Here is a 288,358-nt window from a genome sequence, read left to right on the forward strand (position 1 = left end):
GTCTCAACATGTTTTTAAGAGCTGGTTATGATTTCCTTGAGGGCGGCTCAGATTAAGACTAGAGTGGAGCCCCCAGCTAAGCACCTTCAACAACTGTCCATCACATCCTCTTTAGAAACAGCAGCCTCTTCCCCTTGGCTCAGGGACCCTGTAACTGGGGAGGGCTGTGAAGCTGCGTGGCTTGTCAGCCTGTTCCCAGGCAGCATGGGGCCTGTCTTATCCTTTGCCTGGGGTCCTGCTCCGGATCCCAGGAACAGAGATTGAGCCCCACCCACAGAGAGCTCTCAGTCTTCAAGAAGAGAGAAGACATACAACCTAGAAGAGAAGAGAGGAAGCAAGGAGAGCAAAAGGATGGAAGCCAAGGAAAAGGAAACTGCCACCAAATCCAGAATTTGGTCCTTTCTCACCACATGCACTGCTGTCATCCTGGTCCAAGCCACATATTTCTCACTTGGATTACTGCAATGACCTTTCAACAAGTCTCCGTGCGTCTTCCCTTGGCCCCCTGTGATCTATTCTCAACACAAAAGACAGAAAGACTATTTAAAAACTGAAGTCCAGGCCAGGTGCAGTGGCTCACGACTGTAATCCCAGCACTTTGGGAGGCCAAGGTGGGTGGATCACGAGGTCAGGAGTTCAAGACCAGCCTGGCCAAGATGGTGAAACCCCGTCTCTACTAAAACTACAAAAATTAGCTGGGCATGGTGGCAGGTGCCTGTAATCCCAGCTACTTGGGAGGCTGAGGCATAAGAATCACTTGAACCTGGGTGGCAGAAGTTGTAGTGAGTCAAGATTATGCCACTGCACTCTAGCTTGGGTGACAGAGTGAGACTGTCTCTCAAAACAAAACAAGACCCTGAAATCCAATCATGTCTTTCTTCTCTACTTCACTGTGAGTAAAAAGCAAAGTCCTTAAGTTGACTTACAAGGCCGAACATTATCTGTTCCCTCCTTACCTCTCTGATACCATCTCCTCCCACTCTTGCTCACTCCCACAGACTTGCCAGGCATGTTCCTGCCTCAGGGCCTTGGCACCAGCCACTCCCTCTACTTGGAATACTCTTGCCAAGATGTCTATGGGGCTTACTTCCTCTCTCACCTCTAAGTCTTTGTTCAAATACCATATTCTCAGTGAGATCTCCTTGACAACCATATTAAAAACCTCAGATTTCCCCTCCATGCTGATCTTTCTGTACGTGATCTATTCCTTTTCTGTAACAATTATCATTTTCTAATATATGATATAATTTACTTATTTAGTAAGAATATTGTTCATTATCTGTCTCTCTCTGCTAGAATGTAAACTCCACACAGGCAGGGGGTCTTTCTCTGTTTTGATCACCAATGTATTCTAAGAACTTGGAATAGTGCTCAATAATAATTGCTTAGTGAGTAAATGCAAAGGATGAGGTTCACCAGGGGAGGGTTTGGAGAAGAGAACAGAGGGGAGGCCATCCCAGGCTTGGGGTGAACTTGTGCCTTATCTCACAACAGGCCATGTGTGAGGATCTGAGAGTCAGAGTGTTGGGCACAAGTTCAAGATTCGGGGCCGGGCGCGGTGGCTCACGCCTGTAATCCCAGCACTTTGGGAGGCCGAGGCGGGCGGATCACGAGGTCAGGAGATCGAGGCCATCCTGGCTAACACGGTGAAACCCCGTCTCTACTAAAAATACAAAAAATTAGCCGGGCATGGTAGCGGGTGCCTGTGGTCCCAGCTACTCGGGAGGCTGAGGCAGAATGGCGTGAACCCGGGAGGCGGAGCTTGCAGTGAGCCGAGATCGCGCCACTGCACTCCAGCCTGGGCGACAGAGCGAGACTCCATCTCAAAAAAAAAAAAAAAAAAAAAAGATTCGGGCTAGGCCATCACCCAAAATGGAGAGATTCAGTTAACAAAGAGACTAGGCTGGATTTACCTCCAGAATCTGGTGGCGGAGTTGGCTTTAGGTTGGGATTTTACCATCTTCATGACCAAAGCATACTTGGGGATCATAATGCCAAAGGGATGTGCAGGGCAAAAATGAGGTGGTTGGGAATGGAGGCAGACTGGGAATTCAGGTGGGGGAGGGTAGCTGAAAGAACAGGCATGTGTCTTCTAAGTCTGGAAAAAAGATTGAGGTGAAATTAGAGGGCCTGAAGGAAAATTGTGTATGCAAGTGGGAGGAAGAGCCTGGGTCACTGGAAGCTATCATCTCCAAGAGCATGTTCCATCTCCACTGAGGGCAGAATCAAAAGCCATGGGCTGCACCTAAAGTCGAAGGAACTAGAGTGAGACATCAAGAAATACCTCCCAACAATGTGACAGGTGGTGGAGGGGAAGCACTGGGCCTTTTTCTCTGGAAAACTTGAGCAGGACCTAACTGGGTGCATACCTGAGCCAGGCTAACCCAGAGGGCACTGTGAGGCTCTGGGGTGGGAGTGTGGTACTAGAGCCCCGGAGAGGGTTCCTGCCTCTGCCTGGCTCCCAATTCCATCCTCTCACCTGTAAGGCTTCTGAGCTTCTAAGAATGCAGAAATGTCCTCTCTCCTGACCTCAAGTTTCTCCATCTTTTCAGAGTGGAAACTGAGAGTATTTAGTATTCCAAGGCCCCACGAGTCCAGGGGCCAAAACATGTGTACCACCTCTCCTCTGAATATCAGTGCTCAACTCAGTTTTGTGGTGGCCTCATGGTACAAGCCAGGAGAAGCAGAAAATATCTTTGGAGGTTATACAATTCAATGGTTACTGCAGTTATAATGGAGTGAGGACATGGGTGGCCTGGGAGTTCTGAGATTCCGGGGAGACTTACTTGTCACTGTATAACTTTTGGTGCCTTTTGAGTTTTGAACCATGTACATGTATTTCCTATTCAAAAAACATAAAATAATTAAAATCTGATGAAAGCAACAACAATAATAACAACAAAGAATAGGTCTAGGGAAGTGGGAACTGGATGCCTCCAATTGCTACCCTGAAGGCAATGACCTGCCTCCTCTTGCCCATGTGTACCCTCCTCCACATCTGGCATCTCCATTCGCTAGAGGCTCAGAGAGGGGTGTGGCTGGCCTGATGTCACCCAGCATTTAAGACTAGCAAAATTCTGGGGCTTAGCTGTCCAGACTTTCAGTGTTGTCTTTTTTTTTTCTGATCCTCAATGACCCCGTCTACTCATTGACCTCTCCATGTTTTTGGCAGAACTTTGCATATGCTACAAATCAACCTTCAATGGGTTATTTTTAAAACTGTGTGGTCTTAAATGCCATCTTTCCCAGGAAGTAATTTCTTTTCACAAAGAGAAAGAGATGACAGCTCTCCTCTCCCCCTGGTGTGGTGTCTGATGGTTCATTCTCTCCCTTCCTGCCTCCCTCCTCCCTACCACCCTCTACCACTAAAGTGGCTCTCCACTGAAACTTGGTCCTGTCTCTGATGAGATATGTGACCTTGAGCAAGTCATTTAACCTTTCTGTGTGTCTGTTTCTTCATCTAAAATTGAGGCTCCTGACCTTCCTCCCATGGCTCTTCACTTATGCATTTGTACAGCAAGCATGTATTCTGTACCTGGTGCTGAACCTGGCACTGAGGATCACACAAGACAATGTATGTGAAGTTAATACAGAGACACAGAGAGTTACCACCAAGGCCTCCTTCCTTGGATGCTGTTCTGGGCTGGGTGCTCCAACCCCCTCATCTGGCATGCCCTTGGAGGAACTGCTTCAGTCTATTCCAAACCTCTCAACTTCTAGTATTACTCCTGGGCTGAAGCCCATATCCTGCTCTGCATGAAGGGTCAGGGGGTGCAGAAATAGCCTATTTCCCAGGCTTTTTCATTTGGTTAGATCCTTAGACACCACTTTGCCTACAAGAAGGAATAATGTTGAAATCTGTCTGTTGGTCTTTAGTCTGGAATTTTCAGTGTCCACCTCTCTTGCCCTCTGTGGGCCTTTCCCTGGGAGTTGGGCTGGAACAAGGGGTAGGAAATGGATTCTATTCATGTCCTCGCTCTGCTCATTTCTCTCCTTTCCTGAATCCCATGCATCCATGGAGATTGGTACAGTGGCTAAGATTCTGGGATTGGAAACTCACATTTGTCTCCCTCCAAATGTAAGCTGGGCTGTGGAGGAAAGATGGTCCCATCTTTAAAATGAACACCACCATCTCAGAGTATACAGGAGCTTGCTTCAGGCAGAGGAGGCAGAGCTGCCTTCCAGAGCTCTTGGCAGGAAGCTGTCCCCACTCCCTGCCTGACCACCGAGGATTGGGTGAGCGTCACTGGGAGGGAGGGGAGTTTGTAGAAAAAACGTGCTGCTTCAGCCCTGGTCATTGCTGATGGACCACGGCAGCAAGGAAGGTCAAGTCCAGACTAAGGAGGTACCTCTGGTTGTCAGGGACTGGGTTTAAGGTGAGAGGTTGGTTGGAACTACTCAGACATGGTCTTCCCAGAGCAAGGAGGAAGGATGAGATGATCTGGGAGTTGTGAAGGACTCAGGGGTTCCATGATGTTGCAGAGCTGGCAGTGACTGGGAGGATGCCAGGGAGATGTCAGTTCACCCATGTCTAGAGCAGAAACCCCATGGTCAGAGACCAGGTATCTGGAACCCCAACATTCCCAGCATAATGCCTCGCACAAGGCTAACTGGAGACTGAGGAAGACAAGTCCTTCCCTAGAAGATGGTGCCAACACTGTGCTCACAGAAGGACAACTACTTTAAAGCCCCAGCAAGAAAATGGTCCCACACTGTGGGACCTGGAAGTACTTCTTCATGTCCAGCCTCAATCCTCCTTACCTCAGCTCGACTGGATCTCAGTGCAACCTGTGGGATTTGTCCATGCCCAGAGGAGAAACCCAGCAAGGAGTATGGACTTTGCTTTTAGGCCTACCCTGTTGGCTGTGGGAGATAGAACAAGTTGGCCAAACTGTCAAGTACCTGTCTCCACACCTGGGGAGTCCCCAGGAAAGTGGAGAGGGAAGATCTTCCAGGGAATGTCCACCCTCCATGAGGAGATAAGCAGAACAGCAGAGGGCAAGGAAGGTTCAGTGGCCAGGAGAGGTGGGGCTCAGGGAGTCCCTCCTGGCTGGGGGTGAAGGAGCTTCCTGGATGCTCAGCCCCTCCAAGCCCCTGAGGAAAGACTGTAGCTTCTGGAGGGCAGGAGCTGATCCTGCATCATCTCGGCAGACCAGTGCCCAGCACACAGCAGACGCTCAAAACACATGGGTTGAATGAATGAGCCTGGGGTCAAGAGCCTGTCCAGCCAGCAGGTGGAGTGGGTCTTTGGAGAAGGGATTCCCCTCTCTGGGCCTCCATTTCTTCATTTGTAGAATGAGGGGCTGCAGTAGATTGTCTCTACGATTTTGTCGGCCCCTGACAATCTGTGGTTTCCTGTTTCCCTGCTCTCTCGTCAATTCCTTGCCAATTCTCTTTCCCTCTACAGCTTCTCTTTTCCTTTCCCTTTAAGTCTTTTTCTTCCACTAACCCCCAATCTCTGCACCCCCATTTTCAGTCTCTCCCCTCCCCAGACAATTTCTCTGGCTTTCCCCTTTACAGGTATTTCTTCCTCTCTGCTTCTGGTAACTGCCCCCATCACTACCCTTCCCTGATGCCTTCAGTGTTCTGCGCCCCCTGCCCCCCAAAAGCCACCCATTCTAGTGCCCATCCACCTTAGATCCCAGAGGCGGGAGATTGGAAGAAAAGGCGGAAGGTCCTAAAGCAGCCTCTCCCCTGCCCCTGCAGTGGCCCCACCGCGATGTCCCCGTCTCTCCGCCCCGCCCCCCTCCTCGCCACGCCTCTCCCTCAGCAGCCGGTGCCGCACTGAGCCCTCGCCCCACGCTAATGCGATCTGGAGAGACCCGGGCGGGGCGGGCGGCGGGCAGTCTGGCCCAGCGTCCCGGGCGGCACTGATGGATGGTCCCCTGACAGTAATCGCAGAATGAGGACGCGCCAGCGACGCTCTTGCCCAAGGCCCCGCTGTTTGGCGAGCCCGGGAGTCCCTCCCTCCGCAGCGTCTGCCTTCCAGGCGCTCTCAACTCACTCGGCTTTGCGGGAGGCTCAAAGCCTCAGGTTAGGGCAGAGGTGCGGGCTTCCTCTGCTCTCTCTCTCCCAAGACACTGGTTTCTGTTTGGGAACAGATCCCTTCTTGGATCCACGCTGCTTCTGTGATTCTGAACAAGCCACCCATCTCCTGGAGTCTCAGTTCTCCCTTCTGTATAATGGTCTTTAAAGCCTGGTGGAGTGTTGGGGGCATGGGAGATAATACTGAGGAAAATCACGCTCTCTCTTAAGTAGAAACCGAATTTCACTTTTAGTTTACAATGCTCAGAATAATCTGGGCCAAATGTGCGAAGCCAAGTAAGAGCTGAGTGGCTACTCACACACAGAATATATGTTTATACATATACACATAATGTTTTTAGCATACCAGGACTGCTTAGACGTCTTTAAAGAGAACACTAGCCCAGGTACTTCTCCAGGTAGGCGACTGTCTCCAGCAGGACTTTTTCTCCCCTCTACTGAGGCCACCTACCTGTCTTAAGCCCCCAGACCCCATCCGTTCTGGGGTTCCCCAGCAATCCAAAGCCAGGCTGAGGTGGTATGCGGGAAGATCTCCCTTTGGAAAATGTTTCTGGATAATTTCCCAACTCCTTGACCATGTTCTCCCCACCTCACCCACATTCAGATAACACAGGTTCTAAGGCTCCTTCACTCCTCCACCCCCGGGGGATACTCCTTGGGCCTGGCCCTGTGGAGGGGCTGGGAGGTGGGATCCAGAACCAATTGCAATTCTGAACGCACACTCAGCCGCCTCCTCACTCCCTTTTAACCTTTCCCTCTCCTCAGAAGCCAAATTGAGATAGTCTTGAGTTTTGATTTAATTCCCGAAATGGAGTCATAATCTTAGTGTCCTTTTTCCCGAGTCCTAGATACTGAAGTGTGTGTGTCTGTCAGGGGGAGTTTAAAGAGCAGCTCTGTGACCTTTGCAGGACCCTCACACTCACTCACCTCCCAAACACCACCAAAGAGCAGGAGACGCCATGGCCCCGAGTTGCTGGGTAGTATGATGATGGTACTGACAACTCACATTTACTAGGCACTTACCACATGCCAGTACTGAGACAGGCACTATACACGCATTTCTCACTTAATTCTCACAACTACCTTTCAGGTAGGTACCATTCATATCCCCAATTTACAGATGAAGAAACTGAGGCTTAGCGAGGTTAAGCAGTTTATGTTCCATCCTGCAGTGATTACAGACGGTCCTCGACTTATGATGCTTTGACTTACAATTTCTCAGCTTTATGATGATGCCAAAGTGATATGCATTCATTAGATACTGTACTTCTAATACTCATACAACCACTCTGTTTTTCACTTTCAGTACAGTATATTATAACATGTTGAATCTCATGTTGAATACATGAGATGAATAAATATCTCATGTTGAATACATGAGATATTCAACACTTTATTATAAAATAGGCTTTGTGCTAGATGATCTTGCCCAACTGTAGGTTGATGAAAGTGTCCTGAGCACTTTAAGGTAAGCGAGGCTGAACTATGATGTTTGGTGGGTTAGGTGTATGAAATGCATATCCACCTTACAATATTTTCAGCTTACTACAGCTTTATCGGGACACACCCTCATCGTAAGTCAAGGAGAGTCTATTATTAAGCGGCAGAGCCCAAATTTGAAACTACACAGTCAGACTGCAGAGCCTGTGCTCTTAACCACTTAGTTGTGTGACACCTGGCAGGGTATTTAACTTCTACACACGCTGTTCCCTCATTTGCAAAACACAGATAAGTAGGGATGATAAGATATTCCCTTCAAAGAATTATGTTGATTAATTGAGCTAAGGCATTCACCATACTCACAGTAAGCATTCAGTAGTTTAGGTGCCCTACACATTGGAGCAGGGTTGAGGAAGGGAAAGGGTACAATTCAATGGGCTATTAATTATTCATTGTTACTGTTGATAATAATAGTTATCATTCATTGAGAGCCAACTGAGCATAGGCCACCCTGCAAGGTAAAAATTATGTCTGTTTTACAGATGAAGAAACTGAGTTTCACATAAATTAGGTAAATTACCTAAAGCCATCCAGTTAATAAGTGACAGAACAGAGCTCTTGTTCAAACACTGGGCCCTTGACTCCAAAGCCTGCAGTTCCCAGCACCCCCAGGGTCACCAAAACCTGGCCTCTCCTGGGGGAGGTCAGGGCTGAGGCCAACAAGCCCAAGTCACACCCTTTACCACCTGGGACCTGATTTTCTCCAGGTGAGCAATGTTTTCTTAAAAGAACAGGAGGACAGTAAATAATTAACTAAGACAGTTTCTCCCTCCCTGAAGCCAAGGTAGAACCTCCCCTCTACAGCCAACCCCCACTCTCCTCACTCCGTTTCCTCTGTGCTCAAGTTTGTGGCCATTAAATAGAAGAGGAGAAAGTTTGAACCAGGCATGAAATATTTATCAGTTAATTACAATATGCAGATTCTGTTCCTAGGGGTGATTTATCTTTTCAGAAATATAGGAAAAGATCCTGGAAACTTGTATCCTAATTGCTTGGCCTATTATTGTAGGAACCAGGTAGAAACTCCATTTACTATGTAACTACAAATTTTCCCACTACTGGAGGTGTCTGCCTCTGCTTCTATCACTGGTGGTCTGGGGACCATATGCTTTTCTGATAAGAGACGAGCCTCTTAGAGGTCAATTTGTCGATTCCTCTGTCTCCTCTTGGGGTGGCCCCTTTGTAAATTCTAATAGCTATAGGAAATGAAAAGGGTGAGAGTCTCTGAAATTCTGGGATCTCAAGAGAAGCTAATTCTAAGTGAAAACCTCCCCGACTGAAGCAGTGCCACTGGTGAGGGGATGTCCAAGGTTGAGAAGCAGCTCTCAGCTGAGTATCCCTCCCCTCCCTTGCTCTGGCAGAAGTGTCAGCCCTCCCCTTATCTCTTGTATCATTTCCTAGGGCCTGGATCTCAACCTCTGGCTACACATTAGCAACCTGGGGAGTTTTAAAAATCCAGATGCCCAGGCCCTACTACAGGCCAACCAAATTGGAATCTCTGGAGGTGGGATTTAAAAAACTTGTGGCCGGGCATGGTGGCTCACACCTGTAATCCCAGCACATTGGGAGGCAGGGGCGGGCAGATTACCTGAGGTGAGGAGTTCGAGACCAGCCTGGCAAACATGGTGAAACCCCGTCTCTATTAAAAATACAAAAATTAGCTGGGCATGGTGGCAAGCACCTGTAATCCCAGCTACTCAGGAGGCTGAGGCAGGGATAATTGCTTGAACCCAGGAGGCAGAGTTTGTAGTGAGCCGAGATGTGCCACCACACTCTAGCCTGGACGACAAGAGCAAGACACCATCTCAAAAACAAAAACGAACAAACAAAAAAACTCGCTGGGGGTTCCAATGTGCAGTGAAAGTTGAGACCCTCTAGAGCTAATAGAAGAGTATCACTGCCCGGTAAATGGGCCCTGCTTATCTGCAAGACTGTGTAATTTTTATCCCTCCCTCTCTGGTGCTGGAGGAGGCAATTCCTTCACTTTTTAGAATCTGAAGATCATCTTTCTTTCTTCACAAGAAGCTTGTAGCACAATAACTACCATTTATCAAGCCCCTGCTGAATGCTTGGATCTATGCAAATAAAATTTAATCTGATCTACAGAACAACTCTATAAGGTCAGTGGGTAGGTCTATTTTATGGATGGCTCAGAGAGGTTAAGTAATTTGCCCAAGTTTGTACAACTAGCTAGTGTCAGATCAGGGACTTGAATCACAAACCCATGCTTTTAACCCCTGTGGTACACTGCCTCCCACTTTCTCAAGGCCAGAAGGGAAGGGCTTCAGGTCCACCATATGAAGTGCCTATGGAATGTCTTGGGGAACGAAAGAAGAGAGAAGCAAGGAGAAGTATAGGGAAGCAGACAAGGGCTACACATGCATAGAGCATCGAGGGCAGAATGGTGGCTGGGAAAGACTGAAGAGGGTTTGTAGGGCTAAGAGGAGGTACCTGAAGGAGGGTGTGGTAAGCCAACATGTGCATGGGAAGGGGGCAGTGGCTATGGAGATAGCTGGGGAGTGGGGGAACAGGGTCCAGGAGTGGGCGCCGGCAGTTGGAACATCCAGAACAGTGAGCAGTGCCCATCGTGGACTGAGTGGTTGGGGAGTGGGAGGGACTTCGTGTCAGAGGAGGGGTCTTTGTGAGCATGCAGCGGAGAGGAATGCTCCGTCGTGAATACTAAGGGCAAGAAGAGAAATGTCCAGAGGGGGCTGGGTGATGTTTAGCTGCTGGGGTGATTAATGGGGGTGAATGGAGGGTGAAACTCAAGCCCTTCCAATGAAGATGGTGGGGAATGGTTGTCCAAGAATAACAGTGCACTGTTTCAAGGAGACAGCCAATGTCCAGGGGAGGGGTGGCTGAGAAGGACGCTAGGCACAGTTGCTCCTTCCCTTTTTCCCCAAGTTCTCTTTATTTACCACCAAACAGTAAATTAAACTATATTAGCCAGTTCCAGGGGACCCTCTGGATGGGCTTCCTACCTGCCTCCTGGCTTGGGAGAGACCAAGGAATGTTTTCGTGGCTTGGAGAAAGAATGAGTGAGGTCTGGGCTGAAAGTTGAGATGACTCCATGGACCACCCCCTCGTGGGGCACAAAATGGTGATGTGCTGGCAAGAGCCACTGGCTCCCTCTGGACCAGACAGGCACTGAGAGATACATGGGGGTTGGGACCTCAGGTGTCCTGTAGAAAGTGGTAGTGTTCTTAGAGCAGTTTTTAGAGCAGCCCCTTGGCCTCAGGGAGGGACACAGGGCTCCTTTTCTGTCAGAGAGAGAGAGTTGGGGGAACAAGGAGAGAGGGCTTCCCATGGCTCCGGTTTCAAGGTGTTGACCTGGGTTTGAAGAACGGAGATAAACCTTGTGGGAAACAACAGGTTTAAGCCACTCTCCCCTCATTTCCTACTTCTTTCTCTTCCTCTAGGTACAGCTGTTGGGAGCTGCCTCTCCTGCCCTCAATCTCCTTGCATGTGGTTCCAGAGGGAAGAAGAGGGGAAAAAAAGGATGAAGAATATTGTTTCAGTGCTGGGGGAGGTGAGCTTACAGCAGGGGTTTAGATGGGCATTACCTCATGGGATAAAAGCAATTTTCTCCCTCTCCAGCCCTCTCACAGATGTGAAACAACCGGCAGATCTGACTTTCCCACCCCTAACCATCGGAGGGGATGATGTGACTTGAAATCTGTGCTTCTCGATTGAGAGGCTGGTGGGGGAAAGAGAGGTCAGGAAAAGGGGCCAGATGTGTGTTCAGGGATCCCCAGAGAGTTGAGGGAGACTAGCATCTCCTCAGGTTAAGGAAGGCAAAATGCCCATTCCTGATCCCAGATTGCTTGGATACTGTGCCTGGGAGTCCTCCCACCTCGCCTTAATTCCTGTCTCCACACACAGCTTGGCCAAGTTTCTTCCCGTGTTGGAGTCTCACTCCCAATCCCCTACTCTATCTCTCCAGGAGTCTACAAAGCACTTTGAAATCTGAAGTTTGTGGGAGGTGGCTGTATCCCACAAATACTCTGAGGTGCAACATGACTTGACTGGTAATGAGGCAACCATCCCACCTAGGGCAGAGTTCAAGGACTGCCTTCAAGAGGGGCTGGCCTCGGTTTGCCTGTTACAGAAGCCAAGGGCTAACAGAGGCTGCCCTCTGCCTCACAAAGAAGGAGATAAATGGGTCCACTGGAGAACAACGGTCACAATCAAGTCTTAATGATGAATTAATAATTCATAATTACCCCAGACTTGCAGATAAGCACAAGCCCACTGGAATTATTTCCCAGGGAGGAACACAGTCAGAAAGGGTGAGAAGGGGACTTCAGTATAGACATTACTTCCAGAGGCCGTTAAGTTCATTCCTCTGCTTCCCAACCAGAACCTGGAAGAGATTCATTAGCTTCCTTGTCTGATTCCTTCTAACAGCTACCACCCCCTGAGCTTCTAAACAGTGCCATATTACCCCTCTGTTCTTCATAAGGCCAGAGGACCATTCCTGCCAAAGTGACCTCAGAGTCTGGACTCTGGATTTCTGGGGTCTCTCTGTTCTCTGCTCCCCATTCTGCTATTTACGTGTGAGTTCCCCTGTAGGAGGGCCTGGTGCTAGGTGTCCCGGTGAGATGTGGACATCTTTCTGGCTCTTCTCCTTCTCTTATCGAAGTCCTCACATGGTGGGAAAATACCTCTCTAATGCTATGTAGAAAGAGAAGCAGGGAGTGCCCCTTCTAGCGTGGATGCCTTTGGTTCCCAGATCTGGATTTGAGGGGCTGGCTCTATCTCTTAAGAAGACATTTAACTAGCATCGGTAATGGAGATGGGGCCTAAATAGGGCTAGGGAGGCACACCCAACTCCAGACCCAGCTCTCTGCTGTTCCCCTTCCCAGTGCACACAATCCCAATTCCCACTCCAGAAAAATTTTTAAAAACATATCTTAAAAAAAAAACCTCGAAGAGCCAAGCAGACCCTCAGCTTCAAGGTATCTCCTCATTCTCTCTCTCTCTCTCTCTCTCTCTCTCTCTGTCTCTCTGAATCTACAAAGAAGGAGTGAGTTTTGTCTCTCCAAGTACTCAGAGCCTTAGATCACAAAGGGGCCTTAGATCCTGGTCTTTAGGAGGTCTTTGACCACCACCTCTGCTGTGGCACGACCATTGTCAAAATGCTAGAAAGAAGAGAGACTGGCTCTTAGACCAAGGGGATTTGGGATTTGAAAGGACTTCCAATTCCAGTTCTATAGATTTCCTTCCCATTAGCCTCTTCATGTGCATTAAATGTAAATGGCAGGCTAAACCTACAAGATGAAGAGAGTTGAAAGACTGCTGCCTAAAAATACCCTTGTCCAAATCTGTGGGTGCAGAAGCACATTGAAAAGCAGCTACCCAGCCTGGCGGTGTGGCACATGCCTGCAGTCTCACATACTTAAGAGGCTAAGGTGGGAGAACTAATTGAGCCCAGGAGTTTGAGGCTTCAGTGAACTATGATGGTGCCACAACACTCCAGCCTGGGAAACAGAACTGGACCCCAATTCCAAAAAAAAAAAAAAAAGTAGTTACCCAGGTAAGGTGGATGATCAAGTACACACAGTGAGAAGCACACAAACCTTACCGTTTACCCAAACTCTCTCCCTTACCTGGCACATTTCTGGTCTCTAGAGGAGAATCAGTTAGGGGGTGTGACCCAAGTTACCCAGATAATTAACTGTGGAAGCACAAGGTTTTTTTTTCACTCCTTTGACGTCTAAATATGAGAGATCTTTACATCTCTTGCCTAGCTCCCTCTTATTCTCTACCCTCTCCCCAACACGCACGCAAATCCTAGCAACAAAAAATCCTAAACATAGGAAGACAAACCTTCCTGACCTACCATTTTGGCCCACCTGCAACCCCTGTCCCCCGCCCCCCCCCCCCAATTTTTTTCTCTCCTGAGCCTCTGCTCTTGGCTTCTAAAATTAAAAAAAAAGAAGAAGAAGAAGGAATTTTCAATAGTCCCACTTGTCAAGCGAAGACCATCTGTTAACCTTCAACAGCAGCGAAAGCCATGTGAACTCTTGGTGAACCAAGATTGAAGTCATAAATCACGCGTACAAAGGCGGCTGCGGAGGCTGGCGCGGGCTGCTGCACCTTTAACGCTTTCTGGGGATGACAGGCGGCGGCCCAGCTAAAGTTCACAGTGCCTGGGGAGGGCCCACCTCCGCCTCCCCTCCCAACCCCGCCTCCCCTCCCACCCCCGCCTCCCCTCCCCCAGCCCGGCCCCGGCCCCCAGCCCCGGACCGGTCCGCCGTGCGGCCACCTGAGCTGCGAGCTGAGGAGGCCCCTTGGCTGTTCCCGCAAAGGGCCGGGGGGGCGCATTTTCTCTCCTGCCAGCCAGCTCCATCCTGGTGGTTTATTCCCGGCCTTCCCTCACCCCCCACCCCCACAGCCTGCTGTATGTAAATAGGGAAATAGATCTACACGGACACAATAATTTAGCTTGGTTGGTCTTTGGCATTTTCTATAAGACCCCAAGAGGTGGACTTTCCTCTCCCCTTCCTCCTTTTAGAAATGGCATCCTTCATCTCTGTCTATGCAGGCCCAATTATCCAGATCCTCGGGGCTCCAATAGGGTCTGAGTCATTGGAACCAGGAACACCTGGCTGAAACATGCCACATAATTAGATTTTCTTTTTCTTTACCTTTTCTTTCTTATTTTTATAAGAGGCCCGGAATTAGCCTCTTCGACTGGGGCGGAGTAGCTGGGGTGTGGGAAAGGAACACCTTCATACAACTTCCAGCTTTCAGCCCCTTGGAGAGATTTCCAAATTCCCCTGAGCCGCTAGCACTTCCTTTCCTCGATCTCTCGGCCACCTCCTCCTCCTTCTCCGATCTTTTTTTTCCCCCTCCTCCCACTGTCTTCTCTATGGTTTAATCAAAGTTCAGCGACTCCACTTGCCTCTCCTCTCATTTCTTTCGGAAAGCGGAAACCAGACGATCCAGCGGCCACAGGACGAGTCGCCCCAACTCAACCCCAGCAGGACGCTGGAAGGGCCTCCCTTGCCCACCTCTCTTCGCTAGCACTGGCCTCCCACACCCGGGTCTGCAGTCCCTCCACCATCTCACAGGTGTGCAGCCGCTAGGCCTGGGGGATCCGAATGACTGGGGCTGGATAGGAATGCCTTCGTGTTTCCCAAGACCCCCGGGCCTGTTCCACAAAGTTTGAAGGGTGGGTACACCCCGACCCAGGCAAGTTGCTCCCCCAAACCCATGACTGACTAATCTGATATGACAAAAGCCCATGATGGATTTGGTGTATGTTAATTCACAATGCCCTTTCCTTCAGAATTTAACTATAAGTTAATACACACCGGAAACCACGTGCATACACACTCCTTAATGGGCTTAGGTATTAGCGAGTCCTAACGATGACTACAAATGTGCTCTGTGCTCTGTGGACCCCTCAAGATTTATGGGCCTTGAGCTCTCTGAAGCTGTAAACAAGGAGAAAAAAAAAAAAAAAGAGAAAGCGAAAGCGACTGGGGGGAAGAGACAGAGGCCTGACTCGCCCCTCCAGGTTTTGGAGAGAAGGGATTCTTTATGTATTTTCCTTTCCTTGCAAGCTCGGTGCGTGTGGGTTTTGGCATTGGTCTGGGGATGGTGTTCTGCCTGAATGCTGGTGTGCGTGGGCAGTGTGTTGTTTGCGTGCTGGGGTAGGATGCCTGCCTCTTCGGATTGCTGTGCAGGGGCCTGAACACAGCAGGCATTTGTGAGCATATATGCGTGAGTGTGCACTGTGTTAGGGTGTGTGTGTGTGTATGTGTGTGTGTGTGAGAGAGAGAGAGAGAGACAGAGAAGGAGAGGCAGGCTTCCCCCTGGGCCAGGCTGCTGTCCCTTGAACGGTGGTGAACAAATCTCTAACAACAATCATAATAACAATAATTAATGAATAATAATAATAAAACAGTAGTTAACAGTCCCTCCATAACAGAATAACAATAAAATGCATGAGGAAATATTTTGAGGTGGAGACAGAAGGAGTCAGGATCACAGAATCTGAGGGGGAGATAGGAAAGGAAGGGAGGAAGAAAGCTTCTTAATATGCTCTTGGCGGGGCTGGGGTTGGGAACCCCTTTTCCAGACAAGGGACAGAAGAGGGGAAGGAGAGCCAGGAGGCCACTCTTTGTTGCTTTTTTTCTCAGGCTTCTGCTTTGTGTGATCAGGGAAGGGATCCCACATTTGGGAATGGTTAATGGATTTTGGGACTCTCTAGGAGCCCCTGTTTTAAGAAGGAGGCCAAATGTGTAGGCTCAGGCCAAGGGGCAGAGATGAATGAGGTGATGACCACAGCCTTGATCTGGCAGGAGCTCAGAGATGCCCGGGAAGTCAGGGTGCCCGAACGGAAGCAGAAAAACACTTATGTCTGCTGGGAAGTTGGGAGAGCCAGGCTGGGGCTCCGGCAGGCCCAGGGAAAGTTCCCTTTCTAGGCCCTTTATTAAAAAATTTAAAAGGAGGAGTTGAGGCGCCTTGAATTTTCCTTCGTGAGTTTGGAGACCAGCCGATTTTTCATGAAGTAAGCAAAGACCGCGGTCCTGGATCCTGCAACATATACCTCATTTTCTCCAGGTACAGTTTTCTGGTCATTTAATTAGTTTGTTTTCTTGGGGGAGATGGGAATCACAGGGGTAGAGATAGTAAGTTTGCTAGAGAGGAAGCCACCCCACAGTTTCAGGTCTAACGAAATCCCTCCTTTAAAAACATTTGTACCCCCAATAAAAATAAAATTAAAGAGGAATATAGAAACACAAATTAGCCAACTTTTTTAAAAGAGAAAAAAGACAAGAAAATCATTGTAACAAATGAGCGTGAGAACTTCTAAAAAATTTGTCACGAACCCTTTCAGAGGTCTGAATTCTTTTTCAGTAGCCGGTGACCCATTTGGTCTGAAAAGAGAAATACACTATCCACTGAGTCACTTATTTAAAGCCAGCACACACACACACACACACACACACACACACACACACACGCATTCAGAAAGCCCTGGGTGCCCTCGCATTTGAAAACAACACCGGGTGGAGGACGCTGCGATACCTAATTGGACAAAACAGCAATAAAATAAGACCAGTGGAAGTGCTGAGCACAGGGAGCAGGGCTAGGGCCCGGGTTTTGTGTTCCAGGCCGCCAGAGAGGCAGCGGCCCCGGGCGATGTGGCGCCGGGTGGTCAGGCACCGGCTGGCGACTCTGCTTGGCCTCCGCAGCCCGGCCTGCAGCCCCTTTCCCCCAGCCTCTGGGCCTCGTGGGCTCTCTCCGCTCCGACGCCTGTTCGGGCCTTCCCTGTTGAGAGGGTTTTAGGCCGAAGGGCCAAATGACTCAAGCCAGATTCTGCTTTTTCATTTTTCTCCCTTAGGCCTCTCCACTTGCCCGAGCTCTCAGCCACCAGGAGACAGATGGAAGGGGCTTCTGGGCTGTGTTGGGAGCGGGCACTGTCCCCTACTCACTCCTGCACAGTTTCCCAAAGTCCAGCGACCTCCGATCCTCCTTGGGGAAAAAAATACCAGTACCCAGACACCTCTGCACCCTGTTATATGACTGGGCTTGCTTCAGGAATATCTTACAAAGAAGAAGAAGAAGAAGAAGAAGGAGGAATGGCTTGGAGTCATGTTTACATCTAGTTCTTCTGATCCGTTCACATCTGGAGAGTTTATTTGTAACTCCCTCTATAACTCTCTGTTTGGAGGCACTGGTGGCTCTACTGACAGACTGATGTCTAGGAAATATTGCTCTATGTCTAACCGTACCTAAATGTGCTGTGGTTGTATTTACAGATTTACGTTTGAGGGAAATATAATTATTTCCATTGTATTTGTGCATATACAGTAGTTATAGGAGCAGATTTATATATGGGAAAATATGCGACTCTCTTACAGCCATCCGGCTTTATGTACATTTGATATCCTGACAGATTTCTATCTCTGAACAGCTATATAGATAAAAACGTATATTGTTAGAATTATGTATGAGGAGATATATACTTATTGATTGCAAAATAGTGTATTTAGAGCATTCACTTAGAGCCATATATGGCTATGGAGATATTTCTATATTATTATCACTATATATAGGCATATCTATTTATAACTGCATAGTTATAAAAATAGACATAAGTAATTATAGTCCTATATGTGCATGCTGCAATCTCTCTCTAGAGTTATAGACACTTTCAAATATAACTCTATAGAGAGATCTGTATGTATATAAGGTGTAATTATCTTGTGATGTGTTTACGTTGGGACTTGGGCCTGTCTGTCCAGAACAGACATATTTATATGTAGGGGCTGGGAGAGACTTATTCACAGATATCTGCAGAGGGCCAACTGGAAACACTATATCTGCCCTCTAGGAAACCAGCTAGGAGAGTTGTGTACTTATGGAGGGATGGAGTTACAAAAGGGTAAATAGAGCTCAGGGAGCCTTAAGGAGGGGAGGTGAATGGAGGGTTGGTGGGCTCAGTTTGAACAGATAGTGGGAGGAAAGGGGTAAACACCAGCACCCACCAGAAGGCGAGAACCAGTTTTGTGAGGTGCTGGCGCAGACGACTGTGGACAAGGAGCTTGTAAAATGAGAAGCGGCTAACAGTCCTGCCACCTCAACCTGAGACACTCTCCACCGAGGAAGCAGCCTTCAGTTTGGCTTTTAGTGCACTGTAGGATAGGGACTGTCGGGTCACTCCTGTAGTCCTAGAGCGTTTCTGTTGAACCCTAATTTTTAGGTCTCAAAGAGTGGGCTTCAGAGATAAAGAGGTTTAGGCAGGGACAGGGCGAGGAGCGTGGGGTGTACTTTCGCTTTCCAATAAGTGAGGCAATCCAGGAAAGTGAGTTAATTTGGCCAAATAAAGCTTGTTTTTATGTGGGCCTCCTGTGCCCTGGTGGGGATGTAGGATGGGACCAGAATCTGGTGGACTGAGGAGTGAATTTCCAAGTATTGGGCCTGCTCTGATGGGGGCTTGGGGAGGTTGTCATCACCACCCGCCCTCTTTCTCTGAGGCCTGAGTGGCCTAATTCCCTCTGGGCACAGAGGGACTCCTTCAGCTCCCTAACAGTGCTGCCCTGGGTCTTTTCAGGGAGAATTTGACTTTAGGAACAGGGAACATGGACTTACCCCACTAGATCCCATTTCTCCCACTCACAGCTACACCACTCTTACGTCAGCCTCCTTCCAGGTGCCACTCGGCCAGGGGTCCACAGTTCTTCCCCTGCTACCAACCAGCCCAGTGGGGAAATACCTCCCACGACTGCCAGTTTTTGTGTTTGTGTGTGTGTGTGTGTGTGTGTGTGTGTGTGTTTTAACCAGGGAGTTACAGATAACTTCGTTAACTGCGTGAAGGAATTGTCCTGAACTCAGTCTCTGTGGCCAACCTAGCCTCCAGGATCTCTCGGATGCTAGGAAGGGAGTGGAGGAGACCCTTGGACCAGGCTAACCACCATGTGCCATCCTCCACACACCCCTGCCCACAGGACTAGGAATTCCTGCAGTGGAGGGACTGTCTGCTGCCTGGCACAGAATGGTTGCCCAAACATACTTCTTGAGGTAAACGGAATGGCAGTCAATACAAAAACTCACCCTCACTCTGCACACCACCATAGCCACTGCTGGCTAGCAGGCACCCTAGCCAGGCTGGGAGATAACATGGCGGCTGGCAGCAGCTTGGGCTTTGACTGGACCAGTGGTTAGTAGGGTGGGAGAGCATCCTGAGCCTAGGATGGGGCGGGGACTGGAGCAAGGCACCTGGAATCCAGAAATTTGGGGATAAGCCAAGGCAGACCCACCGTCCCAGTGCACTTCTGCTTTCTATCTCCAGTCTCCTGGCTCCCTGGACCCCCAAAAGTTTTGAAAACTAAACCAGAGCTGAGACCTGGGCTAGGAAGGAATTGCCTGTCAACCCGAGGGGTGCAAAGAGGAACCACCATTGGGTCCATTAAGAAATTCACAAATAAAACAAAAATAAATCAGTGTGACACAGACAACCTGGCTGAAGGAAAGATTTCTCTCTATGCCTCAGCCCTGCTCCAGGGCTACCAAACAGATCAGGCTTAATAGTTAAAATGTTTAATAGTTAAAATTTTTTAACTATTTAACTTTAAAAATGTCACACATTTTCTGATCCAGCAATGCCCCAATCAGATTGTTTCATTTTATTATTATTATCAACAGTGTCCCCTTTTTGGCACCTGTAAAATAGTTCCTTTCGGGAGTTTGGAGCCAGGCCAGGCACCGTCAGTGCATGGGATGAGACAGGCAAGTTTGGAGCTCCTCTGTCTAGTGAGGATCATGGTCTGCAGAGAAGGGTTGGCCTCCCCGTCTCCCATCAAGGCTTAAAGCAAGGAGAACCATCCTGAATTTGGTTCCTTTTCCCCTAAGTATCCTTAGAGGCAATCCACCCTGTGACTAGGTGACTAGGTGAAGGACTGAGGTCCAGAAAGGAACTATCTTAAACCTGGAATCCCATTTCCTAGTCTGCAGCCTTAAGCAGTTTCTCTCTCAGACAACTAGCCCTCTCCTTCCTCCCCATGAAAACCCATGGCTTACAGGGATGGTTGTTGCTTTCCCTAAAGAAATTCAGGAAGGGAGATCTGAGGGTCACTTCTCAGCGGTGGCGTTCTTTAAAGGGGACGCAGCCTGACTGCCAGGAGGGGAGAACGAGTCGGCCCAGCCAATGCGCATGCGCGAGGCACCAGCGGCTTCTCCCTTTACAGTGGTTCCCATGGTTGTCTTAGAAACCAGTCCCCGAGGCTTGGCAAAGCGGGAGACTTCCGTGGCAGTGCTTGGGTGTCAAGGCTCTGAGGCTCCGGCCTGACCTTTCCACCCGGTCGAGGGGAAAGTCTCTGGATGCCAAGAGTCACAAAGGGCCGAACAGGGTGAGGAAACCCGACGCAGAGCCCGGAGAAGGCAGCACGGAATCCCTCCCTCAGGCCTGCCCGGACGGTGTTGGTTGGGGTGAGTCTCCCCAAAAGTCGTCACGTGGTGATCTCGAGGACAGGATGGCCTGCGTGCCCCTGGGGTGCTCTCTCACCGAAGGCTCGTTCTCCTCGAAAGCAGAACGCCACAGCTGCAGGGGTTGCCTGGGGGTGTGTGTTTCAATGCCTCTGCTGTAAGACTCTGTGTGTGTGTCTGTGTGTGTGGGTGTGTGTGTGTGTCTATGTGTGTCTGTGTGTGTGTCTCTCATTCTCTCTTCTCTCTCTGTCTCTCAGTCTCTGTGTGTTTCTTTCCCTCTTTCTGTCGGTTTGTGTGTGTGTGCCCGTGTGCGTGTGAGTCCTTGGCCGAATCTGCCCTGTGCGCCACAAAGCTGTTTCTTGCATGGCGGACTGTCTTTGGTGAGCATGTTTCTGTCTCTCTGCCTGGGTCATGAGACCGGTTGTCAATCATTTTCACCGCCGCGGTTCCGCTTTGGGTGTGTGAAGGCCTGGCCCACGTGAGGAGATGCTTCGGTCCCGGAGCAATTGAAATATCATCCCCATCCTGAGCAGCCTCTTTTCTAGGATCAAGATGAACACACTGCAGACGAGGACACCAGCCCCAAAGGAGCTCTTTGTCCCGCAGGAGACCAGCGGACCCACATCAGAGAAGATGCTTGTATCTTTGCATGGCCCTTCTCTGAGAAATGAAGCCACACCACAATACGGTCTGGAAGAGGAAGCCGGGAATGGGAGATGGCAACAATCCCTGTCACTGGAATGCTGGCCTCTCTGGACAAGCCACCCTTTTGGAACCCCACCCCTTATGACCCTGGCAGTGGAACCATGATATATCCTGCCTGGCTGCCGGCGTCTGCCCTGTCCTCCCTCCTGCTCTGCCTCACCTGTTTCTCAAGTGCCTTGATGCCTCTCGCTGAGGCCCAATGTCTTCAACAAAGGTGACTTCCCAGTCCGTCAGGGAGACATTTCTTCGAGATCCGTGTCGTGATTGTTTCTCTCTCCAAACGTGTTTCTGCTTGATTGGGCAGGTCGCATGACCTGGGAGCTCCTGGCTTCCATTCGTGTCTCAGGCAGAGAAGCTTCCTTCTTCTCCATGTTTCCCCTCATGGGTGGGTGGACTGCCTAGAATGAGCGCTAGGCGACCGTGACAGGCCTTGTCTTCCAGGACAGGTAGTGTCGCATTTCCTCTGCACTTCCTGTCTCATTCATGAGGGACATCCTCTCCTCTGCTCCTGGGTGGACTGACTCCCTTGATCTTCTGGCCGAAACGAATGCCAGGGACCCAAAGGGACTGGGCTGGGGCTGGGGCTGGGGCTGTGGCTGGGCGCAGCCGAAGTTGCGTTAGGGCTACCAGGGCGGTAGAGGTTTGGGGGTGGAGCGAATTTTGCAGAAACCTCTTTGCTCCTCTGGTAGGCATGTGAAAACGTGGCTTGGGTCAGGCACAGGCTCCCTACTCCCCAGGTCCTAGGTGTTCTTCGATTTTCCTTGGCATTGATGGAAAGGTCAACCATTTCCCCATTCAACTGGCACATGCCTAGACACCACCCTTTGTTTCGCCGCCGCCCAGTATGCCTCCGGTGACACACATTAACACCAACTGCTGTGGGATAGGCCAGTGCCACGCGTGGTCACATGGTCTCCACCTTGGATTGGCCCGTTCCTCTATGCAGGTGTCCTGTAAAGCGCGGTCGGCTTTCCAGAACCCCAGGGCTTTTAGAAGCGGGGCAGGCCACTGCTCTTTCAAAGGAGGAGGGAGGCAGAGGGCTGATGGATGAGTGAATTTGCAGCTGACACTAGGCCTTGAGATCTATGGGATCATTGTGTGCTGCAGCGAGGCCCTGCCGGCCTGAACAGTTGTGGTGAGCCCATCCTATCTCACTCGAAGGGGGCCAAAATTGGATCTGAACGGGAGCCCAGAGAACACAGCAGACGTCCTGAAGCTCCCCCTCCCTCGGTGGAAGTCAGCTCAAGCAGGTCCTGAGGTGAGGACTCCTTGGGGTTTGGCCCTGGGACAGGAGAAGACACCCGCGGCCCCCTCTCCCATGCCACCCCAAACTGGACCCCGGATCTAGCCGCCGCCGCGGGGGTAGCAGGAGCCTCGCTGCTGCCGCGCTCAGAGCTGGCAGTATTTAAAGGGGACCCAGCCTGACTGCCAGGAGCTGAGCGCGAGTCGGCTCAGCCAATGCGCATGCACGAGGCGGGAGCGGCTTCTCCAGTCACAGTGCTTCCCATGGTTGTCTTAGAAACCAGGCCCCGAGGCTTGGCAAAGAAGGAGCCCTCCGTGGCAGTGCTTGGGTTTCGGGGCTCTGAGGCTCCGGCCTAAACTCTTCACGGGGTCGAAGGGAATGTCCCCAGATGCCAGGAGTCGCAAAGGGCTGACTACCATGAGGAAAGCCCAGCGGAGATGGGGGAAGCAGCACGGGATCCCAGCCTAAGGCCAGGCCGGACGGTGTTGGTTGGGGTGAGTCTCCCCAAAAGTCGTGTCTCCATCAGTGATCTCTAGGACAGGTCGGCCTGCATGCCCCTGGGCTGCTCTCTCCCCCGAGGGTCGTTCTCGTAGAGAACAGAACATCACAGCCTCAGGGATTGCTTGGGGGGTGTGTTTTACAATGCCGTGCTCCTTTGAAAGAGCAGTGGCCTGCCCTGCTTCTAAAAGCGCTGGGGCTCCGGAAAGCCGACAGCGCTATACGGGACACCTGCAAAGAGGAACAGGGGCAAATCCGAGGTGGAGACCATGTGACTACACGTGGCACTGGCCTATCCCACAGCAGTTGGTGTTAATGTGTGTCACTGGAGGCATAAGGGGAGACGGCGAAAAAAAGCGTGGTGTCCAGGAATGTGCGGGTGGAAGGGAGAAATGGGTGACCTTTCCATCAATGCAAAGGAAAATCGAAAAACACGTGGGACACGCGGGGTTGGGGGGGGTGGTGGCTGTGCCAGACTGAAGCCATGTTTTCAACTGCCTACCAGAGGAGCAAAGAGGTTTCTGCAAAATTCGCCCCACCCCAAACCCTCCAAGGCCCTGGCAGCCCTGAAGCAACTTTGGCTGCACCGAGCCCCAGCACCAGCCCCCAAACCTAGACCAGTCCCTTGGGTTCGCTGACATTCTTTTCTGCCAGATGATCAAGGGGATCAGTCCACCCAGGAGCAGAGGAGAGGATGTAACTAAAGAATGAGACAGTAAGTGCAGAGGAAATGCGTCACCACCTGTCCTGGAAGACAAGGCCAGTCACGGTTGCCTAGCGCTCATTCTAGGCAATCCGACCACTCATGAGGGGAAACATGGAGAAGAAGGAAGCTTCCCGGCCTGAGACACCTATGGAAGCCAAGAGTTCCCGGGTCATGAGACCAGCCCACTCAAGCATAAACACGTTTGGAGAGAGAAACAATCACGACACGGATCTCGAAGAAATGTCTCCGTGACGGAGAGGGAAGACATCTTTGTTGAAGGCACTTGGTCAGAGCGAGAGGCATCCAGGCCCCTGAGAAACAAGGGAGGCAGAGCAAGACGGAGGACAGAGCAGAGGCCGGAGCCCAGGCAGGATACACTACCGTGCCAGACGCAATGGGCATAAGGGGTGGTGTCCCAAAAGGGTGGCTTGTCCAGGGAGGCCAGCGTTCCAGGGACAGGGATTGTTGCCATCTCTCAATCCCGGCTTCCTCTTGCTGACTGTATCATGGTGTGGCTTCATTTCTCAGAGAAGAGCCGAGAAAAGACTCCAGCATCTTCTCTGACGTGGGTCTGCTGCTCTCCTATAGGACAAAGAGCACCTGTGGGATTCCTCTCCTTGTCTGCAGTGTGTTCGTTTGATCCCACAAAAGAGGCCGATCAGGATTGGGATGAGAATTCAATTGCTCCAAAACTGAAACATCTCCTCACGTGGGCCAGGCTTTCAAACACCCAAAGGGGAACCGCGGCTGTGAAAGCAATGACAACCAGCCTCATGAAACAGGCAGAGGGGAAGAAAGAGGCTGAGCAAAGACAGGCCAACATGCGAGAAACCGCTTTGTGGCACACAGGGCACATTCAGCCAAAGACACACACGCACACGGGCACACACACACTAACACACAGAGAGTGGGAAAGAAACACACAGAGACTGAGAGACAGAGAGAGAAGAGAGAATGGGAGACACACACACAGACACACACACACACAGAGTCATAGAGCAGAGGCATTGAAACACAGACCCCCAGGCAACCCATGAGGCTGCGGGGTCCTGCTGTGGAGGAGAACGGCCCTCCGGAGAGAGAGCAGCCCAGGGGCACGCAGGCCGACACGTCATCGAGATAATGGACGGCGGAACGACTTTTGGGGAGACTCACCCCAAACAAAAGCGTCAGTGCAGGCCTGAGGCTGCGATCCCGTGCTGCTTCCTCCGTCTCCGCCTGGGATTTCATCATCATGGTCGGCCCTTTGCGACTCCTGGCATCCGGACACTTTCCGTTTGATCCCGTGGAGAGGTGAGAACAGAGCCTCAGAGCCTCGCCACCCAAGCAATGCCATGGAGGGCTCCTGCTCTGCCAAGCCTCGGGGACAGGTTTCTCAGATAACCGTGGGAACCACTCTGATGGGAGAAACCGCTCGTGCCTCCGCATGGGCATTGGCTGAGCTGGCTCGCTCTCCACTCCAGACAGATAGGCTGCGTCCCTTTCAAATATCGCCGCCACCGCGCGACTGCCGCGATGCTCCTGCTGCCGCCGCGGCGGCGGCTGAATCCTGGTTCCTCTTAGGGGCGGCGTGGGAGAGGGGGCCGCGGGTGTCTCGTCCTGTCCCAGGCCCAAACCCCCAGGGGTCCTGATCTCAGGACCCGCTTGAGCCAAGTTCCACCGAGGGAGGGGGAGCTTCAGGACGCCTGCTGTGTTCTCCGGACTCCCGTTGAGATCCGATTTTGACCCTCTCCGACTGAGACAGGATGGGCTCAACACATCTGGTCAGGCCGGCAGGGCCTGGCTGCAGCACAGAATGATCCCATATGTCTCAAGGCCGAGTGTCTGCTCCAAATTCACTCATCCATCAGCCCTCTGCCTCCCTCCTCCTTTGAAAGAGCAGTGGCCTGCCCGGGTTGTGAAAGCCCTGGGGTTCCTGAAAGCCGACCGCGCTTCACAGGACACCTGCAATGAGGAACAGAGGCGAATCCGAGGGGAAGACCATGTGACCACGCGTGGCACTGGCCAATCCCACAGCAGTTGGTGTTAATGTGTGTCACCGGAGGCATACGGGGCGACGGCGAAATAAATGGTGGTGTCCAGGTATGTGCCGGTGGAAGGGGGAAACGGGTGACCTTTCCACCAATGCCAAGGAGAATCAAAGAACACCTGGGACCCGGGGGTTGGGGGGGCCGCTTGTGCCTCACCCAAGCCACGTTTTCAAATGCCTACCAGAGGAGCAAAGAGGTTTCTGCAAAATTCGCAACACCCCCATCCTGCACCGACCTGGTAGCCCTGACGCAACTTCGGCTGGCACAAACCCTCGGAGAGTGGGAAAGAAACACACAGAGACTGAGAGACAGAGAGAGAAGAGAAAATGGGAGACACAAACACAGACACACACACACACACACACACACACACACAAACACACATAGAGTCATACTGCAGAGGCATTGAAACACACAGCCCCAGGCAACCCCTGAGGCTGTGGGGACCTGCTCTGGAGGAGAACGGCCCTCGGGTGAGAGAGCAACCCAGAGGCACGCATGCCGACCCGTCCTCGAGATCACGGAGGGCGGAACGACTTTTCGGGAGACTAACCCCAACCAACATCATCCGTGAAGGCCTAAGGCTGGGATCCCGTGCTGCTTCCCCCGTCTCCGCCTGGGGTTTCATCATCATGGTCGGCCCATTGCGACTCCTGGCATCCGGAGACGTTCCCTTCGACCCGGAGAGAGGTGAGGCCTTAGCCTCAGAGCCTGGACACCCAAGCAATGCCACAGAGGGCTCCTGCTCTGCCAAGCCTCGGGGCCTGCTTTCTAAGACAACCGTGGGAAACACTGTGATGGGAGAAACCGCTCGCGCCTCGCGCATGCGCAGTGGCTGAGCCGACTCCAGCTCCACTCCTGACAGATAGGCTGCGTCCCCTTTAAATATCGCCACCGCCGGGCGGCGGCCGTGATGCTCCTGCTGCCGCCGTGGCGGCGGCTGGATCCTGGGTTCTGTTTGGGGCGGCGTGGGAGAGGGGGCCGCGGGTGTCTCGTCCTGTCCCAGGCCCAAACCCCCAGGGGTCCTGTCCTCAGGAGCTGCTTGAGCCCACTTCCACCGAGGGAGGGGGAGCTTCAGGACGCCTGCTGTGTTCTCCGGACTCCCGTTGAGATCCGATTTTGGCCCTCTCCGAGTGAGACAGGATGGGCTCACCACATCTGGTCAGGCCGGCAGGGCCTGGCTGCAGCACAGAATGATACCATAGGTCTCAAGGCCTAGTGCCAGCTGCAAATTCACTCATCCATCAGCCCTCTGCCTTCCTCTTCCTTTGAAAGAGCAGTGGCCTGCCCGCTTGTAAAAGCCCTGGGGTTCCGGAAAGCCGACCGCGCTTTCCAGGACAACTGCAATGAGGAACACAGGCGAATCCGAGGGGGAGACCATGTGACCACGCGTGGCACTGGCCAATCCCACAGCAGTTGGTGTTAATGTGTGGCACCGGAGGCATACGGGGCGACGGCGAAACAAACGGTGGTGTCCCGGTGTGTGCCGGTGGAAGGGGGAAACGGGTGACATTTCCATCGATGCCAAGGAGAATCAAAGAACATCTGCGACCCGGGGGTTAGGGGGGCCGCCTGTGCCTCAACCAAGCCACGTTTTCAAATGCCTACCAGAGGAGCAAAGAGGTTTCTGCAAAATTCGCAACACCCCCAATCCTCCACTGACCTGGTAGCCCTGACGCAACTTCGACTGGCACAAACCCACAGAGAGTGGGAAAGAAACACACAGACTGAGAGACAGAGAGAGACGAGAAAATGGGAGACACACACACAAACACACACACACAGACACACACACACACACGCACACACACAGAGTCATACAGCAGAGGAGAGCAGACCAGGGGCACGCAGGCCGACCCGTCATCGAGATCACGCACGGCTTCATGACTTTTGGGGAGATTCACCCCGATCAACACCGTCCGTGTAGGCCTGAGGCTGGTATCCCGTGCTGCTTCGCCCGTCTCCGCCTGGGGTTTCATCATCATGGTCGGCCCTTTGCGACTCCAGGCATCCGGAGACGTCCCCTTCGATCCCTTGTAGAGGTGAGGCCTTAGCCTCAGAGTCTCGAAACCCAAGCACTGCCACGGAGGGCTCCTGCTCTGCCAAGCCTCGGGGCCTGCTTTCTAAGACAACCGTGGGAACCACTGCGACCAGAGAAACCCTTCGCGCCTCGCACATGCGCATTGGGTGAGCCGATTCGCGTTCCAGTCATGACAGATAGGCTGGGTCCCCTTTAAATATCGCCACCGCCGCGCGGCGGCCGTGATGCTCCTGCTGCAGCCGTGGCAGCGGCTGGATCCTGGGTCCTGTTTGGAGCGGCGTGGGAGAGGGGGCCGCGGGTGTCTCGTCCTGTCCCAGGCCCAAACCCCCAGGGGTCCTGTCCTCAGGAGCTGCTTGAGCCCACTTCCACCGAGGGAGGGGGAGCTTCAGGACGCCTGCTGTGTTCTCCAGACTCCCGTTGAGATCCGATTTTGGCCCTCTCCCAGTGAGACAGGATGGGCTCACCACATCTGGTCAGGCCGGCAGGGCCTGGCTGCAGCACAGAATGATCCCATAGGTCTCAAGGCCTAGTGTCAGCTGCAAATTCACTTATCCATCAGCCCCCTGCCTTCCTCTTCCTTTGAAAGGGCAGTGGCCTACCCGCTTGTAAAAGCCCTGGGGTTCCGGAAAGCCGACCGCGCTTTCCAGGACAACTGCAATGAGGAACACAGGCGAAACCCAGGGGGAGACCATGTGAACACGCCTGGCACTGGCCAATCCCACAGCAGTTGGTGTTAATGTGTGTCACCGGAGGCATAAGGGGCGACGGCGAAACAAAGGGTTTTGTCCAGGTATGTGCCGATGGAAGGGTTAAACGGCTGACTTTTCCATCAATGCCAAGGAAAATCAAAGAACACCTAGGACCCGGGGGTGAGGGGAGCCGCCTGTGCCTGACCCAAGCCATGTTTTCAAATGCCTACCAGAGGAGCAAAGAGGTTTCTGCAAAATTCGCAACACCCCCAATCCTCCACTGACCTGGTAGCCCTGACGCAACTTCGGCTGGCACAAACACACAGAGAGTGGGAAAGAAACACACAGAGACTGAGAGGCAGAGAGAGAAGAGAGAATGGGAGACACTCACACAGACACCTACACACACACACACACACACACACACACACAGAGTCATACAGCAGAGGAGAGCAGCCCAGGGGCACGCAGGCCGACCCGTCTTCGAGATCACGGACGGCTTTATGACTTTTGGGGAGACTCACCCCAATCAACACCGTCCGTGTAGGCCTGAGGCTGGTATCCCGTGCGGCTTCCCCCGTCTCCTCCTGGGGTTTCATCATCATGGTCGTCCCTTTGGGACTCCTGGCATCTGGAGACGTTCCCTTCGTCCCCTTGGAGAGGTGAGGCCCTAGCCTCAGAGTCTCGAAACCCAAGCACTGCCACGGAGGGCTCCTGCTCTGCCAATCCTCGGGGCCTGGTTTCTAAGACAACCGTGGGAACCACTGTGACCAGAGTAACCATTCGCGCCTCCCGCATGCGCATTGGCTGAGCCGATTCGCACTCCACTCCTGACAGATAGGCTGCGTCCCCTTTAAATATCGCCACCGCCGCGCGGCGGCCGTGATGCTCCTGCTGCCGCCGTGGCGGTGGCTGGATCCTGGGTTCTGTTTGGGGCGGCGTGGGAGAGGGGGCCGCGGGTGTCTCGTCCTGTCCCAGGCCCAAACCCCCAGGGGTCCTGTCCTAAGGAGCTGCTTGAGCCCACTTCCACCGAGGGAAGGGGAGCTTCAGGACGCCTGCTGTGTACTCCAGACTCCCGTTGAGATCCGATTTTGGCCCTCTCCGAGTGAGACAGGATGGGCTCAACACATCTGGTCAGGCCGGCAGGGCCTGGCTGCAGCACAGAATGATCCCATAGGTCTCAAGGCCTAGTGTCAGCTGCAAATTCACTCATCCATCAGCCCTCTGCCTTCCTCCTCCTTTGAAAGAGCAGTGGCCTGCCCGGCTTCTAAAAGCCCTGGGGTTCCGGAAAGCCGACCGCGCTTTCCAGGACACCTGCAATGAGGAACACAGGCGAATCCGAGGGGGAGACCATGTGACCACGCGTGGCACTGGCCAATCCCACAGCAGTTGGTGTTAATGTGTGGCACCGGAGGCATACGGGGCGACGGCGAAACAAACGGTGGTGTCCAGGTATGTGCCGGTGGAAGGGTTAAACAGCTGACCTTTCCATCAATGCCAAGGAGAATCAAAGAAAACCTGGGACCCGGGGGTTGGGGGGGCCGCCTGTGCCTGACCCAAGCCACGTTTTCAAATGCCTACCAGAGGAGCAAAGAGGTTTCTGCAAAATTCGCAACACCCCCAATCCTCCACTGACCTGGTAGCCCTGACGCAACTTCGGCTGGCACAAACCCACAGACAGTGGGAAAGAAACACACAGAGACTGAGAGGCAGAGAGAGAAGAGAGAATGGGAGACACTCACACAGACACCTACACACACACACACACACGCACACACACACACACACACACACAGGGTCATACAGCATAGGAGAGCAGCCCAGGGGCACGCAGGCTGACCCGTCATTGAGATCACGGACGGCGGCACGACTTTTGGGGAGACTCACCCCAACCAACACCGTCCGTGCAGGCCTGAGGCTGGGATCCCGTGCTGCTTTCCCCGTCTCCGCCTGGGGTTTCATCATCATGGTCGGCCCTTTGCGACTCCTGGCATCCGCAGACGTTCCCTTAGACCCCGTGGAGAGGTGAGGCCTTAGCCTCAGAGCCACGACACCCAAGCACTGCCACGGAGGGCTCCTGCTCTGCCAAGCCTCGGGGCCTGCTTTCTAAGACAACCGTGGGAACCACTCTAAGGGGAGAAACCATTCGCGCCTCGCGCATGCGCATTGGCCGAGCCGATTCGCACTCCACTCCTGACAGATAGGCTGCGTCCCCTTTAAATACCGCCAGCGCTGCGCGGCGGCCGTGATGCTCCTGCTGCCGCCGCGGCGGCGGCTGGATCCTGGGTCCTGTTTGGGGCTGTGTGGGAGAGGGGGCCGCGGGTGTCTCGTCCTGTCCCAGGCCCAAACCCCCAGGGGTCCTGTCCTAAGGAGCTGCTTGAGCCCACTTCCACCGAGGGAAGGGGAGCTTCAGGACGCCTGCTGTGTTCTCCAGACTCCCGTTGAGATCCGATTTCGGCCCTCTCCGAGTGAGACAGGATGGGCTCAACACATCTGGTCAGGCCGGCAGGGCCTGGCTGCAGCACAGAATGATCCCATAGGTCTCAAGGCCTAGTGTCAGCTGCAAATTCACTCATCCATCAGCCCTCTGCCTCCCTCCTCCTTTGAAAGAGCAGTGGCCTGCCCGGCTTGTAAAAGCCCTGGGGTTCCGGAAAGCCGACCGCGCTTTCCAGGACACCTGCAATGAGGAACACAGGCGAATCCGAGGGGGAGACCATGTGACCACGCGTGGCACTGGCCAATCCCACAGCAGTTGGTGTTAATGTGTGGCACCGGAGGCATACGGGGCGACGGCGAAACAAACGGTGGTGTCCAGGTATGTGCCGGTGGAAGGGTTAAACAGCTGACCTTTCCATCAATGCCAAGGAGAATCAAAGAAAACCTGGGACCCGGGGGTTGGGGGGGCCGCCTGTGCCTGACCCAAGCCACGTTTTCAAATGCCTACCAGAGGAGCAAAGAGGTTTCTGCAAAATTCGCAACACCCCCAATCCTCCACTGACCTGGTAGCCCTGACGCAACTTCGGCTGGCACAAACCCACAGACAGTGGGAAAGAAACACACAGAGACTGAGAGGCAGAGAGAGAAGAGAGAATGGGAGACACTCACACAGACACCTACACACACACACACACACACACACACACACACACACACACACACACACAGAGTCATACAGCAGAGGAGAGCAGCCCAGGGGCACGCAGGCCGACCCGTCTTCGAGATCACGGACGGCTTTATGACTTTTGGGGAGACTCACCCCAATCAACACCGTCCGTGTAGGCCTGAGGCTGGTATCCCGTGCGGCTTCCCCCGTCTCCTCCTGGGGTTTCATCATCATGGTCGTCCCTTTGCGACTCCTGGCATCTGGAGACGTTCCCTTCGTCCCCTTGGAGAGGTGAGGCCCTAGCCTCAGAGTCTCGAAACCCAAGCACTGCCACGGAGGGCTCCTGCTCTGCCAATCCTCGGGGCCTGGTTTCTAAGACAACCGTGGGAACCACTGTGACCAGAGTAACCATTCGCGCCTCGCGCATGCGCATTGGCTGAGCCGATTCGCACTCCACTCCTGACAGATAGGCTGCGTCCCCTTTAAATATCGCCACCGCCGCGCGGCGGCCGTGATGCTCCTGCTGCCGCCGTGGCGGCGGCTGGATCCTGGGTTCTGTTTGGGGCGGCGTGGGAGAGGGGGCCGCGGGTGTCTCGTCCTGTCCCAGGCCCAAACCCCCAGGGGTCCTGTCCTAAGGAGCTGCTTGAGCCCACTTCCACCGAGGGAAGGGGAGCTTCAGGACGCCTGCTGTGTACTCCAGACTCCCGTTGAGATCCGATTTTGGCCCTCTCCGAGTGAGACAGGATGGGCTCAACACATCTGGTCAGGCCGGCAGGGCCTGGCTGCAGCACAGAATGATCCCATAGGTCTCAAGGCCTAGTGTCAGCTGCAAATTCACTCATCCATCAGCCCTCTGCCTCCCTCCTCCTTTGAAAGAGCAGTGGCCTGCCCGGCTTGTAAAAGCCCTGGGGTTCCGGAAAGCCGACCGCGCTTTCCAGGACACCTGCAATGAGGAACACAGGCGAATCCGAGGGGGAGACCATGTGACCACGCGTGGCACTGGCCAATCCCACAGCAGTTGGTGTTAATGTGTGGCACCGGAGGCATACGGGGCGACGGCGAAACAAACGGTGGTGTCCAGGTATGTGCCGGTGGAAGGGTTAAACAGCTGACCTTTCCATCAATGCCAAGGAGAATCAAAGAAAACCTGGGACCCGGGGGTTGGGGGGGCCGCCTGTGCCTGACCCAAGCCACGTTTTCAAATGCCTACCAGAGGAGCAAAGAGGTTTCTGCAAAATTCGCAACACCCCCAATCCTCCACTGACCTGGTAGCCCTGACGCAACTTCGGCTGGCACAAACCCACAGACAGTGGGAAAGAAACACACAGAGACTGAGAGGCAGAGAGAGAAGAGAGAATGGGAGACACTCACACAGACACCTACACACACACACACACACGCACACACACACACACACACACACACAGGGTCATACAGCATAGGAGAGCAGCCCAGGGGCACGCAGGCTGACCCGTCATTGAGATCACGGACGGCGGCACGACTTTTGGGGAGACTCACCCCAACCAACACCGTCCGTGCAGGCCTGAGGCTGGGATCCCGTGCTGCTTTCCCCGTCTCCGCCTGGGGTTTCATCATCATGGTCGGCCCTTTGCGACTCCTGGCATCCGCAGACGTTCCCTTCGACCCCGTGGAGAGGTGAGGCCTTAGCCTCAGAGCCACGACACCCAAGCACTGCCACGGAGGGCTCCTGCTCTGCCAAGCCTCGGGGCCTGCTTTCTAAGACAACCGTGGGAACCACTCTAAGGGGAGAAACCATTCGCGCCTCGCGCATGCGCATTGGCCGAGCAGATTCGCACTCCACTCCTGACAGATAGGCTGCGTCCCCTTTAAATACCGCCAGCGCTGCGCGGCGGCCGTGATGCTCCTGCTGCCGCCGCGGCGGCGGCTGGATCCTGGGTCCTGTTTGGGGCTGTGTGGGAGAGGGGGCCGCGGGTGTCTCGTCCTGTCCCAGGCCCAAACCCCCAGGGGTCCTGTCCTAAGGAGCTGCTTGAGCCCACTTCCACCGAGGGAAGGGGAGCTTCAGGACGCCTGCTGTGTTCTCCAGACTCCCGTTGAGATCCGATTTCGGCCCTCTCCGAGTGAGACAGGATGGGCTCAACACATCTGGTCAGGCCGGCAGGGCCTGGCTGCAGCACAGAATGATCCCATAGGTCTCAAGGCCTAGTGTCAGCTGCAAATTCACTCATCCATCAGCCCTCTGCCTCCCTCCTCCTTTGAAAGAGCAGTGGCCTGCCCGGCTTGTAAAAGCCCTGGGGTTCCGGAAAGCCGACCGCGCTTTCCAGGACACCTGCAATGAGGAACACAGGCGAATCCGAGGGGGAGACCATGTGACCACGCGTGGCACTGGCCAATCCCACAGCAGTTGGTGTTAATGTGTGGCACCGGAGGCATACGGGGCGACGGCGAAACAAACGGTGGTGTCCAGGTATGTGCCGGTGGAAGGGTTAAACAGCTGACCTTTCCATCAATGCCAAGGAGAATCAAAGAAAACCTGGGACCCGGGGGTTGGGGGGGCCGCCTGTGCCTGACCCAAGCCACGTTTTCAAATGCCTACCAGAGGAGCAAAGAGGTTTCTGCAAAATTCGCAACACCCCCAATCCTCCACTGACCTGGTAGCCCTGACGCAACTTCGGCTGGCACAAACCCACAGACAGTGGGAAAGAAACACACAGAGACTGAGAGGCAGAGAGAGAAGAGAGAATGGGAGACACTCACACAGACACCTACACACACACACACACACGCACACACACACACACACACACACACACAGGGTCATACAGCATAGGAGAGCAGCCCAGGGGCACGCAGGCTGACCCGTCATTGAGATCACGGACGGCGGCACGACTTTTGGGGAGACTCACCCCAACCAACACCGTCCGTGCAGGCCTGAGGCTGGGATCCCGTGCTGCTTTCCCCGTCTCCGCCTGGGGTTTCATCATCATGGTCGGCCCTTTGCGACTGCTGGCATCCGGAGACGTTCCCTTCGACCCCGTGGAGAGGTGAGGCCTTAGCCTCAGAGCCACGACACCCAAGCACTGCCACGGAGGGCTCCTGCTCTGCCAAGCCTCGGGGCCTGCTTTCTAAGACAACCGTGGGAACCACTGTAACGGGAGAACCCTTTCGCGCCTCGCGCATGCGCATTGGCCGAGCCGAGTCGCACTCCACTCCTGACAGATAGGCTGCGTCCCCTTTAAATACCGCCACCGCTGCGCGGCGGCCGTGATGCTCCTGCTGCCGCCGCGGCGGCGGCTGGATCCTGGGTCCTGTTTGGGGCTGTGTGGGAGAGGGGGCCGCGGGTGTCTCGTCCTGTCCCAGGCCCAAACCCCCAGGGGTCCTGTCCTAAGGAGCTGCTTGAGCCCACTTCCACCGAGGGAAGGGGAGCTTCAGGACGCCTGCTGTGTTCTCCAGACTCCCGTTGAGATCCGATTTCGGCCCTCTCCGAGTGAGACAGGATGGGCTCAACACATCTGGTCAGGCCGGCAGGGCCTGGCTGCAGCACAGAATGATCCCATAGGTCTCAAGGCCTAGTGTCAGCTGCAAATTCACTCATCCATCAGCCCTCTGCCTCCCTCCTCCTTTGAAAGAGCAGTGGCCTGCCCGGCTTGTAAAAGCCCTGGGGTTCCGGAAAGCCGACCGCGCTTTCCAGGACACCTGCAATGAGGAACACAGGCGAATCCGAGGGGGAGACCATGTGACCACGCGTGGCACTGGCCAATCCCACAGCAGTTGGTGTTAATGTGTGGCACCGGAGGCATACGGGGCGACGGCGAAACAAACGGTGGTGTCCAGGTATGTGCCGGTGGAAGGGTTAAACAGCTGACCTTTCCATCAATGCCAAGGAGAATCAAAGAAAACCTGGGACCCGGGGGTTGGGGGGGCCGCCTGTGCCTGACCCAAGCCACGTTTTCAAATGCCTACCAGAGGAGCAAAGAGGTTTCTGCAAAATTCGCAACACCCCCAATCCTCCACTGACCTGGTAGCCCTGACGCAACTTCGGCTGGCACAAACCCACAGACAGTGGGAAAGAAACACACAGAGACTGAGAGGCAGAGAGAGAAGAGAGAATGGGAGACACTCACACAGACACGTACACACACACACACACACACACGCACACACACACACACACACACACACACAGGATCATACAGCATAGGAGAGCAGCCCAGGGGCACGCAGGCTGACCCGTCATTGAGATCACGGACGGCGGCACGACTTTTGGGGAGACTCACCCCAACCAACACCGTCCGTGCAGGCCTGAGGCTGGGATCCCGTGCTGCTTTCCCCGTCTCCGCCTGGGGTTTCATCATCATGGTCGGCCCTTTGCGACTGCTGGCATCCGGAGACGTTCCCTTCGACCCCGTGGAGAGGTGAGGCCTTAGCCTCAGAGCCACGACACCCAAGCACTGCCACGGAGGGCTCCTGCTCTGCCAAGCCTCGGGGCCTGCTTTCTAAGACAACCGTGGGAACCACTGTAACGGGAGAACCCTTTCAAGCCTCGCGCATGCGCATTGGCCGAGCCGAGTCGCACTCCACTCCTGACAGATAGGCTGCGTCCCCTTTAAATACCGCCACCGCTGCGCGGCGGCCGTGATGCTCCTGCTGCCGCCGCGGCGGCGGCTGGATCCTGGGTCCTGTTTGGGGCTGTGTGGGAGAGGGGGCCGCGGGTGTCTCGTCCTGTCCCAGGCCCAAACCCCCAGGGGTCCTGTCCTAAGGAGCTGCTTGAGCCCACTTCCACCGAGGGAAGGGGAGCTTCAGGACGCCTGCTGTGTTCTCCAGACTCCCGTTGAGATCCGATTTCGGCCCTCTCCGAGTGAGACAGGATGGGCTCAACACATCTGGTCAGGCCGGCAGGGCCTGGCTGCAGCACAGAATGATCCCATAGGTCTCAAGGCCTAGTGTCAGCTGCAAATTCACTCATCCATCAGCCCTCTGCCTCCCTCCTCCTTTGAAAGAGCAGTGGCCTGCCCGGCTTGTAAAAGCCCTGGGGTTCCGGAAAGCCGACCGCGCTTTCCAGGACACCTGCAATGAGGAACACAGGCGAATCCGAGGGGGAGACCATGTGACCACGCGTGGCACTGGCCAATCCCACAGCAGTTGGTGTTAATGTGTGGCACCGGAGGCATACGGGGCGACGGCGAAACAAACGGTGGTGTCCAGGTATGTGCCGGTGGAAGGGTTAAACAGCTGACCTTTCCATCAATGCCAAGGAGAATCAAAGAAAACCTGGGACCCGGGGGTTGGGGGGGCCGCCTGTGCCTGACCCAAGCCACGTTTTCAAATGCCTACCAGAGGAGCAAAGAGGTTTCTGCAAAATTCGCAACACCCCCAATCCTCCACTGACCTGGTAGCCCTGACGCAACTTCGGCTGGCACAAACCCACAGACAGTGGGAAAGAAACACACAGAGACTGAGAGGCAGAGAGAGAAGAGAGAATGGGAGACACTCACACAGACACCTACACACACACACACACACACACACACACACACACACACACACAGAGTCATACAGCAGAGGAGAGCAGCCCAGGGGCACGCAGGCCGACCCGTCTTCGAGATCACGGACGGCTTTATGACTTTTGGGGAGACTCACCCCAATCAACACCGTCCGTGTAGGCCTGAGGCTGGTATCCCGTGCGGCTTCCCCCGTCTCCTCCTGGGGTTTCATCATCATGGTCGTCCCTTTGCGACTCCTGGCATCTGGAGACGTTCCCTTCGTCCCCTTGGAGAGGTGAGGCCCTAGCCTCAGAGTCTCGAAACCCAAGCACTGCCACGGAGGGCTCCTGCTCTGCCAATCCTCGGGGCCTGGTTTCTAAGACAACCGTGGGAACCACTGTGACCAGAGTAACCATTCGCGCCTCGCGCATGCGCATTGGCTGAGCCGATTCGCACTCCACTCCTGACAGATAGGCTGCGTCCCCTTTAAATATCGCCACCGCCGCGCGGCGGCCGTGATGCTCCTGCTGCCGCCGTGGCGGCGGCTGGATCCTGGGTTCTGTTTGGGGCGGCGTGGGAGAGGGGGCCGCGGGTGTCTCGTCCTGTCCCAGGCCCAAACCCCCAGGGGTCCTATCCTAAGGAGCTGCTTGAGCCCACTTCCACCGAGGGAAGGGGAGCTTCAGGACGCCTGCTGTGTACTCCAGACTCCCGTTGAGATCCGATTTTGGCCCTCTCCGAGTGAGACAGGATGGGCTCAACACATCTGGTCAGGCTGGCAGGGCCTGGCTGCAGCACAGAATGATCCCATAGGTCTCAAGGCCTAGTGTCAGCTGCAAATTCACTCATCCATCAGCCCTCTGCCTTCCTCCTCCTTTGAAAGAGCAGTGGCCTGCCCGGCTTGTAAAAGCCCTGGGGTTCCGGAAAGCCGACCGCGCTTTCCAGGACACCTGCAATGAGGAACACAGGCGAATCCGAGGGGGAGACCATGTGACCACGCGTGGCACTGGCCAATCCCACAGCAGTTGGTGTTAATGTGTGGCACCGGAGGCATACGGGGCGACGGCGAAACAAACGGTGGTGTCCAGGTATGTGCCGGTGGAAGGGTTAAACAGCTGACCTTTCCATCAATGCCAAGGAGAATCAAAGAAAACCTGGGACCCGGGGGTTGGGGGGGCCGCCTGTGCCTGACCCAAGCCACGTTTTCAAATGCCTACCAGAGGAGCAAAGAGGTTTCTGCAAAATTCGCAACACCCCCAATCCTCCACTGACCTGGTAGCCCTGACGCAACTTCGGCTGGCACAAACCCACAGACAGTGGGAAAGAAACACACAGAGACTGAGAGGCAGAGAGAGAAGAGAGAATGGGAGACACTCACACAGACACCTACACACACACACACACACGCACACACACACACACACACACACACACACACACACACAGGGTCATACAGCATAGGAGAGCAGCCCAGGGGCACGCAGGCTGACCCGTCATTGAGATCACGGACGGCGGCACGACTTTTGGGGAGACTCACCCAAACCAACACCGTCCGTGCAGGCCTGAGGCTGGGATCACGTGCTGCTTTCCCCGTCTCCGCCTGGGGTTTCATCATCATGGTCGGCCCTTTGCGACTCCTGGCATCCGGAGACGTTCCTTTCGACCCCGTGGAGAGGTGAGGCCTTAGCCTCAGAGCCACGACACCCAAGCACTGCCACGGAGGGCTCCTGCTCTGCCAAGCCTCGGGGCCTGCTTTCTAAGACAACCGTGGGAACCACTCTAAGGGGAGAAACCATTCGCGCCTCGCGCATGCGCATTGGCCGAGCCGATTCGCACTCCACTCCTGACAGATAGGCTGCGTCCCCTTTAAATACCGCCAGCGCTGCGCGGCGGCCCTGATGCTCCTGCTGCCGCCGCCGCGGCGGCTGGATCCTGGGTCCTGTTTGGGGCTGTGTGGGAGAGGGGGCCGCGGGTGTCTCGTCCTGTCCCAGGCCCAAACCCCCAGGGGTCCTGTCCTAAGGAGCTGCTTGAGCCCACTTCCACCGAGGGAAGGGGAGCTTCAGGACGCCTGCTGTGTTCTCCAGACTCCCGTTGAGATCCGATTTCGGCCCTCTCCGAGTGAGACAGGATGGGCTCAACACATCTGGTCAGGCCGGCAGGGCCTGGCTGCAGCACAGAATGATCCCATAGGTCTCAAGGCCTAGTGTCAGCTGCAAATTCACTCATCCATCAGCCCTCTGCCTCCCTCCTCCTTTGAAAGAGCAGTGGCCTGCCCGGCTTGTAAAAGCCCTGGGGTTCCGGAAAGCCGACCGCGCTTTCCAGGACACCTGCAATGAGGAACACAGGCGAATCCGAGGGGGAGACCATGTGACCACGCGTGGCACTGGCCAATCCCACAGCAGTTGGTGTTAATGTGTGGCACCGGAGGCATACGGGGCGACGGCGAAACAAACGGTGGTGTCCAGGTATGTGCCGGTGGAAGGGTTAAACAGCTGACCTTTCCATCAATGCCAAGGAGAATCAAAGAAAACCTGGGACCCGGGGGTTGGGGGGGCCGCCTGTGCCTGACCCAAGCCACGTTTTCAAATGCCTACCAGAGGAGCAAAGAGGTTTCTGCAAAATTCGCAACACCCCCAATCCTTCACTGACCTGGTAGCCCTGACGCAACTTCGGCTGGCACAAACCCACAGACAGTGGGAAAGAAACACACAGAGACTGAGAGGCAGAGAGAGAAGAGAGAATGGGAGACACTCACACAGACACCTACACACACACACACACACACACACACACACACACACACAGAGTCATACAGCAGAGGAGAGCAGCCCAGGGGCACGCAGGCCGACCCGTCTTCGAGATCACGGACGGCTTTATGACTTTTGGGGAGACTCACCCCAATCAACACCGTCCGTGTAGGCCTGAGGCTGGTATCCCGTGCGGCTTCCCCCGTCTCCTCCTGGGGTTTCATCATCATGGTCGTCCCTTTGCGACTCCTGGCATCTGGAGACGTTCCCTTCGTCCCCTTGGAGAGGTGAGGCCCTAGCCTCAGAGTCTCGAAACCCAAGCACTGCCACGGAGGGCTCCTGCTCTGCCAATCCTCGGGGCCTGGTTTCTAAGACAACCGTGGGAACCACTGTGACCAGAGTAACCATTCGCGCCTCGCGCATGCGCATTGGCTGAGCCGATTCGCACTCCACTCCTGACAGATAGGCTGCGTCCCCTTTAAATATCGCCACCGCCGCGCGGCGGCCGTGATGCTCCTGCTGCCGCCGTGGCGGCGGCTGGATCCTGGGTTCTGTTTGGGGCGGCGTGGGAGAGGGGGCCGCGGGTGTCTCGTCCTGTCCCAGGCCCAAACCCCCAGGGGTCCTATCCTAAGGAGCTGCTTGAGCCCACTTCCACCGAGGGAAGGGGAGCTTCAGGACGCCTGCTGTGTACTCCAGACTCCCGTTGAGATCCGATTTTGGGCCTCTCCGAGTGAGACAGGATGGGCTCAACACATCTGGTCAGGCCGGCAGGGCCTGGCTGCAGCACAGAATGATCCCATAGGTCTCAAGGCCTAGTGTCAGCTGCAAATTCACTCATCCATCAGCCCTCTGCCTTCCTCCTCCTTTGAAAGAGCAGTGGCCTGCCCGGCTTGTAAAAGCCCTGGGGTTCCGGAAAGCCGACTGCGCTTTCCAGGACACCTGCAATGAGGAACACAGGCGAATCCGAGGGGGAGACCATGTGACCACGCGTGGCACTGGCCAATCCCACAGCAGTTGGTGTTAATGTGTGGCACCGGAGGCATACGGGGCGACGGCGAAACAAACGGTGGTGTCCAGGTATGTGCCGGTGGAAGGGTTAAACAGCTGACCTTTCCATCAATGCCAAGGAGAATCAAAGAAAACCTGGGACCCGGGGGTTGGGGGGGCCGCCTGTGCCTGACCCAAGCCACGTTTTCAAATGCCTACCAGAGGAGCAAAGAGGTTTCTGCAAAATTCGCAACACCCCCAATCCTCCACTGACCTGGTAGCCCTGACGCAACTTCGGCTGGCACAAACCCACAGACAGTGGGAAAGAAACACACAGAGACTGAGAGGCAGAGAGAGAAGAGAGAATGGGAGACACTCACACAGACACGTACACACACACACACACACGCACACACACACACACACACACACACACAGGGTCATACAGCATAGGAGAGCAGCCCAGGGGCACGCAGGCTGACCCGTCATTGAGATCACGGACGGCGGCACGACTTTTGGGGAGACTCACCCCAACCAACACCGTCCGTGCAGGCCTGAGGCTGGGATCCCGTGCTGCTTTCCCCGTCTCCGCCTGGGGTTTCATCATCATGGTCGGCCCTTTGCGACTGCTGGCATCCGGAGACGTTCCCTTCGACCCCGTGGAGAGGTGAGGCCTTAGCCTCAGAGCCACGACACCCAAGCACTGCCACGGAGGGCTCCTGCTCTGCCAAGCCTCGGGGCCTGCTTTCTAAGACAACCGTGGGAACCACTGTAACGGGAGAACCCTTTCAAGCCTCGCGCATGCGCATTGGCCGAGCCGAGTCGCACTCCACTCCTGACAGATAGGCTGCGTCCCCTTTAAATACCGCCACCGCTGCGCGGCGGCCGTGATGCTCCTGCTGCCGCCGCGGCGGCGGCTGGATCCTGGGTCCTGTTTGGGGCTGTGTGGGAGAGGGGGCCGCGGGTGTCTCGTCCTGTCCCAGGCCCAAACCCCCAGGGGTCCTGTCCTAAGGAGCTGCTTGAGCCCACTTCCACCGAGGGAAGGGGAGCTTCAGGACGCCTGCTGTGTTCTCCAGACTCCCGTTGAGATCCGATTTCGGCCCTCTCCGAGTGAGACAGGATGGGCTCAACACATCTGGTCAGGCCGGCAGGGCCTGGCTGCAGCACAGAATGATCCCATAGGTCTCAAGGCCTAGTGTCAGCTGCAAATTCACTCATCCATCAGCCCTCTGCCTCCCTCCTCCTTTGAAAGAGCAGTGGCCTGCCCGGCTTGTAAAAGCCCTGGGGTTCCGGAAAGCCGACCGCGCTTTCCAGGACACCTGCAATGAGGAACACAGGCGAATCCGAGGGGGAGACCATGTGACCACGCGTGGCACTGGCCAATCCCACAGCAGTTGGTGTTAATGTGTGGCACCGGAGGCATACGGGGCGACGGCGAAACAAACGGTGGTGTCCAGGTATGTGCCGGTGGAAGGGTTAAACAGCTGACCTTTCCATCAATGCCAAGGAGAATCAAAGAAAACCTGGGACCCGGGGGTTGGGGGGGCCGCCTGTGCCTGACCCAAGCCACGTTTTCAAATGCCTACCAGAGGAGCAAAGAGGTTTCTGCAAAATTCGCAACACCCCCAATCCTCCACTGACCTGGTAGCCCTGACGCAACTTCGGCTGGCACAAACCCACAGACAGTGGGAAAGAAACACACAGAGACTGAGAGGCAGAGAGAGAAGAGAGAATGGGAGACACTCACACAGACACCTACACACACACACACACACACACACACACACACACACACACACACAGAGTCATACAGCAGAGGAGAGCAGCCCAGGGGCACGCAGGCCGACCCGTCTTCGAGATCACGGACGGCTTTATGACTTTTGGGGAGACTCACCCCAATCAACACCGTCCGTGTAGGCCTGAGGCTGGTATCCCGTGCGGCTTCCCCCGTCTCCTCCTGGGGTTTCATCATCATGGTCGTCCCTTTGCGACTCCTGGCATCTGGAGACGTTCCCTTCGTCCCCTTGGAGAGGTGAGGCCCTAGCCTCAGAGTCTCGAAACCCAAGCACTGCCACGGAGGGCTCCTGCTCTGCCAATCCTCGGGGCCTGGTTTCTAAGACAACCGTGGGAACCACTGTGACCAGAGTAACCATTCGCGCCTCGCGCATGCGCATTGGCTGAGCCGATTCGCACTCCACTCCTGACAGATAGGCTGCGTCCCCTTTAAATATCGCCACCGCCGCGCGGCGGCCGTGATGCTCCTGCTGCCGCCGTGGCGGCGGCTGGATCCTGGGTTCTGTTTGGGGCGGCGTGGGAGAGGGGGCCGCGGGTGTCTCGTCCTGTCCCAGGCCCAAACCCCCAGGGGTCCTATCCTAAGGAGCTGCTTGAGCCCACTTCCACCGAGGGAAGGGGAGCTTCAGGACGCCTGCTGTGTACTCCAGACTCCCGTTGAGATCCGATTTTGGCCCTCTCCGAGTGAGACAGGATGGGCTCAACACATCTGGTCAGGCCGGCAGGGCCTGGCTGCAGCACAGAATGATCCCATAGGTCTCAAGGCCTAGTGTCAGCTGCAAATTCACTCATCCATCAGCCCTCTGCCTTCCTCCTCCTTTGAAAGAGCAGTGGCCTGCCCGGCTTGTAAAAGCCCTGGGGTTCCGGAAAGCCGACCGCGCTTTCCAGGACACCTGCAATGAGGAACACAGGCGAATCCGAGGGGGAGACCATGTGACCACGCGTGGCACTGGCCAATCCCACAGCAGTTGGTGTTAATGTGTGGCACCGGAGGCATACGGGGCGACGGCGAAACAAACGGTGGTGTCCAGGTATGTGCCGGTGGAAGGGTTAAACAGCTGACCTTTCCATCAATGCCAAGGAGAATCAAAGAAAACCTGGGACCCGGGGGTTGGGGGGGCCGCCTGTGCCTGACCCAAGCCACGTTTTCAAATGCCTACCAGAGGAGCAAAGAGGTTTCTGCAAAATTCGCAACACCCCCAATCCTCCACTGACCTGGTAGCCCTGACGCAACTTCGGCTGGCACAAACCCACAGACAGTGGGAAAGAAACACACAGAGACTGAGAGGCAGAGAGAGAAGAGAGAATGGGAGACACTCACACAGACACCTACACACACACACACACACGCACACACACACACACACACACACACACACACACACACACACACAGGGTCATACAGCATAGGAGAGCAGCCCAGGGGCACGCAGGCTGACCCGTCATTGAGATCACGGACGGCGGCACGACTTTTGGGGAGACTCACCCAAACCAACACCGTCCGTGCAGGCCTGAGGCTGGGATCACGTGCTGCTTTCCCCGTCTCCGCCTGGGGTTTCATCATCATGGTCGGCCCTTTGCGACTCCTGGCATCCGGAGACGTTCCTTTCGACCCCGTGGAGAGGTGAGGCCTTAGCCTCAGAGCCACGACACCCAAGCACTGCCACGGAGGGCTCCTGCTCTGCCAAGCCTCGGGGCCTGCTTTCTAAGACAACCGTGGGAACCACTCTAAGGGGAGAAACCATTCGCGCCTCGCGCATGCGCATTGGCCGAGCCGATTCGCACTCCACTCCTGACAGATAGGCTGCGTCCCCTTTAAATACCGCCAGCGCTGCGCGGCGGCCGTGATGCTCCTGCTGCCGCCGCCGCGGCGGCTGGATCCTGGGTCCTGTTTGGGGCTGTGTGGGAGAGGGGGCCGCGGGTGTCTCGTCCTGTCCCAGGCCCAAACCCCCAGGGGTCCTGTCCTAAGGAGCTGCTTGAGCCCACTTCCACCGAGGGAAGGGGAGCTTCAGGACGCCTGCTGTGTTCTCCAGACTCCCGTTGAGATCCGATTTCGGCCCTCTCCGAGTGAGACAGGATGGGCTCAACACAACTGGTCAGGCCGGCAGGGCCTGGCTGCAGCACAGAATGATCCCATAGGTCTCAAGGCCTAGTGTCAGCTGCAAATTCACTCATCCATCAGCCCTCTGCCTCCCTCCTCCTTTGAAAGAGCAGTGGCCTGCCCGGCTTGTAAAAGCCCTGGGGTTCCGGAAAGCCGACCGCGCTTTCCAGGACACCTGCAATGAGGAACACAGGCGAATCCGAGGGGGAGACCATGTGACCACGCGTGGCACTGGCCAATCCCACAGCAGTTGGTGTTAATGTGTGGCACCGGAGGCATACGGGGCGACGGCGAAACAAACGGTGGTGTCCAGGTATGTGCCGGTGGAAGGGTTAAACAGCTGACCTTTCCATCAATGCCAAGGAGAATCAAAGAAAACCTGGGACCCGGGGGTTGGGGGGGCCGCCTGTGCCTGACCCAAGCCACGTTTTCAAATGCCTACCAGAGGAGCAAAGAGGTTTCTGCAAAATTCGCAACACCCCCAATCCTTCACTGACCTGGTAGCCCTGACGCAACTTCGGCTGGCACAAACCCACAGACAGTGGGAAAGAAACACACAGAGACTGAGAGGCAGAGAGAGAAGAGAGAATGGGAGACACTCACACAGACACCTACACACACACACACACACACACACACACACACACACACACACACAGAGTCATACAGCAGAGGAGAGCAGCCCAGGGGCACGCAGGCCGACCCGTCTTCGAGATCACGGACGGCTTTATGACTTTTGGGGAGACTCACCCCAATCAACACCGTCCGTGTAGGCCTGAGGCTGGTATCCCGTGCGGCTTCCCCCGTCTCCTCCTGGGGTTTCATCATCATGGTCGTCCCTTTGCGACTCCTGGCATCTGGAGACGTTCCCTTCGTCCCCTTGGAGAGGTGAGGCCCTAGCCTCAGAGTCTCGAAACCCAAGCACTGCCACGGAGGGCTCCTGCTCTGCCAATCCTCGGGGCCTGGTTTCTAAGACAACCGTGGGAACCACTGTGACCAGAGTAACCATTCGCGCCTCGCGCATGCGCATTGGCTGAGCCGATTCGCACTCCACTCCTGACAGATAGGCTGCGTCCCCTTTAAATATCGCCACCGCCGCGCGGCGGCCGTGATGCTCCTGCTGCCGCCGTGGCGGCGGCTGGATCCTGGGTTCTGTTTGGGGCGGCGTGGGAGAGGGGGCCGCGGGTGTCTCGTCCTGTCCCAGGCCCAAACCCCCAGGGGTCCTATCCTAAGGAGCTGCTTGAGCCCACTTCCACCGAGGGAAGGGGAGCTTCAGGACGCCTGCTGTGTACTCCAGACTCCCGTTGAGATCCGATTTTGGGCCTCTCCGAGTGAGACAGGATGGGCTCAACACATCTGGTCAGGCCGGCAGGGCCTGGCTGCAGCACAGAATGATCCCATAGGTCTCAAGGCCTAGTGTCAGCTGCAAATTCACTCATCCATCAGCCCTCTGCCTTCCTCCTCCTTTGAAAGAGCAGTGGCCTGCCCGGCTTGTAAAAGCCCTGGGGTTCCGGAAAGCCGACCGCGCTTTCCAGGACACCTGCAATGAGGAACACAGGCGAATCCGAGGGGGAGACCATGTGACCACGCGTGGCACTGGCCAATCCCACAGCAGTTGGTGTTAATGTGTGGCACCGGAGGCATACGGGGCGACGGCGAAACAAACGGTGGTGTCCAGGTATGTGCCGGTGGAAGGGTTAAACAGCTGACCTTTCCATCAATGCCAAGGAGAATCAAAGAAAACCTGGGACCCGGGGGTTGGGGGGGCCGCCTGTGCCTGACCCAAGCCACGTTTTCAAATGCCTACCAGAGGAGCAAAGAGGTTTCTGCAAAATTCGCAACACCCCCAATCCTCCACTGACCTGGTAGCCCTGACGCAACTTCGGCTGGCACAAACCCACAGACAGTGGGAAAGAAACACACAGAGACTGAGAGGCAGAGAGAGAAGAGAGAATGGGAGACACTCACACAGACACCTACACACACACACACACACGCACACACACACACAGACACACACACACACACACACACACACAGGGTCATACAGCATAGGAGAGCAGCCCAGGGGCACGCAGGCTGACCCGTCATTGAGATCACGGACGGCGGCACGACTTTTGGGGAGACTCACCCAAACCAACACCGTCCGTGCAGGCCTGAGGCTGGGATCCCGTGCTGCTTTCCCCGTCTCCGCCTGGGGTTTCATCATCATGGTCGGCCCTTTGCGACTCCTGGCATCCGGAGACGTTCCCTTCGACCCCGTGGAGAGGTGAGGCCTTAGCCTCAGAGCCACGACACCCAAGCACTGCCACGGAGGGCTCCTGCTCTGCCAAGCCTCGGGGCCTGCTTTCTAAGACAACCGTGGGAACCACTCTAAGGGGAGAAACCATTCGCGCCTCGCGCATGCGCATTGGCCGAGCCGATTCGCACTCCACTCCTGACAGATAGGCTGCGTCCCCTTTAAATACCGCCAGCGCTGCGCGGCGGCCGTGATGCTCCTGCTGCCGCCGCCGCGGCGGCTGGATCCTGGGTCCTGTTTGGGGCTGTGTGGGAGAGGGGGCCGCGGGTGTCTCGTCCTGTCCCAGGCCCAAACCCCCAGGGGTCCTGTCCTAAGGAGCTGCTTGAGCCCACTTCCACCGAGGGAAGGGGAGCTTCAGGACGCCTGCTGTGTTCTCCAGACTCCCGTTGAGATCCGATTTCGGCCCTCTCCGAGTGAGACAGGATGGGCTCAACACATCTGGTCAGGCCGGCAGGGCCTGGCTGCAGCACAGAATGATCCCATAGGTCTCAAGGCCTAGTGTCAGCTGCAAATTCACTCATCCATCAGCCCTCTGCCTCCCTCCTCCTTTGAAAGAGCAGTGGCCTGCCCGGCTTGTAAAAGCCCTGGGGTTCCGGAAAGCCGACCGCGCTTTCCAGGACACCTGCAATGAGGAACACAGGCGAATCCGAGGGGGAGACCATGTGACCACGCGTGGCACTGGCCAATCCCACAGCAGTTGGTGTTAATGTGTGGCACCGGAGGCATACGGGGCGACGGCGAAACAAACGGTGGTGTCCAGGTATGTGCCGGTGGAAGGGTTAAACAGCTGACCTTTCCATCAATGCCAAGGAGAATCAAAGAAAACCTGGGACCCGGGGGTTGGGGGGGCCGCCTGTGCCTGACCCAAGCCACGTTTTCAAATGCCTACCAGAGGAGCAAAGAGGTTTCTGCAAAATTCGCAACACCCCCAATCCTTCACTGACCTGGTAGCCCTGACGCAACTTCGGCTGGCACAAACCCACAGACAGTGGGAAAGAAACACACAGAGACTGAGAGGCAGAGAGAGAAGAGAGAATGGGAGACACTCACACAGACACCTACACACACACACACACACACACACACACACACACACACACAGAGTCATACAGCAGAGGAGAGCAGCCCAGGGGCACGCAGGCCGACCCGTCTTCGAGATCACGGACGGCTTTATGACTTTTGGGGAGACTCACCCCAATCAACACCGTCCGTGTAGGCCTGAGGCTGGTATCCCGTGCGGCTTCCCCCGTCTCCTCCTGGGGTTTCATCATCATGGTCGTCCCTTTGCGACTCCTGGCATCTGGAGACGTTCCCTTCGTCCCCTTGGAGAGGTGAGGCCCTAGCCTCAGAGTCTCGAAACCCAAGCACTGCCACGGAGGGCTCCTGCTCTGCCAATCCTCGGGGCCTGGTTTCTAAGACAACCGTGGGAACCACTGTGACCAGAGTAACCATTCGCGCCTCGCGCATGCGCATTGGCTGAGCCGATTCGCACTCCACTCCTGACAGATAGGCTGCGTCCCCTTTAAATATCGCCACCGCCGCGCGGCGGCCGTGATGCTCCTGCTGCCGCCGTGGCGGCGGCTGGATCCTGGGTTCTGTTTGGGGCGGCGTGGGAGAGGGGGCCGCGGGTGTCTCGTCCTGTCCCAGGCCCAAACCCCCAGGGGTCCTATCCTAAGGAGCTGCTTGAGCCCACTTCCACCGAGGGAAGGGGAGCTTCAGGACGCCTGCTGTGTACTCCAGACTCCCGTTGAGATCCGATTTTGGGCCTCTCCGAGTGAGACAGGATGGGCTCAACACATCTGGTCAGGCCGGCAGGGCCTGGCTGCAGCACAGAATGATCCCATAGGTCTCAAGGCCTAGTGTCAGCTGCAAATTCACTCATCCATCAGCCCTCTGCCTTCCTCCTCCTTTGAAAGAGCAGTGGCCTGCCCGGCTTGTAAAAGCCCTGGGGTTCCGGAAAGCCGACCGCGCTTTCCAGGACACCTGCAATGAGGAACACAGGCGAATCCGAGGGGGAGACCATGTGACCACGCGTGGCACTGGCCAATCCCACAGCAGTTGGTGTTAATGTGTGGCACCGGAGGCATACGGGGCGACGGCGAAACAAACGGTGGTGTCCAGGTATGTGCCGGTGGAAGGGTTAAACAGCTGACCTTTCCATCAATGCCAAGGAGAATCAAAGAAAACCTGGGACCCGGGGGTTGGGGGGGCCGCCTGTGCCTGACCCAAGCCACGTTTTCAAATGCCTACCAGAGGAGCAAAGAGGTTTCTGCAAAATTCGCAACACCCCCAATCCTCCACTGACCTGGTAGCCCTGACGCAACTTCGGCTGGCACAAACCCACAGACAGTGGGAAAGAAACACACAGAGACTGAGAGGCAGAGAGAGAAGAGAGAATGGGAGACACTCACACAGACACCTACACACACACACACACACGCACACACACACACAGACACACACACACACACACACACACACAGGGTCATACAGCATAGGAGAGCAGCCCAGGGGCACGCAGGCTGACCCGTCATTGAGATCACGGACGGCGGCACGACTTTTGGGGAGACTCACCCAAACCAACACCGTCCGTGCAGGCCTGAGGCTGGGATCCCGTGCTGCTTTCCCCGTCTCCGCCTGGGGTTTCATCATCATGGTCGGCCCTTTGCGACTCCTGGCATCCGGAGACGTTCCCTTCGACCCCGTGGAGAGGTGAGGCCTTAGCCTCAGAGCCACGACACCCAAGCACTGCCACGGAGGGCTCCTGCTCTGCCAAGCCTCGGGGCCTGCTTTCTAAGACAACCGTGGGAACCACTCTAAGGGGAGAAACCATTCGCGCCTCGCGCATGCGCATTGGCCTAGCCGATTCACACTCCACTCCTGACAGATAGGCTGCGTCCCCTTTAAATACCGCCACCGCTGCGCGGCGGCCGTGATGCTCCTGCTGCCGCCGCGGCGGCGGCTGGATCCTGGGTCCTGTTTGGGGCTGTGTGGGAGAGGGGGCCGCGGGTGTCTCGTCCTGTCCCAGGCCCAAACCCCCAGGGGTCCTGTCCTAAGGAGCTGCTTGAGCCCACTTCCACCGAGGGAAGGGGAGCTTCAGGACGCCTGCTGTGTTCTCCAGACTCCCGTTGAGATCCGATTTCGGCCCTCTCCGAGTGAGACAGGATGGGCTCAATACATCTGGTCAGGCCGGCAGGGCCTGGCTGCAGCACAGAATGATCCCATAGGTCTCAAGGCCTAGTGTCAGCTGCAAATTCACTCATCCATCAGCCCTCTGCCTCCCTCCTCCTTTGAAAGAGCAGTGGCCTGCCCGGCTTGTAAAAGCCCTGGGGTTCCGGAAAGCCGACCGCGCTTTCCAGGACACCTGCAATGAGGAACACAGGCGAATCCGAGGGGGAGACCATGTGACCACGCGTGGCACTGGCCAATCCCACAGCAGTTGGTGTTAATGTGTGGCACCGGAGGCATACGGGGCGACGGCGAAACAAACGGTGGTGTCCAGGTATGTGCCGGTGGAAGGGTTAAACAGCTGACCTTTCCATCAATGCCAAGGAGAATCAAAGAAAACCTGGGACCCGGGGGTTGGGGCGGCCGCCTGTGCCTGACCCAAGCCACGTTTTCAAATGCCTACCAGAGGAGCAAAGAGGTTTCTGCAAAATTCGCAACACCCCCAATCCTCCACTGACCTGGTAGCCCTGACGCAACTTCGGCTGGCACAAACCCACAGACGGTGGGAAAGAAACACACAGAGACTGAGAGGCAGAGAGAGAAGAGAGAATGGGAGACACTCACACAGACACCTACACACACACACACACACACACACACACACACACACACACACACACACAGAGTCATACAGCAGAGGAGAGCAGCCCAGGGGCACGCAGGCCGACCCGTCTTCGAGATCACGGACGGCTTTATGACTTTTGGGGAGACTCACCCCAATCAACACCGTCCGTGTAGGCCTGAGGCTGGTATCCCGTGCGGCTTCCCCCGTCTCCTCCTGGGGTTTCATCATCATGGTCGTCCCTTTGCGACTCCTGGCATCTGGAGACGTTCCCTTCGTCCCCTTGGAGAGGTGAGGCCCTAGCCTCAGAGTCTCGAAACCCAAGCACTGCCACGGAGGGCTCCTGCTCTGCCAATCCTCGGGGCCTGGTTTCTAAGACAACCGTGGGAACCACTGTGACCAGAGTAACCATTCGCGCCTCGCGCATGCGCATTGGCTGAGCCGATTCGCACTCCACTCCTGACAGATAGGCTGCGTCCCCTTTAAATATCGCCACCGCCGCGCGGCGGCCGTGATGCTCCTGCTGCCGCCGTGGCGGCGGCTGGATCCTGGGTTCTGTTTGGGGCGGCGTGGGAGAGGGGGCCGCGGGTGTCTCGTCCTGTCCCAGGCCCAAACCCCCAGGGGTCCTGTCCTAAGGAGCTGCTTGAGCCCACTTCCACCGAGGGAAGGGGAGCTTCAGGACGCCTGCTGTGTACTCCAGACTCCCGTTGAGATCCGATTTTGGCCCTCTCCGAGTGAGACAGGATGGGCTCAACACATCTGGTCAGGCCGGCAGGGCCTGGCTGCAGCACAGAATGATCCCATAGGTCTCAAGGCCTAGTGTCAGCTGCAAATTCACTCATCCATCAGCCCTCTGCCTTCCTCCTCCTTTGAAAGAGCAGTGGCCTGCCCGGCTTGTAAAAGCCCTGGGGTTCCGGAAAGCCGACCGCGCGTTCCAGGACACCTGCAATGAGGAACACAGGCGAATCCGAGGGGGAGACCATGTGACCACGCGTGGCACTGGCCAATCCCACAGCAGTTGGTGTTAATGTGTGGCACCGGAGGCATACGGGGCGACGGCGAAACAAACGGTGGTGTCCAGGTATGTGCCGGTGGAAGGGTTAAACAGCTGACCTTTCCATCAATGCCAAGGAGAATCAAAGAAAACCTGGGACCCAGGGGTTGGGGGGGCCGCCTGTGCCTGACCCAAGCCACGTTTTCAAATGCCTACCAGAGGAGCAAAGAGGTTTCTGCAAAATTCGCAACACCCCCAATCCTCCACTGACCTGGTAGCCCTGACGCAACTTCGGCTGGCACAAACCCACAGACAGTGGGAAAGAAACACACAGAGACTGAGAGGCAGAGAGAGAAGAGAGAATGGGAGACACTCACACAGACACCTACACACACACACACACACGCACACACACACACACACACACACACACAGGGTCATACAGCATAGGAGAGCAGCCCAGGGGCACGCAGGCTGACCCGTCATTGAGATCACGGACGGCGGCACGACTTTTTGGGAGACTCACCCAAACCAACACCGTCCGTGCAGGCCTGAGGCTGGGATCCCGTGCTGCTTTCCCCGTCTCCGCCTGGGGTTTCATCATCATGGTCGGCCCTTTGCGACTCCTGGCATCCGGAGACGTTCCCTTCGACCCCGTGGAGAGGTGAGGCCTTAGCCTCAGAGCCACGACACCCAAGCACTGCCACGGAGGGCTCCTGCTCTGCCAAGCCTCGGGGCCTGCTTTCTAAGACAACCGTGGGAACCACTCTAAGGGGAGAAACCATTCGCGCCTCGCGCATGCGCATTGGCCTAGCCGATTCGCACTCCACTCCTGACAGATAGGCTGCGTCCCCTTTAAATACCGCCACCGCTGCGCGGCGGCCGTGATGCTCCTGCTGCCGCCGCGGCGGCGGCTGGATCCTGGGTCCTGTTTGGGGCTGTGTGGGAGAGGGGGCCGCGGGTGTCTCGTCCTGTCCCAGGCCCAAACCCCCAGGGGTCCTGTCCTAAGGAGCTGCTTGAGCCCACTTCCACCGAGGGAAGGGGAGCTTCAGGACGCCTGCTGTGTTCTCCAGACTCCCGTTGAGATCCGATTTCGGCCCTCTCCGAGTGAGACAGGATGGGCTCAACACATCTGGTCAGGCCGGCAGGGCCTGGCTGCAGCACAGAATGATCCCATAGGTCTCAAGGCCTAGTGTCAGCTGCAAATTCACTCATCCATCAGCCCTCTGCCTCCCTCCTCCTTTGAAAGAGCAGTGGCCTGCCCGGCTTGTAAAAGCCCTGGGGTTCCGGAAAGCCGACCGCGCTTTCCAGGACACCTGCAATGAGGAACACAGGCGAATCCGAGGGGGAGACCATGTGACCACGCGTGGCACTGGCCAATCCCACAGCAGTTGGTGTTAATGTGTGGCACCGGAGGCATACGGGGCGACGGCGAAACAAACGGTGGTGTCCAGGTATGTGCCGGTGGAAGGGTTAAACAGCTGACCTTTCCATCAATGCCAAGGAGAATCAAAGAAAACCTGGGACCCGGGGGTTGGGGGGGCCGCCTGTGCCTGACCCAAGCCACGTTTTCAAATGCCTACCAGAGGAGCAAAGAGGTTTCTGCAAAATTCGCAACACCCCCAATCCTCCACTGACCTGGTAGCCCTGACGCAACTTCGGCTGGCACAAACCCACAGACAGTGGGAAAGAAACACACAGAGACTGAGAGGCAGAGAGAGAAGAGAGAATGGGAGACACTCACACAGACACCTACACACACACACACACACACACACACACACAGAGTCATACAGCATAGGAGAGCAGCCCAGGGGCACGCAGGCTGACCCGTCATTGAGATCACGGACGTCGGCACGACTTTTGGGGAGACTCACCCCAACCAACACAGTCCGTGCAGGCCTGAGGCTGGGATCCCGTGCTGCTTCCCCCGTCTCCGCCTGGGGTTTCATCATCATGGTCGGCCCTTTGCGACTCCTGGCATTCGGAGACTTTCCCTTCGACCCCGTGGAGAGGTGAGGCCTTAGCCTCAGAGCCACGACACCCAAGCACTGCCACGGAGGGCTCCTGCTCTGCCAAGCCTCGGGGCCTGCTTTCTAAGACAACCGTGGGAACCACTGTAACGGGAGAACCCTTTCGCGCCTCGCGCATGCGCATTGGCCGAGCCGAGTCGCACTCCACTCCTGACAGATAGGCTGCGTCCCCTTTAAATACCACCACCGCTGCGCGGCGGCCGTGATGCTCCTGCTGCCGCCGCGGCGGCTGGATCCTGGGTCCTGTTTGGGGCTGTGTGGGAGAGGGGGCCGCGGGTGTCTCGTCCTGTCCCACGCCCACACCCCCAGGGGTCCTGTCCTAAGGAGCTGCTTGAGCCCACTTCCACCGAGGGAAGGGGAGCTTCAGGACGCCTGCTGTGTTCTCCAGACTCCCGTTGAGATCCGATTTTGGCCCTCTCCGAGTGAGACAGGATGGGCTCAACACATCTGGTCAGGCCGGCAGGGCCTGGCTGCAGCACAGAATGATCCCATAGGTCTCAAGGCCTAGTGTCAGCTGCAAATTCACTCATCCATCAGCCCTCTGCCTCCCTCCTCCTTTGAAAGAGCAGTGGCCTGCCCGGCTTGTAAAAGCCCTGGGGTTCCGGAAAGCCGACCGCGCTTTCCAGGACACCTGCAATGAGGAACACAGGCGAATCCGAGGGGGAGAGCATGTGACCACGCGTGGCACTGGCCAATCCCACAGCAGTTGGTGTTAATGTGTGGCACCGGAGGCATACGGGGCGACGGCGAAACAAACGGTGGTGTCCAGGTATGTGCCGGTGGAAGGGTTAAACAGCTGACCTTTCCATCAATGCCAAGGAGAATCAAAGAAAACCTGGGACCCGGGGGTTGGGGGGGCCGCCTGTGCCTGACCCAAGCCACGTTTTCAAATGCCTACCAGAGGAGCAAAGAGGTTTCTGCAAAATTTGCAACACCCCCAATCTTCCACTGACCTGGTAGCCCTGATGCAACTTCGGCTGGCACAAACCCACAGACAGTGGGAAAGAAACACACAGAGACTGAGAGGCAGAGAGAGAAGAGAGTATGGGAGACACTCACACAGACACCTACACACACACACACACACACACACACACACACAGAGAGTCATATAGCATAGGAGAGCAGCCCAGGGGCACGCAGGCTGACCCGTCATTGAGATCACGGACGGCGGCACGACTTTTGGGGAGACTCACCCCAACCAACACCGTCCGTGCAGGCCTGAGGCTGGGATCCCGTGCTGCTTCCCCCGTCTCCGCCTGGGGTTTCATCATCATGGTCGGCCCTTTTACGACTCCTGGCATTCGGAGACTTTCCCTTCGACCCCGTGGAGAGGTGAGGCCTTAGCCTCAGAGCCACGACACCCAAGCACTGCCACGGAGGGCTCCTGCTCTGCCAAGCCTCGGGGCCTGCTTTCTAAGACAACCGTGGGAACCACTGTAACGGGAGAACCCTTTCGCGCCTCGCGCATGCGCATTGGCCGAGCCGAGTCGCACTCCACTCCTGACAGATAGGCTGCGTCCCCTTTAAATACCGCCACCGCTGCGCGGCGGCCGTGATGCTCCTGCTGCCGCCGCGGCGGCGGCTGGATCCTGGGTCCTGTTTGGGGCTGTGTGGGAGAGGGGGCCACGGGTGTCTCGTCCTGTCCCAGGCCCACACCCCCAGGGGTCCTGTCCTAAGGAGCTGCTTGAGCCCACTTCCACCGAGGGAAGGGGAGCTTCAGGACGCCTGCTGTGTTCTCCAGACTCCCGTTGAGATCCGATTTTGGCCCTCTCCGAGTGAGACAGGATGGGCTCAACACATCTGGTCAGGCCGGCAGGGCCTGGCTGCAGCACAGAATGATCCCATAGGTCTCAAGGCCTAGTGTCAGCTGCAAATTCACTAATCCATCAGCCCTCTGACTCTCTCCTCCTTTGAAAGAGCAGTGGCCTGCCCGGCTTGTAAAAGCCCTGGGGTTCCGGAAAGCCGACCGCGCTTTCCAGGACACCTGCAATGAGGAACACAGGCGAATCCGAGGGGGAGACCATGTGACCACGCGTGGCACTGGCCAATCCCACAGCAGTTGGTGTTAATGTGTGGCACCGGAGGCATACGGGGCGACGGCGAAACAAACGGTGGTGTCCAGGTATGTGCCGGTGGAAGGGTTAAACAGCTGACCTTTCCATCAATGCCAAGGAGAATCAAAGAAAACCTGGGACCCGGGGGTTGGGGGGGCCGCCTGTGCCTGACCCAAGCCACGTTTTCAAATGCCTACCAGAGGAGCAAAGAGGTTTCTGCAAAATTCGCAACACCCCCAATCCTCCACTGACCTGGTAGCCCTGACGCAACTTCGGCTGGCACAAACCCACAGACTGTGAGAAAGAAACACACAGAGACTGAGAGGCAGAGAGAGAAGAGAGAATGGGAGACACTCACACAGACACCTACACACACACACACACACACACACACACACACACACACACACACACAGAGTCATACAGCATAGGAGAGCAGCCCAGGGGCACGCAGGCTGACCCGTCATTGAGATCACGGACGGCGGCACGACTTTTGGGGAGACTCACCCCAACCAACACCGTCCGTGCAGGCCTGAGGCTGGGATCCCGTGCTGCTTTCCCCGTCTCCGCCTGGGGTTTCATCATCATGGTCGGCCCTTTGCGACTCCTGGCATCCGGAGACGTTCCCTTCGACCCCGTGGAGAGGTGAGGCCTTAGCCTCAGAGCCACGACACCCAAGCACTGCCACGGAGGGCTCCTGCTCTGCCAAGCCTCGGGGCCTGCTTTCTAAGACAACCGTGGGAACCACTCTAAGGGGAGAAATCATTCGCGCCTCGCGCATGCGCATTGGCCTAGCCGATTCGCACTCCACTCCTGACAGATAGGCTGTGTCCCCTTTAAATACCGCCACCACTGCGCGGCGGCCGTGATGCTCCTGCTGCCGCCGCGGCGGCGGCTGGATCCTGGGTCCTGTTTGGGGCTGTGTGGGAGAGGGGGCCGCGGGTGTCTCGTCCTGTCCCAGGCCCAAACCCCCAGGGGTCCTGTCCTAAGGAGCTGCTTGAGCTCACTTCCACCGAGGGAAGGGGAGCTTCAGGACGCCTGCTGTGTTCTCCAGACTCCCGTTGAGATCCGATTTCGGCCCTCTCCGAGTGAGACAGGATGGGCTCAACACATCTGGTCAGGCCGGCAGGGCCTGGCTGCAGCACAGAATGATCCCATAGGTCTCAAGGCCTAGTGTCAGCTGCAAATTCACTCATCCATCAGCCCTCTGCCTCCCTCCTCCTTTGAAAGAGCAGTGGCCTGCCCGGCTTGTAAAAGCCCTGGGGTTCCGGAAAGCCGACCGCGCTTTCCAGGACACCTGCAATGAGGAACACAGGCGAATCCGAGGGGGAGACCATGTGACCACGCGTGGCACTGGCCAATCCCACAGCAGTTAGTGTTAATGTGTGGCACCGGAGGCATACGGGGCGACGGCGAAACAAACGGTGGTGTCCAGGTATGTGCCGGTGGAAGGGTTAAACAGCTGACCTTTCCATCAATGCCAAGGAGAATCAAAGAAAACCTGGGACCCGGGGGTTGGGGGGGCCGCCTGTGCCTGACCCAAGCCACGTTTTCAAATGCCTACCAGAGGAGCAAAGAGGTTTCTGCAAAATTCGCAACACCCCCAATCCTCCACTGACCTGGTAGCCCTGACGCAACTTCGGCTGGCACAAACCCACAGACAGTGGGAAAGAAACACACAGAGACTGAGAGGCAGAGAGAGAAGAGAGAATGGGAGACACTCACACAGACACCTACACACACACACACACACACACACACACACACACAGTCATACAGCATAGGAGAGCAGCCCAGGGGCACGCAGGCTGACCCGTCATTGAGATCACGGACGGCGGCACGACTTTTGGGGAGACTCACCCCAACCAACACCGTCCGTGCAGGCCTGAGGCTGGGATCCCGTGCTGCTTCCCCCGTCTCCGCCTGGGGTTTCATCATCATGGTCGGCCCTTTGCGACTCCTGGCATTCGGAGACTTTCCCTTCGACCCGGTGGAGAGGTGAGGCCTTAGCCTCAGAGCCACGACACCCAAGCACTGCCACGGAGGGCTCCTGCTCTGCCAAGCCTCGGGGCCTGCTTTCTAAGACAACCGTGGGAACCACTGTAACGGGAGAACCCTTTCGCGCCTCGCGCATGCGCATTGGCCGAGCCGAGTCGCACTCCACTCCTGACAGATAGGCTGCGTCCCCTTTAAATACCGCCAGCGCTGCGCGGCGGCCGTGATGCTCCTGCTGCCGCCGCGGCGGCGGCTGGATCCTGGGTCCTGTTTGGGGCTGTGTGGGAGAGGGGGCCGCGGGTGTCTCGTCCTGTCCCACGCCCACACCCCCAGGGGTCCTGTCCTAAGGAGCTGCTTGAGCCCACTTCCACCGAGGGAAGGGGAGCTTCAGGACGCCTGCTGTGTTCTCCAGACTCCCGTTGAGATCCGATTTTGGCCCTCTCCGAGTGAGACAGGATGGGCTCAACACATCTGGTCAGGCCGGCAGGGCCTGGCTGCAGCACAGAATGATCCCATAGGTCTCAAGGCCTAGTGTCAGCTGCAAATTCACTCATCCATCAGCCCTCTGCCTCCCTCCTCCTTTGAAAGAGCAGTGGCCTGCCCGGCTTGTAAAAGCCCTGGGGTTCCGGAAAGCCGACCGCGCTTTCCAGGACACCTGCAATGAGGAACACAGGCGAATCCGAGGGGGAGACCATGTGACCACGCGTGGCACTGGCCAATCCCACAGCAGTTGGTGTTAATGTGTGGCACCGGAGGCATACGGGGCGACGGCGAAACAAACGGTGGTGTCCAGGTATGTGCCGGTGGAAGGGTTAAACAGCTGACCTTTCCATCAATGCCAAGGAGAATCAAAGAAAACCTGGGACCCGGGGGTTGGGGGGGCCGCCTGTGCCTGACCCAAGCCACGTTTTCAAATGCCTACCAGAGGAGCAAAGAGGTTTCTGCAAAATTTGCAACACCCCCAATCTTCCACTGACCTGGTAGCCCTGATGCAACTTCGGCTGGCACAAACCCACAGACAGTGGGAAAGAAACACACAGAGACTGAGAGGCAGAGAGAGAAGAGAGTATGGGAGACACTCACACAGACACCTACACACACACACACACACACACACACACACACAGAGAGTCATACAGCATAGGAGAGCAGCCCAGGGGCACGCAGGCTGACCCGTCATTGAGATCACGGACGGCGGCACGACTTTTGGGGAGACTCACCCCAACCAACACCGTCCGTGCAGGCCTGAGGCTGGGATCCCGTGCTGCTTCCCCCGTCTCCGCCTGGGGTTTCATCATCATGGTCGGCCCTTTTACGACTCCTGGCATTCGGAGACTTTCCCTTCGACCCCGTGGAGAGGTGAGGCCTTAGCCTCAGAGCCACGACACCCAAGCACTGCCACGGAGGGCTCCTGCTCTGCCAAGCCTCGGGGCCTGCTTTCTAAGACAACCGTGGGAACCACTGTAACGGGAGAACCCTTTCGCGCCTCGCGCATGCGCATTGGCCGAGCCGAGTCGCACTCCACTCCTGACAGATAGGCTGCGTCCCCTTTAAATACCGCCACCGCTGCGCGGCGGCCGTGATGCTCCTGCTGCCGCCGCGGCGGCGGCTGGATCCTGGGTCCTGTTTGGGGCTGTGTGGGAGAGGGGGCCGCGGGTGTCTCGTCCTGTCCCAGGCCCAAACCCCCAGGGGTCCTGTCCTAAGGAGCTGCTTGAGCCCACTTCCACCGAGGGAAGGGGAGCTTCAGGACGCCTGCTGTGTTCTCCAGACTCCCGTTGAGATCCGATTTCGGCCCTCTCCGAGTGAGACAGGATGGGCTCAACACATCTGGTCAGGCCGGCAGGGCCTGGCTGCAGCACAGAATGATCCCATAGGTCTCAAGGCCTAGTGTCAGCTGCAAATTCACTCATCCATCAGCCCTCTGCCTCCCTCCTCCTTTGAAAGAGCAGTGGCCTGCCCGGCTTGTAAAAGCCCTGGGGTTCCGGAAAGCCGACCGCGCTTTCCAGGACACCTGCAATGAGGAACACAGGCGAATCCGAGGGGGAGACCATGTGACCACGCGTGGCACTGGCCAATCCCACAGCAGTTGGTGTTAATGTGTGGCACCGGAGGCATACGGGGCGACGGCGAAACAAACGGTGGTGTCCAGGTATGTGCCGGTGGAAGGGTTAAACAGCTGACCTTTCCATCAATGCCAAGGAGAATCAAAGAAAACCTGGGACCCGGGGGTTGGGGGGGCCGCCTGTGCCTGACCCAAGCCACGTTTTCAAATGCCTACCAGAGGAGCAAAGAGGTTTCTGCAAAATTCGCAACACCCCCAATCCTCCACTGACCTGGTAGCCCTGACGCAACTTCGGCTGGCACAAACCCACAGACTGTGAGAAAGAAACACACAGAGACTGAGAGGCAGAGAGAGAAGAGAGAATGGGAGACACTCACACAGACACCTACACACACACACACACACACACACACACACACACACACACACACAGAGTCATACAGCATAGGAGAGCAGCCCAGGGGCACGCAGGCTGACCCGTCATTGAGATCACGGACGGCGGCACGACTTTTGGGGAGACTCACCCCAACCAACACCGTCCGTGCAGGCCTGAGGCTGGGATCCCGTGCTGCTTTCCCCGTCTCCGCCTGGGGTTTCATCATCATGGTCGGCCCTTTGCGACTCCTGGCATCCGGAGACGTTCCCTTCGACCCCGTGGAGAGGTGAGGCCTTAGCCTCAGAGCCACGACACCCAAGCACTGCCACGGAGGGCTCCTGCTCTGCCAAGCCTCGGGGCCTGCTTTCTAAGACAACCGTGGGAACCACTCTAAGGGGAGAAACCATTCGCGCCTCGCGCATGCGCATTGGCCTAGCCGATTCGCACTCCACTCCTGACAGATAGGCTGCGTCCCCTTTAAATACCGCCACCACTGCGCGGCGGCCGTGATGCTCCTGCTGCCGCCGCGGCGGCGGCTGGATCCTGGGTCCTGTTTGGGGCTGTGTGGGAGAGGGGGCCGCGGGTGTCTCGTCCTGTCCCAGGCCCAGACCCCCAGGGGTCCTGTCCTAAGGAGCTGCTTGAGCCCACTTCCACCGAGGGAAGGGGAGCTTCAGGACGCCTGCTGTGTTCTCCAGACTCCCGTTGAGATCCGATTTCGGCCCTCTCCGAGTGAGACAGGATGGGCTCAACACATCTGGTCAGGCCGGCAGGGCCTGGCTGCAGCACAGAATGATCCCATAGGTCTCAAGGCCTAGTGTCAGCTGCAAATTCACTCATCCATCAGCCCTCTGCCTCCCTCCTCCTTTGAAAGAGCAGTGGCCTGCCCGGCTTGTAAAAGCCCTGGGGTTCCGGAAAGCCGACCGCGCTTTCCAGGACACCTGCAATGAGGAACACAGGCGAATCCGAGGGGGAGACCATGTGACCACGCGTGGCACTGGCCAATCCCACAGCAGTTGGTGTTAATGTGTGGCACCGGAGTCATACGGGGCGACGGCGAAACAAACGGTGGTGTCCAGGTATGTGCCGGTGGAAGGGTTAAACAGCTGACCTTTCCATCAATGCCAAGGAGAATCAAAGAAAACCTGGGACCCGGGGGTTGGGGGGGCCGCCTGTGCCTGACCCAAGCCACGTTTTCAAATGCCTACCAGAGGAGCAAAGAGGTTTCTGCAAAATTCGCAACACCCCCAATCCTCCACTGACCTGGTAGCCCTGACGCAACTTCGGCTGGCACAAACCCACAGACTGTGAGAAAGAAACACACAGAGACTGAGAGGCAGAGAGAGAAGAGAGAATGGGAGACACTCACACAGACACCTACACACACACAAACACACACACACACACACACACACACACACACACACAGAGTCATACAGCATAGGAGAGCAGCCCAGGGGCACGCAGGCTGACCCGTCATTGAGATCACGGACGGCGGCACGACTTTTGGGGAGACTCACCCCAACCAACACCGTCCGTGCAGGCCTGAGGCTGGGATCCCGTGCTGCTTTCCCCGTCTTTGCCTGGGGTTTCATCATCATGGTCGGCCCTTTGCGACTCCTGGCATCCGGAGACGTTCCCTTCGACCCCGTGGAGAGGTGAGGCCTTAGCCTCAGAGCCACGACACCCAAGCACTGCCACGGAGGGCTCCTGCTCTGCCAAGCCTCGGGGCCTGCTTTCTAAGACAACCGTGGGAACCACTCTAAGGGGAGAAACCATTCGCGCCTCGCGCATGCGCATTGGCCTAGCCGATTCGCACTCCACTCCTGACAGATAGGCTGCGTCCCCTTTAAATACCGCCACCACTGCGCGGCGGCCGTGATGCTCCTGCTGCCGCCGCGGCGGCGGCTGGATCCTGGGTCCTGTTTGGGGCTGTGTGGGAGAGGGGGCCGCGGGTGTCTCGTCCTGTCCCAGGCCCAAACCCCCAGGGGTCCTGTCCTAAGGAGCTGCTTGAGCCCACTTCCACCGAGGGAAGGGGAGCTTCAGGACGCCTGCTGTGTTCTCCAGACTCCCGTTGAGATCCGATTTCGGCCCTCTCCGAGTGAGACAGGATGGGCTCAACACATCTGGTCAGGCCGGCAGGGCCTGGCTGCAGCACAGAATGATCCCATAGGTCTCAAGGCCTAGTGTCAGCTGCAAATTCACTCATCCATCAGCCCTCTGCCTCCCTCCTCCTTTGAAAGAGCAGTGGCCTGCCCGGCTTGTAAAAGCCCTGGGGTTCCGGAAAGCCGACCGCGCTTTCCAGGACACCTGCAATGAGGAACACAGGCGAATCCGAGGGGGAGACCATGTGACCACGCGTGGCACTGGCCAATCCCACAGCAGTTGGTGTTAATGTGTGGCACCGGAGGCATACGGGGCGACGGCGAAACAAACGGTGGTGTCCAGGTATGTGCCGGTGGAAGGGTTAAACAGCTGACCTTTCCATCAATGCCAAGGAGAATCAAAGAAAACCTGGGACCCGGGGGTTGGGGGGGCCGCCTGTGCCTGACCCAAGCCACGTTTTCAAATGCCTACCAGAGGAGCAAAGAGGTTTCTGCAAAATTCGCAACACCCCCAATCCTCCACTGACCTGGTAGCCCTGACGCAACTTCGGCTGGCACAAACCCACAGACAGTGGGAAAGAAACACACAGAGACTGAGAGGCAGAGAGAGAAGAGAGAATGGGAGACACTCACACAGACACCTACACACACACACACACACACACACACACAGAGTCATACAGCATAGGAGAGCAGCCCAGGGGCACGCAGGCTGACCCGTCATTGTGATCACGGACGTCGGCACGACTTTTGGGGAGACTCACCCCAACCAACACAGTCCGTGCAGGCCTGAGGCTGGGATCCCGTGCTGCTTCCCCCGTCTCCGCCTGGGGTTTCATCATCATGGTCGGCCCTTTGCGACTCCTGGCATTCGGAGACGTTCCCTTCGACCCCGTGGAGAGGTGAGGCCTTAGCCTCAGAGCCACGACACCCAAGCACTGCCACGGAGGGCTCCTGCTCTGCCAAGCCTCGGGGCCTGCTTTCTAAGACAACCGTGGGAACCACTGTAACGGGAGAACCCTTTCGCGCCTCGCGCATGCGCATTGGCCGAGCCGAGTCGCACTCCACTCCTGACAGATAGGCTGCGTCCCCTTTAAATACCGCCACCGCTGCGCGGCGGCCGTGATGCTCCTGCTGCCGCCACGGCGGCTGGATCCTGGGTCCTGTTTGGGGCTGTGTGGGAGAGGGGGCCGCGGGTGTCTCGTCCTGTCCCACGCCCACACCCCCAGGGGTCCTGTCCTAAGGAGCTGCTTGAGCCCACTTCCACCGAGGGAAGGGGAGCTTCAGGACGCCTGCTGTGTTCTCCAGACTCCCGTTGAGATCCGATTTTGGCCCTCTCCGAGTGAGACAGGATGGGCTCAACACATCTGGTCAGGCCGGCAGGGCCTGGCTGCAGCACAGAATGATCCCATAGGTCTCAAGGCCTAGTGTCAGCTGCAAATTCACTCATCCATCAGCCCTCTGCCTCCCTCCTCCTTTGAAAGAGCAGTGGCCTGCCCGGCTTGTAAAAGCCCTGGGGTTCCGGAAAGCCGACCGCGCTTTCCAGGACACCTGCAATGAGGAACACAGGCGAATCCGAGGGGGAGACCATGTGACCACGCGTGGCACTGGCCAATCCCACAGCAGTTGGTGTTAATGTGTGGCACCGGAGGCATACGGGGCGACGGCGAAACAAACGGTGGTGTCCAGGTATGTGCCGGTGGAAGGGTTAAACAGCTGACCTTTCCATCAATGCCAAGGAGAATCAAAGAAAACCTGGGACCCGGGGGTTGGGGGGGCCGCCTGTGCCTGACCCAAGCCACGTTTTCAAATGCCTACCAGAGGAGCAAAGAGGTTTCTGCAAAATTTGCAACACCCCCAATCCTCCACTGACCTGGTAGCCCTGATGCAACTTCGGCTGGCACAAACCCACAGACAGTGGGAAAGAAACACACAGAGACTGAGAGGCAGAGAGAGAAGAGAGTATGGGAGACACTCACACAGACACCTACACACACACACACACACACACACACACAGAGAGTCATACAGCATAGGAGAGCAGCCCAGGGGCACGCAGGCTGACCCGTCCTTGAGATCACGGAGGGCGGCACGACTTTTGGAGAGACTCACCCCAACCAACACCGTCCGTGCAGGCCTGAGGCTGGGATCCCGTGCTGCTTCCCCCGTCTCCGCCTGGGGTTTCATCATCATGGTCGGCCCTTTTACGACTCCTGGCATTCGGAGACTTTCCCTTCGACCCCGTGGAGAGGTGAGGCCTTAGCCTCAGAGCCACGACACCCAAGCACTGCCACGGAGGGCTCCTGCTCTGCCAAGCCTCGGGGCCTGCTTTCTAAGACAACCGTGGGAACCACTGTAACGGGAGAACCCTTTCGCGCCTCGCGCATGCGCATTGGCCGAGCCGAGTCGCACTCCACTCCTGACAGATAGGCTGCGTCCCCTTTAAATACCGCCACCGCTGCGCGGCGGCCGTGATGCTCCTGCTGCCGCCGCGGCGGCGGCTGGATCCTGGGTCCTGTTTGGGGCTGTGTGGGAGAGGGGGCCACGGGTGTCTCGTCCTGTCCCAGGCCCACACCCCCAGGGGTCCTGTCCTAAGGAGCTGCTTGAGCCCACTTCCACCGAGGGAAGGGGAGCTTCAGGACGCCTGCTGTGTTCTCCAGACTCCCGTTGAGATCCGATTTTGGCCCTCTCCGAGTGAGACAGGATGGGCTCAACACATCTGGTCAGGCCGGCAGGGCCTGGCTGCAGCACAGAATGATCCCATAGGTCTCAAGGCCTAGTGTCAGCTGCAAATTCACTAATCCATCAGCCCTCTGACTCTCTCCTCCTTTGAAAGAGCAGAGGCCTGCCCGGCTTGTAAAAGCCCTGGGGTTCCGGAAAGCCGACCGCGCTTTCCAGGACACCTGCAATGAGGAACACAGGCGAATCCGAGGGGGAGACCATGTGACCACGCGTGGCACTGGCCAATCCCACAGCAGTTGGTGTTAATGTGTGGCACCGGAGGCATACGGGGCGACGGCGAAACAAACGGTGGTGTCCAGGTATGTGCCGGTGGAAGGGTTAAACAGCTGACCTTTCCATCAATGCCAAGGAGAATCAAAGAAAACCTGGGACCCGGGGGTTGGGGGGGCCGCCTGTGCCTGACCCAAGCCACGTTTTCAAATGCCTACCAGAGGAGCAAAGAGGTTTCTGCAAAATTTGCAACACCCCCAATCTTCCACTGACCTGGTAGCCCTGATGCAACTTCGGCTGGCACAAACCCACAGACAGTGGGAAAGAAACACACAGAGACTGAGAGGCAGAGACAGAAGAGAGTATGGGAGACACTCACACAGACACCTACACACACACACACACACACACACACACACACACAGAGAGTCATACAGCATAGGAGAGCAGCCCAGGGGCACGCAGGCTGACCCGTCATTGAGATCACGGACGGCGGCACGACTTTTGGGGAGACTCACCCCAACCAACACCGTCCGTGCAGGCCTGAGGCTGGGATCCCGTGCTGCTTCCCCCGTCTCCGCCTGGGGTTTCATCATCATGGTCGGCCCTTTGCGACTCCTGGCATTCGGAGACTTTCCCTTCGACCCCGTGGAGAGGTGAGGCCTTAGCCTCAGAGCCACGACACCCAAGCACTGCCACGGAGGGCTCCTGCTCTGCCAAGCCTCGGGGCCTGCTTTCTAAGACAACCGTGGGAACCACTGTAACGGGAGAACCCTTTCGCGCCTCGCGCATGCGCATTGGCCGAGCCGAGTCGCACTCCACTCCTGACAGATAGGCTGCGTCCCCTTTAAATACCGCCACCGCTGCGCGGCGGCCGTGATGCTCCTGCTGCCGCCGCGGCGGCGGCTGGATCCTGGGTCCTGTTTGGGGCTGTGTGGGAGAGGGGGCCGCGGGTGTCTCGTCCTGTCCCAGGCCCACACCCCCAGGGGTCCTGTCCTAAGGAGCTGCTTGAGCCCACTTCCACCGAGGGAAGGGGAGCTTCAGGACGCCTGCTGTGTTCTCCAGACTCCCGTTGAGATCCGATTTTGGCCCTCTCCGAGTGAGACAGGATGGGCTCAACACATTTGGTCAGGCCGGCAGGGCCTGGCTGCAGCACAGAATGATCCCATAGGTCTCAAGGCCTAGTGTCAGCTGCAAATTCACTCATCCATCAGCCCTCTGCCTCCCTCCTCCTTTGAAAGAGCAGTGGCCTGCCCGGCTTGTAAAAGCCCTGGGGTTCCGGAAAGCCGACCGCGCTTTCCAGGACACTTGCAATGAGGAACACAGGCGAATCCGAGGGGGAGACCATGTGACCACGCGTGGCACTGGCCAATCCCACAGCAGTTGGTGTTAATGTGTGGCACCGGAGGCATACGGGGCGACGGCGAAACAAACGGTGGTGTCCAGGTATGTGCCGGTGGAAGGGTTAAACAGCTGACCTTTCCATCAATGCCAAGGAGAATCAAAGAAAACCTGGGACCCGGGGGTTGGGGGGGCCGCCTGTGCCTGACCCAAGCCACGTTTTCAAATGCCTACCAGAGGAGCAAAGAGGTTTCTGCAAAATTCGCAACACCCCCAATCCTCCACTGACCTGGTAGCCCTGACGCAACTTCGGCTGGCACAAACCCACAGACAGTGGGAAAGAAACACACAGAGACTGAGAGGCAGAGAGAGAAGAGAGTATGGGAGACACTCACACAGACACCTACACACACACACACACACACACACACACACACAGAGAGTCATACAGCATAGGAGAGCAGCCCAGGGGCACGCAGGCTGACCCGTCATTGAGATCACGGGCGGCGGCACGACTTTTGGGGAGACTCACCCCAACCAACACAGTCCGTGCAGGCCTGAGGCTGGGATCCCGTGCTGCTTCCCCCGTCTCCGCCTGGGGTTTCATCATCATGGTCGGCCCTTTTACGACTCCTGGCATCCGGAGACGTTCCCTTCGACCCCGTGGAGAGGTGAGGCCTTAGCCTCAGAGCCACGACACCCAAGCACTGCCACGGAGGGCTCCTGCTCTGCCAAGCCTCGGGGCCTGCTTTCTAAGACAACCGTGGGAACCACTGTAACGGGAGAACCCTTTCGCGCCTCGCGCATGCGCATTGGCCGAGCCGAGTCGCACTCCACTCCTGACAGATAGGCTGCGTCCCCTTTAAATACCGCCACCGCTGCGCGGCGGCCGTGATGCTCCTGCTGCCGCCGCGGCAGCGGCTGGATCCTGGGTCCTGTTTGGGGCTGTGTGGGAGAGGGGGCCGCGGGTGTCTCGTCCTGTCCCAGGCCCACACCCCCAGGGGTCCTGTCCTAAGGAGCTGCTTGAGCCCACTTCCACCGAGGGAAGGGGAGCTTCAGGACGCCTGCTGTGTTCTCCAGACTCCCGTTGAGATCCGATTTCGGCCCTCTCCGAGTGAGACAGGATGGGCTCAACACATCTGGTCAGGCCGGCAGGGCCTGGCTGCAGCACATAATGATCCCATAGGTCTCAAGGCCTAGTGTCAGCTGCAAATTCACTCATCCATCAGCCCTCTGACTCTCTCCTCCTTTGAAAGAGCAGTGGCCTGCCCGGCTTGTAAAAGCCCTGGGGTTCCGGAAAGCCGACCGCGCTTTCCAGGACACCTGCAATGAGGAACACAGGCGAATCCGAGGGGGAGACCATGTGACCACGCGTGGCACTGGCCAATCCCACAGCAGTTGGTGTTAATGTGTGGCACCGGAGGCATACGGGGCGACGGCGAAACAAACGGTGGTGTCCAGGTATGTGCCGGTGGAAGGGTTAAACAGCTGACCTTTCCATCAATGCCAAGGAGAATCAAAGAAAATCTGGGACCCGGGGGTTGGGGGGGCCGCCTGTGCCTCACCCAAGCCACGTTTTCAAATGCCTACCAGAGGAGCAAAGAGGTTTCTGCAAAATTCGCAACACCCCCAATCCTCCACTGACCTGGTAGCCCTGACGCAACTTCGGCTGGCACAAACCCACAGACAGTGGGAAAGAAACACACAGAGACTGAGAGGCAGAGAGAGAAGAGAGAATGGGAGACACTCACACAGACACCTACACACACACACACACACACACACACACACAGAGTCATACAGCATAGGAGAGCAGCCCAGGGGCACGCAGGCTGACCCGTCATTGTGATCACGGACGTCGGCACGACTTTTGGGGAGACTCACCCCAACCAACACAGTCCGTGCAGGCCTGAGGCTGGGATCCCGTGCTGCTTCCCCCGTCTCCGCCTGGGGTTTCATCATCATGGTCGGCCCTTTGCGACTCCTGGCATTCGGAGACGTTCCCTTCGACCCCGTGGAGAGGTGAGGCCTTAGCCTCAGAGCCACGACACCCAAGCACTGCCACGGAGGGCTCCTGCTCTGCCAAGCCTCGGGGCCTGCTTTCTAAGACAACCGTGGGAACCACTGTAACGGGAGAACCCTTTCGCGCCTCGCGCATGCGCATTGGCCGAGCCGAGTCGCACTCCACTCCTGACAGATAGGCTGCGTCCCCTTTAAATACCGCCACCGCTGCGCGGCGGCCGTGATGCTCCTGCTGCCGCCACGGCGGCTGGATCCTGGGTCCTGTTTGGGGCTGTGTGGGAGAGGGGGCCGCGGGTGTCTCGTCCTGTCCCACGCCCACACCCCCAGGGGTCCTGTCCTAAGGAGCTGCTTGAGCCCACTTCCACCGAGGGAAGGGGAGCTTCAGGACGCCTGCTGTGTTCTCCAGACTCCCGTTGAGATCCGATTTTGGCCCTCTCCGAGTGAGACAGGATGGGCTCAACACATCTGGTCAGGCCGGCAGGGCCTGGCTGCAGCACAGAATGATCCCATAGGTCTCAAGGCCTAGTGTCAGCTGCAAATTCACTCATCCATCAGCCCTCTGCCTCCCTCCTCCTTTGAAAGAGCAGTGGCCTGCCCGGCTTGTAAAAGCCCTGGGGTTCCGGAAAGCCGACCGCGCTTTCCAGGACACCTGCAATGAGGAACACAGGCGAATCCGAGGGGGAGACCATGTGACCACGCGTGGCACTGGCCAATCCCACAGCAGTTGGTGTTAATGTGTGGCACCGGAGGCATACGGGGCGACGGCGAAACAAACGGTGGTGTCCAGGTATGTGCCGGTGGAAGGGTTAAACAGCTGACCTTTCCATCAATGCCAAGGAGAATCAAAGAAAACCTGGGACCCGGGGGTTGGGGGGGCCGCCTGTGCCTGACCCAAGCCACGTTTTCAAATGCCTACCAGAGGAGCAAAGAAGTTTCTGCAAAATTTGCAACACCCCCAATCCTCCACTGACCTGGTAGCCCTGATGCAACTTCGGCTGGCACAAACCCACAGACAGTGGGGAAGAAACACACAGAGACTGAGAGGCAGAGAGAGAAGAGAGTATGGGAGACACTCACACAGACACCTACACACACACACACACACACACACACACAGAGAGTCATACAGCATAGGAGAGCAGCCCAGGGGCACGCAGGCTGACCCGTCCTTGAGATCACGGAGGGCGGCACGACTTTTGGAGAGACTCAACCCAACCAACACCGTCCGTGCAGGCCTGAGGCTGGGATCCCGTGCTGCTTCCCCCGTCTCCGCCTGGGGTTTCATCATCATGGTCGGCCCTTTTACGACTCCTGGCATTCGGAGACTTTCCCTTCGACCCCGTGGAGAGGTGAGGCCTTAGCCTCAGAGCCACGACACCCAAGCACTGCCACGGAGGGCTCCTGCTCTGCCAAGCCTCGGGGCCTGCTTTCTAAGACAACCGTGGGAACCACTGTAACGGGAGAACCCTTTCGCGCCTCGCGCATGCGCATTGGCCGAGCCGAGTCGCACTCCACTCCTGACAGATAGGCTGCGTCCCCTTTAAATACCGCCACCGCTGCGCGGCGGCCGTGATGCTCCTGCTGCCGCCGCGGCGGCGGCTGGATCCTGGGTCCTGTTTGGGGCTGTGTGGGAGAGGGGGCCACGGGTGTCTCGTCCTGTCCCAGGCCCACACCCCCAGGGGTCCTGTCCTAAGGAGCTGCTTGAGCCCACTTCCACCGAGGGAAGGGGAGCTTCAGGACGCCTGCTGTGTTCTCCAGACTCCCGTTGAGATCCGATTTTGGCCCTCTCCGAGTGAGACAGGATGGGCTCAACACATCTGGTCAGGCCGGCAGGGCCTGGCTGCAGCACAGAATGATCCCATAGGTCTCAAGGCCTAGTGTCAGCTGCAAATTCACTAATCCATCAGCCCTCTGACTCTCTCCTCCTTTGAAAGAGCAGAGGCCTGCCCGGCTTGTAAAAGCCCTGGGGTTCCGGAAAGCCGACCGCGCTTTCCAGGACACCTGCAATGAGGAACACAGGCGAATCCGAGGGGGAGACCATGTGACCACGCGTGGCACTGGCCAATCCCACAGCAGTTGGTGTTAATGTGTGGCACCGGAGGCATACGGGGCGACGGCGAAACAAACGGTGGTGTCCAGGTATGTGCCGGTGGAAGGGTTAAACAGCTGACCTTTCCATCAATGCCAAGGAGAATCAAAGAAAACCTGGGACCCGGGGGTTGGGGGGGCCGCCTGTGCCTGACCCAAGCCACGTTTTCAAATGCCTACCAGAGGAGCAAAGAGGTTTCTGCAAAATTTGCAACACCCCCAATCTTCCACTGACCTGGTAGCCCTGATGCAACTTCGGCTGGCACAAACCCACAGACAGTGGGAAAGAAACACACAGAGACTGAGAGGCAGAGACAGAAGAGAGTATGGGAGACACTCACACAGACACCTACACACACACACACACACACACACACACACACACAGAGAGTCATACAGCATAGGAGAGCAGCCCAGGGGCACGCAGGCTGACCCGTCATTGAGATCACGGACGGCGGCACGACTTTTGGGGAGACTCACCCCAACCAACACCGTCCGTGCAGGCCTGAGGCTGGGATCCCGTGCTGCTTCCCCCGTCTCCGCCTGGGGTTTCATCATCATGGTCGGCCCTTTGCGACTCCTGGCATTCGGAGACTTTCCCTTCGACCCCGTGGAGAGGTGAGGCCTTAGCCTCAGAGCCACGACACCCAAGCACTGCCACGGAGGGCTCCTGCTCTGCCAAGCCTCGGGGCCTGCTTTCTAAGACAACCGTGGGAACCACTGTAACGGGAGAACCCTTTCGCGCCTCGCGCATGCGCATTGGCCGAGCCGAGTCGCACTCCACTCCTGACAGATAGGCTGCGTCCCCTTTAAATACCGCCACCGCTGCGCGGCGGCCGTGATGCTCCTGCTGCCGCCGCGGCGGCGGCTGGATCCTGGGTCCTGTTTGGGGCTGTGTGGGAGAGGGGGCCGCGGGTGTCTCGTCCTGTCCCAGGCCCACACCCCCAGGGGTCCTGTCCTAAGGAGCTGCTTGAGCCCACTTCCACCGAGGGAAGGGGAGCTTCAGGACGCCTGCTGTGTTCTCCAGACTCCCGTTGAGATCCGATTTTGGCCCTCTCCGAGTGAGACAGGATGGGCTCAACACATTTGGTCAGGCCGGCAGGGCCTGGCTGCAGCACAGAATGATCCCATAGGTCTCAAGGCCTAGTGTCAGCTGCAAATTCACTCATCCATCAGCCCTCTGCCTCCCTCCTCCTTTGAAAGAGCAGTGGCCTGCCCGGCTTGTAAAAGCCCTGGGGTTCCGGAAAGCCGACCGCGCTTTCCAGGACACTTGCAATGAGGAACACAGGCGAATCCGAGGGGGAGACCATGTGACCACGCGTGGCACTGGCCAATCCCACAGCAGTTGGTGTTAATGTGTGGCACCGGAGGCATACGGGGCGACGGCGAAACAAACGGTGGTGTCCAGGTATGTGCCGGTGGAAGGGTTAAACAGCTGACCTTTCCATCAATGCCAAGGAGAATCAAAGAAAACCTGGGACCCGGGGGTTGGGGGGGCCGCCTGTGCCTGACCCAAGCCACGTTTTCAAATGCCTACCAGAGGAGCAAAGAGGTTTCTGCAAAATTCGCAACACCCCCAATCCTCCACTGACCTGGTAGCCCTGACGCAACTTCGGCTGGCACAAACCCACAGACAGTGGGAAAGAAACACACAGAGACTGAGAGGCAGAGAGAGAAGAGAGTATGGGAGACACTCACACAGACACCTACACACACACACACACACACACACACACACACAGAGAGTCATACAGCATAGGAGAGCAGCCCAGGGGCACGCAGGCTGACCCGTCATTGAGATCACGGGCGGCGGCACGACTTTTGGGGAGACTCACCCCAACCAACACAGTCCGTGCAGGCCTGAGGCTGGGATCCCGTGCTGCTTCCCCCGTCTCCGCCTGGGGTTTCATCATCATGGTCGGCCCTTTTACGACTCCTGGCATCCGGAGACGTTCCCTTCGACCCCGTGGAGAGGTGAGGCCTTAGCCTCAGAGCCACGACACCCAAGCACTGCCACGGAGGGCTCCTGCTCTGCCAAGCCTCGGGGCCTGCTTTCTAAGACAACCGTGGGAACCACTGTAACGGGAGAACCCTTTCGCGCCTCGCGCATGCGCATTGGCCGAGCCGAGTCGCACTCCACTCCTGACAGATAGGCTGCGTCCCCTTTAAATACCGCCACCGCTGCGCGGCGGCCGTGATGCTCCTGCTGCCGCCGCGGCAGCGGCTGGATCCTGGGTCCTGTTTGGGGCTGTGTGGGAGAGGGGGCCGCGGGTGTCTCGTCCTGTCCCAGGCCCACACCCCCAGGGGTCCTGTCCTAAGGAGCTGCTTGAGCCCACTTCCACCGAGGGAAGGGGAGCTTCAGGACGCCTGCTGTGTTCTCCAGACTCCCGTTGAGATCCGATTTCGGCCCTCTCCGAGTGAGACAGGATGGGCTCAACACATCTGGTCAGGCCGGCAGGGCCTGGCTGCAGCACATAATGATCCCATAGGTCTCAAGGCCTAGTGTCAGCTGCAAATTCACTCATCCATCAGCCCTCTGACTCTCTCCTCCTTTGAAAGAGCAGTGGCCTGCCCGGCTTGTAAAAGCCCTGGGGTTCCGGAAAGCCGACCGCGCTTTCCAGGACACCTGCAATGAGGAACACAGGCGAATCCGAGGGGGAGACCATGTGACCACGCGTGGCACTGGCCAATCCCACAGCAGTTGGTGTTAATGTGTGGCACCGGAGGCATACGGGGCGACGGCGAAACAAACGGTGGTGTCCAGGTATGTGCCGGTGGAAGGGTTAAACAGCTGACCTTTCCATCAATGCCAAGGAGAATCAAAGAAAATCTGGGACCCGGGGGTTGGGGGGGCCGCCTGTGCCTCACCCAAGCCACGTTTTCAAATGCCTACCAGAGGAGCAAAGAGGTTTCTGCAAAATTCGCAACACCCCCAATCCTCCACTGACCTGGTAGCCCTGACGCAACTTCGGCTGGCACAAACCCACAGACAGTGGGAAAGAAACACACAGAGACTGAGAGGCAGAGAGAGAAGAGAGAATGGGAGACACTCACACAGACACCTACACACACACACACACACACACACACACACAGAGTCATACAGCATAGGAGAGCAGCCCAGGGGCACGCAGGCTGACCCGTCATTGTGATCACGGACGTCGGCACGACTTTTGGGGAGACTCACCCCAACCAACACAGTCCGTGCAGGCCTGAGGCTGGGATCCCGTGCTGCTTCCCCCGTCTCCGCCTGGGGTTTCATCATCATGGTCGGCCCTTTGCGACTCCTGGCATTCGGAGACGTTCCCTTCGACCCCGTGGAGAGGTGAGGCCTTAGCCTCAGAGCCACGACACCCAAGCACTGCCACGGAGGGCTCCTGCTCTGCCAAGCCTCGGGGCCTGCTTTCTAAGACAACCGTGGGAACCACTGTAACGGGAGAACCCTTTCGCGCCTCGCGCATGCGCATTGGCCGAGCCGAGTCGCACTCCACTCCTGACAGATAGGCTGCGTCCCCTTTAAATACCGCCACCGCTGCGCGGCGGCCGTGATGCTCCTGCTGCCGCCACGGCGGCTGGATCCTGGGTCCTGTTTGGGGCTGTGTGGGAGAGGGGGCCGCGGGTGTCTCGTCCTGTCCCACGCCCACACCCCCAGGGGTCCTGTCCTAAGGAGCTGCTTGAGCCCACTTCCACCGAGGGAAGGGGAGCTTCAGGACGCCTGCTGTGTTCTCCAGACTCCCGTTGAGATCCGATTTTGGCCCTCTCCGAGTGAGACAGGATGGGCTCAACACATCTGGTCAGGCCGGCAGGGCCTGGCTGCAGCACAGAATGATCCCATAGGTCTCAAGGCCTAGTGTCAGCTGCAAATTCACTCATCCATCAGCCCTCTGCCTCCCTCCTCCTTTGAAAGAGCAGTGGCCTGCCCGGCTTGTAAAAGCCCTGGGGTTCCGGAAAGCCGACCGCGCTTTCCAGGACACCTGCAATGAGGAACACAGGCGAATCCGAGGGGGAGACCATGTGACCACGCGTGGCACTGGCCAATCCCACAGCAGTTGGTGTTAATGTGTGGCACCGGAGGCATACGGGGCGACGGCGAAACAAACGGTGGTGTCCAGGTATGTGCCGGTGGAAGGGTTAAACAGCTGACCTTTCCATCAATGCCAAGGAGAATCAAAGAAAACCTGGGACCCGGGGGTTGGGGGGGCCGCCTGTGCCTGACCCAAGCCACGTTTTCAAATGCCTACCAGAGGAGCAAAGAAGTTTCTGCAAAATTTGCAACACCCCCAATCCTCCACTGACCTGGTAGCCCTGATGCAACTTCGGCTGGCACAAACCCACAGACAGTGGGGAAGAAACACACAGAGACTGAGAGGCAGAGAGAGAAGAGAGTATGGGAGACACTCACACAGACACCTACACACACACACACACACACACACACACAGAGAGTCATACAGCATAGGAGAGCAGCCCAGGGGCACGCAGGCTGACCCGTCCTTGAGATCACGGAGGGCGGCACGACTTTTGGAGAGACTCAACCCAACCAACACCGTCCGTGCAGGCCTGAGGCTGGGATCCCGTGCTGCTTCCCCCGTCTCCGCCTGGGGTTTCATCATCATGGTCGGCCCTTTTACGACTCCTGGCATTCGGAGACTTTCCCTTCGACCCCGTGGAGAGGTGAGGCCTTAGCCTCAGAGCCACGACACCCAAGCACTGCCACGGAGGGCTCCTGCTCTGCCAAGCCTCGGGGCCTGCTTTCTAAGACAACCGTGGGAACCACTGTAACGGGAGAACCCTTTCGCGCCTCGCGCATGCGCATTGGCCGAGCCGAGTCGCACTCCACTCCTGACAGATAGGCTGCGTCCCCTTTAAATACCGCCACCGCTGCGCGGCGGCCGTGATGCTCCTGCTGCCGCCGCGGCGGCGGCTGGATCCTGGGTCCTGTTTGGGGCTGTGTGGGAGAGGGGGCCGCGGGTGTCTCGTCCTGTCCCAGGCCCACACCCCCAGGGGTCCTGTCCTAAGGAGCTGCTTGAGCCCACTTCCACCGAGGGAAGGGGAGCTTCAGGACGCCTGCTGTGTTCTCCAGACTCCCGTTGAGATCCGATTTTGGCCCTCTCCGAGTGAGACAGGATGGGCTCAACACATCTGGTCAGGCCGGCAGGGCCTGGCTGCAGCACAGAATGATCCCATAGGTCTCAAGGCCTAGTGTCAGCTGCAAATTCACTCATCCATCAGCCCTCTGACTCTCTCCTCCTTTGAAAGAGCAGTGGCCTGCCCGGCTTGTAAAAGCCCTGGGGTTCCGGAAAGCCGACCGCGCTTTCCAGGACACCTGCAATGAGGAACACAGGCGAATCCGAGGGGGAGACCATGTGACCACGCGTGGCACTGGCCAATCCCACAGCAGTTGGTGTTAATGTGTGGCACCGGAGGCATACGGGGCGACGGCGAAACAAACGGTGGTGTCCAGGTATGTGCCGGTGGAAGGGTTAAACAGCTGACCTTTCCATCAATGCCAAGGAGAATCAAAGAAAACCTGGGACCCGGGGGTTGGGGGGGCCGCCTGTGCCTGACCCAAGCCACGTTTTCAAATGCCTACCAGAGGAGCAAAGAGGTTTCTGCAAAATTTGCAACACCCCCAATCTTCCACTGACCTGGTAGCCCTGATGCAACTTCGGCTGGCACAAACCCACAGACAGTGGGAAAGAAACACACAGAGACTGAGAGGCAGAGAGAGAAGAGAGTATGGGAGACACTCACACAGACACCTACACACACACACACACACACACACACACACACACAGAGAGTCATACAGCATAGGAGAGCAGCCCAGGGGCACGCAGGCTGACCCGTCATTGAGATCACGGACGGCGGCACGACTTTTGGGGAGACTCACCCCAACCAACACCGTCCGTGCAGGCCTGAGGCTGGGATCCCGTGCTGCTTCCCCCGTCTCCGCCTGGGGTTTCATCATCATGGTCGGCCCTTTGCGACTCCTGGCATTCGGAGACTTTCCCTTCGACCCCGTGGAGAGGTGAGGCCTTAGCCTCAGAGCCACGACACCCAAGCACTGCCACGGAGGGCTCCTGCTCTGCCAAGCCTCGGGGCCTGCTTTCTAAGACAACCGTGGGAACCACTGTAACGGGAGAACCCTTTCGCGCCTCGCGCATGCGCATTGGCCGAGCCGAGTCGCACTCCACTCCTGACAGATAGGCTGCGTCCCCTTTAAATACCGCCACCGCTGCGCGGCGGCCGTGATGCTCCTGCTGCCGCCGCGGCGGCGGCTGGATCCTGGGTCCTGTTTGGGGCTGTGTGGGAGAGGGGGCCGCGGGTGTCTCGTCCTGTCCCAGGCCCACACCCCCAGGGGTCCTGTCCTAAGGAGCTGCTTGAGCCCACTTCCACCGAGGGAAGGGGAGCTTCAGGACGCCTGCTGTGTTCTCCAGACTCCCGTTGAGATCCGATTTTGGCCCTCTCCGAGTGAGACAGGATGGGCTCAACACATTTGGTCAGGCCGGCAGGGCCTGGCTGCAGCACAGAATGATCCCATAGGTCTCAAGGCCTAGTGTCAGCTGCAAATTCACTCATCCATCAGCCCTCTGCCTCCCTCCTCCTTTGAAAGAGCAGTGGCCTGCCCGGCTTGTAAAAGCCCTGGGGTTCCGGAAAGCCGACCGCGCTTTCCAGGACACTTGCAATGAGGAACACAGGCGAATCCGAGGGGGAGACCATGTGACCACGCGTGGCACTGGCCAATCCCACAGCAGTTGGTGTTAATGTGTGGCACCGGAGGCATACGGGGCGACGGCGAAACAAACGGTGGTGTCCAGGTATGTGCCGGTGGAAGGGTTAAACAGCTGACCTTTCCATCAATGCCAAGGAGAATCAAAGAAAACCTGGGACCCGGGGGTTGGGGGGGCCGCCTGTGCCTGACCCAAGCCACGTTTTCAAATGCCTACCAGAGGAGCAAAGAGGTTTCTGCAAAATTTGCAACACCCCCAATCTTCCACTGACCTGGTAGCCCTGATGCAACTTCGGCTGGCACAAACCCACAGACAGTGGGAAAGAAACACACAGAGACTGAGAGGCAGAGAGAGAAGAGAGTATGGGAGACACTCACACAGACACCTACACACACACACACACACACACACACACACACAGAGAGTCATACAGCATAGGAGAGCAGCCCAGGGGCACGCAGGCTGACCCGTCATTGAGATCACGGACGGCGGCACGACTTTTGGGGAGACTCACCCCAACCAACACCGTCCGTGCAGGCCTGAGGCTGGGATCCCGTGCTGCTTCCCCCGTCTCCGCCTGGGGTTTCATCATCATGGTCGGCCCTTTGCGACTCCTGGCATTCGGAGACTTTCCCTTCGACCCCGTGGAGAGGTGAGGCCTTAGCCTCAGAGCCACGACACCCAAGCACTGCCACGGAGGGCTCCTGCTCTGCCAAGCCTCGGGGCCTGCTTTCTAAGACAACCGTGGGAACCACTGTAACGGGAGAACCCTTTCGCGCCTCGCGCATGCGCATTGGCCGAGCCGAGTCGCACTCCACTCCTGACAGATAGGCTGCGTCCCCTTTAAATACCGCCACCGCTGCGCGGCGGCCGTGATGCTCCTGCTGCCGCCGCGGCGGCGGCTGGATCCTGGGTCCTGTTTGGGGCTGTGTGGGAGAGGGGGCCGCGGGTGTCTCGTCCTGTCCCAGGCCCACACCCCCAGGGGTCCTGTCCTAAGGAGCTGCTTGAGCCCACTTCCACCGAGGGAAGGGGAGCTTCAGGACGCCTGCTGTGTTCTCCAGACTCCCGTTGAGATCCGATTTTGGCCCTCTCCGAGTGAGACAGGATGGGCTCAACACATTTGGTCAGGCCGGCAGGGCCTGGCTGCAGCACAGAATGATCCCATAGGTCTCAAGGCCTAGTGTCAGCTGCAAATTCACTCATCCATCAGCCCTCTGCCTCCCTCCTCCTTTGAAAGAGCAGTGGCCTGCCCGGCTTGTAAAAGCCCTGGGGTTCCGGAAAGCCGACCGCGCTTTCCAGGACACCTGCAATGAGGAACACAGGCGAATCCGAGGGGGAGACCATGTGACCACGCGTGGCACTGGCCAATCCCACAGCAGTTGGTGTTAATGTGTGGCACCGGAGGCATACGGGGCGACGGCGAAACAAACGGTGGTGTCCAGGTATGTGCCGGTGGAAGGGTTAAACAGCTGACCTTTCCATCAATGCCAAGGAGAATCAAAGAAAACCTGGGACCCGGGGGTTGGGGGGGCCGCCTGTGCCTGACCCAAGCCACGTTTTCAAATGCCTACCAGAGGAGCAAAGAGGTTTCTGCAAAATTCGCAACACCCCCAATCCTCCACTGACCTGGTAGCCCTGACGCAACTTCGGCTGGCACAAACCCACAGACAGTGGGAAAGAAACACACAGAGACTGAGAGGCAGAGAGAGAAGAGAGTATGGGAGACACTCACACAGACACCTACACACACACACACACACACACACACACACACACACACAGAGAGTCATACAGCATAGGAGAGCAGCCCAGGGGCACGCAGGCTGACCCGTCATTGAGATCACGGGCGGCGGCACGACTTTTGGGGAGACTCACCCCAACCAACACAGTCCGTGCAGGCCTGAGGCTGGGATCCCGTGCTGCTTCCCCCGTCTCCGCCTGGGGTTTCATCATCATGGTCGGCCCTTTTACGACTCCTGGCATCCGGAGACGTTCCCTTCGACCCCGTGGAGAGGTGAGGCCTTAGCCTCAGAGCCACGACACCCAAGCACTGCCACGGAGGGCTCCTGCTCTGCCAAGCCTCGGGGCCTGCTTTCTAAGACAACCGTGGGAACCACTGTAACGGGAGAACCCTTTCGCGCCTCGCGCATGCGCATTGGCCGAGCCGAGTCGCACTCCACTCCTGACAGATAGGCTGCGTCCCCTTTAAATACCGCCACCGCTGCGCGGCGGCCGTGATGCTCCTGCTGCCGCCGCGGCGGCGGCTGGATCCTGGGTCCTGTTTGGGGCTGTGTGGGAGAGGGGGCCGCGGGTGTCTCGTCCTGTCCCAGGCCCACACCCCCAGGGGTCCTGTCCTAAGGAGCTGCTTGAGCCCACTTCCACCGAGGGAAGGGGAGCTTCAGGACGCCTGCTGTGTTCTCCAGACTCCCGTTGAGATCCGATTTCGGCCCTCTCCGAGTGAGACAGGATGGGCTCAACACATCTGGTCAGGCCGGCAGGGCCTGGCTGCAGCACATAATGATCCCATAGGTCTCAAGGCCTAGTGTCAGCTGCAAATTCACTCATCCATCAGCCCTCTGACTCTCTCCTCCTTTGAAAGAGCAGTGGCCTGCCCGGCTTGTAAAAGCCCTGGGGTTCCGGAAAGCCGACCGCGCTTTCCAGGACACCTGCAATGAGGAACACAGGCGAATCCGAGGGGGAGACCATGTGACCACGCGTGGCACTGGCCAATCCCACAGCAGTTGGTGTTAATGTGTGGCACCGGAGGCATACGGGGCGACGGCGAAACAAACGGTGGTGTCCAGGTATGTGCCGGTGGAAGGGTTAAACAGCTGACCTTTCCATCAATGCCAAGGAGAATCAAAGAAAATCTGGGACCCGGGGGTTGGGGGGGCCGCCTGTGCCTCACCCAAGCCACGTTTTCAAATGCCTACCAGAGGAGCAAAGAGGTTTCTGCAAAATTCGCAACACCCCCAATCCTCCACTGACCTGGTAGCCCTGACGCAACTTCGGCTGGCACAAACCCACAGACAGTGGGAAAGAAACACACAGAGACTGAGAGGCAGAGAGAGAAGAGAGAATGGGAGACACTCACACAGACACCTACACACACACACACACACACACACACACACACACACACACACACACACAGAGTCATACAGCATAGGAGAGCAGCCCAGGGGCACGCAGGCTGACCCGTCATTGAGATCACGGACGGCGGCACGACTTTTGGGGAGACTCACCCCAACCAACACCGTCCGTGCAGGCCTGAGGCTGGGATCCCGTGCTGCTTCCCCCGTCTCCGCCTGGGGTTTCATCATCATGGTCGGCCCTTTGCGACTCCTGGCATTCGGAGACTTTCCCTTCGACCCCGTGGAGAGGTGAGGCCTTAGCCTCAGAGCCACGACACCCAAGCACTGCCACGGAGGGCTCCTGCTCTGCCACGCCTCGGGGCCTGCTTTCTAAGACAACCGTGGGAACCACTGTAACGGGAGAACCCTTTCGCGCCTCGCGCATGCGCATTGGCCGAGCCGAGTCGCACTCCACTCCTGACAGATAGGCTGCGTCCCCTTTAAATACCGCCACCGCTGCGCGGCGGCCGTGATGCTCCTGCTGCCGCCGCGGCGGCGGCTGGATCCTGGGTCCTGTTTGGGGCTGTGTGGGAGAGGGGGCCGCGGGTGTCTCGTCCTGTCCCAGGCCCACACCCCCAGGGGTCCTGTCCTAAGGAGCTGCTTGAGCCCACTTCCACCGAGGGAAGGGGAGCTTCAGGACGCCTGCTGTGTTCTCCAGACTCCCGTTGAGATCCGATTTTGGCCCTCTCCGAGTGAGACAGGATGGGCTCAACACATCTGGTCAGGCCGGCAGGGCCTGGCTGCAGCACAGAATGATCCCATAGGTCTCAAGGCCTAGTGTCAGCTGCAAATTCACTCATCCATCAGCCCTCTGCCTCCCTCCTCCTTTGAAAGAGCAGTGGCCTGCCCGGCTTGTAAAAGCCCTGGGGTTCCGGAAAGCCGACCGCGCTTTCCAGGACACCTGCAATGAGGAACACAGGCGAATCCGAGGGGGAGACCATGTGACCACGCGTGGCACTGGCCAATCCCACAGCAGTTGGTGTTAATGTGTGGCACCGGAGGCATACGGGGCGACGGCGAAACAAACGGTGGTGTCCAGGTATGTGCCGGTGGAAGGGTTAAACAGCTGACCTTTCCATCAATGCCAAGGAGAATCAAAGAAAACCTGGGACCCGGGGGTTGGGGGGGCCGCCTGTGCCTGACCCAAGCCACGTTTTCAAATGCCTACCAGAGGAGCAAAGAGGTTTCTGCAAAATTCGCAACACCCCCAATCCTCCACTGACCTGGTAGCCCTGACGCAACTTCGGCTGGCACAAACCCACAGACAGTGGGAAAGAAACACACAGAGACTGAGAGGCAGAGAGAGAAGAGAGTATGGGAGACACTCACACAGACACCTACACACACACACACACACACACACACACACACAGAGAGTCATACAGCATAGGAGAGCAGCCCAGGGGCACGCAGGCTGACCCGTCATTGAGATCACGGGCGGCGGCACGACTTTTGGGGAGACTCACCCCAACCAACACAGTCCGTGCAGGCCTGAGGCTGGGATCCCGTGCTGCTTCCCCCGTCTCCGCCTGGGGTTTCATCATCATGGTCGGCCCTTTTACGACTCCTGGCATCCGGAGACGTTCCCTTCGACCCCGTGGAGAGGTGAGGCCTTAGCCTCAGAGCCACGACACCCAAGCACTGCCACGGAGGGCTCCTGCTCTGCCAAGCCTCGGGGCCTGCTTTCTAAGACAACCGTGGGAACCACTGTAACGGGAGAACCCTTTCGCGCCTCGCGCATGCGCATTGGCCGAGCCGAGTCGCACTCCACTCCTGACAGATAGGCTGCGTCCCCTTTAAATACCGCCACCGCTGCGCGGCGGCCGTGATGCTCCTGCTGCCGCCGCGGCGGCGGCTGGATCCTGGGTCCTGTTTGGGGCTGTGTGGGAGAGGGGGCCGCGGGTGTCTCGTCCTGTCCCAGGCCCACACCCCCAGGGGTCCTGTCCTAAGGAGCTGCTTGAGCCCACTTCCACCGAGGGAAGGGGAGCTTCAGGACGCCTGCTGTGTTCTCCAGACTCCCGTTGAGATCCGATGTCGGCCCTCTCCGAGTGAGACAGGATGGGCTCAACACATCTGGTCAGGCCGGCAGGGCCTGGCTGCAGCACATAATGATCCCATAGGTCTCAAGGCCTAGTGTCAGCTGCAAATTCACTCATCCATCAGCCCTCTGACTCTCTCCTCCTTTGAAAGAGCAGTGGCCTGCCCGGCTTGTAAAAGCCCTGGGGTTCCGGAAAGCCGACCGCGCTTTCCAGGACACCTGCAATGAGGAACACAGGCGAATCCGAGGGGGAGACCATGTGACCACGCGTGGCACTGGCCAATCCCACAGCAGTTGGTGTTAATGTGTGGCACCGGAGGCATACGGGGCGACGGCGAAACAAACGGTGGTGTCCAGGTATGTGCCGGTGGAAGGGTTAAACAGCTGACCTTTCCATCAATGCCAAGGAGAATCAAAGAAAATCTGGGACCCGGGGGTTGGGGGGGCCGCCTGTGCCTGACCCAAGCCACGTTTTCAAATGCCTACCAGAGGAGCAAAGAGGTTTCTGCAAAATTCGCAACACCCCCAATCCTCCACTGACCTGGTAGCCCTGACGCAACTTCGGCTGGCACAAACCCACAGACAGTGGGAAAGAAACACACAGAGACTGAGAGGCAGAGAGAGAAGAGAGAATGGGAGACACTCACACAGACACCTACACACACACACACACACACACACACACACACACAGAGTCATACAGCATAGGAGAGCAGCCCAGGGGCACGCAGGCTGACCCGTCATTGAGATCACGGACGGCGGCACGACTTTTGGGGAGACTCACCCCAACCAACACCGTCCGTGCAGGCCTGAGGCTGGGATCCCGTGCTGCTTTCCCCATCTCTGCCTGGGGTTTCATCATCATGGTCGGCCCTTTGCGACTCCTGGCATCCGGAGACGTTCCCTTCGACCCCGTGGAGAGGTGAGGCCTTAGCCTCAGAGCCACGACACCCAAGCACTGCCACGGAGGGCTCCTGCTCTGCCAAGCCTCGGGGCCTGCTTTCTAAGACAACCGTGGGAACCACTCTAAGGGGAGAAACCATTCGCGCCTCGCGCATGCGCATTGGCCTAGCCGATTCGCACTCCACTCCTGACAGATAGGCTGCGTCCCCTTTAAATACCGCCACCGCTGCGCGGCGGCCGTGATGCTCCTGCTGCCGCCGCGGCGGCGGCTGGATCCTGGGTCCTGTTTGGGGCTGTGTGGGAGAGGGGGCCGCGGGTGTCTCGTCCTGTCCCAGGCCCAAACCCCCAGGGGTCCTGTCCTAAGGAGCTGCTTGAGCCCACTTCCACCGAGGGAAGGGGAGCTTCAGGACGCCTGCTGTGTTCTCCAGACTCCCGTTGAGATCCGATTTCGGCCCTCTCCGAGTGAGACAGGATGGGCTCAACACATCTGGTCAGGCCGGCAGGGCCTGGCTGCAGCACAGAATGATCCCATAGGTCTCAAGGCCTAGTGTCAGCTGCAAATTCACTCATCCATCAGCCCTCTGCCTCCCTCCTCCTTTGAAAGAGCAGTGGCCTGCCCGGCTTGTAAAAGCCCTGGGGTTCCGGAAAGCCGACCGCGCTTTCCAGGACACCTGCAATGAGGAACACAGGCGAATCCGAGGGGGAGACCATGTGACCACGCGTGGCACTGGCCAATCCCACAGCAGTTGGTGTTAATGTGTGGCACCGGAGGCATACGGGGCGACGGCGAAACAAACGGTGGTGTCCAGGTATGTGCCGGTGGAAGGGTTAAACAGCTGACCTTTCCATCAATGCCAAGGAGAATCAAAGAAAATCTGGGACCCGGGGGTTGGGGGGGCCGCCTGTGCCTGACCCAAGCCACGTTTTCAAATGCCTACCAGAGGAGCAAAGAGGTTTCTGCAAAATTCGCAACACCCCCAATCCTCCACTGACCTGGTAGCCCTGACGCAACTTCGGCTGGCACAAACCCACAGACAGTGGGAAAGAAACACACAGAGACTGAGAGGCAGAGAGAGAAGAGAGAATGGGAGACACTCACACAGACACATACACACACACACACACACACACACACACACACACACACACACACACACAGAGTCATACAGCATAGGAGAGCAGCCCAGGGGCACGCAGGCTGACCCGTCATTGAGATCACGGACGGCGGCACGACTTTTGGGGAGACTCACCCCAACCAACACCGTCCGTGCAGGCCTGAGGCTGGGATCCCGTGCTGCTTCCCCCGTCTCCGCCTGGGGTTTCATCATCATGGTCGGCCCTTTGCGACTCCTGGCATTCGGAGACTTTCCCTTCGACCCCGTGGAGAGGTGAGGCCTTAGCCTCAGAGCCACGACACCCAAGCACTGCCACGGAGGGCTCCTGCTCTGCCAAGCCTCGGGGCCTGCTTTCTAAGACAACCGTGGGAACCACTGTAACGGGAGAACCCTTTCGCGCCTCGCGCATGCGCATTGGCCGAGCCGAGTCGCACTCCACTCCTGACAGATAGGCTGCGTCCCCTTTAAATACCGCCACCGCTGCGCGGCGGCCGTGATGCTCCTGCTGCCGCCGCGGCGGCGGCTGGATCCTGGGTCCTGTTTGGGGCTGTGTGGGAGAGGGGGCCGCGGGTGTCTCGTCCTGTCCCAGGCCCACACCCCCAGGGGTCCTGTCCTAAGGAGCTGCTTGAGCCCACTTCCACCGAGGGAAGGGGAGCTTCAGGACGCCTGCTGTGTTCTCCAGACTCCCGTTGAGATCCGATTTTGGCCCTCTCCGAGTGAGACAGGATGGGCTCAACACATCTGGTCAGGCCGGCAGGGCCTGGCTGCAGCACAGAATGATCCCATAGGTCTCAAGGCCTAGTGTCAGCTGCAAATTCACTCATCCATCAGCCCTCTGCCTCCCTCCTCCTTTGAAAGAGCAGTGGCCTGCCCGGCTTGTAAAAGCCCTGGGGTTCCGGAAAGCCGACCGCGCTTTCCAGGACACTTGCAATGAGGAACACAGGCGAATCCGAGGGGGAGACCATGTGACCACGCGTGGCACTGGCCAATCCCACAGCAGTTGGTGTTAATGTGTGGCACCGGAGGCATACGGGGCGACGGCGAAACAAACGGTGGTGTCCAGGTATGTGCCGGTGGAAGGGTTAAACAGCTGACCTTTCCATCAATGCCAAGGAGAATCAAAGAAAACCTGGGACCCGGGGGTTGGGGGGGCCGCCTGTGCCTGACCCAAGCCACGTTTTCAAATGCCTACCAGAGGAGCAAAGAGGTTTCTGCAAAATTCGCAACACCCCCAATCCTCCACTGACCTGGTAGCCCTGACGCAACTTCGGCTGGCACAAACCCACAGACAGTGGGAAAGAAACACACAGAGACTGAGAGGCAGAGAGAGAAGAGAGTATGGGAGACACTCACACAGACACCTACACACACACACACACACACACACACACACACACAGAGAGTCATACAGCATAGGAGAGCAGCCCAGGGGCACGCAGGCTGACCCGTCATTGAGATCACGGGCGGCGGCACGACTTTTGGGGAGACTCACCCCAACCAACACAGTCCGTGCAGGCCTGAGGCTGGGATCCCGTGCTGCTTCCCCCGTCTCCGCCTGGGGTTTCATCATCATGGTCGGCCCTTTTACGACTCCTGGCATCCGGAGACGTTCCCTTCGACCCCGTGGAGAGGTGAGGCCTTAGCCTCAGAGCCACGACACCCAAGCACTGCCACGGAGGGCTCCTGCTCTGCCAAGCCTCGGGGCCTGCTTTCTAAGACAACCGTGGGAACCACTGTAACGGGAGAACCCTTTCGCGCCTCGCGCATGCGCATTGGCCGAGCCGAGTCGCACTCCACTCCTGACAGATAGGCTGCGTCCCCTTTAAATACCGCCACCGCTGCGCGGCGGCCGTGATGCTCCTGCTGCCGCCGCGGCGGCGGCTGGATCCTGGGTCCTGTTTGGGGCTGTGTGGGAGAGGGGGCCGCGGGTGTCTCGTCCTGTCCCAGGCCCACACCCCCAGGGGTCCTGTCCTAAGGAGCTGCTTGAGCCCACTTCCACCGAGGGAAGGGGAGCTTCAGGACGCCTGCTGTGTTCTCCAGACTCCCGTTGAGATCCGATGTCGGCCCTCTCCGAGTGAGACAGGATGGGCTCAACACATCTGGTCAGGCCGGCAGGGCCTGGCTGCAGCACATAATGATCCCATAGGTCTCAAGGCCTAGTGTCAGCTGCAAATTCACTCATCCATCAGCCCTCTGACTCTCTCCTCCTTTGAAAGAGCAGTGGCCTGCCCGGCTTGTAAAAGCCCTGGGGTTCCGGAAAGCCGACCGCGCTTTCCAGGACACCTGCAATGAGGAACACAGGCGAATCCGAGGGGGAGACCATGTGACAACGCGTGGCACTGGCCAATCCCACAGCAGTTGGTGTTAATGTGTGGCACCGGAGGCATACGGGGCGACGGCGAAACAAACGGTGGTGTCCAGGTATGTGCCGGTGGAAGGGTTAAACAGCTGACCTTTCCATCAATGCCAAGGAGAATCAAAGAAAATCTGGGACCCGGGGGTTGGGGGGGCCGCCTGTGCCTCACCCAAGCCACGTTTTCAAATGCCTACCAGAGGAGCAAAGAGGTTTCTGCAAAATTCGCAACACCCCCAATCCTCCACTGACCTGGTAGCCCTGACGCAACTTCGGCTGGCACAAACCCACAGACAGTGGGAAAGAAACACACAGAGACTGAGAGGCAGAGAGAGAAGAGAGAATGGGAGACACTCACACAGACACCTACACACACACACACACACACACACACACACACACACACACACACAGAGTCATACAGCATAGGAGAGCAGCCCAGGGGCACGCAGGCTGACCCGTCATTGAGATCACGGACGGCGGCACGACTTTTGGGGAGACTCACCCCAACCAACACCGTCCGTGCAGGCCTGAGGCTGGGATCCCGTGCTGCTTCCCCCGTCTCCGCCTGGGGTTTCATCATCATGGTCGGCCCTTTGCGACTCCTGGCATTCGGAGACTTTCCCTTCGACCCCGTGGAGAGGTGAGGCCTTAGCCTCAGAGCCACGACACCCAAGCACTGCCACGGAGGGCTCCTGCTCTGCCAAGCCTCGGGGCCTGCTTTCTAAGACAACCGTGGGAACCACTGTAACGGGAGAACCCTTTCGCGCCTCGCGCATGCGCATTGGCCGAGCCGAGTCGCACTCCACTCCTGACAGATAGGCTGCGTCCCCTTTAAATACCGCCACCGCTGCGCGGCGGCCGTGATGCTCCTGCTGCCGCCGCGGCGGCGGCTGGATCCTGGGTCCTGTTTGGGGCTGTGTGGGAGAGGGGGCCGCGGGTGTCTCGTCCTGTCCCAGGCCCACACCCCCAGGGGTCCTGTCCTAAGGAGCTGCTTGAGCCCACTTCCACCGAGGGAAGGGGAGCTTCAGGACGCCTGCTGTGTTCTCCAGACTCCCGTTGAGATCCGATGTCGGCCCTCTCCGAGTGAGACAGGATGGGCTCAACACATCTGGTCAGGCCGGCAGGGCCTGGCTGCAGCACAGAATGATCCCATAGGTCTCAAGGCCTAGTGTCAGCTGCAAATTCACTCATCCATCAGCCCTCTGCCTCCCTCCTCCTTTGAAAGAGCAGTGGCCTGCCCGGCTTGTAAAAGCCCTGGGGTTCCGGAAAGCCGACCGCGCTTTCCAGGACACTTGCAATGAGGAACACAGGCGAATCCGAGGGGGAGACCATGTGACCACGCGTGGCACTGGCCAATCCCACAGCAGTTGGTGTTAATGTGTGGCACCGGAGGCATACGGGGCGACGGCGAAACAAACGGTGGTGTCCAGGTATGTGCCGGTGGAAGGGTTAAACAGCTGACCTTTCCATCAATGCCAAGGAGAATCAAAGAAAACCTGGGACCCGGGGGTTGGGGGGGCCGCCTGTGCCTGACCCAAGCCACGTTTTCAAATGCCTACCAGAGGAGCAAAGAGGTTTCTGCAAAATTCGCAACACCCCCAATCCTCCACTGACCTGGTAGCCCTGACGCAACTTCGGCTGGCACAAACCCACAGACAGTGGGAAAGAAACACACAGAGACTGAGAGGCAGAGAGAGAAGAGAGAATGGGAGACACTCACACAAACACCTACACACACACACACGCACACACACACACACACACACACACACACACACACACACACACAGAGTCATACAGCATAGGAGAGCAGCCCAGGGGCACGCAGGCTGACCCGTCATTGAGATCACGGACGGCGGCACGACTTTTGGGGAGACTCACCCCAACCAACACCGTCCGTGCAGGCCTGAGGCTGGGATCCCGTGCTGCTTCCCCCGTCTCCGCCTGGGGTTTCATCATCATGGTCGGCCCTTTGCGACTCCTGGCATTCGGAGACTTTCCCTTCGACCCCGTGGAGAGGTGAGGCCTTAGCCTCAGAGCCACGACACCCAAGCACTGCCACGGAGGGCTCCTGCTCTGCCAAGCCTCGGGGCCTGCTTTCTAAGACAACCGTGGGAACCACTGTAACGGGAGAACCCTTTCGCGCCTCGCGCATGCGCATTGGCCGAGCCGAGTCGCACTCCACTCCTGACAGATAGGCTGCGTCCCCTTTAAATACCGCCACCGCTGCGCGGCGGCCGTGATGCTCCTGCTGCCGCCGCGGCGGCGGCTGGATCCTGGGTCCTGTTTGGGGCTGTGTGGGAGAGGGGGCCGCGGGTGTCTCGTCCTGTCCCAGGCCCACACCCCCAGGGGTCCTGTCCTAAGGAGCTGCTTGAGCCCACTTCCACCGAGGGAAGGGGAGCTTCAGGACGCCTGCTGTGTTCTCCAGACTCCCGTTGAGATCCGATTTTGGCCCTCTCCGAGTGAGACAGGATGGGCTCAACACATCTGGTCAGGCCGGCAGGGCCTGGCTGCAGCACAGAATGATCCCATAGGTCTCAAGGCCTAGTGTCAGCTGCAAATTCACTCATCCATCAGCCCTCTGCCTCCCTCCTCCTTTGAAAGAGCAGTGGCCTGCCCGGCTTGTAAAAGCCCTGGGGTTCCGGAAAGCCGACCGCGCTTTCCAGGACACTTGCAATGAGGAACACAGGCGAATCCGAGGGGGAGACCATGTGACCACGCGTGGCACTGGCCAATCCCACAGCAGTTGGTGTTAATGTGTGGCACCGGAGGCATACGGGGCGACGGCGAAACAAACGGTGGTGTCCAGGTATGTGCCGGTGGAAGGGTTAAACAGCTGACCTTTCCATCAATGCCAAGGAGAATCAAAGAAAACCTGGGACCCGGGGGTTGGGGGGGCCGCCTGTGCCTGACCCAAGCCACGTTTTCAAATGCCTACCAGAGGAGCAAAGAGGTTTCTGCAAAATTCGCAACACCCCCAATCCTCCACTGACCTGGTAGCCCTGACGCAACTTCGGCTGGCACAAACCCACAGACAGTGGGAAAGAAACACACAGAGACTGAGAGGCAGAGAGAGAAGAGAGTATGGGAGACACTCACACAGACACCTACACACACACACACACACACACACACACACACAGAGAGAGTCATACAGCATAGGAGAGCAGCCCAGGGGCACGCAGGCTGACCCGTCATTGAGATCACGGGCGGCGGCACGACTTTTGGGGAGACTCACCCCAACCAACACAGTCCGTGCAGGCCTGAGGCTGGGATCCCGTGCTGCTTCCCCCGTCTCCGCCTGGGGTTTCATCATCATGGTCGGCCCTTTTACGACTCCTGGCATCCGGAGACGTTCCCTTCGACCCCGTGGAGAGGTGAGGCCTTAGCCTCAGAGCCACGACACCCAAGCACTGCCACGGAGGGCTCCTGCTCTGCCAAGCCTCGGGGCCTGCTTTCTAAGACAACCGTGGGAACCACTGTAACGGGAGAACCCTTTCGCGCCTCGCGCATGCGCATTGGCCGAGCCGAGTCGCACTCCACTCCTGACAGATAGGCTGCGTCCCCTTTAAATACCGCCACCGCTGCGCGGCGGCCGTGATGCTCCTGCTGCCGCCGCGGCGGCGGCTGGATCCTGGGTCCTGTTTGGGGCTGTGTGGGAGAGGGGGCCGCGGGTGTCTCGTCCTGTCCCAGGCCCACACCCCCAGGGGTCCTGTCCTAAGGAGCTGCTTGAGCCCACTTCCACCGAGGGAAGGGGAGCTTCAGGACGCCTGCTGTGTTCTCCAGACTCCCGTTGAGATCCGATTTCGGCCCTCTCCGAGTGAGACAGGATGGGCTCAACACATCTGGTCAGGCCGGCAGGGCCTGGCTGCAGCACATAATGATCCCATAGGTCTCAAGGCCTAGTGTCAGCTGCAAATTCACTCATCCATCAGCCCTCTGACTCTCTCCTCCTTTGAAAGAGCAGTGGCCTGCCCGGCTTGTAAAAGCCCTGGGGTTCCGGAAAGCCGACCGCGCTTTCCAGGACACCTGCAATGAGGAACACAGGCGAATCCGAGGGGGAGACCATGTGACCACGCGTGGCACTGGCCAATCCCACAGCAGTTGGTGTTAATGTGTGGCACCGGAGGCATACGGGGCGACGGCGAAACAAACGGTGGTGTCCAGGTATGTGCCGGTGGAAGGGTTAAACAGCTGACCTTTCCATCAATGCCAAGGAGAATCAAAGAAAACCTGGGACCCGGGGGTTGGGGGGGCCGCCTGTGCCTGACCCAAGCCACGTTTTCAAATGCCTACCAGAGGAGCAAAGAGGTTTCTGCAAAATTCGCAACACCCCCAATCCTCCACTGACCTGGTAGCCCTGACGCAACTTCGGCTGGCACAAACCCACAGACAGTGGGAAAGAAACACACAGAGACTGAGAGGCAGAGAGAGAAGAGAGAATGGGAGACACTCACACAGACACCTACACACACACACACACACACACACACACACACAGAGTCATACAGCATAGGAGAGCAGCCCAGGGGCACGCAGGCTGACCCGTCATTGAGATCACGGACGGCGGCACGACTTTTGGGGAGACTCACCCCAACCAACACCGTCCGTGCAGGCCTGAGGCTGGGATCCCGTGCTGCTTTCCCCGTCTCTGCCTGGGGTTTCATCATCATGGTCGGCCCTTTGCGACTCCTGGCATCCGGAGACGTTCCCTTCGACCCCGTGGAGAGGTGAGGCCTTAGCCTCAGAGCCACGACACCCAAGCACTGCCACGGAGGGCTCCTGCTCTGCCAAGCCTCGGGGCCTGCTTTCTAAGACAACCGTGGGAACCACTCTAAGGGGAGAAACCATTCGCGCCTCGCGCATGCGCATTGGCCTAGCCGATTCGCACTCCACTCCTGACAGATAGGCTGCGTCCCCTTTAAATACCGCCACCGCTGCGCGGCGGCCGTGATGCTCCTGCTGCCGCCGCGGCGGCGGCTGGATCCTGGGTCCTGTTTGGGGCTGTGTGGGAGAGGGGGCCGCGGGTGTCTCGTCCTGTCCCAGGCCCAAACCCCCAGGGGTCCTGTCCTAAGGAGCTGCTTGAGCCCACTTCCACCGAGGGAAGGGGAGCTTCAGGACGCCTGCTGTGTTCTCCAGACTCCCGTTGAGATCCGATTTCGGCCCTCTCCGAGTGAGACAGGATGGGCTCAACACATCTGGTCAGGCCGGCAGGGCCTGGCTGCAGCACAGAATGATCCCATAGGTCTCAAGGCCTAGTGTCAGCTGCAAATTCACTCATCCATCAGCCCTCTGCCTCCCTCCTCCTTTGAAAGAGCAGTGGCCTGCCCGGCTTGTAAAAGCCCTGGGGTTCCGGAAAGCCGACCGCGCTTTCCAGGACACCTGCAATGAGGAACACAGGCGAATCCGAGGGGGAGACCATGTGACCACGCGTGGCACTGGCCAATCCCACAGCAGTTGGTGTTAATGTGTGGCACCGGAGGCATACGGGGCGACGGCGAAACAAACGGTGGTGTCCAGGTATGTGCCGGTGGAAGGGTTAAACAGCTGACCTTTCCATCAATGCCAAGGAGAATCAAAGAAAACCTGGGACCCGGGGGTTGGGGGGGCCGCCTTTGCCTGACCCAAGCCACGTTTTCAAATGCCTACCAGAGGAGCAAAGAGGTTTCTGCAAAATTCGCAACACCCCCAATCCTCCACTGACCTGGTAGCCCTGACGCAACTTCGGCTGGCACAAACCCACAGAGAGTGGGAAAGAAACACACAGAGACTGAGAGGCAGAGAGAGAAGAGAGAATGGGAGACACTCACACAGACACCTACACACACACACACACACACACACACACACACACACACACACACACAGAGTCATACAGCATAGGAGAGCAGCCCAGGGGCACGCAGGCTGACCCGTCATTGAGATCACGGACGGCGGCACGACTTTTGGGGAGACTCACCCCAACCAACACCGTCCGTGCAGGCCTGAGGCTGGGATCCCGTGCTGCTTCCCCCGTCTCCGCCTGGGGTTTCATCATCATGGTCGGCCCTTTGCGACTCCTGGCATTCGGAGACTTTCCCTTCGACCCCGTGGAGAGGTGAGGCCTTAGCCTCAGAGCCACGACACCCAAGCACTGCCACGGAGGGCTCCTGCTCTGCCAAGCCTCGGGGCCTGCTTTCTAAGACAACCGTGGGAACCACTGTAACGGGAGAACCCTTTCGCGCCTCGCGCATGCGCATTGGCCGAGCCGAGTCGCACTCCACTCCTGACAGATAGGCTGCGTCCCCTTTAAATACCGCCACCGCTGCGCGGCGGCCGTGATGCTCCTGCTGCCGCCGCGGCGGCGGCTGGATCCTGGGTCCTGTTTGGGGCTGTGTGGGAGAGGGGGCCGCGGGTGTCTCGTCCTGTCCCAGGCCCACACCCCCAGGGGTCCTGTCCTAAGGAGCTGCTTGAGCCCACTTCCACCGAGGGAAGGGGAGCTTCAGGACGCCTGCTGTGTTCTCCAGACTCCCGTTGAGATCCGATTTTGGCCCTCTCCGAGTGAGACAGGATGGGCTCAACACATCTGGTCAGGCCGGCAGGGCCTGGCTGCAGCACAGAATGATCCCATAGGTCTCAAGGCCTAGTGTCAGCTGCAAATTCACTCATCCATCAGCCCTCTGCCTCCCTCCTCCTTTGAAAGAGCAGTGGCCTGCCCGGCTTGTAAAAGCCCTGGGGTTCCGGAAAGCCGACCGCGCTTTCCAGGACACTTGCAATGAGGAACACAGGCGAATCCGAGGGGGAGACCATGTGACCACGCGTGGCACTGGCCAATCCCACAGCAGTTGGTGTTAATGTGTGGCACCGGAGGCATACGGGGCGACGGCGAAACAAACGGTGGTGTCCAGGTATGTGCCGGTGGAAGGGTTAAACAGCTGACCTTTCCATCAATGCCAAGGAGAATCAAAGAAAACCTGGGACCCGGGGGTTGGGGGGGCCGCCTGTGCCTGACCCAAGCCACGTTTTCAAATGCCTACCAGAGGAGCAAAGAGGTTTCTGCAAAATTCGCAACACCCCCAATCCTCCACTGACCTGGTAGCCCTGACGCAACTTCGGCTGGCACAAACCCACAGACAGTGGGAAAGAAACACACAGAGACTGAGAGGCAGAGAGAGAAGAGAGTATGGGAGACACTCACACAGACACCTACACACACACACACACACACACACACACACACAGAGAGAGTCATACAGCATAGGAGAGCAGCCCAGGGGCACGCAGGCTGACCCGTCATTGAGATCACGGGCGGCGGCACGACTTTTGGGGAGACTCACCCCAACCAACACAGTCCGTGCAGGCCTGAGGCTGGGATCCCGTGCTGCTTCCCCCGTCTCCGCCTGGGGTTTCATCATCATGGTCGGCCCTTTTACGACTCCTGGCATCCGGAGACGTTCCCTTCGACCCCGTGGAGAGGTGAGGCCTTAGCCTCAGAGCCACGACACCCAAGCACTGCCACGGAGGGCTCCTGCTCTGCCAAGCCTCGGGGCCTGCTTTCTAAGACAACCGTGGGAACCACTGTAACGGGAGAACCCTTTCGCGCCTCGCGCATGCGCATTGGCCGAGCCGAGTCGCACTCCACTCCTGACAGATAGGCTGCGTCCCCTTTAAATACCGCCACCGCTGCGCGGCGGCCGTGATGCTCCTGCTGCCGCCGCGGCGGCGGCTGGATCCTGGGTCCTGTTTGGGGCTGTGTGGGAGAGGGGGCCGCGGGTGTCTCGTCCTGTCCCAGGCCCACACCCCCAGGGGTCCTGTCCTAAGGAGCTGCTTGAGCCCACTTCCACCGAGGGAAGGGGAGCTTCAGGACGCCTGCTGTGTTCTCCAGACTCCCGTTGAGATCCGATGTCGGCCCTCTCCGAGTGAGACAGGATGGGCTCAACACATCTGGTCAGGCCGGCAGGGCCTGGCTGCAGCACATAATGATCCCATAGGTCTCAAGGCCTAGTGTCAGCTGCAAATTCACTCATCCATCAGCCTTCTGACTCTCTCCTCCTTTGAAAGAGCAGTGGCCTGCCCGGCTTGTAAAAGCCCTGGGGTTCCGGAAAGCCGACCGCGCTTTCCAGGACACCTGCAATGAGGAACACAGGCGAATCCGAGGGGGAGACCATGTGACCACGCGTGGCACTGGCCAATCCCACAGCAGTTGGTGTTAATGTGTGGCACCGGAGGCATACGGGGCGACGGCGAAACAAACGGTGGTGTCCAGGTATGTGCCGGTGGAAGGGTTAAACAGCTGACCTTTCCATCAATGCCAAGGAGAATCAAAGAAAATCTGGGACCCGGGGGTTGGGGGGGCCGCCTGTGCCTGACCCAAGCCACGTTTTCAAATGCCTACCAGAGGAGCAAAGAGGTTTCTGCAAAATTCGCAACACCCCCAATCCTCCACTGACCTGGTAGCCCTGACGCAACTTCGGCTGGCACAAACCCACAGACAGTGGGAAAGAAACACACAGAGACTGAGAGGCAGAGAGAGAAGAGAGAATGGGAGACACTCACACAGACACCTACACACACACACACACACACACACACACACACACAGAGTCATACAGCATAGGAGAGCAGCCCAGGGGCACGCAGGCTGACCCGTCATTGAGATCACGGACGGCGGCACGACTTTTGGGGAGACTCACCCCAACCAACACCGTCCGTGCAGGCCTGAGGCTGGGATCCCGTGCTGCTTTCCCCGTCTCTGCCTGGGGTTTCATCATCATGGTCGGCCCTTTGCGACTCCTGGCATCCGGAGACGTTCCCTTCGACCCCGTGGAGAGGTGAGGCCTTAGCCTCAGAGCCACGACACCCAAGCACTGCCACGGAGGGCTCCTGCTCTGCCAAGCCTCGGGGCCTGCTTTCTAAGACAACCATGGGAACCACTCTAAGGGGAGAAACCATTCGCGCCTCGCGCATGCGCATTGGCCTAGCCGATTCGCACTCCACTCCTGACAGATAGGCTGCGTCCCCTTTAAATACCGCCACCGCTGCGCGGCGGCCGTGATGCTCCTGCTGCCGCCGCGGCGGCGGCTGGATCCTGGGTCCTGTTTGGGGCTGTGTGGGAGAGGGGGCCGCGGGTGTCTCGTCCTGTCCCAGGCCCAAACCCCCAGGGGTCCTGTCCTAAGGAGCTGCTTGAGCCCACTTCCACCGAGGGAAGGGGAGCTTCAGGACGCCTGCTGTGTTCTCCAGACTCCCGTTGAGATCCGATTTCGGCCCTCTCCGAGTGAGACAGGATGGGCTCAACACATCTGGTCAGGCCGGCAGGGCCTGGCTGCAGCACAGAATGATCCCATAGGTCTCAAGGCCTAGTGTCAGCTGCAAATTCACTCATCCATCAGCCCTCTGCCTCCCTCCTCCTTTGAAAGAGCAGTGGCCTGCCCGGCTTGTAAAAGCCCTGGGGTTCCGGAAAGCCGACCGCGCTTTCCAGGACACCTGCAATGAGGAACACAGGCGAATCCGAGGGGGAGACCATGTGACCACGCGTGGCACTGGCCAATCCCACAGCAGTTGGTGTTAATGTGTGGCACCGGAGGCATACGGGGCGACGGCGAAACAAACGGTGGTGTCCAGGTATGTGCCGGTGGAAGGGTTAAACAGCTGACCTTTCCATCAATGCCAAGGAGAATCAAAGAAAACCTGGGACCCGGGGGTTGGGGGGGCCGCCTGTGCCTGACCCAAGCCACGTTTTCAAATGCCTACCAGAGGAGCAAAGAGGTTTCTGCAAAATTCGCAACACCCCCAATCCTCCACTGACCTGGTAGCCCTGACGCAACTTCGGCTGGCACAAACCCACAGAGAGTGGGAAAGAAACACACAGAGACTGAGAGGCAGAGAGAGAAGAGAGAATGGGAGACACTCACACAGACACCTACACACACACACACACCCACACACACACACACACACACACACACAGAGTCATACAGCATAGGAGAGCAGCCCAGGGGCACGCAGGCTGACCCGTCATTGAGATCACGGACGGCGGCACGACTTTTGGGGAGACTCACCCCAACCAACACCGTCCGTGCAGGCCTGAGGCTGGGATCCCGTGCTGCTTCCCCCGTCTCCGCCTGGGGTTTCATCATCATGGTCGGCCCTTTTACGACTCCTGGCATTCGGAGACTTTCCCTTCGACCCCGTGGAGAGGTGAGGCCTTAGCCTCAGAGCCACGACACCCAAGCACTGCCACGGAGGGCTCCTGCTCTGCCAAGCCTCGGGGCCTGCTTTCTAAGACAACCGTGGGAACCACTGTAACGGGAGAACCCTTTCGCGCCTCGCGCATGCGCATTGGCCGAGCCGAGTCGCACTCCACTCCTGACAGATAGGCTGCGTCCCCTTTAAATACCGCCACCGCTGCGCGGCGGCCGTGATGCTCCTGCTGCCGCCGCGGCGGCGGCTGGATCCTGGGTCCTGTTTGGGGCTGTGTGGGAGAGGGGGCCGCGGGTGTCTCGTCCTGTCCCAGGCCCACACCCCCAGGGGTCCTGTCCTAAGGAGCTGCTTGAGCCCACTTCCACCGAGGGAAGGGGAGCTTCAGGACGCCTGCTGTGTTCTCCAGACTCCCGTTGAGATCCGATTTCGGCCCTCTCCGAGTGAGACAGGATGGGCTCAACACATCTGGTCAGGCCGGCAGGGCCTGGCTGCAGCACAGAATGATCCCATAGGTCTCAAGGCCCAGTGTCAGCTGCAAATTCACTCATCCATCAGCCCTCTGACTCTCTCCTCCTTTGAAAGAGCAGTGGCCTGCCCGGCTTGTAAAAGCCCTGGGGTTCCGGAAAGCCGACAGCGCTTTCCAGGACACCTGCAATGAGGAACACAGGCGAATCCGAGGGGGAGACCATGTGACCACGCGTGGCACTGGCCAATCCCACAGCAGTTGGTGTTAATGTGTGGCACCGGAGGCATACGGGGCGACGGCGAAACAAACGGTGGTGTCCAGGTATGTGCCGGTGGAAGGGTTAAACAGCTGACCTTTCCATCAATGCCAAGGAGAATCAAAGAAAACCTGGGACCCGGGGGTTGGGGGGGCCGCCTGTGCCTGACCCAAGCCACGTTTTCAAATGCCTACCAGAGGAGCAAAGAGGTTTCTGCAAAATTCGCAACACCCCCAATCCTCCACTGACCTGGTAGCCCTGACGCAACTTCGGCTGGCACAAACCCACAGAGAGTGGGAAAGAAACACACAGAGACTGAGAGGCAGAGAGAGAAGAGAGAATGGGAGACACTCACACAGACACCTACACACACACACACACACACACACACACACACACACACACAGAGTCATACAGCATAGGAGAGCAGCCCAGGGGCACGCAGGCTGACCCGTCATTGAGATCACGGACGGCGGCACGACTTTTGGGGAGACTCACCCCAACCAACACCGTCCGTGCAGGCCTGAGGCTGGGATCCCGTGCTGCTTCCCCCGTCTCCGCCTGGGGTTTCATCATCATGGTCGGCCCTTTTACGACTCCTGGCATTCGGAGACTTTCCCTTCGACCCCGTGGAGAGGTGAGGCCTTAGCCTCAGAGCCACGACACCCAAGCACTGCCACGGAGGGCTCCTGCTCTGCCAAGCCTCGGGGCCTGCTTTCTAAGACAACCGTGGGAACCACTGTAACGGGAGAACCCTTTCGCGCCTCTCGCATGCGCATTGGCCGAGCCGAGTCGCACTCCACTCCTGACAGATAGGCTGCGTCCCCTTTAAATACCGCCACCGCTGCGCGGCGGCCGTGATGCTCCTGCTGCCGCCGCGGCGGCGGCTGGATCCTGGGTCCTGTTTGGGGCTGTGTGGGAGAGGGGGCCGCGGGTGTCTCGTCCTGTCCCAGGCCCACACCCCCAGGTGTCCTGTCCTAAGGAGCTGCTTGAGCCCACTTCCACCGAGGGAAGGGGAGCTTCAGGACGCCTGCTGTGTTCTCCAGACTCCCGTTGAGATCCGATTTTGGCCCTCTCCTAGGGAGACAGGATGGGCTCAACACATCTGGTCAGGCCGGCAGGGCCTGGCTGCAGCACAGAATGATCCCATAGGTCTCAAGGCCTAGTGTCAGCTGCAAATTCACTCATCCATCAGCCCTCTGCCTCTCTCCTCCTTTGAAAGAGCAGTGGCCTGCCCGGCTTGTAAAAGCCCTGGGGTTCCGGAAAGCCGACCGCGCTTTCCAGGACACCTGCAATGAGGAACACAGGCGAATCCGAGGGGGAGACCATGTGACCACGCGTGGCACTGGCCAATCCCACAGCAGTTGGTGTTAATGTGTGGCACCGGAGGCATACGGGGCGACGGCGAAACAAACGGTGGTGTCCAGGTATGTGCCGGTGGAAGGGTTAAACAGCTGACCTTTCCATCAATGCCAAGGAGAATCAAAGAAAACCTGGGACCCGGGGGTTGGGGGGGCCGCCTGTGCCTGACCCAAGCCACGTTTTCAAATGCCTACCAGAGGAGCAAAGAGGTTTCTGCAAAATTCGCAACACCCCCAATCCTCCACTGACCTGGTAGCCCTGACGCAACTTCGGCTGGCACAAACCCACAGACTGTGAGAAAGAAACACACAGAGACTGAGAGGCAGAGAGAGAAGAGAGAATGGGAGACACTCACACAGACACCTACACACACACACACACACACACACACACACACACAGAGTCATACAGCATAGGAGAGCAGCCCAGGGGCACGCAGGCTGACCCGTCATTGAGATCACGGACGGCGGCACGACTTTTGGGGAGACTCACCCCAACCAACACCGTCCGTGCAGGCCTGAGGCTGGGATCCCGTGCTGCTTCCCCCGTCTCCGCCTGGGGTTTCATCATCATGGTCGGCCCTTTTACGACTCCTGGCATTCGGAGACTTTCCCTTCGACCCCGTGGAGAGGTGAGGCCTTAGCCTCAGAGCCACGACACCCAAGCACTGCCACGGAGGGCTCCTGCTCTGCCAAGCCTCGGGGCCTGCTTTCTAAGACAACCGTGGGAACCACTGTAACGGGAGAACCCTTTCGCTCCTCGCGCATGCGCATTGGCCGAGCCGAGTCGCACTCCACTCCTGACAGATAGGCTGCGTCCCCTTTAAATACCGCCACCGCTGCACGGCGGCCGTGATGCTCCTGCTGCCGCCGCGGCGGCGGCTGGATCCTGGGTCCTGTTTGGGGCTGTGTGGGAGAGGGGGCCGCGGGTGTCTCGTCCTGTCCCAGGCCCACACCCCCAGGGGTCCTGTCCTAAGGAGCTGCTTGAGCCCACTTCCACCGAGGGAAGGGGAGCTTCAGGACGCCTGCTGTGTTCTCCAGACTCCCGTTGAGATCCGATTTCGGCCCTCTCCGAGTGAGACAGGATGGGCTCAACACATCTGGTCAGGCCGGCAGGGCCTGGCTGCAGCACAGAATGATCCCATAGGCCTCAAGGCCTAGTGTCAGCTGCAAATTCACTCATCCATCAGCCCTCTGCCTCCCTCCTCCTTTGAAAGAGCAGTGGCCTGCCCGGCTTGTAAAAGCCCTGGGGTTCCGGAAAGCCGACCGCGCTTTCCAGGACACCTGCAATGAGGAACACAGGCGAATCCGAGGGGGAGACCATGTGACCACGCGTGGCACTGGCCAGTCCCACAGCAGTTGGTGTTAATGTGTGGCACCGGAGGCATACGGGGCGACGGCGAAACAAACGGTGGTGTCCAGGTATGTGCCGGTGGAAGGGTTAAACAGCTGACCTTTCCATCAATGCCAAGGAGAATCAAAGAAAACCTGGGACCCGGGGGTTGGGGGGGCCGCCTGTGCCTGACCCAAGCCACGTTTTCAAATGCCTACCAGAGGAGCAAACAGGTTTCTGCAAAATTCGCAACACCCCCAATCCTCCACTGACCTGGTAGCCCTGACGCAACTTCGGCTGGCACAAACCCACAGACAGTGGGAAAGAAACACACAGAGACTGAGAGGCAGAGAGAGAAGAGAGTATGGGAGACACTCACACAGACACCTACACACACACACACACACACACACACACACAGAGAGAGTCATACAGCATAGGAGAGCAGCCCAGGGGCACGCAGGCTGACCCGTCATTGAGATCACGGACGGCGGCACGACTTTTGGGGAGACTCACCCCAACCAACACCGTCCGTGCAGGCCTGAGGCTGGGATCCCGTGCTGCTTTCCCCGTCTCCGCCTGGGGTTTCATCATCATGGTCGGCCCTTTTACGACTCCTGGCATTCGGAGACTTTCCCTTCGACCCCGTGGAGAGGTGAGGCCTTAGCCTCAGAGCCACGACACCCAAGCACTGCCACGGAGGGCTCCTGCTCTGCCAAGCCTCGGGGCCTGCTTTCTAAGACAACCGTGGGAACCACTGTAACGGGAGAACCCTTTCGCGCCTCGCGCATGCGCATTGGCCGAGCCGAGTCGCACTCCACTCCTGACAGATAGGCTGCGTCCCCTTTAAATACCGCCACCGCTGCGCGGCGGCCGTGATGCTCCTGCTGCCGCCGCGGCGGCGGCTGGATCCTGGGTCTTGTTTGGGGCTGTGTGGGAGAGGGGGCCGCGGGTGTCTCGTCCTGTCCCAGGCCCACACCCCCAGGGGTCCTGTCCTAAGGAGCTGCTTGAGCCCACTTCCACCGAGGGAAGGGGAGCTTCAGGACGCCTGCTGTGTTCTCCAGACTCCCGTTGAGATCCGATTTCGGCCCTCTCCGAGTGAGACAGGATGGGCTCAACACATCTGGTCAGGCCGGCAGGGCCTGGCTGCAGCACAGAATGATCCCATAGGTCTCAAGGCCTAGTGTCAGCTGCAAATTCACTCATCCATCAGCCCTCTGCCTCTCTCCTCCTTTGAAAGAGCAGTGGCCTGCCCGGCTTGTAAAAGCCCTGGGGTTCCGGAAAGCCGACCGCGCTTTCCAGGACACCTGCAATGAGGAACACAGGCGAATCCGAGGGGGAGACCATGTGACCACGCGTGGCACTGGCCAATCCCACAGCAGTTGGTGTTAATGTGTGGCACCGGAGGCATACGGGGCGACGGCGAAACAAACGGTGGTGTCCAGGTATGTGCCGGTGGAAGGGTTGAACAGCTGACCTTTCCATCAATGCCAAGGAGAATCAAAGAAAACCTGGGACCCGGGGGTTGGGGGGGCCGCCTGTGCCTGACCCAAGCCACGTTTTCAAATGCCTACCAGAGGAGCAAAGAGGTTTCTGCAAAATTCGCAACACCCCCAATCCTCCACTGACCTGGTAGCCCTGACGCAACTTCGGCTGGCACAAACCCACAGACTGTGAGAAAGAAACACACAGAGACTGAGAGGCAGAGAGAGAAGAGAGAATGGGAGACACTCACACAGACACCTACACACACACACACACACACACACACACACACAGAGTCATACAGCATAGGAGAGCAGCCCAGGGGCACGCAGGCTGACCCGTCATTGAGATCACGGACGGCGGCACGACTTTTGGGGAGACTCACCCCAACCAACACCGTCAGTGCAGGCCTGAGGCTGGGATCCCGTGCTGCTTCCCCCGTCTCCGCCTGGGGTTTCATCATCATGGTCGGCCCTTTTACGACTCCTGGCATTCGGAGACTTTCCCTTCGACCCCGTGGAGAGGTGAGGCCTTAGCCTCAGAGCCACGACACCCAAGCACTGCCACGGAGGGCTCCTGCTCTGCCAAGCCTCGGGGCCTGCTTTCTAAGACAACCGTGGGAACCACTGTAACGGGAGAACCCTTTCGCTCCTCGCGCATGCGCATTGGCCGAGCCGAGTCGCACTCCACTCCTGACAGATAGGCTGCGTCCCCTTTAAATACCGCCACCGCTGCACGGCGGCCGTGATGCTCCTGCTGCCGCCGCGGCGGCGGCTGGATCCTGGGTCCTGTTTGGGGCTGTGTGGGAGAGGGGGCCGCGGGTGTCTCGTCCTGTCCCAGGCCCACACCCCCAGGGGTCCTGTCCTAAGGAGCTGCTTGAGCCCACTTCCACCGAGGGAAGGGGAGCTTCAGGACGCCTGCTGTGTTCTCCAGACTCCCGTTGAGATCCGATTTCGGCCCTCTCCGAGTGAGACAGGATGGGCTCAACACATCTGGTCAGGCCGGCAGGGCCTGGCTGCAGCACAGAATGATCCCATAGGCCTCAAGGCCTAGTGTCAGCTGCAAATTCACTCATCCATCAGCCCTCTGCCTCCCTCCTCCTTTGAAAGAGCAGTGGCCTGCCCGGCTTGTAAAAGCCCTGGGGTTCCGGAAAGCCGACCGCGCTTTCCAGGACACCTGCAATGAGGAACACAGGCGAATCCGAGGGGGAGACCATGTGACCACGCGTGGCACTGGCCAGTCCCACAGCAGTTGGTGTTAATGTGTGGCACCGGAGGCATACGGGGCGACGGCGAAACAAACGGTGGTGTCCAGGTATGTGCCGGTGGAAGGGTTAAACAGCTGACCTTTCCATCAATGCCAAGGAGAATCAAAGAAAACCTGGGACCCGGGGGTTGGGGGGGCCGCCTGTGCCTGACCCAAGCCACGTTTTCAAATGCCTACCAGAGGAGCAAAGAGGTTTCTGCAAAATTCGCAACACCCCCAATCCTCCACTGACCTGGTAGCCCTGACGCAACTTCGGCTGGCACAAACCCACAGACAGTGGGAAAGAAACACACAGAGACTGAGAGGCAGAGAGAGAAGAGAGAATGGGAGACACTCACACAGACACCTACACACACACACACACACACACACACACACAGAGAGAGTCATACAGCATAGGAGAGCAGCCCAGGGGCACGCAGGCTGACCCGTCATTGAGATCACGGACGGCGGCACGACTTTTGGGGAGACTCACCCCAACCAACACCGTCCGTGCAGGCCTGAGGCTGGGATCCCGTGCTGCTTCCCCCGTCTCCGCCTGGGGTTTCATCATCATGGTCGGCCCTTTTGCGACTCCTGGCATTCGGAGACTTTCCCTTCGACCCCGTGGAGAGGTGAGGCCTTAGCCTCAGAGCCACGACACCCAAGCACTGCCACGGAGGGCTCCTGCTCTGCCAAGCCTCGGGGCCTGCTTTCTAAGACAACCGTGGGAACCACTCTAAGGGGAGAAACCATTCGCGCCTCGCGCATGCGCATTGGCCTAGCCGATTCGCACTCCACTCCTGACAGATAGGCTGCGTCCCCTTTAAATACCGCCACCGCTGCGCGGCGGCCGTGATGCTCCTGCTGCCGCCGCGGCGGCGGCTGGATCCTGGGTCCTGTTTGGGGCTGTGTGGGAGAGGGGGCCGCGGGTGTCTCGTCCTGTCCCAGGCCCACACCCCCAGGGGTCCTGTCCTAAGGAGCTGCTTGAGCCCACTTCCACCGAGGGAAGGGGAGCTTCAGGACGCCTGCTGTGTTCTCCAGACTCCCGTTGAGATCCGATTTCGGCCCTCTCCGAGTGAGACAGGATGGGCTCAACACATCTGGTCAGGCCGGCAGGGCCTGGCTGCAGCACAGAATGATCCCATAGGTCTCAAGGCCTAGTGTCAGCTGCAAATTCACTCATCCATCAGCCCTCTGCCTCCCTCCTCCTTTGAAAGAGCAGTGGCCTGCCCGGCTTGTAAAAGCCCTGGGGTTCCGGAAAGCCGACCGCGCTTTCCAGGACACTTGCAATGAGGAACACAGGCGAATCCGAGGGGGAGACCATGTGACCACGCGTGGCACTGGCCAATCCCACAGCAGTTGGTGTTAATGTGTGGCACCGGAGGCATACGGGGCGACGGCGAAACAAACGGTGGTGTCCAGGTATGTGCCGGTGGAAGGGTTAAACAGCTGACCTTTCCATCAATGCCAAGGAGAATCAAAGAAAACCTGGGACCCGGGGGTTGGGGGGGCCGCCTGTGCCTGACCCAAGCCACGTTTTCAAATGCCTACCAGAGGAGCAAAGAGGTTTCTGCAAAATTCGCAACACCCCCAATCCTCCACTGACCTGGTAGCCCTGACGCAACTTCGGCTGGCACAAACCCACAGAGAGTGGGAAAGAAACACACAGAGACTGAGAGGCAGAGAGAGAAGAGAGAATGGGAGACACTCACACAGACACCTACACACACACACACACACACACACACACACACACACACACACACACAGAGTCATACAGCATAGGAGAGCAGCCCAGGGGCACGCAGGCTGACCCGTCATTGAGATCACGGACGGCGGCACGACTTTTGGGGAGACTCACCCCAACCAACACCGTCCGTGCAGGCCTGAGGCTGGGATCCCGTGCTGCTTCCCCCGTCTCCGCCTGGGGTTTCATCATCATGGTCGGCCCTTTTACGACTCCTGGCATTCGGAGACTTTCCCTTCGACCCCGTGGAGAGGTGAGGCCTTAGCCTCAGAGCCACGACACCCAAGCACTGCCACGGAGGGCTCCTGCTCTGCCAAGCCTCGGGGCCTGCTTTCTAAGACAACCGTGGGAACCACTGTAACGGGAGAACCCTTTCGCGCCTCGCGCATGCGCATTGGCCGAGCCGAGTCGCACTCCACTCCTGACAGATAGGCTGCGTCCCCTTTAAATACCGCCACCGCTGCGCGGCGGCCGTGATGCTCCTGCTGCCGCCGCGGCGGCGGCTGGATCCTGGGTCCTGTTTGGGGCTGTGTGGGAGAGGGGGCCGCGGGTGTCTCGTCCTGTCCCAGGCCCACACCCCCAGGGGTCCTGTCCTAAGGAGCTGCTTGAGCCCACTTCCACCGAGGGAAGGGGAGCTTCAGGACGCCTGCTGTGTTCTCCAGACTCCCGTTGAGATCCGATTTCGGCCCTCTCCGAGTGAGACAGGATGGGCTCAACACATCTGGTCAGGCCGGCAGGGCCTGGCTGCAGCACAGAATGATCCCATAGGTCTCAAGGCCTAGTGTCAGCTGCAAATTCACTCATCCATCAGCCCTCTGACTCTCTCCTCCTTTGAAAGAGCAGTGGCCTGCCCGGCTTGTAAAAGCCCTGGGGTTCCGGAAAGCCGACCGCGCTTTCCAGGACACCTGCAATGAGGAACACAGGCGAATCCGAGGGGGAGACCATGTGACCACGCGTGGCACTGGCCAATCCCACAGCAGTTGGTGTTAATGTGTGGCACCGGAGGCATACGGGGCGACGGCGAAACAAACGGTGGTGTCCAGGTATGTGCCGGTGGAAGGGTTAAACAGCTGACCTTTCCATCAATGCCAAGGAGAATCAAAGAAAATCTGGGACCCGGGGGTTGGGGGGGCCGCCTGTGCCTGACCCAAGCCACGTTTTCAAATGCCTACCAGAGGAGCAAAGACGTTTCTGCAAAATTCGCAACACCCCCAATCCTCCACTGACCTGGTAGCCCTGACGCAACTTCGGCTGGCACAAACCCACAGACAGTGGGAAAGAAACACACAGAGACTGAGAGGCAGAGAGAGAAGAGAGAATGGGAGACACTCACACAGACACCTACACACACACACACACACACACACACACACACACACACAGAGTCATACAGCATAGGAGAGCAGCCCAGGGGCACGCAGGCTGACCCGTCATTGAGATCACGGACGGCGGCACGACTTTTGGGGAGACTCACCCCAACCAACACCGTCCGTGCAGGCCTGAGGCTGGGATCCCGTGCTGCTTTCCCCGTCTCCGCCTGGGGTTTCATCATCATGGTCGGCCCTTTGCGACTCCTGGCATCCGGAGACGTTCCCTTCGACCCCGTGGAGAGGTGAGGCCTTAGCCTCAGAGCCACGACACCCAAGCACTGCCACGGAGGGCTCCTGCTCTGCCAAGCCTCGGGGCCTGCTTTCTAAGACAACCGTGGGAACCACTCTAAGGGGAGAAACCATTCGCGCCTCGCGCATGCGCATTGGCCTAGCCGATTCGCACTCCACTCCTGACAGATAGGCTGCGTCCCCTTTAAATACCGCCACCGCTGCGCGGCGGCCGTGATGCTCCTGCTGCCGCCGCGGCGGCGGCTGGATCCTGGGTCCTGTTTGGGGCTGTGTGGGAGAGGGGGCCGCGGGTGTCTCGTCCTGTCCCAGGCCCAAACCCCCAGGGGTCCTGTCCTAAGGAGCTGCTTGAGCCCACTTCCACCGAGGGAAGGGGAGCTTCAGGACGCCTGCTGTGTTCTCCAGACTCCCGTTGAGATCCGATTTCGGCCCTCTCCGAGTGAGACAGGATGGGCTCAACACATCTGGTCAGGCCGGCAGGGCCTGGCTGCAGCACAGAATGATCCCATAGGTCTCAAGGCCTAGTGTCAGCTGCAAATTCACTCATCCATCAGCCCTCTGCCTCCCTCCTCCTTTGAAAGAGCAGTGGCCTGCCCGGCTTGTAAAAGCCCTGGGGTTCCGGAAAGCCGACCGCGCTTTCCAGGACACCTGCAATGAGGAACACAGGCGAATCCGAGGGGGAGACCATGTGACCACGCGTGGCACTGGCCAATCCCACAGCAGTTGGTGTTAATGTGTGGCACCGGAGGCATACGGGGCGACGGCGAAACAAACGGTGGTGTCCAGGTATGTGCCGGTGGAAGGGTTAAACAGCTGACCTTTCCATCAATGCCAAGGAGAATCAAAGAAAACCTGGGACCCGGGGGTTGGGGGGGCCGCCTGTGCCTGACCCAAGCCACGTTTTCAAATGCCTACCAGAGGAGCAAAGAGGTTTCTGCAAAATTCGCAACACCCCCAATCCTCCACTGACCTGGTAGCCCTGACGCAACTTCGGCTGGCACAAACCCACAGAGAGTGGGAAAGAAACACACAGAGACTGAGAGGCAGAGAGAGAAGAGAGAATGGGAGACACTCACACAGACACCTACACACACACACACACACACACACACACACACACACACACACACAGAGTCATACAGCATAGGAGAGCAGCCCAGGGGCACGCAGGCTGACCCGTCATTGAGATCACGGACGGCGGCACGACTTTTGGGGAGACTCACCCCAACCAACACCGTCCGTGCAGGCCTGAGGCTGGGATCCCGTGCTGCTTCCCCCGTCTCCGCCTGGGGTTTCATCATCATGGTCGGCCCTTTTACGACTCCTGGCATTCGGAGACTTTCCCTTCGACCCCGTGGAGAGGTGAGGCCTTAGCCTCAGAGCCACGACACCCAAGCACTGCCACGGAGGGCTCCTGCTCTGCCAAGCCTCGGGGCCTGCTTTCTAAGACAACCGTGGGAACCACTGTAACGGGAGAACCCTTTCGCGCCTCGCGCATGCGCATTGGCCGAGCCGAGTCGCACTCCACTCCTGACAGATAGGCTGCGTCCCCTTTAAATACCGCCACCGCTGCGCGGCGGCCGTGATGCTCCTGCTGCCGCCGCGGCGGCGGCTGGATCCTGGGTCCTGTTTGGGGCTGTGTGGGAGAGGGGGCCGCGGGTGTCTCGTCCTGTCCCAGGCCCACACCCCCAGGGGTCCTGTCCTAAGGAGCTGCTTGAGCCCACTTCCACCGCGGGAAGGGGAGCTTCAGGACGCCTGCTGTGTTCTCCAGACTCCCGTTGAGATCCGATTTTGGCCCTCTCCGAGTGAGACAGGATGGGCTCAACACATCTGGTCAGGCCGGCAGGGCCTGGCTGCAGCACAGAATGATCCCATAGGTCTCAAGGCCTAGTGTCAGCTGCAAATTCACTCATCCATCAGCCCTCTGCCTCTCTCCTCCTTTGAAAGAGCAGTGGCCTGCCCGGCTTGTAAAAGCCCTGGGGTTCCGGAAAGCCGACCGCGCTTTCCAGGACACCTGCAATGAGGAACACAGGCGAATCCGAGGGGGAGACCATGTGACCACGCGTGGCACTGGCCAATCCCACAGCAGTTGGTGTTAATGTGTGGCACCGGAGGCATACGGGGCGATGGCGAAACAAACGGTGGTGTCCAGGTATGTGCCGGTGGAAGGGTTAAACAGCTGACCTTTCCATCAATGCCAAGGAGAATCAAAGAAAACCTGGGACCCGGGGGTTGGGGGGGCCGCCTGTGCCTGACCCAAGCCACGTTTTCAAATGCCTACCAGAGGAGCAAAGAGGTTTCTGCAAAATTCGCAACACCCCCAATCCTCCACTGACCTGGTAGCCCTGACGCAACTTCGGCTGGCACAAACCCACAGACAGTGGGAAAGAAACACACAGAGACTGAGAGGCAGAGAGAGAAGAGAGAATGGGAGACACTCACACAGACACCTACACACACACACACACACACACACACAAACACACAGAGTCATACAGCATAGGAGAGCAGCCCAGGGGCACGCAGGCTGACCCGTCATTGAGATCACGGACGGCGGCACGACTTTTGGGGAGACTCACCCCAACCAACACCGTCCGTGCAGGCCTGAGGCTGGGATCCCGTGCTGCTTCCCCCGTCTCCGCCTGGGGTTTCATCATCATGGTCGGCACTTTGCGACTCCTGGCATTCGGAGACTTTCCCTTCGACCCCGTGGAGAGGTGAGGCCTTAGCCTCAGAGCCACGACACCCAAGCACTGCCACGGAGGGCTCCTGCTCTGCCAAGCCTCGGGGCCTGCTTTCTAAGACAACCGTGGGAACTACTGTAACGGGAGAACTCTTTCGCGCCTCGCGCATGCGCATTGGCCGAGCCGAGTCGCACTCCACTCCTGACAGATAGGCTGCGTCCCCTTTAAATACCGCCACCGCTGCGCGGCGGCCGTGATGCTCCTGCTGCCGCCGCGGCGGCGGCTGGATCCTGGGTCTTGTTTGGGGCTGTGTGGGAGAGGGGGCCGCGGGTGTCTCGTCCTGTCCCAGGCCCACACCCCCAGGTGTCCTGTCCTAAGGAGCTGCTTGAGCCCACTTCCACCGAGGGAAGGGGAGCTTCAGGACGCCTGCTGTGTTCTCCAGACTCCCGTTGAGATCCGATTTTGGCCCTCTCCTAAGGAGACAGGATGGGCTCAACACATCTGGTCAGGCCGGCAGGGCCTGGCTGCAGCACAGAATGATCCCATAGGTCTCAAGGCCTAGTGTCAGCTGCAAATTCACTCATCCATCAGCCCTCTGCCTCTCTCCTCCTTTGAAAGAGCAGTGGCCTGCCCGGCTTGTAAAAGCCCTGGGGTTCCGGAAAGCCGACCGCGCTTTCCAGGACACCTGCAATGAGGAACACAGGCGAATCCGAGGGGGAGACCATGTGACCACGCGTGGCACTGGCCAATCCCACAGCAGTTGGTGTTAATGTGTGGCACCGGAGGCATACGGGGCGACGGCGAAACAAACGGTGGTGTCCAGGTATGTGCCGGTGGAAGGGTTAAACAGCTGACCTTTCCATCAATGCCAAGGAGAATCAAAGAAAACCTGGGACCCGGGGGTTGGGGGGGCCGCCTGTGCCTGACCCAAGCCACGTTTTCAAATGCCTACCAGAGGAGCAAAGAGGTTTCTGCAAAATTCGCAACACCCCCAATCCTCCACTGACCTGGTAGCCCTGACGCAACTTCGGCTGGCACAAACCCACAGACTGTGAGAAAGAAACACACAGAGACTGAGAGGCAGAGAGAGAAGAGAGAATGGGAGACACTCACACAGACACCTACACACACACACACACACACACACACACACACACAGAGTCATACAGCATAGGAGAGCAGCCCAGGGGCACGCAGGCTGACCCGTCATTGAGATCACGGACGGCGGCACGACTTTTGGGGAGACTCACCCCAACCAACACCGTCCGTGCAGGCCTGAGGCTGGGATCCCGTGCTGCTTTCCCCGTCTCCGCCTGGGGTTTCATCATCATGGTCGGCCCTTTTACGACTCCTGGCATTCGGAGACTTTCCCTTCGACCCCGTGGAGAGGTGAGGCCTTAGCCTCAGAGCCACGACACCCAAGCACTGCCACGGAGGGCTCCTGCTCTGCCAAGCCTCGGGGCCTGCTTTCTAAGACAACCGTGGGAACCACTGTAACGGGAGAACCCTTTCGCGCCTCGCGCATGCGCATTGGCCGAGCCGAGTCGCACTCCACTCCTGACAGATAGGCTGCGTCCCCTTTAAATACCGCCACCGCTGCGCGGCGGCCGTGATGCTCCTGCTGCCGCCGCGGCGGCGGCTGGATCCTGGGTCCTGTTTGGGGCTGTGTGGGAGAGGGGGCCGCGGGTGTCTTGTCCTGTCCCAGGCCCACACCCCCAGGGGTCCTGTCCTAAGGAGCTGCTTGAGCCCACTTCCACCGCGGGAAGGGGAGCTTCAGGACGCCTGCTGTGTTCTCCAGACTCCCGTTGAGATCCGATTTTGGCCCTCTCCGAGTGAGACAGGATGGGCTCAACACATCTGGTCAGGCCGGCAGGGCCTGGCTGCAGCACAGAATGATCCCATAGGTCTCAAGGCCTAGTGTCAGCTGCAAATTCACTCATCCATCAGCCCTCTGCCTCTCTCCTCCTTTGAAAGAGCAGTGGCCTGCCCGGCTTGTAAAAGCCCTGGGGTTCCGGAAAGCCGACCGCGCTTTCCAGGACACCTGCAATGAGGAACACAGGCGAATCCGAGGGGGAGACCATGTGACCACGCGTGGCACTGGCCAATCCCACAGCAGTTGGTGTTAATGTGTGGCACCGGAGGCATACGGGGCGATGGCGAAACAAACGGTGGTGTCCAGGTATGTGCCGGTGGAAGGGTTAAACAGCTGACCTTTCCATCAATGCCAAGGAGAATCAAAGAAAACCTGGGACCCGGGGGTTGGGGGGGCCGCCTGTGCCTGACCCAAGCCACGTTTTCAAATGCCTACCAGAGGAGCAAAGAGGTTTCTGCAAAATTCGCAACACCCCCAATCCTCCACTGACCTGGTAGCCCTGACGCAACTTCGGCTGGCACAAACCCACAGACAGTGGGAAAGAAACACACAGAGACTGAGAGGCAGAGAGAGAAGAGAGAATGGGAGACACTCACACAGACACCTACACACACACACACACACACACACACACAAACACACAGAGTCATACAGCATAGGAGAGCAGCCCAGGGGCACGCAGGCTGACCCGTCATTGAGATCACGGACGGCGGCACGACTTTTGGGGAGACTCACCCCAACCAACACCGTCCGTGCAGGCCTGAGGCTGGGATCCCGTGCTGCTTCCCCCGTCTCCGCCTGGGGTTTCATCATCATGGTCGGCCCTTTGCGACTCCTGGCATTCGGAGACTTTCCCTTCGACCCCGTGGAGAGGTGAGGCCTTAGCCTCAGAGCCACGACACCCAAGCACTGCCACGGAGGGCTCCTGCTCTGCCAAGCCTCGGGGCCTGCTTTCTAAGACAACCGTGGGAACTACTGTAACGGGAGAACTCTTTCGCGCCTCGCGCATGCGCATTGGCCGAGCCGAGTCGCACTCCACTCCTGACAGATAGGCTGCGTCCCCTTTAAATACCGCCACCGCTGCGCGGCGGCCGTGATGCTCCTGCTGCCGCCGCGGCGGCGGCTGGATCCTGGGTCTTGTTTGGGGCTGTGTGGGAGAGGGGGCCGCGGGTGTCTCGTCCTGTCCCAGGCCCACACCCCCAGGTGTCCTGTCCTAAGGAGCTGCTTGAGCCCACTTCCACCGAGGGAAGGGGAGCTTCAGGACGCCTGCTGTGTTCTCCAGACTCCCGTTGAGATCCGATTTTGGCCCTCTCCTAGGGAGACAGGATGGGCTCAACACATCTGGTCAGGCCGGCAGGGCCTGGCTGCAGCACAGAATGATCCCATAGGTCTCAAGGCCTAGTGTCAGCTGCAAATTCACTCATCCATCAGCCCTCTGCCTCTCTCCTCCTTTGAAAGAGCAGTGGCCTGCCCGGCTTGTAAAAGCCCTGGGGTTCCGGAAAGCCGACCGCGCTTTCCAGGACACCTGCAATGAGGAACACAGGCGAATCCGAGGGGGAGACCATGTGACCACGCGTGGCACTGGCCAATCCCACAGCAGTTGGTGTTAATGTGTGGCACCGGAGGCATACGGGGCGACGGCGAAACAAACGGTGGTGTCCAGGTATGTGCCGGTGGAAGGGTTAAACAGCTGACCTTTCCATCAATGCCAAGGAGAATCAAAGAAAACCTGGGACCCGGGGGTTGGGGGGGCCGCCTGTGCCTGACCCAAGCCACGTTTTCAAATGCCTACCAGAGGAGCAAAGAGGTTTCTGCAAAATTCGCAACACCCCCAATCCTCCACTGACCTGGTAGCCCTGACGCAACTTCGGCTGGCACAAACCCACAGACTGTGAGAAAGAAACACACAGAGACTGAGAGGCAGAGAGAGAAGAGAGAATGGGAGACACTCACACAGACACCTACACACACACACACACACACACACACACACACACAGAGTCATACAGCATAGGAGAGCAGCCCAGGGGCACGCAGGCTGACCCGTCATTGAGATCACGGACGGCGGCACGACTTTTGGGGAGACTCACCCCAACCAACACCGTCCGTGCAGGCCTGAGGCTGGGATCCCGTGCTGCTTCCCCCGTCTCCGCCTGGGGTTTCATCATCATGGTCGGCCCTTTTACGACTCCTGGCATTCGGAGACTTTCCCTTCGACCCCGTGGAGAGGTGAGGCCTTAGCGTCAGAGCCACGACACCCAAGCACTGCCACGGAGGGCTCCTGCTCTGCCAAGCCTCGGGGCCTGCTTTCTAAGACAACCGTGGGAACCACTGTAACGGGAGAACCCTTTCGCTCCTCGCGCATGCGCATTGGCCGAGCCGAGTCGCACTCCACTCCTGACAGATAGGCTGCGTCCCCTTTAAATACCGCCACCGCTGCGCGGCGGCCGTGATGCTCCTGCTGCCGCCGCGGCGGCGGCTGGATCCTGGGTCCTGTTTGGGGCTGTGTGGGAGAGGGGGCCGCGGGTGTCTCGTCCTGTCCCAGGCCCACACCCCCAGGGGTCCTGTCCTAAGGAGCTGCTTGAGCCCACTTCCACCGAGGGAAGGGGAGCTTCAGGACGCCTGCTGTGTTCTCCAGACTCCCGTTGAGATCCGATTTTGGCCCTCTCCGAGTGAGACAGGATGGGCTCAACACATCTGGTCAGGCCGGCAGGGCCTGGCTGCAGCACAGAATGATCCCATAGGTCTCAAGGCCTAGTGTCAGCTGCAAATTCACTCATCCATCAGCCCTCTGCCTCTCTCCTCCTTTGAAAGAGCAGTGGCCTGCCCGGCTTGTAAAAGCCCTGGGGTTCCGGAAAGCCGACCGCGCTTTCCAGGACACCTGCAATGAGGAACACAGGCGAATCCGAGGGGGAGACCATGTGACCACGCGTGGCACTGGCCAGTCCCACAGCAGTTGGTGTTAATGTGTGGCACCGGAGGCATACGGGGCGACGGCGAAACAAACGGTGGTGTCCAGGTATGTGCCGGTGGAAGGGTTAAACAGCTGACCTTTCCATCAATGCCAAGGAGAATCAAAGAAAACCTGGGACCCGGGGGTTGGGGGGGCCGCCTGTGCCTGACCCAAGCCACGTTTTCAAATGCCTACCAGAGGAGCAAAGAGGTTTCTGCAAAATTCGCAACACCCCCAATCCTCCACTGACCTGGTAGCCCTGACGCAACTTCGGCTGGCACAAACCCACAGACAGTGGGAAAGAAACACACAGAGACTGAGAGGCAGAGAGAGAAGAGAGTATGGGAGACACTCACACAGACACCTACACACACACACACACACACACACACACACAGAGAGAGTCATACAGCATAGGAGAGCAGCCCAGGGGCACGCAGGCTGACCCGTCATTGAGATCACGGACGGCGGCACGACTTTTGGGGAGACTCACCCCAACCAACACCGTCCGTGCAGGCCTGAGGCTGGGATCCCGTGCTGCTTTCCCCGTCTCCGCCTGGGGTTTCATCATCATGGTCGGCCCTTTTACGACTCCTGGCATTCGGAGACTTTCCCTTCGACCCCGTGGAGAGGTGAGGCCTTAGCCTCAGAGCCACGACACCCAAGCACTGCCACGGAGGGCTCCTGCTCTGCCAAGCCTCGGGGCCTGCTTTCTAAGACAACCGTGGGAACCACTGTAACGGGAGAACCCTTTCGCGCCTCGCGCATGCGCATTGGCCGAGCCGAGTCGCACTCCACTCCTGACAGATAGGCTGCGTCCCCTTTAAATACCGCCACCGCTGCGCGGCGGCCGTGATGCTCCTGCTGCCGCCGCGGCGGCGGCTGGATCCTGGGTCTTGTTTGGGGCTGTGTGGGAGAGGGGGCCGCGGGTGTCTCGTCCTGTCCCAGGCCCACACCCCCAGGGGTCCTGTCCTAAGGAGCTGCTTGAGCCCACTTCCACCGAGGGAAGGGGAGCTTCAGGACACCTGCTGTGTTCTCCAGACTCCCGTTGAGATCCGATTTCGGCCCTCTCCGAGTGAGACAGGATGGGCTCAACACATCTGGTCAGGCCGGCAGGGCCTGGCTGCAGCACAGAATGATCCCATAGGTCTCAAGGCCTAGTGTCAGCTGCAAATTCACTCATCCATCAGCCCTCTGCCTCTCTCCTCCTTTGAAAGAGCAGTGGCCTGCCCGGCTTGTAAAAGCCCTGGGGTTCCGGAAAGCCGACCGCGCTTTCCAGGACACCTGCAATGAGGAACACAGGCGAATCCGAGGGGGAGACCATGTGACCACGCGTGGCACTGGCCAATCCCACAGCAGTTGGTGTTAATGTGTGGCACCGGAGGCATACGGGGCGACGGCGAAACAAACGGTGGTGTCCAGGTATGTGCCGGTGGAAGGGTTAAACAGCTGACCTTTCCATCAATGCCAAGGAGAATCAAAGAAAACCTGGGACCCGGGGGTTGGGGGGGCCGCCTGTGCCTGACCCAAGCCACGTTTTCAAATGCCTACCAGAGGAGCAAAGAGGTTTCTGCAAAATTCGCAACACCCCCAATCCTCCACTGACCTGGTAGCCCTGACGCAACTTCGGCTGGCACAAACCCACAGACAGTGGGAAAGAAACACACAGAGACTGAGAGGCAGAGAGAGAAGAGAGTATGGGAGACACTCACACAGACACCTACACACACACACACACACACCCACACACACAGAGAGAGTCATACAGCATAGGAGAGCAGCCCAGGGGCACGCAGGCTGACCCGTCATTGAGATCACGGACGGCGGCACGACTTTTGGGGAGACTCACCCCAACCAACACCGTCCGTGCAGGCCTGAGGCTGGGATCCCGTGCTGCTTTCCCCGTCTCCGCCTGGGGTTTCATCATCATGGTCGGCCCTTTTACGACTCCTGGCATCCGGAGACGTTACCTTCGACCCCGTGGAGAGGTGAGGCCTTAGCCTCAGAGCCACGACACCCAAGCACTGCCACGGAGGGCTCCTGCTCTGCCAAGCCTCGGGGCCTGCTTTCTAAGACAACCGTGGGAACCACTGTAACGGGAGAACCCTTTCGCGCCTCGCGCATGCGCATTGGCCGAGCCGAGTCGCACTCCACTCCTGACAGATAGGCTGCGTCCCCTTTAAATACCGCCACCGCTGCGCGGCGGCCGTGATGCTCCTGCTGCCGCCGCGGCGGCGGCTGGATCCTGGGTCCTGTTTGGGGCTGTGTGGGAGAGGGGGCCGCGGGTGTCTCGTCCTGTCCCAGGCCCACACCCCCAGGGGTCCTGTCCTAAGGAGCTGCTTGAGCCCACTTCCACCGAGGGAAGGGGAGCTTCAGGACGCCTGCTGTGTTCTCCAGACTCCCGTTGAGATCCGATTTCGGCCCTCTCCGAGTGAGACAGGATGGGCTCAACACATCTGGTCAGGCCGGCAGGGCCTGGCTGCAGCACAGAATGATCCCATAGGCCTCAAGGCCTAGTGTCAGCTGCAAATTCACTCATCCATCAGCCCTCTGACTCTCTCCTCCTTTGAAAGAGCAGTGGCCTGCCCGGCTTGTAAAAGCCCTGGGGTTCCGGAAAGCCGACCGCGCTTTCCAGGACACCTGCAATGAGGAACACAGGCGAATCCGAGGGGGAGACCATGTGACCACGCGTGGCACTGGCCAATCCCACAGCAGTTGGTGTTAATGTGTGGCACCGGAGGCATACGGGGCGACGGCGAAACAAACGGTGGTGTCCAGGTATGTGCCGGTGGAAGGGTTAAACAGCTGACCTTTCCATCAATGCCAAGGAGAATCAAAGAAAACCTGGGACCCGGGGGTTGGGGGGGCCGCCTGTGCCTGACCCAAGCCACGTTTTCAAATGCCTACCAGAGGAGCAAAGAGGTTTCTGCAAAATTCGCAACACCCCCAATCCTCCACTGACCTGGTAGCCCTGACGCAACTTCGGCTGGCACAAACCCACAGACTGTGAGAAAGAAACACACAGAGACTGAGAGGCAGAGAGAGAAGAGAGAATGGGAGACACTCACACAGACACCTACACACACACACACACACACACACACACACACACACACAGAGTCATACAGCATAGGAGAGCAGCCCAGGGGCACGCAGGCTGACCCGTCATTGAGATCACGGACGGCGGCACGACTTTTGGGGAGACTCACCCCAACCAACACCGTCCGTGCAGGCCTGAGGCTGGGATCCCGTGCTGCTTTCCCCGTCTCCGCCTGGGGTTTCATCATCATGGTCGGCCCTTTGCGACTCCTGGCATCCGGAGACTTTCCCTTCGACCCCGTGGAGAGGTGAGGCCTTAGCCTCAGAGCCACGACACCCAAGCACTGCCACGGAGGGCTCCTGCTCTGCCAAGCCTCGGGGCCTGCTTTCTAAGACAACCGTGGGAACCACTCTAAGGGGAGAAACCATTCGCGCCTCGCGCATGCGCATTGGCCTAGCCGATTCGCACTCCACTCCTGACAGATAGGCTGCGTCCCCTTTAAATACCGCCACCGCTGCGCGGCGGCCGTGATGCTCCTGCTGCCGCCGCGGCGGCGGCTGGATCCTGGGTCCTGTTTGGGGCTGTGTGGGAGAGGGGGCCGCGGGTGTCTCGTCCTCTCCCAGGCCCACAACCCCAGGGGTCCTGTCCTAAGGAGCTGCTTGAGCCCACTTCCACCGAGGGAAGGGGAGCTTCAGGACGCCTGCTGTGTTCTGCAGACTCCCGTTGAGATCCGATTTCGGCCCTCTCCGAGTGAGACAGGATGGGCTCAACACATCTGGTCAGGCCGGCAGGGCCTGGCTGCAGCACAGAATGATCCCATAGGTCTCAAGACCTAGTGTCAGCTGCAAATTCACTCATCCATCAGCCCTCTGCCTCCCTCCTCCTTTGAAAGAGCAGTGGCCTGCCCGGCTTGTAAAAGCCCTGGGGTTCCGGAAAGCCGACCGCGCTTTCCAGGACACCTGCAATGAGGAACACAGGCGAATCCGAGGGGGAGACCATGTGGCCACGCGTGGCACTGGCCAATCCCACAGCAGTTGGTGTTAATGTGTGGCACCGGAGGCATACGGGGCGACGGCGAAACAAACGGTGGTGTCCAGGTATGTGCCGGTGGAAGGGTTAAACAGCTGACCTTTCCATCAATGCCAAGGAGAATCAAAGAAAACCTGGGACCCGGGGGTTGGGGGGGCCGCCTGTGCCTGACCCAAGCCACGTTTTCAAATGCCTACCAGAGGAGCAAAGAGGTTTCTGCAAAATTCGCAACACCCCCAATCCTCCACTGACCTGGTAGCCCTGACGCAACTTCGGCTGGCACAAACCCACAGACAGTGGGAAAGAAACACACAGAGACTGAGAGGCAGAGAGAGAAGAGAGAATGGGAGACACTCACACAGACACCTACACACACACACACACACACACACACACACACAGAGTCATACAGCATAGGAGAGCAGCCCAGGGGCACGCAGGCTGACCCGTCATTGAGATCACGGACGGCGGCACGACTTTTGGGGAGACTCACCCCAACCAACACCGTCCGTGCAGGCCTGAGGCTGGGATCCCGTGCTGCTTCCCCCGTCTCCGCCTGGGGTTTCATCATCATGGTCGGCCCTTTGCGACTCCTGGCATTCGGAGACTTTCCCTTCGACCCCGTGGAGAGGTGAGGCCTTAGCCTCAGAGCAACGACACCCAAGCACTGCCACGGAGGGCTCCTGCTCTGACAAGCCTCGGGGCCTGCTTTCTAAGACAACCGTGGGAACCACTGTAACGGGAGAACCCTTTCAAGCCTCGCGCATGCGCATTGGCCGAGCCGAGTCGCACTCCACTCCTGACAGATAGGCTGCGTCCCCTTTAAATACCGCCACCGCTGCGCGGCGGCCGTGATGCTCCTGCTGCCGCCGCGGCGGCGGCTGGATCCTGGGTCCTGTTTGGGGCTGTGTGGGAGAGGGGGCCGCGGGTGTCTCGTCCTGTCCCAGGCCCACACCCCCAGGGGTCCTGTCCTAAGGAGCTGCTTGAGCCCACTTCCACCGAGGGAAGGGGAGCTTCAGGACGCCTGCTGTGTTCTCCAGACTCCCGTTGAGATCCGATTTCGGCCCTCTCCGAGTGAGACAGGATGGGCTCAACACATCTGGTCAGGCCGGCAGGGCCTGGCTGCAGCACAGAATGATCCCATAGGTCTCAAGGCCTAGTGTCAGCTGCAAATTCACTCATCCATCAGCCCTCTGCCTCTCTCCTCCTTTGAAAGAGCAGTGGCCTGCCCGGCTTGTAAAAGCCCTGGGGTTCCGGAAAGCCGACCGCGCTTTCCAGGACACCTGCAATGAGGAACACAGGCGAATCCGAGGGGGAGACCATGTGACCACGCGTGGCACTGGCCAATCCCACAGCAGTTGGTGTTAATGTGTGTCACCGGAGGCATACGGGGCGACGGCGAAACAAACGGTGGTGTCCAGGTATGTGCCGGTGGAAGGGTTAAACAGCTGACCTTTCCATCAATGCCAAGGAGAATCAAAGAAAACCTGGGACCCGGGGGTTGGGGGGGCCGCCTGTGCCTGACCCAAGCCACGTTTTCAAATGCCTACCAGAGGAGCAAAGAGGTTTCTGCAAAATTCGCAACACCCCCAATCCTCCACTGACCTGGTAGCCCTGACGCAACTTCGGCTGGCACAAACCCACAGACAGTGGGAAAGAAACACACAGAGACTGAGAGGCAGAGAGAGAAGAGAGAATGGGAGACACTCACACAGACACCTACACACACACACACACACACACACACACACACACACACACAGAGTCATACAGCATAGGAGAGCAGCCCAGGGGCACGCAGGCTGACCCGTCATTGAGATCACGGACGGCGGCACGACTTTTGGGGAGACTCACCCCAACCAACACCGTCCGTGCAGGCCTGAGGCTGGGATCCCGTGCTGCTTCCCCCGTCTCCGCCTGGGGTTTCATCATCATGGTCGGCCCTTTTACGACTCCTGGCATTCGGAGACTTTCCCTTCGACCCCGTGGAGAGGTGAGGCCTTAGCCTCAGAGCCACGACACCCAAGCACTGCCACGGAGGGCTCCTGCTCTGCCAAGCCTCGGGGCCTGCTTTCTAAGACAACCGTGGGAACCACTGTAACCGGAGAACCCTTTCGCTCCTCGCGCATGCGCATTGGCCGAGCCGAGTCGCACTCCACTCCTGACAGATAGGCTGCATCCCCTTTAAATACCGCCACCGCTGCACGGCGGCCGTGATGCTCCTGCTGCCGCCGCGGCGGCGGCTGGATCCTGGGTCCTGTTTGGGGCTGTGTGGGAGAGGGGGCCGCGGGTGTCTCGTCCTGTCCCAGGCCCACACCCCCAGGGGTCCTGTCCTAAGGAGCTGCTTGAGCCCACTTCCACCGAGGGAAGGGGAGCTTCAGGACGCCTGCTGTGTTCTCCAGACTCCCGTTGAGATCCGATTTCGGCCCTCTCCGAGTGAGACAGGATGGGCTCAACACATCTGGTCAGGCCGGCAGGGCCTGGCTGCAGCACAGAATGATCCCATAGGTCTCAAGGCCTAGTGTCAGCTGCAAATTCACTCATCCATCAGCCCTCTGCCTCTCTCCTCCTTTGAAAGAGCAGTGGCCTGCCCGGCTTGTAAAAGCCCTGGGGTTCCGGAAAGCCGACCGCGCTTTCCAGGACACCTGCAATGAGGAACACAGGCGAATCCGAGGGGGAGACCATGTGACCACGCGTGGCACTGGCCAATCCCACAGCAGTTGGTGTTAATGTGTGGCACCGGAGGCATACGGGGCGACGGCGAAACAAACGGTGGTGTCCAGGTATGTGCCGGTGGAAGGGTTAAACAGCTGACCTTTCCATCAATGCCAAGGAGAATCAAAGAAAACCTGGGACCCGGGGGTTGGGGGGGTCGCCTGTGCCTGACCCAAGCCACGTTTTCAAATGCCTACCAGAGGAGCAAAGAGGTTTCTGCAAAATTCGCAACACCCCCAATCCTCCACTGACCTGGTAGCCCTGACGCAACTTCGGCTGGCACAAACCCACAGACAGTGGGAAAGAAACACACAGAGACTGAGAGGCAGAGAGAGAAGAGAGTATGGGAGACACTCACACAGACACCTACACACACACACACACACACACACACACACACAGAGAGTCATACAGCATAGGAGAGCAGCCCAGGGGCACGCAGGCTGACCCGTCATTGAGATCACGGACGGCGGCACGACTTTTGGGGAGACTCACCCCAACCAACACCGTCCGTGCAGGCCTGAGGCTGGGATCCCGTGCTGCTTCCCCCGTCTCCGCCTGGGGTTTCATCATCATGGTCGGCCCTTTGCGACTCCTGGCATTCGGAGACTTTCCCTTCGACCCCGTGGAGAGGTGAGGCCTTAGCCTCAGAGCCACGACACCCAAGCACTGCCACGGAGGGCTCCTGCTCTGCCAAGCCTCGAGGCCTGATTTCTAAGACAACCGTGGGAACCACTGTAACGGGAGAACCCTTTCGCGCCTCGCGCATGCGCATTGGCCGAGCCGAGTCGAACTCCACTCCTGACAGATAGGCTGCGTCCCCTTTAAATACCGCCACCGCTGCGCGGCGGCCGTGATGCTCCTGCTGCCGCCGCGGCGGCTGGATCCTGGGTCCTGTTTGGGGCTGTGTGGGAGAGGGGGCCGCGGGTGTCTCGTCCTGTCCCAGGCCCACACCCCCAGGGGTCCTGTCCTAAGGAGCTGCTTGAGCCCACTTCCACCGAGGGAAGGGGAGCTTCAGGACGCCTGCTGTGTTCTCCAGACTCCCGTTGAGATCCGATTTCGGCCCTCTCCGAGTGAGACAGGATGGGCTCAACACATCTGGTCAGGCCGGCAGGGCCTGGCTGCAGCACAGAATGATCCCATAGGTCTCAAGGCCTAGTGTCAGCTGCAAATTCACTCATCCATCAGCCCTCTGCCTCTCTCCTCCTTTGAAAGAGCAGTGGCCTGCCCGGCTTGTAAAAGCCCTGGGGTTCCGGAAAGCCGACCGCGCTTTCCAGGACACCTGCAATGAGGAACACAGGCGAATCCGAGGGGGAGACCATGTGACCACGCGTGGCACTGGCCAATCCCACAGCAGTTGGTGTTAATGTGTGGCACCGGAGGCATACGGGGCGACGGCGAAACAAACGGTGGTGTCCAGGTATGTGCCGGTGGAAGGGTTAAACAGCTGACCTTTCCATCAATGCCAAGGAGAATCAAAGAAAACCTGGGACCCGGGGGTTGGGGGGGCCGCCTGTGCCTGACCCAAGCCACGTTTTCAAATGCCTACCAGAGGAGCAAAGAGGTTTCTGCAAAATTCGCAACACCCCCAATCCTCCACTGACCTGGTAGCCCTGACGCAACTTCGGCTGGCACAAACCCACAGACAGTGGGAAAGAAACACACAGAGACTGAGAGGCAGAGAGAGAAGAGAGAATGGGAGACACTCACACAGACACCTACACACACACACACACACACACACACACACACACACACACACAGAGTCATACAGCATAGGAGAGCAGCCCAGGGGCACGCAGGCTGACCCGTCATTGAGATCACGGACGGCGGCACGACTTTTGGGGAGACTCACCCCAACCAACACCGTCCGTGCAGGCCTGAGGCTGGGATCCCGTGCTGCTTCCCCCGTCTCCGCCTGGGGTTTCATCATCATGGTCGGCCCTTTTACGACTCCTGGCATTCGGAGACTTTCCCTTCGACCCCGTGGAGAGGTGAGGCCTTAGCCTCAGAGCCACGACACCCAAGCACTGCCACGGAGGGCTCCTGCTCTGCCAAGCCTCGGGGCCTGCTTTCTAAGACAACCGTGGGAACCACTGTAACCGGAGAACCCTTTCGCTCCTCGCGCATGCGCATTGGCCGAGCCGAGTCGCACTCCACTCCTGACAGATAGGCTGCATCCCCTTTAAATACCGCCACCGCTGCACGGCGGCCGTGATGCTCCTGCTGCCGCCGCGGCGGCGGCTGGATCCTGGGTCCTGTTTGGGGCTGTGTGGGAGAGGGGGCCGCGGGTGTCTCGTCCTGTCCCAGGCCCACACCCCCAGGGGTCCTGTCCTAAGGAGCTGCTTGAGCCCACTTCCACCGAGGGAAGGGGAGCTTCAGGACGCCTGCTGTGTTCTCCAGACTCCCGTTGAGATCCGATTTCGGCCCTCTCCGAGTGAGACAGGATGGGCTCAACACATCTGGTCAGGCCGGCAGGGCCTGGCTGCAGCACAGAATGATCCCATAGGTCTCAAGGCCTAGTGTCAGCTGCAAATTCACTCATCCATCAGCCCTCTGCCTCTCTCCTCCTTTGAAAGAGCAGTGGCCTGCCCGGCTTGTAAAAGCCCTGGGGTTCCGGAAAGCCGACCGCGCTTTCCAGGACACCTGCAATGAGGAACACAGGCGAATCCGAGGGGGAGACCATGTGACCACGCGTGGCACTGGCCAATCCCACAGCAGTTGGTGTTAATGTGTGGCACCGGAGGCATACGGGGCGACGGCGAAACAAACGGTGGTGTCCAGGTATGTGCCGGTGGAAGGGTTAAACAGCTGACCTTTCCATCAATGCCAAGGAGAATCAAAGAAAACCTGGGACCCGGGGGTTGGGGGGGTCGCCTGTGCCTGACCCAAGCCACGTTTTCAAATGCCTACCAGAGGAGCAAAGAGGTTTCTGCAAAATTCGCAACACCCCCAATCCTCCACTGACCTGGTAGCCCTGACGCAACTTCGGCTGGCACAAACCCACAGACAGTGGGAAAGAAACACACAGAGACTGAGAGGCAGAGAGAGAAGAGAGTATGGGAGACACTCACACAGACACCTACACACACACACACACACACACACACACACACAGAGAGTCATACAGCATAGGAGAGCAGCCCAGGGGCACGCAGGCTGACCCGTCATTGAGATCACGGACGGCGGCACGACTTTTGGGGAGACTCACCCCAACCAACACCGTCCGTGCAGGCCTGAGGCTGGGATCCCGTGCTGCTTCCCCCGTCTCCGCCTGGGGTTTCATCATCATGGTCGGCCCTTTTACGACTCCTGGCATTCGGAGACTTTCCCTTCGACCCCGTGGAGAGGTGAGGCCTTAGCCTCAGAGCCACGACACCCAAGCACTGCCACGGAGGGCTCCTGCTCTGCCAAGCCTCGGGGCCTGCTTTCTAAGACAACCGTGGGAACCACTGTAACCGGAGAACCCTTTCGCTCCTCGCGCATGCGCATTGGCCGAGCCGAGTCGCACTCCACTCCTGACAGATAGGCTGCATCCCCTTTAAATACCGCCACCGCTGCACGGCGGCCGTGATGCTCCTGCTGCCGCCGCGGCGGCGGCTGGATCCTGGGTCCTGTTTGGGGCTGTGTGGGAGAGGGGGCCGCGGGTGTCTCGTCCTGTCCCAGGCCCACACCCCCAGGGGTCCTGTCCTAAGGAGCTGCTTGAGCCCACTTCCACCGAGGGAAGGGGAGCTTCAGGACGCCTGCTGTGTTCTCCAGACTCCCGTTGAGATCCGATTTCGGCCCTCTCCGAGTGAGACAGGATGGGCTCAACACATCTGGTCAGGCCGGCAGGGCCTGGCTGCAGCACAGAATGATCCCATAGGTCTCAAGGCCTAGTGTCAGCTGCAAATTCACTCATCCATCAGCCCTCTGCCTCTCTCCTCCTTTGAAAGAGCAGTGGCCTGCCCGGCTTGTAAAAGCCCTGGGGTTCCGGAAAGCCGACCGCGCTTTCCAGGACACCTGCAATGAGGAACACAGGCGAATCCGAGGGGGAGACCATGTGACCACGCGTGGCACTGGCCAATCCCACAGCAGTTGGTGTTAATGTGTGGCACCGGAGGCATACGGGGCGACGGCGAAACAAACGGTGGTGTCCAGGTATGTGCCGGTGGAAGGGTTAAACAGCTGACCTTTCCATCAATGCCAAGGAGAATCAAAGAAAACCTGGGACCCGGGGGTTGGGGGGGTCGCCTGTGCCTGACCCAAGCCACGTTTTCAAATGCCTACCAGAGGAGCAAAGAGGTTTCTGCAAAATTCGCAACACCCCCAATCCTCCACTGACCTGGTAGCCCTGACGCAACTTCGGCTGGCACAAACCCACAGACAGTGGGAAAGAAACACACAGAGACTGAGAGGCAGAGAGAGAAGAGAGTATGGGAGACACTCACACAGACACCTACACACACACACACACACACACACACACACACAGAGAGTCATACAGCATAGGAGAGCAGCCCAGGGGCACGCAGGCTGACCCGTCATTGAGATCACGGACGGCGGCACGACTTTTGGGGAGACTCACCCCAACCAACACCGTCCGTGCAGGCCTGAGGCTGGGATCCCGTGCTGCTTCCCCCGTCTCCGCCTGGGGTTTCATCATCATGGTCGGCCCTTTGCGACTCCTGGCATTCGGAGACTTTCCCTTCGACCCCGTGGAGAGGTGAGGCCTTAGCCTCAGAGCCACGACACCCAAGCACTGCCACGGAGGGCTCCTGCTCTGCCAAGCCTCGAGGCCTGATTTCTAAGACAACCGTGGGAACCACTGTAACGGGAGAACCCTTTCGCGCCTCGCGCATGCGCATTGGCCGAGCCGAGTCGAACTCCACTCCTGACAGATAGGCTGCGTCCCCTTTAAATACCGCCACCGCTGCGCGGCGGCCGTGATGCTCCTGCTGCCGCCGCGGCGGCTGGATCCTGGGTCCTGTTTGGGGCTGTGTGGGAGAGGGGGCCGCGGGTGTCTCGTCCTGTCCCAGGCCCACACCCCCAGGGGTCCTGTCCTAAGGAGCTGCTTGAGCCCACTTCCACCGAGGGAAGGGGAGCTTCAGGACGCCTGCTGTGTTCTCCAGACTCCCGTTGAGATCCGATTTCGGCCCTCTCCGAGTGAGACAGGATGGGCTCAACACATCTGGTCAGGCCGGCAGGGCCTGGCTGCAGCACAGAATGATCCCATAGGTCTCAAGGCCTAGTGTCAGCTGCAAATTCACTCATCCATCAGCCCTCTGCCTCTCTCCTCCTTTGAAAGAGCAGTGGCCTGCCCGGCTTGTAAAAGCCCTGGGGTTCCGGAAAGCCGACCGCGCTTTCCAGGACACCTGCAATGAGGAACACAGGCGAATCCGAGGGGGAGACCATGTGACCACGCGTGGCACTGGCCAATCCCACAGCAGTTGGTGTTAATGTGTGGCACCGGAGGCATACGGGGCGACGGCGAAACAAACGGTGGTGTCCAGGTATGTGCCGGTGGAAGGGTTAAACAGCTGACCTTTCCATCAATGCCAAGGAGAATCAAAGAAAACCTGGGACCCGGGGGTTGGGGGGGCCGCCTGTGCCTGACCCAAGCCACGTTTTCAAATGCCTACCAGAGGAGCAAAGAGGTTTCTGCAAAATTCGCAACACCCCCAATCCTCCACTGACCTGGTAGCCCTGACGCAACTTCGGCTGGCACAAACCCACAGACAGTGGGAAAGAAACACACAGAGACTGAGAGGCAGAGAGAGAAGAGAGAATGGGAGACACTCACACAGACACCTACACACACACACACACACACACACACACACACACACACAGAGTCATACAGCATAGGAGAGCAGCCCAGGGGCACGCAGGCTGACCCGTCATTGAGATCACGGACGGCGGCACGACTTTTGGGGAGACTCACCCCAACCAACACCGTCCGTGCAGGCCTGAGGCTGGGATCCCGTGCTGCTTCCCCCGTCTCCGCCTGGGGTTTCATCATCATGGTCGGCCCTTTTACGACTCCTGGCATTCGGAGACTTTCCCTTCGACCCCGTGGAGAGGTGAGGCCTTAGCCTCAGAGCCACGACACCCAAGCACTGCCACGGAGGGCTCCTGCTCTGCCAAGCCTCGGGGCCTGCTTTCTAAGACAACCGTGGGAACCACTGTAACCGGAGAACCCTTTCGCTCCTCGCGCATGCGCATTGGCCGAGCCGAGTCGCACTCCACTCCTGACAGATAGGCTGCATCCCCTTTAAATACCGCCACCGCTGCACGGCGGCCGTGATGCTCCTGCTGCCGCCGCGGCGGCGGCTGGATCCTGGGTCCTGTTTGGGGCTGTGTGGGAGAGGGGGCCGCGGGTGTCTCGTCCTGTCCCAGGCCCACACCCCCAGGGGTCCTGTCCTAAGGAGCTGCTTGAGCCCACTTCCACCGAGGGAAGGGGAGCTTCAGGACGCCTGCTGTGTTCTCCAGACTCCCGTTGAGATCCGATTTCGGCCCTCTCCGAGTGAGACAGGATGGGCTCAACACATCTGGTCAGGCCGGCAGGGCCTGGCTGCAGCACAGAATGATCCCATAGGTCTCAAGGCCTAGTGTCAGCTGCAAATTCACTCATCCATCAGCCCTCTGCCTCTCTCCTCCTTTGAAAGAGCAGTGGCCTGCCCGGCTTGTAAAAGCCCTGGGGTTCCGGAAAGCCGACCGCGCTTTCCAGGACACCTGCAATGAGGAACACAGGCGAATCCGAGGGGGAGACCATGTGACCACGCGTGGCACTGGCCAATCCCACAGCAGTTGGTGTTAATGTGTGGCACCGGAGGCATACGGGGCGACGGCGAAACAAACGGTGGTGTCCAGGTATGTGCCGGTGGAAGGGTTAAACAGCTGACCTTTCCATCAATGCCAAGGAGAATCAAAGAAAACCTGGGACCCGGGGGTTGGGGGGGCCGCCTGTGCCTGACCCAAGCCACGTTTTCAAATGCCTACCAGAGGAGCAAAGAGGTTTCTGCAAAATTCGCAACACCCCCAATCCTCCACTGACCTGGTAGCCCTGACGCAACTTCGGCTGGCACAAACCCACAGACAGTGGGAAAGAAACACACAGAGACTGAGAGGCAGAGAGAGAAGAGAGTATGGGAGACACTCACACAGACACCTACACACACACACACACACACACACACACACACCCACACACACAGAGAGTCATACAGCATAGGAGAGCAGCCCAGGGGCACGCAGGCTGACCCGTCATTGAGATCACGGACGGCGGCACGACTTTTGGGGAGACTCACCCCAACCAACACCGTCCGTGCAGGCCTGAGGCTGGGATCCCGTGCTGCTTCCCCCGTCTCCGCCTGGGGTTTCATCATCATGGTCGGCCCTTTTACGACTCCTGGCATTCGGAGACTTTCCCTTCGACCCCGTGGAGAGGTGAGGCCTTAGCCTCAGAGCCACGACACCCAAGCACTGCCACGGAGGGCTCCTGCTCTGCCAAGCCTCGGGGCCTGCTTTCTAAGACAACCGTGGGAACCACTGTAACGGGAGAACCCTTTCGCGCCTCGCGCATGCGCATTGGCCGAGCCGAGTCGCACTCCACTCCTGACAGATAGGCTGCGTCCCCTTTAAATACCGCCACCGCTGCGCGGCGGCCGTGATGCTCCTGCTGCCGCCGCGGCGGCGGCTGGATCCTGGGTCCTGTTTGGGGCTGTGTGGGAGAGGGGGCCGCGGGTGTCTCGTCCTGTCCCAGGCCCACACCCCCAGGGGTCCTGTCCTAAGGAGCTGCTTGAGCCCACTTCCACCGAGGGAAGGGGAGCTTCAGGACGCCTGCTGTGTTCTCCAGACTCCCGTTGAGATCCGATTTCGGCCCTCTCCGAGTGAGACAGGATGGGCTCAACACATCTGGTCAGGCCGGCAGGGCCTGGCTGCAGCACAGAATGATCCCATAGGTCTCAAGGCCTAGTGTCAGCTGCAAATTCACTCATCCATCAGCCCTCTGCCTCTCTCCTCCTTTGAAAGAGCAGTGGCCTGCCCGGCTTGTAAAAGCCCTGGGGTTCCGGAAAGCCGACCGCGCTTTCCAGGACACCTGCAATGAGGAACACAGGCGAATCCGAGGGGGAGACCATGTGACCACGCGTGGCACTGGCCAATCCCACAGCAGTTGGTGTTAATGTGTGTCACCGGAGGCATACGGGGCGACGGCGAAACAAACGGTGGTGTCCAGGTATGTGCCGGTGGAAGGGTTAAACAGCTGACCTTTCCATCAATGCCAAGGAGAATCAAAGAAAACCTGGGACCCGGGGGTTGGGGGGGCCGCCTGTGCCTGACCCAAGCCACGTTTTCAAATGCCTACCAGAGGAGCAAAGAGGTTTCTGCAAAATTCGCAACACCCCCAATCCTCCACTGACCTGGTAGCCCTGACGCAACTTCGGCTCGCACAAACCCACAGACTGTGAGAAAGAAACACACAGAGACTGAGAGGCAGAGAGAGAAGAGAGAATGGGAGACACTCACACAGACACCTACACACACACACACACACACACACACACACACACACACACAGAGTCATACAGCATAGGAGAGCAGCCCAGGGGCACGCAGGCTGACCCGTCATTGAGATCACGGACGGCGGCACGACTTTTGGGGAGACTCACCCCAACCAACACCGTCCGTGCAGGCCTGAGGCTGGGATCCCGTGCTGCTTTCCCCGTCTCCGCCTGGGGTTTCATCATCATGGTCGGCCCTTTGGGACTCCTGGCATCCGGAGACGTTCCCTTCGACCCCGTGGAGAGGTGAGGCCTTAGCCTCAGAGCCACGACACTCAAGCACTGCCACGGAGGGCTCCTGCTCTGCCAAGCCTCGGGGCCTGCTTTCTAAGACAACCGTGGGAACCACTCTAAGGGGAGAAACCATTCGCGCCTCACGCATGCGCATTGGCCTAGCCGATTCGCACTCCACTCCTGACAGATAGGCTGCTTCCCCTTTAAATACCGCCACCGCTGCGCGGCGGCCGTGATGCTCCTGCTGCCGCCGCGGCGGCGGCTGGATCCTGGGTCCTGTTTGGGGCTGTGTGGGAGAGGGGGCCGCGGGTGTCTCGTCCTGTCCCAGGCCCACACCCCCAGGTGTCCTGTCCTAAGGAGCTGCTTGAGCCCACTTCCACCGAGGGAAGGGGAGCTTCAGGACGCCTGCTGTGTTCTCCAGACTCCCGTTGAGATCCGATTTTGGCCCTCTCCTAGGGAGACAGGATGGGCTCAACACATCTGGTCAGGCCGGCAGGGCCTGGCTGCAGCACAGAATGATCCCATAGGTCTCAAGGCCTAGTGTCAGCTGCAAATTCACTCATCCATCAGCCCTCTGCCTCTCTCCTCCTTTGAAAGAGCAGTGGCCTGCCCTGCTTGTAAAAGCCCTGGGGTTCCGGAAAGCCGACCGCGCTTTCCAGGACACCTGCAATGAGGAACACAGGCGAATCCGAGGGGGAGACCATGTGACCACGCGTGGCACTGGCCAATCCCACAGCAGTTGGTGTTAATGTGTGTCACCGGAGGCATACGGGGCGACGGCGAAACAAACGGTGGTGTCCAGGTATGTGCCGGTGGAAGGGTTAAACAGCTGACCTTTCCATCAATGCCAAGGAGAATCAAAGAAAACCTGGGACCCGGGGGTTGGGGGGGCCGCCTGTGCCTGACCCAAGCCACGTTTTCAAATGCCTACCAGAGGAGCAAAGAGGTTTCTGCAAAATTCGCAACACCCCCAATCCTCCACTGACCTGGTAGCCCTGACGCAACTTCGGCTGGCACAAACCCACAGACAGTGGGAAAGAAACACACAGAGACTGAGAGGCAGAGAGAGAAGAGAGAATGGGAGACACTCACACAGACACCTACACACACACACACACACACACACACACACACACACACACACACACACAGAGTCATACAGCATAGGAGAGCAGCCCAGGGGCACGCAGGCTGACCCGTCATTGAGATCACGGACGGCGGCACGACTTTTGGGGAGACTCACCCCAACCAACACCGTCCGTGCAGGCCTGAGGCTGGGATCCCGTGCTGCTTCCCCCGTCTCCGCCTGGGGTTTCATCATCATGGTCGGCCCTTTGCGACTCCTGGCATTCGGAGACTTTCCCTTCGACCCCGTGGAGAGGTGAGGCCTTAGCCTCAGAGCCACGACACCCAAGCACTGCCACGGAGGGCTCCTGCTCTGCCAAGCCTCGGGGCCTGCTTTCTAAGACAACCGTGGGAACCACTGTAACGGGAGAACCCTTTCGCGCCTCGCGCATGCGCATTGGCCGAGCCGAGTCGCACTCCACTCCTGACAGATAGGCTGCGTCCCCTTTAAATACCGCCACCGCTGCGCGGCGGCCGTGATGCTCCTGCTGCCGCCGCGGCGGCGGCTGGATCCTGGGTCCTGTTTGGGGCTGTGTGGGAGAGGGGGCCGCGGGTGTCTCGTCCTGTCCCAGGCCCACACCCCCAGGGGTCCTGTCCTAAGGAGCTGCTTGAGCCCACTTCCACCGAGGGAAGGGGAGCTTCAGGACGCCTGCTGTGTTCTCCAGACTCCCGTTGAGATCCGATTTTGGCCCTCTCCGAGTGAGACAGGATGGGCTCAACACATCTGGTCAGGCCGGCAGGGCCTGGCTGCAGCACAGAATGATCCCATAGGTCTCAAGGCCTAGTGTCAGCTGCAAATTCACTCATCCATCAGCCCTCTGCCTCCCTCCTCCTTTGAAAGAGCAGTGGCCTGCCCGGCTTGTAAAAGCCCTGGGGTTCCGGAAAGCCGACCGCGCTTTCCAGGACACTTGCAATGAGGAACACAGGCGAATCCGAGGGGGAGACCATGTGACCACGCGTGGCACTGGCCAATCCCACAGCAGTTGGTGTTAATGTGTGGCACCGGAGGCATACGGGGCGACGGCGAAACAATCGGTGGTGTCCAGGTATGTGCCGGTGGAAGGGTTAAACAGCTGACCTTTCCATCAATGCCAAGGAGAATCAAAGAAAACCTGGGACCCGGGGGTTGGGGGGGCCGCCTGTGCCTGACCCAAGCCACGTTTTCAAATGCCTACCAGAGGAGCAAAGAGGTTTCCGCAAAATTCGCAACACCCCCAATCCTCCACTGACCTGGTAGCCCTGACGCAACTTCGGCTGGCACAAACCCACAGACTGGGGGAAAGAAACACACAGAGACTGAGAGGCAGAGAGAGAAGAGAGAATGGGAGACACTCACACAGACACCTACACACACACACACACACACACACACACACACACACACACAGAGAGTCATACAGCATAGGAGAGCAGCCCAGGGGCACGCAGGCTGACCCGTCATTGAGATCACGGACGGCGGCACGACTTTTGGGGAGACTCACCCCAACCAACACCGTCCGTGCAGGCCTGAGGCTGGGATCCCGTGCTGCTTCCCCCGTCTCCGCCTGGGGTTTCATCATCATGGTCGGCCCTTTTACGACTCCTGGCATTCGGAGACTTTCCCTTCGACCCCGTGGAGAGGTGAGGCCTTAGCCTCAGAGCCACGACACCCAAGCACTGCCACGGAGGGCTCCTGCTCTGCCAAGCCTCGGGGCCTGCTTTCTAAGACAACCGTGGGAACCACTGTAACGGGAGAACCCTTTCGCGCCTCGCGCATGCGCATTGGCCGAGCCGAGTCGCACTCCACTCCTGACAGATAGGCTGCGTCCCCTTTAAATACCGCCACCGCTGCGCGGCGGCCGTGATGCTCCTGCTGCCGCCGCGGCGGCGGCTGGATCCTGGGTCCTGTTTGGGGCTGTGTGGGAGAGGGGGCCGCGGGTGTCTCGTCCTGTCCCAGGCCCACACCCCCAGGGGTCCTGTCCTAAGGAGCTGCTTGAGCCCACTTCCACCGAGGGAAGGGGAGCTTCAGGACGCCTCCTGTGTTCTCCAGACTCCCGTTGAGATCCGATTTTGGCCCTCTCCGAGTGAGACAGGATGGGCTCAACACATCTGGTCAGGCCGGCAGGGCCTGGCTGCAGCACAGAATGATCCCATAGGTCTCAAGGCCTAGTGTCAGCTGCAAATTCACTCATCCATCAGCCCTCTGCCTCTCTCCTCCTTTGAAAGAGCAGTGGCCTGCCCGGCTTGTAAAAGCCCTGGGGTTCCGGAAAGCCGACCGCGCTTTCCAGGACACCTGCAATGAGGAACACAGGCGAATCCGAGGGGGAGACCATGTGACCACGCGTGGCACTGGCCAATCCCACAGCAGTTGGTGTTAATGTGTGGCACCGGAGGCATACGGGGCGACGGCGAAACAAACGGTGGTGTCCAGGTATGTGCCGGTGGAAGGGTTAAACAGCTGACCTTTCCATCAATGCCAAGGAGAATCAAAGAAAACCTGGGACCCGGGGGTTGGGGGGGCCGCCTGTGCCTGACCCAAGCCACGTTTTCAAATGCCTACCAGAGGAGCAAAGAGGTTTCTGCAAAATTCGCAACACCCCCAATCCTCCACTGACCTGGTAGCCCTGACGCAACTTCGGCTGGCACAAACCCACAGACAGTGGGAAAGAAACACACAGAGACTGAGAGGCAGAGAGAGAAGAGAGAATGGGAGACACTCACACAGACACCTACACACACACACACACACACACACACACACACACACACACAGAGTCATACAGCATAGGAGAGCAGCCCAGGGGCACGCAGGCTGACCCGTCATTGAGATCACGGACGGCGGCACGACTTTTGGGGAGACTCACCCCAACCAACACCGTCCGTGCAGGCCTGAGGCTGGGATCCCGTGCTGCTTCCCCCGTCTCCGCCTGGGGTTTCATCATCATGGTCGGCCCTTTGCGACTCCTGGCATTCGGAGACTTTCCCTTCGACCCCGTGGAGAGGTGAGGCCTTAGCCTCAGAGCCACGACACCCAAGCACTGCCACGGAGGGCTCCTGCTCTGCCAAGCCTCGGGGCCTGCTTTCTAAGACAACCGTGGGAACCACTGTAACGGGAGAACCCTTTCGCGCTTCGCGCATGCGCATTGGCCGAGCCGAGTCGCACTCCACTCCTGACAGATAGGCTGCGTCCCCTTTAAATACCGCCACCGCTGCGCGGCGGCCGTGATGCTCCTGCTGCCGCCGCGGCGGCGGCTGGATCCTGGGTCCTGTTTGGGGCTGTGTGGGAGAGGGGGCCGCGGGTGTCTCGTCCTGTCCCAGGCCCACACCCCCAGGGGTCCTGTCCTAAGGAGCTGCTTGAGCCCACTTCCACCGAGGGAAGGGGAGCTTCAGGACGCCTGCTGTGTTCTCCAGACTCCCGTTGAGATCCGATTTTGGCCCTCTCCGAGTGAGACAGGATGGGCTCAACACATCTGGTCAGGCCGGCAGGGCCTGGCTGCAGCACAGAATGATCCCATAGGTCTCAAGGCCTAGTGTCAGCTGCAAATTCACTAATCCATCAGCCCTCTGACTCTCTCCTCCTTTGAAAGAGCAGTGGCCTGCCCGGCTTGTAAAAGCCCTGGGGTTCCGGAAAGCCGACCGCGCTTTCCAGGACACCTGCAATGAGGAACACAGGCGAATCCGAGGGGGAGACCATGTGACCACGCGTGGCACTGGCCAATCCCACAGCAGTTGGTGTTAATGTGTGGCACCGGAGGCATACGGGGCGACGGCGAAACAAACGGTGGTGTCCAGGTATGTGCCGGTGGAAGGGTTAAACAGCTGACCTTTCCATCAATGCCAAGGAGAATCAAAGAAAACCTGGGACCCGGGGGTTGGGGGGGCCGCCTGTGCCTGACCCAAGCCACGTTTTCAAATGCCTACCAGAGGAGCAAAGAGGTTTCTGCAAAATTCGCAACACCCCCAATCCTCCACTGACCTGGTAGCGCTGACGCAACTTCGGCTGGCACAAACCCACAGACTGTGAGAAAGAAACACACAGAGACTGAGAGGCAGAGAGAGAAGAGAGAATGGGAGACACTCACACAGACACCTACACACACACACACACACACACACACACACACACACACACACCGAGTCATACAGCATAGGAGAGCAGCCCAGGGGCACGCAGGCTGACCCGTCATTGAGATCATGGACGGCGGCACGACTTTTGGGGAGACTCACCCCAACCAACACCGTCCGTGCAGGCCTGAGGCTGGGATCCCGTGCTGCTTCCCCCGTCTCCGCCTGGGGTTTCATCATCATGGTCGGCCCTTTTACGACTCCTGGCATTCGGAGACTTTCCCTTCGACCCCGTGGAGAGGTGAGGCCTTAGCCTCAGAGCCACGACACCCAAGCACTGCCACGGAGGGCTCCTGCTCTGCCAAGCCTCGGGGCCTGCTTTCTAAGACAACCGTGGGAACCACTGTAACGGGAGAACCCTTTCGCGCCTCGCGCATGCGCATTGGCCGAGCCGAGTCGCACTCCACTCCTGACAGATAGGCTGCGTCCCCTTTAAATACCGCCACCAATGCACGGCGGCCGTGATGCTCCTGCTGCCGCCGCGGCGGCTGGATCCTGGGTCCTGTTTGGGGCTGTGTGGGAGAGGGGGCCGCGGGTGTCTCGTCCTGTCCCACGCCCACACCCCCAGGGGTCCCGTCCTAAGGAGCTGCTTGAGCCCACTTCCACCGAGGGAAGGGGAGCTTCAGGACGCCTGCTGTGTTCTCCAGACTCCCGTTGAGATCCGATTTTGGCCCTCTCCGAGTGAGACAGGATGGGCTCAACACATCTGGTCAGGCCGGCAGGGCCTGGCTGCAGCACAGAATGATCCCATAGGCCTCAAGGCCTAGTGTCAGCTGCAAATTCACTCATCCATTAGCCCTCTGACTCTCTCCTCCTTTGAAAGAGCAGTGGCCTGCCCGGCTTGTAAAAGCCCTGGGGTTCCGGAAAGCCGACCGCGCTTTCCAGGACACCTGCAATGAGGAACACAGGCGAATCCGAGGGGGAGACCATGTGACCACGCGTGGCACTGGCCAATCCCACAGCAGTTGGTGTTAATGTGTGGCACCGGAGGCATACGGGGCGACGGCGAAACAAACGGTGGTGTCCAGGTATGTGCCGGTGGAAGGGTTAAACAGCTGACCTTTCCATCAATGCCAAGGAGAATCAAAGAAAACCTGGGACCCGGGGGTTGGGGGGGCCGCCTGTGCCTGACCCAAGCCACGTTTTCAAATGCCTACCAGAGGAGCAAAGAGGTTTCTGCAAAATTCGCAACACCCCCAATCCTCCACTGACCTGGTAGCCCTGACGCAACTTCGGCTGGCACAAACCCACAGACAGTGGGAAAGAAACACACAGAGACTGAGAGGCAGAGAGAGAAGAGAGAATGGGAGACACTCACACAGACACCTACACACACACACACACACACACACACACACACACACACACACACAGAGTCATACAGCATAGGAGAGCAGCCCAGGGGCACGCAGGCTGACCCGTCATTGAGATCACGGACGGCGGCACGACTTTTGGGGAGACTCACCCCAACCAACACCGTCCGTGCAGGCCTGAGGCTGGGATCCCGTGCTGCTTCCCCCGTCTCCGCCTGGGGTTTCATCATCATGGTCGGCCCTTTTACGACTCCTGGCATTCGGAGACTTTCCCTTCGACCCCGTGGAGAGGTGAGGCCTTAGCCTCAGAGCCACGACACCCAAGCACTGCCACGGAGGGCTCCTGCTCTGCCAAGCCTCGGGGCCTGCTTTCTAAGACAACCGTGGGAACCACTGTAACGGGAGAACCCTTTCGCGCCTCGCGCATGCGCATTGGCCGAGCCGAGTCGCACTCCACTCCTGACAGATAGGCTGCGTCCCCTTTAAATACCGCCACCGCTGCGCAGCGGCCGTGATGCTCCTGCTGCCGCCGCGGCGGCGGCTGGATCCTGGGTCCTGTTTGGGGCTGTGTGGGAGAGGGGGCCGCGGGTGTCTCGTCCTGTCCCAGGCCCACACCCCCAGGGGTCCTGTCCTAAGGAGCTGCTTGAGCCCACTTCCACCGAGGGAAGGGGAGCTTCAGGACGCCTGCTGTGTTCTCCAGACTCCCGTTGAGATCCGATTTCGGCCCTCTCCGAGTGAGACAGGATGGGCTCAACACATCTGGTCAGGCCGGCAGGGCCTGGCTGCAGCACAGAATGATCCCATAGGTCTCAAGGCCTAGTGTCAGCTGCAAATTCACTCATCCATCAGCCCTCTGCCTCCCTCCTCCTTTGAAAGAGCAGTGGCCTGCCCGGCTTGTAAAAGCCCTGGGGTTCCGGAAAGCCGACCGCGCTTTCCAGGACACCTGCAATGAGGAACACAGGCGAAACTGAGGGGGAGACCATGTGACCACGCGTGGCACTGGCCAATCCCACAGCAGTTGGTGTTAATGTGTGGCACCGGAGGCATACGGGGCGACGGCGAAACAAACGGTGGTGTCCAGGTATGTGCCGGTGGAAGGGTTAAACAGCTGACCTTTCCATCAATGCCAAGGAGAATCAAAGAAAACCTGGGACCCGGGGGTTGGGGGGGCCGCCTGTGCCTGACCCAAGCCACGTTTTCAAATGCCTACCAGAGGAGCAAAGAGGTTTCTGCAAAATTCGCAACACCCCCAATCCTCCACTGACCTGGTAGCCCTGACGCAATTTCGGCTGGCACAAACCCACAGACAGTGGGAAAGAAACACACAGAGACTGAGAGGCAGAGAGAGAAGAGAGTATGGGAGACACTCACACAGACACCTACACACACACACACACACACACACACACACACAGAGAGTCATACAGCATAGGAGAGCAGCCCAGGGGCACGCAGGCTGACCCGTCATTGAGATCACGGACGGCGGCACGACTTTTGGGGAGACTCACCCCAACCAACACCGTCCGTGCAGGCCTGAGGCTGGGATCCCGTGCTGCTTCCCCCGTCTCCGCCTGGGGTTTCATCATCATGGTCGGCCCTTTTACGACTCCTGGCATTCGGAGACTTTCCCTTCGACCCCGTGGAGAGGTGAGGCCTTAGCCTCAGAGCCACGACACCCAAGCACTGCCACGGAGGGCTCCTGCTCTGCCAAGCCTCGGGGCCTGCTTTCTAAGACAACCGTGGGAACCACTGTAACGGGAGAACCCTTTCGCGCCTCGCGCATGCGCATTGGCCGAGCCGAGTCGCACTCCACTCCTGACAGATAGGCTGCGTCCCCTTTAAATACCGCCAGCGCTGCGCGGCGGCCGTGATGCTCCTGCTGCCGCCGCGGCGGCGGCTGGATCCTGGGTCCTGTTTGGGGCTGTGTGGGAGAGGGGGCCGCGGGTGTCTCGTCCTGTCCCAGGCCCACACCCCCAGGGGTCCTGTCCTAAGGAGCTGCTTGAGCCCACTTCCACCGAGGGAAGGGGAGCTTCAGGACGCCTGCTGTGTTCTCCAGACTCCCGTTGAGATCCGATTTCGGCCCTCTCCGAGTGAGACAGGATGGGCTCAACACATCTGGTCAGGCCGGCAGGGCCTGGCTGCAGCACAGAATGATCCCATAGGTCTCAAGGCCTAGTGTCAGCTGCAAATTCACTCATCCATCAGCCCTCTGCCTCCCTCCTCCTTTGAAAGAGCAGTGGCCTGCCCGGCTTGTAAAAGCCCTGGGGTTCCGGAAAGCCGACCGCGCTTTCCAGGACACCTGCAATGAGGAACACAGGCGAAACCGAGGGGGAGACCATGTGACCACGCGTGGCACTGGCCAATCCCACAGCAGTTGGTGTTAATGTGTGGCACCGGAGGCATACGGGGCGACGGCGAAACAAACGGTGGTGTCCAGGTATGTGCCGGTGGAAGGGTTAAACAGCTGACCTTTCCATCAATGCCAAGGAGAATCAAAGAAAACCTGGGACCCGGGGGTTGGGGGGGCCGCCTGTGCCTGACCCAAGCCACGTTTTCAAATGCCTACCAGAGGAGCAAAGAGGTTTCTGCAAAATTCGCAACACCCCCAATCCTCCACTGACCTGGTAGCCCTGACGCAACTTCGGCTGGCACAAACCCACAGACAGTGGGAAAGAAACACACAGAGACTGAGAGGCAGAGAGAGAAGAGAGTATGGGAGACACTCACACAGACACCTACACACACACACACACACACACAGAGAGAGTCATACAGCATAGGAGAGCAGCCCAGGGGCACGCAGGCTGACCCGTCATTGAGATCACGGACGGCGGCACGACTTTTGGGGAGACTCACCCCAACCAACACCGTCCGTGCAGGCCTGAGGCTGGGATCCCGTGCTGCTTCCCCCGTCTCCGCCTGGGGTTTCATCATCATGGTCGGCCCTTTTACGACTCCTGGCATTCGGAGACTTTCCCTTCGACCCCGTGGAGAGGTGAGGCCTTAGCCTCAGAGCCACGACACCCAAGCACTGCCACGGAGGGCTCCTGCTCTGCCAAGCCTCGGGGCCTGCTTTCTAAGACAACCGTGGGAACCACTGTAACGGGAGAACCCTTTCGCGCCTCGCGCATGCGCATTGGCCGAGCCGAGTCGCACTCCACTCCTGACAGATAGGCTGCGTCCCCTTTAAATACCGCCACCGCTGCGCGGCGGCCGTGATGCTCCTGCTGCCGCCGCGGCGGCGGCTGGATCCTGGGTCCTGTTTGGGGCTGTGTGGGAGAGGGGGCCGCGGGTGTCTCGTCCTGTCCCAGGCCCACACACCCAGGGGTCCTGTCCTAAGGAGCTGCTTGAGCCCACTTCCACCGAGGGAAGGGGAGCTTCAGGACGCCTGCTGTGTTCTCCAGACTCCCGTTGAGATCCGATTTCGGCCCTCTCCGAGTGAGACAGGATGGGCTCAACACATCTGGTCAGGCCGGCAGGGCCTGGCTGCAGCACAGAATGATCCCATAGGTCTCAAGGCCTAGTGTCAGCTGCAAATTCACTCATCCATCAGCCCTCTGCCTCCCTCCTCCTTTGAAAGAGCAGTGGCCTGCCCGGCTTGTAAAAGCCCTGGGGTTCCGGAAAGCCGACCGCGCTTTCCAGGACACCTGCAATGAGGAACACAGGCGAATCCGAGGGGGAGACCATGTGACCACGCGTGGCACTGGCCAATCCCACAGCAGTTAGTGTTAATGTGTGGCACCGGAGGCATACGGGGCGACGGCGAAACAAACGGTGGTGTCCAGGTATGTGCCGGTGGAAGGGTTAAACAGCTGACCTTTCCATCAATGCCAAGGAGAATCAAAGAAAACCTGGGACCCGGGGGTTGGGGGGGCCGCCTGTGCCTGACCCAAGCCACGTTTTCAAATGCCTACCAGAGGAGCAAAGAGGTTTCTGCAAAATTCGCAACACCCCCAATCCTCCACTGACCTGGTAGCCCTGACGCAACTTCGGCTGGCACAAACCCACAGACAGTGGGAAAGAAACACACAGAGACTGAGAGGCAGAGAGAGAAGAGAGAATGGGAGACACTCACACAGACACCTACACACACACACACACACACACACACACACACACACACACACACAGAGTCATACAGCATAGGAGAGCAGCCCAGGGGCACGCAGGCTGACCCGTCATTGAGATCACGGACGGCGGCACGACTTTTGGGGAGACTCACCCCAACCAACACCGTCCGTGCAGGCCTGAGGCTGGGATCCCGTGCTGCTTCCCCCGTCTCCGCCTGGGGTTTCATCATCATGGTCGGCCCTTTGCGACTCCTGGCATTCGGAGACTTTCCCTTCGACCCCGTGGAGAGGTGAGGCCTTAGCCTCAGAGCCACGACACCCAAGCACTGCCACGGAGGGCTCCTGCTCTGCCAAGCCTCGGGGCCTGCTTTCTAAGACAACCGTGGGAACCACTGTAACGGGAGAACGCTTTCGCGCCTCGCGCATGCGCATTGGCCGAGCCGAGTCGCACTCCACTCCTGACAGATAGGCTGCGTCCCCTTTAAATACCGCCACCGCTGCGCGGCGGCCGTGATGCTCCTGCTGCCGCCGCGGCGGCGGCTGGATCCTGGGTCTTGTTTGGGGCTGTGTGGGAGAGGGGGCCACGGGTGTCTCGTCCTGTCCCAGGCCCACACCCCCAGGTGTCCTGTCCTAAGGAGCTGCTTGAGCCCACTTCCACCGAGGGAAGGGGAGCTTCAGGACGCCTGCTGTGTTCTCCAGACTCCCGTTGAGATCCGATTTTGGCCCTCTCCTAGGGAGACAGGATGGGCTCAACACATCTGGTCAGGCCGGCAGGGCCTGGCTGCAGCACAGAATGATCCCATAGGTCTCAAGGCCTAGTGTCAGCTGCAAATTCACTCATCCATCAGCCCTCTGCCTCCCTCCTCCTTTGAAAGAGCAGTGGCCTGCCCGGCTTGTAAAAGCCCTGGGGTTCCGGAAAGCCGACCGCGCTTTCCAGGACACCTGCAATGAGGAACACAGGCGAATCCGAGGGGGAGACCATGTGACCACGCGTGGCACTGGCCAATCCCACAGCAGTTGGTGTTAATGTGTGGCACCGGAGGCATACGGGGCGACGGCGAAACAAACGGTGGTGTCCAGGTATGTGCCGGTGGAAGGGTTAAACAGCTGACCTTTCCATCAATGCCAAGGAGAATCAAAGAAAACCTGGGACCCGGGGGTTGGGGGGGCCGCCTGTGCCTGACCCAAGCCACGTTTTCAAATGCCTACCAGAGGAGCAAAGAGGTTTCTGCAAAATTCGCAACACCCCCAATCCTCCACTGACCTGGTAGCCCTGACGCAACTTCGGCTGGCACAAACCCACAGACAGTGGGAAAGAAACACACAGAGACTGAGAGGCAGAGAGAGAAGAGAGAATGGGAGACACTCACACAGACACGTACACACACACACACACACACACACACACACACAGAGAGAGAGTCATACAGCATAGGAGAGCAGCCCAGGGGCACGCAGGCTGACCCGTCATTGAGATCACGGACGGCGGCACGACTTTTGGGGAGACTCACCCCAACCAACACCGTCCGTGCAGGCCTGAGGCTGGGATCCCATGCTGCTTCCCCCGTCTCCGCCTGGGGTTTCATCATCATGGTCGGCCCTTTTACGACTCCTGGCATTCGGAGACTTTCCCTTCGACCCCGTGGAGAGGTGAGGCCTTAGCCTCAGAGCCACGACACCCAAGCACTGCCACGGAGGGCTCCTGCTCTGCCAAGCCTCGGGGCCCGCTTTCTAAGACAACCGTGGGAACCACTGTAACGGGAGAACCCTTTCGCGCCTCGCGCATGCGCATTGGCCGAGCCGAGTCGCACTCCACTCCTGACAGATAGGCTGCGTCCCCTTTAAATACCGCCACCGCTGCGCGGCGGCCGTGATGCTCCTGCTGCCGCCGCGGCGGCTGGATCCTGGGTCCTGTTTGGGGCTGTGTGGGAGAGGGGGCCGCGGGTGTCTCGTCCTGTCCCACGCCCACACCCCCAGGGGTCCCGTCCTAAGGAGCTGCTTGAGCCCACTTCCACCGAGGGAAGGGGAGCTTCAGGACGCCTGCTGTGTTCTCCAGACTCCCGTTGAGATCCGATTTTGGCCCTCTCCGAGTGAGACAGGATGGGCTCAACACATCTGGTCAGGCCGGCAGGGCCTGGCTGCAGCACAGAATGATCCCATAGGCCTCAAGGCCTAGTGTCAGCTGCAAATTCACTCATCCATTAGCCCTCTGACTCTCTCCTCCTTTGAAAGAGCAGTGGCCTGCCCGGCTTGTAAAAGCCCTGGGGTTCCGGAAAGCCGACCGCGCTTTCCAGGACACCTGCAATGAGGAACACAGGCGAATCCGAGGGGGAGACCATGTGACCACGCGTGGCACTGGCCAATCCCACAGCAGTTGGTGTTAATGTGTGGCACCGGAGGCATACGGGGCGACGGCGAAACAAACGGTGGTGTCCAGGTATGTGCCGGTGGAAGGGTTAAACAGCTGACCTTTCCATCAATGCCAAGGAGAATCAAAGAAAACCTGGGACCCGGGGGTTGGGGGGGCCGCCTGTGCCTGACCCAAGCCACGTTTTCAAATGCCTACCAGAGGAGCAAAGAGGTTTCTGCAAAATTCGCAACACCCCCAATCCTCCACTGACCTGGTAGCCCTGACGCAACTTCGGCTGGCACAAACCCACAGACAGTGGGAAAGAAACACACAGAGACTGAGAGGCAGAGAGAGAAGAGAGAATGGGAGACACTCACACAGACACCTACACACACACACACACACACACACACACACACACACACACACACAGAGTCATACAGCATAGGAGAGCAGCCCAGGGGCACGCAGGCTGACCCGTCATTGAGATCACGGACGGCGGCACGACTTTTGGGGAGACTCACCCCAACCAACACCGTCCGTGCAGGCCTGAGGCTGGGATCCCGTGCTGCTTCCCCCGTCTCCGCCTGGGGTTTCATCATCATGGTCGGCCCTTTTACGACTCCTGGCATTCGGAGACTTTCCCTTCGACCCCGTGGAGAGGTGAGGCCTTAGCCTCAGAGCCACGACACCCAAGCACTGCCACGGAGGGCTCCTGCTCTGCCAAGCCTCGGGGCCTGCTTTCTAAGACAACCGTGGGAACCACTGTAACGGGAGAACCCTTTCGCGCCTCGCGCATGCGCATTGGCCGAGCCGAGTCGCACTCCACTCCTGACAGATAGGCTGCGTCCCCTTTAAATACCGCCACCGCTGCGCAGCGGCCGTGATGCTCCTGCTGCCGCCGCGGCGGCGGCTGGATCCTGGGTCCTGTTTGGGGCTGTGTGGGAGAGGGGGCCGCGGGTGTCTCGTCCTGTCCCAGGCCCACACCCCCAGGGGTCCTGTCCTAAGGAGCTGCTTGAGCCCACTTCCACCGAGGGAAGGGGAGCTTCAGGACGCCTGCTGTGTTCTCCAGACTCCCGTTGAGATCCGATTTCGGCCCTCTCCGAGTGAGACAGGATGGGCTCAACACATCTGGTCAGGCCGGCAGGGCCTGGCTGCAGCACAGAATGATCCCATAGGTCTCAAGGCCTAGTGTCAGCTGCAAATTCACTCATCCATCAGCCCTCTGCCTCCCTCCTCCTTTGAAAGAGCAGTGGCCTGCCCGGCTTGTAAAAGCCCTGGGGTTCCGGAAAGCCGACCGCGCTTTCCAGGACACCTGCAATGAGGAACACAGGCGAAACTGAGGGGGAGACCATGTGACCACGCGTGGCACTGGCCAATCCCACAGCAGTTGGTGTTAATGTGTGGCACCGGAGGCATACGGGGCGACGGCGAAACAAACGGTGGTGTCCAGGTATGTGCCGGTGGAAGGGTTAAACAGCTGACCTTTCCATCAATGCCAAGGAGAATCAAAGAAAACCTGGGACCCGGGGGTTGGGGGGGCCGCCTGTGCCTGACCCAAGCCACGTTTTCAAATGCCTACCAGAGGAGCAAAGAGGTTTCTGCAAAATTCGCAACACCCCCAATCCTCCACTGACCTGGTAGCCCTGACGCAATTTCGGCTGGCACAAACCCACAGACAGTGGGAAAGAAACACACAGAGACTGAGAGGCAGAGAGAGAAGAGAGTATGGGAGACACTCACACAGACACCTACACACACACACACACACACACACACACACACAGAGAGTCATACAGCATAGGAGAGCAGCCCAGGGGCACGCAGGCTGACCCGTCATTGAGATCACGGACGGCGGCACGACTTTTGGGGAGACTCACCCCAACCAACACCGTCCGTGCAGGCCTGAGGCTGGGATCCCGTGCTGCTTCCCCCGTCTCCGCCTGGGGTTTCATCATCATGGTCGGCCCTTTTACGACTCCTGGCATTCGGAGACTTTCCCTTCGACCCCGTGGAGAGGTGAGGCCTTAGCCTCAGAGCCACGACACCCAAGCACTGCCACGGAGGGCTCCTGCTCTGCCAAGCCTCGGGGCCTGCTTTCTAAGACAACCGTGGGAACCACTGTAACGGGAGAACCCTTTCGCGCCTCGCGCATGCGCATTGGCCGAGCCGAGTCGCACTCCACTCCTGACAGATAGGCTGCGTCCCCTTTAAATACCGCCAGCGCTGCGCGGCGGCCGTGATGCTCCTGCTGCCGCCGCGGCGGCGGCTGGATCCTGGGTCCTGTTTGGGGCTGTGTGGGAGAGGGGGCCGCGGGTGTCTCGTCCTGTCCCAGGCCCACACCCCCAGGGGTCCTGTCCTAAGGAGCTGCTTGAGCCCACTTCCACCGAGGGAAGGGGAGCTTCAGGACGCCTGCTGTGTTCTCCAGACTCCCGTTGAGATCCGATTTCGGCCCTCTCCGAGTGAGACAGGATGGGCTCAACACATCTGGTCAGGCCGGCAGGGCCTGGCTGCAGCACAGAATGATCCCATAGGTCTCAAGGCCTAGTGTCAGCTGCAAATTCACTCATCCATCAGCCCTCTGCCTCCCTCCTCCTTTGAAAGAGCAGTGGCCTGCCCGGCTTGTAAAAGCCCTGGGGTTCCGGAAAGCCGACCGCGCTTTCCAGGACACCTGCAATGAGGAACACAGGCGAAACCGAGGGGGAGACCATGTGACCACGCGTGGCACTGGCCAATCCCACAGCAGTTGGTGTTAATGTGTGGCACCGGAGGCATACGGGGCGACGGCGAAACAAACGGTGGTGTCCAGGTATGTGCCGGTGGAAGGGTTAAACAGCTGACCTTTCCATCAATGCCAAGGAGAATCAAAGAAAACCTGGGACCCGGGGGTTGGGGGGGCCGCCTGTGCCTGACCCAAGCCACGTTTTCAAATGCCTACCAGAGGAGCAAAGAGGTTTCTGCAAAATTCGCAACACCCCCAATCCTCCACTGACCTGGTAGCCCTGACGCAACTTCGGCTGGCACAAACCCACAGACAGTGGGAAAGAAACACACAGAGACTGAGAGGCAGAGAGAGAAGAGAGTATGGGAGACACTCACACAGACACCTACACACACACACACACACACACAGAGAGAGTCATACAGCATAGGAGAGCAGCCCAGGGGCACGCAGGCTGACCCGTCATTGAGATCACGGACGGCGGCACGACTTTTGGGGAGACTCACCCCAACCAACACCGTCCGTGCAGGCCTGAGGCTGGGATCCCGTGCTGCTTCCCCCGTCTCCGCCTGGGGTTTCATCATCATGGTCGGCCCTTTTACGACTCCTGGCATTCGGAGACTTTCCCTTCGACCCCGTGGAGAGGTGAGGCCTTAGCCTCAGAGCCACGACACCCAAGCACTGCCACGGAGGGCTCCTGCTCTGCCAAGCCTCGGGGCCTGCTTTCTAAGACAACCGTGGGAACCACTGTAACGGGAGAACCCTTTCGCGCCTCGCGCATGCGCATTGGCCGAGCCGAGTCGCACTCCACTCCTGACAGATAGGCTGCGTCCCCTTTAAATACCGCCACCGCTGCGCGGCGGCCGTGATGCTCCTGCTGCCGCCGCGGCGGCGGCTGGATCCTGGGTCCTGTTTGGGGCTGTGTGGGAGAGGGGGCCGCGGGTGTCTCGTCCTGTCCCAGGCCCACACACCCAGGGGTCCTGTCCTAAGGAGCTGCTTGAGCCCACTTCCACCGAGGGAAGGGGAGCTTCAGGACGCCTGCTGTGTTCTCCAGACTCCCGTTGAGATCCGATTTCGGCCCTCTCCGAGTGAGACAGGATGGGCTCAACACATCTGGTCAGGCCGGCAGGGCCTGGCTGCAGCACAGAATGATCCCATAGGTCTCAAGGCCTAGTGTCAGCTGCAAATTCACTCATCCATCAGCCCTCTGCCTCCCTCCTCCTTTGAAAGAGCAGTGGCCTGCCCGGCTTGTAAAAGCCCTGGGGTTCCGGAAAGCCGACCGCGCTTTCCAGGACACCTGCAATGAGGAACACAGGCGAATCCGAGGGGGAGACCATGTGACCACGCGTGGCACTGGCCAATCCCACAGCAGTTAGTGTTAATGTGTGGCACCGGAGGCATACGGGGCGACGGCGAAACAAACGGTGGTGTCCAGGTATGTGCCGGTGGAAGGGTTAAACAGCTGACCTTTCCATCAATGCCAAGGAGAATCAAAGAAAACCTGGGACCCGGGGGTTGGGGGGGCCGCCTGTGCCTGACCCAAGCCACGTTTTCAAATGCCTACCAGAGGAGCAAAGAGGTTTCTGCAAAATTCGCAACACCCCCAATCCTCCACTGACCTGGTAGCCCTGACGCAACTTCGGCTGGCACAAACCCACAGACAGTGGGAAAGAAACACACAGAGACTGAGAGGCAGAGAGAGAAGAGAGAATGGGAGACACTCACACAGACACCTACACACACACACACACACACACACACACACACACACACACACACACACAGAGTCATACAGCATAGGAGAGCAGCCCAGGGGCACGCAGGCTGACCCGTCATTGAGATCACGGACGGCGGCACGACTTTTGGGGAGACTCACCCCAACCAACACCGTCCGTGCAGGCCTGAGGCTGGGATCCCGTGCTGCTTCCCCCGTCTCCGCCTGGGGTTTCATCATCATGGTCGGCCCTTTGCGACTCCTGGCATTCGGAGACTTTCCCTTCGACCCCGTGGAGAGGTGAGGCCTTAGCCTCAGAGCCACGACACCCAAGCACTGCCACGGAGGGCTCCTGCTCTGCCAAGCCTCGGGGCCTGCTTTCTAAGACAACCGTGGGAACCACTGTAACGGGAGAACGCTTTCGCGCCTCGCGCATGCGCATTGGCCGAGCCGAGTCGCACTCCACTCCTGACAGATAGGCTGCGTCCCCTTTAAATACCGCCACCGCTGCGCGGCGGCCGTGATGCTCCTGCTGCCGCCGCGGCGGCGGCTGGATCCTGGGTCTTGTTTGGGGCTGTGTGGGAGAGGGGGCCACGGGTGTCTCGTCCTGTCCCAGGCCCACACCCCCAGGTGTCCTGTCCTAAGGAGCTGCTTGAGCCCACTTCCACCGAGGGAAGGGGAGCTTCAGGACGCCTGCTGTGTTCTCCAGACTCCCGTTGAGATCCGATTTTGGCCCTCTCCTAGGGAGACAGGATGGGCTCAACACATCTGGTCAGGCCGGCAGGGCCTGGCTGCAGCACAGAATGATCCCATAGGTCTCAAGGCCTAGTGTCAGCTGCAAATTCACTCATCCATCAGCCCTCTGCCTCCCTCCTCCTTTGAAAGAGCAGTGGCCTGCCCGGCTTGTAAAAGCCCTGGGGTTCCGGAAAGCCGACCGCGCTTTCCAGGACACCTGCAATGAGGAACACAGGCGAATCCGAGGGGGAGACCATGTGACCACGCGTGGCACTGGCCAATCCCACAGCAGTTGGTGTTAATGTGTGGCACCGGAGGCATACGGGGCGACGGCGAAACAAACGGTGGTGTCCAGGTATGTGCCGGTGGAAGGGTTAAACAGCTGACCTTTCCATCAATGCCAAGGAGAATCAAAGAAAACCTGGGACCCGGGGGTTGGGGGGGCCGCCTGTGCCTGACCCAAGCCACGTTTTCAAATGCCTACCAGAGGAGCAAAGAGGTTTCTGCAAAATTCGCAACACCCCCAATCCTCCACTGACCTGGTAGCCCTGACGCAACTTCGGCTGGCACAAACCCACAGACAGTGGGAAAGAAACACACAGAGACTGAGAGGCAGAGAGAGAAGAGAGAATGGGAGACACTCACACAGACACCTACACACACACACACACACACACACACTCACACACACACACACACACAGAGTCATACAGCATAGGAGAGCAGCCCAGGGGCACGCAGGCTGACCTGTCATTGAGATCACGGACGGCGGCACGACTTTTGGGGAGACTCACCCCAACCAACACCGTCCGTGCAGGCCTGAGGCTGGGATCCCGTGCTGCTTCCCCCGTCTCCGCCTGGGGTTTCATCACCATGGTCGGCCCTTTGCGACTCCTGGCATTCGGAGACTTTCCCTTCGACCCCGTGGAGAGGTGAGGCCTTAGCCTCAGAGCCACGACACCCAAGCACTGCCACGGAGGGCTCCTGCTCTGCCAAGCCTCGGGGCCTGCTTTCTAAGACAACCGTGGGAACCACTGTAACGGGAGAACCCTTTCGCGCCTCGCGCATGCGCATTGGCCGAGCCGAGTCGCACTCCACTCCTGACAGATAGGCTGCGTCCCCTTTAAATACCGCCACCGCTGCGCGGCGGCCGTGATGCTCCTGCTGCCGCCGCGGCGGCGGCTGGATCCTGGGTCCTGTTTGGGGCTGTGTGGGAGAGGGGGCCGCGGGTGTCTCGTCCTGTCCCACGCCCACACCCCCAGGGGTCCCGTCCTAAGGAGCTGCTTGAGCCCACTTCCACCGAGGGAAGGGGAGCTTCAGGACGCCTGCTGTGTTCTCCAGACTCCCGTTGAGATCCGATTTTGGCCCTCTCCGAGTGAGACAGGATGGGCTCAACACATCTGGTCAGGCCGGCAGGGCCTGGCTGCAGCACAGAATGATCCCATAGGCCTCAAGGCCTAGTGTCAGCTGCAAATTCACTCATCCATTAGCCCTCTGACTCTCTCCTCCTTTGAAAGAGCAGTGGCCTGCCCGGCTTGTAAAAGCCCTGGGGTTCCGGAAAGCCGACCGCGCTTTCCAGGACACCTGCAATGAGGAACACAGGCGAATCCGAGGGGGAGACCATGTGACCACGCGTGGCACTGGCCAATCCCACAGCAGTTGGTGTTAATGTGTGGCACCGGAGGCATACGGGGCGACGGCGAAACAAACGGTGGTGTCCAGGTATGTGCCGGTGGAAGGGTTAAACAGCTGACCTTTCCATCAATGCCAAGGAGAATCAAAGAAAACCTGGGACCCGGGGGTTGGGGGGGCCGCCTGTGCCTGACCCAAGCCACGTTTTCAAATGCCTACCAGAGGAGCAAAGAGGTTTCTGCAAAATTCGCAACACCCCCAATCCTCCACTGACCTGGTAGCCCTGACGCAACTTCGGCTGGCACAAACCCACAGACAGTGGGAAAGAAACACACAGAGACTGAGAGGCAGAGAGAGAAGAGAGAATGGGAGACACTCACACAGACACCTACACACACACACACACACACACACACACACACACACACACACACAGAGTCATACAGCATAGGAGAGCAGCCCAGGGGCACGCAGGCTGACCCGTCATTGAGATCACGGACGGCGGCACGACTTTTGGGGAGACTCACCCCAACCAACACCGTCCGTGCAGGCCTGAGGCTGGGATCCCGTGCTGCTTCCCCCGTCTCCGCCTGGGGTTTCATCATCATGGTCGGCCCTTTTACGACTCCTGGCATTCGGAGACTTTCCCTTCGACCCCGTGGAGAGGTGAGGCCTTAGCCTCAGAGCCACGACACCCAAGCACTGCCACGGAGGGCTCCTGCTCTGCCAAGCCTCGGGGCCTGCTTTCTAAGACAACCGTGGGAACCACTGTAACGGGAGAACCCTTTCGCGCCTCGCGCATGCGCATTGGCCGAGCCGAGTCGCACTCCACTCCTGACAGATAGGCTGCGTCCCCTTTAAATACCGCCAGCGCTGCGCGGCGGCCGTGATGCTCCTGCTGCCGCCGCGGCGGCGGCTGGATCCTGGGTCCTGTTTGGGGCTGTGTGGGAGAGGGGGCCGCGGGTGTCTCGTCCTGTCCCAGGCCCACACCCCCAGGGGTCCTGTCCTAAGGAGCTGCTTGAGCCCACTTCCACCGAGGGAAGGGGAGCTTCAGGACGCCTGCTGTGTTCTCCAGACTCCCGTTGAGATCCGATTTCGGCCCTCTCCGAGTGAGACAGGATGGGCTCAACACATCTGGTCAGGCCGGCAGGGCCTGGCTGCAGCACAGAATGATCCCATAGGTCTCAAGGCCTAGTGTCAGCTGCAAATTCACTCATCCATCAGCCCTCTGCCTCCCTCCTCCTTTGAAAGAGCAGTGGCCTGCCCGGCTTGTAAAAGCCCTGGGGTTCCGGAAAGCCGACCGCGCTTTCCAGGACACCTGCAATGAGGAACACAGGCGAAACCGAGGGGGAGACCATGTGACCACGCGTGGCACTGGCCAATCCCACAGCAGTTGGTGTTAATGTGTGGCACCGGAGGCATACGGGGCGACGGCGAAACAAACGGTGGTGTCCAGGTATGTGCCGGTGGAAGGGTTAAACAGCTGACCTTTCCATCAATGCCAAGGAGAATCAAAGAAAACCTGGGACCCGGGGGTTGGGGGGGCCGCCTGTGCCTGACCCAAGCCACGTTTTCAAATGCCTACCAGAGGAGCAAAGAGGTTTCTGCAAAATTCGCAACACCCCCAATCCTCCACTGACCTGGTAGCCCTGACGCAACTTCGGCTGGCACAAACCCACAGACAGTGGGAAAGAAACACACAGAGACTGAGAGGCAGAGAGAGAAGAGAGTATGGGAGACACTCACACAGACACCTACACACACACACACACACACACAGAGAGAGTCATACAGCATAGGAGAGCAGCCCAGGGGCACGCAGGCTGACCCGTCATTGAGATCACGGACGGCGGCACGACTTTTGGGGAGACTCACCCCAACCAACACCGTCCGTGCAGGCCTGAGGCTGGGATCCCGTGCTGCTTCCCCCGTCTCCGCCTGGGGTTTCATCATCATGGTCGGCCCTTTTACGACTCCTGGCATTCGGAGACTTTCCCTTCGACCCCGTGGAGAGGTGAGGCCTTAGCCTCAGAGCCACGACACCCAAGCACTGCCACGGAGGGCTCCTGCTCTGCCAAGCCTCGGGGCCTGCTTTCTAAGACAACCGTGGGAACCACTGTAACGGGAGAACCCTTTCGCGCCTCGCGCATGCGCATTGGCCGAGCCGAGTCGCACTCCACTCCTGACAGATAGGCTGCGTCCCCTTTAAATACCGCCACCGCTGCGCGGCGGCCGTGATGCTCCTGCTGCCGCCGCGGCGGCGGCTGGATCCTGGGTCCTGTTTGGGGCTGTGTGGGAGAGGGGGCCGCGGGTGTCTCGTCCTGTCCCAGGCCCACACACCCAGGGGTCCTGTCCTAAGGAGCTGCTTGAGCCCACTTCCACCGAGGGAAGGGGAGCTTCAGGACGCCTGCTGTGTTCTCCAGACTCCCGTTGAGATCCGATTTCGGCCCTCTCCGAGTGAGACAGGATGGGCTCAACACATCTGGTCAGGCCGGCAGGGCCTGGCTGCAGCACAGAATGATCCCATAGGTCTCAAGGCCTAGTGTCAGCTGCAAATTCACTCATCCATCAGCCCTCTGCCTCCCTCCTCCTTTGAAAGAGCAGTGGCCTGCCCGGCTTGTAAAAGCCCTGGGGTTCCGGAAAGCCGACCGCGCTTTCCAGGACACCTGCAATGAGGAACACAGGCGAATCCGAGGGGGAGACCATGTGACCACGCGTGGCACTGGCCAATCCCACAGCAGTTAGTGTTAATGTGTGGCACCGGAGGCATACGGGGCGACGGCGAAACAAACGGTGGTGTCCAGGTATGTGCCGGTGGAAGGGTTAAACAGCTGACCTTTCCATCAATGCCAAGGAGAATCAAAGAAAACCTGGGACCCGGGGGTTGGGGGGGCCGCCTGTGCCTGACCCAAGCCACGTTTTCAAATGCCTACCAGAGGAGCAAAGAGGTTTCTGCAAAATTCGCAACACCCCCAATCCTCCACTGACCTGGTAGCCCTGACGCAACTTCGGCTGGCACAAACCCACAGACAGTGGGAAAGAAACACACAGAGACTGAGAGGCAGAGAGAGAAGAGAGAATGGGAGACACTCACACAGACACCTACACACACACACACACACACACACACACACACACACACACACACAGAGTCATACAGCATAGGAGAGCAGCCCAGGGGCACGCAGGCTGACCCGTCATTGAGATCACGGACGGCGGCACGACTTTTGGGGAGACTCACCCCAACCAACACCGTCCGTGCAGGCCTGAGGCTGGGATCCCGTGCTGCTTCCCCCGTCTCCGCCTGGGGTTTCATCATCATGGTCGGCCCTTTGCGACTCCTGGCATTCGGAGACTTTCCCTTCGACCCCGTGGAGAGGTGAGGCCTTAGCCTCAGAGCCACGACACCCAAGCACTGCCACGGAGGGCTCCTGCTCTGCCAAGCCTCGGGGCCTGCTTTCTAAGACAACCGTGGGAACCACTGTAACGGGAGAACGCTTTCGCGCCTCGCGCATGCGCATTGGCCGAGCCGAGTCGCACTCCACTCCTGACAGATAGGCTGCGTCCCCTTTAAATACCGCCACCGCTGCGCGGCGGCCGTGATGCTCCTGCTGCCGCCGCGGCGGCGGCTGGATCCTGGGTCTTGTTTGGGGCTGTGTGGGAGAGGGGGCCACGGGTGTCTCGTCCTGTCCCAGGCCCACACCCCCAGGTGTCCTGTCCTAAGGAGCTGCTTGAGCCCACTTCCACCGAGGGAAGGGGAGCTTCAGGACGCCTGCTGTGTTCTCCAGACTCCCGTTGAGATCCGATTTTGGCCCTCTCCTAGGGAGACAGGATGGGCTCAACACATCTGGTCAGGCCGGCAGGGCCTGGCTGCAGCACAGAATGATCCCATAGGTCTCAAGGCCTAGTGTCAGCTGCAAATTCACTCATCCATCAGCCCTCTGCCTCCCTCCTCCTTTGAAAGAGCAGTGGCCTGCCCGGCTTGTAAAAGCCCTGGGGTTCCGGAAAGCCGACCGCGCTTTCCAGGACACCTGCAATGAGGAACACAGGCGAATCCGAGGGGGAGACCATGTGACCACGCGTGGCACTGGCCAATCCCACAGCAGTTGGTGTTAATGTGTGGCACCGGAGGCATACGGGGCGACGGCGAAACAAACGGTGGTGTCCAGGTATGTGCCGGTGGAAGGGTTAAACAGCTGACCTTTCCATCAATGCCAAGGAGAATCAAAGAAAACCTGGGACCCGGGGGTTGGGGGGGCCGCCTGTGCCTGACCCAAGCCACGTTTTCAAATGCCTACCAGAGGAGCAAAGAGGTTTCTGCAAAATTCGCAACACCCCCAATCCTCCACTGACCTGGTAGCCCTGACGCAACTTCGGCTGGCACAAACCCACAGACAGTGGGAAAGAAACACACAGAGACTGAGAGGCAGAGAGAGAAGAGAGAATGGGAGACACTCACACAGACACGTACACACACACACACACACACACACACACACACAGAGAGAGAGTCATACAGCATAGGAGAGCAGCCCAGGGGCACGCAGGCTGACCCGTCATTGAGATCACGGACGGCGGCACGACTTTTGGGGAGACTCACCCCAACCAACACCGTCCGTGCAGGCCTGAGGCTGGGATCCCATGCTGCTTCCCCCGTCTCCGCCTGGGGTTTCATCATCATGGTCGGCCCTTTTACGACTCCTGGCATTCGGAGACTTTCCCTTCGACCCCGTGGAGAGGTGAGGCCTTAGCCTCAGAGCCACGACACCCAAGCACTGCCACGGAGGGCTCCTGCTCTGCCAAGCCTCGGGGCCCGCTTTCTAAGACAACCGTGGGAACCACTGTAACGGGAGAACCCTTTCGCGCCTCGCGCATGCGCATTGGCCGAGCCGAGTCGCACTCCACTCCTGACAGATAGGCTGCGTCCCCTTTAAATACCGCCACCGCTGCGCGGCGGCCGTGATGCTCCTGCTGCCGCCGCGGCGGCTGGATCCTGGGTCCTGTTTGGGGCTGTGTGGGAGAGGGGGCCGCGGGTGTCTCGTCCTGTCCCACGCCCACACCCCCAGGGGTCCCGTCCTAAGGAGCTGCTTGAGCCCACTTCCACCGAGGGAAGGGGAGCTTCAGGACGCCTGCTGTGTTCTCCAGACTCCCGTTGAGATCCGATTTTGGCCCTCTCCGAGTGAGACAGGATGGGCTCAACACATCTGGTCAGGCCGGCAGGGCCTGGCTGCAGCACAGAATGATCCCATAGGCCTCAAGGCCTAGTGTCAGCTGCAAATTCACTCATCCATTAGCCCTCTGACTCTCTCCTCCTTTGAAAGAGCAGTGGCCTGCCCGGCTTGTAAAAGCCCTGGGGTTCCGGAAAGCCGACCGCGCTTTCCAGGACACCTGCAATGAGGAACACAGGCGAATCCGAGGGGGAGACCATGTGACCACGCGTGGCACTGGCCAATCCCACAGCAGTTGGTGTTAATGTGTGGCACCGGAGGCATACGGGGCGACGGCGAAACAAACGGTGGTGTCCAGGTATGTGCCGGTGGAAGGGTTAAACAGCTGACCTTTCCATCAATGCCAAGGAGAATCAAAGAAAACCTGGGACCCGGGGGTTGGGGGGGCCGCCTGTGCCTGACCCAAGCCACGTTTTCAAATGCCTACCAGAGGAGCAAAGAGGTTTCTGCAAAATTCGCAACACCCCCAATCCTCCACTGACCTGGTAGCCCTGACGCAACTTCGGCTGGCACAAACCCACAGACAGTGGGAAAGAAACACACAGAGACTGAGAGGCAGAGAGAGAAGAGAGAATGGGAGACACTCACACAGACACCTACACACACACACACACACACACACACACACACACACACACACACAGAGTCATACAGCATAGGAGAGCAGCCCAGGGGCACGCAGGCTGACCCGTCATTGAGATCACGGACGGCGGCACGACTTTTGGGGAGACTCACCCCAACCAACACCGTCCGTGCAGGCCTGAGGCTGGGATCCCGTGCTGCTTCCCCCGTCTCCGCCTGGGGTTTCATCATCATGGTCGGCCCTTTTACGACTCCTGGCATTCGGAGACTTTCCCTTCGACCCCGTGGAGAGGTGAGGCCTTAGCCTCAGAGCCACGACACCCAAGCACTGCCACGGAGGGCTCCTGCTCTGCCAAGCCTCGGGGCCTGCTTTCTAAGACAACCGTGGGAACCACTGTAACGGGAGAACCCTTTCGCGCCTCGCGCATGCGCATTGGCCGAGCCGAGTCGCACTCCACTCCTGACAGATAGGCTGCGTCCCCTTTAAATACCGCCACCGCTGCGCAGCGGCCGTGATGCTCCTGCTGCCGCCGCGGCGGCGGCTGGATCCTGGGTCCTGTTTGGGGCTGTGTGGGAGAGGGGGCCGCGGGTGTCTCGTCCTGTCCCAGGCCCACACCCCCAGGGGTCCTGTCCTAAGGAGCTGCTTGAGCCCACTTCCACCGAGGGAAGGGGAGCTTCAGGACGCCTGCTGTGTTCTCCAGACTCCCGTTGAGATCCGATTTCGGCCCTCTCCGAGTGAGACAGGATGGGCTCAACACATCTGGTCAGGCCGGCAGGGCCTGGCTGCAGCACAGAATGATCCCATAGGTCTCAAGGCCTAGTGTCAGCTGCAAATTCACTCATCCATCAGCCCTCTGCCTCCCTCCTCCTTTGAAAGAGCAGTGGCCTGCCCGGCTTGTAAAAGCCCTGGGGTTCCGGAAAGCCGACCGCGCTTTCCAGGACACCTGCAATGAGGAACACAGGCGAAACTGAGGGGGAGACCATGTGACCACGCGTGGCACTGGCCAATCCCACAGCAGTTGGTGTTAATGTGTGGCACCGGAGGCATACGGGGCGACGGCGAAACAAACGGTGGTGTCCAGGTATGTGCCGGTGGAAGGGTTAAACAGCTGACCTTTCCATCAATGCCAAGGAGAATCAAAGAAAACCTGGGACCCGGGGGTTGGGGGGGCCGCCTGTGCCTGACCCAAGCCACGTTTTCAAATGCCTACCAGAGGAGCAAAGAGGTTTCTGCAAAATTCGCAACACCCCCAATCCTCCACTGACCTGGTAGCCCTGACGCAATTTCGGCTGGCACAAACCCACAGACAGTGGGAAAGAAACACACAGAGACTGAGAGGCAGAGAGAGAAGAGAGTATGGGAGACACTCACACAGACACCTACACACACACACACACACACACACACACACACAGAGAGTCATACAGCATAGGAGAGCAGCCCAGGGGCACGCAGGCTGACCCGTCATTGAGATCACGGACGGCGGCACGACTTTTGGGGAGACTCACCCCAACCAACACCGTCCGTGCAGGCCTGAGGCTGGGATCCCGTGCTGCTTCCCCCGTCTCCGCCTGGGGTTTCATCATCATGGTCGGCCCTTTTACGACTCCTGGCATTCGGAGACTTTCCCTTCGACCCCGTGGAGAGGTGAGGCCTTAGCCTCAGAGCCACGACACCCAAGCACTGCCACGGAGGGCTCCTGCTCTGCCAAGCCTCGGGGCCTGCTTTCTAAGACAACCGTGGGAACCACTGTAACGGGAGAACCCTTTCGCGCCTCGCGCATGCGCATTGGCCGAGCCGAGTCGCACTCCACTCCTGACAGATAGGCTGCGTCCCCTTTAAATACCGCCAGCGCTGCGCGGCGGCCGTGATGCTCCTGCTGCCGCCGCGGCGGCGGCTGGATCCTGGGTCCTGTTTGGGGCTGTGTGGGAGAGGGGGCCGCGGGTGTCTCGTCCTGTCCCAGGCCCACACCCCCAGGGGTCCTGTCCTAAGGAGCTGCTTGAGCCCACTTCCACCGAGGGAAGGGGAGCTTCAGGACGCCTGCTGTGTTCTCCAGACTCCCGTTGAGATCCGATTTCGGCCCTCTCCGAGTGAGACAGGATGGGCTCAACACATCTGGTCAGGCCGGCAGGGCCTGGCTGCAGCACAGAATGATCCCATAGGTCTCAAGGCCTAGTGTCAGCTGCAAATTCACTCATCCATCAGCCCTCTGCCTCCCTCCTCCTTTGAAAGAGCAGTGGCCTGCCCGGCTTGTAAAAGCCCTGGGGTTCCGGAAAGCCGACCGCGCTTTCCAGGACACCTGCAATGAGGAACACAGGCGAAACCGAGGGGGAGACCATGTGACCACGCGTGGCACTGGCCAATCCCACAGCAGTTGGTGTTAATGTGTGGCACCGGAGGCATACGGGGCGACGGCGAAACAAACGGTGGTGTCCAGGTATGTGCCGGTGGAAGGGTTAAACAGCTGACCTTTCCATCAATGCCAAGGAGAATCAAAGAAAACCTGGGACCCGGGGGTTGGGGGGGCCGCCTGTGCCTGACCCAAGCCACGTTTTCAAATGCCTACCAGAGGAGCAAAGAGGTTTCTGCAAAATTCGCAACACCCCCAATCCTCCACTGACCTGGTAGCCCTGACGCAACTTCGGCTGGCACAAACCCACAGACAGTGGGAAAGAAACACACAGAGACTGAGAGGCAGAGAGAGAAGAGAGTATGGGAGACACTCACACAGACACCTACACACACACACACACACACACAGAGAGAGTCATACAGCATAGGAGAGCAGCCCAGGGGCACGCAGGCTGACCCGTCATTGAGATCACGGACGGCGGCACGACTTTTGGGGAGACTCACCCCAACCAACACCGTCCGTGCAGGCCTGAGGCTGGGATCCCGTGCTGCTTCCCCCGTCTCCGCCTGGGGTTTCATCATCATGGTCGGCCCTTTTACGACTCCTGGCATTCGGAGACTTTCCCTTCGACCCCGTGGAGAGGTGAGGCCTTAGCCTCAGAGCCACGACACCCAAGCACTGCCACGGAGGGCTCCTGCTCTGCCAAGCCTCGGGGCCTGCTTTCTAAGACAACCGTGGGAACCACTGTAACGGGAGAACCCTTTCGCGCCTCGCGCATGCGCATTGGCCGAGCCGAGTCGCACTCCACTCCTGACAGATAGGCTGCGTCCCCTTTAAATACCGCCACCGCTGCGCGGCGGCCGTGATGCTCCTGCTGCCGCCGCGGCGGCGGCTGGATCCTGGGTCCTGTTTGGGGCTGTGTGGGAGAGGGGGCCGCGGGTGTCTCGTCCTGTCCCAGGCCCACACACCCAGGGGTCCTGTCCTAAGGAGCTGCTTGAGCCCACTTCCACCGAGGGAAGGGGAGCTTCAGGACGCCTGCTGTGTTCTCCAGACTCCCGTTGAGATCCGATTTCGGCCCTCTCCGAGTGAGACAGGATGGGCTCAACACATCTGGTCAGGCCGGCAGGGCCTGGCTGCAGCACAGAATGATCCCATAGGTCTCAAGGCCTAGTGTCAGCTGCAAATTCACTCATCCATCAGCCCTCTGCCTCCCTCCTCCTTTGAAAGAGCAGTGGCCTGCCCGGCTTGTAAAAGCCCTGGGGTTCCGGAAAGCCGACCGCGCTTTCCAGGACACCTGCAATGAGGAACACAGGCGAATCCGAGGGGGAGACCATGTGACCACGCGTGGCACTGGCCAATCCCACAGCAGTTAGTGTTAATGTGTGGCACCGGAGGCATACGGGGCGACGGCGAAACAAACGGTGGTGTCCAGGTATGTGCCGGTGGAAGGGTTAAACAGCTGACCTTTCCATCAATGCCAAGGAGAATCAAAGAAAACCTGGGACCCGGGGGTTGGGGGGGCCGCCTGTGCCTGACCCAAGCCACGTTTTCAAATGCCTACCAGAGGAGCAAAGAGGTTTCTGCAAAATTCGCAACACCCCCAATCCTCCACTGACCTGGTAGCCCTGACGCAACTTCGGCTGGCACAAACCCACAGACAGTGGGAAAGAAACACACAGAGACTGAGAGGCAGAGAGAGAAGAGAGAATGGGAGACACTCACACAGACACCTACACACACACACACACACACACACACACACACACACACACACACACACAGAGTCATACAGCATAGGAGAGCAGCCCAGGGGCACGCAGGCTGACCCGTCATTGAGATCACGGACGGCGGCACGACTTTTGGGGAGACTCACCCCAACCAACACCGTCCGTGCAGGCCTGAGGCTGGGATCCCGTGCTGCTTCCCCCGTCTCCGCCTGGGGTTTCATCATCATGGTCGGCCCTTTGCGACTCCTGGCATTCGGAGACTTTCCCTTCGACCCCGTGGAGAGGTGAGGCCTTAGCCTCAGAGCCACGACACCCAAGCACTGCCACGGAGGGCTCCTGCTCTGCCAAGCCTCGGGGCCTGCTTTCTAAGACAACCGTGGGAACCACTGTAACGGGAGAACGCTTTCGCGCCTCGCGCATGCGCATTGGCCGAGCCGAGTCGCACTCCACTCCTGACAGATAGGCTGCGTCCCCTTTAAATACCGCCACCGCTGCGCGGCGGCCGTGATGCTCCTGCTGCCGCCGCGGCGGCGGCTGGATCCTGGGTCTTGTTTGGGGCTGTGTGGGAGAGGGGGCCACGGGTGTCTCGTCCTGTCCCAGGCCCACACCCCCAGGTGTCCTGTCCTAAGGAGCTGCTTGAGCCCACTTCCACCGAGGGAAGGGGAGCTTCAGGACGCCTGCTGTGTTCTCCAGACTCCCGTTGAGATCCGATTTTGGCCCTCTCCTAGGGAGACAGGATGGGCTCAACACATCTGGTCAGGCCGGCAGGGCCTGGCTGCAGCACAGAATGATCCCATAGGTCTCAAGGCCTAGTGTCAGCTGCAAATTCACTCATCCATCAGCCCTCTGCCTCCCTCCTCCTTTGAAAGAGCAGTGGCCTGCCCGGCTTGTAAAAGCCCTGGGGTTCCGGAAAGCCGACCGCGCTTTCCAGGACACCTGCAATGAGGAACACAGGCGAATCCGAGGGGGAGACCATGTGACCACGCGTGGCACTGGCCAATCCCACAGCAGTTGGTGTTAATGTGTGGCACCGGAGGCATACGGGGCGACGGCGAAACAAACGGTGGTGTCCAGGTATGTGCCGGTGGAAGGGTTAAACAGCTGACCTTTCCATCAATGCCAAGGAGAATCAAAGAAAACCTGGGACCCGGGGGTTGGGGGGGCCGCCTGTGCCTGACCCAAGCCACGTTTTCAAATGCCTACCAGAGGAGCAAAGAGGTTTCTGCAAAATTCGCAACACCCCCAATCCTCCACTGACCTGGTAGCCCTGACGCAACTTCGGCTGGCACAAACCCACAGACAGTGGGAAAGAAACACACAGAGACTGAGAGGCAGAGAGAGAAGAGAGAATGGGAGACACTCACACAGACACCTACACACACACACACACACACACACACTCACACACACACACACACACAGAGTCATACAGCATAGGAGAGCAGCCCAGGGGCACGCAGGCTGACCTGTCATTGAGATCACGGACGGCGGCACGACTTTTGGGGAGACTCACCCCAACCAACACCGTCCGTGCAGGCCTGAGGCTGGGATCCCGTGCTGCTTCCCCCGTCTCCGCCTGGGGTTTCATCACCATGGTCGGCCCTTTGCGACTCCTGGCATTCGGAGACTTTCCCTTCGACCCCGTGGAGAGGTGAGGCCTTAGCCTCAGAGCCACGACACCCAAGCACTGCCACGGAGGGCTCCTGCTCTGCCAAGCCTCGGGGCCTGCTTTCTAAGACAACCGTGGGAACCACTGTAACGGGAGAACCCTTTCGCGCCTCGCGCATGCGCATTGGCCGAGCCGAGTCGCACTCCACTCCTGACAGATAGGCTGCGTCCCCTTTAAATACCGCCACCGCTGCGCGGCGGCCGTGATGCTCCTGCTGCCGCCGCGGCGGCGGCTGGATCCTGGGTCCTGTTTGGGGCTGTGTGGGAGAGGGGGCCGCGGGTGTCTCGTCCTGTCCCAGGCCCACACCCCCAGGGGTCCTGTCCTAAGGAGCTGCTTGAGCCCACTTCCACCGAGGGAAGGGGAGCTTCAGGACGCCTGCTGTGTTCTCCAGACTCCCGTTGAGATCCGATTTCGGCCCTCTCCGAGTGAGACAGGATGGGCTCAACACATCTGGTCAGGCCGGCAGGGCCTGGCTGCAGCACAGAATGATCCCATAGGTCTCAAGACCTAGTGTCAGCTGCAAATTCACTCATCCATCAGCCCTCTGCCTCCCTCCTCCTTTGAAAGAGCAGTGGCCTGCCCGGCTTGTAAAAGCCCTGGGGTTCCGTAAAGCCGACCGCGCTTTCCAGGACACCTGCAATGAGGAACACAGGCGAATCCGAGGGGGAGACCATGTGACCACGCGTGGCACTGGCCAATCCCACAGCAGTTAGTGTTAATGTGTGGCACCGGAGGCATACGGGGCGACGGCGAAACAAACGGTGGTGTCCAGGTATGTGCCGGTGGAAGGGTTAAACAGCTGACCTTTCCATCAATGCCAAGGAGAATCAAAGAAAACCTGGGACCCGGGGGTTGGGGGGGCCGCCTGTGCCTGACCCAAGCCACGTTTTCAAATGCCTACCAGAGGAGCAAAGAGGTTTCTGCAAAATTCGCAACACCCCCAATCCTCCACTGACCTGGTAGCCCTGACGCAACTTCGGCTGGCACAAACCCACAGACAGTGGGAAAGAAACACACAGAGACTGAGAGGCAGAGAGAGAAGAGAGAATGGGAGACACTCACACAGACACCTACACACACACACACACACACACACACACACACACACACACACACAGAGTCATACAGCATAGGAGAGCAGCCCAGGGGCACGCAGGCTGACCCGTCATTGAGATCACGGACGGCGGCACGACTTTTGGGGAGACTCACCCCAACCAACACCGTCCGTGCAGGCCTGAGGCTGGGATCCCGTGCTGCTTCCCCCGTCTCCGCCTGGGGTTTCATCATCATGGTCGGCCCTTTGCGACTCCTGGCATTCGGAGACTTTCCCTTCGACCCCGTGGAGAGGTGAGGCCTTAGCCTCAGAGCCACGACACCCAAGCACTGCCACGGAGGGCTCCTGCTCTGCCAAGCCTCGGGGCCTGCTTTCTAAGACAACCGTGGGAACCACTGTAACGGGAGAACGCTTTCGCGCCTCGCGCATGCGCATTGGCCGAGCCGAGTCGCACTCCACTCCTGACAGATAGGCTGCGTCCCCTTTAAATACCGCCACCGCTGCGCGGCGGCCGTGATGCTCCTGCTGCCGCCGCGGCGGCGGCTGGATCCTGGGTCTTGTTTGGGGCTGTGTGGGAGAGGGGGCCACGGGTGTCTCGTCCTGTCCCAGGCCCACACCCCCAGGTGTCCTGTCCTAAGGAGCTGCTTGAGCCCACTTCCACCGAGGGAAGGGGAGCTTCAGGACGCCTGCTGTGTTCTCCAGACTCCCGTTGAGATCCGATTTTGGCCCTCTCCTAGGGAGACAGGATGGGCTCAACACATCTGGTCAGGCCGGCAGGGCCTGGCTGCAGCACAGAATGATCCCATAGGTCTCAAGGCCTAGTGTCAGCTGCAAATTCACTCATCCATCAGCCCTCTGCCTCCCTCCTCCTTTGAAAGAGCAGTGGCCTGCCCGGCTTGTAAAAGCCCTGGGGTTCCGGAAAGCCGACCGCGCTTTCCAGGACACCTGCAATGAGGAACACAGGCGAATCCGAGGGGGAGACCATGTGACCACGCGTGGCACTGGCCAATCCCACAGCAGTTGGTGTTAATGTGTGGCACCGGAGGCATACGGGGCGACGGCGAAACAAACGGTGGTGTCCAGGTATGTGCCGGTGGAAGGGTTAAACAGCTGACCTTTCCATCAATGCCAAGGAGAATCAAAGAAAACCTGGGACCCGGGGGTTGGGGGGGCCGCCTGTGCCTGACCCAAGCCACGTTTTCAAATGCCTACCAGAGGAGCAAAGAGGTTTCTGCAAAATTCGCAACACCCCCAATCCTCCACTGACCTGGTAGCCCTGACGCAACTTCGGCTGGCACAAACCCACAGACAGTGGGAAAGAAACACACAGAGACTGAGAGGCAGAGAGAGAAGAGAGAATGGGAGACACTCACACAGACACCTACACACACACACACACACACACACACTCACACACACACACACACACAGAGTCATACAGCATAGGAGAGCAGCCCAGGGGCACGCAGGCTGACCTGTCATTGAGATCACGGACGGCGGCACGACTTTTGGGGAGACTCACCCCAACCAACACCGTCCGTGCAGGCCTGAGGCTGGGATCCCGTGCTGCTTCCCCCGTCTCCGCCTGGGGTTTCATCACCATGGTCGGCCCTTTGCGACTCCTGGCATTCGGAGACTTTCCCTTCGACCCCGTGGAGAGGTGAGGCCTTAGCCTCAGAGCCACGACACCCAAGCACTGCCACGGAGGGCTCCTGCTCTGCCAAGCCTCGGGGCCTGCTTTCTAAGACAACCGTGGGAACCACTGTAACGGGAGAACCCTTTCGCGCCTCGCGCATGCGCATTGGCCGAGCCGAGTCGCACTCCACTCCTGACAGATAGGCTGCGTCCCCTTTAAATACCGCCACCGCTGCGCGGCGGCCGTGATGCTCCTGCTGCCGCCGCGGCGGCGGCTGGATCCTGGGTCCTGTTTGGGGCTGTGTGGGAGAGGGGGCCGCGGGTGTCTCGTCCTGTCCCAGGCCCACACCCCCAGGGGTCCTGTCCTAAGGAGCTGCTTGAGCCCACTTCCACCGAGGGAAGGGGAGCTTCAGGACGCCTGCTGTGTTCTCCAGACTCCCGTTGAGATCCGATTTCGGCCCTCTCCGAGTGAGACAGGATGGGCTCAACACATCTGGTCAGGCCGGCAGGGCCTGGCTGCAGCACAGAATGATCCCATAGGTCTCAAGACCTAGTGTCAGCTGCAAATTCACTCATCCATCAGCCCTCTGCCTCCCTCCTCCTTTGAAAGAGCAGTGGCCTGCCCGGCTTGTAAAAGCCCTGGGGTTCCGTAAAGCCGACCGCGCTTTCCAGGACACCTGCAATGAGGAACACAGGCGAATCCGAGGGGGAGACCATGTGACCACGCGTGGCACTGGCCAATCCCACAGCAGTTAGTGTTAATGTGTGGCACCGGAGGCATACGGGGCGACGGCGAAACAAACGGTGGTGTCCAGGTATGTGCCGGTGGAAGGGTTAAACAGCTGACCTTTCCATCAATGCCAAGGAGAATCAAAGAAAACCTGGGACCCGGGGGTTGGGGGGGCCGCCTGTGCCTGACCCAAGCCACGTTTTCAAATGCCTACCAGAGGAGCAAAGAGGTTTCTGCAAAATTCGCAACACCCCCAATCCTCCACTGACCTGGTAGCCCTGACGCAACTTCGGCTGGCACAAACCCACAGACAGTGGGAAAGAAACACACAGAGACTGAGAGGCAGAGAGAGAAGAGAGAATGGGAGACACTCACACAGACACCTACACACACACACACACACACACACACACACACACACACACACACAGAGTCATACAGCATAGGAGAGCAGCCCAGGGGCACGCAGGCTGACCCGTCATTGAGATCATGGACGGCGGCACGACTTTTGGGGAGACTCACCCCAACCAACACCGTCCGTGCAGGCCTGAGGCTGGGATCCCGTGCTGCTTCCCCCGTCTCCGCCTGGGGTTTCATCATCATGGTCGGCCCTTTTACGACTCCTGGCATTCGGAGACTTTCCCTTCGACCCCGTGGAGAGGTGAGGCCTTAGCCTCAGAGCCACGACACCCAAGCACTGCCACGGAGGGCTCCTGCTCTGCCAAGCCTCGGGGCCTGCTTTCTAAGACAACCGTGGGAACCACTGTAACGGGAGAACCCTTTCGCGCCTCGCGCATGCGCATTGGCCGAGCCGAGTCGCACTCCACTCCTGACAGATAGGCTGCGTCCCCTTTAAATACCGCCACCAATGCACGGCGGCCGTGATGCTCCTGCTGCCGCCGCGGCGGCTGGATCCTGGGTCCTGTTTGGGGCTGTGTGGGAGAGGGGGCCGCGGGTGTCTCGTCCTGTCCCACGCCCACACCCCCAGGGGTCCCGTCCTAAGGAGCTGCTTGAGCCCACTTCCACCGAGGGAAGGGGAGCTTCAGGACGCCTGCTGTGTTCTCCAGACTCCCGTTGAGATCCGATTTTGGCCCTCTCCGAGTGAGACAGGATGGGCTCAACACATCTGGTCAGGCCGGCAGGGCCTGGCTGCAGCACAGAATGATCCCATAGGCCTCAAGGCCTAGTGTCAGCTGCAAATTCACTCATCCATTAGCCCTCTGACTCTCTCCTCCTTTGAAAGAGCAGTGGCCTGCCCGGCTTGTAAAAGCCCTGGGGTTCCGGAAAGCCGACCGCGCTTTCCAGGACACCTGCAATGAGGAACACAGGCGAATCCGAGGGGGAGACCATGTGACCACGCGTGGCACTGGCCAATCCCACAGCAGTTGGTGTTAATGTGTGGCACCGGAGGCATACGGGGCGACGGCGAAACAAACGGTGGTGTCCAGGTATGTGCCGGTGGAAGGGTTAAACAGCTGACCTTTCCATCAATGCCAAGGAGAATCAAAGAAAACCTGGGACCCGGGGGTTGGGGGGGCCGCCTGTGCCTGACCCAAGCCACGTTTTCAAATGCCTACCAGAGGAGCAAAGAGGTTTCTGCAAAATTCGCAACACCCCCAATCCTCCACTGACCTGGTAGCCCTGACGCAACTTCGGCTGGCACAAACCCACAGACAGTGGGAAAGAAACACACAGAGACTGAGAGGCAGAGAGAGAAGAGAGAATGGGAGACACTCACACAGACACCTACACACACACACACACACACACACACACACACACACACACACACACACAGAGTCATACAGCATAGGAGAGCAGCCCAGGGGCACGCAGGCTGACCCGTCATTGAGATCACGGACGGCGGCACGACTTTTGGGGAGACTCACCCCAACCAACACCGTCCGTGCAGGCCTGAGGCTGGGATCCCGTGCTGCTTCCCCCGTCTCCGCCTGGGGTTTCATCATCATGGTCGGCCCTTTTACGACTCCTGGCATTCGGAGACTTTCCCTTCGACCCCGTGGAGAGGTGAGGCCTTAGCCTCAGAGCCACGACACCCAAGCACTGCCACGGAGGGCTCCTGCTCCGCCAAGCCTCGGGGCCTGCTTTCTAAGACAACCGTGGGAACCACTGTAACGGGAGAACCCTTTCGCGCCTCGCGCATGCGCATTGGCCGAGCCGAGTCGCACTCCACTCCTGACAGATAGGCTGCGTCCCCTTTAAATACCGCCACCGCTGCGCAGCGGCCGTGATGCTCCTGCTGCCGCCGCGGCGGCGGCTGGATCCTGGGTCCTGTTTGGGGCTGTGTGGGAGAGGGGGCCGCGGGTGTCTCGTCCTGTCCCAGGCCCACACCCCCAGGGGTCCTGTCCTAAGGAGCTGCTTGAGCCCACTTCCACCGAGGGAAGGGGAGCTTCAGGACGCCTGCTGTGTTCTCCAGACTCCCGTTGAGATCCGATTTCGGCCCTCTCCGAGTGAGACAGGATGGGCTCAACACATCTGGTCAGGCCGGCAGGGCCTGGCTGCAGCACAGAATGATCCCATAGGTCTCAAGGCCTAGTGTCAGCTGCAAATTCACTCATCCATCAGCCCTCTGCCTCCCTCCTCCTTTGAAAGAGCAGTGGCCTGCCCGGCTTGTAAAAGCCCTGGGGTTCCGGAAAGCCGACCGCGCTTTCCAGGACACCTGCAATGAGGAACACAGGCGAAACTGAGGGGGAGACCATGTGACCACGCGTGGCACTGGCCAATCCCACAGCAGTTGGTGTTAATGTGTGGCACCGGAGGCATACGGGGCGACGGCGAAACAAACGGTGGTGTCCAGGTATGTGCCGGTGGAAGGGTTAAACAGCTGACCTTTCCATCAATGCCAAGGAGAATCAAAGAAAACCTGGGACCCGGGGGTTGGGGGGGCCGCCTGTGCCTGACCCAAGCCACGTTTTCAAATGCCTACCAGAGGAGCAAAGAGGTTTCTGCAAAATTCGCAACACCCCCAATCCTCCACTGACCTGGTAGCCCTGACGCAATTTCGGCTGGCACAAACCCACAGACAGTGGGAAAGAAACACACAGAGACTGAGAGGCAGAGAGAGAAGAGAGTATGGGAGACACTCACACAGACACCTACACACACACACACACACACACACACACACACAGAGAGTCATACAGCATAGGAGAGCAGCCCAGGGGCACGCAGGCTGACCCGTCATTGAGATCACGGACGGCGGCACGACTTTTGGGGAGACTCACCCCAACCAACACCGTCCGTGCAGGCCTGAGGCTGGGATCCCGTGCTGCTTCCCCCGTCTCCGCCTGGGGTTTCATCATCATGGTCGGCCCTTTTACGACTCCTGGCATTCGGAGACTTTCCCTTCGACCCCGTGGAGAGGTGAGGCCTTAGCCTCAGAGCCACGACACCCAAGCACTGCCACGGAGGGCTCCTGCTCTGCCAAGCCTCGGGGCCTGCTTTCTAAGACAACCGTGGGAACCACTGTAACGGGAGAACCCTTTCGCGCCTCGCGCATGCGCATTGGCCGAGCCGAGTCGCACTCCACTCCTGACAGATAGGCTGCGTCCCCTTTAAATACCGCCACCGCTGCGCGGCGGCCGTGATGCTCCTGCTGCCGCCGCGGCGGCGGCTGGATCCTGGGTCCTGTTTGGGGCTGTGTGGGAGAGGGGGCCGCGGGTGTCTCGTCCTGTCCCAGGCCCACACACCCAGGGGTCCTGTCCTAAGGAGCTGCTTGAGCCCACTTCCACCGAGGGAAGGGGAGCTTCAGGACGCCTGCTGTGTTCTCCAGACTCCCGTTGAGATCCGATTTCGGCCCTCTCCGAGTGAGACAGGATGGGCTCAACACATCTGGTCAGGCCGGCAGGGCCTGGCTGCAGCACAGAATGATCCCATAGGTCTCAAGGCCTAGTGTCAGCTGCAAATTCACTCATCCATCAGCCCTCTGCCTCCCTCCTCCTTTGAAAGAGCAGTGGCCTGCCCGGCTTGTAAAAGCCCTGGGGTTCCGGAAAGCCGACCGCGCTTTCCAGGACACCTGCAATGAGGAACACAGGCGAATCCGAGGGGGAGACCATGTGACCACGCGTGGCACTGGCCAATCCCACAGCAGTTAGTGTTAATGTGTGGCACCGGAGGCATACGGGGCGACGGCGAAACAAACGGTGGTGTCCAGGTATGTGCCGGTGGAAGGGTTAAACAGCTGACCTTTCCATCAATGCCAAGGAGAATCAAAGAAAACCTGGGACCCGGGGGTTGGGGGGGCCGCCTGTGCCTGACCCAAGCCACGTTTTCAAATGCCTACCAGAGGAGCAAAGAGGTTTCTGCAAAATTCGCAACACCCCCAATCCTCCACTGACCTGGTAGCCCTGACGCAACTTCGGCTGGCACAAACCCACAGACAGTGGGAAAGAAACACACAGAGACTGAGAGGCAGAGAGAGAAGAGAGAATGGGAGACACTCACACAGACACCTACACACACACACACACACACACACACACACACACACACACACACACACACAGAGTCATACAGCATAGGAGAGCAGCCCAGGGGCACGCAGGCTGACCCGTCATTGAGATCACGGACGGCGGCACGACTTTTGGGGAGACTCACCCCAACCAACACCGTCCGTGCAGGCCTGAGGCTGGGATCCCGTGCTGCTTCCCCCGTCTCCGCCTGGGGTTTCATCATCATGGTCGGCCCTTTGCGACTCCTGGCATTCGGAGACTTTCCCTTCGACCCCGTGGAGAGGTGAGGCCTTAGCCTCAGAGCCACGACACCCAAGCACTGCCACGGAGGGCTCCTGCTCTGCCAAGCCTCGGGGCCTGCTTTCTAAGACAACCGTGGGAACCACTGTAACGGGAGAACGCTTTCGCGCCTCGCGCATGCGCATTGGCCGAGCCGAGTCGCACTCCACTCCTGACAGATAGGCTGCGTCCCCTTTAAATACCGCCACCGCTGCGCGGCGGCCGTGATGCTCCTGCTGCCGCCGCGGCGGCGGCTGGATCCTGGGTCTTGTTTGGGGCTGTGTGGGAGAGGGGGCCACGGGTGTCTCGTCCTGTCCCAGGCCCACACCCCCAGGTGTCCTGTCCTAAGGAGCTGCTTGAGCCCACTTCCACCGAGGGAAGGGGAGCTTCAGGACGCCTGCTGTGTTCTCCAGACTCCCGTTGAGATCCGATTTTGGCCCTCTCCTAGGGAGACAGGATGGGCTCAACACATCTGGTCAGGCCGGCAGGGCCTGGCTGCAGCACAGAATGATCCCATAGGTCTCAAGGCCTAGTGTCAGCTGCAAATTCACTCATCCATCAGCCCTCTGCCTCCCTCCTCCTTTGAAAGAGCAGTGGCCTGCCCGGCTTGTAAAAGCCCTGGGGTTCCGGAAAGCCGACCGCGCTTTCCAGGACACCTGCAATGAGGAACACAGGCGAATCCGAGGGGGAGACCATGTGACCACGCGTGGCACTGGCCAATCCCACAGCAGTTGGTGTTAATGTGTGGCACCGGAGGCATACGGGGCGACGGCGAAACAAACGGTGGTGTCCAGGTATGTGCCGGTGGAAGGGTTAAACAGCTGACCTTTCCATCAATGCCAAGGAGAATCAAAGAAAACCTGGGACCCGGGGGTTGGGGGGGCCGCCTGTGCCTGACCCAAGCCACGTTTTCAAATGCCTACCAGAGGAGCAAAGAGGTTTCTGCAAAATTCGCAACACCCCCAATCCTCCACTGACCTGGTAGCCCTGACGCAACTTCGGCTGGCACAAACCCACAGACAGTGGGAAAGAAACACACAGAGACTGAGAGGCAGAGAGAGAAGAGAGAATGGGAGACACTCACACAGACACGTACACACACACACACACACACACACACACACACAGAGAGAGAGTCATACAGCATAGGAGAGCAGCCCAGGGGCACGCAGGCTGACCCGTCATTGAGATCACGGACGGCGGCACGACTTTTGGGGAGACTCACCCCAACCAACACCGTCCGTGCAGGCCTGAGGCTGGGATCCCATGCTGCTTCCCCCGTCTCCGCCTGGGGTTTCATCATCATGGTCGGCCCTTTTACGACTCCTGGCATTCGGAGACTTTCCCTTCGACCCCGTGGAGAGGTGAGGCCTTAGCCTCAGAGCCACGACACCCAAGCACTGCCACGGAGGGCTCCTGCTCTGCCAAGCCTCGGGGCCTGCTTTCTAAGACAACCGTGGGAACCACTGTAACGGGAGAACCCTTTCGCGCCTCGCGCATGCGCATTGGCCGAGCCGAGTCGCACTCCACTCCTGACAGATAGGCTGCGTCCCCTTTAAATACCGCCACCAATGCACGGCGGCCGTGATGCTCCTGCTGCCGCCGCGGCGGCTGGATCCTGGGTCCTGTTTGGGGCTGTGTGGGAGAGGGGGCCGCGGGTGTCTCGTCCTGTCCCACGCCCACACCCCCAGGGGTCCCGTCCTAAGGAGCTGCTTGAGCCCACTTCCACCGAGGGAAGGGGAGCTTCAGGACGCCTGCTGTGTTCTCCAGACTCCCGTTGAGATCCGATTTTGGCCCTCTCCGAGTGAGACAGGATGGGCTCAACACATCTGGTCAGGCCGGCAGGGCCTGGCTGCAGCACAGAATGATCCCATAGGCCTCAAGGCCTAGTGTCAGCTGCAAATTCACTCATCCATTAGCCCTCTGACTCTCTCCTCCTTTGAAAGAGCAGTGGCCTGCCCGGCTTGTAAAAGCCCTGGGGTTCCGGAAAGCCGACCGCGCTTTCCAGGACACCTGCAATGAGGAACACAGGCGAATCCGAGGGGGAGACCATGTGACCACGCGTGGCACTGGCCAATCCCACAGCAGTTGGTGTTAATGTGTGGCACCGGAGGCATACGGGGCGACGGCGAAACAAACGGTGGTGTCCAGGTATGTGCCGGTGGAAGGGTTAAACAGCTGACCTTTCCATCAATGCCAAGGAGAATCAAAGAAAACCTGGGACCCGGGGGTTGGGGGGGCCGCCTGTGCCTGACCCAAGCCACGTTTTCAAATGCCTACCAGAGGAGCAAAGAGGTTTCTGCAAAATTCGCAACACCCCCAATCCTCCACTGACCTGGTAGCCCTGACGCAACTTCGGCTGGCACAAACCCACAGACAGTGGGAAAGAAACACACAGAGACTGAGAGGCAGAGAGAGAAGAGAGAATGGGAGACACTCACACAGACACCTACACACACACACACACACACACACACACACACACACACACACACACACAGAGTCATACAGCATAGGAGAGCAGCCCAGGGGCACGCAGGCTGACCCGTCATTGAGATCACGGACGGCGGCACGACTTTTGGGGAGACTCACCCCAACCAACACCGTCCGTGCAGGCCTGAGGCTGGGATCCCGTGCTGCTTCCCCCGTCTCCGCCTGGGGTTTCATCATCATGGTCGGCCCTTTTACGACTCCTGGCATTCGGAGACTTTCCCTTCGACCCCGTGGAGAGGTGAGGCCTTAGCCTCAGAGCCACGACACCCAAGCACTGCCACGGAGGGCTCCTGCTCTGCCAAGCCTCGGGGCCTGCTTTCTAAGACAACCGTGGGAACCACTGTAACGGGAGAACCCTTTCGCGCCTCGCGCATGCGCATTGGCCGAGCCGAGTCGCACTCCACTCCTGACAGATAGGCTGCGTCCCCTTTAAATACCGCCACCGCTGCGCAGCGGCCGTGATGCTCCTGCTGCCGCCGCGGCGGCGGCTGGATCCTGGGTCCTGTTTGGGGCTGTGTGGGAGAGGGGGCCGCGGGTGTCTCGTCCTGTCCCAGGCCCACACCCCCAGGGGTCCTGTCCTAAGGAGCTGCTTGAGCCCACTTCCACCGAGGGAAGGGGAGCTTCAGGACGCCTGCTGTGTTCTCCAGACTCCCGTTGAGATCCGATTTCGGCCCTCTCCGAGTGAGACAGGATGGGCTCAACACATCTGGTCAGGCCGGCAGGGCCTGGCTGCAGCACAGAATGATCCCATAGGTCTCAAGGCCTAGTGTCAGCTGCAAATTCACTCATCCATCAGCCCTCTGCCTCCCTCCTCCTTTGAAAGAGCAGTGGCCTGCCCGGCTTGTAAAAGCCCTGGGGTTCCGGAAAGCCGACCGCGCTTTCCAGGACACCTGCAATGAGGAACACAGGCGAAACTGAGGGGGAGACCATGTGACCACGCGTGGCACTGGCCAATCCCACAGCAGTTGGTGTTAATGTGTGGCACCGGAGGCATACGGGGCGACGGCGAAACAAACGGTGGTGTCCAGGTATGTGCCGGTGGAAGGGTTAAACAGCTGACCTTTCCATCAATGCCAAGGAGAATCAAAGAAAACCTGGGACCCGGGGGTTGGGGGGGCCGCCTGTGCCTGACCCAAGCCACGTTTTCAAATGCCTACCAGAGGAGCAAAGAGGTTTCTGCAAAATTCGCAACACCCCCAATCCTCCACTGACCTGGTAGCCCTGACGCAATTTCGGCTGGCACAAACCCACAGACAGTGGGAAAGAAACACACAGAGACTGAGAGGCAGAGAGAGAAGAGAGTATGGGAGACACTCACACAGACACCTACACACACACACACACACACACACACACACACAGAGAGTCATACAGCATAGGAGAGCAGCCCAGGGGCACGCAGGCTGACCCGTCATTGAGATCACGGACGGCGGCACGACTTTTGGGGAGACTCACCCCAACCAACACCGTCCGTGCAGGCCTGAGGCTGGGATCCCGTGCTGCTTCCCCCGTCTCCGCCTGGGGTTTCATCATCATGGTCGGCCCTTTTACGACTCCTGGCATTCGGAGACTTTCCCTTCGACCCCGTGGAGAGGTGAGGCCTTAGCCTCAGAGCCACGACACCCAAGCACTGCCACGGAGGGCTCCTGCTCTGCCAAGCCTCGGGGCCTGCTTTCTAAGACAACCGTGGGAACCACTGTAACGGGAGAACCCTTTCGCGCCTCGCGCATGCGCATTGGCCGAGCCGAGTCGCACTCCACTCCTGACAGATAGGCTGCGTCCCCTTTAAATACCGCCAGCGCTGCGCGGCGGCCGTGATGCTCCTGCTGCCGCCGCGGCGGCGGCTGGATCCTGGGTCCTGTTTGGGGCTGTGTGGGAGAGGGGGCCGCGGGTGTCTCGTCCTGTCCCAGGCCCACACCCCCAGGGGTCCTGTCCTAAGGAGCTGCTTGAGCCCACTTCCACCGAGGGAAGGGGAGCTTCAGGACGCCTGCTGTGTTCTCCAGACTCCCGTTGAGATCCGATTTCGGCCCTCTCCGAGTGAGACAGGATGGGCTCAACACATCTGGTCAGGCCGGCAGGGCCTGGCTGCAGCACAGAATGATCCCATAGGTCTCAAGGCCTAGTGTCAGCTGCAAATTCACTCATCCATCAGCCCTCTGCCTCCCTCCTCCTTTGAAAGAGCAGTGGCCTGCCCGGCTTGTAAAAGCCCTGGGGTTCCGGAAAGCCGACCGCGCTTTCCAGGACACCTGCAATGAGGAACACAGGCGAAACCGAGGGGGAGACCATGTGACCACGCGTGGCACTGGCCAATCCCACAGCAGTTGGTGTTAATGTGTGGCACCGGAGGCATACGGGGCGACGGCGAAACAAACGGTGGTGTCCAGGTATGTGCCGGTGGAAGGGTTAAACAGCTGACCTTTCCATCAATGCCAAGGAGAATCAAAGAAAACCTGGGACCCGGGGGTTGGGGGGGCCGCCTGTGCCTGACCCAAGCCACGTTTTCAAATGCCTACCAGAGGAGCAAAGAGGTTTCTGCAAAATTCGCAACACCCCCAATCCTCCACTGACCTGGTAGCCCTGACGCAACTTCGGCTGGCACAAACCCACAGACAGTGGGAAAGAAACACACAGAGACTGAGAGGCAGAGAGAGAAGAGAGTATGGGAGACACTCACACAGACACCTACACACACACACACACACACACAGAGAGAGTCATACAGCATAGGAGAGCAGCCCAGGGGCACGCAGGCTGACCCGTCATTGAGATCACGGACGGCGGCACGACTTTTGGGGAGACTCACCCCAACCAACACCGTCCGTGCAGGCCTGAGGCTGGGATCCCGTGCTGCTTCCCCCGTCTCCGCCTGGGGTTTCATCATCATGGTCGGCCCTTTTACGACTCCTGGCATTCGGAGACTTTCCCTTCGACCCCGTGGAGAGGTGAGGCCTTAGCCTCAGAGCCACGACACCCAAGCACTGCCACGGAGGGCTCCTGCTCTGCCAAGCCTCGGGGCCTGCTTTCTAAGACAACCGTGGGAACCACTGTAACGGGAGAACCCTTTCGCGCCTCGCGCATGCGCATTGGCCGAGCCGAGTCGCACTCCACTCCTGACAGATAGGCTGCGTCCCCTTTAAATACCGCCACCGCTGCGCGGCGGCCGTGATGCTCCTGCTGCCGCCGCGGCGGCGGCTGGATCCTGGGTCCTGTTTGGGGCTGTGTGGGAGAGGGGGCCGCGGGTGTCTCGTCCTGTCCCAGGCCCACACACCCAGGGGTCCTGTCCTAAGGAGCTGCTTGAGCCCACTTCCACCGAGGGAAGGGGAGCTTCAGGACGCCTGCTGTGTTCTCCAGACTCCCGTTGAGATCCGATTTCGGCCCTCTCCGAGTGAGACAGGATGGGCTCAACACATCTGGTCAGGCCGGCAGGGCCTGGCTGCAGCACAGAATGATCCCATAGGTCTCAAGGCCTAGTGTCAGCTGCAAATTCACTCATCCATCAGCCCTCTGCCTCCCTCCTCCTTTGAAAGAGCAGTGGCCTGCCCGGCTTGTAAAAGCCCTGGGGTTCCGGAAAGCCGACCGCGCTTTCCAGGACACCTGCAATGAGGAACACAGGCGAATCCGAGGGGGAGACCATGTGACCACGCGTGGCACTGGCCAATCCCACAGCAGTTAGTGTTAATGTGTGGCACCGGAGGCATACGGGGCGACGGCGAAACAAACGGTGGTGTCCAGGTATGTGCCGGTGGAAGGGTTAAACAGCTGACCTTTCCATCAATGCCAAGGAGAATCAAAGAAAACCTGGGACCCGGGGGTTGGGGGGGCCGCCTGTGCCTGACCCAAGCCACGTTTTCAAATGCCTACCAGAGGAGCAAAGAGGTTTCTGCAAAATTCGCAACACCCCCAATCCTCCACTGACCTGGTAGCCCTGACGCAACTTCGGCTGGCACAAACCCACAGACAGTGGGAAAGAAACACACAGAGACTGAGAGGCAGAGAGAGAAGAGAGAATGGGAGACACTCACACAGACACCTACACACACACACACACACACACACACACACACACACACACACACACACAGAGTCATACAGCATAGGAGAGCAGCCCAGGGGCACGCAGGCTGACCCGTCATTGAGATCACGGACGGCGGCACGACTTTTGGGGAGACTCACCCCAACCAACACCGTCCGTGCAGGCCTGAGGCTGGGATCCCGTGCTGCTTCCCCCGTCTCCGCCTGGGGTTTCATCATCATGGTCGGCCCTTTGCGACTCCTGGCATTCGGAGACTTTCCCTTCGACCCCGTGGAGAGGTGAGGCCTTAGCCTCAGAGCCACGACACCCAAGCACTGCCACGGAGGGCTCCTGCTCTGCCAAGCCTCGGGGCCTGCTTTCTAAGACAACCGTGGGAACCACTGTAACGGGAGAACGCTTTCGCGCCTCGCGCATGCGCATTGGCCGAGCCGAGTCGCACTCCACTCCTGACAGATAGGCTGCGTCCCCTTTAAATACCGCCACCGCTGCGCGGCGGCCGTGATGCTCCTGCTGCCGCCGCGGCGGCGGCTGGATCCTGGGTCTTGTTTGGGGCTGTGTGGGAGAGGGGGCCACGGGTGTCTCGTCCTGTCCCAGGCCCACACCCCCAGGTGTCCTGTCCTAAGGAGCTGCTTGAGCCCACTTCCACCGAGGGAAGGGGAGCTTCAGGACGCCTGCTGTGTTCTCCAGACTCCCGTTGAGATCCGATTTTGGCCCTCTCCTAGGGAGACAGGATGGGCTCAACACATCTGGTCAGGCCGGCAGGGCCTGGCTGCAGCACAGAATGATCCCATAGGTCTCAAGGCCTAGTGTCAGCTGCAAATTCACTCATCCATCAGCCCTCTGCCTCCCTCCTCCTTTGAAAGAGCAGTGGCCTGCCCGGCTTGTAAAAGCCCTGGGGTTCCGGAAAGCCGACCGCGCTTTCCAGGACACCTGCAATGAGGAACACAGGCGAATCCGAGGGGGAGACCATGTGACCACGCGTGGCACTGGCCAATCCCACAGCAGTTGGTGTTAATGTGTGGCACCGGAGGCATACGGGGCGACGGCGAAACAAACGGTGGTGTCCAGGTATGTGCCGGTGGAAGGGTTAAACAGCTGACCTTTCCATCAATGCCAAGGAGAATCAAAGAAAACCTGGGACCCGGGGGTTGGGGGGGCCGCCTGTGCCTGACCCAAGCCACGTTTTCAAATGCCTACCAGAGGAGCAAAGAGGTTTCTGCAAAATTCGCAACACCCCCAATCCTCCACTGACCTGGTAGCCCTGACGCAACTTCGGCTGGCACAAACCCACAGACAGTGGGAAAGAAACACACAGAGACTGAGAGGCAGAGAGAGAAGAGAGAATGGGAGACACTCACACAGACACCTACACACACACACACACACACACACACACACACACACACACACACAGAGTCATACAGCATAGGAGAGCAGCCCAGGGGCACGCAGGCTGACCTGTCATTGAGATCACGGACGGCGGCACGACTTTTGGGGAGACTCACCCCAACCAACACCGTCCGTGCAGGCCTGAGGCTGGGATCCCGTGCTGCTTCCCCCGTCTCCGCCTGGGGTTTCATCACCATGGTCGGCCCTTTGCGACTCCTGGCATTCGGAGACTTTCCCTTCGACCCCGTGGAGAGGTGAGGCCTTAGCCTCAGAGCCACGACACCCAAGCACTGCCACGGAGGGCTCCTGCTCTGCCAAGCCTCGGGGCCTGCTTTCTAAGACAACCGTGGGAACCACTGTAACGGGAGAACCCTTTCGCGCCTCGCGCATGCGCATTGGCCGAGCCGAGTCGCACTCCACTCCTGACAGATAGGCTGCGTCCCCTTTAAATACCGCCACCGCTGCGCGGCGGCCGTGATGCTCCTGCTGCCGCCGCGGCGGCGGCTGGATCCTGGGTCCTGTTTGGGGCTGTGTGGGAGAGGGGGCCGCGGGTGTCTCGTCCTGTCCCAGGCCCACACCCCCAGGGGTCCTGTCCTAAGGAGCTGCTTGAGCCCACTTCCACCGAGGGAAGGGGAGCTTCAGGACGCCTGCTGTGTTCTCCAGACTCCCGTTGAGATCCGATTTCGGCCCTCTCCGAGTGAGACAGGATGGGCTCAACACATCTGGTCAGGCCGGCAGGGCCTGGCTGCAGCACAGAATGATCCCATAGGTCTCAAGACCTAGTGTCAGCTGCAAATTCACTCATCCATCAGCCCTCTGCCTCCCTCCTCCTTTGAAAGAGCAGTGGCCTGCCCGGCTTGTAAAAGCCCTGGGGTTCCGGAAAGCCGACCGCGCTTTCCAGGACACCTGCAATGAGGAACACAGGCGAATCCGAGGGGGAGACCATGTGACCACGCGTGGCACTGGCCAATCCCACAGCAGTTAGTGTTAATGTGTGGCACCGGAGGCATACGGGGCGACGGCGAAACAAACGGTGGTGTCCAGGTATGTGCCGGTGGAAGGGTTAAACAGCTGACCTTTCCATCAATGCCAAGGAGAATCAAAGAAAACCTGGGACCCGGGGGTTGGGGGGGCCGCCTGTGCCTGACCCAAGCCACGTTTTCAAATGCCTACCAGAGGAGCAAAGAGGTTTCTGCAAAATTCGCAACACCCCCAATCCTCCACTGACCTGGTAGCCCTGACGCAACTTCGGCTGGCACAAACCCACAGACAGTGGGAAAGAAACACACAGAGACTGAGAGGCAGAGAGAGAAGAGAGAATGGGAGACACTCACACAGACACCTACACACACACACACACACACACACACACACACAGAGTCATACAGCATAGGAGAGCAGCCCAGGGGCACGCAGGCTGACCCGTCATTGAGATCACGGACGGCGGCACGACTTTTGGGGAGACTCACCCCAACCAACACCGTCCGTGCAGGCCTGAGGCTGGGATCCCGTGCTGCTTCCCCCGTCTCCGCCTGGGGTTTCATCATCATGGTCGGCCCTTTGCGACTCCTGGCATTCGGAGACTTTCCCTTCGACCCCGTGGAGAGGTGAGGCCTTAGCCTCAGAGCCACGACACCCAAGCACTGCCACGGAGGGCTCCTGCTCTGCCAAGCCTCGGGGCCTGCTTTCTAAGACAACCGTGGGAACCACTGTAACGGGAGAACTCTTTCGCGCCTCGCGCATGCGCATTGGCCGAGCCGAGTCGCACTCCACTCCTGACAGATAGGCTGCGTCCCCTTTAAATACCGCCACCGCTGCGCGGCGGCCGTGATGCTCCTGCTGCCGCCGCGGCGGCGGCTGGACCCTGGGTCCTGTTTGGGGCTGTGTGGGAGAGGGGGCCACGGGTGTCTCGTCCTGTCCCAGGCCCACACCCCCAGGTGTCCAGTCCTAAGGAGCTGCTTGAGCCCACTTCCACCGAGGGAAGGGGAGCTTCAGGACGCCTGCTGTGTTCTCCAGACTCCCGTTGAGATCCGATTTTGGCCCTCTCCTAGGGAGACAGGATGGGCTCAACACATCTGGTCAGGCCGGCAGGGCCTGGCTGCAGCACAGAATGATCCCATAGGTCTCAAGGCCTAGTGTCAGCTGCAAATTCACTCATCCATCAGCCCTCTGCCTCCCTCCTCCTTTGAAAGAGCAGTGGCCTGCCCGGCTTGTAAAAGCCCTGGGGTTCCGGAAAGCCGACCGCGCTTTCCAGGACACCTGCAATGAGGAACACAGGCGAATCCGAGGGGGAGACCATGTGACCACGCGTGGCACTGGCCAATCCCACAGCAGTTGGTGTTAATGTGTGGCACCGGAGGCATACGGGGCGACGGCGAAACAAACGGTGGTGTCCAGGTATGTGCCGGTGGAAGGGTTAAACAGCTGACCTTTCCATCAATGCCAAGGAGAATCAAAGAAAACCTGGGACCCGGGGTTTGGGGGGGCCGCCTGTGCCTGACCCAAGCCACGTTTTCAAATGCCTACCAGAGGAGCAAAGAGGTTTCTGCAAAATTCGCAACACCCCCAATCCTCCACTGACCTGGTAGCCCTGACGCAACTTCGGCTGGCACAAACCCACAGACAGTGGGAAAGAAACACACAGAGACTGAGAGGCAGAGAGAGAAGAGAGAATGGGAGACACTCACACAGACACCTACACACACACACACACACACACACACACACACACACACACAGAGTCATACAGCATAGGAGAGCAGCCCAGGGGCACGCAGGCTGACCCGTCATTGAGATCACGGACGGCGGCACGACTTTTGGGGAGACTCACCCCAACCAACACCGTCCGTGCAGGCCTGAGGCTGGGATCCCGTGCTGCTTCCCCCGTCTCCGCCTGGGGTTTCATCATCATGGTCGGCCCTTTGCGACTCCTGGCATTCGGAGACTTTCCCTTCGACCCCGTGGAGAGGTGAGGCCTTAGCCTCAGAGCCACGACACCCAAGCACTGCCACGGAGGGCTCCTGCTCTGCCAAGCCTCGGGGCCTGCTTTCTAAGACAACCGTGGGAACCACTGTAACGGGAGAACCCTTTCGCGCCTCGCGCATGCGCATTGGCCGAGCCGAGTCGCACTCCACTCCTGACAGATAGGCTGCGTCCCCTTTAAATACCGCCACCGCTGCGCGGCGGCCGTGATGCTCCTGCTGCCGCCGCGGCGGCGGCTGGATCCTGGGTCCTGTTTGGGGCTGTGTGGGAGAGGGGGCCGCGGGTGTCTCGTCCTGTCCCAGGCCCACACCCCCAGGGGTCCTGTCCTAAGGAGCTGCTTGAGCCCACTTCCACCGAGGGAAGGGGAGCTTCAGGACGCCTGCTGTGTTCTCCAGACTCCCGTTGAGATCCGATTTCGGCCCTCTCCGAGTGAGACAGGATGGGCTCAACACATCTGGTCAGGCCGGCAGGGCCTGGCTGCAGCACAGAATGATCCCATAGGTCTCAAGACCTAGTGTCAGCTGCAAATTCACTCATCCATCAGCCCTCTGCCTCCCTCCTCCTTTGAAAGAGCAGTGGCCTGCCCGGCTTGTAAAAGCCCTGGGGTTCCGTAAAGCCGACCGCGCTTTCCAGGACACCTGCAATGAGGAACACAGGCGAATCCGAGGGGGAGACCATGTGACCACGCGTGGCACTGGCCAATCCCACAGCAGTTAGTGTTAATGTGTGGCACCGGAGGCATACGGGGCGACGGCGAAACAAACGGTGGTGTCCAGGTATGTGCCGGTGGAAGGGTTAAACAGCTGACCTTTCCATCAATGCCAAGGAGAATCAAAGAAAACCTGGGACCCGGGGGTTGGGGGGGCCGCCTGTGCCTGACCCAAGCCACGTTTTCAAATGCCTACCAGAGGAGCAAAGAGGTTTCTGCAAAATTCGCAACACCCCCAATCCTCCACTGACCTGGTAGCCCTGACGCAACTTCGGCTGGCACAAACCCACAGACAGTGGGAAAGAAACACACAGAGACTGAGAGGCAGAGAGAGAAGAGAGAATGGGAGACACTCACACAGACACCTACACACACACACACACACACACACACACACACACACACACACACACACAGAGTCATACAGCATAGGAGAGCAGCCCAGGGGCACGCAGGCTGACCTGTCATTGAGATCACGGACGGCGGCACGACTTTTGGGGAGACTCACCCCAACCAACACCGTCCGTGCAGGCCTGAGGCTGGGATCCCGTGCTGCTTCCCCCGTCTCCGCCTGGGGTTTCATCACCATGGTCGGCCCTTTGCGACTCCTGGCATTCGGAGACTTTCCCTTCGACCCCGTGGAGAGGTGAGGCCTTAGCCTCAGAGCCACGACACCCAAGCACTGCCACGGAGGGCTCCTGCTCTGCCAAGCCTCGGGGCCTGCTTTCTAAGACAACCGTGGGAACCACTGTAACGGGAGAACCCTTTCGCGCCTCGCGCATGCGCATTGGCCGAGCCGAGTCGCACTCCACTCCTGACAGATAGGCTGCGTCCCCTTTAAATACCGCCACCGCTGCGCGGCGGCCGTGATGCTCCTGCTGCCGCCGCGGCGGCGGCTGGATCCTGGGTCCTGTTTGGGGCTGTGTGGGAGAGGGGGCCGCGGGTGTCTCGTCCTGTCCCAGGCCCACACCCCCAGGGGTCCTGTCCTAAGGAGCTGCTTGAGCCCACTTCCACCGAGGGAAGGGGAGCTTCAGGACGCCTGCTGTGTTCTCCAGACTCCCGTTGAGATCCGATTTCGGCCCTCTCCGAGTGAGACAGGATGGGCTCAACACATCTGGTCAGGCCGGCAGGGCCTGGCTGCAGCACAGAATGATCCCATAGGTCTCAAGACCTAGTGTCAGCTGCAAATTCACTCATCCATCAGCCCTCTGCCTCCCTCCTCCTTTGAAAGAGCAGTGGCCTGCCCGGCTTGTAAAAGCCCTGGGGTTCCGGAAAGCCGACCGCGCTTTCCAGGACACCTGCAATGAGGAACACAGGCGAATCCGAGGGGGAGACCATGTGACCACGCGTGGCACTGGCCAATCCCACAGCAGTTAGTGTTAATGTGTGGCACCGGAGGCATACGGGGCGACGGCGAAACAAACGGTGGTGTCCAGGTATGTGCCGGTGGAAGGGTTAAACAGCTGACCTTTCCATCAATGCCAAGGAGAATCAAAGAAAACCTGGGACCCGGGGGTTGGGGGGGCCGCCTGTGCCTGACCCAAGCCACGTTTTCAAATGCCTACCAGAGGAGCAAAGAGGTTTCTGCAAAATTCGCAACACCCCCAATCCTCCACTGACCTGGTAGCCCTGACGCAACTTCGGCTGGCACAAACCCACAGACAGTGGGAAAGAAACACACAGAGACTGAGAGGCAGAGAGAGAAGAGAGAATGGGAGACACTCACACAGACACCTACACACACACACACACACACACACACACACACAGAGTCATACAGCATAGGAGAGCAGCCCAGGGGCACGCAGGCTGACCCGTCATTGAGATCACGGACGGCGGCACGACTTTTGGGGAGACTCACCCCAACCAACACCGTCCGTGCAGGCCTGAGGCTGGGATCCCGTGCTGCTTCCCCCGTCTCCGCCTGGGGTTTCATCATCATGGTCGGCCCTTTGCGACTCCTGGCATTCGGAGACTTTCCCTTCGACCCCGTGGAGAGGTGAGGCCTTAGCCTCAGAGCCACGACACCCAAGCACTGCCACGGAGGGCTCCTGCTCTGCCAAGCCTCGGGGCCTGCTTTCTAAGACAACCGTGGGAACCACTGTAACGGGAGAACTCTTTCGCGCCTCGCGCATGCGCATTGGCCGAGCCGAGTCGCACTCCACTCCTGACAGATAGGCTGCGTCCCCTTTAAATACCGCCACCGCTGCGCGGCGGCCGTGATGCTCCTGCTGCCGCCGCGGCGGCGGCTGGACCCTGGGTCCTGTTTGGGGCTGTGTGGGAGAGGGGGCCACGGGTGTCTCGTCCTGTCCCAGGCCCACACCCCCAGGTGTCCAGTCCTAAGGAGCTGCTTGAGCCCACTTCCACCGAGGGAAGGGGAGCTTCAGGACGCCTGCTGTGTTCTCCAGACTCCCGTTGAGATCCGATTTTGGCCCTCTCCTAGGGAGACAGGATGGGCTCAACACATCTGGTCAGGCCGGCAGGGCCTGGCTGCAGCACAGAATGATCCCATAGGTCTCAAGGCCTAGTGTCAGCTGCAAATTCACTCATCCATCAGCCCTCTGCCTCCCTCCTCCTTTGAAAGAGCAGTGGCCTGCCCGGCTTGTAAAAGCCCTGGGGTTCCGGAAAGCCGACCGCGCTTTCCAGGACACCTGCAATGAGGAACACAGGCGAATCCGAGGGGGAGACCATGTGACCACGCGTGGCACTGGCCAATCCCACAGCAGTTGGTGTTAATGTGTGGCACCGGAGGCATACGGGGCGACGGCGAAACAAACGGTGGTGTCCAGGTATGTGCCGGTGGAAGGGTTAAACAGCTGACCTTTCCATCAATGCCAAGGAGAATCAAAGAAAACCTGGGACCCGGGGTTTGGGGGGGCCGCCTGTGCCTGACCCAAGCCACGTTTTCAAATGCCTACCAGAGGAGCAAAGAGGTTTCTGCAAAATTCGCAACACCCCCAATCCTCCACTGACCTGGTAGCCCTGACGCAACTTCGGCTGGCACAAACCCACAGACAGTGGGAAAGAAACACACAGAGACTGAGAGGCAGAGAGAGAAGAGAGAATGGGAGACACTCACACAGACACCTACACACACACACACACACACACACACACACACACACACACACAGAGTCATACAGCATAGGAGAGCAGCCCAGGGGCACGCAGGCTGACCCGTCATTGAGATCACGGACGGCGGCACGACTTTTGGGGAGACTCACCCCAACCAACACCGTCCGTGCAGGCCTGAGGCTGGGATCCCGTGCTGCTTCCCCCGTCTCCGCCTGGGGTTTCATCATCATGGTCGGCCCTTTGCGACTCCTGGCATTCGGAGACTTTCCCTTCGACCCCGTGGAGAGGTGAGGCCTTAGCCTCAGAGCCACGACACCCAAGCACTGCCACGGAGGGCTCCTGCTCTGCCAAGCCTCGGGGCCTGCTTTCTAAGACAACCGTGGGAACCACTGTAACGGGAGAACCCTTTCGCGCCTCGCGCATGCGCATTGGCCGAGCCGAGTCGCACTCCACTCCTGACAGATAGGCTGCGTCCCCTTTAAATACCGCCACCGCTGCGCGGCGGCCGTGATGCTCCTGCTGCCGCCGCGGCGGCGGCTGGATCCTGGGTCCTGTTTGGGGCTGTGTGGGAGAGGGGGCCGCGGGTGTCTCGTCCTGTCCCAGGCCCACACCCCCAGGGGTCCTGTCCTAAGGAGCTGCTTGAGCCCACTTCCACCGAGGGAAGGGGAGCTTCAGGACGCCTGCTGTGTTCTCCAGACTCCCGTTGAGATCCGATTTCGGCCCTCTCCGAGTGAGACAGGATGGGCTCAACACATCTGGTCAGGCCGGCAGGGCCTGGCTGCAGCACAGAATGATCCCATAGGTCTCAAGACCTAGTGTCAGCTGCAAATTCACTCATCCATCAGCCCTCTGCCTCCCTCCTCCTTTGAAAGAGCAGTGGCCTGCCCGGCTTGTAAAAGCCCTGGGGTTCCGTAAAGCCGACCGCGCTTTCCAGGACACCTGCAATGAGGAACACAGGCGAATCCGAGGGGGAGACCATGTGACCACGCGTGGCACTGGCCAATCCCACAGCAGTTAGTGTTAATGTGTGGCACCGGAGGCATACGGGGCGACGGCGAAACAAACGGTGGTGTCCAGGTATGTGCCGGTGGAAGGGTTAAACAGCTGACCTTTCCATCAATGCCAAGGAGAATCAAAGAAAACCTGGGACCCGGGGGTTGGGGGGGCCGCCTGTGCCTGACCCAAGCCACGTTTTCAAATGCCTACCAGAGGAGCAAAGAGGTTTCTGCAAAATTCGCAACACCCCCAATCCTCCACTGACCTGGTAGCCCTGACGCAACTTCGGCTGGCACAAACCCACAGACAGTGGGAAAGAAACACACAGAGACTGAGAGGCAGAGAGAGAAGAGAGAATGGGAGACACTCACACAGACACCTACACACACACACACACACACACACACACACAGAGTCATACAGCATAGGAGAGCAGCCCAGGGGCACGCAGGCTGACCCGTCATTGAGATCACGGACGGCGGCACGACTTTTGGGGAGACTCACCCCAACCAACACCGTCCGTGCAGGCCTGAGGCTGGGATCCCGTGCTGCTTCCCCCGTCTCCGCCTGGGGTTTCATCATCATGGTCGGCCCTTTGCGACTCCTGGCATTCGGAGACTTTCCCTTCGACCCCGTGGAGAGGTGAGGCCTTAGCCTCAGAGCCACGACACCCAAGCACTGCCACGGAGGGCTCCTGCTCTGCCAAGCCTCGGGGCCTGCTTTCTAAGACAACCGTGGGAACCACTGTAACGGGAGAACTCTTTCGCGCCTCGCGCATGCGCATTGGCCGAGCCGAGTCGCACTCCACTCCTGACAGATAGGCTGCGTCCCCTTTAAATACCGCCACCGCTGCGCGGCGGCCGTGATGCTCCTGCTGCCGCCGCGGCGGCGGCTGGACCCTGGGTCTTGTTTGGGGCTGTGTGGGAGAGGGGGCCACGGGTGTCTCGTCCTGTCCCAGGCCCACACCCCCAGGTGTCCAGTCCTAAGGAGCTGCTTGAGCCCACTTCCACCGAGGGAAGGGGGGCTTCAGGACGCCTGCTGTGTTCTCCAGACTCCCGTTGAGATCCGATTTTGGCCCTCTCCTAGGGAGACAGGATGGGCTCAACACATCTGGTCAGGCCGGCAGGGCCTGGCTGCAGCACAGAATGATCCCATAGGTCTCAAGGCCTAGTGTCAGCTGCAAATTCACTCATCCATCAGCCCTCTGCCTCCCTCCTCCTTTGAAAGAGCAGTGGCCTGCCCGGCTTGTAAAAGCCCTGGGGTTCCGGAAAGCCGACCGCGCTTTCCAGGACACCTGCAATGAGGAACACAGGCGAATCCGAGGGGGAGACCATGTGACCACGCGTGGCACTGGCCAATCCCACAGCAGTTGGTGTTAATGTGTGGCACCGGAGGCATACGGGGCGACGGCGAAACAAACGGTGGTGTCCAGGTATGTGCCGGTGGAAGGGTTAAACAGCTGACCTTTCCATCAATGCCAAGGAGAATCAAAGAAAACCTGGGACCCGGGGGTTGGGGGGGCCGCCTGTGCCTGACCCAAGCCACGTTTTCAAATGCCTACCAGAGGAGCAAAGAGGTTTCTGCAAAATTCGCAACACCCCCAATCCTCCACTGACCTGGTAGCCCTGACGCAACTTCGGCTGGCACAAACCCACAGACAGTGGGAAAGAAACACACAGAGACTGAGAGGCAGAGAGAGAAGAGAGAATGGGAGACACTCACACAGACACCTACACACACACACACACACACACACACACACACACACACACACACACAGAGTCATACAGCATAGGAGAGCAGCCCAGGGGCACGCAGGCTGACCCGTCATTGAGATCACGGACGGCGGCACGACTTTTGGGGAGACTCACCCCAACCAACACCGTCCGTGCAGGCCTGAGGCTGGGATCCCGTGCTGCTTCCCCCGTCTCCGCCTGGGGTTTCATCATCATGGTCGGCCCTTTGCGACTCCTGGCATTCGGAGACTTTCCCTTCGACCCCGTGGAGAGGTGAGGCCTTAGCCTCAGAGCCACGACACCCAAGCACTGCCACGGAGGGCTCCTGCTCTGCCAAGCCTCGGGGCCTGCTTTCTAAGACAACCGTGGGAACCACTGTAACGGGAGAACCCTTTCGCGCCTCGCGCATGCGCATTGGCCGAGCCGAGTCGCACTCCACTCCTGACAGATAGGCTGCGTCCCCTTTAAATACCGCCACCGCTGCGCGGCGGCCGTGATGCTCCTGCTGCCGCCGCGGCGGCGGCTGGATCCTGGGTCCTGTTTGGGGCTGTGTGGGAGAGGGGGCCGCGGGTGTCTCGTCCTGTCCCAGGCCCACACCCCCAGGGGTCCTGTCCTAAGGAGCTGCTTGAGCCCACTTCCACCGAGGGAAGGGGAGCTTCAGGACGCCTGCTGTGTTCTCCAGACTCCCGTTGAGATCCGATTTTGGCCCTCTCCTAGGGAGACAGGATGGGCTCAACACATCTGGTCAGGCCGGCAGGGCCTGGCTGCAGCACAGAATGATCCCATAGGTCTCAAGGCCTAGTGTCAGCTGCAAATTCACTCATCCATCAGCCCTCTGCCTCTCTCCTCCTTTGAAAGAGCAGTGGCCTGCCCGGCTTGTAAAAGCCCTGGGGTTCCGGAAAGCCGACCGCGCTTTCCAGGACACCTGCAATGAGGAACACAGGCGAATCCGAGGGGGAGACCATGTGACCACGCGTGGCACTGGCCAATCCCACAGCAGTTGGTGTTAATGTGTGGCACCGGAGGCATACGGGGCGACGGCGAAACAAACGGTGGTGTCCAGGTATGTGCCGGTGGAAGGGTTAAACAGCTGACCTTTCCATCAATGCCAAGGAGAATCAAAGAAAACCTGGGACCCGGGGGTTGGGGGGGCCGCCTGTGCCTGACCCAAGCCACGTTTTCAAATGCCTACCAGAGGAGCAAAGAGGTTTCTGCAAAATTCGCAACACCCCCAATCCTCCACTGACCTGGTAGCCCTGACGCAACTTCGGCTGGCACAAACCCACAGACAGTGGGAAAGAAACACACAGAGACTGAGAGGCAGAGAGAGAAGAGAGAATGGGAGACACTCACACAGACACCTACACACACACACACACACACACACACACACACACACACACACACACACACACAGAGTCATACAGCATAGGAGAGCAGCCCAGGGGCACGCAGGCTGACCCGTCATTGAGATCACGGACGGCGGCACGACTTTTGGGGAGACTCACCCCAACCAACACCGTCCGTGCAGGCCTGAGGCTGGGATCCCGTGCTGCTTCCCCCGTCTCCGCCTGGGGTTTCATCATCATGGTCGGCCCTTTGCGACTCCTGGCATTCGGAGACTTTCCCTTCGACCCCGTGGAGAGGTGAGGCCTTAGCCTCAGAGCCACGACACCCAAGCACTGCCACGGAGGGCTCCTGCTCTGCCAAGCCTCGGGGCCTGCTTTCTAAGACAACCGTGGGAACCACTGTAACGGGAGAACCCTTTCGCGCCTCGCGCATGCGCATTGGCCGAGCCGAGTCGCACTCCACTCCTGACAGATAGGCTGCGTCCCCTTTAAATACCGCCACCGCTGCGCGGCGGCCGTGATGCTCCTGCTGCCGCCGCGGCGGCGGCTGGATCCTGGGTCCTGTTTGGGGCTGTGTGGGAGAGGGGGCCGCGGGTGTCTCGTCCTGTCCCAGGCCCACACCCCCAGGGGTCCTGTCCTAAGGAGCTGCTTGAGCCCACTTCCACCGAGGGAAGGGGAGCTTCAGGACGCCTGCTGTGTTCTCCAGACTCCCGTTGAGATCCGATTTTGGCCCTCTCCGAGTGAGACAGGATGGGCTCAACACATCTGGTCAGGCCGGCAGGGCCTGGCTGCAGCACAGAATGATCCCATAGGTCTCAAGGCCTAGTGTCAGCTGCAAATTCACTCATCCATCAGCCCTCTGCCTCCCTCCTCCTTTGAAAGAGCAGTGGCCTGCCCGGCTTGTAAAAGCCCTGGGGTTCCGGAAAGCCGACCGCGCTTTCCAGGACACTTGCAATGAGGAACACAGGCGAATCCGAGGGGGAGACCATGTGACCACGCGTGGCACTGGCCAATCCCACAGCAGTTGGTGTTAATGTGTGGCACCGGAGGCATACGGGGCGACGGCGAAACAAACGGTGGTGTCCAGGTATGTGCCGGTGGAAGGGTTAAACAGCTGACCTTTCCATCAATGCCAAGGAGAATCAAAGAAAACCTGGGACCCGGGGGTTGGGGGGGCCGCCTGTGCCTGACCCAAGCCACGTTTTCAAATGCCTACCAGAGGAGCAAAGAGGTTTCTGCAAAATTCGCAACACCCCCAATCCTCCACTGACCTGGTAGCCCTGACGCAACTTCGGCTGGCACAAACCCACAGACTGTGGGAAAGAAACACACAGAGACTGAGAGGCAGAGAGAGAAGAGAGAATGGGAGACACTCACACAGACACCTACACACACACACACACACACACACACACACACACACACACACACACACACACAGAGAGTCATACAGCATAGGAGAGCAGCCCAGGGGCACGCAGGCTGACCCGTCATTGAGATCACGGACGGCGGCACGACTTTTGGGGAGACTCACCCCAACCAACACCGTCCGTGCAGGCCTGAGGCTGGGATCCCGTGCTGCTTCCCCCGTCTCCGCCTGGGGTTTCATCATCATGGTCGGCCCTTTGCGACTCCTGGCATTCGGAGACTTTCCCTTCGACCCCGTGGAGAGGTGAGGCCTTAGCCTCAGAGCCACGACACCCAAGCACTGCCACGGAGGGCTCCTGCTCTGCCAAGCCTCGGGGCCTGCTTTCTAAGACAACCGTGGGAACCACTGTAACGGGAGAACCCTTTCGCGCCTCGCGCATGCGCATTGGCCGAGCCGAGTCGCACTCCACTCCTGACAGATAGGCTGCGTCCCCTTTAAATACCGCCACCGCTGCGCGGCGGCCGTGATGCTCCTGCTGCCGCCGCGGCGGCGGCTGGATCCTGGGTCCTGTTTGGGGCTGTGTGGGAGAGGGGGCCGCGGGTGTCTCGTCCTGTCCCAGGCCCACACCCCCAGGGGTCCTGTCCTAAGGAGCTGCTTGAGCCCACTTCCACCGAGGGAAGGGGAGCTTCAGGACGCCTGCTGTGTTCTCCAGACTCCCGTTGAGATCCGATTTTGGCCCTCTCCTAGGGAGACAGGATGGGCTCAACACATCTGGTCAGGCCGGCAGGGCCTGGCTGCAGCACAGAATGATCCCATAGGTCTCAAGGCCTAGTGTCAGCTGCAAATTCACTCATCCATCAGCCCTCTGCCTCTCTCCTCCTTTGAAAGAGCAGTGGCCTGCCCGGCTTGTAAAAGCCCTGGGGTTCCGGAAAGCCGACCGCGCTTTCCAGGACACCTGCAATGAGGAACACAGGCGAATCCGAGGGGGAGACCATGTGACCACGCGTGGCACTGGCCAATCCCACAGCAGTTGGTGTTAATGTGTGGCACCGGAGGCATACGGGGCGACGGCGAAACAAACGGTGGTGTCCAGGTATGTGCCGGTGGAAGGGTTAAACAGCTGACCTTTCCATCAATGCCAAGGAGAATCAAAGAAAACCTGGGACCCGGGGGTTGGGGGGGCCGCCTGTGCCTGACCCAAGCCACGTTTTCAAATGCCTACCAGAGGAGCAAAGAGGTTTCTGCAAAATTCGCAACACCCCCAATCCTCCACTGACCTGGTAGCCCTGACGCAACTTCGGCTGGCACAAACCCACAGACAGTGGGAAAGAAACACACAGAGACTGAGAGGCAGAGAGAGAAGAGAGAATGGGAGACACTCACACAGACACCTACACACACACACACACACACACACACACACACACACACACACACACAGAGTCATACAGCATAGGAGAGCAGCCCAGGGGCACGCAGGCTGACCCGTCATTGAGATCACGGACGGCGGCACGACTTTTGGGGAGACTCACCCCAACCAACACCGTCCGTGCAGGCCTGAGGCTGGGATCCCGTGCTGCTTCCCCCGTCTCCGCCTGGGGTTTCATCATCATGGTCGGCCCTTTGCGACTCCTGGCATTCGGAGACTTTCCCTTCGACCCCGTGGAGAGGTGAGGCCTTAGCCTCAGAGCCACGACACCCAAGCACTGCCACGGAGGGCTCCTGCTCTGCCAAGCCTCGGGGCCTGCTTTCTAAGACAACCGTGGGAACCACTGTAACGGGAGAACCCTTTCGCGCCTCGCGCATGCGCATTGGCCGAGCCGAGTCGCACTCCACTCCTGACAGATAGGCTGCGTCCCCTTTAAATACCGCCACCGCTGCGCGGCGGCCGTGATGCTCCTGCTGCCGCCGCGGCGGCGGCTGGATCCTGGGTCCTGTTTGGGGCTGTGTGGGAGAGGGGGCCGCGGGTGTCTCGTCCTGTCCCAGGCCCACACCCCCAGGGGTCCTGTCCTAAGGAGCTGCTTGAGCCCACTTCCACCGAGGGAAGGGGAGCTTCAGGACGCCTGCTGTGTTCTCCAGACTCCCGTTGAGATCCGATTTTGGCCCTCTCCGAGTGAGACAGGATGGGCTCAACACATCTGGTCAGGCCGGCAGGGCCTGGCTGCAGCACAGAATGATCCCATAGGTCTCAAGGCCTAGTGTCAGCTGCAAATTCACTCATCCATCAGCCCTCTGCCTCCCTCCTCCTTTGAAAGAGCAGTGGCCTGCCCGGCTTGTAAAAGCCCTGGGGTTCCGGAAAGCCGACCGCGCTTTCCAGGACACTTGCAATGAGGAACACAGGCGAATCCGAGGGGGAGACCATGTGACCACGCGTGGCACTGGCCAATCCCACAGCAGTTGGTGTTAATGTGTGGCACCGGAGGCATACGGGGCGACGGCGAAACAAACGGTGGTGTCCAGGTATGTGCCGGTGGAAGGGTTAAACAGCTGACCTTTCCATCAATGCCAAGGAGAATCAAAGAAAACCTGGGACCCGGGGGTTGGGGGGGCCGCCTGTGCCTGACCCAAGCCACGTTTTCAAATGCCTACCAGAGGAGCAAAGAGGTTTCTGCAAAATTCGCAACACCCCCAATCCTCCACTGACCTGGTAGCCCTGACGCAACTTCGGCTGGCACAAACCCACAGACTGTGGGAAAGAAACACACAGAGACTGAGAGGCAGAGAGAGAAGAGAGAATGGGAGACACTCACACAGACACCTACACACACACACACACACACACACACACACACACACACACACACACAGAGAGTCATACAGCATAGGAGAGCAGCCCAGGGGCACGCAGGCTGACCCGTCATTGAGATCACGGACGGCGGCACGACTTTTGGGGAGACTCACCCCAACCAACACCGTCCGTGCAGGCCTGAGGCTGGGATCCCGTGCTGCTTCCCCCGTCTCCGCCTGGGGTTTCATCATCATGGTCGGCTCCTGGCATTCGGAGACTTTCCCTTCGACCCCGTGGAGAGGTGAGGCCTTAGCCTCAGAGCCACGACACCCAAGCACTGCCACGGAGGGCTCCTGCTCTGCCAAGCCTCGGGGCCTGCTTTCTAAGACAACCGTGGGAACCACTGTAACGGGAGAACCCTTTCGCGCCTCGCGCATGCGCATTGGCCGAGCCGAGTCGCACTCCACTCCTGACAGATAGGCTGCGTCCCCTTTAAATACCGCCACCGCTGCGCGGCGGCCGTGATGCTCCTGCTGCCGCCGCGGCGGCGGCTGGATCCTGGGTCCTGTTTGGGGCTGTGTGGGAGAGGGGGCCGCGGGTGTCTCGTCCTGTCCCAGGCCCACACCCCCAGGGGTCCTGTCCTAAGGAGCTGCTTGAGCCCACTTCCACCGAGGGAAGGGGAGCTTCAGGACGCCTGCTGTGTTCTCCAGACTCCCGTTGAGATCCGATTTTGGCCCTCTCCGAGTGAGACAGGATGGGCTCAACACATCTGGTCAGGCCGGCAGGGCCTGGCTGCAGCACAGAATGATCCCATAGGTCTCAAGGCCTAGTGTCAGCTGCAAATTCACTCATCCATCAGCCCTCTGCCTCTCTCCTCCTTTGAAAGAGCAGTGGCCTGCCCGGCTTGTAAAAGCCCTGGGGTTCCGGAAAGCCGACCGCGCTTTCCAGGACACCTGCAATGAGGAACACAGGCGAATCCGAGGGGGAGACCATGTGACCACGCGTGGCACTGGCCAATCCCACAGCAGTTGGTGTTAATGTGTGGCACCGGAGGCATACGGGGCGACGGCGAAACAAACGGTGGTGTCCAGGTATGTGCCGGTGGAAGGGTTAAACAGCTGACCTTTCCATCAATGCCAAGGAGAATCAAAGAAAACCTGGGACCCGGGGGTTGGGGGGGCCGCCTGTGCCTGACCCAAGCCACGTTTTCAAATGCCTACCAGAGGAGCAAAGAGGTTTCTGCAAAATTCGCAACACCCCCAATCCTCCACTGACCTGGTAGCCCTGACGCAACTTCGGCTGGCACAAACCCACAGACTGTGAGAAAGAAACACACAGAGACTGAGAGGCAGAGAGAGAAGAGAGAATGGGAGACACTCACACAGACACCTACACACACACACACACACACACACACACACACACACACACACACACACAGAGTCATACAGCATAGGAGAGCAGCCCAGGGGCACGCAGGCTGACCCGTCATTGAGATCACGGACGGCGGCACGACTTTTGGGGAGACTCACCCCAACCAACACCGTCCGTGCAGGCCTGAGGCTGGGATCCCGTGCTGCTTTCCCCGTCTCCGCCTGGGGTTTCATCATCATGGTCGGCCCTTTGCGACTCCTGGCATCCGGAGACGTTCCCTTCGACCCCGTGGAGAGGTGAGGCCTTAGCCTCAGAGCCACGACACCCAAGCACTGCCACGGAGGGCTCCTGCTCTGCCAAGCCTCGGGGACTGCTTTCTAAGACAACCGTGGGAACCACTGTAACGGGAGAACCCTTTCGCGCCTCGCGCATGCGCATTGGCCGAGCCGAGTCGCACTCCACTCCTGACAGATAGGCTGCGTCCCCTTTAAATACCGCCACCGCTGCGCGGCGGCCGTGATGCTCCTGCTGCCGCCGCGGCGGCGGCTGGATCCTGGGTCCTGTTTGGGGCTGTGTGGGAGAGGGGGCCGCGGGTGTCTCGTCCTGTCCCAGGCCCACACCCCCAGGGGTCCTGTCCTAAGGAGCTGCTTGAGCCCACTTCCACCGAGGGAAGGGGAGCTTCAGGACGCCTGCTGTGTTCTCCAGACTCCCGTTGAGATCCGATTTTGGCCCTCTCCGAGTGAGACAGGATGGGCTCAACACATCTGGTCAGGCCGGCAGGGCCTGGCTGCAGCACAGAATGATCCCATAGGTCTCAAGGCCTAGTGTCAGCTGCAAATTCACTCATCCATCAGCCCTCTGCCTCCCTCCTCCTTTGAAAGAGCAGTGGCCTGCCCGGCTTGTAAAAGCCCTGGGGTTCCGGAAAGCCGACCGCGCTTTCCAGGACACTTGCAATGAGGAACACAGGCGAATCCGAGGGGGAGACCATGTGACCACGCGTGGCACTGGCCAATCCCACAGCAGTTGGTGTTAATGTGTGGCACCGGAGGCATACGGGGCGACGGCGAAACAAATGGTGGTGTCCAGGTATGTGCCGGTGGAAGGGTTAAACAGCTGACCTTTCCATCAATGCCAAGGAGAATCAAAGAAAACCTGGGACCCGGGGGTTGGGGGGGCCGCCTGTGCCTGACCCAAGCCACGTTTTCAAATGCCTACCAGAGGAGCAAAGAGGTTTCTGCAAAATTCGCAACACCCCCAATCCTCCACTGACCTGGTAGCCCTGACGCAACTTCGGCTGGCACAAACCCACAGACTGTGGGAAAGAAACACACAGAGACTGAGAGGCAGAGAGAGAAGAGAGAATGGGAGACACTCACACAGACACCTACACACACACACACACACACACACACACACACACACACACACAGAGAGTCATACAGCATAGGAGAGCAGCCCAGGGGCACGCAGGCTGACCCGTCATTGAGATCACGGACGGCGGCACGACTTTTGGGGAGACTCACCCCAACCAACACCATCCGTGCAGGCCTGAGGCTGGGATCCCGTGCTGCTTCCCCCGTCTCCGCCTGGGGTTTCATCATCATGGTCGGCCCTTTTACGACTCCTGGCATTCGGAGACTTTCCCTTCGACCCCGTGGAGAGGTGAGGCCTTAGCCTCAGAGCCACGACACCCAAGCACTGCCACGGAGGGCTCCTGCTCTGCCAAGCCTCGGGGCCTGCTTTCTAAGACAACCGTGGGAACCACTGTAACGGGAGAACCCTTTCGCGCCTCGCGCATGCGCATTGGCCGAGCCGAGTCGCACTCCACTCCTGACAGATAGGCTGCGTCCCCTTTAAATACCGCCACCGCTGCGCGGCGGCCGTGATGCTCCTGCTGCCGCCGCGGCGGCGGCTGGATCCTGGGTCCTGTTTGGGGCTGTGTGGGAGAGGGGGCCGCGGGTGTCTCGTCCTGTCCCAGGCCCACACCCCCAGGGGTCCTGTCCTAAGGAGCTGCTTGAGCCCACTTCCACCGAGGGAAGGGGAGCTTCAGGACGCCTGCTGTGTTCTCCAGACTCCCGTTGAGATCCGATTTTGGCCCTCTCCGAGTGAGACAGGATGGGCTCAACACATCTGGTCAGGCCGGCAGGGCCTGGCTGCAGCACAGAATGATCCCATAGGTCTCAAGGCCTAGTGTCAGCTGCAAATTCACTCATCCATCAGCCCTCTGCCTCTCTCCTCCTTTGAAAGAGCAGTGGCCTGCCCGGCTTGTAAAAGCCCTGGGGTTCCGGAAAGCCGACCGCGCTTTCCAGGACACCTGCAATGAGGAACACAGGCGAATCCGAGGGGGAGACCATGTGACCACGCGTGGCACTGGCCAATCCCACAGCAGTTAGTGTTAATGTGTGGCACCGGAGGCATACGGGGCGACGGCGAAACAAACGGTGGTGTCCAGGTATGTGCCGGTGGAAGGGTTAAACAGCTGACCTTTCCATCAATGCCAAGGAGAATCAAAGAAAACCTGGGACCCGGGGGTTGGGGGGGCCGCCTGTGCCTGACCCAAGCCACGTTTTCAAATGCCTACCAGAGGAGCAAAGAGGTTTCTGCAAAATTCGCAACACCCCCAATCCTCCACTGACCTGGTAGCCCTGACGCAACTTCGGCTGGCACAAACCCACAGACAGTGGGAAAGAAACACACAGAGACTGAGAGGCAGAGAGAGAAGAGAGAATGGGAGACACTCACACAGACACCTACACACACACACACACACACACACACACACACACAGAGTCATACAGCATAGGAGAGCAGCCCAGGGGCACGCAGGCTGACCCGTCATTGAGATCACGGACGGCGGCACGACTTTTGGGGAGACTCACCCCAACCAACACCGTCCGTGCAGGCCTGAGGCTGGGATCCCGTGCTGCTTCCCCCGTCTCCGCCTGGGGTTTCATCATCATGGTCGGCCCTTTGCGACTCCTGGCATTCGGAGACTTTCCCTTCGACCCCGTGGAGAGGTGAGGCCTTAGCCTCAGAGCCACGACACCCAAGCACTGCCACGGAGGGCTCCTGCTCTGCCAAGCCTCGGGGCCTGCTTTCTAAGACAACCGTGGGAACCACTGTAACGGGAGAACTCTTTCGCGCCTCGCGCATGCGCATTGGCCGAGCCGAGTCGCACTCCACTCCTGACAGATAGGCTGCGTCCCCTTTAAATACCGCCACCGCTGCGCGGCGGCCGTGATGCTCCTGCTGCCGCCGCGGCGGCGGCTGGACCCTGGGTCTTGTTTGGGGCTGTGTGGGAGAGGGGGCCACGGGTGTCTCGTCCTGTCCCAGGCCCACACCCCCAGGTGTCCAGTCCTAAGGAGCTGCTTGAGCCCACTTCCACCGAGGGAAGGGGAGCTTCAGGACGCCTGCTGTGTTCTCCAGACTCCCGTTGAGATCCGATTTTGGCCCTCTCCTAGGGAGACAGGATGGGCTCAACACATCTGGTCAGGCCGGCAGGGCCTGGCTGCAGCACAGAATGATCCCATAGGTCTCAAGGCCTAGTGTCAGCTGCAAATTCACTCATCCATCAGCCCTCTGCCTCCCTCCTCCTTTGAAAGAGCAGTGGCCTGCCCGGCTTGTAAAAGCCCTGGGGTTCCGGAAAGCCGACCGCGCTTTCCAGGACACCTGCAATGAGGAACACAGGCGAATCCGAGGGGGAGACCATGTGACCACGCGTGGCACTGGCCAATCCCACAGCAGTTGGTGTTAATGTGTGGCACCGGAGGCATACGGGGCGACGGCGAAACAAACGGTGGTGTCCAGGTATGTGCCGGTGGAAGGGTTAAACAGCTGACCTTTCCATCAATGCCAAGGAGAATCAAAGAAAACCTGGGACCCGGGGGTTGGGGGGGCCGCCTGTGCCTGACCCAAGCCACGTTTTCAAATGCCTACCAGAGGAGCAAAGAGGTTTCTGCAAAATTCGCAACACCCCCAATCCTCCACTGACCTGGTAGCCCTGACGCAACTTCGGCTGGCACAAACCCACAGACAGTGGGAAAGAAACACACAGAGACTGAGAGGCAGAGAGAGAAGAGAGAATGGGAGACACTCACACAGACACCTACACACCCACACACACACACACACACACACACACACACACACACAGAGTCATACAGCATAGGAGAGCAGCCCAGGGGCACGCAGTCTGACCCGTCATTGAGATCACGGACGGCGGCACGACTTTTGGGGAGACTCACCCCAACCAACACCGTCCGTGCAGGCCTGAGGCTGGGATCCCGTGCTGCTTCCCCCGTCTCCGCCTGGGGTTTCATCATCATGGTCGGCCCTTTGCGACTCCTGGCATTCGGAGACTTTCCCTTCGACCCCGTGGAGAGGTGAGGCCTTAGCCTCAGAGCCACGACACCCAAGCACTGCCACGGAGGGCTCCTGCTCTGCCAAGCCTCGGGGCCTGCTTTCTAAGACAACCGTGGGAACCACTGTAACGGGAGAACCCTTTCGCGCCTCGCGCATGCGCATTGGCCGAGCCGAGTCGCACTCCACTCCTGACAGATAGGCTGCGTCCCCTTTAAATACCGCCACCGCTGCGCGGCGGCCGTGATGCTCCTGCTGCCGCCGCGGCGGCGGCTGGATCCTGGGTCCTGTTTGGGGCTGTGTGGGAGAGGGGGCCGCGGGTGTCTCGTCCTGTCCCAGGCCCACACCCCCAGGGGTCCTGTCCTAAGGAGCTGCTTGAGCCCACTTCCACCGAGGGAAGGGGAGCTTCAGGACGCCTGCTGTGTTCTCCAGACTCCCGTTGAGATCCGATTTCGGCCCTCTCCGAGTGAGACAGGATGGGCTCAACACATCTGGTCAGGCCGGCAGGGCCTGGCTGCAGCACAGAATGATCCCATAGGTCTCAAGACCTAGTGTCAGCTGCAAATTCACTCATCCATCAGCCCTCTGCCTCCCTCCTCCTTTGAAAGAGCAGTGGCCTGCCCGGCTTGTAAAAGCCCTGGGGTTCCGTAAAGCCGACCGCGCTTTCCAGGACACCTGCAATGAGGAACACAGGCGAATCCGAGGGGGAGACCATGTGACCACGCGTGGCACTGGCCAATCCCACAGCAGTTAGTGTTAATGTGTGGCACCGGAGGCATACGGGGCGACGGCGAAACAAACGGTGGTGTCCAGGTATGTGCCGGTGGAAGGGTTAAACAGCTGACCTTTCCATCAATGCCAAGGAGAATCAAAGAAAACCTGGGACCCGGGGGTTGGGGGGGCCGCCTGTGCCTGACCCAAGCCACGTTTTCAAATGCCTACCAGAGGAGCAAAGAGGTTTCTGCAAAATTCGCAACACCCCCAATCCTCCACTGACCTGGTAGCCCTGACGCAACTTCGGCTGGCACAAACCCACAGACAGTGGGAAAGAAACACACAGAGACTGAGAGGCAGAGAGAGAAGAGAGAATGGGAGACACTCACACAGACACCTACACACACACACACACACACACACACACACAGAGTCATACAGCATAGGAGAGCAGCCCAGGGGCACGCAGGCTGACCCGTCATTGAGATCACGGACGGCGGCACGACTTTTGGGGAGACTCACCCCAACCAACACCGTCCGTGCAGGCCTGAGGCTGGGATCCCGTGCTGCTTCCCCCGTCTCCGCCTGGGGTTTCATCATCATGGTCGGCCCTTTGCGACTCCTGGCATTCGGAGACTTTCCCTTCGACCCCGTGGAGAGGTGAGGCCTTAGCCTCAGAGCCACGACACCCAAGCACTGCCACGGAGGGCTCCTGCTCTGCCTAGCCTCGGGGCCTGCTTTCTAAGACAACCGTGGGAACCACTGTAACGGGAGAACTCTTTCGCGCCTCGCGCATGCGCATTGGCCGAGCCGAGTCGCACTCCACTCCTGACAGATAGGCTGCGTCCCCTTTAAATACCGCCACCGCTGCGCGGCGGCCGTGATGCTCCTGCTGCCGCCGCGGCGGCGGCTGGACCCTGGGTCTTGTTTGGGGCTGTGTGGGAGAGGGGGCCACGGGTGTCTCGTCCTGTCCCAGGCCCACACCCCCAGGTGTCCAGTCCTAAGGAGCTGCTTGAGCCCACTTCCACCGAGGGAAGGGGAGCTTCAGGACGCCTGCTGTGTTCTCCAGACTCCCGTTGAGATCCGATTTTGGCCCTCTCCTAGGGAGACAGGATGGGCTCAACACATCTGGTCAGGCCGGCAGGGCCTGGCTGCAGCACAGAATGATCCCATAGGTCTCAAGGCCTAGTGTCAGCTGCAAATTCACTCATCCATCAGCCCTCTGCCTCCCTCCTCCTTTGAAAGAGCAGTGGCCTGCCCGGCTTGTAAAAGCCCTGGGGTTCCGGAAAGCCGACCGCGCTTTCCAGGACACCTGCAATGAGGAACACAGGCGAATCCGAGGGGGAGACCATGTGACCACGCGTGGCACTGGCCAATCCCACAGCAGTTGGTGTTAATGTGTGGCACCGGAGGCATACGGGGCGACGGCGAAACAAACGGTGGTGTCCAGGTATGTGCCGGTGGAAGGGTTAAACAGCTGACCTTTCCATCAATGCCAAGGAGAATCAAAGAAAACCTGGGACCCGGGGGTTGGGGGGGCCGCCTGTGCCTGACCCAAGCCACGTTTTCAAATGCCTACCAGAGGAGCAAAGAGGTTTCTGCAAAATTCGCAACACCCCCAATCCTCCACTGACCTGGTAGCCCTGACGCAACTTCGGCTGGCACAAACCCACAGACAGTGGGAAAGAAACACACAGAGACTGAGAGGCAGAGAGAGAAGAGAGAATGGGAGACACTCACACAGACACCTACACACCCACACACACACACACACACACACACACACACACACACACACAGAGTCATACAGCATAGGAGAGCAGCCCAGGGGCACGCAGTCTGACCCGTCATTGAGATCACGGACGGCGGCACGACTTTTGGGGAGACTCACCCCAACCAACACCGTCCGTGCAGGCCTGAGGCTGGGATCCCGTGCTGCTTCCCCCGTCTCCGCCTGGGGTTTCATCATCATGGTCGGCCCTTTGCGACTCCTGGCATTCGGAGACTTTCCCTTCGACCCCGTGGAGAGGTGAGGCCTTAGCCTCAGAGCCACGACACCCAAGCACTGCCACGGAGGGCTCCTGCTCTGCCAAGCCTCGGGGCCTGCTTTCTAAGACAACCGTGGGAACCACTGTAACGGGAGAACCCTTTCGCGCCTCGCGCATGCGCATTGGCCGAGCCGAGTCGCACTCCACTCCTGACAGATAGGCTGCGTCCCCTTTAAATACCGCCACCGCTGCGCGGCGGCCGTGATGCTCCTGCTGCCGCCGCGGCGGCGGCTGGATCCTGGGTCCTGTTTGGGGCTGTGTGGGAGAGGGGGCCGCGGGTGTCTCGTCCTGTCCCAGGCCCACACCCCCAGGGGTCCTGTCCTAAGGAGCTGCTTGAGCCCACTTCCACCGAGGGAAGGGGAGCTTCAGGACGCCTGCTGTGTTCTCCAGACTCCCGTTGAGATCCGATTTCGGCCCTCTCCGAGTGAGACAGGATGGGCTCAACACATCTGGTCAGGCCGGCAGGGCCTGGCTGCAGCACAGAATGATCCCATAGGTCTCAAGACCTAGTGTCAGCTGCAAATTCACTCATCCATCAGCCCTCTGCCTCCCTCCTCCTTTGAAAGAGCAGTGGCCTGCCCGGCTTGTAAAAGCCCTGGGGTTCCGGAAAGCCGACCGCGCTTTCCAGGACACCTGCAATGAGGAACACAGGCGAATCCGAGGGGGAGACCATGTGACCACGCGTGGCACTGGCCAATCCCACAGCAGTTAGTGTTAATGTGTGGCACCGGAGGCATACGGGGCGACGGCGAAACAAACGGTGGTGTCCAGGTATGTGCCGGTGGAAGGGTTAAACAGCTGACCTTTCCATCAATGCCAAGGAGAATCAAAGAAAACCTGGGACCCGGGGGTTGGGGGGGCCGCCTGTGCCTGACCCAAGCCACGTTTTCAAATGCCTACCAGAGGAGCAAAGAGGTTTCTGCAAAATTCGCAACACCCCCAATCCTCCACTGACCTGGTAGCCCTGACGCAACTTCGGCTGGCACAAACCCACAGACAGTGGGAAAGAAACACACAGAGACTGAGAGGCAGAGAGAGAAGAGAGAATGGGAGACACTCACACAGACACCTACACACACACACACACACACACACACACACAGAGTCATACAGCATAGGAGAGCAGCCCAGGGGCACGCAGGCTGACCCGTCATTGAGATCACGGACGGCGGCACGACTTTTGGGGAGACTCACCCCAACCAACACCGTCCGTGCAGGCCTGAGGCTGGGATCCCGTGCTGCTTCCCCCGTCTCCGCCTGGGGTTTCATCATCATGGTCGGCCCTTTGCGACTCCTGGCATTCGGAGACTTTCCCTTCGACCCCGTGGAGAGGTGAGGCCTTAGCCTCAGAGCCACGACACCCAAGCACTGCCACGGAGGGCTCCTGCTCTGCCAAGCCTCGGGGCCTGCTTTCTAAGACAACCGTGGGAACCACTGTAACGGGAGAACTCTTTCGCGCCTCGCGCATGCGCATTGGCCGAGCCGAGTCGCACTCCACTCCTGACAGATAGGCTGCGTCCCCTTTAAATACCGCCACCGCTGCGCGGCGGCCGTGATGCTCCTGCTGCCGCCGCGGCGGCGGCTGGACCCTGGGTCTTGTTTGGGGCTGTGTGGGAGAGGGGGCCACGGGTGTCTCGTCCTGTCCCAGGCCCACACCCCCAGGTGTCCAGTCCTAAGGAGCTGCTTGAGCCCACTTCCACCGAGGGAAGGGGGGCTTCAGGACGCCTGCTGTGTTCTCCAGACTCCCGTTGAGATCCGATTTTGGCCCTCTCCTAGGGAGACAGGATGGGCTCAACACATCTGGTCAGGCCGGCAGGGCCTGGCTGCAGCACAGAATGATCCCATAGGTCTCAAGGCCTAGTGTCAGCTGCAAATTCACTCATCCATCAGCCCTCTGCCTCCCTCCTCCTTTGAAAGAGCAGTGGCCTGCCCGGCTTGTAAAAGCCCTGGGGTTCCGGAAAGCCGACCGCGCTTTCCAGGACACCTGCAATGAGGAACACAGGCGAATCCGAGGGGGAGACCATGTGACCACGCGTGGCACTGGCCAATCCCACAGCAGTTGGTGTTAATGTGTGGCACCGGAGGCATACGGGGCGACGGCGAAACAAACGGTGGTGTCCAGGTATGTGCCGGTGGAAGGGTTAAACAGCTGACCTTTCCATCAATGCCAAGGAGAATCAAAGAAAACCTGGGACCCGGGGGTTGGGGGGGCCGCCTGTGCCTGACCCAAGCCACGTTTTCAAATGCCTACCAGAGGAGCAAAGAGGTTTCTGCAAAATTCGCAACACCCCCAATCCTCCACTGACCTGGTAGCCCTGACGCAACTTCGGCTGGCACAAACCCACAGACAGTGGGAAAGAAACACACAGAGACTGAGAGGCAGAGAGAGAAGAGAGAATGGGAGACACTCACACAGACACCTACACACACACACACACACACACACACACACACACACACACACACACACACAGAGTCATACAGCATAGGAGAGCAGCCCAGGGGCACGCAGGCTGACCCGTCATTGAGATCACGGACGGCGGCACGACTTTTGGGGAGACTCACCCCAACCAACACCGTCCGTGCAGGCCTGAGGCTGGGATCCCGTGCTGCTTCCCCCGTCTCCGCCTGGGGTTTCATCATCATGGTCGGCCCTTTGCGACTCCTGGCATTCGGAGACTTTCCCTTCGACCCCGTGGAGAGGTGAGGCCTTAGCCTCAGAGCCACGACACCCAAGCACTGCCACGGAGGGCTCCTGCTCTGCCAAGCCTCGGGGCCTGCTTTCTAAGACAACCGTGGGAACCACTGTAACGGGAGAACCCTTTCGCGCCTCGCGCATGCGCATTGGCCGAGCCGAGTCGCACTCCACTCCTGACAGATAGGCTGCGTCCCCTTTAAATACCGCCACCGCTGCGCGGCGGCCGTGATGCTCCTGCTGCCGCCGCGGCGGCGGCTGGATCCTGGGTCCTGTTTGGGGCTGTGTGGGAGAGGGGGCCGCGGGTGTCTCGTCCTGTCCCAGGCCCACACCCCCAGGGGTCCTGTCCTAAGGAGCTGCTTGAGCCCACTTCCACCGAGGGAAGGGGAGCTTCAGGACGCCTGCTGTGTTCTCCAGACTCCCGTTGAGATCCGATTTTGGCCCTCTCCTAGGGAGACAGGATGGGCTCAACACATCTGGTCAGGCCGGCAGGGCCTGGCTGCAGCACAGAATGATCCCATAGGTCTCAAGGCCTAGTGTCAGCTGCAAATTCACTCATCCATCAGCCCTCTGCCTCTCTCCTCCTTTGAAAGAGCAGTGGCCTGCCCGGCTTGTAAAAGCCCTGGGGTTCCGGAAAGCCGACCGCGCTTTCCAGGACACCTGCAATGAGGAACACAGGCGAATCCGAGGGGGAGACCATGTGACCACGCGTGGCACTGGCCAATCCCACAGCAGTTGGTGTTAATGTGTGGCACCGGAGGCATACGGGGCGACGGCGAAACAAACGGTGGTGTCCAGGTATGTGCCGGTGGAAGGGTTAAACAGCTGACCTTTCCATCAATGCCAAGGAGAATCAAAGAAAACCTGGGACCCGGGGGTTGGGGGGGCCGCCTGTGCCTGACCCAAGCCACGTTTTCAAATGCCTACCAGAGGAGCAAAGAGGTTTCTGCAAAATTCGCAACACCCCCAATCCTCCACTGACCTGGTAGCCCTGACGCAACTTCGGCTGGCACAAACCCACAGACAGTGGGAAAGAAACACACAGAGACTGAGAGGCAGAGAGAGAAGAGAGAATGGGAGACACTCACACAGACACCTACACACACACACACACACACACACACACACACACACACACACACACACACACACAGAGTCATACAGCATAGGAGAGCAGCCCAGGGGCACGCAGGCTGACCCGTCATTGAGATCACGGACGGCGGCACGACTTTTGGGGAGACTCACCCCAACCAACACCGTCCGTGCAGGCCTGAGGCTGGGATCCCGTGCTGCTTCCCCCGTCTCCGCCTGGGGTTTCATCATCATGGTCGGCCCTTTGCGACTCCTGGCATTCGGAGACTTTCCCTTCGACCCCGTGGAGAGGTGAGGCCTTAGCCTCAGAGCCACGACACCCAAGCACTGCCACGGAGGGCTCCTGCTCTGCCAAGCCTCGGGGCCTGCTTTCTAAGACAACCGTGGGAACCACTGTAACGGGAGAACCCTTTCGCGCCTCGCGCATGCGCATTGGCCGAGCCGAGTCGCACTCCACTCCTGACAGATAGGCTGCGTCCCCTTTAAATACCGCCACCGCTGCGCGGCGGCCGTGATGCTCCTGCTGCCGCCGCGGCGGCGGCTGGATCCTGGGTCCTGTTTGGGGCTGTGTGGGAGAGGGGGCCGCGGGTGTCTCGTCCTGTCCCAGGCCCACACCCCCAGGGGTCCTGTCCTAAGGAGCTGCTTGAGCCCACTTCCACCGAGGGAAGGGGAGCTTCAGGACGCCTGCTGTGTTCTCCAGACTCCCGTTGAGATCCGATTTTGGCCCTCTCCGAGTGAGACAGGATGGGCTCAACACATCTGGTCAGGCCGGCAGGGCCTGGCTGCAGCACAGAATGATCCCATAGGTCTCAAGGCCTAGTGTCAGCTGCAAATTCACTCATCCATCAGCCCTCTGCCTCCCTCCTCCTTTGAAAGAGCAGTGGCCTGCCCGGCTTGTAAAAGCCCTGGGGTTCCGGAAAGCCGACCGCGCTTTCCAGGACACTTGCAATGAGGAACACAGGCGAATCCGAGGGGGAGACCATGTGACCACGCGTGGCACTGGCCAATCCCACAGCAGTTGGTGTTAATGTGTGGCACCGGAGGCATACGGGGCGACGGCGAAACAAACGGTGGTGTCCAGGTATGTGCCGGTGGAAGGGTTAAACAGCTGACCTTTCCATCAATGCCAAGGAGAATCAAAGAAAACCTGGGACCCGGGGGTTGGGGGGGCCGCCTGTGCCTGACCCAAGCCACGTTTTCAAATGCCTACCAGAGGAGCAAAGAGGTTTCTGCAAAATTCGCAACACCCCCAATCCTCCACTGACCTGGTAGCCCTGACGCAACTTCGGCTGGCACAAACCCACAGACTGTGGGAAAGAAACACACAGAGACTGAGAGGCAGAGAGAGAAGAGAGAATGGGAGACACTCACACAGACACCTACACACACACACACACACACACACACACACACACACACACACACACACAGAGAGTCATACAGCATAGGAGAGCAGCCCAGGGGCACGCAGGCTGACCCGTCATTGAGATCACGGACGGCGGCACGACTTTTGGGGAGACTCACCCCAACCAACACCGTCCGTGCAGGCCTGAGGCTGGGATCCCGTGCTGCTTCCCCCGTCTCCGCCTGGGGTTTCATCATCATGGTCGGCTCCTGGCATTCGGAGACTTTCCCTTCGACCCCGTGGAGAGGTGAGGCCTTAGCCTCAGAGCCACGACACCCAAGCACTGCCACGGAGGGCTCCTGCTCTGCCAAGCCTCGGGGCCTGCTTTCTAAGACAACCGTGGGAACCACTGTAACGGGAGAACCCTTTCGCGCCTCGCGCATGCGCATTGGCCGAGCCGAGTCGCACTCCACTCCTGACAGATAGGCTGCGTCCCCTTTAAATACCGCCACCGCTGCGCGGCGGCCGTGATGCTCCTGCTGCCGCCGCGGCGGCGGCTGGATCCTGGGTCCTGTTTGGGGCTGTGTGGGAGAGGGGGCCGCGGGTGTCTCGTCCTGTCCCAGGCCCACACCCCCAGGGGTCCTGTCCTAAGGAGCTGCTTGAGCCCACTTCCACCGAGGGAAGGGGAGCTTCAGGACGCCTGCTGTGTTCTCCAGACTCCCGTTGAGATCCGATTTTGGCCCTCTCCGAGTGAGACAGGATGGGCTCAACACATCTGGTCAGGCCGGCAGGGCCTGGCTGCAGCACAGAATGATCCCATAGGTCTCAAGGCCTAGTGTCAGCTGCAAATTCACTCATCCATCAGCCCTCTGCCTCTCTCCTCCTTTGAAAGAGCAGTGGCCTGCCCGGCTTGTAAAAGCCCTGGGGTTCCGGAAAGCCGACCGCGCTTTCCAGGACACCTGCAATGAGGAACACAGGCGAATCCGAGGGGGAGACCATGTGACCACGCGTGGCACTGGCCAATCCCACAGCAGTTGGTGTTAATGTGTGGCACCGGAGGCATACGGGGCGACGGCGAAACAAACGGTGGTGTCCAGGTATGTGCCGGTGGAAGGGTTAAACAGCTGACCTTTCCATCAATGCCAAGGAGAATCAAAGAAAACCTGGGACCCGGGGGTTGGGGGGGCCGCCTGTGCCTGACCCAAGCCACGTTTTCAAATGCCTACCAGAGGAGCAAAGAGGTTTCTGCAAAATTCGCAACACCCCCAATCCTCCACTGACCTGGTAGCCCTGACGCAACTTCGGCTGGCACAAACCCACAGACTGTGAGAAAGAAACACACAGAGACTGAGAGGCAGAGAGAGAAGAGAGAATGGGAGACACTCACACAGACACCTACACACACACACACACACACACACACACACACACACACACACACAGAGTCATACAGCATAGGAGAGCAGCCCAGGGGCACGCAGGCTGACCCGTCATTGAGATCACGGACGGCGGCACGACTTTTGGGGAGACTCACCCCAACCAACACCGTCCGTGCAGGCCTGAGGCTGGGATCCCGTGCTGCTTTCCCCGTCTCCGCCTGGGGTTTCATCATCATGGTCGGCCCTTTGCGACTCCTGGCATCCGGAGACGTTCCCTTCGACCCCGTGGAGAGGTGAGGCCTTAGCCTCAGAGCCACGACACCCAAGCACTGCCACGGAGGGCTCCTGCTCTGCCAAGCCTCGGGGACTGCTTTCTAAGACAACCGTGGGAACCACTGTAACGGGAGAACCCTTTCGCGCCTCGCGCATGCGCATTGGCCGAGCCGAGTCGCACTCCACTCCTGACAGATAGGCTGCGTCCCCTTTAAATACCGCCACCGCTGCGCGGCGGCCGTGATGCTCCTGCTGCCGCCGCGGCGGCGGCTGGATCCTGGGTCCTGTTTGGGGCTGTGTGGGAGAGGGGGCCGCGGGTGTCTCGTCCTGTCCCAGGCCCACACCCCCAGGGGTCCTGTCCTAAGGAGCTGCTTGAGCCCACTTCCACCGAGGGAAGGGGAGCTTCAGGACGCCTGCTGTGTTCTCCAGACTCCCGTTGAGATCCGATTTTGGCCCTCTCCGAGTGAGACAGGATGGGCTCAACACATCTGGTCAGGCCGGCAGGGCCTGGCTGCAGCACAGAATGATCCCATAGGTCTCAAGGCCTAGTGTCAGCTGCAAATTCACTCATCCATCAGCCCTCTGCCTCCCTCCTCCTTTGAAAGAGCAGTGGCCTGCCCGGCTTGTAAAAGCCCTGGGGTTCCGGAAAGCCGACCGCGCTTTCCAGGACACTTGCAATGAGGAACACAGGCGAATCCGAGGGGGAGACCATGTGACCACGCGTGGCACTGGCCAATCCCACAGCAGTTGGTGTTAATGTGTGGCACCGGAGGCATACGGGGCGACGGCGAAACAAATGGTGGTGTCCAGGTATGTGCCGGTGGAAGGGTTAAACAGCTGACCTTTCCATCAATGCCAAGGAGAATCAAAGAAAACCTGGGACCCGGGGGTTGGGGGGGCCGCCTGTGCCTGACCCAAGCCACGTTTTCAAATGCCTACCAGAGGAGCAAAGAGGTTTCTGCAAAATTCGCAACACCCCCAATCCTCCACTGACCTGGTAGCCCTGACGCAACTTCGGCTGGCACAAACCCACAGACTGTGGGAAAGAAACACACAGAGACTGAGAGGCAGAGAGAGAAGAGAGAATGGGAGACACTCACACAGACACCTACACACACACACACACACACACACACACACACACACACACACACAGAGAGTCATACAGCATAGGAGAGCAGCCCAGGGGCACGCAGGCTGACCCGTCATTGAGATCACGGACGGCGGCACGACTTTTGGGGAGACTCACCCCAACCAACACCATCCGTGCAGGCCTGAGGCTGGGATCCCGTGCTGCTTCCCCCGTCTCCGCCTGGGGTTTCATCATCATGGTCGGCCCTTTTACGACTCCTGGCATTCGGAGACTTTCCCTTCGACCCCGTGGAGAGGTGAGGCCTTAGCCTCAGAGCCACGACACCCAAGCACTGCCACGGAGGGCTCCTGCTCTGCCAAGCCTCGGGGCCTGCTTTCTAAGACAACCGTGGGAACCACTGTAACGGGAGAACCCTTTCGCGCCTCGCGCATGCGCATTGGCCGAGCCGAGTCGCACTCCACTCCTGACAGATAGGCTGCGTCCCCTTTAAATACCGCCACCGCTGCGCGGCGGCCGTGATGCTCCTGCTGCCGCCGCGGCGGCGGCTGGATCCTGGGTCCTGTTTGGGGCTGTGTGGGAGAGGGGGCCGCGGGTGTCTCGTCCTGTCCCAGGCCCACACCCCCAGGGGTCCTGTCCTAAGGAGCTGCTTGAGCCCACTTCCACCGAGGGAAGGGGAGCTTCAGGACGCCTGCTGTGTTCTCCAGACTCCCGTTGAGATCCGATTTTGGCCCTCTCCGAGTGAGACAGGATGGGCTCAACACATCTGGTCAGGCCGGCAGGGCCTGGCTGCAGCACAGAATGATCCCATAGGTCTCAAGGCCTAGTGTCAGCTGCAAATTCACTCATCCATCAGCCCTCTGCCTCTCTCCTCCTTTGAAAGAGCAGTGGCCTGCCCGGCTTGTAAAAGCCCTGGGGTTCCGGAAAGCCGACCGCGCTTTCCAGGACACCTGCAATGAGGAACACAGGCGAATCCGAGGGGGAGACCATGTGACCACGCGTGGCACTGGCCAATCCCACAGCAGTTGGTGTTAATGTGTGGCACCGGAGGCATACGGGGCGACGGCGAAACAAACGGTGGTGTCCAGGTATGTGCCGGTGGAAGGGTTAAACAGCTGACCTTTCCATCAATGCCAAGGAGAATCAAAGAAAACCTGGGACCCGGGGGTTGGGGGGGCCGCCTGTGCCTGACCCAAGCCACGTTTTCAAATGCCTACCAGAGGAGCAAAGAGGTTTCTGCAAAATTCGCAACACCCCCAATCCTCCACTGACCTGGTAGCCCTGACGCAACTTCGGCTGGCACAAACCCACAGACTGTGAGAAAGAAACACACAGAGACTGAGAGGCAGAGAGAGAAGAGAGAATGGGAGACACTCACACAGACACCTACACACACACACACACACACACACACACACACACACACACACACACAGAGTCATACAGCATAGGAGAGCAGCCCAGGGGCACGCAGGCTGACCCGTCATTGAGATCACGGACGGCGGCACGACTTTTGGGGAGACTCACCCCAACCAACACCGTCCGTGCAGGCCTGAGGCTGGGATCCCGTGCTGCTTTCCCCGTCTCCGCCTGGGGTTTCATCATCATGGTCGGCCCTTTGCGACTCCTGGCATCCGGAGACGTTCCCTTCGACCCCGTGGAGAGGTGAGGCCTTAGCCTCAGAGCCACGACACCCAAGCACTGCCACGGAGGGCTCCTGCTCTGCCAAGCCTCGGGGCCTGCTTTCTAAGACAACCGTGGGAACCACTGTAACGGGAGAACCCTTTCGCGCCTCGCGCATGCGCATTGGCCGAGCCGAGTCGCACTCCACTCCTGACAGATAGGCTGCGTCCCCTTTAAATACCGCCACCGCTGCGCGGCGGCCGTGATGCTCCTGCTGCCGCCGCGGCGGCGGCTGGATCCTGGGTCCTGTTTGGGGCTGTGTGGGAGAGGGGGCCGCGGGTGTCTCGTCCTGTCCCAGGCCCACACCCCCAGGGGTCCTGTCCTAAGGAGCTGCTTGAGCCCACTTCCACCGAGGGAAGGGGAGCTTCAGGACGCCTGCTGTGTTCTCCAGACTCCCGTTGAGATCCGATTTTGGCCCTCTCCGAGTGAGACAGGATGGGCTCAACACATCTGGTCAGGCCGGCAGGGCCTGGCTGCAGCACAGAATGATCCCATAGGTCTCAAGGCCTAGTGTCAGCTGCAAATTCACTCATCCATCAGCCCTCTGCCTCTCTCCTCCTTTGAAAGAGCAGTGGCCTGCCCGGCTTGTAAAAGCCCTGGGGTTCCGGAAAGCCGACCGCGCTTTCCAGGACACCTGCAATGAGGAACACAGGCGAATCCGAGGGGGTGACCATGTGACCACGCGTGGCACTGGCCAATCCCACAGCAGTTGGTGTTAATGTGTGGCACCGGAGGCATACGGGGCGACGGCGAAACAAACGGTGGTGTCCAGGTATGTGCCGGTGGAAGGGTTAAACAGCTGACCTTTCCATCAATGCCAAGGAGAATCAAAGAAAACCTGGGACCCGGGGGTTGGGGGGGCCGCCTGTGCCTGACCCAAGCCACGTTTTCAAATGCCTACCAGAGGAGCAAAGAGGTTTCTGCAAAATTCGCAACACCCCCAATCCTCCACTGACCTGGTAGCCCTGACGCAACTTCGGCTGGCACAAACCCACAGACAGTGGGAAAGAAACACACAGAGACTGAGAGGCAGAGAGAGAAGAGAGAATGGGAGACACTCACACAGACACCTACACACACACACACACACACACACACACACACACACACACACAGAGAGTCATACAGCATAGGAGAGCAGCCCAGGGGCACGCAGGCTGACCCGTCATTGAGATCACGGACGGCGGCACGACTTTTGGGGAGACTCACCCCAACCAACACCGTCCGTGCAGGCCTGAGGCTGGGATCCCGTGCTGCTTCCCCCGTCTCCGCCTGGGGTTTCATCATCATGGTCGGCCCTTTGCGACTCCTGGCATTCGGAGACTTTCCCTTCGACCCCGTGGAGAGGTGAGGCCTTAGCCTCAGAGCCACGACACCCAAGCACTGCCACGGAGGGCTCCTGCTCTGCCAAGCCTCGGGGCCTGCTTTCTAAGACAACCGTGGGAACCACTGTAACGGGAGAACCCTTTCGCGCCTCGCGCATGCGCATTGGCCGAGCCGAGTCGCACTCCACTCCTGACAGATAGGCTGCGTCCCCTTTAAATACCGCCACCGCTGCGCGGCGGCCGTGATGCTCCTGCTGCCGCCGCGGCGGCGGCTGGATCCTGGGTCCTGTTTGGGGCTGTGTGGGAGAGGGGGCCGCGGGTGTCTCGTCCTGTCCCAGGCCCACACCCCCAGGGGTCCTGTCCTAAGGAGCTGCTTGAGCCCACTTCCACCGAGGGAAGGGGAGCTTCAGGACGCCTGCTGTGTTCTCCAGACTCCCGTTGAGATCCGATTTTGGCCCTCTCCGAGTGAGACAGGATGGGCTCAACACATCTGGTCAGGCCGGCAGGGCCTGGCTGCAGCACAGAATGATCCCATAGGTCTCAAGGCCTAGTGTCAGCTGCAAATTCACTCATCCATCAGCCCTCTGACTCTCTCCTCCTTTGAAAGAGCAGTGGCCTGCCCGGCTTGTAAAAGCCCTGGGGTTCCGGAAAGCCGACCGCGCTTTCCAGGACACCTGCAATGAGGAACACAGGCGAATCCGAGGGGGAGACCATGTGACCACGCGTGGCACTGGCCAATCCCACAGCAGTTGGTGTTAATGTGTGGCACCGGAGGCATACGGGGCGACGGCGAAACAAACGGTGGTGTCCAGGTATGTGCCGGTGGAAGGGTTAAACAGCTGACCTTTCCATCAATGCCAAGGAGAATCAAAGAAAACCTGGGACCCGGGGGTTGGGGGGGCCGCCTGTGCCTGACCCAAGCCACGTTTTCAAATGCCTACCAGAGGAGCAAAGAGGTTTCTGCAAAATTCGCAACACCCCCAATCCTCCACTGACCTGGTAGCCCTGACGCAACTTCGGCTGGCACAAACCCACAGACTGTGAGAAAGAAACACACAGAGACTGAGAGGCAGAGAGAGAAGAGAGAATGGGAGACACTCACACAGACACCTACACACACACACACACACACACACACACACAGAGTCATACAGCATAGGAGAGCAGCCCAGGGGCACGCAGGCTGACCCGTCATTGAGATCACGGACGGCGGCACGACTTTTGGGGAGACTCACCCCAACCAACACCGTCCGTGCAGGCCTGAGGCTGGGATCCCGTGCTGCTTTCCCCGTCTCCGCCTGGGGTTTCATCATCATGGTCGGCCCTTTGCGACTCCTGGCATCCGGAGACATTCCCTTCGACCCCGTGGAGAGGTGAGTCCTTAGCCTCAGAGCCACGACACCCAAGCACTGCCACGGAGGGCTCCTGCTCTGCCAAGCCTCGGGGCCTGCTTTCTAATACAACCGTGGGAACCACTCTAAGGGGAGAAACCATTCGCGCCTCGCGCATGCGCATTGGCCGAGCCGAGTCGCACTCCACTCCTCACAGATAGGCTGCGTCCCCTTTAAATACCGCCACCGCTGCGCGGCGGCCGTGATGCTCCTGCTGCCGCCGCGGCGGCGGCTGGATCCTGGGTCCTGTTTGGGGCTGTGTGGGAGAGGGGGCCGCGGGTGTCTCGTCCTGTCCCAGGCCCACACCCCCAGGGGTCCTGTCCTAAGGAGCTGCTTGAGCCCACTTCCACCGAGGGAAGGGGAGCTTCAGGACGCCTGCTGTGTTCTCCAGACTCCCGTTGAGATCCGATTTTGGCCCTCTCCGAGTGAGACAGGATGGGCTCAACACATCTGGTCAGGCCGGCAGGGCCTGGCTGCAGCACAGAATGATCCCATAGGTCTCAAGGCCTAGTGTCAGCTGCAAATTCACTCATCCATCAGCCCTCTGACTCTCTCCTCCTTTGAAAGAGCAGTGGCCTGCCCGGCTTGTAAAAGCCCTGGGGTTCCGGAAAGCCGACCGCGCTTTCCAGGACACCTGCAATGAGGAACACAGGCGAATCCGAGGGGGAGACCATGTGACCACGCGTGGCACTGGCCAATCCCACAGCAGTTGGTGTTAATGTGTGGCACCGGAGGCATACGGGGCGACGGCGAAACAAACGGTGGTGTCCAGGTATGTGCCGGTGGAAGGGTTAAACAGCTGACCTTTCCATCAATGCCAAGGAGAATCAAAGAAAACCTGGGACCCGGGGGTTGGGGGGGCCGCCTGTGCCTGACCCAAGCCACGTTTTCAAATGCCTACCAGAGGAGCAAAGAGGTTTCTGCAAAATTCGCAACACCCCCAATCCTCCACTGACCTGGTAGCCCTGACGCAACTTCGGCTGGCACAAACCCACAGACAGTGGGAAAGAAACACACAGAGACTGAGAGGCAGAGAGAGAAGAGAGAATGGGAGACACTCACACAGACACCTACACACACACACACACACACACACACACACACACACACACAGAGAGAGTCATACAGCATAGGAGAGCAGCCCAGGGGCACGCAGGCTGACCCGTCATTGAGATCACGGACGGCGGCACGACTTTTGGGGAGACTCACCCCAACCAACACCGTCCGTGCAGGCCTGAGGCTGGGATCCCGTGCTGCTTCCCCCGTCTCCGCCTGGGGTTTCATCATCATGGTCGGCCCTTTTACGACTCCTGGCATTCGGAGACTTTCCCTTCGACCCCGTGGAGAGGTGAGGCCTTAGCCTCAGAGCCACGACACCCAAGCACTGCCACGGAGGGCTCCTGCTCTGCCAAGCCTCGGGGCCTGCTTTCTAAGACAACCGTGGGAACCACTGTAACGGGAGAACCCTTTCGCGCCTCGCGCATGCGCATTGGCCGAGCCGAGTCGCACTCCACTCCTGACAGATAGGCTGCGTCCCCTTTAAATACCGCCACCGCTGCGCGGCGGCCGTGATGCTCCTGCTGCCGCCGCGGCGGCGGCTGGATCCTGGGTCCTGTTTGGGGCTGTGTGGGAGAGGGGGCCGCGGGTGTCTCGTCCTGTCCCAGGCCCACACCCCCAGGGGTCCTGTCCTAAGGAGCTGCTTGAGCCCACTTCCACCGAGGGAAGGGGAGCTTCAGGACGCCTGCTGTGTTCTCCAGACTCCCGTTGAGATCCGATTTTGGCCCTCTCCGAGTGAGACAGGATGGGCTCAACACATCTGGTCAGGCCGGCAGGGCCTGGCTGCAGCACAGAATGATCCCATAGGTCTCAAGGCCTAGTGTCAGCTGCAAATTCACTCATCCATCAGCCCTCTGCCTCTCTCCTCCTTTGAAAGAGCAGTGGCCTGCCCGGCTTGTAAAAGCCCTGGGGTTCCGGAAAGCCGACCGCGCTTTCCAGGACACCTGCAATGAGGAACACAGGCGAATCCGAGGGGGAGACCATGTGACCACGCGTGGCACTGGCCAATCCCACAGCAGTTGGTGTTAATGTGTGGCACCGGAGGCATACGGGGCGACGGCGAAACAAACGGTGGTGTCCAGGTATGTGCCGGTGGAAGGGTTAAACAGCTGACCTTTCCATCAATGCCAAGGAGAATCAAAGAAAACCTGGGACCCGGGGGTTGGGGGGGCCGCCTGTGCCTGACCCAAGCCACGTTTTCAAATGCCTACCAGAGGAGCAAAGAGGTTTCTGCAAAATTCGCAACACCCCCAATCCTCCACTGACCTGGTAGCCCTGACGCAACTTCGGCTGGCACAAACCCACAGACTGTGAGAAAGAAACACACAGAGACTGAGAGGCAGAGAGAGAAGAGAGAATGGGAGACACTCACACAGACACCTACACACACACACACACACACACACACACACACACACACACACAGAGTCATACAGCATAGGAGAGCAGCCCAGGGGCACGCAGGCTGACCCGTCATTGAGATCACGGACGGCGGCACGACTTTTGGGGAGACTCACCCCAACCAACACCGTCCGTGCAGGCCTGAGGCTGGGATCCCGTGCTGCTTTCCCCGTCTCCGCCTGGGGTTTCATCATCATGGTCGGCCCTTTGCGACTCCTGGCATCCGGAGACGTTCCCTTCGACCCCGTGGAGAGGTGAGGCCTTAGCCTCAGAGCCACGACACCCAAGCACTGCCACGGAGGGCTCCTGCTCTGCCAAGCCTCGGGGCCTGCTTTCTAAGACAACCGTGGGAACCACTGTAACGGGAGAACCCTTTCGCGCCTCGCGCATGCGCATTGGCCGAGCCGAGTCGCACTCCACTCCTGACAGATAGGCTGCGTCCCCTTTAAATACCGCCACCGCTGCGCGGCGGCCGTGATGCTCCTGCTGCCGCCGCGGCGGCGGCTGGATCCTGGGTCCTGTTTGGGGCTGTGTGGGAGAGGGGGCCGCGGGTGTCTCGTCCTGTCCCAGGCCCACACCCCCAGGGGTCCTGTCCTAAGGAGCTGCTTGAGCCCACTTCCACCGAGGGAAGGGGAGCTTCAGGACGCCTGCTGTGTTCTCCAGACTCCCGTTGAGATCCGATTTTGGCCCTCTCCGAGTGAGACAGGATGGGCTCAACACATCTGGTCAGGCCGGCAGGGCCTGGCTGCAGCACAGAATGATCCCATAGGTCTCAAGGCCTAGTGTCAGCTGCAAATTCACTCATCCATCAGCCCTCTGCCTCTCTCCTCCTTTGAAAGAGCAGTGGCCTGCCCGGCTTGTAAAAGCCCTGGGGTTCCGGAAAGCCGACCGCGCTTTCCAGGACACCTGCAATGAGGAACACAGGCGAATCCGAGGGGGTGACCATGTGACCACGCGTGGCACTGGCCAATCCCACAGCAGTTGGTGTTAATGTGTGGCACCGGAGGCATACGGGGCGACGGCGAAACAAACGGTGGTGTCCAGGTATGTGCCGGTGGAAGGGTTAAACAGCTGACCTTTCCATCAATGCCAAGGAGAATCAAAGAAAACCTGGGACCCGGGGGTTGGGGGGGCCGCCTGTGCCTGACCCAAGCCACGTTTTCAAATGCCTACCAGAGGAGCAAAGAGGTTTCTGCAAAATTCGCAACACCCCCAATCCTCCACTGACCTGGTAGCCCTGACGCAACTTCGGCTGGCACAAACCCACAGACAGTGGGAAAGAAACACACAGAGACTGAGAGGCAGAGAGAGAAGAGAGAATGGGAGACACTCACACAGACACCTACACACACACACACACACACACACACACACAGAGTCATACAGCATAGGAGAGCAGCCCAGGGGCACGCAGGCTGACCCGTCATTGAGATCACGGACGGCGGCACGACTTTTGGGGAGACTCACCCCAACCAACACCGTCCGTGCAGGCCTGAGGCTGGGATCCCGTGCTGCTTTCCCCGTCTCCGCCTGGGGTTTCATCATCATGGTCGGCCCTTTGCGACTCCTGGCATCCGGAGACATTCCCTTCGACCCCGTGGAGAGGTGAGTCCTTAGCCTCAGAGCCACGACACCCAAGCACTGCCACGGAGGGCTCCTGCTCTGCCAAGCCTCGGGGCCTGCTTTCTAAGACAACCGTGGGAACCACTCTAAGGGGAGAAACCATTCGCGCCTCGCGCATGCGCATTGGCCGAGCCGAGTCGCACTCCACTCCTCACAGATAGGCTGCGTCCCCTTTAAATACCGCCACCGCTGCGCGGCGGCCGTGATGCTCCTGCTGCCGCCGCGGCGGCGGCTGGATCCTGGGTCCTGTTTGGGGCTGTGTGGGAGAGGGGGCCGCGGGTGTCTCGTCCTGTCCCAGGCCCACACCCCCAGGGGTCCTGTCCTAAGGAGCTGCTTGAGCCCACTTCCACCGAGGGAAGGGGAGCTTCAGGACGCCTGCTGTGTTCTCCAGACTCCCGTTGAGATCCGATTTTGGCCCTCTCCGAGTGAGACAGGATGGGCTCAACACATCTGGTCAGGCCGGCAGGGCCTGGCTGCAGCACAGAATGATCCCATAGGTCTCAAGGCCTAGTGTCAGCTGCAAATTCACTCATCCATCAGCCCTCTGACTCTCTCCTCCTTTGAAAGAGCAGTGGCCTGCCCGGCTTGTAAAAGCCCTGGGGTTCCGGAAAGCCGACCGCGCTTTCCAGGACACCTGCAATGAGGAACACAGGCGAATCCGAGGGGGAGACCATGTGACCACGCGTGGCACTGGCCAATCCCACAGCAGTTGGTGTTAATGTGTGGCACCGGAGGCATACGGGGCGACGGCGAAACAAACGGTGGTGTCCAGGTATGTGCCGGTGGAAGGGTTAAACAGCTGACCTTTCCATCAATGCCAAGGAGAATCAAAGAAAACCTGGGACCCGGGGGTTGGGGGGGCCGCCTGTGCCTGACCCAAGCCACGTTTTCAAATGCCTACCAGAGGAGCAAAGAGGTTTCTGCAAAATTCGCAACACCCCCAATCCTCCACTGACCTGGTAGCCCTGACGCAACTTCGGCTGGCACAAACCCACAGACTGTGAGAAAGAAACACACAGAGACTGAGAGGCAGAGAGAGAAGAGAGAATGGGAGACACTCACACAGACACCTACACACACACACACACACACACACACACACAGAGTCATACAGCATAGGAGAGCAGCCCAGGGGCACGCAGGCTGACCCGTCATTGAGATCACGGACGGCGGCACGACTTTTGGGGAGACTCACCCCAACCAACACCGTCCGTGCAGGCCTGAGGCTGGGATCCCGTGCTGCTTTCCCCGTCTCCGCCTGGGGTTTCATCATCATGGTCGGCCCTTTGCGACTCCTGGCATCCGGAGACATTCCCTTCGACCCCGTGGAGAGGTGAGTCCTTAGCCTCAGAGCCACGACACCCAAGCACTGCCACGGAGGGCTCCTGCTCTGCCAAGCCTCGGGGCCTGCTTTCTAAGACAACCGTGGGAACCACTGTAAGGGGAGAAACCATTCGCGCCTCGCGCATGCGCATTGGCCGAGCCGAGTCGCACTCCACTCCTCACAGATAGGCTGCGTCCCCTTTAAATACCGCCACCGCTGCGCGGCGGCCGTGATGCTCCTGCTGCCGCCGCGGCGGCGGCTGGATCCTGGGTCCTGTTTGGGGCTGTGTGGGAGAGGGGGCCGCGGGTGTCTCGTCCTGTCCCAGGCCCACACCCCCAGGGGTCCTGTCCTAAGGAGCTGCTTGAGCCCACTTCCACCGAGGGAAGGGGAGCTTCAGGACGCCTGCTGTGTTCTCCAGACTCCCGTTGAGATCCGATTTTGGCCCTCTCCGAGTGAGACAGGATGGGCTCAACACATCTGGTCAGGCCGGCAGGGCCTGGCTGCAGCACAGAATGATCCCATAGGTCTCAAGGCCTAGTGTCAGCTGCAAATTCACTCATCCATCAGCCCTCTGACTCTCTCCTCCTTTGAAAGAGCAGTGGCCTGCCCGGCTTGTAAAAGCCCTGGGGTTCCGGAAAGCCGACCGCGCTTTCCAGGACACCTGCAATGAGGAACACAGGCGAATCCGAGGGGGAGACCATGTGACCACGCGTGGCACTGGCCAATCCCACAGCAGTTGGTGTTAATGTGTGGCACCGGAGGCATACGGGGCGACGGCGAAACAAACGGTGGTGTCCAGGTATGTGCCGGTGGAAGGGTTAAACAGCTGACCTTTCCATCAATGCCAAGGAGAATCAAAGAAAACCTGGGACCCGGGGGTTGGGGGGGCCGCCTGTGCCTGACCCAAGCCACGTTTTCAAATGCCTACCAGAGGAGCAAAGAGGTTTCTGCAAAATTCGCAACACCCCCAATCCTCCACTGACCTGGTAGCCCTGACGCAACTTCGGCTGGCACAAACCCACAGACAGTGGGAAAGAAACACACAGAGACTGAGAGGCAGAGAGAGAAGAGAGAATGGGAGACACTCACACAGACACCTACACACACACACACACACACACACACACACACACACACACACACAGAGTCATACAGCATAGGAGAGCAGCCCAGGGGCACGCAGGCTGACCCGTCATTGAGATCACGGACGGCGGCACGACTTTTGGGGAGACTCACCCCAACCAACACCGTCCGTGCAGGCCTGAGGCTGGGATCCCGTGCTGCTTCCCCCGTCTCCGCCTGGGGTTTCATCATCATGGTCGGCCCTTTGCGACTCCTGGCATTCGGAGACTTTCCCTTCGACCCCGTGGAGAGGTGAGGCCTTAGCCTCAGAGCCACGACACCCAAGCACTGCCACGGAGGGCTCCTGCTCTGCCAAGCCTCGGGGCCTGCTTTCTAAGACAACCGTGGGAACCACTGTAACGGGAGAACCCTTTCGCGCCTCGCGCATGCGCATTGGCGGAGCCGAGTCGCACTCCACTCCTGACAGATAGGCTGCGTCCCCTTTAAATACCGCCACCGCTGCGCGGCGGCCGTGATGCTCCTGCTGCCGCCGCGGCGGCGGCTGGATCCTGGGTCCTGTTTGGGGCTGTGTGGGAGAGGGGGCCGCGGGTGTCTCGTCCTGTCCCAGGCCCACACCCCCAGGGGTCCTGTCCTAAGGAGCTGCTTGAGCCCACTTCCACCGAGGGAAGGGGAGCTTCAGGACGCCTGCTGTGTTCTCCAGACTCCCGTTGAGATCCGATTTTGGCCCTCTCCGAGTGAGACAGGATGGGCTCAACACATCTGGTCAGGCCGGCAGGGCCTGGCTGCAGCACAGAATGATCCCATAGGTCTCAAGGCCTAGTGTCAGCTGCAAATTCACTCATCCATCAGCCCTCTGCCTCCCTCCTCCTTTGAAAGAGCAGTGGCCTGCCCGGCTTGTAAAAGCCCTGGGGTTCCGGAAAGCCGACCGCGTCTTTCCAGGACACTTGCAATGAGGAACACAGGCGAATCCGAGGGGGAGACCATGTGACCACGCGTGGCACTGGCCAATCCCACAGCAGTTGGTGTTAATGTGTGGCACCGGAGGCATACGGGGCGACGGCGAAACAAACGGTGGTGTCCAGGTATGTGCCGGTGGAAGGGTTAAACAGCTGACCTTTCCATCAATGCCAAGGAGAATCAAAGAAAACCTGGGACCCGGGGGTTGGGGGGGCCGCCTGTGCCTGACCCAAGCCACGTTTTCAAATGCCTACCAGAGGAGCAAAGAGGTTTCTGCAAAATTCGCAACACCCCCAATCCTCCACTGACCTGGTAGCCCTGACGCAACTTCGGCTGGCACAAACCCACAGACTGTGGGAAAGAAACACACAGAGACTGAGAGGCAGAGAGAGAAGAGAGAATGGGAGACACTCACACAGACACCTACACACACACACACACACACACACACACACACACACACAGAGAGTCATACAGCATAGGAGAGCAGCCCAGGGGCACGCAGGCTGACCCGTCATTGAGATCACGGACGGCGGCACGACTTTTGGGGAGACTCACCCCAACCAACACCGTCCGTGCAGGCCTGAGGCTGGGATCCCGTGCTGCTTCCCCCGTCTCCGCCTGGGGTTTCATCATCATGGTCGGCCCTTTTACGACTCCTGGCATTCGGAGACTTTCCCTTCGACCCCGTGGAGAGGTGAGGCCTTAGCCTCAGAGCCACGACACCCAAGCACTGCCACGGAGGGCTCCTGCTCTGCCAAGCCTCGGGGCCTGCTTTCTAAGACAACCGTGGGAACCACTGTAACGGGAGAACCCTTTCGCGCCTCGCGCATGCGCATTGGCCGAGCCGAGTCGCACTCCACTCCTGACAGATAGGCTGCGTCCCCTTTAAATACCGCCACCGCTGCGCGGCGGCCGTGATGCTCCTGCTGCCGCCGCGGCGGCGGCTGGATCCTGGGTCCTGTTTGGGGCTGTGTGGGAGAGGGGGCCGCGGGTGTCTCGTCCTGTCCCAGGCCCACACCCCCAGGGGTCCTGTCCTAAGGAGCTGCTTGAGCCCACTTCCACCGAGGGAAGGGGAGCTTCAGGACGCCTGCTGTGTTCTCCAGACTCCCGTTGAGATCCGATTTTGGCCCTCTCCGAGTGAGACAGGATGGGCTCAACACATCTGGTCAGGCCGGCAGGGCCTGGCTGCAGCACAGAATGATCCCATAGGTCTCAAGGCCTAGTGTCAGCTGCAAATTCACTCATCCATCAGCCCTCTGCCTCTCTCCTCCTTTGAAAGAGCAGTGGCCTGCCCGGCTTGTAAAAGCCCTGGGGTTCCGGAAAGCCGACCGCGCTTTCCAGGACACCTGCAATGAGGAACACAGGCGAATCCGAGGGGGAGACCATGTGACCACGCGTGGCACTGGCCAATCCCACAGCAGTTGGTGTTAATGTGTGGCACCGGAGGCATACGGGGCGACGGCGAAACAAACGGTGGTGTCCAGGTATGTGCCGGTGGAAGGGTTAAACAGCTGACCTTTCCATCAATGCCAAGGAGAATCAAAGAAAACCTGGGACCCGGGGGTTGGGGGGGCCGCCTGTGCCTGACCCAAGCCACGTTTTCAAATGCCTACCAGAGGAGCAAAGAGGTTTCTGCAAAATTCGCAACACCCCCAATCCTCCACTGACCTGGTAGCCCTGACGCAACTTCGGCTGGCACAAACCCACAGACAGTGGGAAAGAAACACACAGAGACTGAGAGGCAGAGAGAGAAGAGAGAATGGGAGACACTCACACAGACACCTACACACACACACACACACACACACACACACACACACACACACAGAGTCATACAGCATAGGAGAGCAGCCCAGGGGCACGCAGGCTGACCCGTCATTGAGATCACGGACGGCGGCACGACTTTTGGGGAGACTCACCCCAACCAACACCGTCCGTGCAGGCCTGAGGCTGGGATCCCGTGCTGCTTCCCCCGTCTCCGCCTGGGGTTTCATCATCATGGTCGGCCCTTTGCGACTCCTGGCATTCGGAGACTTTCCCTTCGACCCCGTGGAGAGGTGAGGCCTTAGCCTCAGAGCCACGACACCCAAGCACTGCCACGGAGGGCTCCTGCTCTGCCAAGCCTCGGGGCCTGCTTTCTAAGACAACCGTGGGAACCACTGTAACGGGAGAACCCTTTCGCGCCTCGCGCATGCGCATTGGCCGAGCCGAGTCGCACTCCACTCCTGACAGATAGGCTGCGTCCCCTTTAAATACCGCCACCGCTGCGCGGCGGCCGTGATGCTCCTGCTGCCGCCGCGGCGGCGGCTGGATCCTGGGTCCTGTTTGGGGCTGTGTGGGAGAGGGGGCCGCGGGTGTCTCGTCCTGTCCCAGGCCCACACCCCCAGGGGTCCTGTCCTAAGGAGCTGCTTGAGCCCACTTCCACCGAGGGAAGGGGAGCTTCAGGACGCCTGCTGTGTTCTCCAGACTCCCGTTGAGATCCGATTTTGGCCCTCTCCGAGTGAGACAGGATGGGCTCAACACATCTGGTCAGGCCGGCAGGGCCTGGCTGCAGCACAGAATGATCCCATAGGTCTCAAGGCCTAGTGTCAGCTGCAAATTCACTCATCCATCAGCCCTCTGCCTCCCTCCTCCTTTGAAAGAGCAGTGGCCTGCCCGGCTTGTAAAAGCCCTGGGGTTCCAGAAAGCCGACCGCGCTTTCCAGGACACCTGCAATGAGGAACACAGGCGAATCCGAGGGGGAGACCATGTGACCACGCGTGGCACTGGCCAATCCCACAGCAGTTGGTGTTAATGTGTGGCACCGGAGGCATACGGGGCGACGGCGAAACAAACGGTGGTGTCCAGGTATGTGCCGGTGGAAGGGTTAAACAGCTGACCTTTCCATCAATGCCAAGGAGAATCAAAGAAAACCTGGGACCCGGGGGTTGGGGGGGCCGCCTGTGCCTGACCCAAGCCACGTTTTCAAATGCCTACCAGAGGAGCAAAGAGGTTTCTGCAAAATTCGCAACACCCCCAATCCTCCACTGACCTGGTAGCCCTGACGCAACTTCGGCTGGCACAAACCCACAGACAGTGGGAAAGAAACACACAGAGACTGAGAGGCAGAGAGAGAAGAGAGAATGGGAGACACTCACACAGACACCTACACACACACACACACAAACACACACACACACACAGAGTCATACAGCATAGGAGAGCAGCCCAGGGGCACGCAGGCTGACCCGTCATTGAGATCACGGACGGCGGCACGACTTTTGGGGAGACTCACCCCAACCAACACCGTCCGTGCAGGCCTGAGGCTGGGATCCCGTGCTGCTTCCCCCGTCTCCGCCTGGGGTTTCATCATCATGGTCGGCCCTTTTACGACTCCTGGCATTCGGAGACTTTCCCTTCGACCCCGTGGAGAGGTGAGGCCTTAGCCTCAGAGCCACGACACCCAAGCACTGCCACGGAGGGCTCCTGCTCTGCCAAGCCTCGGGGCCTGCTTTCTAAGACAACCGTGGGAACCACTGTAACGGGAGAACCCTTTCGCGCCTCGCGCATGCGCATTGGCCGAGCCGAGTCGCACTCCACTCCTGACAGATAGGCTGCGTCCCCTTTAAATACCGCCACCGCTGCGCGGCGGCCGTGATGCTCCTGCTGCCGCCGCGGCGGCGGCTGGATCCTGGGTCCTGTTTGGGGCTGTGTGGGAGAGGGGGCCGCGGGTGTCTCGTCCTGTCCCAGGCCCACACCCCCAGGGGTCCTGTCCTAAGGAGCTGCTTGAGCCCACTTCCACCGAGGGAAGGGGAGCTTCAGGACGCCTGCTGTGTTCTCCAGACTCCCGTTGAGATCCGATTTTGGCCCTCTCCGAGTGAGACAGGATGGGCTCAACACATCTGGTCAGGCCGGCAGGGCCTGGCTGCAGCACAGAATGATCCCATAGGTCTCAAGGCCTAGTGTCAGCTGCAAATTCACTCATCCATCAGCCCTCTGACTCTCTCCTCCTTTGAAAGAGCAGTGGCCTGCCCGGCTTGTAAAAGCCCTGGGGTTCCGGAAAGCCGACCGCGCTTTCCAGGACACCTGCAATGAGGAACACAGGCGAATCCGAGGGGGAGACCATGTGACCACGCGTGGCACTGGCCAATCCCACAGCAGTTGGTGTTAATGTGTGGCACCGGAGGCATACGGGGCGACGGCGAAACAAACGGTGGTGTCCAGGTATGTGCCGGTGGAAGGGTTAAACAGCTGACCTTTCCATCAATGCCAAGGAGAATCAAAGAAAACCTGGGACCCGGGGGTTGGGGGGGCCGCCTGTGCCTGACCCAAGCCACGTTTTCAAATGCCTACCAGAGGAGCAAAGAGGTTTCTGCAAAATTCGCAACACCCCCAATCCTCCACTGACCTGGTAGCCCTGACGCAACTTCGGCTGGCACAAACCCACAGACAGTGGGAAAGAAACACACAGAGACTGAGAGGCAGAGAGAGAAGAGAGAATGGGAGACACTCACACAGACACCTACACACACACACACACACACACACACACACACAGAGAGTCATACGGCAAAGGAGAGCAGCCCAGGGGCACGCAGGCTGACCCGTCATTGAGATCACGGACGGCGGCACGACTTTTGGGGAGACTCACCCCAACCAACACCGTCCGTGCAGGCCTGAGGCTGGGATCCCGTGCTGCTTCCCCCGTCTCCGCCTGGGGTTTCATCATCATGGTCGGCCCTTTTACGACTCCTGGCATTCGGAGACTTTCCCTTCGACCCCGTGGAGAGGTGAGGCCTTAGCCTCAGAGCCACGACACCCAAGCACTGCCACGGAGGGCTCCTGCTCTGCCAAGCCTCGGGGCCTGCTTTCTAAGACAACCGTGGGAACCACTGTAACGGGAGAACCCTTTCGCGCCTCGCGCATGCGCATTGGCCGAGCCGAGTCGCACTCCACTCCTGACAGATAGGCTGCGTCCCCTTTAAATACCGCCACCGCTGCGCGGCGGCCGTGATGCTCCTGCTGCCGCCGCGGCGGCGGCTGGATCCTGGGTCCTGTTTGGGGCTGTGTGGGAGAGGGGGCCGCGGGTGTCTCGTCCTGTCCCAGGCCCACACCCCCAGGGGTCCTGTCCTAAGGAGCTGCTTGAGCCCACTTCCACCGAGGGAAGGGGAGCTTCAGGACGCCTGCTGTGTTCTCCAGACTCCCGTTGAGATCCGATTTTGGCCCTCTCCGAGTGAGACAGGATGGGCTCAACACATCTGGTCAGGCCGGCAGGGCCTGGCTGCAGCACAGAATGATCCCATAGGTCTCAAGGCCTAGTGTCAGCTGCAAATTCACTCATCCATCAGCCCTCTGCCTCTCTCCTCCTTTGAAAGAGCAGTGGCCTGCCCGGCTTGTAAAAGCCCTGGGGTTCCGGAAAGCCGACCGCGCTTTCCAGGACACCTGCAATGAGGAACACAGGCGAATCCGAGGGGGAGACCATGTGACCACGCGTGGCACTGGCCAATCCCACAGCAGTTGGTGTTAATGTGTGGCACCGGAGGCATACGGGGCGACGGCGAAACAAACGGTGGTGTCCAGGTATGTGCCGGTGGAAGGGTTAAACAGCTGACCTTTCCATCAATGCCAAGGAGAATCAAAGAAAACCTGGGACCCGGGGGTTGGGGGGGCCGCCTGTGCCTGACCCAAGCCACGTTTTCAAATGCCTACCAGAGGAGCAAAGAGGTTTCTGCAAAATTCGCAACACCCCCAATCCTCCACTGACCTGGTAGCCCTGACGCAACTTCGGCTGGCACAAACCCACAGACAGTGGGAAAGAAACACACAGAGACTGAGAGGCAGAGAGAGAAGAGAGAATGGGAGACACTCACACAGACACCTACACACACACACACACACACACACACACACACACACACACAGAGAGTCATACGGCATAGGAGAGCAGCCCAGGGGCACGCAGGCTGACCCGTCATTGAGATCACGGACGGCGGCACGACTTTTGGGGAGACTCACCCCAACCAACACCGTCCGTGCAGGCCTGAGGCTGGGATCCCGTGCTGCTTCCCCCGTCTCCGCCTGGGGTTTCATCATCATGGTCGGCCCTTTTACGACTCCTGGCATTCGGAGACTTTCCCTTCGACCCCGTGGAGAGGTGAGGCCTTAGCCTCAGAGCCACGACACCCAAGCACTGCCACGGAGGGCTCCTGCTCTGCCAAGCCTCGGGGCCTGCTTTCTAAGACAACCGTGGGAACCACTGTAACGGGAGAACCCTTTCGCGCCTCGCGCATGCGCATTGGCCGAGCCGAGTCGCACTCCACTCCTGACAGATAGGCTGCGTCCCCTTTAAATACCGCCACCGCTGCGCGGCGGCCGTGATGCTCCTGCTGCCGCCGCGGCGGCGGCTGGATCCTGGGTCCTGTTTGGGGCTGTGTGGGAGAGGGGGCCGCGGGTGTCTCGTCCTGTCCCAGGCCCACACCCCCAGGGGTCCTGTCCTAAGGAGCTGCTTGAGCCCACTTCCACCGAGGGAAGGGGAGCTTCAGGACGCCTGCTGTGTTCTCCAGACTCCCGTTGAGATCCGATTTTGGCCCTCTCCGAGTGAGACAGGATGGGCTCAACACATCTGGTCAGGCCGGCAGGGCCTGGCTGCAGCACAGAATGATCCCATAGGTCTCAAGGCCTAGTGTCAGCTGCAAATTCACTCATCCATCAGCCCTCTGACTCTCTCCTCCTTTGAAAGAGCAGTGGCCTGCCCGGCTTGTAAAAGCCCTGGGGTTCCGGAAAGCCGACCGCGCTTTCCAGGACACCTGCAATGAGGAACACAGGCGAATCCGAGGGGGAGACCATGTGACCACGCGTGGCACTGGCCAATCCCACAGCAGTTGGTGTTAATGTGTGGCACCGGATGCATACGGGGCGACGGCGAAACAAACGGTGGTGTCCAGGTATGTGCTGGTGGAAGGGTTAAACAGCTGACCTTTCCATCAATGCCAAGGAGAATCAAAGAAAACCTGGGACCCGGGGGTTGGGGGGGCCGCCTGTGCCTGACCCAAGCCACGTTTTCAAATGCCTACCAGAGGAGCAAAGAGGTTTCTGCAAAATTCGCAACACCCCCAATCCTCCACTGACCTGGTAGCCCTGACGCAACTTCGGCTGGCACAAACCCACAGACAGTGGGAAAGAAACACACAGAGACTGAGAGGCAGAGAGAGAAGAGAGAATGGGAGACACTCACACAGACACCTACACACACACACACACACACACACACACACACACAGAGAGTCATACGGCATAGGAGAGCAGCCCAGGGGCACGCAGGCTGACCCGTCATTGAGATCACGGACGGCGGCACGACTTTTGGGGAGACTCACCCCAACCAACACCGTCCGTGCAGGCCTGAGGCTGGGATCCCGTGCTGCTTCCCCCGTCTCCGCCTGGGGTTTCATCATCATGGTCGGCCCTTTTACGACTCCTGGCATTCGGAGACTTTCCCTTCGACCCCGTGGAGAGGTGAGGCCTTAGCCTCAGAGCCACGACACCCAAGCACTGCCACGGAGGGCTCCTGCTCTGCCAAGCCTCGGGGCCTGCTTTCTAAGACAACCGTGGGAACCACTGTAACGGGAGAACCCTTTCGCGCCTCGCGCATGCGCATTGGCCGAGCCGAGTCGCACTCCACTCCTGACAGATAGGCTGCGTCCCCTTTAAATACCGCCACCGCTGCGCGGCGGCCGTGATGCTCCTGCTGCCGCCGCGGCGGCGGCTGGATCCTGGGTCCTGTTTGGGGCTGTGTGGGAGAGGGGGCCGCGGGTGTCTCGTCCTGTCCCAGGCCCACACCCCCAGGGGTCCTGTCCTAAGGAGCTGCTTGAGCCCACTTCCACCGAGGGAAGGGGAGCTTCAGGACGCCTGCTGTGTTCTCCAGACTCCCGTTGAGATCCGATTTTGGCCCTCTCCGAGTGAGACAGGATGGGCTCAACACATCTGGTCAGGCCGGCAGGGCCTGGCTGCAGCACAGAATGATCCCATAGGTCTCAAGGCCTAGTGTCAGCTGCAAATTCACTCATCCATCAGCCCTCTGCCTCTCTCCTCCTTTGAAAGAGCAGTGGCCTGCCCGGCTTGTAAAAGCCCTGGGGTTCCGGAAAGCCGACCGCGCTTTCCAGGACACCTGCAATGAGGAACACAGGCGAATCCGAGGGGGAGACCATGTGACCACGCGTGGCACTGGCCAATCCCACAGCAGTTGGTGTTAATGTGTGGCACCGGAGGCATACGGGGCGACGGCGAAACAAACGGTGGTGTCCAGGTATGTGCCGGTGGAAGGGTTAAACAGCTGACCTTTCCATCAATGCCAAGGAGAATCAAAGAAAACCTGGGACCCGGGGGTTGGGGGGGCCGCCTGTGCCTGACCCAAGCCACGTTTTCAAATGCCTACCAGAGGAGCAAAGAGGTTTCTGCAAAATTCGCAACACCCCCAATCCTCCACTGACCTGGTAGCCCTGACGCAACTTCGGCTGGCACAAACCCACAGACAGTGGGAAAGAAACACACAGAGACTGAGAGGCAGAGAGAGAAGAGAGAATGGGAGACACTCACACAGACACCTACACACACACACACACACACACACACACACACACACACACACAGAGTCATACAGCATAGGAGAGCAGCCCAGGGGCACGCAGGCTGACCCGTCATTGAGATCACGGACGGCGGCACGACTTTTGGGGAGACTCACCCCAACCAACACCGTCCGTGCAGGCCTGAGGCTGGGATCCCGTGCTGCTTCCCCCGTCTCCGCCTGGGGTTTCATCATCATGGTCGGCCCTTTTACGACTCCTGGCATTCGGAGACTTTCCCTTCGACCCCGTGGAGAGGTGAGGCCTTAGCCTCAGAGCCACGACACCCAAGCACTGCCACGGAGGGCTCCTGCTCTGCCAAGCCTCGGGGCCTGCTTTCTAAGACAACCGTGGGAACCACTGTAACGGGAGAACCCTTTCGCGCCTCGAGCATGCGCATTGGCCGAGCTGAGTCGCACTCCACTCCTGACAGATAGGCTGCGTCCCCTTTAAATACCGCCACCGCTGCGCGGCGGCCGTGATGCTCCTGCTGCCGCCGCGGCGGCGGCTGGATCCTGGGTCCTGTTTGGGGCTGTGTGGGAGAGGGGGCCGCGGGTGTCTCGTCCTGTCCCAGGCCCACACCCCCAGGGGTCCTGTCCTAAGGAGCTGCTTGAGCCCACTTCCACCGAGGGAAGGGGAGCTTCAGGACGCCTGCTGTGTTCTCCAGACTCCCGTTGAGATCCGATTTTGGCCCTCTCCGAGTGAGACAGGATGGGCTCAACACATCTGGTCAGGCCGGCAGGGCCTGGCTGCAGCACAGAATGATCCCATAGGTCTCAAGGCCTAGTGTCAGCTGCAAATTCACTCATCCATCAGCCCTCTGCCTCCCTCCTCCTTTGAAAGAGCAGTGGCCTGCCCGGATAGTAAAAGCCCTGGGGTTCCGGATAGCCGACCGCGCTTTCCAGGACACTTGCAATGAGGAACACAGGCGAATCCGAGGGGGAGACCATGTGACCACGCGTGGCACTGGCCAATCCCACAGCAGTTGGTGTTAATGTGTGGCACCGGAGGCATACGGGGCGACGGCGAAACAAACGGTGGTGTCCAGGTATGTGCCGGTGGAAGGGTTAAACAGCTGACCTTTCCATCAATGCCAAGGAGAATCAAAGAAAACCTGGGACCCGGGGGTTGGGGGGGCCGCCTGTGCCTGACCCAAGCCACGTTTTCAAATGCCTACCAGAGGAGCAAAGAGGTTTCTGCAAAATTCGCAACACCCCCAATCCTCCACTGACCTGGTAGCCCTGACGCAACTTCGGCTGGCACAAACCCACAGACAGTGGGAAAGAAACACACAGAGACTGAGAGGCAGAGAGAGAAGAGAGAATGGGAGACACTCACACAGACACCTACACACACACACACACCCACCCACACACACACACACACAGAGAGTCATACAGCATAGGAGAGCAGCCCAGGGGCACGCAGGCTGACCCGTCATTGAGATCACGGACGGCGGCACGACTTTTGGGGAGACTCACCCCAACCAACACCGTCCGTGCAGGCCTGAGGCTGGGATCCCGTGCTGCTTCCCCCGTCTCCGCCTGGGGTTTCATCATCATGGTCGGCCCTTTTACGACTCCTGGCATTCGGAGACTTTCCCTTCGACCCCGTGGAGAGGTGAGGCCTTAGCCTCAGAGCCACGACACCCAAGCACTGCCACGGAGGACTCCTGCTCTGCCAAGCCTCGGGGCCTGCTTTCTAAGACAACCGTGGGAACCACTGTAACGGGAGAACCCTTTCACGCCTCGCGCATGCGCATTGGCCGAGCCGAGTCGCACTCCACTCCTGACAGATAGGCTGCGTCCCCTTTAAATACCGCCACCGCTGCGCGGCGGCCGTGATGCTCCTGCTGCCGCCGCGGCGGCTGGATCCTGGGTCCTGTTTGGGGCTGTGTGGGAGAGGGGGCCGCGGGTGTCTCGTCCTGTCCCAGACCCACACCCCCAGGGGTCCTGTCCTAAGGAGCTGCTTGAGCCCACTTCCACCGAGGGAAGGGGAGCTTCAGGACGCCTGCTGTGTTCTCCAGACTCCCGTTGAGATCCGATTTTGGCCCTCTCCGAGTGAGACAGGATGGGCTCAACACATCTGGTCAGGCCGGCAGGGCCTGGCTGCAGCACAGAATGATCCCATAGGTCTCAAGGCCTAGTGTCAGCTGCAAATTCACTCATCCATCAGCCCTCTGCCTCTCTCCTCCTTTGAAAGAGCAGTGGCCTGCCCGGCTTGTAAAAGCCCTGGGGTTCCGGAAAGCCGACCGCGCTTTCCAGGACACCTGCAATGAGGAACACAGGCGAATCCGAGGGGGAGACCATGTGACCATGCGTGGCACTGGCCAATCCCACAGCAGTTGGTGTTAATGTGTGGCACCGGAGGCATACGGGGCGACGGCGAAACAAACGGTGGTGTCCAGGTATGTGCCGGTGGAAGGGTTAAACAGCTGACCTTTCCATCAATGCCAAGGAGAATCAAAGAAAACCTGGGACCCGGGGGTTGGGGGTGCCGCCTGTGCCTGACTCAAGCCACGTTTTCAACTGCCTACCAGAGGAGCAAAGAGGTTTCTGCAAAATTCGCAACACCCCCAATCCTCCACTGACCTGGTAGCCCTGACGCAACTTCGGCTGGCACAAACCCACAGACAGTGGGAAAGAAACACACAGAGACTGAGAGGCAGAGAGAGAAGAGAGAATGGGAGACACTCACACAGACACCTACACACACACACACACACACACACACACACACACACACACACACAGAGTCATACAGCATAGGAGAGCAGCCCAGGGGCACGCAGGCTGACCCGTCATTGAGATCACGGACGGCGGCACGACTTTTGGGGAGACTCACCCCAACCAACACCGTCCGTGCAGGCCTGAGGCTGGGATCCCGTGCTGCTTCCCCCGTCTCCGCCTGGGGTTTCATCATCATGGTCGGCCCTTTTACGACTCCTGGCATTCGGAGACTTTCCCTTCGACCCCGTGGAGAGGTGAGGCCTTAGCCTCAGAGCCACGACACCCAAGCACTGCCACGGAGGGCTCCTGCTCTGCCAAGCCTCGGGGCCTGCTTTCTAAGACAACCGTGGGAACCACTGTAACGGGAGAACCCTTTCGCGCCTCGCGCATGCGCATTGGCCGAGCCGAGTCGCACTCCACTCCTGACAGATAGGCTGCGTCCCCTTTAAATACCGCCACCGCTGCGCGGCGGCCGTGATGCTCCTGCTGCCGCCGCGGCGGCGGCTGGATCCTGGGTCCTGTTTGGGGCTGTGTGGGAGAGGGGGCCGCGGGTGTCTCGTCCTGTCCCAGACCCACACCCCCAGGGGTCCTGTCCTAAGGAGCTGCTTGAGCCCACTTCCACCGAGGGAAGGGGAGCTTCAGGACGCCTGCTGTGTTCTCCAGACTCCCGTTGAGATCCGATTTTGGCCCTCTCCGAGTGAGACAGGATGGGCTCAACACATCTGGTCAGGCCGGCAGGGCCTGGCTGCAGCACAGAATGATCCCATAGGTCTCAAGGCCTAGTGTCAGCTGCAAATTCACTCATCCATCAGCCCTCTGCCTCTCTCCTCCTTTGAAAGAGCAGTGGCCTGCCCGGCTTGTAAAAGCCCTGGGGTTCCGGAAAGCCGACCGCGCTTTCCAGGACACCTGCAATGAGGAACACAGGCGAATCCGAGGGGGAGACCATGTGACCACGCGTGGCACTGGCCAATCCCACAGCAGTTGGTGTTAATGTGTGGCACCGGAGGCATACGGGGCGACGGCGAAACAAACGGTGGTGTCCAGGTATGTGCCGGTGGAAGGGTTAAACAGATGACCTTTCCATCAATGCCAAGGAGAATCAAAGAAAACCTGGGACCCGGGGGTTGGGGGTGCCGCCTGTGCCTGACTCAAGCCACGTTTTCAACTGCCTACCAGAGGAGCAAAGAGGTTTCTGCAAAATTCGCAACACCACCAATCCTCCACTGACCTGGTAGCCCTGACGCAACTTCGGCTGGCACAAACCCACAGACAGTGGGAAAGAAACACACAGAGACTGAGAGGCAGAGAGAGAAGAGAGAATGGGAGACACTCACACAGACACGTACACACACACACACACACACACACACACACACAGAGAGAGAGTCATACAGCATAGGAGAGCAGCCCAGGGGCACGCAGGCTGACCCGTCATTGAGATCACGGACGGCGGCACGACTTTTGGGGAGACTCACCCCAACCAACACCGTCCGTGCAGGCCTGAGGCTGGGATCCCATGCTGCTTCCCCCGTCTCCGCCTGGGGTTTCATCATCATGGTCGGCCCTTTTACGACTCCTGGCATTCGGAGACTTTCCCTTCGACCCCGTGGAGAGGTGAGGCCTTAGCCTCAGAGCCACGACACCCAAGCACTGCCACGGAGGGCTCCTGCTCTGCCAAGCCTCGGGGCCTGCTTTCTAAGACAACCGTGGGAACCACTGTAACGGGAGAACCCTTTCGCGCCTCGCGCATGCGCATTGGCCGAGCCGAGTCGCACTCCACTCCTGACAGATAGGCTGCGTCCCCTTTAAATACCGCCACCGCTGCGCGGCGGCCGTGATGCTCCTGCTGCCGCCGCGGCGGCGGCTGGATCCTGGGTCCTGTTTGGGGTGTGTGGGAGAGGGGGCCGCGGGTGTCTCGTCCTGTCCCAGGCCCACACCCCCAGGGGTCCTGTCCTAAGGAGCTGCTTGAGCCCACTTCCACCGAGGGAAGGGGAGCTTCAGGACGCCTGCTGTGTTCTCCAGACTCCCGTTGAGATCCGATTTTGGCCCTCTCCGAGTGAGACAGGATGGGCTCAACACATCTGGTCAGGCCGGCAGGGCCTGGCTGCAGCACAGAATGATCCCATAGGTCTCAAGGCCTAGTGTCAGCTGCAAATTCACTCATCCATCAGCCCTCTGCCTCTCTCCTCCTTTGAAAGAGCAGTGGCCTGCCCGGCTTGTAAAAGCCCTGGGGTTCCGGAAAGCCGACCGCGCTTTCCAGGACACCTGCAATGAGGAACACAGGCGAATCCGAGGGGGAGACCATGTGACCACGCGTGGCACTGGCCAATCCCACAGCAGTTGGTGTTAATGTGTGGCACCGGAGGCATACGGGGCGACGGCGAAACAAACGGTGGTGTCCAGGTATGTGCCGGTGGAAGGGTTAAACAGCTGACCTTTCCATCAATGCCAAGGAGAATCAAAGAAAACCTGGGACCCGGGGGTTGGGGGGGCCGCCTGTGCCTGACCCAAGCCACGTTTTCAAATGCCTACCAGAGGAGCAAAGAGGTTTCTGCAAAATTCGCAACACCCCCAATCCTCCACTGACCTGGTAGCCCTGACGCAACTTCGGCTGGCACAAACCCACAGACAGTGGGAAAGAAACACACAGAGACTGAGAGGCAGAGAGAGAAGAGAGAATGGGAGACACTCACACAGACACCTACACACACACACACACACACACACACACACACACACACACACAGAGTCATACAGCATAGGAGAGCAGCCCAGGGGCACGCAGGCTGACCCGTCATTGAGATCACGGACGGCGGCACGACTTTTGGGGAGACTCACCCCAACCAACACCGTCCGTGCAGGCCTGAGGCTGGGATCCCGTGCTGCTTCCCCCGTCTCCGCCTGGGGTTTCATCATCATGGTCGGCCCTTTTACGACTCCTGGCATTCGGAGACTTTCCCTTCGACCCCGTGGAGAGGTGAGGCCTTAGCCTCAGAGCCACGACACCCAAGCACTGCCACGGAGGGCTCCTGCTCTGCCAAGCCTCGGGGCCTGCTCTCTAAGACAACCGTGGGAACCACTGTAACGGGAGAACCCTTTCGCGCCTCGCGCATGCGCATTGGCCGAGCCGAGTCGCACTCCACTCCTGACAGATAGGCTGCGTCCCCTTTAAATACCGCCACCGCTGCGCGTCGGCCGTGATGCTCCTGCTGCCGCCGCGGCGGCGGCTGGATCCTGGGTCCTGTTTTGGGCTGTGTGGGAGAGGGGGCCGCGGGTGTCTCGTCCTGTCCCAGGCCCACACCCCCAGGGGTCCTGTCCTAAGGAGCTGCTTGAGCCCACTTCCACCGAGGGAAGGGGAGCTTCAGGACGCCTGCTGTGTTCTCCAGACTCCCGTTGAGATCCGATTTTGGCCCTCTCCGAGTGAGACAGGATGGGCTCAACACATCTGGTCAGGCCGGCAGGGCCTGGCTGCAGCACAGAATGATCCCATAGGTCTCAAGGCCTAGTGTCAGCTGCAAATTCACTCATCCATCAGCCCTCTGCCTCTCTCCTCCTTTGAAAGAGCAGTGGCCTGCCCGGCTTGTAAAAGCCCTGGGGTTCCGGAAAGCCGACCGCGCTTTCCAGGACACCTGCAATGAGGAACACAGGCGAATCCGAGGGGGAGACCATGTGACCACGCGTGGCACTGGCCAATCCCACAGCAGTTGGTGTTAATGTGTGGCACCGGAGGCATACGGGGCGACGGCGAAACAAACGGTGGTGTCCAGGTATGTGCCGGTGGAAGGGTTAAACAGCTGACCTTTCCATCAATGCCAAGGAGAATCAAAGAAAACCTGGGACCCGGGGGTTGGGGGGGCCGCCTGTGCCTGACCCAAGCCACGTTTTCAAATGCCTACCAGAGGAGCAAAGAGGTTTCTGCAAAATTCGCAACACCCCCAATCCTCCACTGACCTGGTAGCCCTGACGCAACTTCGGCTGGCACAAACCCACAGACAGTGGGAAAGAAACACACAGAGACTGAGAGGCAGAGAGAGAAGAGAGAATGGGAGACACTCACACAGACACCTACACACACACACACACACACACACACACACACACACACACACACCCACAGAGAGTCATACAGCATAGGAGAGCAGCCCAGGGGCACGCAGGCTGACCCGTCATTGAGATCACGGACGGCGGCACGACTTTTGGGGAGACTCACCCCAACCAACACCGTCCGTGCAGGCCTGAGGCTGGGATCCCGTGCTGCTTCCCCCGTCTCCGCCTGGGGTTTCATCATCATGGTCGGCCCTTTTACGACTCCTGGCATTCGGAGACTTTCCCTTCGACCCCGTGGAGAGGTGAGGCCTTAGCCTCAGAGCCACGACACCCAAGCACTGCCACGGAGGGCTCCTGCTCTGCCAAGCCTCGGGGCCTGCTTTCTAAGACAACCGTGGGAACCACTGTAACGGGAGAACCCTTTCGCGCCTCGCGCATGCGCATTGGCCGAGCCGAGTCGCACTCCACTCCTGACAGATAGGCTGCGTCCCCTTTAAATACCGCCACCGCTGCGCGGCGGCCGTGATGCTCCTGCTGCCGCCGCGGCGGCGGCTGGATCCTGGGTCCTGTTTGGGGCTGTGTGGGAGAGGGGGCCGCGGGTGTCTCGTCCTGTCCCAGACCCACACCCCCAGGGGTCCTGTCCTAAGGAGCTGCTTGAGCCCACTTCCACCGAGGGAAGGGGAGCTTCAGGACGCCTGCTGTGTTCTCCAGACTCCCGTTGAGATCCGATTTTGGCCCTCTCCGAGTGAGACAGGATGGGCTCAACACATCTGGTCAGGCCGGCAGGGCCTGGCTGCAGCACAGAATGATCCCATAGGTCTCAAGGCCTAGTGTCAGCTGCAAATTCACTCATCCATCAGCCCTCTGCCTCTCTCCTCCTTTGAAAGAGCAGTGGCCTGCCCGGCTTGTAAAAGCCCTGGGGTTCCGGAAAGCCGACCGCGCTTTCCAGGACACCTGCAATGAGGAACACAGGCGAATCCGAGGGGGAGACCATGTGACCACGCGTGGCACTGGCCAATCCCACAGCAGTTGGTGTTAATGTGTGGCACCGGAGGCATACGGGGCGACGGCGAAACAAACGGTGGTGTCCAGGTATGTGCCGGTGGAAGGGTTAAACAGATGACCTTTCCATCAATGCCAAGGAGAATCAAAGAAAACCTGGGACCCGGGGGTTGGGGGTGCCGCCTGTGCCTGACTCAAGCCACGTTTTCAACTGCCTACCAGAGGAGCAAAGAGGTTTCTGCAAAATTCGCAACACCACCAATCCTCCACTGACCTGGTAGCCCTGACGCAACTTCGGCTGGCACAAACCCACAGACAGTGGGAAAGAAACACACAGAGACTGAGAGGCAGAGAGAGAAGAGAGAATGGGAGACACTCACACAGACACCTACACACACACACACACACACACACACACACACACACACACACACAGAGAGTCATACAGCATAGGAGAGCAGCCCAGGGGCACGCAGGCTGACCCGTCATTGAGATCACGGACGGCGGCACGACTTTTGGGGAGACTCACCCCAACCAACACCGTCCGTGCAGGCCTGAGGCTGGGATCCCGTGCTGCTTCCCCCGTCTCCGCCTGGGGTTTCATCATCATGGTCGGCCCTTTTACGACTCCTGGCATTCGGAGACTTTCCCTTCGACCCCGTGGAGAGGTGAGGCCTTAGCCTCAGAGCCACGACAACCAAGCACTGCCACGGAGGACTCCTGCTCTGCCAAGCCTCGGGGCCTGCTTTCTAAGACAACCGTGGGAACCACTGTAACGGGAGAACCCTTTCACGCCTCGCACATGCGCATTGGCCGAGCCGAGTCGCACTCCACTCCTGACAGATAGGCTGCGTCCCCTTTAAATACCGCCACCGCTGCGCGGCGGCCGTGATGCTCCTGCTGCCCTCGCGGCGGCGGCTGGATCCTGGGTCCTGTTTGGGGCTGTGTGGGAGAGGGGGCCGCGGGTGTCTCGTCCTGTCCCAGACCCACACCCCCAGGGGTCCTGTCCTAAGGAGCTGCTTGAGCCCACTTCCACCGAGGGAAGGGGTGCTTCAGGACGCCTGCTGTGTTCTCCAGACTCCCGTTGAGATCCGATTTTGGCCCTCTCCGAGTGAGACAGGATGGGCTCAACACATCTGGTCAGGCCGGCAGGGCCTGGCTGCAGCACAGAATGATCCCATAGGTCTCAAGGCCTAGTGTCAGCTGCAAATTCACTCATCCATCAGCCCTCTGCCTCTCTCCTCCTTTGAAAGAGCAGTGGCCTGCCCGGCTTGTAAAAGCCCTGGGGTTCCGGAAAGCCGACCGCGCTTTCCAGGACACCTGCAATGAGGAACACAGGCGAATCCGAGGGGGAGACCATGTGACCACGCGTGGCACTGGCCAATCCCACAGCAGTTGGTGTTAATGTGTGGCACCGGAGGCATACGGGGCGACGGCGAAACAAACGGTGGTGTCCAGGTATGTGCCGGTGGAAGGGTTAAACAGCTGACCTTTCCATCAATGCCAAGGAGAATCAAAGAAAACCTGGGACCCGGGGGTTGGGGGTGCTGCCTGTGCCTGACTCAAGCCACGTTTTCAACTGCCTACCAGAGGAGCAAAGAGGTTTCTGCAAAATTCGCAACACCCCCAATCCTCCACTGACCTGGTAGCCCTGACGCAACTTCGGCTGGCACAAACCCACAGACAGTGGGAAAGAAACACACAGAGACTGAGAGGCAGAGAGAGAAGAGAGAATGGGAGACACTCACACAGACACGTACACACACACACACACACACACACACACACACAGAGAGAGAGTCATACAGCATAGGAGAGCAGCCCAGGGGCACGCAGGCTGACCCGTCATTGAGATCACGGACGGCGGCACGACTTTTGGGGAGACTCACCCCAACCAACACCGTCCGTGCAGGCCTGAGGCTGGGATCCCATGCTGCTTCCCCCGTCTCCGCCTGGGGTTTCATCATCATGGTCGGCCCTTTTACGACTCCTGGCATTCGGAGACTTTCCCTTCGACCCCGTGGAGAGGTGAGGCCTTAGCCTCAGAGCCACGACACCCAAGCACTGCCACGGAGGGCTCCTGCTCTGCCAAGCCTCGGGGCCTGCTTTCTAAGACAACCGTGGGAACCACTGTAACGGGAGAACCCTTTCGCGCCTCGCGCATGCGCATTGGCCGAGCCGAGTCGCACTCCACTCCTGACAGATAGGCTGCGTCCCCTTTAAATACCGCCACCGCTGCGCGGCGGCCGTGATGCTCCTGCTGCCGCCGCGGCGGCGGCTGGATCCTGGGTCCTGTTTGGGGCTGTGTGGGAGAGGGGGCCGCGGGTGTCTCGTCCTGTCCCAGGCCCACACCCCCAGGGGTCCTGTCCTAAGGAGCTGCTTGAGCCCACTTCCACCGAGGGAAGGGGAGCTTCAGGACGCCTGCTGTGTTCTCCAGACTCCCGTTGAGATCCGATTTTGGCCCTCTCCGAGTGAGACAGGATGGGCTCAACACATCTGGTCAGGCCGGCAGGGCCTGGCTGCAGCACAGAATGATCCCATAGGTCTCAAGGCCTAGTGTCAGCTGCAAATTCACTCATCCATCAGCCCTCTGCCTCTCTCCTCCTTTGAAAGAGCAGTGGCCTGCCCGGCTTGTAAAAGCCCTGGGGTTCCGGAAAGCCGACCGCGCTTTCCAGGACACCTGCAATGAGGAACACAGGCGAATCCGAGGGGGAGACCATGTGACCACGCGTGGCACTGGCCAATCCCACAGCAGTTGGTGTTAATGTGTGGCACCGGAGGCATACGGGGCGACGGCGAAACAAACGGTGGTGTCCAGGTATGTGCCGGTGGAAGGGTTAAACAGCTGACCTTTCCATCAATGCCAAGGAGAATCAAAGAAAACCTGGGACCCGGGGGTTGGGGGGGCCGCCTGTGCCTGACCCAAGCCACGTTTTCAAATGCCTACCAGAGGAGCAAAGAGGTTTCTGCAAAATTCGCAACACCCCCAATCCTCCACTGACCTGGTAGCCCTGACGCAACTTCGGCTGGCACAAACCCACAGACAGTGGGAAAGAAACACACAGAGACTGAGAGGCAGAGAGAGAAGAGAGAATGGGAGACACTCACACAGACACCTACACACACACACACACACACACACACACACTCAGACACACACACACACACAGAGAGAGTCCTACAGCATAGGAGAGCAGCCCAGGGGCACGCAGGCTGACCCGTCATTGAGATCACGGACGGCGGCACGACTTTTGGGGAGACTCACCCCAACCAACACCGTCCGTGCAGGCCTGAGGCTGGGATCCCGTGCTGCTTCCCCCGTCTCCGCCTGGGGTTTCATCATCATGGTCGGCCCTTTTACGACTCCTGGCATTCGGAGACTTTCCCTTCGACCCCGTGGAGAGGTGAGGCCTTAGCCTCAGAGCCACGACACCCAAGCACTGCCACGGAGGGCTCCTGCTCTGCCAAGCCTCGGGGCCTGCTCTCTAAGACAACCGTGGGAACCACTGTAACGGGAGAACCCTTTCGCGCCTCGCGCATGCGCATTGGCCGAGCCGAGTCGCACTCCACTCCTGACAGATAGGCTGCGTTCCCTTTAAATACCGCCACCGCTGCGCGTCGGCCGTGATGCTCCTGCTGCCGCCGCGGCGGCGGCTGGATCCTGGGTCCTGTTTGGGGCTGTGTGGGAGAGGGGGCCGCGGGTGTCTCGTCCTGTCCCAGGCCCACACCCCCAGGGGTCCTGTCCTAAGGAGCTGCTTGAGCCCACTTCCACCGAGGGAAGGGGAGCTTCAGGACGCCTGCTGTGTTCTCCAGACTCCCGTTGAGATCCGATTTTGGCCCTCTCCGAGTGAGACAGGATGGGCTCAACACATCTGGTCAGGCCGGCAGGGCCTGGCTGCAGCACAGAATGATCCCATAGGTCTCAAGGCCTAGTGTCAGCTGCAAATTCACTCATCCATCAGCCCTCTGCCTCTCTCCTCCTTTGAAAGAGCAGTGGCCTGCCCGGCTTGTAAAAGCCCTGGGGTTCCGGAAAGCCGACCGCGCTTTCCAGGACACCTGCAATGAGGAACACAGGCGAATCCGAGGGGGAGACCATGTGACCACGCGTGGCACTGGCCAATCCCACAGCAGTTGGTGTTAATGTGTGGCACCGGAGGCATACGGGGCGACGGCGAAACAAACGGTGGTGTCCAGGTATGTGCCGGTGGAAGGGTTAAACAGCTGACCTTTCCATCAATGCCAAGGAGAATCAAAGAAAACCTGGGACCCGGGGGTTGGGGGGGCCGCCTGTGCCTGACCCAAGCCACGTTTTCAAATGCCTACCAGAGGAGCAAAGAGGTTTCTGCAAAATTCGCAACACCCCCAATCCTCCACTGACCTGGTAGCCCTGACGCAACTTCGGCTGGCACAAACCCACAGACAGTGGGAAAGAAACACACAGAGACTGAGAGGCAGAGAGAGAAGAGAGAATGGGAGACACTCACACAGACACCTACACACACACACACACACACACACACACACACACACACACACAGAGAGTCATACAGCATAGGAGAGCAGCCCAGGGGCACGCAGGCTGACCCGTCATTGAGATCACGGACGGCGGCACGACTTTTGGGGAGACTCACCCCAACCAACACCGTCCGTGCAGGCCTGAGGCTGGGATCCCGTGCTGCTTCCCCCGTCTCCGCCTGGGGTTTCATCATCATGGTCGGCCCTTTTACGACTCCTGGCATTCGGAGACTTTCCCTTCGACCCCGTGGAGAGGTGAGGCCTTAGCCTCAGAGCCACGACACCCAAGCACTGCCACGGAGGGCTCCTGCTCTGCCAAGCCTCGGGGCCTGCTTTCTAAGACAACCGTGGGAACTACTGTAACCGGAGAACTCTTTCGCGCCTCGCGCATGCGCATTGGCCGAGCCGAGTCGCACTCCACTCCTGACAGATAGGCTGCGTCCCCTTTAAATAGCGCCACCGCTGCGCGGCGGCCGTGATGCTCCTGCTGCCGCCGCGGCGGCGGCTGGATCCTGGGTCTTGTTTGGGGCTGTGTGGGAGAGGGGGCCGCGGGTGTCTCGTCCTGTCCCAGGCCCACACCCCCAGGTGTCCTGTCCTAAGGAGCTGCTTGAGCCCACTTCCACCGAGGGAAGGGGAGCTTCAGGACGCCTGCTGTGTTCTCCAGACTCCCGTTGAGATCCGATTTTGGCCCTCTCCGAGTGAGACAGGATGGGCTCAACACATCTGGTCAGGCCGGCAGGGCCTGGCTGCAGCACAGAATGATCCCATAGGTCTCAAGGCCTAGTGTCAGCTGCAAATTCACTCATCCATCAGCCCTCTGCCTCTCTCCTCCTTTGAAAGAGCAGTGGCCTGCCCGGCTTGTAAAAGCCCTGGGGTTCCGGAAAGCCGACCGCGATTTCCAGGACACCTGCAATGAGGAACACAGGCGAATCCGAGGGGGAGACCATGTGACCACGCGTGGCACTGGCCAATCCCACAGCAGTTGGTGTTAATGTGTGGCACCGGAGGCATACGGGGCGACGGCGAAACAAACGGTGGTGTCCAGGTATGTGCCGGTGGAAGGGTTAAACAGCTGACCTTTCCATCAATGCCAAGGAGAATCAAAGAAAACCTGGGACCCGGGGGTTGGGGGGGCCGCCTGTGCCTGACCCAAGCCACGTTTTCAAATGCCTACCAGAGGAGCAAAGAGGTTTCTGCAAAATTCGCAACACCCCCAATCCTCCACTGACCTGGTAGCCCTGACGCAACTTCGGCTGGCACAAACCCACAGACAGTGGGAAAGAAACACACAGAGACTGAGAGGCAGAGAGAGAAGAGAGAATGGGAGACACTCACACAGACACCTACACACACACACACACACACACACACACACACACACACACACAGAGTCATACAGCATAGGAGAGCAGCCCAGGGGCACGCAGGCTGACCCGTCATTGAGATCACGGACGGCGGCACGACTTTTGGGGAGACTCACCCCAACCAACACCGTCCGTGCAGGCCTGAGGCTGGGATCCCGTGCTGCTTTCCCCGTCTCCGCCTGGGGTTTCATCATCATGGTCGGCCCTTTGCGACTCCTGGCATCCGGAGACGTTCCCTTCGACCCCATGGAGAGGTGAGGCCTTAGCCTCAGAGCCACGACACCCAAGCACTGCCACGGAGGGCTCCTGCTCTGCCAAGCCTCGGGGCCTGCTCTCTAAGACAACCGTGGGAACCACTGTAACGGGAGAACCCTTTCGCGCCTCGCGCATGCGCATTGGCCGAGCCGAGTCGCACTCCACTCCTGACAGATAGGCTGCGTCCCCTTTAAATACCGCCACCGCTGCGCGGCGGCCGTGATGCTCCTGCTGCCGCCGCGGCGGCGGCTGGATCCTGGGTCCTGTTTGGGGCTGTGTGGGAGAGGGGGCCGCGGGTGTCTCGTCCTGTCCCAGGCCCACACCCCCAGGGGTCCTGTCCTAAGGAGCTGCTTGAGCCCACTTCCACCGAGGGAAGGGGAGCTTCAGGACGCCTGCTGTGTTCTCCAGACTCCCGTTGAGATCCGATTTTGGCCCTCTCCGAGTGAGACAGGATGGGCTCAACACATCTGGTCAGGCCGGCAGGGCCTGGCTGCAGCACAGAATGATCCCATAGGTCTCAAGGCCTAGTGTCAGCTGCAAATTCACTCATCCATCAGCCCTCTGCCTCTCTCCTCCTTTGAAAGAGCAGTGGCCTGCCCGGCTTGTAAAAGCCCTGGGGTTCCGGAAAGCCGACCGCGCTTTCCAGGACACCTGCAATGAGGAACACAGGCGAATCCGAGGGGGAGACCATGTGACCACGCGTGGCACTGGCCAATCCCACAGCAGTTGGTGTTAATGTGTGGCACCGGAGGCATACGGGGCGACGGCGAAACAAACGGTGGTGTCCAGGTATGTGCCGGTGGAAGGGTTAAACAGCTGACCTTTCCATCAATGCCAAGGAGAATCAAAGAAAACCTGGGACCCGGGGGTTGGGGGGGCCGCCTGTGCCTGACCCAAGCCACGTTTTCAAATGCCTACCAGAGGAGCAAAGAGGTTTCTGCAAAATTCGCAACACCCCCAATCCTCCACTGACCTGGTAGCCCTGACGCAACTTCGGCTGGCACAAACCCACAGACAGTGGGAAAGAAACACACAGAGACTGAGAGGCAGAGAGAGAAGAGAGAATGGGAGACACTCACACAGACACCTACACACACACACACACACACACACACACACACACACACACACAGAGTCATACAGCATAGGAGAGCAGCCCAGGGGCACGCAGGCTGACCCGTCATTGAGATCACGGACGGCGGCACGACTTTTGGGGAGACTCACCCCAACCAACACCGTCCGTGCAGGCCTGAGGCTGGGATCCCGTGCTGCTTCCCCCGTCTCCGCCTGGGGTTTCATCATCATGGTCGGCCCTTTTACGACTCCTGGCATTCGGAGACTTTCCCTTCGACCCCGTGGAGAGGTGAGGCCTTAGCCTCAGAGCCACGACACCCAAGCACTGCCACGGAGGGCTCCTGCTCTGCCAAGCCTCGGGGCCTGCTTTCTAAGACAACCGTGGGAACTACTGTAACCGGAGAACTCTTTCGCGCCTCGCGCATGCGCATTGGACGAGCCGAGTCGCACTCCACTCCTGACAGATAGGCTGCGTCCCCTTTAAATAGCGCCACCGCTGCGCGGCGGCCGTGATGCTCCTGCTGCCGCCGCGGCGGCGGCTGGATCCTGGGTCTTGTTTGGGGCTGTGTGGGAGAGGGGGCCGCGGGTGTCTCGTCCTGTCCCAGGCCCACACCCCCAGGTGTCCTGTCCTAAGGAGCTGCTTGAGCCCACTTCCACCGAGGGAAGGGGAGCTTCAGGACGCCTGCTGTGTTCTCCAGACTCCCGTTGAGATACGATTTTGGCCCTCTCCGAGTGAGACAGGATGGGCTCAGCACATCTGGTCAGGCCGGCAGGGCCTGGCTGCAGCACAGAATGATCCCATAGGTCTCAAGGCCTAGTGTCAGCTGCAAATTCACTCATCCATCAGCCCTCTGCCTCTCTCCTCCTTTGAAAGAGCAGTGGCCTGCCCGGCTTGTAAAAGCCCTGGGGTTCCGGAAAGCCGACCGCGATTTCCAGGACACCTGCAATGAGGAACACAGGCGAATCCGAGGGGGAGACCATGTGACCACGCGTGGCACTGGCCAATCCCACAGCAGTTGGTGTTAATGTGTGTCACCGGAGGCATACGGGGCGACGGCGAAACAAACGGTGGTGTCCAGGTATGTGCCGGTGGAAGGGTTAAACAGCTGACCTTTCCATCAATGCCAAGGAGAATCAAAGAAAACCTGGGACCCGGGGGTTGGGGGGGCCGCCTGTGCCTGACCCAAGCCACGTTTTCAAATGCCTACCAGAGGAGCAAAGAGGTTTCTGCAAAATTCGCAACACCCCCAATCCTCCACTGACCTGGTAGCCCTGACGCAACTTCGGCTGGCACAAACCCACAGACAGTGGGAAAGAAACACACAGAGACTGAGAGGCAGAGAGAGAAGAGAGAATGGGAGACACTCACACAGACACCTACACACACACACACACACACACACACACACACACACACAGAGTCATACAGCATAGGAGAGCAGCCCAGGGGCACGCAGGCTGACCCGTCATTGAGATCACGGACGGCGGCACGACTTTTGGGGAGACTCACCCCAACCAACACCGTCCGTGCAGGCCTGAGGCTGGGATCCCGTGCTGCTTTCCCCGTCTCCGCCTGGGGTTTCATCATCATGGTCGGCCCTTTGCGACTCCTGGCATCCGGAGACGTTCCCTTCGACCCCATGGAGAGGTGAGGCCTTAGCCTCAGAGCCACGACACCCAAGCACTGCCACGGAGGGCTCCTGCTCTGCCAAGCCTCGGGGCCTGCTCTCTAAGACAACCGTGGGAACCACTGTAACGGGAGAACCCTTTCGCGCCTCGCGCATGCGCATTGGCCGAGCCGAGTCGCACACCACTCCTGACAGATAGGCTGCGTCCCCTTTAAATACCGCCACCGCTGCGCGGCGGCCGTGATGCTCCTGCTGCCGCCGCGGCGGCGGCTGGATCCTGGGTCCTGTTTGGGGCTGTGTGGGAGAGGGGGCCGCGGGTGTCTCGTCCTGTCCCAGGCCCACACCCCCAGGGGTCCTGTCCTAAGGAGCTGCTTGAGCCCACTTCCACCGAGGGAAGGGGAGCTTCAGGACGCCTGCTGTGTTCTCCAGACTCCCGTTGAGATCCGATTTTGGCCCTCTCCGAGTGAGACAGGATGGGCTCAACACATCTGGTCAGGCCGGCAGGGCCTGGCTGCAGCACAGAATGATCCCATAGGTCTCAAGGCCTAGTGTCAGCTGCAAATTCACTCATCCATCAGCCCTCTGCCTCTCTCCTCCTTTGAAAGAGCAGTGGCCTGCCCGGCTTGTAAAAGCCCTGGGGTTCCGGAAAGCCGACCGCGCTTTCCAGGACACCTGCAATGAGGAACACAGGCGAATCCGAGGGGGAGACCATGTGACCACGCGTGGCACTGGCCAATCCCACAGCAGTTGGTGTTAATGTGTGGCACCGGAGGCATACGGGGCGACGGCGAAACAAACGGTGGTGTCCAGGTATGTGCCGGTGGAAGGGTTAAACAGCTGACCTTTCCATCAATGCCAAGGAGAATCAAAGAAAACCTGGGACCCGGGGGTTGGGGGGGCCGCCTGTGCCTGACCCAAGCCACGTTTTCAAATGCCTACCAGAGGAGCAAAGAGGTTTCTGCAAAATTCGCAACACCCCCAATCCTCCACTGACCTGGTAGCCCTGACGCAACTTCGGCTGGCACAAACCCACAGACAGTGGGAAAGAAACACACAGAGACTGAGAGGCAGAGAGAGAAGAGAGAATGGGAGACACTCACACAGACACCTACACACACACACACACACACACACACACACACACACACACACACACACAGAGTCATACAGCATAGGAGAGCAGCCCAGGGGCACGCAGGCTGACCCGTCATTGAGATCACGGACGGCGGCACGACTTTTGGGGAGACTCACCCCAACCAACACCGTCCGTGCAGGCCTGAGGCTGGGATCCCGTGCTGCTTCCCCCGTCTCCGCCTGGGGTTTCATCATCATGGTCGGCCCTTTTACGACTCCTGGCATTCGGAGACTTTCCCTTCGACCCCGTGGAGAGGTGAGGCCTTAGCCTCAGAGCCACGACACCCAAGCACTGCCACGGAGGGCTCCTGCTCTGCCAAGCCTCGGGGCCTGCTTTCTAAGACAACCGTGGGAACCACTGTAACGGGAGAACCCTTTCGCGCCTCGCGCATGCGCATTGGCCGAGCCGAGTCGCACTCCACTCCTGACAGATAGGCTGCGTCCCCTTTAAATACCGCCACCGCTGCGCGGCGGCCGTGATGCTCCTGCTGCCGCCGCGGCGGCGGCTGGATCCTGGGTCCTGTTTGGGGCTGTGTGGGAGAGGGGGCCGCGGGTGTCTCGTCCTGTCCCAGACCCACACCCCCAGGGGTCCTGTCCTAAGGAGCTGCTTGAGCCCACTTCCACCGAGGGAAGGGGAGCTTCAGGACGCCTGCTGTGTTCTCCAGACTCCCGTTGAGATACGATTTTGGCCCTCTCCGAGTGAGACAGGATGGGCTCAACACATCTGGTCAGGCCGGCAGGGCCTGGCTGCAGCACAGAATGATCCCATAGGTCTCAAGGCCTAGTGTCAGCTGCAAATTCACTCATCCATCAGCCCTCTGCCTCTCTCCTCCTTTGAAAGAGCAGTGGCCTGCCCGGCTTGTAAAAGCCCTGGGGTTCCGGAAAGCCGACCGCGATTTCCAGGACACCTGCAATGAGGAACACAGGCGAATCCGAGGGGGAGACCATGTGACCACGCGTGGCACTGGCCAATCCCACAGCAGTTGGTGTTAATGTGTGTCACCGGAGGCATACGGGGCGACGGCGAAACAAACGGTGGTGTCCAGGTATGTGCCGGTGGAAGGGTTAAACAGCTGACCTTTCCATCAATGCCAAGGAGAATCAAAGAAAACCTGGGACCCGGGGGTTGGGGGGGCCGCCTGTGCCTGACCCAAGCCACGTTTTCAAATGCCTACCAGAGGAGCAAAGAGGTTTCTGCAAAATTCGCAACACCCCCAATCCTCCACTGACCTGGTAGCCCTGACGCAACTTCGGCTGGCACAAACCCACAGACAGTGGGAAAGAAACACACAGAGACTGAGAGGCAGAGAGAGAAGAGAGAATGGGAGACACTCACACAGACACCTACACACACACACACACACACACACACACACACACACACAGAGTCATACAGCATAGGAGAGCAGCCCAGGGGCACGCAGGCTGACCCGTCATTGAGATCACGGACGGCGGCACGACTTTTGGGGAGACTCACCCCAACCAACACCGTCCGTGCAGGCCTGAGGCTGGGATCCCGTGCTGCTTCCCCCGTCTCCGCCTGGGGTTTCATCATCATGGTCGGCCCTTTTACGACTCCTGGCATTCGGAGACTTTCCCTTCGACCCCGTGGAGAGGTGAGGCCTTAGCCTCAGAGCCACGACACCCAAGCACTGCCACGGAGGGCTCCTGCTCTGCCAAGCCTCGGGGCCTGCTTTCTAAGACAACCGTGGGAACTACTGTAACGGGAGAACGCTTTCGCGCCTCGCGCATGCGCATTGAACGAGCCGAGTCGCACTCCACTCCTGACAGATAGGCTGCGTCCCCTTTAAATAGCGCCACCGCTGCGCGGCGGCCGTGATGCTCCTGCTGCCGCCGCGGCGGCGGCTGGATCCTGGGTCTTGTTTGGGGCTGTGTGGGAGAGGGGGCCGCGGGTGTCTCGTCCTGTCCCAGGCCCACACCCCCAGGTGTCCTGTCCTAAGGAGCTGCTTGAGCCCACTTCCACCGAGGGAAGGGGAGCTTCAGGACGCCTGCTGTGTTCTCCAGACTCCCGTTGAGATACGATTTTGGCCCTCTCCGAGTGAGACAGGATGGGCTCAACACATCTGGTCAGGCCGGCAGGGCCTGGCTGCAGCACAGAATGATCCCATAGGTCTCAAGGCCTAGTGTCAGCTGCAAATTCACTCATCCATCAGCCCTCTGCCTCTCTCCTCCTTTGAAAGAGCAGTGGCCTGCCCGGCTTGTAAAAGCCCTGGGGTTCCGGAAAGCCGACCGCGCTTTCCAGGACACCTGCAATGAGGAACACAGGCGAATCCGAGGGGGGACCATGTGACCACGCGTGGCACTGGCCAATCCCACAGCAGTTGGTGTTAATGTGTGGCACCGGAGGCATACGGGGCGACGGCGAAACAAACGGTGGTGTCCAGGTATGTGCCGGTGGAAGGGTTAAACAGCTGACCTTTCCATCAATGCCAAGGAGAATCAAAGAAAACCTGGGACCCGGGGGTTGGGGGGGCCGCCTGTGCCTGACTCAAGCCACGTTTTCAACTGCCTACCAGAGGAGCAAAGAGGTTTCTGCAAAATTCGCAACACCCCCAATCCTCCACTGACCTGGTAGGCCTGACGCAACTTCGGCTGGCACAAACCCACAGACAGTGGGAAAGAAACACACAGAGACTGAGAGGCAGAGAGAGAAGAGAGAATGGGAGACACTCACACAGACACCTACACACACACACACACACACACACACACACACACACACACACACACAGAGAGTCATACAGCATAGGAGAGCAGCCCAGGGGCACGCAGGCTGACCCGTCATTGAGATCACGGACGGCGGCACGACTTTTGGGGAGACTCACCCCAACCAACACCGTCCGTGCAGGCCTGAGGCTGGGATCCCGTGCTGCTTCCCCCGTCTCCGCCTGGGGTTTCATCATCATGGTCGGCCCTTTTACGACTCCTGGCATTCGGAGACTTTCCCTTCGACCCCGTGGAGAGGTGAGGCCTTAGCCTCAGAGCCACGACACCCAAGCACTGCCACGGAGGGCTCCTGCTCTGCCAAGCCTCGGGGCCTGCTTTCTAAGACAACCGTGGGAACCACTGTAACGGGAGAACCCTTTCGCGCCTCGCGCATGCGCATTGGCCGAGCCGAGTCGCACTCCACTCCTGACAGATAGGCTGCGTCCCCTTTAAATACCGCCACCGCTGCGCGGCGGCCGTGATGCTCCTGCTGCCGCCGCGGCGGCGGCTGGATCCTGGGTCCTGTTTGGGGCTGTGTGGGAGAGGGGGCCGCGGGTGTCTCGTCCTGTCCCAGGCCCACACCCCCAGGGGTCCTGTCCTAAGGAGCTGCTTGAGCCCACTTCCACCGAGGGAAGGGGAGCTTCAGGACGCCTGCTGTGTTCTCCAGACTCCCGTTGAGATCCGATTTTGGCCCTCTCCGAGTGAGACAGGATGGGCTCAACACATCTGGTCAGGCCGGCAGGGCCTGGCTGCAGCACAGAATGATCCCATAGGTCTCAAGGCCTAGTGTCAGCTGCAAATTCACTCATCCATCAGCCCTCTGCCTCTCTCCTCCTTTGAAAGAGCAGTGGCCTACCCGGCTTGTAAAAGCCCTGGGGTTCCGGAAAGCCGACCGCGCTTTCCAGGACACCTGCAATGAGGAACACAGGCGAATCCGATGGGGAGACCATGTGACCACGCGTGGCACTGGCCAATCCCACAGCAGTTTGTGTTAATGTGTGTCACCGGAGGCATACGGGGCGACGGCGAAACAAACGGTGGTGTCCAGGTATGTGCCGGTGGAAGGGTTAAACAGCTGACCTTTCCATCAATGCCAAGGAGAATCAAAGAAAACCTGGGACCCGGGGGTTGGGGGGGCCGCCTGTGCCTGACCCAAGCCACGTTTTCAAATGCCTACCAGAGGAGCAAAGAGGTTTCTGCAAAATTCGCAACACCCCCAATCCTCCACTGACCTGGTAGCCCTGACGCAACTTCGGCTGGCACAAACCCACAGACAGTGGGAAAGAAACACACAGAGACTGAGAGGCAGAGAGAGAAGAGAGAATGGGAGACACTCACACAGACACCTACACACACACACACACACACACACACACACACACACAGAGTCATACAGCATAGGAGAGCAGCCCAGGGGCATGCAGGCTGACCCGTCATTGAGATCACGGACGGCGGCACGACTTTTGGGGAGACTCACCCCAACCAACACCGTCCGTGCAGGCCTGAGGCTGGGATCCCGTGCTGCTTCCCCCGTCTCCGCCTGGGGTTTCATCATCATGGTCGGCCCTTTTACGACTCCTGGCATTCGGAGACTTTCCCTTCGACCCCGTGGAGAGGTGAGGCCTTAGCCTCAGAGCCACGACACCCAAGCACTGCCACGGAGGGCTCCTGCTCTGCCAAGCCTCGGGGCCTGCTTTCTAAGACAACCGTGGGAACAACTGTAACGGGAGAACTCTTTCGCGCCTCGCGCATGCGCATTGGATGAGCCGAGTCGCACTCCACTCCTGACAGATAGGCTGCGTCCCCTTTAAATAGCGCCACCGCTGCGCGGCGGCCGTGATGCTCCTGCTGCCGCCGCGGCGGCGGCTGGATCCTGGGTCTTGTTTGGGGCTGTGTGGGAGAGGGGGCCGCGGGTGTCTCGTCCTGTCCCAGGCCCACACCCCCAGGTGTCCTGTCCTAAGGAGCTGCTTGAGCCCACTTCCACCGAGGGAAGGGGAGCTTCAGGACGCCTGCTGTGTTCTCCAGACTCCCGTTGAGATACGATTTTGGCCCTCTCCGAGTGAGACAGGATGGGCTCAACACATCTGGTCAGGCCGGCAGGGCCTGGCTGCAGCACAGAATGATCCCATAGGTCTCAAGGCCTAGTGTCAGCTGCAAATTCACTCATCCATCAGCCCTCTGCCTCTCTCCTCCTTTGAAAGAGCAGTGGCCTGCCGGGCTTGTAAAAGCCCTGGGGTTCCGGAAAGCCGACCGCGATTTCCAGGACACCTGCAATGAGGAACACAGGCGAATCCGAGGGGGAGACCATGTGACCACGCGTGGCACTGGCCAATCCCACAGCAGTTGGTGTTAATGTGTGGCACCGGAGGCATACGGGGCGACGGCGAAACAAACGGTGGTGTCCAGGTATGTGCCGGTGGAAGGGTTAAACAGCTGACCTTTCCATCAATGCCAAGGAGAATCAAAGAAAACCTGGGACCCGGGGGTTGGGGGGGCCGCCTGTGCCTGACCCAAGCCACGTTTTCAAATGCCTACCAGAGGAGCAAAGAGGTTTCTGCAAAATTCGCAACACCCCCAATCCTCCACTGACCTGGTAGCCCTGACGCAACTTCGGCTGGCACAAACCCACAGACAGTGGGAAAGAAACACACAGAGACTGAGAGGCAGAGAGAGAAGAGAGAATGGGAGACACTCACAATGTCACCTACACACACACACACACACACACACACACACACACACACACAGAGTCATACAGCATAGGAGAGCAGCCCAGGGGCACGCAGGCTGACCCGTCATTGAGATCACGGACGGCGGCACGACTTTTGGGGAGACTCACCCCAACCAACACCGTCCGTGCAGGCCTGAGGCTGGGATCCCGTGCTGCTTTCCCCGTCTCCGCCTGGGGTTTCATCATCATGGTCGGCCCTTTGCGACTCCTGGCATCCGGAGACGTTCCCTTCGACCCCATGGAGAGGTGAGGCCTTAGCCTCAGAGCCACGACACCCAAGCACTGCCACGGAGGGCTCCTGATCTGCCAAGCCTCGGGGCCTGCTTTCTAAGACAACCGTGGGAACCACTGTAACGGGAGAACCCTTTCGCGCCTCGCGCATGCGCATTGGCCGAGCTGAGTCGCACTCCACTCCTGACAGATAGGCTGCGTCCCCTTTAAATACCGCCACCGCTGCGCGGCGGCCGTGATGCTCCTGCTGCCGCCGCGGCGGCGGCTGGATCCTGGGTCCTGTTTGGGGGTGTGTGGGAGAGGGGGCCGCGGGTGTCTCGTCCTGTCCCAGGCCCACACCCCCAGGGGTCCTGTCCTAAGGAGCTGCTTGAGCCCACTTCCACCGAGGGAAGGGGAGCTTCAGGACGCCTGCTGTGTTCTCCAGACTCCCGTTGAGATCCAATTTTGGCCCTCTCCGAGTGAGACAGGATGGGCTCAACACATCTGGTCAGGCCGGCAGGGCCTGGCTGCAGCACAGAATGATCCCATAGGTCTCAAGGCCTAGTGTCAGCTGCAAATTCACTCATCCATCAGCCCTCTGCCTCCCTCCTCCTTTGAAAGAGCAGTGGCCTGCCCAGCTTGTAAAAGCCCTGGGGTTCCGGAAAGCCGACCGCGCTTTCCAGGACACCTGCAATGAGGAACACAGGCGAATCCGAGGGGGAGACCATGTGACCACGAGTGGCACTGGCCAATCCCACAGCAGTTGGTGTTAATGTGTGGCACCGGAGGCATACGGGGCGACGGCGAAACAAACGGTGGTGTCCAGGTATGTGCCGGTGGAAGGGTTAAACAGCTGACCTTTCCATCAATGCCAAGGAGAATCAAAGAAAACCTGGGACCCGGGGGTTGGGGGGGCCGCCTGTGCCTGACCCAAGCCACGTTTTCAAATGCCTACCAGAGGAGCAAAGAGGTTTCTGCAAAATTCGAAACACCCCCAATCCTCCACTGTCCTGGTAGGCCTGACGCAACTTTGGCTGGCACAAACCCACAGACAGTGGGAAAGAAACACACAGAGACTGAGAGGCAGAGAGAGAAGGGAGAATGGGAGACACTCACACAGACACCTACACACACACACACACACACACACACACACACACACACACACACACACAGAGTCATACAGCATAGGAGAGCAGCCCAGGGGCACGCAGGCTGACCCGTCATTGAGATCACGGACGGCGGCACGACTTTTGGGGAGACTCACCCCAACCAACACCGTCCGTGCAGGCCTGAGGCTGGGATCCCGTGCTGCTTTCCCCGTCTCCGCCTGGGGTTTCATCATCATGGTCGGCCCTTTGCGACTCCTGACATCCGGAGACGTTCCCTTCGACCCCATGGAGAGGTGAGGCCTTAGCCTCAGAGCCACGACACCCAAGCACTGCCACGGAGGGCTCCTGATCTGCCAAGCCTCGGGGCCTGCTTTCTAAGACAACCGTGGGAACCACTGTAACGGGAGAACCCTTTCGCGCCTCGCGCATGCGCATTGGCCGAGCCGAGTCGCACTCCACTCCTGACAGATAGGCTGCGTCCCCTTTAAATACCGCCACCGCTGCGCGGCGGCCGTGATGCTCCTGCTGCCGCCGCGGCGGCGGCTGGATCCTGGGTCCTGTTTGGGGCTGTGTGGGAGAGGGGCCGCGGGTGTCTCGTCCTGTCCCAGGCCCACACCCCCAGGGGTCCTGTCCTAAGGAGCTGCTTGAGCCCACTTCCACCGCGGGAAGGGGAGCTTCAGGACGCCTGCTGTGTTCTCCAGACTCCCGTTGAGATCCGATTTTGGCCCTCTCCGAGTGAGACAGGATGGGCTCAACACATCTGGTCAGGCCGGCAGGGCCTGGCTGCAGCACAGAATGATCCCATAGGTCTCAAGGCCTAGTGTCAGCTGCAAATTCACTCATCCATCAGCCCTCTGCCTCCCTCCTCCTTTGAAAGAGCAGTGGCCTGCCCGGCTTGTAAAAGCCCTGGGGTTCCGGAAAGCCGACCGCGCTTTCCAGGACACCTGCAATGAGGAACACAGGCGAATCCGAGGGGGAGACCATGTGACCACGCGTGGCACTGGCCAATCCCACAGCAGTTGGTGTTAATGTGTGTCACCGGAGGCATACGGGGCGACGGCGAAACAAACGGTGGTGTCCAGGTATGTGCCGGTGGAAGGGTTAAACAGCTGACCTTTCCATCAATGCCAAGGAGAATCAAAGAAAACCTGGGACCCGGGGGTTGGGGGGGCCGCCTGTGCCTGACCCAAGCCACGTTTTCAAATGCCTACCAGAGGAGCAAAGAGGTTTCTGCAAAATTCGCAACACCCCCAATCCTCCACTGACCTGGTAGCCCTGACGCAACATCGGCTTTCACAAACCCACAGACAGTGGGAAAGAAACACACAGAGACTGAGAGGCAGAGAGAGAAGAGAGAATGGGAGACACTCACACAGACACCTACACACACACACACACACACACACACACACACACACAGAGTCATACAGCATAGGAGAGCAGCCCAGGGGCACGCACGCTGGCCCGTCATTGAGATCACGGACGGCGGCACGACTTTTGGGGAGACTCACCCCAACCAACACCGTCCGTGCAGGCCTGAGGCTGGGATCCCGTGCTGCTTCCCCCGTGTCCGCCTGTGGTTTCATCATCATGGTCGGTCCTTTTACGACTCCTGGCATTCGGAGACTTTCCCTTCGACCCCGTGGAGAGGTGAGGCCTTAGCCTCAGAGCCACGACACCCAAGCACTGCCACGGAGGGCTCCTGCTCTGCCAAGCCTCGGGGCCTGCTTTCTAAGACAACCGTGGGAACCACTGTAACGGGAGAACCCTTTCGCGCCTCGCGCATGCGCATTGGCCGAGCTGAGTCGCACTCCACTCCTGACAGATAGGCTGCGTCCCCTTTAAATACCGCCACCGCTGCGCGGCGGCCGTGATGCTCCTGCTGCCGCCGCGGCGGCGGCTGGATCCTGGGTCCTGTTTGGGAGTGTGTGGGAGAGGGGGCCGCGGGTGTCTCGTCCTGTCCCAGGCCCACACCCCCAGGGGTCCTGTCCTAAGGAGCTGCTTGAGCCCACTTCCACCGAGGGAAGGGGAGCTTCAGGACGCCTGCTGTGTTCTCCAGACTCCCGTTGAGATCCGATTTTGGCCCTCTCCGAGTGAGACAGGATGGGCTCAACACATCTGGTCAGGCCGGCAGGGCCTGGCTGCAGCACAGAATGATCCCATAGGTCTCAAGGCCTAGTGTCAGCTGCAAATTCACTCATCCATCAGCCCTCTGCCTCCCTCCTCCTTTGAAAGAGCAGTGGCCTGCCCAGCTTGTAAAAGCCCTGGGGTTCCGGAAAGCCGACCGCGCTTTCCAGGACACCTGCAATGAGGAACACAGGCGAATCCGAGGGGGAGACCATGTGACCACGCGTGGCACTGGCCAATCCCACAGCAGTTGGTGTTAATGTGTGGCACCGGAGGCATACGGGGCGACGGCGAAACAAACGGTGGTGTCCAGGTATGTGCCGGTGGAAGGGTTAAACAGCTGACCTTTCCATCAATGCCAAGGAGAATCAAAGAAAACCTGGGACCCGGGGGTTGGGGGGGCCGCCTGTGCCTGACCCAAGCCACGTTTTCAAATGCCTACCAGAGGAGCAAAGAGGTTTCTGCAAAATTCGCAACACCCCCAATCCTCCACTGTCCTGGTAGGCCTGACGCAACTTTGGCTGGCACAAACCCACAGACAGTGGGAAAGAAACACACAGAGACTGAGAGGCAGAGAGAGAAGGGAGAATGGGAGACACTCACACAGACACCTACACACACACACAAACACACACACACACACACACACACACACACACACAGAGTCATACAGCATAGGAGAGCAGCCCAGGGGCACGCAGGCTGACCCGTCATTGAGATCACGGACGGCGGCACGACTTTTGGGGAGACTCACCCCAACCAACACCGTCCGTGCAGGCCTGAGGCTGGGATCCCGTGCTGCTTCCCCCGTCTCCGCCTGGGGTTTCATCATCATGGTCGGCCCTTTGCGACTCCTGGCATTCGGAGACTTTCCCTTCGACCCCGTGGAGAGGTGAGGCCTTAGCCTCAGAGCCACGACACCCAAGCACTGCCACGGAGGGCTCCTGCTCTGCCAAGCCTCGGGGTCTGCTTTCTAAGACAACCGTGGGAACTACTGTAACGGGAGAACTCTTTCGCGCCTCGCGCATGCGCATTGGTCGAGCCGAGTCTCACTCCACTCCTGACAGATAGGCTGCGTCCCCTTTAAATAGCGCCACCGCTGCGCGGCGGCCGTGATGCTCCTGCTGCCGCCGCGGCGGCGGCTGGATCCTGGGTCTTGTTTGGGGCTGTGTGGGAGAGGGGGCCGCGGGTGTCTCGTCCTGTCCCAGGCCCACACCCCCAGGTGTCCTGTCCTAAGGAGCTGCTTGAGCCCACTTCCACCGAGGGAAGGGGAGCTTCAGGACGCCTGCTGTGTTCTCCAGACTCCCGTTGAGATCCGATTTTGGCCCTCTCCGAGTGAGAAAGGATGGGCTCAACACATCTGGTCAGGCCGGCAGGGCCTGGCTGCAGCACAGAATGATCCCATAGGTCTCAAGGCCTAGTGTCAGCTGCAAATTCACTCATCCATCAGCCCTCTGCCTCTCTCCTCCTTTGAAAGAACAGTGGCCTGCCCGGCTTGTAAAAGCCCTGGGGTTCCGGAAAGCCGACCGCGCTTTCCAGGACACCTGCAATGAGGAACACAGGCGAATCCCAGGGGGAGACCATGTGACCACGCGTGGCACTGGCCAATCCAACAGCAGTTGGTGTTAATGTGTGTCACCGGAGGCATACGGGGCGACGGCGAAACAAACGGTGGTGTCCTGGTATGTGCCGGTGGAAGGGTTAAACAGCTGAACTTTCCATCAATGCCAAGGAGAATCAAAGAAAACCTGGGACCCGGGTGTTGGGGGGGCCGCCTGTGCCTCACCCAAGCCACGTTTTCAAATGCCTACCAGAGGAGCAAAGAGGTTTCTGCAAAATTCGCAACACCCCCAATCTTCCACTGACCTGGAAGCCCTGACGCAACTTCGGCTGGCACAAACCCACAGACAGTGGGAAAGACACACACAGAGACGGAGAGGCAGAGAGAGAAGAGAGAATGGGAGACACTCACACAGACACCTACACACACACACACACACACAGAGTCATACAGCATAGGAGAGCAGCCCAGGGGCACTCAGGCTGACCCGTCATTGAGATCACGGACGGCAGCACGACTTTTGGGGAGACTCACCCCAACCAACACCGTCCGTGCAGGCCTGAGGCTGGGATCCCGTGCTGCTTTCCCCGTCTCCGCCTGGGGTTTCATCATCATGGTCGGCCCTTTGCGACTCCTGGCATCCGGAGACGTTCCCTTCGACCCCGTGGAGAGGTGAGGCCTTAGCCTCAGAGCCACGACACCCAAGCACTGCCACGGAGGGCTCCTGCTCTGCCAAGCCTCGGGGCCTGCTTTCTAAGACAACCGTGGGAACCACTGTAACGGGAGAACCCTTTCACGCCTCGCGCATGCGCATTGGCCGAGCCGAGTCGCACTCCACTCCTGACAGGCTGCGACCCCTTTAAATACCGCCACCGCTGCGCGGCGGCCGTGATGCTCCTGCTGCCGCCGCGGCGGCGGCTGGATCCTGGGTCCTGTTTGGGGCTGTGTGGGAGAGGGGGCCGCGGGTGTCTCGTCCTGTCCCAGGCCCACACCCCCAGGGGTCCTGTCCTAAGGAGCTGCTTGAGCCCACTTCCACCGCGGGAAGGGGAGCTTCAGGACGCCTGCTGTGTTCTCCAGACTCCCGTTGAGATCCGATTTTGGCCCTCTCCGAGTGAGACATGATGGGCTCAACACATCTGGTCAGGCCGGCAGGGCCTGGCTGCAGCACAGAATGATCCCATAGGTCTCAAGGCCTAGTGTCAGCTGCAAATTCACTCATCCATCAGCCCTCTGCCTCCCTCCTCCTTTGAAAGAGCAGTGGCCTACCCGGCTTGTAAAAGCCCTGGGGTTCCGGAAAGCCGACCGCGCTTTCCAGGACACCTGCAATGAGGAACACAGGCGAATCCGAGGGGGAGACCATGTGACCACGCGTGGCACTGGCCAATCCCACAGCAGTTGGTGTTAATGTGTGGCACCGGAGGCATACGGGGCGACGGCGAAACAAACGGTGGTGTCCAGGTATGTGCCGGTGGAAGGGTTAAACAGCTGACCTTTCCATCAATGCCAAGGAGAATCAAAGAAAACCTGGGACCCGGGGGTTGGGGGTGCCGCCTGTGCCTCACCCAAGCCACGTTTTCAAATGCCTACCAGAGGAGCAAAGAGGTTTCTGCAAAATTCGCAACACCCCCAATCTTCCACTGACCTGGTAGCCCTGACGCAACTTCGGCTGGCACAAACCCACAGACAGTGGGAAAGAAACACACAGAGACGGAGAGGCAGAGAGAGAAGAGAGAATGGGAGACACTCACACAGACACCTACACATACACACACACACACACACACACAGAGTCATACAGCATAGGAGAGCAGCCCAGGGGCACTCAGGCTGACCCGTCATTGAGATCACGGACGGCGGCACGACTTTTGGCGAGACTCACCCCAACCAACACCGTCCGTGCAGGCCTGAGGCTGGGATCCCGTGCTGCTTTCCCCGCCTCCGCCTGGGGTTTCATCATCATGGTCGGCCCTTTGCGACTCCTGGCATCCGGAGACGTTCCCTTCGACCCCGTGGAGAGGTGAGGCCTTAGCCTCAAAGCCACGACACCCAAGCACTGCCACGGAGGGCTCCTGCTCTGCCAAGCCTCGGGGCCTGCTTTCTAAGACAACCGTGGGAACCACTGTAACGGGAGAACCCTTTCGCGCCTCGCGCATGCGCATTGGCCGAGCCGAGTCGCACTCCACTCCTGACAGATAGGCTGCGTCCCCTTTAAATACCGCCACCGCTGCGCGGCGGCCGTGATGCTCCTGCTGCCGCCGCGGCGGCGGCTGGATCCTGGGTCCTGTTTGGGGCTGTGTGGGAGAGGGGGCCGCGGGTGTCTCGTCCTGTCCCAGGCCCACACCCCCAGGGGTCCTGTCCTAAGGAGCTGCTTGAGCCCACTTCCACCGCGGGAAGGGGAGCTTCAGGACGCCTGCTGTGTTCTCCAGACTCCCGTTGAGATCCGATTTTGGCCCTCTCCGAGTGAGACAGGATGGGCTCAAGACATCTGGTCAGGCCGGCAGGGCCTGGCTGCAGCACAGAATGATCCCATAGGTCTCAAGGCCTAGTGTCAGCTGCAAATTCACTCATCCATCAGCCCTCTGCCTCCCTCCTCCTTTGAAAGAGCAGTGGCCTACCCGGCTTGTAAAAGCCCTGGGGTTCCGGAAAGCCGACCGCGCTTTCCAGGACACCTGCAATGAGGAACACAGGCGAATCCGAGGGGGAGACCATGTGACCACGCGTGGCACTGGCCAATCCCACAGCAGTTGGTGTTAATGTGTGGCACCGGAGGCATACGGGGCGACGGCGAAACAAACGGTGGTGTCCAGGTATGTGCCGGTGGAAGGGTTAAACAGCTGACCTTTCCATCAATGCCAAGGAGAATCAAAGAAAACCTGGGACCCGGGGGTTGGGGGTGCCGCCTGTGCCTCACCCAAGCAACGTTTTCAAATGCCTACCAGAGGAGCAAAGAGGTTTCTGCAAAATTCGCAACACCCCCAATCTTCCACTGACCTGGTAGCCCTGACGCAACTTCGGCTGGCACAAACCCACAGACAGTGGGAAAGAAAAACACAGAGACGGAGAGGCAGAGAGAGAAGAGAGAATGGGAGACACTCACACAGACACCTACACATATACACACACACACACACACACACAGAGTCATACAGCATAGGAGAGCAGCCCAGGGGCACTCAGGCTGACCCGTCATTGAGATCACGGACGGCGGCACGACTTTTGGCGAGACTCACCCCAACCAACACCGTCCGTGCAGGCCTGAGGCTGGGATCCCGTGCTGCTTTCCCCGTCTCCGCCTGGGGTTTCATCATCATGGTCGGCCCTTTGCGACTCCTGGCATCCGGAGACGTTCCCTTCGACCCCATGGAGAGGTGAGGCCTTAGCCTCAGAGCCACGACACCCAAGCACTGCCACGGAGGGCTCCTGCTCTGCCAAGCCTCGGGGCCTGCTTTCTAAGACAACCGTGGGAACCACTGTAACGGGAGAACCCTTTCGCGCCTCGCGCATGCGCATTGGCCGAGCCGAGTCGCACTCCACTCCTGACAGATAGGCTGCGTCCCCTTTAAATACCGCCACCGCTGCGCGGCGGCCGTGATGCTCCTGCTGCCGCCGCGGCGGCGGCTGGATCCTGGGTCCTGTTTGGGGCTGTGTGGGAGAGGGGGCCGCGGGTGTCTCGTCCTGTCCCAGGCCCACACCCCCAGGGGTCCTGTCCTAAGGAGCTGCTTGAGCCCACTTCCACCGCGGGAAGGGGAGCTTCAGGACGCCTGCTGTGTTCTCCAGACTCCCGTTGAGATCCGATTTTGGCCCTCTCCGAGTGAGACAGGATGGGCTCAAGACATCTGGTCAGGCCGGCAGGGCCTGGCTGCAGCACAGAATGATCCCATAGGTCTCAAGGCCTAGTGTCAGCTGCAAATTCACTCATCCATCAGCCCTCTGCCTCCCTCCTCCTTTGAAAGAGCAGTGGCCTACCCGGCTTGTAAAAGCCCTGGGGTTCCGGAAAGCCGACCGCGCTTTCCAGGACACCTGCAATGAGGAACACAGGCGAATCCGAGGGGGAGACCATGTGACCACGCGTGGCACTGGCCAATCCCACAGCAGTTGGTGTTAATGTGTGGCACCGGAGGCATACGGGGCGACGGCGAAACAAACGGTGGTGTCCAGGTATGTGCCGGTGGAAGGGTTAAACAGCTGACCTTTCCATCAATGCCAAGGAGAATCAAAGAAAACCTGGGACCTGGGGGTTGGGGGTGCCGCCTGTGCCTCACCCAAGCAACGTTTTCAAATGCCTACCAGAGGAGCAAAGAGGTTTCTGCAAAATTCGCAACACCCCCAATCTTCCACTGACCTGGTAGCCCTGACGCAACTTCGGCTGGCACAAACCCACAGACAGTGGGAAAGAAAAACACAGAGACGGAGAGGCAGAGAGAGAAGAGAGAATGGGAGACACTCACACAGACACCTACACATATACACACACACACACACACACACAGAGTCATACAGCATAGGAGAGCAGCCCAGGGGCACTCAGGCTGACCCGTCATTGAGATCACGGACGGCGGCACGACTTTTGGCGAGACTCACCCCAACCAACACCGTCCGTGCAGGCCTGAGGCTGGGATCCCGTGCTGCTTTCCCCGTCTCCGCCTGGGGTTTCATCATCATGGTCGGCCCTTTGCGACTCCTGGCATCCGGAGACGTTCCCTTCGACCCCATGGAGAGGTGAGGCCTTAGCCTCAGAGCCACGACACCCAAGCACTGCCACGGAGGGCTCCTGCTCTGCCAAGCCTCGGGGCCTGCTTTCTAAGACAACCGTGGGAACCACTGTAACGGGAGAACCCTTTCGCGCCTCGCGCATGCGCATTGGCCGAGCCGAGTCGCACTCCACTCCTGACAGATAGGCTGCGTCCCCTTTAAATACCGCCGCCGCTGCGCGGCGGCCGTGATGCTCCTGCTGCCGCCGCGGCGGCGGCTGGATCCTGGGTCCTGTTTGGGGCTGTGTGGGAGAGGGGGCCGCGGGTGTCTCGTCCTGTCCCAGGCCCAAACCCCCAGGGGTCCTGTCCTAAGGAGTCTGCTTGAGCCCACTTCCACCGAGGGAAGGGGAGCTTCAGGACGCCTGCTGTGTTCTCCAGACTCCCGTTGAGATCCGATTTTGGCCCTCTCCGAGTGAGACAGGATGGGCTCAACACATCTGGTCAGGCCGGCAGGGCCTGGCTGCAGCACAGAATGATCCCATAGGTCTCAAGGCCTAGTGTCAGCTGCAAATTCACTCATCCATCAGCCCTCTGCCTCCCTCCTCCTTTGAAAGAGCAGTGGCCTGCCCGGCTTGTAAAAGCCCTGGGGTTCCGGAAAGCCGACCGCGCTTTCCAGGACACCTGCAATGAGGAACACAGGCGAATCCCAGGGGGAGACCATGTGACCAGGCGTGGCACTGGCCAATCCCACAGCAGTTGGTGTTAATGTGTGGCACCGGAGGCATACGGGGCGACGGCGAAACAAACGGTGGTGTCCAGGTATGTGCCGGTGGAAGGGTTAAACAGCTGACCTTTCCATCAATGCCAAGGAGAATCAAAGAAAACCTGGGACCCGGGGGTTGGGGGTGCCGCCTGTGCCTGACCCAAGCCACGTTTTCAAATGCCTACCAGAGGAGCAAAGAGGTTTCTGCAAAATTCGCAACACCCCCAATCCTCCACTGACCTGGTAGCCCTGACGCAACTTCGGCTGGCACAAACCCACAGACAGTGGGAAAGAAACACACAGAGACTGAGAGGCAGAGAGAGAAGAGAGAATGGGAGACACTCACACAGACACCTACACACACACACACACACACACACACACACACACACACACACACAGAGTCATACAGCATAGGAGAGCAGCCCAGGGGCACGCAGGCTGACCCGTCATTGAGATCACGGACGGCGGCACGACTTTTGGGGAGACTCACCCCAACCAACACCGTCCGTGCAGGCCTGAGGCTGGGATCCCGTGCTGCTTCCCCCGTCTCCGCCTGGGGTTTCATCATCATGGTCGGCCCCTTGCGACTCCTGGCATTCGGAGACGTTCCCTTCGACCCCGTGGAGAGGTGAGGCCTTAGCCTCAGAGCCACGACACCCAAGCACTGCCACGGAGGGCTCCTGCTCTGCCAAGCCTCGGGGCCTGCTTTCTAAGACAACCGTGGGAACCACTGTAACGGGAGAACCCTTTCTCGCCTCGCGCATGCGCATTGGCCGAGCCGAGTCGCACTCCACTCCTGACAGATAGGCTGCGTCCCCTTTAAATACCGCCACCGCTGCGCGGCGGCCGTGATGCTCCTGCTGCCGCCGCGGCGGCGGCTGGATCCTGGGTCCTGTTTGGGGCTGTGTGGGAGAGGGGGCCGCGGGTGTCTCGTCCTGTCCCAGGCCCACACCCCCAGGGGTCCTGTCCTAAGGAGCTGCTTGAGCCCACTTCCACCGAGGGAAGGGGAGCTTCAGGACGCCTGCTGTGTTCTCCAGACTCCCGTTGAGATCCGATTTTGGCCCTCTCCGAGTGAGACAGGATGGGCTCAACACATCTGGTCAGGCCGGCAGGGCCTGGCTGCAGCACAGAATGATCCCATAGGTCTCAAGGCCTAGTGTCAGCTGCAAATTCACTCATCCATCAGCCCTCTGCCTCTCTCCTCCTTTGAAAGAGCAGTGGCCTGCCCGGCTTGTAAAAGCCCTGGGGTTCCGGAAAGCCGACCGCGCTTTCCAGGACACCTGCAATGAGGAACACAGGCGAATCCGAGGGGGAGACCATGTGACCACGCGTGGCACTGGCCAATCCCACAGCAGTTGGTGTTAATGTGTGGCACCGGAGGCATACGGGGCGACGGCGAAACAAACGGTGGTGTCCAGGTATGTGCCGGTGGAAGGGTTAAACAGCTGACCTTTCCATCAATGCCAAGGAGAATCAAAGAAAACCTGGGACCCGGGGGTTGGGGGTGCCGCCTGTGCCTGACCCAAGCCACGTTTTCAAATGCCTACCAGAGGAGCAAAGAGGTTTCTGCAAAATTCGCAACACCCCCAATCTTCCACTGACCTGGTAGCCCTGACGCAACTTCGGCTGGCACAAACCCACAGACAGTGGGAAAGAAACACACAGAGACTGAGACGCAGAGAGAGAAGAGAGAATGGGAGACACTCACACAGACACCTACACACACACACACACACACACACACACACACACACACAGAGTCATACAGCATAGGAGAGCAGCCCAGGGGCACGCAGGCTGACCCGTCATTGAGATCACGGACGGCGGCACGACTTTTGGGGAGACTCACCCCAACCAACACCGTCCGTGCAGGCCTGAGGCTGGGATCCCGTGCTGCTTCCCCCGTCTCCGCCTGGGGTTTCATCATCATGGTCGGCCCTTTGCGACTCCTGGCATTCGGAGACGTTCCCTTCGACCCCGTGGAGAGGTGAGGCCTTAGCCTCAGAGCCACGACACCCAAGCACTGCCACGGAGGGCTCCTGCTCTGCCAAGCCTCGGGGCCTGCTTTCTAAGACAACCGTGGGAACCACTGTAACGGGAGAACCCTTTCGCGCCTCGCGCATGCGCATTGGCCGAGCCGAGTCGCACTCCACTCCTGACAGATAGGCTGCGTCCCCTTTAAATACCGCCACCGCTGCGCGGCGGCCGTGATGCTCCTGCTGCCGCCGCGGCGGCGGCTGGATCCTGGGTCCTGTTTGGGGCTGTGTGGGAGAGGGGGCCGCGGGTGTCTCATCCTGTCCCAGGCCCACACCCCCAGGGGTCCTGTCCTAAGGAGCTGCTTGAGCCCACTTCCACCGCGGGAAGGGGAGCTTCAGGACGCCTGCTGTGTTCTCCAGACTCCCGTTGAGATCCGATTTTGGCCCTCTCCGAGTGAGACAGGATGGGCTCAACACATCTGGTCAGGCCGGCAGGGCCTGGCTGCAGCACAGAATGATCCCATAGGTCTCAAGGCCTAGTGTCAGCTGCAAATTCACTCATCCATCAGCCCTCTGCCTCTCTCCTCCTTTGAAAGAGCAGTGGCCTGCCCGGCTTGTAAAAGCCCTGGGGTTCCGGAAAGCCGACCGCGCTTTCCAGGACACCTGCAATGAGGAACACAGGCGAATCCGAGGGGGAGACCATGTGACCAGGCGTGGCACTGGCCAATCCCACAGCAGTTGGTGTTAATGTGTGGCACCGGAGGCATACGGGGCGACGGCGAAACAAACGGTGGTGTCCAGGTATGTGCCGGTGGAAGGGTTAAACAGCTGACCTTTCCATCAATGCCAAGGAGAATCAAAGAAAACCTGGGACCCCGGGGTTGGGGGTGCCGCCTGTGCCTGACCCAAGCCACGTTTTCAAATGCCTACCAGAGGAGCAAAGAGGTTTCTGCAAAATTCGCAACACCCCCAATCTTCCACTGACCTGGTAGCCCTGACGCAACTTCGGCTGGCACAAACCCACAGACAGTGGGAAAGAAACACACAGAGACTGAGAGGCAGAGAGAGAAGAGAGAATGGGAGACACTCACACAGACACCTACACACACACACACACACACACACACACACACACACACACACAGAGTCATAAAGCATAGGAGAGCAGCCCAGGGGCACGCAGGCTGACCCGTCATTGAGATCACGGACGGCGGCACGACTTTTGGGGAGACTCACCCCAACCAGCACCGTCCGTGCAGGCCTGAGGCTGGGATCCCGTGATGCTTCCCCCGTCTCCGCCTGGGGTTTCATCATCATGGTCGGCCCTTTGCGACTCCTGGCATTCGGAGACGTTCCCTTCGACCCCGTGGAGAGGTGAGGCCTTAGCCTCAGAGCCACGACACCCAAGCACTGCCACGGAGGGCTCCTGCTCTGCCAAGCCTCGGGGCCTGCTTTCTAAGACAACCGTGGGAACCACTGTAACGGGAGAACCCTTTCTCGCCTCGCGCATGCGCATTGGCCGAGCCGAGTCGCACTCCACTCCTGACAGATAGGCTGCGTCCCCTTTAAATACCGCCACCGCTGCGCGGCGGCCGTGATGCTCCTGCTGCCGCCGCGGCGGCGGCTGGATCCTGGGTCCTGTTTGGGGCTGTGTGGGAGAGGGGGCCGCGGGTGTCTCGTCCTGTCCCAGGCCCACACCCCCAGGGGTCCTGTCCTAAGGAGCTGCTTGAGCCCACTTCCACCGAGGGAAGGGGAGCTTCAGGACGCCTGCTGTGTTCTCCAGACTCCCGTTGAGATCCGATTTTGGCCCTCTCCGAGTGAGACAGGATGGGCTCAACACATCTGGTCAGGCCGGCAGGGCCTGGCTGCAGCACAGAATGATCCCATAGGTCTCAAGGCCTAGTGTCAGCTGCAAATTCACTCATCCATCAGCCCTCTGCCTCTCTCCTCCTTTGAAAGAGCAGTGGCCTGCCCGGCTTGTAAAAGCCCTGGGGTTCCGGAAAGCCGACCGCGCTTTCCAGGACACCTGCAATGAGGAACACAGCCGAATCCGAGGGGGAGACCATGTGACCACGCGTGGCACTGGCCAATCCCACAGCAGTTGGTGTTAATGTGTGGCACCGGAGGCATACGGGGCGACGGCGAAACAAACGGTGGTGTCCAGGTATGTGCCGGTGGAAGGGTTAAACAGCTGACCTTTCCATCAATGCCAAGGAGAATCAAAGAAAACCTGGGACCCGGGGGTTGGGGGGGCCGCCTGTGCCTGACCCAAGCCACGTTTTCAAATGCCTACCAGAGGAGCAAAGAGGTTTCTGCAAAATTCGCAACACCCCCAATCCTCCACTGACCTGGTAGCCCTGACGCAACTTCGGCTGGCACAAACCCACAGACAGTGGGAAAGAAACACACAGAGACTGAGAGGCAGAGAGAGAAGAGAGAATGGGAGACACTCACACAGACACCTACACACACACACACACACACACACACACACACACACACACACACACACAGAGTCATACAGCATAGGACAGCAGCCCAGGGGCACGCAGGCTGACCCGTCATTGAGATCACGGACGGCGGCACGACTTTTGGGGAGACTCACCCCAACCAACACCGTCCGTGCAGGCCTGAGGCTGGGATCCCGTGCTGCTTCCCCCGTCTCCGCCTGGGGTTTCATCATCATGGTCGGCCCCTTGCGACTCCTGGCATTCGGAGACGTTCCCTTCGACCCCGTGGAGAGGTGAGGCCTTAGCCTCAGAGCCACGACACCCAAGCACTGCCACGGAGGGCTCCTGCTCTGCCAAGCCTCGGGGCCTGCTTTCTAAGACAACCGTGGGAACCACTGTAACGGGAGAACCCTTTCGCGCCTCGCGCATGCGCATTGGCCGAGCCGAGTCGCACTCCACTCCTGACAGATAGGCTGCGTCCCCTTTAAATACCGCCACCGCTGCTCGGCGGCCGTGATGCTCCTGCTGCCGCTGCGGCGGAGGCTGGATCCTGGGTCCTGTTTGGGGCTGTGTGGGAGAGGGGGCCGCGGGTGTCTCGTCCTGTCCCAGGCCCACACCCCCAGGGGTCCTGTCCTAAGGAGCTGCTTGAGCCCACTTCCACCGCGGGAAGGGGAGCTTCAGGACGCCTGCTGTGTTCTCCAGACTCCCGTTGAGATCCGATTTTGGCCCTCTCCGAGTGAGACAGGATGGGCTCAAGACATCTGGTCAGGCCGGCAGGGCCTGGCTGCAGCACAGAATGATCCCATAGGTCTCAAGGCCTAGTGTCAGCTGCAAATTCACTCATCCATCAGCCCTCTGCCTCCCTCCTCCTTTGAAAGAGCAGTGGCCTGCCCGGCTTGTAAAAGCCCTGGGGTTCCGGAAAGCCGACCGCGCTTTCCAGGACACCTGCAATGAGGAACACAGGCGAATCCGAGGGGGAGACCATGTGACCACGCGTGGCACTGGCCAATCCCACAGCAGTTGGTGTTAATGTGTGGCACCGGAGGCATACGGGGCGACGGCGAAACAAACGGTGGTGTCCAGGTATGTGCCGGTGGAAGGGTTAAACAGCTGACCTTTCCATCAATGCCAAGGAGAATCAAAGAAAACCTGGGACCCGGGGGTTGGGGGTGCCGCCTGTGCCTCACCCAAGCAACGTTTTCAAATGCCTACCAGAGGAGCAAAGAGGTTTCTGCAAAATTCGCAACACCCCCAATCTTCCACTGACCTGGTAGCCCTGACGCAACTTCGGCTGGCACAAACCCACAGACAGTGGGAAAGAAACACACAGAGAATGAGAGGCAGAGAGAGAAGAGAGAATGGGAGACACTCACACAGACACCTACACACACACACACACACACACACACACACACACACACACACACACAGAGTCATACAGCATAGGAGAGCAGCCCAGGGGCACGCAGGCTGACCCGTCATTGAGATCACGGACGGCGGCACGACTTTTGGGGAGACTCACCCCAACCAACACCGTCCGTGCAGGCCTGAGGCTGGGATCCCGTGATGCTTCCCCCGTCTCCGCCTGGGGTTTCATCATCATGGTCGGCCCTTTGCGACTCCTGGCATTCGGAGACGTTCCCTTCGACCCCGTGGAGAGGTGAGGCCTTAGCCTCAGAGCCACGACACCCAAGCACTGCCACGGAGGGCTCCTGCTCTGCCAAGCCTCGGGGCCTGCTTTCTAAGACAACCGTGGGAACCACTGTAACGGGAGAACCCTTTCTCGCCTCGCGCATAAGCATTGGCCGAGCCGAGTCGCACTCCACTCCTGACAGATAGGCTGCGTCCCCTTTAAATACCGCCACCGCTGCGCGGCGGCCGTGATGCTCCTGCTGCCGCCGCGGCGGCGGCTGGATCCTGGGTCCTGTTTGGGGCTGTGTGGGAGAGGGGGCCGCGGGTGTCTCGTCCTGTCCCAGGCCCACACCCCCAGGGGTCCTGTCCTAAGGAGCTGCTTGAGCCCACTTCCACCGAGGGAAGGGGAGCTTCAGGACGCCTGCTGTGTTCTCCAGACTCCCGTTGAGATCCGATTTTGGCCCTCTCCGAGTGAGACAGGATGGGCTCAACACATCTGGTCAGGCCGGCAGGGCCTGGCTGCAGCACAGAATGATCCCATAGGTCTCAAGGCCTAGTGTCAGCTGCAAATTCACTCATCCATCAGCCCTCTGCCTCTCTCCTCCTTTGAAAGAGCAGTGGCCTGCCCGGCTTGTAAAAGCCCTGGGGTTCCGGAAAGCCGACCGCGCTTTCCAGGACACCTGCAATGAGGAACACAGGCGAATCCGAGGGGGAGACCATGTGACCACGCGTGGCACTGGCCAATCCCACAGCAGTTGGTGTTAATGTGTGGCACCGGAGGCATACGGGGCGACGGCGAAACAAACGGTGGTGTCCAGGTATGTGCCGGTGGAAGGGTTAAACAGCTGACCTTTCCATCAATGCCAAGGAGAATCAAAGAAAACCTGGGACCCGGGGGTTGGGGGTGCCGCCTGTGCCTGACCCAAGCCACGTTTTCAAATGCCTACCAGAGGAGCAAAGAGGTTTCTGCAAAATTCGCAACACCCCCAATCTTCCACTGACCTGGTAGCCCTGACGCAACTTCGGCTGGCACAAACCCACAGACAGTGGGAAAGAAACACACAGAGACTGAGAGGCAGAGAGAGAAGAGAGAATGGGAGACACTCACACAGACACCTACACACACACACACACACACACACACACACACACACACAGAGTCATACAGCATAGGAGAGCAGCCCAGGGGCACGCAGGCTGACCCGTCATTGAGATCACGGACGGCGGCACGACTTTTGGGGAGACTCACCCCAACCAACACCGTCCGTGCAGGCCTGAGGCTGGGATCCCGTGCTGCTTCCCCCGTCTCCGCCTGGGGTTTCATCATCATGGTCGGCCCTTTGCGACTCCTGGCATTCGGAGACGTTCCCTTCGACCCCGGGAGAGGTGAGGCCTTAGCCTCAGAGCCACGACACCCAAGCACTGCCACGGAGGGCTCCTGCTCTGCCAAGCCTCGGGGCCTGCTTTCTAAGACAACCGTGGGAACCACTGTAACGGGAGAACCCTTTCGCGCCTCGCGCATGCGCATTGGCCGAGCCGAGTCGCACTCCACTCCTGACAGATAGGCTGCGTCCCCTTTAAATACCGCCACCGCTGCGCGGCGGCCGTGATGCTCCTGCTGCCGCCGCGGCGGCGGCTGGATCCTGGGTCCTGTTTGGGGCTGTGTGGGAGAGGGGGCCGCGGGTGTCTCGTCCTGTCCCAGGCCCACACCCCCAGGGGTCCTGTCCTAAGGAGCTGCTTGAGCCCACTTCCACCGCGGGAAGGGGAGCTTCAGGACGCCTGCTGTGTTCTCCAGACTCCCGTTGAGATCCGATTTTGGCCCTCTCCGAGTGAGACAGGATGGGCTCAACACATCTGGTCAGGCCGGCAGGGCCTGGCTGCAGCACAGAATGATCCCATAGGTCTCAAGGCCTAGTGTCAGCTGCAAATTCACTCATCCATCAGCCCTCTGCCTCTCTCCTCCTTTGAAAGAGCAGTGGCCTGCCCGGCTTGTAAAAGCCCTGGGGTTCCGGAAAGCCGACCGCGCTTTCCAGGACACCTGCAATGAGGAACACAGGCGAATCCGAGGGGGAGACCATGTGACCAGGCGTGGCACTGGCCAATCCCACAGCAGTTGGTGTTAATGTGTGGCACCGGAGGCATACGGGGCGACGGCGAAACAAACGGTGGTGTCCAGGTATGTGCCGGTGGAAGGGTTAAACAGCTGACCTTTCCATCAATGCCAAGGAGAATCAAAGAAAACCTGGGACCCCGGGGTTGGGGGTGCCGCCTGTGCCTGACCCAAGCCACGTTTTCAAATGCCTACCAGAGGAGCAAAGAGGTTTCTGCAAAATTCGCAACACCCCCAATCTTCCACTGACCTGGTAGCCCTGACGCAACTTCGGCTGGCACAAACCCACAGACAGTGGGAAAGAAACACACAGAGACTGAGAGGCAGAGAGAGAAGAGAGAATGGGAGACACTCACACAGACACCTACACACACACACACACACACACACACACACACACAGAGTCATACAGCATAGGAGAGCAGCCCAGGGGCACGCAGGCTGACCCGTCATTGAGATCACGGACGGCGGCACGACTTTTGGGGAGACTCACCCCAACCAACACCGTCCGTGCAGGCCTGAGGCTGCGATCCCGTGATGCTTCCCCCGTCTCCGCCTGGGGTTTCATCATCATGGTCGGCCCTTTGCGACTCCTGGCATTCGGAGACGTTCCCTTCGACCCCGTGGAGAGGTGAGGCCTTAGCCTCAGAGCCACGACACCCAAGCACTGCCACGGAGGGCTCCTGCTCTGCCAAGCCTCGGGGCCTGCTTTCTAAGACAACCGTGGGAACCACTGTAACGGGAGAACCCTTTCTCGCCTCGCGCATGCGCATTGGCCGAGCCGAGTCGCACTCCACTCCTGACAGATAGGCTGCGTCCCCTTTAAATACCGCCACCGCTGCGCGGCGGCCGTGATGCTCCTGCTGCCGCCGCGGCGGCGGCTGGATCCTGGGTCCTGTTTGGGGCTGTGTGGGAGAGGGGGCCGCGGGTGTCTCGTCCTGTCCCAGGCCCACACCCCCAGGGGTCCTGTCCTAAGGAGCTGCTTGAGCCCACTTCCACCGAGGGAAGGGGAGCTTCAGGACGCCTGCTGTGTTCTCCAGACTCCCGTTGAGATCCGATTTTGGCCCTCTCCGAGTGAGACAGGATGGGCTCAACACATCTGGTCAGGCCGGCAGGGCCTGGCTGCAGCACAGAATGATCCCATAGGTCTCAAGGCCTAGTGTCAGCTGCAAATTCACTCATCCATCAGCCCTCTGCCTCTCTCCTCCTTTGAAAGAGCAGTGGCCTGCCCGGCTTGTAAAAGCCCTGGGGTTCCGGAAAGCCGACCGCGCTTTCCAGGACACCTGCAATGAGGAACACAGGCGAATCCGAGGGGGAGACCATGTGACCACGCGTGGCACTGGCCAATCCCACAGCAGTTGGTGTTAATGTGTGGCACCGGAGGCATACGGGGCGACGGCGAAACAAACGGTGGTGTCCAGGTATGTGCCGGTGGAAGGGTTAAACAGCTGACCTTTCCATCAATGCCAAGGAGAATCAAAGAAAACCTGGGACCCCGGGGTTGGGGGTGCCGCCTGTGCCTGACCCAAGCCACGTTTTCAAATGCCTACCAGAGGAGCAAAGAGGTTTCTGCAAAATTCGCAACACCCCCAATCTTCCACTGACCTGGTAGCCCTGACGCAACTTCGGCTGGCACAAACCCACAGACAGTGGGAAAGAAACACACAGAGACTGAGAGGCAGAGAGAGAAGAGAGAATGGGAGACACTCACACAGACACCTACACACACACACACACACACACACACACACACACACACACACACACACACACAGAGTCATACAGCATAGGAGAGCAGCCCAGGGGCACGCAGGCTGACCCGTCATTGAGATCACGGACGGCGGCACGACTTTTGGGGAGACTCACCCCAACCAACACCGTCCGTGCAGGCCTGAGGCTGGGATCCCGTGATGCTTCCCCCGTCTCCGCCTGGGGTTTCATCATCATGGTCGGCCCTTTGCGACTCCTGGCATTCGGAGACGTTCCCTTCGACCCCGTGGAGAGGTGAGGCCTTAGCCTCAGAGCCACGACACCCAAGCACTGCCACGGAGGGCTCCTGCTCTGCCAAGCCTCGGGGCCTGCTTTCTAAGACAACCGTGGGAACCACTGTAACGGGAGAACCCTTTCTCGCCTCGCGCATGCGCATTGGCCGAGCCGAGTCGCACTCCACTCCTGACAGATAGGCTGCGTCCCCTTTAAATACCGCCACCGCTGCGCGGCGGCCGTGATGCTCCTGCTGCCGCCGCGGCGGCGGCTGGATCCTGGGTCCTGTTTGGGGCTGTGTGGGAGAGGGGGCCGCGGGTGTCTCGTCCTGTCCCAGGCCCACACCCCCAGGGGTCCTGTCCTAAGGAGCTGCTTGAGCCCACTTCCACCGAGGGAAGGGGAGCTTCAGGACGCCTGCTGTGTTCTCCAGACTCCCGTTGAGATCCGATTTTGGCCCTCTCCGAGTGAGACAGGATGGGCTCAACACATCTGGTCAGGCCGGCAGGGCCTGGCTGCAGCACAGAATGATCCCATAGGTCTCAAGGCCTAGTGTCAGCTGCAAATTCACTCATCCATCAGCCCTCTGCCTCTCTCCTCCTTTGAAAGAACAGTGGCCTGCCCGGCTTGTAAAAGCCCTGGGGTTCCGGAAAGCCGACCGCGCTTTCCAGGACACCTGCAATGAGGAACACAGGCGAATCCGAGGGGGAGACCATGTGACCACGCGTGGCACTGGCCAATCCCACAGCAGTTGGTGTTAATGTGTGGCACCGGAGGCATACGGGGCGACGGCGAAACAAACGGTGGTGTCCAGGTATGTGCCGGTGGAAGGGTTAAACAGCTGACCTTTCCATCAATGCCAAGGAGAATCAAAGAAAACCTGGGACCCGGGGGTTGGGGGGGCCGCCTGTGCCTGACCCAAGCCACGTTTTCAAATGCCTACCAGAGGAGCAAAGAGGTTTCTGCAAAATTCGCAACACCCCCAATCCTCCACTGACCTGGTAGCCCTGACGCAACTTCGGCTGGCACAAACCCACAGACAGTGGGAAAGAAACACACAGAGACTGAGAGGCAGAGAGAGAAGAGAGAATGGGAGACACTCACACAGACACCTACACACACACACACACACACACACACACACACACACACAGAGTCATACAGCATAGGAGAGCAGCCCAGGGGCACGCAGGCTGACCCGTCATTGAGATCACGGACGGCGGCACGACTTTTGGGGAGACTCACCCCAACCAACACCGTCCGTGCAGGCCTGAGGCTGGGATCCCGTGCTGCTTCCCCCGTCTCCGCCTGGGGTTTCATCATCATGGTCGGCCCTTTTACGACTCCTGGCATTCGGAGACTTTCCCTTCGACCCCGTGGAGAGGTGAGGCCTTAGCCTCAGAGCCACGACACCCAAGCACTGCCACGGAGGGCTCCTGCTCTGCCAAGCCTCGGGGCCTGCTTTCTAAGACAACCGTGGGAACCACTGTAACGGGAGAACCCTTTCGCGCCTCGCGCATGCGCATTGGCCGAGCCGAGTCGCACTCCACTCCTGACAGATAGGCTGCGTCCCCTTTAAATACCGCCACCGCTGCGCGGCGGCCGTGATGCTCCTGCTGCCGCCGCGGCGGCGGCTGGATCCTGGGTCCTGTTTGGGGCTGTGTGGGAGAGGGGGCCGCGGGTGTCTCGTCCTGTCCCAGGCCCACACCCCCAGGGGTCCTGTCCTAAGGAGCTGCTTGAGCCCACTTCCAGCGAGGGAAGGGGAGCTTCAGGACGCCTGCTGTGTTCTCCAGACTCCCGTTGAGATCCGATTTTGGCCCTCTCCGAGTGAGACAGGATGGGCTCAACACATCTGGTCAGGCCGGCAGGGCCTGGCTGCAGCACAGAATGATCCCATAGGTCTCAAGGCCTAGTGTCAGCTGCAAATTCACTCATCCATCAGCCCTCTGCCTCTCTCCTCCTTTGAAAGAGCAGTGGCCTGCCCGGCTTGTAAAAGCCCTGGGGTTCCGGAAAGCCGACCGCGCTTTCCAGGACACCTGCAATGAGGAACACAGGCGAATCCGAGGGCGAGACCATGTGACCACGCGTGGCACTGGCCAATCCCACAGCAGTTGGTGTTAATGTGTGGCACCGGAGGCATACGGGGCGACGGCGAAACAAACGGTGGTGTCCAGGTATGTGCCGGTGGAAGGGTTAAACAGCTGACCTTTCCATCAATGCCAAGGAGAATCAAAGAAAACCTGGGACCCGGGGGTTGGGGGGGCCGCCTGTGCCTGACCCAAGCCACGTTTTTAAATGCCTACCAGAGGAGCAAAGAGGTTTCTGCAAAATTCGCAACACCCCCAATCCTCCACTGACCTGGTAGCCCTGACGCAACTTCGGCTGGCACAAACCCACAGACAGTGGGAAAGAAACACACAGAGACTGAGAGGCAGAGAGAGAAGAGAGAATGGGAGACACTCACACAGACACCTACACACACACACACACACACACACACACACACACACACACAGAGTCATACAGCATAGGAGAGCAGCCCAGGGGCACGCAGGCTGACCCGTCATTGAGATCACGGACGGCGGCACGACTTTTGGGGAGACTCACCCCAACCAACACCGTCCGTGCAGGCCTGAGGCTGGGATCCCGTGCTGCTTCCCCCGTCTCCGCCTGGGGTTTCATCATCATGGTCGGCCCTTTTACGACTCCTGGCATTCGGAGACTTTCCCTTCGACCCCGTGGAGAGGTGAGGCCTTAGCCTCAGAGCCACGACACCCAAGCACTGCCACGGAGGGCTCCTGCTCTGCCAAGCCTCGGGGCCTGCTTTCTAAGACAACCGTGGGAACTACTGTAAGGGGAGAACTCTTTCGCGCCTCGCGCATGCGCATTGGACGAGCGGAGTCGCACTCCACTCCTGATAGATAGGCTGCGTCCCCTTTAAATAGCGCCACCGCTGCGCGGCGGCCGTGATACTCCTGCTGCCGCCGCGGCGGCGGCTGGATCCTGGGTCTTGTTTGGGGCTGTGTGGGAGAGGGGGCCGCGGGTGTCTCGTCCTGTCCCAGGCCCACACCCCCAGGTGTCCTGTACTAAGGAGCTGCTTGAGCCCACTTCCACCGAGGGAAGGGGAGCTTCAGGACGCCTGCTGTGTTCTCCAGACTCCCGTTGAGATCCGATTTTGGCCCTCTCCGAGTGAGACAGGATGGGCTCAACACATCTGGTCAGGCCGGCAGGGCCTGGCTGCAGCACAGAATGATCCCATAGGTCTCAAGGCCTAGTGTCAGCTGCAAATTCACTCATCCATCAGCCCTCTGACTCTCTCCTCCTTTGAAAGAGCAGTGGCCTGCCCGGCTTGTAAAAGCCCTGGGGTTCCGGAAAGCCGACCGCGATTTCCAGGACACCTGCAATGAGGAACACAGGCGAATCCGAGGGGGAGACCATGTGACCACGCGTGGCACTGGCCAATCCCACAGCAGTCGGTGTTAATGTGTGTCACCGGAGGCATACGGGGCGACGGCGAAACAAATGGTGGTGTCCAGCTATGTGCCGGTGGAAGGGTTAAACAGCTGACCTTTCCATCAATGCCAAGGAGAATCAAAGAAAACCTGGGACCCGGGGGTTGGGGGGGCCGCCTGTGCCTGACCCAAGCCACGTTTTCAAATGCCTACCAGAGGAGCAAAGAGGTTTCTGCAAAATTCGCAACACCCCCAATCTTCCACTGACCTGGTAGCCCTGACGCAACTTCGGCTGGCACAAACCCACAGACAGTGGGAAAGAAACACACAGAGACTGAGAGGCAGAGAGAGAAGAGAGAATGGGAGACACTCACACAGACACCTACACACACACACACACACACACACACACACACACACACACACACAGAGTCATACAGCATAGGAGAGCAGCCCAGGGGCACGCAGGCTGACCCGTCATTGAGATCACGGACGGCGGCACGACTTTTGGGGAGACTCACCCCAACCAACACCGTCCGTGCAGGCCTGAGGCTGGGATCCCGTGCTGCTTTCCCCGTCTCCGCCTGGGGTTTCATCATCATGGTCGGCCCTTTGCGACTCCTGGCATCCGGAGACGTTCCCTTCGACCCCATGGAGAGGTGAGGCCTTAGCCTCAGAGCCACGACACCCAAGCACTGCCACGGAGGGCTCCTGATCTGCCAAGCCTCGGGGCCTGCTTTCTAAGACAACCGTGGGAACCACTGTAACGGGAGAACCCTTTCGCGCCTCGCGCATGCGCATTGGCCGAGCCGAGTCGCACTCCACTCCTGACAGATAGGCTGCGTCCCCTTTAAATACCGCCACCGCTGCGCGGCGGCCGTGATGCTCCTGCTGCCGCCGCGGCGGCGGCTGGATCCTGGGTCCTGTTTGGGGCTGTGTGGGAGAGGGGCCGCGGGTGTCTCGTCCTGTCCCAGGCCCACACCCCCAGGGGTCCTGTCCTAAGGAGCTGCTTGAGCCCACTTCCACCGCGGGAAGGGGAGCTTCAGGACGCCTGCTGTGTTCTCCAGACTCCCGTTGAGATCCGATTTTGGCCCTCTCCGAGTGAGACAGGATGGGCTCAACACATCTGGTCAGGCCGGCAGGGCCTGGCTGCAGCACAGAATGATCCCATAGGTCTCAAGGCCTAGTGTCAGCTGCAAATTCACTCATCCATCAGCCCTCTGCCTCCCTCCTCCTTTGAAAGAGCAGTGGCCTGCCCGGCTTGTAAAAGCCCTGGGGTTCCGGAAAGCCGACCGCGCTTTCCAGGACACCTGCAATGAGGAACACAGGCGAATCCGAGGGGGAGACCATGTGACCACGCGTGGCACTGGCCAATCCCACAGCAGTTGGTGTTAATGTGTGTCACCGGAGGCATACGGGGCGACGGCGAAACAAACGGTGGTGTCCAGGTATGTGCCGGTGGAAGGGTTAAACAGCTGACCTTTCCATCAATGCCAAGGAGAATCAAAGAAAACCTGGGACCCGGGGGTTGGGGGGGCCGCCTGTGCCTGACCCAAGCCACGTTTTCAAATGCCTACCAGAGGAGCAAAGAGGTTTCTGCAAAATTCGCAACACCCCCAATCCTCCACTGACCTGGTAGCCCTGACGCAACATCGGCTTTCACAAACCCACAGACAGTGGGAAAGAAACACACAGAGACTGAGAGGCAGAGAGAGAAGAGAGAATGGGAGACACTCACACAGACACCTACACACACACACACACACACACACACACACACACACAGAGTCATACAGCATAGGAGAGCAGCCCAGGGGCACGCACGCTGGCCCGTCATTGAGATCACGGATGGCGGCACGACTTTTGGGGAGACTCACCCCAACCAACACCGTCCGTGCAGGCCTGAGGCTGGGATCCCGTGCTGCTTCCCCCGTGTCCGCCTGTGGTTTCATCATCATGGTCGGTCCTTTTACGACTCCTGGCATTCGGAGACTTTCCCTTCGACCCCGTGGAGAGGTGAGGCCTTAGCCTCAGAGCCACGACACCCAAGCACTGCCACGGAGGGCTCCTGCTCTGCCAAGCCTCGGGGCCTGCTTTCTAAGACAACCGTGGGAACCACTGTAACGGGAGAACCCTTTCGCGCCTCGCGCATGCGCATTGGCCGAGCTGAGTCGCACTCCACTCCTGACAGATAGGCTGCGTCCCCTTTAAATACCGCCACCGCTGCGCGGCGGCCGTGATGCTCCTGCTGCCGCCGCGGCGGCGGCTGGATCCTGGGTCCTGTTTGGGGGTGTGTGGGAGAGGGGGCCGCGGGTGTCTCGTCCTGTCCCAGGCCCACACCCCCAGGGGTCCTGTCCTAAGGAGCTGCTTGAGCCCACTTCCACCGAGGAAGGGGAGCTTCTGGACGCCTGCTGTGTTCTCCAGACTCCCGTTGAGATCCGATTTTGGCCCTCTCCGAGTGAGACAGGATGGGCTCAACACATCTGGTCAGGCCGGCAGGGCCTGGCTGCAGCACAGAATGATCCCATAGGTCTCAAGGCCTAGTGTCAGCTGCAAATTCACTCATCCATCAGCCCTCTGCCTCCCTCCTCCTTTGAAAGAGCAGTGGCCTGCCCAGCTTGTAAAAGCCCTGGGGTTCCGGAAAGCCGACCGCGCTTTCCAGGACACCTGCAATGAGGAACACAGGCGAATCCGAGGGGGAGACCATGTGACCACGAGTGGCACTGGCCAATCCCACAGCAGTTGGTGTTAATGTGTGGCACCGGAGGCATACGGGGCGACGGCGAAACAAACGGTGGTGTCCAGGTATGTGCCGGTGGAAGGGTTAAACAGCTGACCTTTCCATCAATGCCAAGGAGAATCAAAGAAAACCTGGGACCCGGGGGTTGGGGGGGCCGCCTGTGCCTGACCCAAGCCACGTTTTCAAATGCCTACCAGAGGAGCAAAGAGGTTTCTGCAAAATTCGCAACACCCCCAATCCTCCACTGTCCTGGTAGGCCTGACGCAACTTTGGCTGGCACAAACCCACAGACAGTGGGAAAGAAACACACAGAGACTGAGAGGCAGAGAGAGAAGGGAGAATGGGAGACACTCACACAGACACCTACACACACACACAAACACACACACACACACACACACACACACACACACAGAGTCATACAGCATAGGAGAGCAGCCCAGGGGCACGCAGGCTGACCCGTCATTGAGATCACGGACGGCGGCACGACTTTTGGGGAGACTCACCCCAACCAACACCGTCCGTGCAGGCCTGAGGCTGGGATCCCGTGCTGCTTCCCCCGTCTCCGCCTGGGGTTTCATCATCATGGTCGGCCCTTTGCGACTCCTGGCATTCGGAGACTTTCCCTTCGACCCCGTGGAGAGGTGAGGCCTTAGCCTCAGAGCCACGACACCCAAGCACTGCCACGGAGGGCTCCTGCTCTGCCAAGCCTCGGGGTCTGCTTTCTAAGACAACCGTGGGAACTACTGTAACGGGAGAACTCTTTCGCGCCTCGCGCATGCGCATTGGTCGAGCCGAGTCTCACTCCACTCCTGACAGATAGGCTGCGTCCCCTTTAAATAGCGCCACCGCTGCGCGGCGGCCGTGATGCTCCTGCTGCCGCCGCGGCGGCGGCTGGATCCTGGGTCTTGTTTGGGGCTGTGTGGGAGAGGGGGCCGCGGGTGTCTCGTCCTGTCCCAGGCCCACACCCCCAGGTGTCCTGTCCTAAGGAGCTGCTTGAGCCCACTTCCACCGAGGGAAGGGGAGCTTCAGGACGCCTGCTGTGTTCTCCAGACTCCCGTTGAGATCCGATTTTGGCCCTCTCCGAGTGAGAAAGGATGGGCTCAACACATCTGGTCAGGCCGGCAGGGCCTGGCTGCAGCACAGAATGATCCCATAGGTCTCAAGGCCTAGTGTCAGCTGCAAATTCACTCATCCATCAGCCCTCTGCCTCTCTCCTCCTTTGAAAGAGCAGTGGCCTGCCCGGCTTGTAAAAGCCCTGGGGTTCCGGAAAGCCGACCGCGCTTTCCAGGACACCTGCAATGAGGAACACAGGCGAATCCGAGGGGGAGACCATGTGACCACGCGTGGCACTGGCCAATCCAACAGCAGTTGGTGTTAATGTGTGTCACCGGAGGCATACGGGGCGACGGCGAAACAAACGGTGGTGTCCTGGTATGTGCCGGTGGAAGGGTTAAACAGCTGACCTTTCCATCAATGCCAAGGAGAATCAAAGAAAACCTGGGACCCGGGTGTTGGGGGGGCCGCCTGTGCCTCACCCAAGCCACGTTTTCAAATGCCTACCAGAGGAGCAAAGAGGTTTCTGCAAAATTCGCAACACCCCCAATCTTCCACTGACCTGGAAGCCCTGACGCAACTTCGGCTGGCACAAACCCACAGACAGTGGGAAAGACACACACAGAGACGGAGAGGCAGAGAGAGAAGAGAGAATGGGAGACACTCACACAGACACCTACACACACACACACACACACAGAGTCATACAGCATAGGAGAGCAGCCCAGGGGCACTCAGGCTGACCCGTCATTGAGATCACGGACGGCAGCACGACTTTTGGGGAGACTCACCCCAACCAACACCGTCCGTGCAGGCCTGAGGCTGGGATCCCGTGCTGCTTTCCCCGTCTCCGCCTGGGGTTTCATCATCATGGTCGGCCCTTTGCGACTCCTGGCATCCGGAGACGTTCCCTTCGACCCCGTGGAGAGGTGAGGCCTTAGCCTCAGAGCCACGACACCCAAGCACTGCCACGGAGGGCTCCTGCTCTGCCAAGCCTCGGGGCCTGCTTTCTAAGACAACCGTGGGAACCACTGTAACGGGAGAACCCTTTCACGCCTCGCGCATGCGCATTGGCCGAGCCGAGTCGCACTCCACTCCTGACAGGCTGCGACCCCTTTAAATACCGCCACCGGTGCGCGGCGGCCGTGATGCTCCTGCTGCCGCCGCGGCGGCGGCTGGATCCTGGGTCCTGTTTGGGGCTGTGTGGGAGAGGGGGCCGCGGGTGTCTCGTCCTGTCCCAGGCCCACACCCCCAGGGGTCCTGTCCTAAGGAGCTGCTTGAGCCCACTTCCACCGCGGGAAGGGGAGCTTCAGGACGCCTGCTGTGTTCTCCAGACTCCCGTTGAGATCCGATTTTGGCCCTCTCCGAGTGAGACATGATGGGCTCAACACATCTGGTCAGGCCGGCAGGGCCTGGCTGCAGCACAGAATGATCCCATAGGTCTCAAGGCCTAGTGTCAGCTGCAAATTCACTCATCCATCAGCCCTCTGCCTCCCTCCTCCTTTGAAAGAGCAGTGGCCTACCCGGCTTGTAAAAGCCCTGGGGTTCCGGAAAGCCGACCGCGCTTTCCAGGACACCTGCAATGAGGAACACAGGCGAATCCGAGGGGGAGACCATGTGACCACGCGTGGCACTGGCCAATCCCACAGCAGTTGGTGTTAATGTGTGGCACCGGAGGCATACGGGGCGACGGCGAAACAAACGGTGGTGTCCAGGTATGTGCCGGTGGAAGGGTTAAACAGCTGACCTTTCCATCAATGCCAAGGAGAATCAAAGAAAACCTGGGACCCGGGGGTTGGGGGTGCCGCCTGTGCCTCACCCAAGCCACGTTTTCAAATGCCTACCAGAGGAGCAAAGAGGTTTCTGCAAAATTCGCAACACCCCCAATCTTCCACTGACCTGGTAGCCCTGACGCAACTTCGGCTGGCACAAACCCACAGACAGTGGGAAAGAAACACACAGAGACGGAGAGGCAGAGAGAGAAGAGAGAATGGGAGACACTCACACAGACACCTACACATACACACACACACACACACACACAGAGTCATACAGCATAGGAGAGCAGCCCAGGGGCACTCAGGCTGACCCGTCATTGAGATCACGGACGGCGGCACGACTTTTGGCGAGACTCACCCCAACCAACACCGTCCGTGCAGGCCTGAGGCTGGGATCCCGTGCTGCTTTCCCCGCCTCCGCCTGGGGTTTCATCATCATGGTCGGCCCTTTGCGACTCCTGGCATCCGGAGACGTTCCCTTCGACCCCATGGAGAGGTGAGGCCTTAGCCTCAGAGCCACGACACCCAAGCACTGCCACGGAGGGCTCCTGCTCTGCCAAGCCTCGGGGCCTGCTTTCTAAGACAACCGTGGGAACCACTGTAACGGGAGAACCCTTTCGCGCCTCGCGCATGCGCATTGGCCGAGCCGAGTCGCACTCCACTCCTGACAGATAGGCTGCGTCCCCTTTAAATACCGCCACCGCTGCGCGGCGGCCGTGATGCTCCTGCTGCCGCCGCGGCGGCGGCTGGATCCTGGGTCCTGTTTGGGGCTGTGTGGGAGAGGGGGCCGCGGGTGTCTCGTCCTGTCCCAGGCCCACACCCCCAGGGGTCCTGTCCTAAGGAGCTGCTTGAGCCCACTTCCACCGCGGGAAGGGGAGCTTCAGGACGCCTGCTGTGTTCTCCAGACTCCCGTTGAGATCCGATTTTGGCCCTCTCCGAGTGAGACAGGATGGGCTCAAGACATCTGGTCAGGCCGGCAGGGCCTGGCTGCAGCACAGAATGATCCCATAGGTCTCAAGGCCTAGTGTCAGCTGCAAATTCACTCATCCATCAGCCCTCTGCCTCCCTCCTCTTTTGAAAGAGCAGTGGCCTACCCGGCTTGTAAAAGCCCTGGGGTTCCGGAAAGCCGACCGCGCTTTCCAGGACACCTGCAATGAGGAACACAGGCGAATCCGAGGGGGAGACCATGTGACCACGCGTGGCACTGGCCAATCCCACAGCAGTTGGTGTTAATGTGTGGCACCGGAGGCATACGGGGCGACGGCGAAACAAACGGTGGTGTCCAGGTATGTGCCGGTGGAAGGGTTAAACAGCTGACCTTTCCATCAATGCCAAGGAGAATCAAAGAAAACCTGGGACCTGGGGGTTGGGGGTGCCGCCTGTGCCTCACCCAAGCAACGTTTTCAAATGCCTACCAGAGGAGCAAAGAGGTTTCTGCAAAATTCGCAACACCCCCAATCTTCCACTGACCTGGTAGCCCTGACGCAACTTCGGCTGGCACAAACCCACAGACAGTGGGAAAGAAAAACACAGAGACGGAGAGGCAGAGAGAGAAGAGAGAATGGGAGACACTCACACAGACACCTACACATATACACACACACACACACACACACAGAGTCATACAGCATAGGAGAGCAGCCCAGGGGCACTCAGGCTGACCCGTCATTGAGATCACGGACGGCGGCACGACTTTTGGCGAGACTCACCCCAACCAACACCGTCCGTGCAGGCCTGAGGCTGGGATCCCGTGCTGCTTTCCCCGTCTCCGCCTGGGGTTTCATCATCATGGTCGGCCCTTTGCGACTCCTGGCATCCGGAGACGTTCCCTTCGACCCCATGGAGAGGTGAGGCCTTAGCCTCAGAGCCACGACACCCAAGCACTGCCACGGAGGGCTCCTGCTCTGCCAAGCCTCGGGGCCTGCTTTCTAAGACAACCGTGGGAACCACTGTAACGGGAGAACCCTTTCGCGCCTCGCGCATGCGCATTGGCCGAGCCGAGTCGCACTCCACTCCTGACAGATAGGCTGCGTCCCCTTTAAATACCGCCACCGCTGCGCGGCGGCCGTGATGCTCCTGCTGCCGCCGCGGCGGCGGCTGGATCCTGGGTCCTGTTTGGGGCTGTGTGGGAGAGGGGGCCGCGGGTGTCTCGTCCTGTCCCAGGCCCAAACCCCCAGGGGTCCTGTCCTAAGGAGTCTGCTTGAGCCCACTTCCACCGAGGGAAGGGGAGCTTCAGGACGCCTGCTATGTTCTCCAGACTCCCGTTGAGATCCGATTTTGGCCCTCTCCGAGTGAGACAGGATGGGCTCAACACATCTGGTCAGGCCGGCAGGGCCTGGCTGCAGCACAGAATGATCCCATAGGTCTCAAGGCCTAGTGTCAGCTGCAAATTCACTCATCCATCAGCCCTCTGCCTCCCTCCTCCTTTGAAAGAGCAGTGGCCTGCCCGGCTTGTAAAAGCCCTGGGGTTCCGGAAAGCCGACCGCGCTTTCCAGGACACCTGCAATGAGGAACACAGGCGAATCCCAGGGGGAGACCATGTGACCAGGCGTGGCACTGGCCAATCCCACAGCAGTTGGTGTTAATGTGTGGCACCGGAGGCATACGGGGCGACGGCGAAACAAACGGTGGTGTCCAGGTATGTGCCGGTGGAAGGGTTAAACAGCTGACCTTTCCATCAATGCCAAGGAGAATCAAAGAAAACCTGGGACCCGGGGGTTGGGGGTGCCGCCTGTGCCTGACCCAAGCCACGTTTTCAAATGCCTACCAGAGGAGCAAAGAGGTTTCTGCAAAATTCGCAACACCCCCAATCCTCCACTGACCTGGTAGCCCTGACGCAACTTCGGCTGGCACAAACCCACAGACAGTGGGAAAGAAACACACAGAGACTGAGAGGCAGAGAGAGAAGAGAGAATGGGAGACACTCACACAGACACCTACACACACACACACACACACACACACTCACACACACACACACACACACAGAGTCATACAGCATAGGAGAGCAGCCCAGGGGCACGCAGGCTGACCCGTCATTGGGATCACGGACGGCGGCACGACTTTTGGGGAGACTCACCCCAACCAACACCGTCCGTGCAGGCCTGAGGCTGGGATCCCGTGCTGCTTCCCCCGTCTCCGCCTGGGGTTTCATCATCATGGTCGGCCCCTTGCGACTCCTGGCATTCGGAGACGTTCCCTTCGACCCCGTGGAGAGGTGAGGCCTTAGCCTCAGAGCCACGACACCCAAGCACTGCCACGGAGGGCTCCTGCTCTGCCAAGCCTCGGGGCCTGCTTTCTAAGACAACCGTGGGAACCACTGTAACGGGAGAACCCTTTCGCGCCTCGCGCATGCGCATTGGCCGAGCCGAGTCGCACTCCACTCCTGACAGATAGGCTGCGTCCCCTTTAAATACCGCCACCGCTGCGCGGCGGCCGTGATGCTCCTGCTGCCGCCGCGGCGGCGGCTGGATCCTGGGTCCTGTTTGGGGCTGTGTGGGAGAGGGGGCCGCGGGTGTCTCGTCCTGTCCCAGGCCCACACCCCCAGGGGTCCTGTCCTAAGGAGCTGCTTGAGCCCACTTCCACCGCGGGAAGGGGAGCTTCAGGACGCCTGCTGTGTTCTCCAGACTCCCGTTGAGATCCGATTTTGGCCCTCTCCGAGTGAGACAGGATGGGCTCAAGACATCTGGTCAGGCCGGCAGGGCCTGGCTGCAGCACAGAATGATCCCATAGGTCTCAAGGCCTAGTGTCAGCTGCAAATTCACTCATCCATCAGCCCTCTGCCTCCCTCCTCCTTTGAAAGAGCAGTGGCCTACCCGGCTTGTAAAAGCCCTGGGGTTCCGGAAAGCCGACCGCGCTTTCCAGGACACCTGCAATGAGGAACACAGGCGAATCCGAGGGGGAGACCATGTGACCACGCGTGGCACTGGCCAATCCCACAGCAGTTGGTGTTAATGTGTGGCACCGGAGGCATACGGGGCGACGGCGAAACAAACGGTGGTGTCCAGGTATGTGCCGGTGGAAGGGTTAAACAGCTGACCTTTCCATCAATGCCAAGGAGAATCAAAGAAAACCTGGGACCTGGGGGTTGGGGGTGCCGCCTGTGCCTCACCCAAGCAACGTTTTCAAATGCCTACCAGAGGAGCAAAGAGGTTTCTGCAAAATTCGCAACACCCCCAATCTTCCACTGACCTGGTAGCCCTGACGCAACTTCGGCTGGCACAAACCCACAGACAGTGGGAAAGAAAAACACAGAGACGGAGAGGCAGAGAGAGAAGAGAGAATGGGAGACACTCACACAGACACCTACACATATACACACACACACACACACACACAGAGTCATACAGCATAGGAGAGCAGCCCAGGGGCACTCAGGCTTACCCGTCATTGAGATCATGGACGGCGGCACGACTTTTGGCGAGACTCACCCCAACCAACACCGTCCGTGCAGGCCTGAGGCTGGGATCCCGTGCTGCTTTCCCCGTCTCCGCCTGGGGTTTCATCATCATGGTCGGCCCTTTGCGACTCCTGGCATCCGGAGACGTTCCCTTCGACCCCATGGAGAGGTGAGGCCTTAGCCTCAGAGCCACGACACCCAAGCACTGCCACGGAGGGCTCCTGCTCTGCCAAGCCTCGGGGCCTGCTTTCTAAGACAACCGTGGGAACCACTGTAACGGGAGAACCCTTTCGCGCCTCGCGCATGCGCATTGGCCGAGCCGAGTCGCACTCCACTCCTGACAGATAGGCTGCGTCCCCTTTAAATACCGCCACCGCTGCGCGGCGGCCGTGATGCTCCTGCTGCCGCCGCGGCGGCGGCTGGATCCTGGGTCCTGTTTGGGGCTGTGTGGGAGAGGGGGCCGCGGGTGTCTCGTCCTGTCCCAGGCCCAAACCCCCAGGGGTCCTGTCCTAAGGAGTCTGCTTGAGCCCACTTCCACCGAGGGAAGGGGAGCTTCAGGACGCCTGCTATGTTCTCCAGACTCCCGTTGAGATCCGATTTTGGCCCTCTCCGAGTGAGACAGGATGGGCTCAACACATCTGGTCAGGCCGGCAGGGCCTGGCTGCAGCACAGAATGATCCCATAGGTCTCAAGGCCTAGTGTCAGCTGCAAATTCACTCATCCATCAGCCCTCTGCCTCCCTCCTCCTTTGAAAGAGCAGTGGCCTGCCCGGCTTGTAAAAGCCCTGGGGTTCCGGAAAGCCGACCGCGCTTTCCAGGACACCTGCAATGAGGAACACAGGCGAATCCCAGGGGGAGACCATGTGACCAGGCGTGGCACTGGCCAATCCCACAGCAGTTGGTGTTAATGTGTGGCACCGGAGGCATACGGGGCGACGGCGAAACAAACGGTGGTGTCCAGGTATGTGCCGGTGGAAGGGTTAAACAGCTGACCTTTCCATCAATGCCAAGGAGAATCAAAGAAAACCTGGGACCCGGGGGTTGGGGGTGCCGCCTGTGCCTGACCCAAGCCACGTTTTCAAATGCCTACCAGAGGAGCAAAGAGGTTTCTGCAAAATTCGCATCACCCCCAATCCTCCACTGACCTGGTAGCCCTGACGCAACTTCGGCTGGCACAAACCCACAGACAGTGGGAAAGAAACACACAGAGACTGAGAGGCAGAGAGAGAAGAGAGAATGGGAGACACTCACACAGACACCTACACACACACACACACACACACACACACACACACACACACACACACACACAGAGTCATACAGCATAGGAGAGCAGCCCAGGGGCACGCAGGCTGACCCGTCATTGAGATCACGGACGGCGGCACGACTTTTGGGGAGACTCACCCCAACCAACACCGTCCATGCAGGCCTGAGGCTGGGATCCCGTGCTGCTTCCCCCGTCTCCGCCTGGGGTTTCATCATCATGGTCGGCCCCTTGCGACTCCTGGCATTCGGAGACGTTCCCTTCGACCCCGTGGAGAGGTGAGGCCTTAGCCTCAGAGCCACGACACCCAAGCACTGCCACGGAGGGCTCCTGCTCTGCCAAGCCTCGGGGCCTGCTTTCTAAGACAACCGTGGGAACCACTGTAACGGGAGAACCCTTTCGCGCCTCGCGCATGCGCATTGGCCGAGCCGAGTCTCACTCCACTCCTGACAGATAGGCTGCGTCCCCTTTAAATACCGCCACCGCTGCGCGGCGGCCGTGATGCTCCTGCTGCCGCCGCGGCGGCGGCTGGATCCTGGGTCCTGTTTGGGGCTGTGTGGGAGAGGGGGCCGCGGGTGTCTCGTCCTGTCCCAGGCCCACACCCCCAGGGGTCCTGTCCTAAGGAGCTGCTTGAGCCCACTTCCACCGCGGGAAGGGGAGCTTCAGGACGCCTGCTGTGTTCTCCAGACTCCCGTTGAGATCCGATTTTGGCCCTCTCCGAGTGAGACAGGATGGGCTCAAGACATCTGGTCAGGCCGGCAGGGCCTGGCTGCAGCACAGAATGATCCCATAGGTCTCAAGGCCTAGTGTCAGCTGCAAATTCACTCATCCATCAGCCCTCTGCCTCCCTCCTCCTTTGAAAGAGCAGTGGCCTGCCCGGCTTGTAAAAGCCCTGGGGTTCCGGAAAGCCGACCGCGCTTTCCAGGACACCTGCAATGAGGAA

This window comes from Pan troglodytes, chromosome 23 (genome assembly GCF_028858775.2).
Source record: "Pan troglodytes isolate AG18354 chromosome 23, NHGRI_mPanTro3-v2.0_pri, whole genome shotgun sequence".
In the NCBI taxonomy this organism is placed as follows: domain Eukaryota; kingdom Metazoa; phylum Chordata; class Mammalia; order Primates; family Hominidae; genus Pan; species Pan troglodytes.